Below are 254,368 nucleotides of genomic sequence, written 5' to 3'. Positions count from 1 at the left end.
AGGAATAAAGGATGAATCGTCGATTTTGCTGCTCCTCGGATGCTCCCTGAACTGCTGTGCTCTTCCAGCACCACTAATCCAAAATCCATATTTAATCCTGTTTACCCACCATGAAATGACAGAGGTGATCGGGAGAGGAATTAAGGGAGTTTGAACAAGTTTCCAGAACTACAAATCCCAGAATACAATATATGGGGGTGATGCCTCCTTGTACGGACAGCCCGACCTCATCCTCATCTCCAAGTTGTCACTTATGTTTGTTCACCTCCCCAGTGGTCAGTGACAAATGGTTTACAAATGCAGTAAAAATTCAATTTGCTATCAACATAAAATGCTGTTCGTAAGCGATAACATTTGAACTAAGCACTGGAGAAATTCGAGAATGGCTGTAACTAATTCGATGTAGATTTTACATTTTTACTGAACATAAATAAATTGCACAATAGCCATATAGATTACAAAACGAATCAAACGCGCCTTGTATTAAGTGCAGGCACATGTTTGGGCAGACTCTGCATGGGCAGACGGTTGGTTTGGGCGCGCAGTTTGACCGTTGAGCTCGCGCTGCAGGAACGCTTCAAGGTGAAGATGGAGAGAGTCAGCAACGAGCACAAGCTGCAGGAGCTCGAGCTGCAGATCGACCAGGTCAGTGAGGGTGGGTTAGCGGAATACTGGCGGCGGCGGCTGCACCCCGCTCAATGTGCTGGAGTTTAAAAAAAAATCCTCTCGGGGATCTCCAACCGTTCCCGGGCTTCTTTCCCAACGCCATCGGGCTTCTCCCGAGTTCCCCCCCCCCGGTTGAGGGGCCCTATCTTCCCCCCCAAGGTTAAGGGACTCCTTCCCGCCCCAAAGCTGAGGGAACCTATTTCTCTCTCTTCCCCACCCGGCTGAGGGATTCTATCCCCCCCGCCCCCAAATTAAGTGTGGGACCCTCGTCCACTTGACCCCACGGCAAACTGTTCCCGCACCCCTTTTCACAAAGGAAATCCAATACTTATTAAAATACTAAATATTAAAATTCTGTAAAACTCTACAGAAAATCTGAAATAAAAACGGAAGTTTCTGGAGGAACTCATGAAGTCTTGGCAACATGTGTAAAGAATGCGACAGGGTTATGCTTCACCTCCGATTTGACTTTTTCAGAGTGAATGCTATTGAATAAAGTAACTACCGCAGCAGATGTACTGTAGGTGGCTGGCATTCATGTTGGCATTGCCCCCATCATTTGTGGAGTCTTGGTCAAACCTCACTGCCACTTGCAAATTTCCCTCCAAGCTACACACCTTCCTAAAGTAGAATTAAATTGTTGTTTCTTAACTGTCGCTGAATGAGTGGCTTTTCTCAGCAGCACTAGGAATGTGTTTACACCACATGGACAACTGGTTCAAGCAGGTGGCTTCAGAACCTACTTGAGAGCAATTGGAGATGGCAACAGATGCGGCAGTGATGTACAATATTGCTATTTTAAAATGGTATATTAGACCTTATTGTCTTCAATTGATCCTGCACTTTAGGCCAACAAAATGTTTCAATTTGTTTGAAAAGTTTGTGCCTTTATAATCTAGGTGAAATGTTTACGCTCGAGATCGTACCATATTTTGGATCTTCCCAGATTTCAGATCAAGGAGTTTGAGCAGTGCCGTATATATTGGAGTACTTATATTTGCATTCTCTGCACTAACTTGTTTTCATATGAGGTTCTTTACATCAAATGCAAGGGGGTATATTCGAATTATTCTAGGTGCTTGGTATTTGGAATTGATTGGGATAATTTTTCTAGATGACTATCATTGGAGTTATAAATTAGCCTACAGTTAACCTCAAAACTTCTCAAAACTTGTTAACATCTTGCAGTACCAGTGTTTATGATATTAATCTATGGTTTTGTCCTTTACAATAGTTTTGTCTTGCACTGATTGTTGTCTTTCAGTTTACTGTTGTGACAGTTAGTGGCATGCACAATTTATAGACGAAAACCTTTTAAGGCAATATGCCTATTCTGTTGAAGATGTGAAAATGCCTGGTTTTCAAATACATCTGACAGTCCAAAAATCAAATTTATAACACTATACCTATATGAACATTACAAAGTTCTCTTACAGAATAAATAAAACAATAATATTTTGTGAAAGTTGATAAAGAAGTGGTCTGAGTTTATCCAGCACCATAAGAAACATTTTATTTGGTTCCTGCTTTTTTATTCTGCTTCTTGGTTTTCATTTTTGCTGATCTGTTTCATTTCAGACTGCCATATATTTGATAAAAGTCTGGGAAGTCACATCAGCTCTTTCAGCTCAAGTGGATGACTTAACTACAAAATGCTCAGAAAATGCTCAGTTCTTGAAAGCATGGAGGGATCTATTGCAAGAGGGGTATGAATCCTTGAAACCAAACAACTAACTTTATACACGGAAGAGATGTTAATACTGCCTTTTATGGAAGAACTGAAAGACAAAATGTTTAATGAGGAAAGCATGAAGAATCAGTTTTTGAAACCAAGCAAACAATCACAAGAAGAAGAAACCAAACAGAGAATGCTCTTTAAATATATTTATTTAAGATCATGTGCTGAGTGGAGAGTGTTGAATACCTACTCTTGGTCGCAGTGATGTTATAATATACCTTTTTTATATGTAAGAGTTTTATACTTCTGAAATTGGGAGGCAATATTCAGTATATTTCCTCCCCAGGTAAAGCAGTGATTCATGGCTTTATGAGAAATCTTATCATATGATAAGATTTGTTTGTGATTCAAGTAAAAAATGTAGAGGAAACATACGTAGATCAAAATCTGGTGTTTGAAACAGGAATAATTATTCAAGCCTATCATAACTATTACTGTGCCAATACTGTGAAAGTTGAGCTTGTATAGTTGTGCATTTCTAAAGGAAGAATATTCATTTTCATAAATTTCACAGTAAAGCTTTTTTTTTCTTTCAGTTAATCTGACTCAGTGTTTACTTGCAATTTGCCATAAATGGTGTTTCATACAAAAAGGCAGTTTATTGAGAAACTGGAACATTGACTGTTGGCTTGAAGTGGTCGATGCTGCTGATCATTTTTAATATTCAGGTATGCTAATCTATTACAGTATACTTGAAAAGTGTGAATTTGGGATATGCTTTGTACAATATTATGCACAAGCTTTTTGCTTCCCTGAGGAAAAATGGTGGTAAGGCAGCTGTTAAAATGACAAATTTGCTATCACCAGTGCTTGTGCCATGACTTTGCACAAACTATATATTTGTACAGGCCTTGCTGAAGAATTAAAGTTTAATAGAACAAAATTTTAATAAAATAATAACATTTAAATTTTTTAAAAAATCTTTGATTTCACGCTGTAACAATCTAAGCATGTTGGGGAATTAAGACAAAAAACAGAAATCACTGGAGAAACTCAGCAAGTCTGGCAGCATATGTGGAAGAAAGAAATAATTAATGTTTTGAGTCCAGTGACCACTGGTGGCAGCACTATTCTGATTTTTTTTCCCCTATTATTTTGAAAGTGGAAGTTCATACTAAGATCCCAGCCAAGTAACTTTTCTTCTTCATTTAGAAATTTGGATAGTGAATTTTAGTGGACCATTCAAACTGAAGCATTGGCCCAAATCACCATTGTACTCATTTAGCATCTATATGGTACCTCTAGTAGGTGTTCACAATTATCACGCACATTTGCTGACATAGTTTGTTTTCGTTTTATTTCATTACCATTTCCAGTTCATGGTGGTCATATAAATTTGTATACACTAAGCACCACCATGCAGCACCTTGAAATGTATGACTCAGGAAAAATCTTGGAAAAATTCATATTTTTCTAATATAATGATCCACTATATGTTATGCTAGAAATGCTTTCTAAAACCCAGTTCTTATGACAATCATAGCTGGGGCTTTTTAGTATGAAAACCATTAATTATTTCAACAGACTAAATATCAATGTTTTGCTTAAAGGTTGCCTAAAAACTCATCTTTTGAGCATACTGAACAGTTTACTAGTATGCATGTATAAAAAAAAAATTAAAATTATTTATGGTTAAATTGCAGTACATAGTTTGTTATACCATTAAATTGTTCCTTTGTAATATTGAATGGTATTTTTGTCGTTTTCTTTCTCTATTTCATTTACTTAATGTGTAGTGAATGTGTCTTGGAACAGATTTTATTGATGTTGCAAATTCTATATTAAGGTTTTGGAAATGGTGTTCTATTGTCTTAAGAACGTTACAGCAATTCTACTCCTTCAGTTCCATACTTCAGTCACCAATTGTAAATTCATTGTTCATGTTTAGTGAGTGTTTTGTGTTTTCAATATGCCTGTTCAACATTTCACAAAATTTTTTTTAAAGTAGTTGAAGTATTTGTATTGTCGGCATTACTTCTATGTAATAAATGAATAAAATTAACATTTTCAACTTTATCTGGTTCAGTATTGAGATGTGAAAAATTTTTGCTCCTATATTTTCAGATTTTTTAGGATGAGCTGTTATGGATGCAGATTTTGATGTATGCTTTCCATTGGCTAAATTTAAATTTGAACTCTACAATTTTAACAACTAAGCTATTATCAAGAACTAGCTTGGTATTTTTAACATCGTAATTTTTTATATTTGATTTCCTTTGAAGAACTGTAGAGGTTCCTGTGGAATTTATGTTGAGGCAATCCAAGAAGACATGTTTACAGTAAGATACTCATTAAAAGCTAAGGCAGATATCCCAGGAAAATATTCACAGTTTGCACTGGATCCCTGGCACCAAATGTTGTACTTGTCACAGCATCTGAGAATTGCTAACTCAGCACACACTGATAATTAAAATTGGGAGACTCCATCCATCTACCTTGCTAAACAATAAATAACAAATGAGTGTTGGTTCACTCAAAATTAGGCTAAATTGATCATTCAGGTACATATTGTGAGAATCTAGATATGTGTCTACTAAGATTTCTTGATAATTACAGAGGTTTGTCATTTATATAAATTATTTGGATGAAATTACAGAAGGCATGGTTAGTAAATTTTCAGACAACCTGAAAATTTTTGGCATTGTAGAGAGTAAAGGTTTTCTAAGTTTACAAAGGGATCTTGGATCACGTGGGTCAATGGGCTGAAAAATGGCAGATGAAGTTCAACCTGGATAAATGCGAGGTTTTGCATTTTAGCACAACAAACAAAGGTAGAGCTTATACAGTTAATGGTCAGGCCTTGGGCAAAGTTGTAGAACAGAGACCTGGGGGTGCAGGTATATAATTCTTTGAAGTTTGCGTCACATATGGAGAGCTTGCCTTCATTGCTCAGTCCTTTGAGTATAGGAGGTGGGAGGTCATGTTGAGATTGTACAGGACATTGGTGAGAGCTCTTCTGGAGTACTGTGTTCACTTCTGGTCGCCCAGTTATAGGAAGGTTATTATCAAGCTAGAGAGGGTTCACCAGGAGATTTACCAGCATGTTGAATGGGTATGGAAGTTATAAAGAAAGGCTGGACAGTCTGGGACTTTTTTCACTGGAGTGTCAGAGGTTGAGAGGCAATCTGATAGAAGTTTATAAAGAGATATAGACAGAGTTAATGATAGCTGTCTTTTCCCTAGGATGGGGGATTTCAAGACCAGAGGGTGTATTTTTAAGATGAGAGGAGAGAGATTTTAAAAAGACATCCGGGAAAGTATTTTACACAGAGGATCATTTGCGAGTGGAATGAACTTCTTGAGAAAGTGGTTGATGTGGGTACAACTACAACATTTAAAAGGCATTTGGGTAGATGCATAAATAGGAAAGGTTTGAGAGATATGGGCCAGGAGCAGGTAGGTGGGACTAGGTTAGTTTGAGATTATTTTTGGCATGGACTGGTTGGACTGAAGGGTCTGTTTCCATGCTGTATGATTCTATATAATTTTACAGTACAAAATGAGGTCAATCAGCCATAGTATTTACTGACTCCTGAAAAAGCTAACTATCTAGTCCCATTTTCCAGCCTATCTCCATAGCCCTCTAAACACATCACTTTCAAATATATATTTATCTCATTGAAACCTCATATGGAGTTTGCCTTCATCACTCTCTGGGCAGTGCATTCCAGTTCCTAACAACTCTGTGTAAAGAATTTTCTCCTCAACTCACTCTGAGCTCTTTTGCTGAGAGTTGTGAAATTTTGACCCTTAGTTATTGACATAACAACTAATGAAAACAGAATATCTTTTACTCTGTCAAAATGAAATGTGATGAGGATGTTAGGAGATTACAGGGTGACCTGGACAGGTTAGGTGAGTGGTCAGATGCATGGCAAATGCAATTTAATGTGGATAAATGTATGGTTATCCACTTTGGTGGCAAGAACAGGAAGGCAGATTACTACCTAAATGGAATCAATTTAGGTAAAAGGGCAGTACAAAGAGATCTGGATGTTCTTGTACACCAGTCAATGAAGGTAAGCATGCAGGTACAGCAGGTAGTGAAGAAGGCTAATAGTATGCTGGCCTTCATAACAAGAGGGATTGAGTATAGAAGCAAAGAGGTGCTTCTGCAGATGTACAGTGCCCTGGTGAGACCACACATGGAGTACTGTGTGCAGTTCTGGTCTCCAAATTTGAGAAAAGACATTCTGGCTATTGAGGGAGTGCAGCGTAGGTTCACGAGGTCAATTCCTGGAATGGCGGGATTACCTTACACTGAAAGACTGAAGCGACTGGGCTTGTGTACCCTTGAGTTTAGAAGACTGAGAGGGGATCTGATTGAGACATATAAGGTTATTAAAGGTTTGGACACTGGAGGCAGAGTGAAGAACATGTTTCCGCTGATGGGTGAGTGCCGAACCAGAGGACACAGATTAAAAATACGGGGTAGGCCATTTAGGACAGAGATGAGGAGAAACTTCTTCACCCAGAGAGTGGTGGCCGTGTGGAATGCTCTGCCCCAGAGGGCAGTGGAGGCCCAGTCTCTGGACTCATTTTAGAAAGAGTTGGATAGAGCTCTCAAAGATTGTGGAATCAAGGGTTATGGAGATAAGGCAGGAACAGGATACTGATTAAGGATGATCAGCTATGATCATATTGAATGGTAGTGCAGGATCGAAGGGCAGAATGGCCTACTCCTGCACCTATTGTCTATTGTTCATAATTTTGAACATCTCAGTAAGGTCACCTCTTAATCTTCTCTGCTCCAAGGAGAATTTCTCTAGTCTTTCCTTGTATCTAAGAACCCTCAATCCTGGTATCATGCTAGTAAATCTGCTTTGCACTCTTCAGGGCTTTAACATTTGTCCTTACATAAGGCACTCATAATTTAACACAATATTCTAAATGTGGCCTGACCAATGATTTGTAGAGGTATGGCATCACTTCTTTGCTTTTATGGTCTATGTCTCTATTTACAATTCCAAGAATTCTACAACCCTTCTGAAAAATTGTTTCAATTTGTGTGGCCACTTTCAGATCATTATATATTTGAAGCATGAGGTCCCTCTACTCCTGTAGTCCGCTCAGAATTGTACCATTTAGCTTGTATTGTTTTCGACCAGACCAAGCCCTCTCAAAATATTCAGAACATAGTCTAGAATCTAACTTTTTCCTATTTTAAAGGTAAATGTAAGGAATTGCATTCCAGATGCAATTTGATTGGTCAAACTACCAGATTTAAAGCAAAACACATTTTATTCATCCACTATAATTAAAATACAACAAAAGAGAGAAGGGATTGGAATAACTTAACTCTAATGGAAAACTTAACAGAATAATAGATACAGTAACTGTTACTCAATTAAATGTTTCAATATGATAATATGTCATAGACACCTTTGGCAAATGCAAATTCAGAAAACAGATTGTCTCAAATGCAACTCTAGGAGAAATTGAGGACTGCAGATGCTGGAATCAGAGTCAAGCGTGTGGTGCTGGAAAAGCACAGCAGGTTAGGCAGCATCCGAGGAGCACGAGAATTGACATTTTGGGCATAAGCCTTTCATCAGGAAGCCCTTCTCATAACTGAAACCTCTCAGATTTTGAACAGTTCTTGAAAATCTCTTCTGCACTCACTCTAATGCAATCATATCATTCCTATAGTATGATCCCCCAAACTGTGCACAATACTCCAGCTGAGAAGTGTCTTATATATGAACAACATCACCTCCTTGTTCTTGTATGTTAAGCTCTTGTTAGTAATGCATAAGACTGTGCTTTATTAACAGCTTTCTCCACTTGACCAGATTTGAACACATATACACTCAAGCCCTTCTACTCCTGCACAACCTTCAAAATCATCCCCTTAATTTATATTGTCTTTTCATGTTCTTCCTGCCAAAATGCATCATCTTACACTTCTGTGCATTGAACTTCATCTAACACTTACCTGCCTACCTCATCAACTTGTCTGTGTCTTTTTGGATTTCTAACTGTCCTCAAGAATCATAGAATCCCTACAATGTGGACGCAGGTCATTCGGCCCTTCAGGTCCACACCAACACTCTGAAGAGTATCCCTCCCAGGGCCACCCTCATACCCTATCCTTGTAACCCTGCATTTCTTATGGCTAATCCACTTAGCTTGCACATCCTAGGACACTATGGACAATTTAATACGGCCAATCCACCCAACCTGCACATCTTTGGACTGTGGGAGGAAACTGGAGCACCTGGCAGAAACCTGTAGACACAGTGAGAATTTGCAAACTCCACACAGACAGTTGTCTAAGGGTGAAATCGAATCCACGTCCCTGGTCCTGTGAGGTGGCAGTGCTGACCAATGAACCACTATGCTGCTCCTTCTGTCAGTTTGCAATGTCTCCAAGGTTTTTAATCGTCTGCGAGATTTGAAATTCTCCCCTGCACAGCAAAATCTAGATCATTAAGACTAATATACCTGCCCTGTACACCTTGGTGTCATACAGCACAAATAGAATTGGTCAATGTTTCTAGGTTTGATGGTTGTAGTAAACTGGTTTTATATAGCTAGTTTTGGGAGTAAATTTCATACATGAGAGAAGGAAAGTTCAGGTTTGATTGCCCCAGTAATTAAAGCTTTGCTTGGACAGTTGGCAATTTTATGCCTGTTTCAATGAGGTTGAGGGCAGTGCCACCAACATTGAGTTCATATTATTATGGAGTAGACCAAACCCCTCCCCCCTCCCCATCTATCTTGAGAAGATAGCCCAGACCATAACATTTTTTTTATTATCGAGGCAAGTGCCAAACATTACGTTCCAGAATTAATTCGATTGGTCAAACTACCAGATTTGAAGCAGAATACACTTTATTCATACACTATTGTTAAAGTACAACACAAAAAAAAATTGAAATAACTCAACTCTGTTGGAAAAAACTTAACAGAATGTTAGATTATTTAAGTACAAAACAGGAACTATCCCGATGTAGTAATATCTCATAAACACATCATTGACATGTCAAATTCAGTAAAACAGATTGTCTCACATGCAATTCTAGCAACAGGACAAGAACTCCTAGCTTTTAGTTGTAACCAAGAGAGGAAAAAAACAGCTTCCACATCCAGCTTCAAGACCCAGCAGCTGCTACTGAAAAATTATAACTAAAAATCCTGGTTCTGTGGATACCATTTAGATTGCTTTTGTTGTTCCTACTTTAAAAAAAAACCCCAAGGCCTCACAGAATGTTTACGTTTCATTAGATAGCTCAGCGCCTCGAACTTAAAACCTCTCTTCAAAAAAGTCCAGTACAAAATACATCTCTTAAAGCCATAATATTGTCACAATACGCAGTGTGAGCTCATTGAAGTAACATTATGTCCTTTTAGCATTTGACTACAGTTGTAGCTTTAATCTTCCACTTTTTTCCTTTATGGGTCAAAGATTAAATTAAGCTCATGGCTGTATTTGTTGGTGATCAGTCTTCTTCATCAAAACAATCTTGATTGTTCATGTGAGGAAGGCAAGCAGTATATATGAAGGTCAAACACAGTCTTATTTCTTTATTATTGTCATCAAACCATGATTTTTACTTTTAACAAGGCTAAGTCCTTCCAGGGAGATTCTGTATTTAAAATAATTAAGATGTTTGATCATAGGTTTCAAAAATTGGGGATATGTTATTTGGTTGCATCACTTGAGTACATGATTTAATAAAGCTTACTATTCAGCTCAACATGAGTTAATGTGGCAGTTGTCAAATATTTTGGATATTGAGTTGTGTGATAAAAGGTGATTGGTGATATTGGCATTCTTGCTATATAACCATTCTTGTTATATGGGCAGGCCAGCGACTAACACTGCACATTACACATAATCATAACATTTTGGATGTAGTGCAAGTACACAATATATCAGGTGACAGTGGCCAGAGCTAGAATGTGCCTTGTTGAATCATTGTGTTGAAGTTGAGAAATTGGTGTTGCAAATGCATGAGGAGAAGGAAAGTGGCTTGAGGTTTTGCTGCTATCCCAAATCGTCCAATTATGTTTTGTCATGATTGATCCAACTGCTGAAATCCGAGAACTTACTAGTGTGTCTTCTCTTGGCGTTGATTGTTTTTCAAATCTTTGTTGTCAGTGAGGTGTTCAGTTATGTTTAGTGTACAAGCATGAATGATGGCATAGGATATAGATTGAGAGGTATGTGAATAACCATCAGCCTATCATTGCCATTTGGTATGGTTTGTAGCTTAATTAATACTTCCAGATAGGTAACAAAATCTTTGCTAGAAAAGCCACAATTTTCCTCCAGGTCATTGATATAGCAAAAGATAGACACAGAATATACCATCTTGAATTGAGGGTTAGTAAGGAACTGGGTACATAGTTATGTTGTTATTATAATTGGCAAATCTCTGCCAAGAGCACAAGTGAATCTGTTGATACCATAGATATCATCTAGAGAGAGCAAACATCCCAGAAGATAAGGTATGAGCACCATTATCATCTTTTGAGGATGTGGGATGGGTAGATGAATAGGACGGGTTTAGAGTGATATGGGCCAAGTGCTGGCAAATGGGACTAGATTAGGTTAAGATATCTAGTTGGCATGGATGAGTTGGACTGAAAGGTCTGTTTCCGTGCTGTACATCTCTATGACTCTATGTGATTAGGTGGTCAGTTAGCTGCAGCACACTATCAGATAGGACAGAGCAACAAATCTTTAGATATCCTTTTCTTTCCGTCTGCACATGGGCAAACATGTGGATAATAAAAAGGATTGCTCTATATTGTGGAAGATATGAACAGCAATTGCTCCAGGATGAATGAGCAGAGAACCATTATACCTGGACTGTCTATATGTAGCTTTGTCAATTAGGTACTCAGAAACAACATTTTCCACTTACACTTTTCATCACTTGGCCAACATCAAGTCATATGAATTCCAGCCTTTGAGATTCTTTCTGAAATCTAGTGTCGACTTTTATTCCCACTTTCCTGGGTCAGTCTGGTTTACTCTAGATATGAAAGACCAAAGTACACTGCAAAAAAATGCTGCAAACATTTTATCAGTACAATGTTTACAATAACAGGTGAACACTTTTGCAAAGAACAGAAAATTACAGCACAGGAACAAGCCCATCGGCCCTCCAAGCCTGCGCCAATCTAGATCCTCTATCTAAACCTGTCGTCTATTTTCTAAGGATCTGTACCCCTCTGCACCCTGCCCATTCATATATCTATCTAAATATACCTTAAGAGACGCTATCGTGCCTGCCTCTACCACCTCCACTGGCAATGCTTTCCAGGCACCCACCATCCTCTATGTAAAGAACTTTCCACGCATATCTCCCTTAAACTTTTCCCTTCTCGCCTTGAACACATGATGTCGAGTAATTGAGTCACCCACTCTGGGAAAAAGCTTCTTGCTATCCACCCTGTCTATATCTCTCATGATTTTGTAGACTTTAATCAGATCCCCCTTAACCTTCATCTTTCTAATGAAAATAATCCTAATCTATTCAACCTCTCTTCATAGCTAGCACCCTCCAAACCAGGCAACATCCAGGTCAACTTCCTCTGTGCCCTCTCCAAAGTATCCACATCCTTTTGGTAATGTGGCAACCAGAACTGTATGCAGTATTCCAAATGTGGCCGAACCAAAGCCTTATACAACTGTAAAATGACCTGCCAACTCTTGTATTCAATAGCCTGTCCAATGAAGGAAAGCATGCCATACACCTTTTTGCTGAAAATGTGTTGCTGGAAAAGCGCAGCAGGTCAGGCAGCATCCAAGGAGCAGGAGAGTCGACATTTCGGGCATGAGCCCTTCTTCAGGATACCTTTTTGACCACTTTACTGACCTGCATTGCCACCTTCAGAGTACAATGGACCTGAACGCCCAGATCTCTCTGTACATCAACTTTCCACAAGGTTTTTCCATTTACGTAGCCTTGTCTGAAGATCAGAATAGACCGGTCTGTTTCAACTTCTAGTCATCCATTCATCAACCCTTTCAAGCTGGCTAACTTTTTATCATGAAGCAAGCTGTTTGATATTGTTTCCATACAAAGAAGCTAAGAATCCAAAGTCTTGACACTATCAAGTCTCCAGCAAATTATCGTTTTGACTAAACTCATCATGAGAGACAGGATTTATGATTACTTGGAAAACCATAGTTTGATTAGAGATAGTCAGTAATACTTTGTGAGGGGCAGGTCATGCCTCACAAACCTTATTGAATTCTTTGAGGATGTAGCAAAACATGCTGATGAAGGTAGAGCAGTGGATGTGGTGTACATGGATTTTTGCAAGGTGTTTGATAAGGTTCCCCATGATAGGCTCATTCAAAAAAGTAAGGAGGCATGGGATACAGGGAAACCTGTCTGAATACAGAACTGGCTGGCTCAGAGAAGACAGAGGATGTTGACAGATGGAGCCAGATGGAGATTTCAGCCTGGAGCTTGGTAACCAGTGGTGTTCTGCAGGGATCGATTCTGCGACCTCTGCTCTTTGTGATTTTTATAAATGACTTGGATGAGGCAGTGGAAGAGTGGGTTAGTAAGTTTGCCAATGACACAAAGGTTGGTGGAGTTGTGGATAGTGATGAAGGCTGTTGTTGGTTGCAATGGGACGTTGACAGGATGTAGAACTGGGTTGATAAGTGGCAGATGGAGTTCAACTGGAAAAGTGTTAAGTTGTTCATTTTTGAAGGTTGAATTTGGATGCATAATTCAGGGTTAAAGGCAGGGTTCTTGGCAGTGTGGGGTCCACGTCCATAGATCCCTCAAAGTTACCACCCAGCTTGGTAGGGTTGTTAAGAAGGCGTATGATGTTTTGGCTTTCATTAGTAGGGGGATTGAGTTTAAGTGTAGCAAGGTTATGCTGCAGCTCCTAGAGCCCTGGTTAGTCCACAATTGGAATATTGTGTTCAGTTTTGGTTGCCTCATTATAGAAAAGAAGTGGAAGCTTTGGAGAGGGTGCAGAGGAGATTTAGCAGGATGCTGCCTGGACTGGGGTTAAGGCTTTTCTCATTGGAGCAAAGAAGGATGAGAGGTGACTTAATAGAGGAGTACAAGATGTTGAGAGGCATAGAGTAGATAGTCAGAAACAAACTTGTAAGGAGATCTCAGCTATCTGTAAGAATAAGAGGGTGGTTATGGTAGGGGATTTTAACTTTCTGAACATAGACTGGGACTGCCATAGAGTTAAGGGTTTAGATGGAGAGGAACTTGTTAAATGTGTACAAGAAAATTTTCTGATTCAGTATGTGGAAGTACTTACTAGAGAAGGTGCAAAACTTGACCTAATCTTGGGAAATAAGGCAGGGCAGGTGACTGAGGTGTCAGTGGGGGAGCACTTTGACCATAATTCTACTAGATTTAAAATAGTGATGGAAAAGGATAGACCAGATCTATAAGTTGAAGTTCTAAATTGGAAAAAGGTCGATTTTGATGGTATTAGGCAAGAACTTGAAAGCTGATTGGAGGCAGATGTTCGCAGGTAAAGGGACAGCTGGAAAATGGGAAGCCTTCAGAAATGAGATAACGAGGAACCAGAGATGTATATTCCTGTCAGGGTGAAAAGAAAGGCTGGTAGGTATAGGGAATGCTGTATGACGAAAGAAATGGAGGGTTTGGTTAAGAAAAAGAAGGAAGCATATGTCAGGTATAGACAGGATAGATCAAGTGAATCCTAAGAAGAGTATAAAGGCAGTAGGAGTGTACTTAAGAGGGAAATCAGGAGGGTAAAAAGGGGACGAGATAGTTTTGGCAAATAGAATTAAGGAGAATCCAAAGGGTTTTTACAAATACATTAAGGACAAAAGGATAACTAAGGAGAGAACAGGCCCCCTCAAACATCAGCAAGGTGGCCTTTGTTTGGAGTTGCAGAAAATGGGGGACATACTAAACAAATATTTTGCATCAGTATTTACTGTGGAAAAGGATATGGAAGATATAGATTGTAGGGAAATAGATGGTGACACCTTACAAAATATCCATATTACAGAGGAGGAAGTTCTGGATGTCTTGAAACACATAAAGGTGTAAATCCCCAGGGCCTGATCAGGTGCACCCTAAAACTCTGTGGGAAGCTAGAGAAGTGATTGCTGGGCACCTTGCTGAGATATTTGTATCATCGATAATCACAGGTGAGGTGCCGGAAGACTGGTGGTTCGTGCACATGGTGCCATTGTTTAAGAAGGGTGGTAAGGACAAGCCAGGGAACTATAGACCAGTGAGGGTGGAGGAGAGAGAGTGTTGTCCTGAGCTGGGGTAGGTCTAATTGCAGGGAGTGTAGGTAGCGGCGCATGGCTGCAAGCATGGAGCGAAGGATCCGGAGGGACGTCTGTTGCTGGAGGCTTCGGATTTGTTGTAGGTACTGGTTGTCCTGGTTGGGTCCAAGTTTGTTGGTCTGAACGTAGGTCCAAATTTTGTTGTTCTGAACATAGTCCAAATTTTGTTGGTCTGAACGTAAGCAACACATTTTCAACTATAGACCGGTGAGCCTGACGTTGGTGGTGGGCAAGTTGTTGGAGGGAATCCTGAGGGACAGAATGTGCATGTATTTGGAAAGGCAAGGACTGATTAGGGATAGTCAACATGGCTTTGGCAAGGGAAATCATGTCTCAAAAACTTGGTTGAGTTTTTTTGAAGAAGTAACAAAGAGGATTGATGAGGGCAGAGCCGTAGATGTGATCTATATGGACTTCAGTAAGATGTTCGACAAGGTTCCCCATGGGAGACTGATTAGCAAGGTTACATCTCGTGGAATACAAAGAGAACTAGCCATTTAGATATAGAACTGGCTCAAAGGTAGAAGACAGAGGATGATAGTGGAGGGTTGTTTTTCAGACTGGAGGCATGTGACCAGTGGAGTGCCACAAGGATCGGTGCTGGGTCCTCTACTTTTGTCATTTACATAAATGATTTGGATGCGTGCATAAGAGGGACAGTTAGTAAGTTTGCAGATGACACCAAAATTGGAGGTGTAGTGAACAGCAAAGAGTGTAACCTCAGATTACGATGGGATCTTGATCGGATGGGCCAATGGGCTGAGAAGTGGCCGATGGAGTTTAAATCAGATAAATGACAGATGCTGCATTTTGGGAAAGCAGGAATTATACACTTAATGGTAAGGTCCTAGGGAGTGTTGCTGAACAAAGAGACTTTGGAATGCAGGTTCATAGCTCCTTGAAAGTGGAGTTGCAGGTAGATAGGATAGTGAAGAAGGCATTTGGTATGCTTTCTTTTATTGGTCAGAGTACTGAGTACAGGAGTTGGGAGGTCATGTTGCAGCTGTACAGGACATTGGTTAGGCCACTGTTGGAATATTGTGTGCAATTCCGGTTGCCTTTCTATTGGAAAGATGTTGTGAAACCTGAAAGGGTTCAGAAAAGATTTACAAGGATGTTGCCAGGGTTGGAGGATTTGAGCTACAGGGAGAGGCTGAACAGGCTGGGGCTGTTTTCCCTGGAGCGTCGGAGGCTGAGGGGTGACCTTATAGAGGTTTACAAAGTTATGAGAGGCATGGATAGGGTAAATAGACAAAGTAAAAACAAGGACTGCAGATGCTGGAAACCAGAGTCTAGATTAGAGTGGAGCTGGAAAAGCACAGCAGGTCAGGCAGCATCCGAGAAGCAGGAATATCGACGTTTTGGGCAAAAGTCCTTCATCAGGAATAGAGGGGCTCTATTCCTGATGAAGGGCTTTTACCTGAAACATTGATTTTCCTGCTCCCTGGATGCTGCCTGTCCTGCTGTGCTTTTCCAGCACCACTCTAATCTCAATAGACAAAGTCATTTCCCTGGGGTGGGGGAGTCCAGAACTAGAGGACATAGGTTTCGGGTGAGAGGATAAAGTTATAAAAGAGACCTAAGGGGCAACTTTTTCACATAGCGGGTGGTACGTGTATGGAATGAGCTGCCAGAGGAAGTGGTGGAGGCTGGTACAATTGCAACATTTAAGAGGACATTTGGATGGGTATATGAATAGGAAGGGTTTGGAGGGATATGGGCTGGGTGCTGGCAGTTGAGACTAGATTGGGTTGGGCTATCTGGTCAGCATGGGTGGATTGGACCAAAGGGTCTGTTTCCATGCTGTACATCTCTATGACTTTTTCACATGGCAGAAATATCCTTCACGAGGGGGCATAATTTTAAGGTAATTGGAGAAAGGTTTAAGAGAGATGTCAGAGGTAGGTTCTTTACTGAAGAGAGTGGTGAGTGTGTGGAATGCACTGCCAGCAGTGGTAGTAGAGACAGAAACATTAGGGACATTCAAGCAACTCTTGGATAGGCACACAGAAGAGAGTAAGATAAAAGGCTGGCACGACATCGAGGGGCAAAGGTCCTGTACTGTGCTGTACTGTTCTATGTTTTCCATGTCAGTTTGATAAATTAACTCATTAAGATGCTTATCTCTTGCCCTTACTGAACTTTAACATAAAATTTAGCTTCTGCTCACTGATTACCACCTCTACCACCTCAATCAACTATATGATACTTACACAGCATAATTCCATAACAAGTACAAATTTAGCTGATAAACCGTCACACCATTAATGCATCTGATTCAGTGTCTGTTTTAAAGAAAACTTTTCCACAGTTACAGTGACAATTCAGTCTATTACTGCTGAATTACTACCCTGCAATCTAAACACACATGCACATCGCTACATATTCCTTCAGCATAACATTCACAGTTTAAAAACCTTTCAAATCATTAGGTTATCAGCAGGTTTCAAATGTTTTCTGTTCATTTCAATTTAATTTAATTTTGGGTAACCCAGCAAACTTCAGGTTAATATTTACAAGCACATGGAGCCTTGCTCACTAGTCAGTCTAATTCTCTAATGAGTACAACAGATGATGGAGATCAGAGTCAAGCTTAGTATGGTGCTGGAAAAGCACAGCCGGTCAGGCAGCATCTAAGGAGCAGGAAAATCTATGTTTCAGGCAAAAGCCCTTCATCAGGAATGAGGCTGGGAGCCTTGGGGGAATGAGGAAACATTCACCTCAGGACCCTCCAACCCCATGGCATCATTGTGGACTTCACCAGTTTCCTCATTTCCCCTCCCCCCACCGATCCCAGGTACAACCTTTCAGCTCAGCACCATCCTCATGACCTGTCCCATCTGTCAAACTTTCTTCCCACCTATCCGCTCCACCCTCCTCTCCGACCTGCCACATTCACCCTCACCTCCAACCACCTATTGCATGCTCAGCTACCTTCCCCCCAGCTCCACCCCCATCCCATTTATCTCTCCACACTTGAGGCTCCCAGCCTCATTCCTGATGAAGGTCTTTCGCCTGAAACATCGGTTTTCCTGCTCTTCGAATGCTGCCTGACTTGGTGTGCTTTTCCAGCAACACACTAATCTTGACTCTAATTCTCCAATAAGTCGAGGAGTGTCTCAATAAGAGCATAGTTGGCATGAATGTAGCAATTTATGAGGATCCAGGATTAAAACACACAGACTAAAACCACATATGGTCAAAGTAACTGCAGTCTGGTGCCAGAGGTGTAACATTATGTCATAAAAATGACAGGCCCTGCATTATTGCTTTAAATTAAATATAAAGTTTAGTCATTATGTAGAATCCACTTAAAATTGCGAACAAGGGTTTATGAGGTCAATATTTCTACCCCATTTAACTTTCAAATTGTGATGCAACATTTAATGCATTCAAATTCATGAAACAATAGAAATCATTCACATCATTTCTGTTCGCCATTTACAACAGTATTTACAGAGCACAGTATTTGATTAAGCTGAGGAATACCAGTATGATTTTAAGGTAATATTTATATTTAAATCAAGGAGGTTAATTATTCCTAGTGAATACTGCCACAGCTTGTCTTTTGGAAGCTGCTACATCATTGTGTACGTTATCACAACATTGTCCACATGCCGCAGTAATAAGAATGATGACTGACTTTGCGAAACATGAGCTTTATGCATAGAAATATGAATTATATAAGCTGAGTAATATCTACAAATAGACCATATAAATTAATAATTTAAACTAATTAATGAACACCACAATCAAGCTTCTGTGGTGTTATTGTGGCCTCTTCTGCCATGATCTGCAGTAAGACGTATTTAATATATACTTCATACAATAGTAAATAATCTGTACATCTGCATTAACACAATGCACAAAGCCACTAAAACAATACAGTTAAACATAGTTCAAGTCATTTGTTACTTATTCTGAGGTAATAATTCAGTAAACAAGATGCAGGGCAACACATCAAATGAGCTGTTTATTTTTTACATCTGGTGAGGAAGGTACACCAAATACATGATAAAGATGTGTGTCAAAATGCCAAAAGGCAAAATGCAATCAAAGTTTAAGCTTGCTTGTAAATAAATAAATAAGATTGAAACTTTATTTTTGCTTAACAGCTTGGCAATGTCTTGAGCCCAGGTCTTCAGCTAAATGCAAACACTTTGTGATGTGACAGCATTCACCTGAATTTTTGATACAAAACTTTCTGACAGCAGCTTCAATGTAATGGTGATTTGCGAGATTTCTGAAGGATTTTGTGAAGTTCACTTTTTCTTACTGTTGGTATGCTCTCCTGAAATGACCACATTTCCAGGAAGATGAATGATGGTGCACAGTATTTCTGATTTTGTTTGTTTACAATTACTCTATTTTTATAGTTGTACCAATACCGTAGTATCATTTCCTTGAAAGTTCGAGTTGTTAGAGTGTAGAGGATTGGGTTCACTGCACTATTAATGGGCAATATGAATATGACCACCCAGGAACTTATGGTACCTATTGGAAAATAAAAGAACAATCAATTTTTAAAAGAACCATGAAATTACATTTAATTCATTTCAATTATCCCTGGCCCATTGAATACAATCTTTGTGGGCCTGATAGTATATATCCTTACCTTCATCTTCATGTGCATGTGAATTTAATGTCCTATCACAATTAACTATTTAAGGCAAATGGTGACATCATTGGAATGAGCCTGAACTAGTTACCCAGAACTCTAGGTTCTAATGTTCTGGGAACAAAGGTCCAAGTCATACCCATGGCAGATGGTCAAATTTGAATTTAGCAAGAAGAAATGGCATTAAAAGTGAGCCTATTAGGGGCCTGTTGATTGTGATAAACCTCCATTTAGTTCACTAGTGTCTTTGGGGAAGAAAACCTGCTGTCTTAACCTGGTGTGGTATATATGTGAGTTCAGACCATTGTGGTTGACTTTTAACTGTGCTTTGAAATGACCTAACAAACCATTCAGTCCTAGAAAAGGTGATAAATCAGGGAGACCTATGTCCCATGAATCAATATAAAGTAAATTAACTTTATTCCTCCTTTATAGTACAATTCTAAAGAAGGTTTGTTCACAAATCTTTGAAGGTGGTTAAGGTTAACAAAATAGTTTTGAAAATGTATTCCTGAAATACACAGATACAAAATAGACAAAGACTAAGCCATCTGGTCCCTAAAACCTGCGTAATGTTTTAATAAGGTCTTGCTTATAGCTGGATTAGGTCAGTATTTATTGCACATCTTTAGCTGACCTTAAAGAGGCTGGGCTGTACACAAGAATCATCACGCAGTGAAACAATGGAAAGGAAGCTGTATGTGATTTAGATTAGATTATATACTTATAGTGTGGAAACAGGCCCTTCGGCCCAACAACTCCACACCGACCCGCCGAAGCGCAACCCACCCATTCCCCTACATTTACCCCTTACCTAACACTATGGGCAATTTAGCATGACCAATTCACCTGACCTGCAGGTCTTTGGACTGTGGGAGGAAACCGGAGCACCCGGAGGAAACCGGAGCACCCAGAGGAAACCCAAGCAGACACGGGGAGAACGTGCAAACTCCACACAGTCAGTCGCCTGAGGCGGGAATTGAACCCCAGTCTCTGGCGCTGTGAGGTAGCAGCGCTAACTACTGTGCCACCATGCCGCCCACACTGTGGCACAGTGGTTAGTACTGCTGCCTCACAGCACCTTTGCATAAACAAAGCAGCTGATTGGTGAGTTGAATTGGTGCATATTTTCAGTCTTTAAAAATGTTACAGCTTGGCTGAGGGCATGGCTACTGTATCTAGTGAACCGTTGTGGTTTGGAGTGATAACAATAGCTCAAGACTGGTTTCTGTAATGCTGAGGACCTCAGGGTGGAGGCCGATGTAAATCATCCACTTGCCATTTCTGACTGAAGACGGTTGTAAATGCTTCAGCTTTTTATGAGCTTCACGTCATAACTGAGGTTGGGAATATTCAAAGAACCACCTCCTCCAACAGTTGTTTACAGCCAGCTTGTTGGTAAGATCAAAATATTTTCTGTATTTTGCTGTGTCATCATATGGTCCACTGTGAACTGAATTATATGTAGAGCGCTGTCTATGTGGTCTGGAAATCAAAAGGTGGTACAGAAGGATCATCCACCTGACATGTCGAGCTGAAGATGATTGTGAATGCTTCAACTTTGTTTTCATGTCTTCACTGTTTTACTGTGCCATTGTTTAGTTTTGGAGGATATTATGGATATCCATTACCTGTTCACAAGAGGATATGCCACTTTCTACAGAATCTTGATCTGATGCCTTGCCTGTAGGATGACTTGTCTCAGTCGCTAGCATGTTTCTTTTATTGATTAGCATGAATTCTCATGGTCTCTCATGCCACTCGTTGATAAATCAGTGATACTGTTTAAGAACAAGTAGAAGAAGCACTAAGTGTGCCAAGGTCAAGTATAAACTTGGCAGGGGATTTCAATATTATCCATCTCAGCTTCCTTCCAAAGTCCCCCAGCATTACAGATACCAGTCTTCATCTAACTGAACTTACTCCATGTGATACAAGAAAGATTAAAGGTACTCGATACAGCAGAGGTTACAGACTCTGACAACATTCTGGCAATAATATTGAGGCCTTGTGCTGCAGAAATTGCAGCACCCCTAGCCAAGCTGTTCTAATACAGCTACAATACTGGCATCTACCTGGCAACGTGTACATTTCCCAGATATATCCTGTTAGCCAGGAGGCTGCAGAAAGAGACAGTTGGTACCAGTCACCAACATGCTTTGGAAATGCTCAAGTATAAAACTGTTGATGACAGGGAAAATCAGCTTATGAACCGAGAAGGACCAGGTCCTGCCTGAGCCAATCAGAACCAGTTGTAATAAACTAAATTTCTGCAAAAAAGTAAGAAAGATGAGGTAATGCAAAAGCCTTACTTGGATGAGTAGAAATGAAGTAATGCTACCTAAGTCTCTGGTTCAGGTCTGATTTAAGTGGATGAGTCTGAGCCAGCGGGAAGATGACAACATGACTCGAGAGAGAGATACGTATAAAAGGATAAAAGACAATTCTTGGGGCATGCAGCCAGCAAAAACTCCAGAGAATGACCATCATAGAAGCAGATTCCACGTCAAGGACGTGACAATGACATCAAGAGAGAGTGACAGAGCAAGAGCCAAAGAGAGAGAGAGAGTAGCATCAGGCCAACATCAGCCCTTGTTAGCAGCAGCAAGCAGTTATCGTGATCAGGTATTAGCTTTTATATTCTGTGACTACTCAGGGAGTGTCAGAGAACTCTCGTGGGTGTATAAATAGATCCTAGTTCAGTGTGTGGGAAAGTACATAAGCTCTAGTTTGTAATGAAACATATAAGAAATATGTGTATTATTTAAGTAACTTGTGAAGTCACGGGAATTGACTTTCTCCTCTCTGTCATGCCAGCATTGGCAGCTGGCAATTGCCAGGCTCAAACAGGCACCAACAGATTTTGGCATCTCTGGGTGGGTCTCAGCATATATCCTTCCACTGAGTCATGGGGTCTACAGTCAGATTGAACTGCAGTTTTAGGTTTAAGGACGATCTTCTCGCTGAGTCAGTGGGACGGTTGGTTCGAACCAGACCAGCAACATACAGAGACAACAGGAGCTTGGGGTTCAAGGGACCATCTCTCTGCAGAGTCAGGAGGAGAGCCGAATCATACCAGACGGGAGCCTGGGTTAATCCATAACTATTAGAATATGGCTAATCAATAGGGAATGGACTGCCCTGATCGGACTGCAGTCCTCCAGAAATACATGATACATGATAGGGAAGTGGCCGTAACACATGTAGCATGCAGGTCAGGGTAAGGACGAGGCTGGAGAAGCCCTTTGGAAGGTTGCCCAAGCGCTGATACCAGACAAGAATTTAAAGACAGTCCAGAAAGCTGGAACAATCAGGTGCCTGCTGGAGGAATTCATAAAATGCAGACAGCAGGCTAAGTTAGAGATGGAAGAGAATAAGAGATCTTGTGTGGAGGTAGCCTGTCTTAGTGAGAAAATAACTGAAAATGTATTGCTGGAAAAACGCAGCCCAGGTCAGGCAGCATCCAAGGAGCAGGAGAGTCGACGTTTCGGGCATGAGCCCTTCTTCAGGAATGAGGAAAGTGTGTCCAGCAGGCTAAGATAAAAGGTAGGGAGGAGGGACTTGGGGGAGGGGCGTTGGAAATGCGATAGGTGGAAGGAGGTCAAGGTGAGGGTGATAGGCCGGAATGGGGTGGGAGCAGAGAGACAATAGACAATAGGTGCAGGAATAGGCCATTCAGCCCTTTGAGCCTGCACCGCCATTCAATATGATCATGGCTGATCATTCCTAATCAGTATCCTCTTCCTGCCTTATCTCCATATCCCTTGATTCCACTATCTTTGAGAGCTCTATCCAACTCTTTCTAAAATGAATCCAGAGACTGGGCCTCCACTGCCTTCTGAGGCAGAGCATTCCACACAGCCACCACTCTCTGGGTGAAGACGTGTCTCCTTATCTCTGTCCTAAATGGTCTACCCCGTATTTTCAAGCTGTGTCCTCTGGTTCGGCACTCACCCATCTGCTGAAACATGTTTCCTGCTGCCAGAGTGTCCAATCCTTTCATAATCTTATATGTCTCAATCAGATCCCCTCTCAGTCTTCTAAACCCAAGGGTATACAAGCCCAGTCGCTTCAGTCTTTCAGTGTAAGGTAATCCCGCCATTCCAGGAATTGACCTCGTGAACCTACGCTGCGCTCCCTCAATAGCCAGAATGTCTTTCCTCAAATTTGGAGACCAGAACTGCACACAGTACTCCAGGTGTGGTCTCACCAGGGCCCTATACAGCTGCAGAAGCACCTCTTTGCTTCTATATTCAATTCCTCTTGTTATGAAGGCAAGCATGCTATTAGCTTTCTTCACTACCTGCTGTACCTGCATGCTTGCCTTCATTGACTGGTGTACGAGAACACCCAGATCTCTCTGTACTGCCCCTTTACCTAAGTTAATTCCATTGACGTAGTAATCTGCCTTCCTGTTCTTGCCACCAAAGTGGATAACCACACATTTATCCACATTAAACTGCATCTGCCATGCATCTGCCCACTCACCTAACTTGTCCAGGTCATCCTGTAATCTCCTAACATCCTCATCACATTTCACCCTGCCACCCAGCTTTGTATCATCAGCAAATTTGCTAATGTTATTGCTGATACCATCTTCTATATCATTAACATATATTGTAAAATGCTGCGGTCCCAACACGGATCCCTGCAGTACCCCACTGGTCACTGCCTGCCATTCCGAAATGGAGCCGTTTATCACTACCCTTTGTTTCCTATCAGCCAACCAATTTTCAATCCAATCTAGTACTTTGCCCGCAATACCAGGCGCCCTAATTTTGCTCACTAACCTCCTATGTGGGACTTTACCAAAAGCTTTCTGAAAGTCCTGGTACACTATATCTACTGGATCTCCCTCGTCCATCTTCAGAGTTACATCCTCAAAAAATTCCAGAAGATTAGTCAAGTATGATTTCCCCTTCATAAATCCATGCTGACTCTGTCCTATCCTGTTACTACTATCCAGATGTGCCGTAATTTCATCCTTTATAATAGACTCCAGCATCTTACCCACCACTGAGGTCAGACTAACTGGTGTATAATTTCCTGCTTTCTCTCTCCCACCTTTCTTAAAAAGTGGTATAACATTAGCCACCCTCCAATCCTCAGGAACCAACCCTGAATCTATCGAACTCTAGAAAATAATCACCAATGCATCCACGATTTCCCGAGCCACCTCTTTCAGTACCCTGGGATGTAGACCATCAGGCCCCGGAGACTTATCAACCTTCAGACCTAACAGTCTCTCCAACACCAAATCCTGGCAAATATAGATTCCCTTAAGTTCAGGTCCTTCAGCCACTGTTACCTCAGGGAGATTGCTTGTGTCTTCCCCCGTGAACACAGATCTGGAGTACCCATTTAATTCTTCTGCCATTTCTTTGTTCCCTGTAATATATTCCCCTGTTTCTGTCTTCAAGGGCCCAATTTTAGTCCTAACCATTTTTTTGCCTTGCACATACTTGAAAAAGCTTTTACTATCCTCCTTTATATTATTGGCCAGTTTACCTTCGTACCTCATTTTTTCCTCTGCGTATTTCCTTCTTAGTAATCCTCTATTGCTTTTTAAAAGCTTCCCAGTCCTCATTTTTCCCACTTATCTTTGCTATGTTATACTCTTTCTCTTTAAACTTTATATGTTTCTTAATTTCCCTCGTCAGCCATGGCCACCCATGCCTCCTCCTGGGATCTTTCTTCCTTTTAGGAATGAACTGATCCTGCAACTTCTGCATTATACACAGAAATATCCGCCATTGTTCCTCCACGGTCATCCCTGCTAAGGTATTGCACCATTGAACTTTGGCCAGCTCCTCCCTCATAGCTCCATAGTTCCCTTTATTCAACAGAAGTACTGTCACTTCCGACTGTACCCTCTCCCTCTCAAACTGCAGATTGAAGATTAATGTGTTATGGTCACTACTTCCCAATGGCTCCTTCACTTCAAGGTCTCTGACCAATTCTGGTTCGTTAAACAATACCAGATCCAGAATTGCCTTCTCCCTGGTCATGGCTCCAGCACCAGCAGCTCTAAGAATCCATCTCTGAGGCACTCCACAAAGTCTCTTTCTTGAGGTCCAATACCATCAGGTCAGGAAGAAGATTGCAGGTTAGGAAGGCGGTGCTGAGTTCGAGGGATTTGACTGAGACAAGGTGGGGGGAGGAGAAATGAGGAAACCGGAGAAATTTGAGTTCACCCTTGTGGTTGGAGGGTTCCTAGGCGGAAGATGAGGCGCTCTTCCTCCAGCCATCGTGTTGCTATGGTCTGGCGATGGAGGAGTCCAAGGACCTGCATGTCCTTGGTGGAGTGGGAGGGAGAGTTGATGTGTTGAGCCACGGGATGGTTGGGTTGGTTGGTGCGGGTGTCCCAGAGGTGTTCTCTGAAACGTTCCGCAAGTAGGCGGCTTGTCTCCCCAACATAGAGGAGGCCACAATGGGTGCAGCGGATGCAGTAAATGATGTGTGTGGAGGTGCGGGTGAATTTGTGGCAGATATGGAAGGATCCCTTGGGACCTTGGAGGGAAGTAAGGGGGGAGGTGTGGGCACAAATTTTGCATTTAACCTACTGAGAAGTTAACTGACCTGCAAGGACACAGAAGTGCAGATTTGGTACATATGAACCAGTATCAGAGGCAGTGCAAGGTAGAAGGTTCTATGGAACGAGAGAGGCTCACGGCTGGTGTGTTGCCTCCCAGGTGCCAGGGTCAGTTGATGTTTTCAGGATCCTTGAAGGGGAGGAGGAGCAGCCCCAAGTCATAGTCCACATAGTGACATAGGTAGGAAAAGGGATGGGGATTCAGGGAGCTAGGTGGAAGGTAGAACAAACAGAGTTGTTATCGCTGGTTTGTTGCCCGTGCCACATGCTAGCAAGGTGAGGAATAGGGAGAAAGAGGAGTTGAACATGTGACTACAGGGATGGTGCAGGAGGGAGGGTTTCGGATACCTGGATAATTGGGGCTCATTCTGGGGTAGATGGGATCTCTACAAACAGGATAGTCTACATCTAAACCAGAGGGGTACCAATATCCTAGGGAGAAAATTGCTAATGCTATTCAGGAGGATTTAAACGAATTCAGCAGGGGGGTGGGAACCTAAATAGTAGTTCCAGTGTCCAGGTGGTTGAGAGAAGTGATGTCAGGAATATGGTTTCAAGGTTGCAAGAGTTCACCGGCAAACAGGAAGTCTTGTTTGAAATGTGTCTACTTCAATGCCAGGAGCATCTGGAATAAGGTAGGTGAACATGCAGCATGGGTTGGTACATGGGATTTTGTTGCTGTGGTCATTTTGTAACATGGATAGAGCAGGGAGAGGAATGGTTGTTGCAGGTTCCGGGATTTAGATGGTTCAGTAAGAACAGAGAAGATGGGAAAAGAGGGGGAGGTGAGACCTTGTTTGTCAAGGACAGTATTACGGCAGCAGAAAGGATGTTTGAGGACTCATCCACTAAGGTAGTGTGGACTGAATTTAGAAACAGGAAAGGAGAGGTCACCCTATTGGGAGTTTCCTATAGTCTTCCACGTAGTTCCAGAGATGTAGATGAAAGGATAGCTAAGATAATTCTGGATAGGAGCGAGAGTAACAGGGTAGTTTTTATGGGAGATTTTAACTTTCCAAATACTATAGTTTGAGTACTTTAGATAAGATTCCCCTACAGTGTGGAAACAGGCCTATCGGCCGCACCGACCCTCCGAAGAGTAACCCACCCAGACCCATTTCCCTCTGACGAATGCACCTGACACTATGAGCAATTTAGCATGGCCAATCCATCTGACTGGCACATCTTTGGATTGTGAGAGGAAACAGAGCACCCGGAGGAAACCCATGCAGACACGGGGAGTATGTGCAAACTCCACACAGACAGTTACCCGAGACTGGAATCGGACTCGGGTCCCTGGCGCAGTGAGACTGCAGTGCTAACCGTTGAGCCACCATGGGTTAGTTTTTGTCCAATAGGTACAGGAGGGTTTCCTGAAACAGTATGCAGACAAGCTAACAAGGGGCACGGCCACACTGTATTTGGTACTGGATAATGAACCCGGCTAGGTGTTAGATTGGAGGTGGGTGAGCACTTTGGTGATAGCGACCACAATTCAATTATGTTTACTTTAGCAATGGAAAGAGATAGGTGTATAACGCACGGCAAGAGTTATTGCTGGGGGAAAGGCAAAATTTAGGATGCATAGGATAGGGAAGGAAACTGCAGGGGATGGGCACAATTGAAATTTGAAGCTTATTCAAGGAACAGCTACTGCGTATCTTTGATAAGTATGTACCTGTCAGGCAGGTAGGGAGTGGTTGAGAGAGGGAGCCATTGTTTGCTAAAGAAGTTGAATCTCTTGTCAAGAGGAAGAAGAAGGCTTATGTTAGGTTGAGACGTGAAGGCTCAGTTAGGGTGCTACAGAGTTACAGGTTAGCCAGGAAAGACCAAAAGAGAGAGCTAAGAGGAACCAGGAGGGACATGAGAAATTGTTGGCTGTTAGGATCAAGGAAAACCCTAAAGCTTTCTATAGGTATGTCAAAAATAAAAGAATGATTAGGGCCAATCAAGGATAGTAGTGGAAAGTTGTGCGCAGAGTCCGAGGAGATTGGGGAAGCGCGCAATGATTATTTTTGAGCAGTATTCACACTGGAAAACGACAATGTTATCGAGGAGAATATTGAGATACAGGCTACTAGACTGGATGGGATTAATGTTCGCAACAAGGAGGTGTTAGCAATTCTAGAAAGTGTGAAAATAGATAAGTCCCCAGGGCCAGATAGGATTTATCCTAGGATTCTCTGGGAAGGCAGGAAAGAGATTGCAGAGCCTTTGGCTTTGATCTTTATGTTGTCATTGACTACTGGAATAATGCCAGAAGACAGGGGGATAGCAAATGTTGTTACCTTGTTCGGTAAGGGGAGTAGAGACAACCCTGGTAATTATAGACCAGTTAGCCTTACTTCGGTTGTGGGTAAAGTGTTAGAAAAGGTTATAAGGAATGAGTTTAGGTAGGAAGAAAAGAGAATTGAAATTGGAATTAGGAGGGGCAGGATATGCATCAGGAGTAGCAACTGTGAACACCTGGACATAGCAGAGTTAGAAATTCAGATACAACAGGATCTGGAAATGCTAAAGTATAAAACGGCTGATGACCGGGAAATGCAACCTTTGAACTGAGAATGACCTGAGTCCAGGTAATACATGAGCTGATCAGAACCAGTTGGTACCAACTAAATTCTGCAAAAAAGTAAGAAAGATGAGGTAATACAAAAGCTTTATTTGGATGAGGAGCAATGTGGTAATGCTACCTAAGTCTCTGCTTCAGGGCGAATAAGGTAAAGGCATGTGATAAGTGGACAAGCCTGAGCCAATAGGACAAAGACAGCACAACTCAAGAGAGATAAGAAGAAAAGGATAAAAGAAGACCCTCGGAGCGTGAAGCCAGCAAAAACTCCAAAGACCAACCATCACAGAAGCAGACTCCATGTCAAGGATGTGGTGACAACACCGAGACAGAGAGAGAGAGAGAGAGAAAACAGCATCAGGCCAGCATCAGCCCTTGTTAGCAGCAGCAAGCAATTATCCTGATCGGGTATTAGCTTTTATATTCTGTGACTACTCAGGGAGTGTCAGAAGACTCTAGTGAGTGTATAAGTAGGTTCTAGTTCAGTTTATGGAAAAATATATAAGCATGAATTTGTGATAAATCATTTAAGAAACATGATTGGCATTGTTTAATGCATTAATAAAGTAACTTGTGAAGTTACAAGAATTGACTCTTGTCCTCTCTGTACATGTCAGCAGCTGCAGCTTGTGATTGCCGGACTCAAACTGGCATCAACAATCCTGTGCACAAAAACAGCATAAATCCAACTCGACCAAATACTGCTTCATCAGTCTTCCTTCAATTATCAGTAGAATGACAGAAGATGTCATTCACTATGTCACCAGGATAGCACTTAAACAGTGATAACCTAATTAGTGATAATTAGGTTGGTTTTTGCCAGGGCCACTCAGCTCCTAGACTTATTACAGTCTTGGTCCAAATACAGACAAAAGAGCTGAACTCCAGAGCTGAGGTGCAAGTGATCACTCTTGACATCAAGGAAGCATTTAACCACCCAGGGTATTAAGCAGCCCAAGCAAAACTGAAGCCATTGGGAACTGGGGATAGTTCTCTATTGGTTTATGTAATTTCTCATACAAAGGAAGATTGCTGCAGTTTTGTTGGCAGGAAGGCAGGAAGGTATCAATCATCTGAAGAGATCACTACAGCAATTTCTCCAGGCAAAGTCTAAAGCCTAATTATCTTCAGCTGCTTCATCAATGGTCTACCCTCCAGAAATGAGGGATGTTCACACTTGTTTACACACTCATCAGTTTGGTTCATGACTCCTTAGACACCGCCTCAGTTTGTGTCCATATGCAGAAAGACAATGCACAATATTCAGTTTGGGCTAATAAGTGGCACATTTACACTACACAATTTGCAGGCAATAACTACCTCCTGCATAATCTAACAGTCTTTTTTTTGATAAACTTTTAAGGCATTATCACTGTTGAACTCTCTAGCAACATCATTAAGTTTACCATTGACCAGAAATTGAATGGGACCAGCTATTTAGATATTGTGGCTACAACAGGTAGGCCAGAACCTGTGAATGCTGTGGTGAGTATCCCATCTCTTGACTGTCAATGCCTGTTAAGACACAGTTTAGGAATGTGGTAGATACTGTCCACATCCTAACTGGATTAGTACAGCACAATCAATACTCAATAACTTAACATCATAAATGCAGAATAAAGGATAAAGCAGCTTGTTTGATTGACACTCAATCTTGAACATTCATTCCTTCCATCACTGACAGCAGAGTGTACCATATATAAGATGGTACACATGAGTACTTCTGATTTGGAACACTGCATGCTGGGTGATGGGTATAGATCCAACAGAAGCCTTCAGCAGTGAATTGGATAAATACCTGCAAAGTGATGGGCTGAATGGTCTTGTTGTATGCTGAAGAATTTTATAATTCAATGATATGTTGTTCTTTCTTCTCATGTGCTCTACGGAAATTGCCCTGTTGTGTCCAGGGATGTGGCAGGCTAGGTTAATTTAATCATGGTAACTTGCATTGGGTTTGGGTGTAATGCTCTTTAGAGATTCAGTGCAGACTCGATGAGCCGAATAACTTCTTTTGCACTGTAGGGATTCTATGAAGCTATGAAATTTTTTCCCCCTGTTTTTGAGTGGTCAGATCGATGCAGAATTCAAATTGAATTATGATGATTTAAAGTTTCAAAGCAAAAGTGCAAACAAAGGCAGAAAATAAAGTGTGTCCTTGCTGTTTGTGTGAGTATTAGTGCTTTCTTCTACATTGGGAAATTTTTGTCTGATCTTTACATGATTACATTAAAACATTTTTAATGTTCACGTATTTATCTTTCAGGTCACATATAAAAAAAAATGTTTTATAATGAATTTGAAACTTGGATGCTTGAAAAATAAACCTATTCTGTTATCTTGAATTATTTACTTAGAACAAGAACATTTGCCTGAAAGGACAGAAGAATCAATTTCTACTGACATATGGGACCCAATACACTATACTCATGCAGGTAATTTCTCCCGAGGCTAATTATGTTTTGGGATAATCTCTTGGGGGGTGGGGGGGGGGGGTGGACTTTTGTTTAGTGTGGAGGTTTGTTTGCAGGAAGGATATCCTGCTGCTTCTGAGCTTCCACGAGGAAATGTTTGCAGATTGTCATTGCTAATCACTCATGCTCCTGCCATCTGATTACTTGAGTCAAGAGAATGACAAGCAGCAGTTCAAAAATAACAGTATGTTTCTTGACTTTTAGAAGATGGGAAGCGAGAGATTGTAAGAAATTGGCAAAAGGCAGCTGATCTCACACTGTTTTTAACTATGGGTACACTAGAGGTCTAATAACTTCATGTTGCACATTCAGATCTATTCCAGAACAGTGGGCGAAAATAAAGTCAGTTATTGTGACCAGACCATTGGCGTGCAGCATTGTTATCACCAAGACTGGTTTGATTAAAACAATGCTGAAATTTGTGATTTTCTAGAATAAAAATGATCACCTTTCCTTGCCTGAGTGATTCAATAATAATACAGAAAACTATGATGTATGATAGTTTTTTGAAACAACAAGAGGCACCTATAAGTCAAGAACAATGGACAAAATTGTGTTTTGGTAGTGTCGCTTTTCTGAGAGATGACAATCCATCAATGCTGAAATATTTCAGAATTTCTTAATGGTGAAAACACAGCAGTAGCTGATGTTCTTCAGGCTATTCACCAGCACCTTTTGGTAGAACCTATTGGTGAAGAATAGCGCCTGTCTTTAAGGTCTGTCATTACACATCCAAATAGGATTTTTAAAAAAAATGTATCACCTAGATGGAAAACTGTTCAACCTTAGTCACTTTTGTGCTAAAAATAAATTGAGCTCCATAGACATACATGTCCTACAATCTGCAGATGACTGCAATGTTGTAGCCCATTTTTCATTCAATGTGCAAGCCATTCTTGATTACTTGGATTCTGTACAAAAGAAACTTAGCTTCTCGTTGAATGTGATCAAATCAACACACATACATCAACCCATACCTGGTTACCCCAATATTCCAATTCCTACTTATATTTCAGGAGAGATTCTGGACTACAGAAAATTCTCTTTTCACACCATAGTTCAGTTCTCATGCGATCTCACTTTATAAGAAAAGCATGCAATACCACGTTATAGCCAATACAGGTAAGAAAAGTTTGTGTTCTACAAATATCGGTTTAAATTCAGCAGTCATGTTACAGCCAATTTGTGTTGTGGAAATATGTCCCATAGGAGACCCACCTGTATGTTGAACACTTCCCATACACTGGCAGCCACCTCTTTCAACAGGCCACCATTGATAAGAAGACCCCATAGAATCAGCAGTGCCAAATCAGCCTTGTATAAACTATGACAGTAACTATTTGACAACAAAGCCCTTTGTAAATCATAAAAAGTCCTAGCTCTCCTTGAACGATGGCAGCATTGACATTAATCACTGGGAGGGGCTGGTTACCAATCACTCAAAATAGTGATAATTTTCTCAAGAAGTGCATCTTGATGCCTTAATGATGAGGGTCACCATGAAACAAAAAGAAAGGAAAGGAAATAAATTATGCAGTCTGGATACCACTACCGCCTGCATGTAGTGTCCTCAAAGACCTTTGTGTCAAGAATTGTTCTGCTCAGTCACATGAAACCCATGCTTGGAACATGCAGTGCTGAATAGATATCATGTCACCTGAATGTTAATAGATGTAGAATTGGCACTACATTTATAGGATTAAAGTCAAATCAATTCAATAAACTAACAAACATGCCAATTATATAAGTGGCTATTCATTAAATATAGCTGCCAAATAAAGTCAGCCAAATAATACCATTTTTAAAGTTAAGTTGTAATATAGTATGAATCCTTACTGTTACTTTCCCAATCAAGTTGACCATGAAATTATTGGATTATTCTAAAAAAAATCTGATTCAATAATATCCTCTAGGGAAGGAAATCCATCTGAGCCACTCAGCTCCTGACTTGATAACAGCCTTGGTCCAAGCACTGGACAACAAAACTGAAATTGAGCGAAAAGGTGAGAATACTTGTCCTTAACACCAAAGCAGCATTTGATTGAATTTGAAATAAAGGAGTTCTATCGAAATAGAAGTCAATGGGAATCAGAGGGGGATTCTTAGCTATTGGGAAAAAAAAATTAGCGAAAAGGAAGATGGTTCGTTGTTCATAGAGTCATAGAAACCCACAGCACAGAAATAGGCCCTTTGGCCCAAACTGGTCCATGCTGACCAAAATGGCCATCAATGCTAATCCCGTTTCCCTGCACTTGGCCCATAGCCTTCTAAACTTTCTCTCTCCATGTATTTGTCCAAATGCATTTTAAATGTTGTTAATGTACCCTCCTCAACAGCTTCTGCTGGCAGCTCATTCCACATGTGTCCCACCTTCTGTGTCAGGTTCCCTTTTATTCTTTCCCTTCTAACCTTAAACTGAAGCCCTCTAGTCCACGATTCCCTAACCCTGGGAAAAAGACTGAGTGCATTCACCCTATTCATGCCTCTCATGATCTTACACACTTCTATAAGATACCCCCTCACACTCCTATGCTCTAAAGAAGAGTCCTAGTCTGTTCAACCTCCTCCTATAACTCAGCCCTTGAGTCCTGACAATATCTTTGTAAATTTCTTCTGCACTCCTTCCAGTTTAATAACACCCTTCCGATAGCAAGGTGACCAAAACTGAACAAAATACTCTGAGTGTGGCCTCACCAATGTCCTGTACAACTGTAACATAACTTCCCAACTTCTATACCCAATGCCCTGACTGATGAAGGCCAATGTGCCAAAAACCTTCTTCACTGCCCTGTCTACCTGTGACTCCACTTTCAGTGAATTGTGCACCTGAACTCCAAGGTCCCTCTGTTCCACTATACCCCTTAAGCCCCTATCATTCACCATGAAACACCTGCCTTGATTTGACTTTCCAAAATGCAAGACCACTCACTCATCTATATTAAAAATTACATTTGCCATTTCTCAGCCCACTTCCCCAGCTGATCAAGGGGCTACTGCAATTTGATACCTTTCCTCACTGTCCACGACACCTCCACTTTAGTGTCATCTGTAAACTTAGTAATCAGGCCTTGTACATTCTCATCCAAGTTATTGATACAGATAACAAACAGAAATGGGCCGAGCACTGACCCCTGAGGCACTCCACTAGTCACAGGCCTCCGTCCAATGTGTATTCTTCCACCATTGCCCTCTGCTTCCAACCATCAAGCCAATTGTGTATCCAATTTGCCAGCTCACCATGGATCCCATGCAATCTAACCTTCCAGAGCAGTCTACCAGGTGGAACCTTTTCAAAGGCCTTACTGAAATCCATATAGACAATGTCTACCGCCTTGCCCTTGTCAACCTTTCTGGTCATTTCATCAAAAAACTAACAAATTTGTAAGGCATGATCTCCCACACACAAAGCCATGCTGACTATTCCTAAACAAACCCTGTCTTTCCAAATGCATATATATCTTATCTCTCAGAATCTTCTCAAGTAACTTACCTATAGTTCCCAGGATTTTCTTTGCAGCCCTTCTCAAATAAGGGCACAACTTTTGCTCCCCTCCAATCTTCTGGGACCTCACCTGTGGCTAATGATGATGCAAAACTGTCAGCTAGGGCCCCTGCAATTTATTCTCTAGAGAATATGTGGGCGGCATAGTGACACAGTGGCTAGCACTATTGCCTCACAGCGCCAGAGACATGGGTTCGATTTCTGCCTCAGGCAACTGTCTGTGTGGAGTTTGCATGTTCTCCCCGTGTCTGCATGTGTTTCCTCCGGATGCTGGTGTCGTGAATGTGCAGGTTAGGTGAATTGGCCATGCTAAATTGCCCATAGTGTTAGGTGAAGGGATAAATGTAGGGGAATGGGTCTGGTGGGTTGCTCTTCGGAGGGTTGGTGTGGACTTGTTGGGTCGAAGGGCCTATTTCCACACTGTAAGCAATCTAAAAATCTCTTGCGGTGTTCTTGGATCTAAGTGGTCAGGACCAGGTGATTTATTTCCTTTCCTACATTCTAATACATCCAACATCTCCTATACTGTGATATCGACTGTCCCAAGATATGGCCACTAACCTCCTAAAGTCCCTACGTCTTCATGTCTTTCTCCATGATAAACACAGAGGAGAAATATTCATTGGGGACCTCATCCATCTCCTGCGGTTCTACATATACATGTCTACTCTGGTTCTTTAGGAGTCCTATTCTCTCTCTAGTTATTCTTTTTCCTTTAATATACTCTGGATTCATCTTAATATTCTTAACCAATGCTATCTCGTGCCCCCCATTTCACCCTCCTAATTTTCTTCTTCAGTAAACTTTTGTATCCCCTGTACACCTCCAGGGATTCCCTTGATCCCAGCTGCTTCTACCTGGCCCATACCACCTCCTTTTTTCTGGTGAAAGCCTCAATATCTCTTGTCATCCAGGGTTCCCTATTCCTGTCAAACTTGCCTTTCACCCTCACACGAACTCTCGTGATCTCACTTTTAAAGGCCTCCCACTTGGTTGGTTGCTGGACCACAGATCACCTGACCAGAGAGTCTGAGACAGCAAGTCTGCAATAGCTGAAACATCCACCTCATCCTGTATGTTCAAGTCTTAAACCTGGTACATGTACTTCAACAGCACTCAACCTGCACCAACCCCCTCATCCCAATTTACAAGGGAGGTAGGCTCTGCAGCTCATGCAGGCTTGTTGTTGGACAAGATTAGCAACAAGCCACATGATCCTCTTCATAACCTCATTTCACTTTGAATTTAAGAGATAGTTTAAAATCTCAGTCATTCTTGCAGGAGTTAGACAAGAAATTGAAAGTTTTAGAACTATGTTTTGTTTCATACAATTTAAGAATGACGCTGCTAGAAATTCAATGCAACAGAAATATGAACAAAAAATTGAATAATAAAGTATTTTGTCAAAGCAGAAATATTTAGGAGAAGATGAGATATTTTGATATTTACTGGGCTGGAAGAAAGACCTTCTGTTATTATGGAACTCTATAGCTTCTGAAAAATTAAGGTTATGTTGCAAGCTAATGGCACATTCTGTTCAAACAACATTAGTACCAAACTGTGGGCTCAGTGGTTAGCACTGTGGCCTTATAGTGCCAGGGACCTGGGTTCAACTCCAGCCTCGAGCGACTTGTCTGTGAGGACTTTGTATATTTTCCCTGTGTCTGCGTGGGTTTCCTCCCACAGTCCAAAGATGTGCAGATGAGGTGAATTGGCCATATTAAATTGCCCATAGTGTTCAGGGATGTGTAGGTTAAGTGCATTGGTCAGGGGAAATGTAGAGTAATAGAGTAGAGGGATAGGTCTGTGTGGGATACTCTTCAGAGGGTCAGTGTGGACTTGTTGGGCCTGTTTCCACAATGCATGGATTTAATGTATTGGTAAATTATCTTCCTTCTTTTACTGGCTGACACAAGATCCAAGGTGCAACATTTTGGAGACATTAATAAGACCTGCAGGCAACTGAAATACAAGCTTGGTCTTTAAGTAGGGAATATTAGGTAACTCACCTGGTATTTTTACCTTATGTACAGACAGAATTTTTAATATAAAAATAGGGATCCAACAAAGGGCATCTGTGAAGACGATGAAGAAGAAGCGTTTGGCAATGGTTACTTCCTTTTTAATGTGTTTGCTGATTTCTGTTGCCATTGTACTGGTTTGATGAATATTGTGGAACATACTTCCATAGGAAAATACTATCACTATGAAAGCGACAAGGTTTACACCTGTGAAAACAAACATCACATAAATGTGCATATAATTTAACAATAGGTTAATTGCTGACATTTAAGTTGTTTTATAACCATTTCAACCTTCAAATTTTTTGACTATACGTTTTGATATTCACCAGAACAAGCCTGGAAGGAGTTAAATGTACAAACGTGGACATTGTTCTGCTCTAGCAGTCGGAATCATAGCTACAGTACTTTCTCACACTTTAATGAGCATATTCATAATAAAGAACTGATATCTCATAGAATTGGTGCAATTTCCTATCTTTATAAGTGATTGGGAAGATGGAGGACAAGGCAAATAATTGGATAGATTGGCATCAGGAAATCTGACACCCGTGAGCTTCCCACCATCTCCGCAATTAATTTCTGGGTGAAAGTTCCATAGTCAAAATTCCCAACCTGTCACCAATTAAGTCCCTTAAGTGCTCAATTAACAACAATCTAAAGGTTTCAACCTGCCCCCTGTCCTATTATCTTTATTCCCTATGGGTGAGAAAAATAAGTTTGTCCACTTTTAAATCCACCAAAACCTCCATACTTTCTTACTTCTAGTGTCAAACTGCTCAAGAATTTCACATCAATCTTCCCCAATTATGTACTTGCTCCCTCTTCTTCCCAAGGAAGTATCTCTGGAGTTTGGAGTGCATCTAAGAAAAATTAAGAAACAGGGAAATTCACAGCTGATGTTGGATAAATCCATATAGGAGAGCTCAAAGTTGGGGAGCGGCTAAATGGATAGTTTTTAAGTGTAACCTTTGTAAATCTACAATAGTAAGTGGAGCGAATTCTTTTTTTGATTATATGTTTTATTGAGACCTGTCTTTTGATTAAATGTTAAAAATATAAAAGATAGTTACTAAGTTAGCCATGGGCAATATTTTGTACAGCAGCGCTATTTTCTGGGTCTGTTTGCTAAGGTGCAAAGATGTTTTTTTTGTAGAGTGGTATGCTCTTCCTATCAGATCTGGGAAATTAGTCAGAGTTTCCATGTTACTGATGATTATGCCTACAGGAAGTGTGTTTTGTTGCAAATCCTAATGGATTACATGGATTGGCTGGAGCAGCAGTTACAGGCAATGAGGAATTTAGAAAAGGTAAGGGGTGTGATGGATGGCTGTTATAGGAAAGAAGAAAAAACACCGATACAGTCAGGTAGATAGGTTACCTCCAGGCAAAGTAGGAGGTGGAGGCAGGCTGAGGAGGAGTATCTTGTGGCTATCCCCATCTCTTAACAAGTATGCTGTTTTGGTAAATGTAGCAGGTGATGGCATTTCATGGACAGCCAGGTTTCTGGTACCAAGACTGGCTCAAATGTAATGAGGGGAATGTCAGGTTACAAGCAATCGTCTGTGAAAGATGATTCTCTCGTCAGAGGCACAGACAGATTTCTCTGTGGCTGACAGTGGTAAATCAGAATGCCTTCCTGGTGCCAGGATCAAGGATATTTTGGAAAGGGTGCACAATATCCTCAAAGGAGAGAGGGGTATACATTCAAACTAGGAGGAGAAAGTGAGGTCTGCAGATGCTGGAGATCAGAGCTGAAAATGTGTTGCTGAAAAAGCGCAGCAGGTCAGGCAGCATCCAAGGAACAGGAGATTCGACGTTTCGGGCATAAGCCCTTCTTCAGGAATGAGGAAAGTGTGTCCAGCAGGCTAAGATAAAAGGTAGGGAGGAGGGACTGGGGGAGGGGGCGATGGAGATGTGATAGGTGGAAGGAGGTCAAGGTGAGGGTGATAGGCCGGAGTGGGGTGGGGGCGGAGAGGTCAGGAAGAAGATTGCAGGTTAGGAAGGCGGTGCTGAGTTCAAGGGATTTGACTGAGACAAGGTGGGGGGAGGGGAAATGAGGAAACTGGAGAAATCTGAGTTCATCCCTTGTGGTTGGAGGGTTCCTAGGCGGAAGATGAGGCGCTCTTCCTCCAACCGTTGTGTTGTTATGTTCTGGTGATGGAGGAGTCCAAGGATCTGCATGTCCTTGGTGGAGTGGGAGGGGGAGTTAAAATGTTGAGCCATGGGGTGGTTGGGTTGGTTGGTCCGGGTGTCCCAGAGGTGTTCTCTGAAACGTTCCACAAGTAGGGGGCCTGCCTCCCCAACATAGAGGGCTGTACCAACCAGTACCCTTCACTGACACCCTCCTTCGGCTGACTGAACTGGTCCTCACCCTGAACAACTTCTCTTTCCAATCCTCCCACTTCCTCCAAACCAAAGGAGTTGCTATGGGCACCCGCATGGGCCTCAGCTATGCCTGCCTCTTCATAGGATATGTGGAACAGTCCATCTTCCGCAGCTACACTGGCACCACCCGCCACCTTTTCCTCCACTACATCGACGACTGTATCGGCGCTGCCTTGTGCTCCCACGAGGAGGTTGAACATTTACCAACGCATTCCACCCCGACCTCAAATTCACCTGAACCGTCTCAGACTCCTCCCTCCCCTTCCTAGACCTTTCCATTTCTATCTCGGGCGACTGAATCAACACGGACATCTACTATAAACCGACTGACTCCCACAGCTACCTAGACTACACCTCCTCCTACCCTGCCCCCCTGTAAAAATGCCATCCCATATTCCCAATTCCTTTGTCTCCGCCGCATCTGCTCCCAGGAGGACCAGTTCCAATACCGTCCAGCCCAGATGGCCTCCTTCTTCAAGAACCGCAGATTCCCCCCAGACGTGATCGATAATGCCCGCCACCGCATCTCCTCCACTTCCCGCTCCTCCACCCTTGAGCCCCGCCCCTCCAACCGCCACCAGGACTGAACCCCACTGGTTCTCACATACCACCCCACCAACCTCCATATACAGCGTATCATCCGCTATCATTTCCGCCACCTCCAAACGGACCCCACCACCAGGGATATATTTCCCTCCCCTCCCCTATCAGTGTTCCGAAATGACCACCACAAATGTGTTGCTGGAAAAGCGCATCAGGTCAGGCAGCATCCAAGGAGCAGGAGAATCGATGTTTCGGGCATGAGCCCTTCTTCAGGAATGAGGAAAGTGTGCCCAGTAGGCTTAGGTAAAAGGTAGGCAGGAGGGACTTAGGGGAGGGGCATTGGAAATGCGATAGGTGGAAGGAGGTTAAGGTGAGGGTGATAGGCCAGAGTAGGGGTGGGGGCGGAGAGGTCAGGAAGAAGATTGCAGGTTAGGAAGGTGGTGCTGAGTTCAAGGGTTGGGACTGAGACAAGGTGGGGGGAGGGGAAATAAGGAAACTGGAGAAATCTGAGTTCATCCTTTGTGGTTGGAGGGTTCCTAGGCAGAAGATGAGGCGCTCTTCCTCCAGCCATCGTGTTGCTATGGTCTGGCTATGGAGGAGTCCAAGGACCTGCATGTCCTTGGTGGAGTGGGAGGGGGAGTTGACATGTTGAGCCACGGGGTGGTTGGGTTGGTTGGTCCGGGTGTCCAAGAGGTGTTCTCTGAAATGTTCTGCAACTATGCGGCCTGTCTCCCCAATATAGAGAGGCCACATCAGGTGCAGCGGATGCAGTAAATGATGTGTGTGGAGGTGCAGATGAATTTGTGGCGGATATGGAAGGATCCCTTGGGGCCTTGGAAGGAAGTAAGGGGGGAAGTATGGACGCAAGTTTTGCATTTCTTGCGATTGCAGGGGAAGGTGCAGGGAGTGGAGGTTGGGTTGGTGGGGGCTGAGGACCTGACGAGGAGTCACGGAGGGAGTGGTCTTTTCGGAACGCTGATAGGGGAGGGGAGGGAAATATATCCCTGGTGGTGGGGTTCGTTTGGAGGTGGGATCTCTTCTGGGTGGGATCTCATTGGAATCTCTTCTGGGTGGAAGCGACCTGTATAAAAGGATGGTTTGCATCTGAATTGGAAGAGGTCTAAAAAAGTACTGGTAGGGGATTGAAAAATACAGTAACACCTGCTCAGCAACAAACTATTCAGTGACACCTAGTTTGAATTTCGCCAGGGTCACTCAGCTCCTGATCTCACTCCAGCCTTGGTTCAAACTTGGACAAAAGAGCTGAATTCCAGAGATGAGGGGAGACTGACAGCCCTTGACATCATGGCTACATTTGACCAAGAATGGCATCAAGGAGCCCTAGCAAAACTAGAATCAATGGGTATCGGGGCAAACACTCTGCTGGTTCGAGTCACACCTGGCAAAAAGGAAGATGGTTGTGGTTGTGGAGGGACAGTCATCTCAGCTTCAGGACATCTCTGCAGGAGTCCCTCAGGGTAGTGTCCTAGGTCCAACAATCTTCAGCTACTTCATCAATGACCTTTCCTCTGTCATAAGGTCAAAAATGGGGACATTTGCTAATGATTGCAAAGTGTTTGGCACCATTTACAACTCCTCAGATACTGAAGCAGTCCATGCTCAAATGCAACAAGATCTAGACAATATTCAGGCTTGGGCTGACAAGTGGCAAGTAACATTTGCACCACACAAATGCCAGACAATGACCATCACCAATAAGGGACACTCTAACCACTGCTCCTTGACAGTCAACAGTATTACCATCAATGGATCCCCCACTGTCAACATCCTTGGATTACCATTGACCAGAAACTCAATTGGATTCACCACATAAACAGAGTGGCTACAAAGGCAGGTCAGAAACTAGTGATACAGTGGCGAGTAACTCACATCTTGACACCCCAAAATCTGTCCAGGCACAAGTCAGGAGTGTGATAGAATACTCCCCATTTGCCTGGATGACTACAGCTCCAACAACACTCAGGAAGCTTTACACCATCCAGAACAAAGCAACCCGCTTGATTGGCATCACATCTACCAACATTCCATCCCTGCACCACCGGCGCACAGCAGCAGCAGTGTGAACTATCTACAATACCGTGGAAATTCACCAAAGGTCCTTAGCACCTTCCAAACCCATGACCACTTACATCTAGAAGGACAAGCGCAGCAGGTATGTAGGAACACCACCACCTGCTAGTTTCCCTCCACACCACTCACCATCCTGACTTGGAAATATACCGCCGATCCTTTATATTCATTGGGACAAAATCCTGGAATTCCCTCCCTACTGGCATTGTGGGTGAACTTATCACAAGTAGACTGCAGCAATTCAAGAAGGCAGTTCACTACCACCTTCTCAAGGGCAAATAAAGATGGGCTATCAATGCTGGCCAGCCAGTGACGCCCAACTCCCACAAATGAATAAGGCAGATTTGCTGGAGTTGCTTGGGAGAATGAGGGGTGGGGGGTGAGACCCAGGGAGAAAGTGAGGAAAGAGATCAGTCTGAGACTGATTCGATTGGGAAAAGGAGCAAGTCAAACAGTCAGGACAGGTAGGTACATCAGAGAGCGGGGTAGGACTGATTAAACTGCATTTATTTCAAAGCAAGAGGCCCCAGGGTAAGTAGATGAACTCGGGGTATGGTTGGAAACGCGAGATTGGGGTATCGTAGCAATTGCAGAGGCATGGCTCTGGGTATGGACAGGACTAGTAGCTTAATGGTCCAGGATATAGATGCTATAGGAAGGATAGAAAGGGTGGTAAGAGAGGAGGGGGAGTGGTGTTTTTGATAAGGGATAATATTACGGCTGTACTTAGGAAGGATATTCCTGGGAATACGTCCAGGGAACTTATTTGGGTGGAATTGAAAAATAGGAAAGGGATGACCACTTATTAGGATTATACTATAGATTCCCAATAGTCAGCACAAAATTGAAAAACAAAATTGTAAGGAGATCGCAGTTATCTGTAAGAATAATAAGATGGTTTCTGTAGAGAATTTTAACTTTCCAAACATAGACTGAGACTGCCATAGGGTTAAACGTTTGGATGATTTATTAAGTGTGTACAAGAAAATGCACCTATTAGAGAAGGTGCAAAATATGACATACTCTTGGAAAATAAGGCAGGGCAGCTGATTGAGGTGTCAGTGGAGAAGCACTTTGGGGCTAGTGAACATAATTCTATTAGTTTTAAAATACTGATGGAAAGGTTTAGACAGGATCTAAAATTTAAAGTTCTAAATTGGAAGAAGGCCGTTTTTGACGGTATTAGACAAGGACTTTCAAACGTAGCGAGTTTTGAGAAGATTTGTAGCTCAGGTTGAGGTTTTGGATGTAGGTTTGCTCGCTGAGCTGGAAGGTTCTTTTCCAGAAGTTTCGTTACCTTATTAGCTAACATCTTCAGTGGGCCTCAGGCGAAGCAATGCTGAAAATTCCTGCTTTCTATTTATATGTTTGGGTTTCTTTGGGTTGGTGATGTCATTTCCTGTGGTGGTGTTATTTCCTGTGGTGAAGTCACCTCCTGTTCCTTTTCTCAGTGGAGTGGTAGATGGCGTCTACATCGATGTGTTTGTTGATAGAGTTCCAGTTGGAATGCTATGCTTCTAGGAATTCTCGGGTGTGACTTTGTTTGGCTTGACTTAGGATGGATGTGTTATCCCAGTCGAAGTGGTGTCCTTCCTCATCTGTATGTGAGGATACTAGTGACAGAGGGTCATGTCTTTTTGTGGCTAGTTGGTGTTCATGTATCCTGGTGGTTAGGTTTCTAGCTGTTTGTCCAATATAGTGTTTGTTACAGTCCTTGCACGGTATTTTGTAAATGACATTAGTTTACTTGTCTGCATAGGATCTTTCAAGTTCATTAACTGCTGTTTTAGTGTGTTAGTGGGTTTGTGGGCTACCGTGATGCCAAGGGGTCTGAGTAGTCTGGCAGTCATTTCTGAGATGTCTTTGATGTAGGGGAGAGTGGCTCAGGTTTCTGGACGTGTTTTGTCTGCTTGATGGGGTTTGTTGCTGAGAATTTGGCATACTGTGTTCATTGGGTACCCATTCTTTTTGAATACATGGTCTAGGTGATTTTCCTCTGCTCTGCGTATTCCTCTGTGCTGTAGTGTGTGTCGACTAATTGAAATAATGTTCTGATGCAGCATTGTTTGTGGATGTTGGGATGATTGCTTCTGTAGTTCAATATTTGGTCTGAATGTGTTGTTTTCTGTAGACGCTGGTTTGAATCTCTCCATTGACTGTTCGCTCTACTGTGACATCTAGGAATGGCAGTTTGTTGTTGTTTTCCTCCTCTTTAGTGAATTTTATGCCAGTAAGGGTATTATTGCTGGCCTTGAAGGTTTCCTCTATATTGTTTCGTTTAGCGACGACAAAGGTGTCATCCATGCAGCGGACCCAGAGTTTGGGTTGGATGGTTGGCAGAGCTGTTTGCTCAAGTCTCTGCATTACTGCCTCTATACAGACAACAAGCAAAACTAATGTCATTTACAAAATACCATGCAAGGACTGTAACAAACAGGCAGAAAACTAGCCACCAGGATACATGAACACCAACTAGCCACAAGACATGACCCTCTCTCACTAGTATCCGCACATAGGGATGAGGAAGGACACCACTTCCACCGGGACAACACATCCATCCTAGGACAAGCCAAACAAAGACACGCACCAGAATTCCTAGAAGCATGGCATTCCAACCGGAATTCTATCAACAAACACATCGATTTAGACCCCATCTCACACCTCCTGAGAAAAGTAACAGGAGGTGACTTCGCCACAGGAAATAACATCACCACAGGAAATGACATCACTGACCCAATGAAACCCAAACATATAAATAGAAAGCAGGAATTTTCAGCATTGCTTCGCCTGAGGCCCACTGAAGATGTTACCTAGTAAGGTACAGAAATTTCTGGAAATGAATCTTCCAGCTCAGCAAGCAAACCTACATCCAAAAGTTTCAAAAGTAGATTTGGGATGGTATTTGCAGGTAAAGGGACCGCTAGATTGATAGTAGACTGATGAAGTGATGCATTGGATTTGTCTGCTTTTGAGTACAGAACATTTCTGGGCAATTCTCTGCATTGTCAGATAGATGTCAGTGTTATGCCTGCACTGAAACAGATTGGCTAGAGGCATGACAAATCCTGGAACACATACCTCCAATCTGTGTTAACTACATGCACGCTAATTGCAAAACCAAGTAGCTCTGGTGTGCTTTGCATCAGAAGAATGTGCATGAGCTCTAGAAGCCATTTTGGAACCCTCACTCACAGGGACCTCCAAAAGCTCTGCAATGCTGTTTCTAAACACAGATTCAGTACTTGGGTACCATCCAAGAGATTTACAATTTAAACATAGCATATCTGGAGGAGTTTAAGCACTAGCCAGGGAAATATTGTTCATTTCATCTCAAATAAGGTCTTAGAAAACTCATGGGGGATTCCTGATGAAGGGCATTTGCCCGAAACATCGATTTTCCTGCACCTCGGACCCTGCCTGACTTGTTCAGCATGACTCTAATCTTAGAAAACTCATGCCTGCTGACAGCAGCATGAAGTTCTCTGATGATTTTACAGATGTTCCAGAATTTTACATTGGATTAGTAATTGATCCCAGATGGTATTGATCACTTTTTCCAAAAAGTCTGGAGGAAGATTGATAATGTACATTTATATACTGCCTTTCAGATATGCTTTAGAGCCAGTTATTTGCTTTTGAGATGTAGTCATTGCTGATGTTCAGGCAATCACTGCAATCCATTTGTACACGCAATTCTAAAGTATCATTTATATAAATGATCAGTTATTTTTTCTGCTTTAGTGATAGCTAGTGGCCAAGATAAATTGAGAATTTCCCTGTTCCCCTTCAAACAGTGTGATGGGATCTTTTAAAAGGCCAAAGTGATCAGCCAACTCCCATAAATTGACATTAAAATATAAATTTTGCTATGCTTATTAAAACATTAAAACTCCTATTTCTCATATTGGTAGAATCTGTCAGGTTATTTACATCAGAAACATATTTGAAAGTCTCAACTGCACACAAAGAAGTAAATTAGGTTTGTTATTCAGTAACTTCTACCTGAAGATAATATTGCATTAAACACTGTGCTATTTCCATCTGTCAAGGATCCGGTGCGTTAGGATAGTGGTCTGCCATTTTCAGGAATAAACTGAATGTTCTGATTATCAAATGGCCTTTGTGCTTTCAGAAAACAGGTACTTGTTTGTTATCTGTCATATATATGTACCCTGTATATGCCAATGTATAACTTCAACGGAGGAATCATACGGAACTTCACACGAATCGTTTGCAAAATGTGTCATTTCAACATACCAAAGCATGACAATTATATTTTAGTTTCACACCTGTAGAGAAATGGACTCCAGGTGGCTTAAATTGTGTAACATACTGCAAAAATAATGACACACCACATGGGTTGCTAAAGGATTTAACCCTCTGATTTCCCCATATGGTTTGATCTCACTTCTCAACTGAGCTGTTGGTAAAGCAGAGTTCAGTATCATGGGAGTGAAACTGAAGGATGAAGCAATCCATTGTGTTCTTGTACATCTAACAGCTGGGTTGAGGAGTAGCAATGGAATGGGAACAGGGTACCTTGATATTCCCTTAGCCAGGTGTTTGGATCAGGAGGAAGACATGGGCTGAAGATGAAAAGAATAGAAACAAATAAAATTGGGAGGGGCAAACATTAAGCATAAGACTATATAAACAAAACACCTTTGCTGTTATCAAAATAAATTTTGAATTTAGGGAATTTACAACATTTTGACGCAGTTTCAATATTGCATTTTCGACTTTTTTTCATTGCTATCTTGAAAGTACTGATTGATGCTAGGGTACAGTTATATGGTTGCTTGGAGCTCTTGATATCTCACTAAAGCAGCCATTTAACTGGAGTGAACTTGGACATTGAATGCTTTCATGATACTTGACGAAGCAGTAATAATTACGCTTAATCATCTTCTCATACCCTGTATCACTGGGTTCAGAGTAAGCAATAGGATTGGAAGTCTTAACTGTTTCTTTTTCTTCACAGCCAAGTATCACAAAGTTCAAATATGTCATTCCTAATGACCTCCTTTTCTCTTCTCCCCTGCAGAGATTTGGTAATTCAACAAATAGCTAATACTTTCTGTTAGATATGCCTGCTGGGCTACGAATGGATCGATAGCACAGTTAAATACACACAAGAAAACATGCTACTGAATTTGAATTGAATATTACATAGTTAGGCACAATAAATAATCTTCAGGCTTACCAAGAAAAATGATAGTTGAATATATCTGTGCTCCATTAGTGTCCAAATGTTCTGAATGCAGTGGGAAGCATACTCCATTTCTGCCATAATAATTCTTAAAGAAGTCATTATTCATCAGGGGAGTGAATGCAATGACAAATCCCACAAACCAAATGAAAACCAAAATAAAAACTGTCCTACATTTTCCTGGCTTCAGATTGCTGAATGGATAAACAATGCAGAGGTACTTTTCCAAAGTCAGGAAAGACAAAAGTAATACAGACACCTCTGTTGAAAGCATTGCTAAAGATCCAGTTATCCGACACTGCATGCTGTCCATCCACATTTGAGCATGCCTATTGTATTCGCCACGGTATCTAAGGTCATATGATCCAATTAGGAAAAGATATATTCCCATCAGGCAGTCTGCACCTAGGAAGAACAAAGCAAACATTTATTAGTTGGGTCTACAAAGAAAATCTACACACCAATATGTGTTTCAGTACAGTGACAATCATAACCCAGTAGTCTTTGAGTCTCTAGGCTCATAATCCTACTCCAGAATTCAGCACAAAAGTCTAGTTTGATTTTACAATGTGGTACTGAGGGAGTGTTGCACTATCATAATTAAGAGGTTAAACTATGCATTCTGCAAATATGATTCCTTATAGATTTGAACAGCTGATTTTAAATATCATATCATGTAAATATGATGCTGAACTCTGTTTGTTCCTACCAGGGCATCAGAGCAAGAGTCATGACTGTGGTGTGCCTGTACAACTTCTACGTGGTAGCATAACAATGACAATGGTAGAGATGTGTGGAGGTTACTTGACTACCTTTTTGACTGTACTTACCAGGATATCAGAAAAAGAAGAGGATTGATGCAATTAAAAATATATATGATACCAAATGAAAATCAAAGTTTGATCCATTGAGTGTATACTTACAGCAAAGAGACATGATAGACAAGCTATGAAGCTTGTTCTCCGATCTGATGTAAAATCTCATGCAAATGACGAAGATGTTTCCAGAGCAAGTAATAGCAGAAACCACCCAAACAAAAACTCGAAGGACAGCATTAGCAAGCAGGTTCTCAAAGGATGATATTCCATCAGTGTTCGGCTTGCAGCTACGAACATGTGGGGTATAAGCACAGAACTGGAATTTCTTAAAATATCTGAAAGGAAAGTCAAATTATTAGCATGCATCTATTAAAGTCATGGGCTGCAACAGCATTTGCATTAAGAGTTCCTTCTAGTATATATATATTTGCATAACACTTACACATGGGATAGATTCTTAAGAGGCTGGAATATCCTGTTATGTAGAGCCTGAAAATCCATTCCATCCATACTGCTGTAACAACAGAAAATATCAATATCCTTACAAAACATATCCATTCAATTAGTATGGGTAGGATTTGAAGTTTCTTCTCATCAGTATTGGGATATGAAAATGCTCAATATTCGGAAAATTTACCTCTAAATTGACTCCAAACTAGCGCTAAGCTAAAAACTTGAAAGTGTCTCTGCATGAAATAGATATTAAATACAAAGTAGCCTTTGAGACTGAATATGTGGCCACTGTGGGACACAGTGCCTCATGAGTTTTTGATGGAGCACTGCGGCGCTACAATTATACAGAAGTTCTGTCAGTTACCATCACTATTCTGATTGCAAACAGGTAGCTACACAATTTCCATGAAGTTTGTGGAGAAAAGGCTGTCACAGTGGCTCAGTAGTTAGCACTGCCACATCACAGCACCATGGAACCGGGTTCAATTCCAGCCTTTGACGGCTGTCTTGTACAGAGTTTGCACATTCTCCCTATCTCTGTGTGAGTTTTCTCCCACAGTTCAACGGTGTGCAGGATAGATGGGGCATTGCTAAATTGCCAATAGTGTCCAGGGATGTGTAGGATAGGTGGATTAGCCATGGGAAATGCAGGGATAGGGTAGGGAGGTGGGTCTAGGTGGGATACTCTTTGGAGGGTTGGTTTGGATTCGATGGACCGAATGGCCTGCTTCTACACTGTAGAGATTCCATAGTCCCTACACACAAATTTCACTAAAAAAAATCAAAGATTATAATACTTAGTTGAATATCAAAACATTCATATCGGGAAAACTTACAGTGATTTTAGATTCTCCAGGCAATCAAATTGGTCTTTATGGATTTGCTTCATGATATTGAAAGAAATGTTCCTGCAATGACAAGGGGTAACCAGTTATATTCTTTTACACAACTCATATTTTTTTGCGCACAGAAATGTTTCGATGTCAACAGTTTCTCCTGAGATTTTATTAGCCCAATCAAAAGATAATACTGTTAACCAGAGATGGGAATGTGTTAGTAGTGTCTATGAAACCTTTGCTTAGCTACACACTATACAATTGATACACAACATACATGCACATTCTTGGTAAAAATCTTTATCTGGCACCTGAGTACATTTGCAGGATTAGGAAGGAGAGATCACATCCACAGTGAGCATATATTTCTGGGATCTTTAGGAAAGAACAGGAATTTGGTGCAGAGGAGAAAAGCTGCTTTTTGCTTGGTTTTTTAATTTACAATTTGTAAGGTTTTCAATAAACTGGATATACTGAAGCCGAGTAGGCAAAAGTGAGGACTGCAAATGCTGGAAAAGCACAGCAGGTCAGGCAGCATCCGAGGAGTAGAAAAATGCCCTGAAGGGCTTTTGCTCTATACTGAAGCCGAGCCAAGGATCAGAGGCACAACATAAAACAATGAGTGACATCACAGAAAACCGTAAGTTCATTGGTTGGTAATAGCAGCTAATATGACTATCTATTAAGTTACTTTCAGATTAGAGTTCATAGTTTCTTGAACGTGGAGTCACAGATAGATAGGGTTGTGAAGAAGGCATTTGGTATGCTTGCCTTTATTGGTCAATGCATTGAGTATAGGAGTAGATCATGTTGCAGCTGTACAGGACATTGGTTAGGCCACTGTTGGAATAGTATATACAATTCTGGTCTCCCTGCAATAGAAAGGATGTTGTGAAACTTGAAAGGTTTACAAGATTTACAAGGATGTTGCCAGGATTTGTGCAGTTGGGAGAGGTTGACTGGGCTGGGGCTATTTTACCTGGAATGTTGGAGGCTGAGGGGTGACCTTATAGAGGTTTATAAAATCATGAGGGGCATGGATAGGATAAATAGACAATCTCTTTTCTCTGGGGTAGGGGACATTGGTTTAAAATGAGAGGAGAAAGATTTAAAAGGGACCTAAGGGGAAATTTGTTTAAGCAGAGGGCAGTTGTGTATGGAAGGTCCCTGAAGACTGGAAAATGCTATAGATCAACAAATAGTAGAAGTATGTAAAAAGGATACAGCAATAATTAGGGGTGATTTTAATTTCCATATTAATTAGGTTAATCAGATTGAAAAAGGTAGCTATGACAACAAATTCATTGAATGCATCAGGGATAGTTTTCTTGAGCAATATGTTATGAACCAACGAGGGAACAGGCTATCTTGGATCTGGTAGTGGGTAATGAGGTAGGATTAAAGGGTTTCAGAGTAAAAGATTCTCCAGGACATTGTGATCATAACATGATAGAATTTAACTCATTCCTCAGGGACATCAGTGAAGCAAAAGGGACCTCAGGGTGGGATTTGAAAGTATTGATCCAAGAGCATCAAGCTTGGTTTTCAGAATGATCACCACAATTCACAGGCTCCTAGTTTGTTTAACACTTTTGTTTGTTTAAAATCATGTGCCCACTCTCTGTTTGATTCTGTAAATTTGGGGATTTCTGATGTTCAAGTTGTCAGTCAAAATGAAATCTGTGTTCATTCATCAACTACACTAACCAGATGTACTCTCCCTCCTTATCATCGAAAATTTAAACAAAATCAATTTGTTTTTAGTCATGAGATGAAGGCAAGGGCAGCATTTATTCCTCATTCCTAATTGCTCAAAAGCAGTTAAGCGCCAAGCAGCTTGCTGTGGGTCTGGAGTCACATGTAGATCAGGCCAGGTAAGGATGGCAGTTGCCTCCCCTGAAGGACATTAGTGAACAAAATGTGTTTTCCCCAACAATGGATTCATGATCATTGACAGACTCTTAATTCTAGATTTTCTCTTAATTCTGCATTTTGGGAAAGCAAATCTTAGCAGGACATATACACTTAATGGTAAGGACATAGGGAGTGTTGCTGAACAAAGAGACCTTGGAGTGCAGGTTCATAGCTCCTTGAAAGTGGAGTCGCAGGTAGATAGGATAGTGAAGAAGGTGTTTGGTATGCTTTCTTTTATTGGTCAGAGTATTGAGTACAGGAGTTGGGAGGTCATGTTGCGTTTGTACAGGACATTGTTAGGCCACTGTTGGAATATTGCTTGTAATTCTGGTCTCCTTCCTATTGGAAAGATATTGTGAAACTTGAAAGGGTTCAGAAAATATTTATAAGGATGTTGCCAGGGTTGGAGGATTTGAGCTACAGGGAGAGGTTGAATAGGTTCGGGCTGTTTTCCCTGGAGCATCGGAGACTGAGGGGTGACCTTATAGAGATTTACGAAATTATAAGGGGCATGGGTAGCATAAATAGAGGAAGTCTTTTCCGTGGGGTGGGGGAGTCCAGAACTAGAGGGCATAGATTTAAGGTGAGAAGGGAAAAATATAAAAAGGACCTATGGGGCAACTTTTTCATGCAGAGGGTGGTAAGTGTATGGAATGAGCTGCCAGAGGAAGTGGTGGAGGCTAGTTCAATTGCAACATTTAAAAGGCATCTAGATGGGTATATAAATAGGAAGGGGTTGGAGGGATATGGGCCTAGTGCTGGCAGGTGGGGCTAGATTGGGTTGGGATATCTGGTCGGCATGGATGAGTTGGACTGAAGGGTCTGTTTCCATGCTGTACATCTCTATGACTACTATTTATTTCAACAGTGAGAAATATGGGTCAGAAACAACTGTGTTTAACTTAAATAAAGAGGATTAGATGAAATAAAGGGAAAGATAGCTAAAGTGAACTGGGCAAATAGATTAGCATGAATGACAATAAGCAAGCAGCGGGAGACACTTAAGGAGGTAATTAATAACTTTCAGCAAAAATTCATGGCAGCAAAGAGGAATGATTCCGAGAGAGGAATAAAGCAACAATGGTTAACCAAGGATGTTAAGGGTGAAAGAAAAGCATATAAGGAGGCAAAAGTCAGTGATAGGCTATCAAGATTGGGAAAGTTTACACAGAAATAATGATACATTACATAAACAGGCAAAGAAGTTGGCAAACAGAATATAATTTGGAACAATGTGAAATTGATAATTTTGGAAATAACAGTGGAGAACGAAATAACAGTATATTATTTAAATGGATAAAATCTGCAGCAAGCTGCCTTCATAAAGGGTGTACATCTGCATGAAACACAGAAAGCTAGCACACAGATGCAGCCAGAAATCAGGAAGGCTAAAGAAATGTTAGCACTTATTTCCAGGGGTTGGAATATAAAAGTAGGGATGTCTTACTGCAACAGTCCCAGGACCACATCTGGAGTCTTATGAGCAGTTTTGGTCACCTTATTTAAGGAAAGATACCATTTCATTGGAGTAATTTCAGGGAAAGTTCCCGAGGATGATCCCTGATATGGAGCAAAGGTCTTACGAGCAAAGGTTAAACAGGTTGTGACTCTACTCACTAAAATGTAGAAGAATGAGAGGTGACCTCATTAAAACATATAGGATTCTTAAGGGGCTTGACAGAGTAAATGCTGAGAGGATGATTCTCCTCACTGGAGAGGGCATAATCTTAGAATTAAGTAGTGCCAATTTAAAACTGATATAAGGAGGAGAAAATGCTGAACAATCTCAGCAGGTCTGGCAGCATCTGTAAGAAGAGCAAACAGCTGATGTTTCGAGTCTAACTGACCCTTTGACTTAGACTCGAAACATCAGCTCTTTGCTCTCCTTACAGATGCTGCCAGACTTGCTGAGATTTTCCAGCATTTTCTCTTTTGGTTTCAGATTTGCTTTTATTCTGATATAAGGAGGAATTTGTTCTCTCAGAGGATTGAAAACGTTTGGACCTCTTTACCATTGAGATTTGTACTGGGAGAGTGCTTGTCTATATTTAATGCTGAGATAGATAGATTCTTGATGAGTAGGGGAGGTAAATGGACTTGGGGAGTGTCAGATCAACCACAATCCTACTGAATGGTGAAACAGGCTCAAGGAGCTTATTGGCCTATTTCCATTCCTATTTCTTAGGTTTATGGACTTGGCCCACAATTTTTGATCCATTCATTTTTAAAAAAACTGATCGTTATATGCACGACATGCACATGAATATATTTACTAGCTTGAACAAACCACCTCGACATTTACTGGACGTTTCTGCACATTTATGGACTTGGCCCACAATTTTTGATCCATTCATTTAATAAAAAACTGATCGTTATATGCACGACATGCGTATGAATATATTTACTAGCTTGAACAAACCACCTCGACATTTACTGAGTTGTGACTTGAATCAAACCCCTTTTAACAGATTTTGTTGTCCCATAAAAATAGATCATTATCAAAGGTTGTGTCTATGTCAAACCACACTTTTCAATATTTTCTACAAAATATTCATCAATTGCTGTTCAAACATTTCAATAATCTCTCTCACACAAACTAATGGGGTATTTTAACACTTTCATCACAACTTATGCCTAAAATAATGAATCATGTAATTATTCAGTCATTGTTTGAGGGAGTGTGCTTTTGTTACATTAAGACATCTGTAAGCAACATTTTAAGAACCAAAAGTAGTTTGTGCATGCTTTACTTTGATACAGGAACAAAATATTGCAATGCTCGAAATGGAAAACTGACTGATGTTAATTTTTTATGTTCCTGAAATTCTATCTGAACACGACAAGCTCCACTGTGTGGAAGTGGAAATTCAACTGCAGAATGAAATAATGGGAGGAATTTTGTCATTTTCAGTTAGCAGGTTTGTAGGTGGGAGTGCTTTTAAAAATCTCAAGTGGATTTCTGCCACTGCTAAATGTCAGCAATTGGAAGTTGGGAAGGCATGGAATATCACCCCAATTCAGGCCCTTAAGTATAACTATTGATCCAATTACTAGCTATTTCATGTCCACTTCCCACCTGGCCTCCATTCTGATTCTGATAGGTAAAGTTCTGTCACAGGGTAATAGTCTGGTAGACTGCTTTGCTTGGGTCTCAGGTAGGGAAGGGGACTTGATACCTCTGATGTGGGATAGTGTAGAGAAGTGAGTCCATCCCTATGCTGGCAAAAAACAGCTTTTTTTATAAACTATTCAAACTATCCACATTAATGGGGATAGGAGAAAACATTCTTAGAACCTTACAGCTCAATCTTGGTTCTAAGTGGATCTCAATGGCAGCATTTATTGCCCATCTTTAATTGCCCTAGAGAACATGGTGTTGAGCAGCCTCCTTGATCTGCTGCAGACCTTGGAGTGTAGCGTTATCCATAGTGCTGTTCAGAAGGGAATTTAAGGTTTTTGACTGAGCAACAGTAAAGGAATAGCAATATAGTTCAAAATAAAGTTTGGAGGGGAGTTTTCAAGTGCATGCGTCCCATACATCTGTTTTCTTTGTCTTTCCAGATGATAGAAGACGTGGGGTTGGAAAGCGCTATCGATGGAGTGCTTGTGAGTTGTAGCAGTGCATCTTGCAGACAGTAGACACTGCTGCTACTGTATGTCAGTGGTGAAGCAAATGAATGTTGAAGGTTGTTGATGAGGCATCTCAGCTGACTGCTTTGTCCTGGACGGTATTGACCTTCTTCGATTGGAGTTGCAATCTTCCATGAAAGTAGAGAGTATTCCATCACACTTTTGAACCATGTCTTGTAGTTGGTGAACAGAATGATGGAGATGGGTGAATTTCTCACCACAGAATTCCTAACCTATGGTCTGCTCTTGTGGCCAAAAGTATTTATATGGCTGGTCAAGTTCAGTTTCTGATGTTGATTGTGGGGATGCAGTGGTAGTAACGCCATTGAGCGTGCAAGAGCAATGATCTAGTTAGGGATGTTCATGGCCTGGTGCTTGTGTGGTGCAAGTGTTACTCACCACTTATCAGCCCAAGTCTGGATGTTGTCCAAATCTTATTACATACAGGCATGAACTAGAATTTCCACATGGTTTAGTATCTAATGAGTGGAAATTAGTGCTAAATATGCTGCAACATGAGTGAACATCCCACTTCTGACCTTCTAACAGGGGAAAATTAATTCTTAGAAATCCTACAGTATGGAAGCAGGCCATTTGGCCCATTGAATCCACACTGACATTCTGAAGATCCCACCAAGATCCACCAATTCTCCACCCTGTAACCCTGCACTTCCCATGGCAAGACCAACTAGCCTGCACTGGACACTATGGGTGATTTCGCAAAGCCAATTCATCAAACCTGAACATCTTTGGACTGTGGAAGGAAACTAGAGCACCCAGAGGAAACCCATGCAGACACAGGGAGAATGTGCAAACCCCACACAGGTAGATGCCCAAGGCTGCAAACGATCCTGGGTCACTTCGCTGAGGAATTCCTGCATGATGTTCTGGAACTGAGATGACTGATCTCCAACAATTACAATTTCCTTTGTATGAGTAATACTCAGTTAGCAGAGAGTTTGCTCTTGATTTCAGTTTTACTAGGGATCCAAATTGGTTGATTATTGCCATGATGTCAAGGACAGTTGCTCTCACCTCAGCTATGGAGTTCAGCTCTTTGTCCATATTTGAGCCAAGGTTGTAATAAAGTCAAGAGCTGAGTGGCCCCTGGAAAAACCTGAACTGACCATTAGTGAGCAGGTTATCCCTTTGCAAATGCTGCTTGATATATCAACCACCCTTCCATGACTGCTGGTGATGGAGAGTAGACTACTACGACTATAATTGACAGGTTAAACTTGTCCTTTAGCCATTTCTAATTGACCAGACCTGGATTAGAGTTAGGGTTAGACCTGATCAATTGAGGTAGAAGTTTGAGGTAGAAGAACCTGCGTGAAAGAAACTTTCAAGTCATTACTTTTTTCCATGAGACTGCTAACTTGTTAAGCTATGATAATTATTATTAGAGAGCCAAAAATGACATTACAGAGGAGCTTCGTCTATTGGGAAGATCTATGTTCTAGTCTGCCCATATCTCTGACATACCGACTCCACAATCTAAACTCACATCCTACCTATTCTCTTTTTTTATATTTCTTGATATAAAGAGGTGATTAAAGGCACAGGATTCTATAAAGGCTATGAATTCTGGCAAAATTCTAGCAGTATTATTGAAGACTTGTGCTTCAGAACTAGTAATGACTCTAGTCTGACTGTTCCAGTACAGCTACAACACTGATATCTACCCGATAATGTGGAAAATTAGTCAGTTTTGTCCTGAAAAAGGAGAAGCTTAATCTGTCAATTATATTCCTATTGGTCTACTCTCCACCACCAGCAGTCATGGAAGTGTGGCTGCAAAACTGGCTCAGCCGTTCTTTGTAATTTGTAAATGTCAGTTTGAAAGTATTTATAACAATGAATCGGCCTTTCAATACACAATTTGATTCAGTTACCATGCAAACACCACTGGTTAGAAATTGGTGCTTATTTCACAGTAAGCTAGATTTCCCCAAGAATGGCGTTGAGTGCAGTAAAACTACAACCAGTACTACTGAAATCAATGCCATTACCACCTGGAAAGTTCTTAAGTACCTGTATATGTAAAATGTGATTTAGGAGCATGGGACATTCAGCTAATCTAGCTTGTTTTATAATTCTCAAACGTGGCTGATCTCTTCAATGCCATTTTCCTTCAGTATCTCCATAACCCTTAAGGTAATTAGTTATTATTTAGGTATAGAATATGTATATGTATAAAAGAAATTAAATAGATTTTGAACCATATAAAATTAAAAGAGTTGTTTTCCCTAACTGTTCATTAAAACTCAGCTAGTACTTGTATTGGATAGGCACACCATGTGCTATAAGCTGAGTTATTCTGTTTTGGAAACAGTATGACGTTGATATATGAACTGAGTCTGTAACCCTATGTTATCCTTTACAGTTGACAGATTTCTACTGTATGCTAGCAGTCTTTATACTACAACCATTCAATTTTTATATGGGCACACTCAAAGCTAAAAGTATCAACTTGTACAAGGTCAAAAATTTTTATATGAATAAGAAATGACAAATTCTAAGTTTTAGCATGCAAAATGTGAACACTAAGCAAGCAAATATAATCAATGATGAAATTACAATCGTATAAGTTCCTTAAGTTGCTGGAAAAGGTTATGCGGCAATTCTTGAATCTTGTTTAAAGACAAGTCCCTGTAGAAACACACAAAAAGTTGTATTAGCTCAAGTAAGACATAACAAGATGTGTCTGTAAGAATCCTAGAGAATTTATTGATAACATTAGTTGTGACTTCAGTTTTGTTTTCAGTAAAAACAAATGCAATATTAACATTTCATTAATCTAAGCAAGACTCACATTGCATCAAACTTCATAACCTTTCTATAAATAATATTCAAAAACAAGGGCTAAAAATTAACTGGCCCCATTCATGGGCAGTGGGCAGGCATCTGTAATGTACCCATCTTGGTTGTGCTGGGGTGGGCAGCATATAGATTTCGTGATGCCACCTCTTTACCACAATCATAGGATTGAGTGTCTGTCGTGCTGGTGGCTGCCTCAAACCACATTGAGCTGGGAACATGTGTGCTGTTGGTCTTCTTGAAAGCAGTGTGTCCCTTTTAAATGAAAGTTACAATTAATACATAGCTGTTATTTAAAATAGAGAAAATAGAATATAAGATGATAGAGAGGATTTTAAAGTCTGAGATGCATTACTGGAGACATTAGTGCTGGGAGTGAGGCATCAAGATTTCAATGAAGTCTTCAAGAACCAACTGAGAACAGATGTGTAGCAGGAAGCCAAAGAAGGAAGCAAGTGGTCAGTTCCAGGTTCTGGCCTTGGACACCAGTTCAAACATTTACATGGATGGTTAAGGTCATTGAATGCTTCTTCATGCATCGCCAACATTACACACTGTGCAATAAACCTCACTTATATCACCCACCCTGAACCACCTACAGCCACTCCCTATGTCCCAATGTCTTTGTGGTCTGCTTTTCTTCCAAGACACCCTACAGCCTGTCTTGCTCCTCTCAATTGCCTTGCAGACTTCCCATCACTTCAAGCCCTTATGCAGTCTCACTGTCTCTGTCCAACTCTTGCGGTCCCCTATTTTCCCTCAGCCGCTTTTAGCCTCACCATTTCATCTGCTTCACCCATCTCCATCAGCTTGTAATCCCCATTTCCCTATCACTATTGCACACTCCATCTCTCATATCACTATCAGGGTCCCATCTACTGCATCATCTTTGCAGTCCACCTGTCTCCCCAGACCAGATTGCAGTCTCATATTTCCCCGCCATACCACTCCTAAAATTTGACCTCATGGATCTGGAACAGGCTTCTCCTCTTTCCCAGGTTTGGCAAAAAGGCAGCTGCTTCCCAATCCCTGGTCCCATATTCCAGCAGATATGTCTTGCTGACTCCTGCAAGGACACCACTTATTAACCTAACATTTTGCTATTCTGCCAAGAACAGGCTGCTTCTCTCTTGTGTTTTCAACCAATAGCACCATTGGAGTGACCCAGCTTATAATTGGAGATCAAGTGCTCATTGTTTCCTTCCATTGAACTTACAGGGGTGTGCCTTTTCTCTGATTAGTTTCAGCCAAAAGTGAACATTCCTGCACAATTTGACACATTGTGTTTGGGTAATGTTGACAATCACTGACATTTTGGTGTCTCTCTTGCAGTAAAGCTGGTAAATAATAGAATGGAGCAGAGCAGACTTGGCTGGGACAACATCTGCAGTGCCTGCACCCAGTGGAGGAGATAGATCTCAGCATCTTTGGGCTGGCTATAATACAGCGTATGGAATCCAGCATTGCTGAGAACATTAAGGATGATGGCATACTCCTGCCTTGTTCCCTTTTTAACTGCATGCACGTCCTCATTATAATCTAACATTACGAACAAGCTGCTGAAAATGTTTCCCAGGCTCAAACCAACCTTCCCCTTCTGATATCCTGCTTTGAGACACTCGAGAATTGCTACCTGCTCTGTCACAGCTGAGGAAGGAAGAGAGAGCAACAGCTCAACACTGGACTTCCCAATCACAGCCACTAACTCAAATATTAACAGTGGGTTAATGTTAATTAAGGTTCAGACTATCAAATAGTGAATCTGCAGGAAAAAGTGGGCTAAAGTCATGCCAGGACTGGACAAAGGCTAAACAAAAATAGAAATCACTGGAGTATCTTGGAAGGTCTGGCAACATCTTTGGAGAAAAATCAGAGTCAATGTTTTGGGTCAGTGACCCTTCTTCAGTTCTAGAAGAAAGGTCACTGGACATGAAACATTAACTCTGCTTTCTTGTCGTAGATTCTGCCAGATCTGCTAAATTTCTCCAGTAATTTCTGTTTCTGGTTCAGATTTCCAATCTGCAGGTCTTTGTTGCTAAAGAAAAACTTATTTGCCAGATCATTGGAGGACGGAATTGCTGATGATTTGTGTTGCAGAGAACTCAAATGAGGACCTCAGTAGGACAGCATATGAGTGGTCAAGATACTGGCTGTATTGAATGGTCTGTTGATGTCTTCTGTCACTGCTGAGAGCATGGAAGACTCTATCGCTAGGCTGGCAAAGAACACTGCATTGAACTTCCACTCTTCAAAGCTTCTGTTACACTTTCCTGTCATGCTGCAGATCCAGATTCACTGCAAATGAAGCCCTATATCTGTGACAATTTATGCACACGGATCACCTGCATTTCCTGTAAGCTTTTAGCAATGCTCTTTACTGAGTCTTCTGAAGGAGTCATACTGGACTCAAAATGTTCTGTCTTCACAGTTGCTGCCAGACCTGCTGAGTTTCTCCAACAAATCTCTGTTTTTATTTTAGGTTAACTAAATATGTGTACTGCAGAGGCGTATGGAGTTAGCTGTTACTAGGGGACACAGCTTTAAATTAAGGGAGGGTTGGTATAGGACAGATGTTAGGGGTAGATTCTTTACTCAGCGGGTTGTGAGTTCATGGAATGCCCTGCCAGTATCAGTGGTGGACTCTCCCTCTTTATGGTCATTCAAGCGGGCATTGGATAAGCATATGGAGGTTATTGGGCTAGTGTAGGTTAGGTAGGCTTCGGTCGGCGCAACATCGAGGGCCGAAGGGCCTGTACTGTGCTGTATTTTTCTATGTTCTATGTTAAACCTCCTGGCAGCTGTAAGTTAGAAAATGGACCTTTTAAAACAGATTTTCTCATTCTTTAAATATTTAAAGTCTTAACATTTTTCTGTTGTCCTTAGTGTCTGAATTTAATCAGCTTTGGGTTTCAATTAACTGAAAAATATAAACAATTAAGCTTAACTTACAAGTCCTTAATTAAGATTATCTAGCAAAGTTGATACCAGATTATATTTATTTATCAGACTTATAATCAACAATGAATGTTCGGGTAATGAAAAATTATTCACAGCAGAACAGATTGTTCCTCAAACGACAGGGTAAGTAGATTAGAATTTCTGTAAGTTTAAAATACTTTAACATAATGATATAAAGGTTGGCTGTGCTCATGAACCCCATAAGGAACTAAGATTGTTAAGAGGGGCAGCACGGTGGCTCAGTGGTTAGCGCTACTACCTCACAGCACCAAGGTCCCAGGTTTGATTCCGGCCTTGGGTGTCTGCTTGTGTGGAGTTTGCACATTCTCCCCATGTCTGCATGGGTTTCTTCCGGATGCTCCGATTTCCTCCCACAATCCAAAGGTGTGCGGGCCAGGTGAACTGGCTATTCTAAAATGCCCATTGTGTTAGGTGCATTAGTCGGAGGGAAATGGGCCTAGGTAGGTTAATCTTCGGAGGGTTGTTGTGGACTGGTTGGGCCGAAGAATCTGTTTCCACGCTGTAGGGAATCTAATCTAAAAATATTATTCCTGTGTCTGAGGCTGGAATTTCGCTGATAGCCACAGAGTTCTCCATATCAAGATCTGAATTGATCAACTTGCAGGAAATGGGAGCATAATATTATCGGGATGTCCAATAAGTGTGGACAAAAGTGAGTACTGCAGATACTGGAGGTTAGAGTCAAGAGTGTGGTGCTGGAAAAGTGCAGCTGGTCAGACAGCATCCGAGGAGCAGGAAGATCAATGTTTTGGGCAAAAGCCCTTTATCAGGAATGAGCAATATCCAATATGGGTGGCAGCCAGTCAGTTAGTGAGTGATAATGGAAGTGAGAATGGTCTTGCCAACTCAGGTAAGGCAAGGTTTCACAGCTGGCAGTCTAGGAGAGAGCAGCAAGGGAACTCTGGGAAGTGCAGAAGTTGTGATAAAGTAAAAGACAGAATGTGGGTGATTTCCAACTCCTCTGGTGTCTCTCTGGAGGTGTTCATCCAGGTGACATTGTCTCAATGAAATCCTGCTTCGTCGGGTCTGGAAGAAGAAACTGGCTTAGGTGTTAAGTTTGCAACCTTAAAAATGGAACAAAAGAGGAATATGAAATAGGAGAAGTGGGTGACCCCCCCTAGCCAGTGTTGCCCACTGTAGAAGCTTTGACTTTCAGATGCATAACTATCAGATGAAAGCAGCCAACATAATCAAAGACCTCTCGCACCCAGTTATACTCTCTTCTATCTTATAGAACATCGGGTAGAAGACAAAAGTTCGAAAATGCATTTCAGCAGATTCAAGAAGTTTCTTCCCTGCCCACCAATTTGCTGTCTGCAGGCCCAGGTTGGACAAGCGCCCTGCCTGGTTCTAGTCTGACTTCAGTGCTATCAGGAAAAACAAATGCTGCTGGAGGCCTCCAGTGTCTTGGGGAAGGATCCCCAGGCCATGATGTACAAGGGCTCTAAGATAATGCTGTTTCAGGAAGTTTTCTCTGGTTGTGGTCTGCAAGAGGAGGGCATTTGACAAGGCGAAAAAGCGTCTGAGAGACTTAAATATTCAATACTCGATACAATATTTGGCAACACTGCGCTTCTGTCATGGAGGCTCTGTTTATAACTTTGGATCACTGCAGAAAGTAAAAGAATTCCTGGATGCTCTCAAATAGACTGTGGGACTTGAACTGCATGGATAACAACTTTATTTTGCGTCCCCCCTCACCTTGTTTATTCTTCTTTCTTTTTCCATCTCACTTTTGCCCATCTTTCCTTGGGGGTGGTGGCGCTTGTTCTTTATTCTTTCTTTGATCTCCTATCTATAGCTCGCGTGGCTTATTTGATTTTTCAGGCTGGTTTTTGAGTGGGGTTTTCTTTCAGTTTTTTTCTTCTTTAGTTGCTGGGATTGTAATCTCGTAATTTTATATATTTTTATCTTATGTTGTTTTATTAAGTGTATCTAGGTGATAGTGTGAGGAGTGGGTGGGTCACCCACTTTTAACTTCTGTTTTATAAGATACTAGAATTTATTTACTCCATTTTCTAATGCTAGGGCCCTAGTTGGGAGAGGTTATGGCGGGGTTATTGATAGGTAGTAATGCCCCCTGGGATCAAGGGGGTAAGTCTCCTTTCAAAAATGTTTTGTGTTATTTTTACTTAGGAGTAGTTTTAATTGTGTCGATTTAACTGTTTTAAGAGTTCTTTTATATGTGAATTTTTTTTGGTCTTTATTCAATGTCTTTTGGGTGGGGTTCTTCCTCCTGGGGGATCTCGGGCTAGTCATTCATTCAGGTGGTGCCCCTGGAATGCCAAGGGGAGCCATTTGCCAGTCAAAAGGAAAAAGATATTACCAAGTCTTAAAAAAGAAAGGGTTGATGTAGCTCTTTTACAGGAGACACATCTACTTGATAAAGAACACTCGAAGCTGCAACAGGGTGGGTTTGGCCAGGTGTTGTTTTCATCTTTCAGCTCAAAACTTAGGGGAGTAACCATTCTTATTCGGAAGAATTTTCCTTTCCAAATGTTAAGCCAGTTAAAAGATGAACCTGGACGGTATATATTGATCAAAGCCCTAATATACAGAGAGGAATATGGGATTTTGAATCTTTATTGTCCCCCGGCACACCCTTTTAAATTTGTAACGGAAGCGTTCTCTAAGTTGATAGCCTTCAGGGTGCGCCATACAATTATAGGGGGAAATTTTAATTATATTATTGATTCAGAGACAGACAGGTTACCTAGGAGTACTGCGGGCATATCTCTGAGATCTAGGCAACTGGCGGATCTGAACAAGGAGCTGGGTCTGGTAGATGTGTGGAGGTGTTTCCATCCCCAGGGTAGAGACTTTACTTTCTACTCTAACCGACACAAGTGCCATACCAGAATTGATATGTTCTTTGTCCCCTCAACCCTTTTGAATTTGATACAGTCTTGTAATATAACTATTTCCGATCATGCCGCAGTATATATGGAAGTTAAGACTAGTGATGATGGGATAGGTCCCCGACATTGGCGTATGGATCCTTTCTTATTGAAGGATAGCAAGTTAATAAAGTTCTTCTCCCAGGAATTTTAAACCTTCTGGGATATCAACTCAGGTACAGCCAGTAACCTTTTGATAGTGTGGGAGGCCACTAAGGCATACATGCAGGGCTTGGTCATATTCTGCAACCCGGAAAAGACAAAAGGGAGAGCAACAGCGTCTGCTTGAGGCTCGCCTGAAGGCAGCTGAAATTGCGTATGTTGATAGGTCCTCCATTACTAAGCTACAGAGGATCACAGCCCTTAGGGCAGTCTTGAATACTGCACTTACTCAAACAGCAAAGAGGGCAACACTATTCACAAAGCAGAGGTTATTTGAATATGGTGACAAATCTGTTCGATGGGGAGCTCATCGAACTTCTCCACCTTGCTATTGCAATTCCAGTTCTGGTGGTTGTAGCTCTCCCCCCTTGTGATAACCCTCCTCATTGCTGATCTTAGAGCTGGAGTGACTGAGCCTAATAGTGTTCAAGCCCTTGCTGAACTTCCACTATTTTAATTTTATTCTTTTATCAATTTTGATTCAGAGCTGTAAACTAGAAACTGTGAGCTAAAGATGACTTGTGAACTGGAGATAACAACTTACGTCAAAAGACAAGCAGATCAAACAAGCTTTTCCTTACTCGTGTGGCCAGGCCAGGAGGTTAATTGCAGGTTGGTTCTGATTAAAAGGTTCTGCAGACACTTCAGCACCAGGGAAGAGCATTATGTTTAAATAGGTAACAGAAGTGGGTTATTAATGAGGTCAGTACTTGGGAATTGGTTTCAACCTTATGTTCAAGCAGATGGCAGAAGACTCTAGAATCATAGGGATGTACTGCACAGGAAAAGACCTTTTGGTCCAACTTGTCCATACTGACCAGATATCCTAAATTAATCTAATCACATTCGCCAGCATTTGGTCCATATCCCTCCAAACCCTTCCAATTCATATGCCTATCCAGATGCTTTTTAAGTGTTGTAATTGTACCAGCCTCCACCACTTCTTCTGGCAGCTCATTCCATACACCCACCACTCTCTGCATGAAAAGGTTGCCCCTCAGGTCCCTTTTAAATCTTTCCACTCTCACCTTAAACTTATCCCCTCTAATTTTGGACTTGCCTACCCTGGAAAAAAGACTATTCACTCTATCCATGCCTCTCCATAATCCTCTATAAGGTCGCCCTTTATCCTCCGATGCTCCAGAGGAAATAGCCTCAGCCTATTCAGCCTTTCCCTATAGGGGCTCAAACCCTCCAAACCCTGGCAAAATCCTTGAAGTTTTTCTGAACTCTTTCAAGTTTCACAACATCCTTCCTATAGCAAAGGAGATGAGAATTACACACTGTATTCCAAAAGTGGCCTAACCAATGTCCTGTACAGCCACAACATGACCTCCCAACTCTTATACTCAATGCACTGACCAATGAAGGCAAGTGTACTAAATGACTTCTTTTCTACCTTGTCTACCTGTGACCCCAGTTTCAAGGAACAATAAACCTGTATTCTAAGGTCCCTTTGTTCAGCAACCCTCCTCAGGACCTTACCATTAAGCATATAAGTCTTGCCCATATCTGTCCTAACAAAATGTAGCACCTCACACTTATCAAGATTAAACTCCATCTGCCACTTCTCAGCCCATCAGATCAAGATCCCATTGTACTCTGAGACAACATTCTTCGCTGTCCACGAAACTACCAATTTTGGCGTCACTGCAAATTTACTAACCATACCTTCTATATTCACATCCAAGTCATTTAAATAGATGACAAAATGCAGTGGACACAGCACTGATCCCTATGGCGCACCCCTCTTCACAGCCCTCCAGTCTGAAAAGCATTCCTCCATCACTGCCCTCGGTTTCCTACCTTCTAGCCAATTTTGTATCCAAATGGCTGGGTTTTGCCTGTATTCCACGTGATCCAATCTTGTTAACCAACCTGTGTTGAAAGCTAAGTGGGACCTTATGGAGGAGACAGTCAAGTTTGTAATGGAGTGGTCAGTGTTTAAATTGGGTTTTGGACAGTGTTTTCTGTGAAAAGGAAGCTGGCTGTTGATGTTACAACATGAAGCTTTGAAAACTCCCTGTCTAACCCCCAATGAGCAGTTCTTGGAAGATCAGAACATAGAAGCTAAGTTATAAGTATTAAGTCTTGTCTGTAAAGGTGATCCTGACTAACATCTTCAGAAAATCAACCAAGAAACTATTATCTACACCTGTGGAACAACACATCAAGACAGCCACTCTTCTTTTTCTTTTCTTTTATTTTATTTATCCTTTAACTATGTTTATTTGAGTCTATCTTCTGTGTAAATTGAGCTGAAAACAAAGATTTTTGGGTTTAAAGTGTAGACCAATTAGAGTATCTTGTTTCATTTTACACTGCTAGTTATTCTATTTTTAATAAATTGTTAAACATTTTTGTTTAAGCCACAAATGGTGTAGTGAATTGACAATAATACAGTATTAGAAAGTTGACAACCACTTCTCAGAGGCTCCCACTCTATCTTTCTCTGTACTCAAGAGCCAAGTTAGACAGTACATTCAATCAGAATGCCTCTGCCATGCCTTCTGATCATTGCTGCCGTTATTTACTCATCATCTGTCTCTCTGTAAGGCTATACGACACTTCAAGCCTGCAGACCACAGCCAAGACAGACCTGTTCCTCTCTTCTGCTTCCATATTTCTAGCAAGTTTAGAAGTTCCCTGGTTCCCCTGCATTTTTCACAAAATTGAAAAAAAAAGCAATGAGTTGCGATTGATTACCTATTAAACTTGTTGAATTGCTGTTCTGTCCATTAAAAGGAGCCTCCTCTTGCCAGCCTACCTGCCTCTGGAAATATCCAGAAATATGTTAGACTTCTCTCGTGACACCATTTACTGACATTTTCCTCCCTGTCTCAGGGCTCTTGCAGCCCATCTTCAATGCATTGACAAAATTCCAGAGTGAATTTCTCACCCCAGTGTGGAATTTTAACTTTAGCCAACAGGCAGACATTAAACAGAATGGGAATTTATAATCCAGGTCACTATACATGTGATTCCATTGTGTACATCAACATTTAATACAATAATTAGCAACTTAGCGGCAAGTCAATTTGGAGGGTTTACTCAGTAAAACCTAGTGGGAAGTAAGCAGAGGCTTCTATGGGAAATTGTGGATGCCAACAGAAAATAGGCACTGAAATTCTGTGTTTGCTCCTGTTCCATGTACACACAACCCTGCCACACCCCCTTAATCCAACAGTGTAATTGTTTACAGACTGGATAACACAAGGCCACTTCATCTTTGCCTAGCAGAATGTGGACTGCTGTCTCTAGATGCCGCTTATTTTAAACATCCAGCTTACTATAGTATTGAAACCCAGCTGCTAAAATGGAGCAGAACGCTTGTAGCATCTCTTGGGAATCAGGCATATGCAGTCCAAAGCCTAATTACCCAGAAATCATAATTCCTCCTTTAATATTTCACATGGTGCAACTGTATATCCTTAGTCATAGCTCCTCAACTCTTTGTAACTGCATCCTACAAGAAGCTAACTTGGATTGGATTAAAATTCTGTTAATACCATAGATTTACTCGAGATCCCTTTAAATATTTTGGAGAAATATTTGAAGAACAGCAAAAGAGATAGTTTTCTTCAGCCCTTAAAATGTAACAAATGATTGAACCTATTAATTTAGCTGAGAACTGGGAAAGCACATCCAAATTTTGCCATGGTTCTTAGATTTTCAGACAATCCAGCCATTGCTCACATTTTGTTGCATTTTCTAAATTTATTACACGTTTTTAATCCCAGGAACACTTACATTTCTCCCAGCCTTTGTAATGCCGCAAAAGCACTTTCATGTATGGAGCTGATTTTATTCCTGCGGAGAACCCTGAAAATAATGCAAGTGTTAGATTGGTGAAAGCACTGCTGTAAAAGATAAATAGAAAAACAGAAAAATATTGATCTATCAGCAATTACAAGATCCAAAATTGATCATTGGCTGGGCTGTCTTCCCAGTTTAGAAGAATAGTTATTTATCCAGTCGGGTACTCTGCCTTGTGCTGAGCATTTCTAGCATTTTCTACTTTTGACTTTATGTTTCACGTTTGTTTAGATTTTAAATACGTAAATGTTGGTTTACACAAAAAAATCAATCAATTGCAACAATCAACTTGGATCTTCAATGAAAGTAAATAAAATAGAGATTGTACAAGGTGGGCTTAGAAGTGGAGGTAGAAATGTTTAATTCTCAGCTAAGTTGAAATAAAGCTCACACTATGGCAATGTAACAAGATGAATTCAAATTCAGATAAAAAATTAAATGCCAGTAAACAGGTTTAGCAGCAAGTTATTGATAAAAAATTAAAACATAATGTAGTTTCTATTTTATTAAGAGCTGTGTAAAATTGTAAGACAAAAAGCCACAGCAGCAATATAAGAAATGATTATATCAACAGTCTTTGTTAAAGTAAAGGCACTGCCATTGAACTAATACACCAGGGACTCAAGTAATGTTCTGGGTACCAGGGTTTGAACCCAATCATCATAGATGATGGAATGGAATTTTAAAATGCTGGAATTAAAAGTTTTACCATGTCGATGAAACTTTAGTCAATTGTTGCAAAAGCAAATCACAGGAAGGACTTAGTCTTATTTGTGCTTCCAGATCATAGCAATTACTTTGAAAAACTGCAAAAAAACCCTCAAGGAAATGAAACCAGATGCATATCTGGCACTGATCTGGGTACCAGAAATGACAATGGCAAATTCAAACACCCTGCTGACCCTGCAAAATCTTCTTAACATATTGCTAAAATTGGGAGAGGGGCTGTCTTACAGACTAGTCAAGCATCAGCCTGTCATACACACAACACTATCACTGACCTTGACTATGTCCAATTCCACTACAGACCTGTGGAGGTCATGTCTCAGTGATATAAAGTCAAGAAGGAGTTGCCCAGAGTTGTCCTCAATATTGACTCCAGACCCAGGAAGTCTTATGGCATCAGGATAAACATGCACAAGGAAACTTTCTGATCAGCACATACCACTCCAATGATTGGATGAGTCAGTACACCTCTTCTCAAAACTTGCTAACACCTCCATGTTGAACTCCACTTGGATGATCTCAGGATGAAAATGGATGAAATGTATTCCAGGTATGGGATTTCAATCTCTATCACTAAGAGTGGCTTAGCAACACCACCACTAACCAATCTAGTCAAGTACTAAAGGAAAGATTGAGGTCTGTAGCAGGTGGTGAGATAACTAACAAGCCGGCAAAACATATTTGCTCTCATCTTCACCAATCTGTCTGCCGCAGGTGCATCTAGTCCATGAAAGTATTGGTAGCACTGGTCACCACACAGTCCTTGTGGAGATAAAGTCATGTCTTCACATTGAAGATACCCTCCATTGTGATAATGCATAGGGTGATGAATGGGACAGATTTCAAACATATCTAACAACTCAAGACTGGGCATCCAGGAGGTGCTATGGGCCAGCAGCAGCAGAATTGTAGTCCAGCACAATCTGCAACCTCATAGCCTGGCATATCCTCAATCTACCATGAACATCAAGCATAAAATGAGGTATCAAACTGGTGAAGCTACAACCCAGGTCTACCTAATTTGCCAAGTAGCATAAACAGCAATAGACAGAGTCAAGCAATTCCATAACTCAAGGATCAGATCTAAGATCTACCAAACTGCCACATCCAGTTCTGAATGACTATTACATAATTCTATGGAGGATGAAACTCCTCAAATACCTCAATCTTCAACGAAGGCACACTCGTGCATTAATTGAGACCAAAGTGTTTGCATCCATTTTCAGCCAGAACTGCCAAGTGTATGATCAATTATTGCCTCCTCCACAGATGCCAGTCTTCAATTCCACTGGATACTGCGAAGTCTATATGCCCTGACAATTTTCCATCAATAGGACTGAAGCCTTTTTCTCCAGAACAAGCCATGCTCCTAACAAAACTGTTGCAGTATAACTACACATTGTTGGGTAATGTTGTAGCCAATGTGGAAAATTGCCTAGTATGTCCTGTACACAAAAAGCAGGACAAATCCCACCTGGCCCATTAGGCTGCTCTCGATCATCAGTAAAGTGATGGAATCAACAATGCTGTCAAGCAGCACTTGCTCAGCAATAACCTGCTCAGTGATGCTCAGTTTAGGTTCCAGGAGCTACACAGCTCCTGATCTCACTTTTGCTTTGGTTCAAACACGGACAAAAAGTGCTGAATTCCAGAGATGAGGTGAAACTGCCTGCACTTGACATCAAGGCCACATTCAACTGAGTGTAGCATCAAGGAACCCTAGAAAAAAACAGAGTCAATGGGAATCAGAATAAACTCTCCAATGATTGGAATCATACCTAGGTCAAAGGAAAACGGTTGTGTTTGTTTGATGTCAGCCATCAACACTGGGAAATCTCTGGAAGAGTTGTTCAGGGTGGTGTTACAGGCCCAAACACCTTCAGTTGCTTCCTCAATGACCTTCCTCAATCATAAGGTCAGGGGATGTTTAGTAGTGATTGTGAAACGTTTAGCATCATTTGCAACTCTTCAGATACTGAGGCTGACCATGTATAAAATCATTGAATCCCTACAGAGTGGAAACAGGCCCTTCGACCCAACAAGGAGAAGAAAGTGAGGACTGCAGATGCTGGAGATCAGAGTCAAGAGTGTAATGCTGGAAAAGCACAGCAGGTCAGGTAACATCCGAGAAGCGGGAAAATCGACATTTTGGGCATGTGGCCCAATTCGAAGAGTAAATCACTGAGACCCATCCCCTTCCATTTAAGCCCTGACTAATGCATTCAACCAACACATCCCTTAACACTGTGGACAATTTAGCACGGTCAATTCACCTGACCTGCACATCTTTGGATTGCGGGAGGAAACTGGAGCACCTGGAGGAAACCCACACAGACACGGGGAGAAAGTGCAAACTCCACACAGACAGGCACCCAAGGCTTGAATCGATGTTGGAATATAACTGCAGTAAGATGCAGACAACATCCAGGCTTTGGCTGACAAGTGGCTGGTAGCATTTGTGCTACAATTCGGCAAAGAACATCTCCAACAAGAAAGAATCTAACTATTGCCCCTTGACAGTCAATGAGAATGCCATTACCATTGTGAAACTGACCATTGACCAGAAACTGAACTGAATTAATTACATAAATACAGCAAGTCAGAGGCTAGGAATTGTACAGCGAATAATTCACCTCCTGACTCCTCAAAACCTGTCAACCATCAACAGGGTACAAGTCGGGATCATGCTGGAATACTCCCCACTTTCCTGGATAACTGTTGGTCCATTAGCACTCAAGAAGGTTGACATCAAACATCTGAATTTTTTCCTCAAAACTTAACTCAGCTCACCTTATATTAATGGGAAGATAGAATAGCTGGTGAGGTTCTGATAGCTCTAGCAAAGAATTGGGATTTGAAAATTTGATCGTTTTAGGATTCTTGAAAATTAGTAGTTTGATATCTTGCAATGATTTCAATATTAAAGAATTGAATTCAGAAACTAAAGCTAAATTCATTAAGGTGAAAGTTTAATGAACAACAATGAAACATTTTACATGACAGATGTGATCTGATCATTTTACTTACAGTACTGTTAACTGGCTGCAATGCATAAAAGTTCCATTCTTCACAGACTCAATTTGATTGCCTTCCAAATCCCTAGGGTAGAGATTATACAATATGTCATTGCGAATTGACAGAATTCAGAAAACTTTATTACACAATCCTTAAGTTCCTCACTTCTCCAAAGTATTTAGAAATAAATCTTTTGAACCAAACTTGCAGCATCTAATCAATAATCTCGGTTTAATATGTGAAACAGAAATAGAAAAACAGGGCTGAGTCGTACTTTTTTTGTAAAGTAGCCAAGAACGTACTCGCACCGTTTTCTTACTCTCCATTTTTTTTATTCCCATTTTACTTCGCCAAGTAGTCATCATTCCTGAACATGACTAATTAAACTTTGTCAATTACTTTTCCTATATATTGTTACATGACTTAATTCACAAGTTCCCTCTGAAATATTGACCATTTGTGTAACACTGGAAAATTGATCTTTGTATGTTATAATCACATATTTAAAGGAGTGTAGATCAATGTAGATTACATAAAATAAGGAGTTTCTTCTTTGTTAGGTATTTATATGTTGAGATTGGGTGGTGGAAGTATGAGGGGAATTGGCGCATGTTAATTGAGGAAGGGAGAGTGGGTTATCGCAGACCTATGAGGACGTGTTGAGGGCAAACCAAGGAAACTAGATTATACATGGAAGGCAATATCTACAAATGGGAGGTGAAACATAATTATCGGAAGACTTAGGGTTATAGAGGGAAGGCCAATTGTAAGGTCCTGCAAGTAGAGGGTAATAGAGAGCAGATGACGGAAGAATCATTGAGACCAATAGAGTGAAGTCCAAGCTGACTGAAGGAAAGTGCACAGTTATAGCATAAAGCTCCAGGAATATAGATGTGACAATACAGAGAAGTCTCCAGACCACAGGTTGAGGATGGAAATATTCATGGTGAGGCTCTGGATAGGACACCCCAATGCTGAGAAGTTCTCAGATCAGACTGAAGGGCCTGATGGGAAACAGGTCCTCCTGCTGTTCCAGTGTAAAATGAAGAAGAACATATAGTGAGACTTTGCTAAACTGTGGAGCCACTGATTACCTGCTCCGAAGTATCACTCCAGGTGATAGAAGCAGTTGCAGTTATTGGGTAGGCAAAGTTGAGCAGACAATGGGAGTAGTTGATATTATCCCAGAATTGAGGGGGCAGTCTGATTTAGAAACAATCAGACATTTCTAGCTGTACTTGTAGTGTCAAGATTGCTCACACAGCTGTCATGCGACTATCATGAGCAGTTCCTTCAGGGGTGCTGTGGTTTCCATTCTGCTGTCATTCATCTTCAGGCAATGGGGCCATTGCTGTTCATATCAGCAGACAGCCTCAGCAATGGCACATCAGTAATAAATGATTGGTAAAGAAATAGTACTAACTCTCTGTTGAAACTATTAACTGAGGCACAGGAGAAATAGCTAAAGTCACCATCATCCTACTGGACCATAGTGTTGCTCTCTCATTTGAGAGAGACAGGCAAGTGATGGTGGTTCCTGAAGTCACAACACCTCAGACAAACAGAGATGTTGAGCAGGGGAATCCTTCAGGGTAACCTCAGCTGATGTGGGAATTGAATGCACGCTGTTGTTGTCACTCTGAATTACAAATCAGCTGTCTGACCAATTGAGCTAACTGACTGGTCTTCCAGTTGACCTTTACTGCTCCAGTCGCAGTTATGTGTTCTTTGCTTCAAGCAGTGTCCCCATAGTACCCTACCAACCAGGAATGAATGGTGTGTCGCCTGTCCAGAAGTAATCCTTTCTCACACCTGGCTGCTTGAATGCTAGCTATCAACTAAATACACAGTTTTATATCCGGCCTCTCATTTTTCCCTCTTGCTGATCATGTTGCCCCTGTTGTGAGGTCATCTGATTAAACTCTCTCTTAGCTTTGGTTGGCTTACTGCAGCTTGGGGGGAGAGGGACCAATCAGCTGACAATCCTGGTCCGTGCTGATTCCTGCTGTCCATAAGGTTGATTCCACAGTTTAGAGAAGGGCTTTCACACTGAATCACAAAACCTTACACAGAATCCCATCTTTTCTGATTAATTTTAAGAATTAACATCAGAATATAGTTCTAGAATGGAAATTTAGGAAGAATAGATAAGGTTGTAACAAGCTATTGACATCCTGAAGATGCCATTCTGATTGACAAGCAGAGAAATGAGCTCAAGCATGGGTCTGAAGGGTTTTGGTTTGTTCAGATCTGCTGAACATTGGACAATGATAAAGTGAATAATTACTCATGTACAATTCAAGTCTACCAGAAAAACTTCCTCACCTGTTCCAATTGCTTCCTGCTGGGAATTTTGATCTAACCTTAATTGCTACTTTCTTGCCCCATTGAGAAGCTGACATTTTGCCTCCTGCACAAGTAAACCTGCTTTCCTCGCCTCCCACTTCATGCAGCAGTATAAGATTCTGGGCATCCCCTAACTGCAGTTACAAAATCGTAATACAATGTTTCTGTGCAGAATATATTCAAAATGTTGTCACCAAAACTAAAGTGAGGACTATTAAGGAAGACGGTCACTTTTTCTATAATGCATTTTAATTTCATTTTTGATTTTTTTTCCTGATGTTTTTAAATGATGGATTGGCACAGTCACTAAATGGATTGAAGCTTCCCTGGAGTTCTGATTTAGAAGTGAGATACTTACAGCCAGCTCAAATTGGGCATTTCTTGACAGATAGGCTCATCAGGCAGCTGATGGAAGGAATTGTTCAGCAGCACACTAGAAAAATAAAACCATAAACAATCAATTTACACCAAAGAAAAAGGTGCAGCATTAATTAAATTACTTGAATCAGTACAGGTGATGCCAGAACTTACAGGAGAACGAGTGCCTTCAGTCCTAGGAAGGTTTGGGGAGAAATCTTTTGAATTCTATTGTTTTCAAGAATTCTGAAAGAGTGAATTGGAGAAAGATTATTTCTACACAAAGGACTAGATATCTGCAAAAATACATATGTACATATGAAATTTATGAGATTAAGTACAGGACCAGCAGTCTGAAATAATATGATTGGAATAAGCTATATAGAAACCAACACCTATCACATAGAATATTAGTTTAGACATAACTATTGCTGCAAATGTGTTGCTGGTCAAAGCACAGCAGGTTAGGCAGCATCTCAGGAATAGAGAATTCGACGTTTCGAGCATAAGCCCTTCATCAGGAATAGGGTTTCGAGCATAAGCCCTACATCAGGAATAAGAGAGAGAGAGCCAAGCCGGCTGAGATAAAAGGTAGGGAGGAGGGACTAGGGGGAGGGGCGATGGAGGTGGGATAGGTGGAAGGAGGTCAAGGTGAGGGTGATAGGCCGGAAGGGCTTATGCTCGAAACGTCGAATTCTCTATTCCTGAGATGCTGCCTAACCTGCTGTGCTTTGACCAGCAACACATTTGCAGCTGTGATCTCCAGCATCTGCAGACCTCATTTTTTACTCTTAGACATAACTATACTGAGATGAAGTTGAAAGTCACACAACACCAGTTATAGTCCAACAGATTTATTTGAAAGTACAAGCTTTCAGAGCAATGCTCCTTTGTCAGGTAGCCAGCTAGTTGCAGCACCCCAAAAGCTTGTACTTTCAAATAAACTTGTTAGACTATAACCTGGTGTTGTGTGATTTTCAACTTTGTCCACCCCTGTCCAACACCAGCACCTCCACATCAGATACTGACTTGCCTTATCTACCGTCTATCCTTTGCCTTTATGAAAGGAGAAAAACAATAGCACTTGAAAATAAATGTACTGAGTATACTAGAACTCCATTTTGATATAGATGAGTCAGCTCAGTTTGTCATTTACCATTTTTACTAACATTTCCTTCTGGGTCCTTAGTCAGATGCATTTCCAAAAATTGGAAAAGATCAATGCATGATATTTTATAACCACAGCCTGGGCAGTTTCTTACAGAATGAATTATGTGCTTTAGAAACAATATCCCTCATAGTTTGCAATGTATTCTCCGTTTGTCATAGTGTGGTATGTTATCATTAAACCTGTAGCCTGCAGTCTTCTTAGCTGTCTTATAAGTGCCTCCTAATGTAACATCTTGGCAGTGAGATGGAATCAAAGTAAAAAAGTATTTACTGCATAGGATAATAAGGACTGTGATGATCAGCTAGCTCCTGATAAGTCACTTGTTTGGACTTTAGAGACTTTGATCAGATTGCCTGCTTCTGACGCTGCATGGTTACACTCAGTCAAATGGATTGCTGCGGGGTCTTTTATTCAACTAATGACTAGATTGGCTTATGTTGAGTTGGTTCTGACATGGCTAACTTACCTTCTATATCACTATAAATTCTATTTCCCTCCTTTGTTACCTTTTCTTTTCATGTTTTTGTTTTTTCTCATTTTTGCTTTCAGTTAGAACACTTGCTGTAGGCACTTATTTTGTTTCTTTTTTTGCCATTACTATTCCTTCCTGGCAAACAAATGTCTGTTAGTCAAACTCTCTTGCTTTCCACCTTATTACAGGCCTTTCCTCAATCTTTGTCTCACCTATCCTCGCTCAAAATTTCAGGATGTCTCCAAGCTCCCCCAGTTCTGTTGAAAAGTCATTGACCCGCAACATTGGGCTAAATCTTCCAATGTGGAGAGGTGAATTCCTCAATTTAAGTCTCTGCTTCTCTCTGGGACCCAGAGGGACACATACATGATTGCTCAGCAAGTTTAAATTTCCGATTGCTTTCTTCACCCTGCTCAACTTGCTGGTCAATTCCACATGACAGTGAGATCAGATGACCAAAAATATGAAGACTTCAGTTGCTTGCCTTATTCATAACCATTTTTTTTGCATGAGTTTATTTAAAGCTTTTCACAGTAGATAGAAAGCCTGTTTAACAACAAAATGCAAAAATAAACAGCTAGAGTTCCAAAGAACAACTGCAACCATAACAATACTCCCCACTTCCCATTCCCAACATTGTTCAACCTTGTTCTGGTTCACCCTTCCCCTTTCACTCACCCACCAATGCTCAAACCCTCTAAAAACGCTTACCCTGTCACTGACACTGACAATGTTCATTACTCCCTCCCTCCACCTCAGTGATCTTCACCGTCTCCTCCCAGCTCACCCTCTAGACAGTGTTCACCCTTTCCTACATCCACTTCCCACTGACCTTCCAGAATCCATGCCTCCTGTCTGATCAATGATAGAAGAATCAGCACTGTTGAATAGTGCAGTGGGTGAGGTAGCATTATCAGAAAGGTGAGCACTCTTGGGAGCAAAGGGGAGATCAGCATAATCAAAGGCTGAAGGAGGGGGTTGAGACTTTTCAGAGATAGGGATTTGAGAGGTATTGGAAGAGAGGAAGGGTAAGCACTATTTCAAAACAATTAGGTAGACTTTAAAAGGAAATTACAACTTGTTGGTTCTCTTCGATAGCCACGCAAAGTTAATAAAAGTTCATCACACGAAACACCAACAATGAAGTAATGGTAGAGTTATGGTATATTTTTACTTGCCATGGATTACCAAAGGAACTTTTCTCTGATAATGGCTGTCAATTCTACTTTGATCTGTTATAAAATTCATGGAACAAAATGGTGTTATTTCCTAGCAGCAAATGGAAATCGAAAAGAAATGGTGGTGTAGTTAGATTAGATTAGACTTACAGTGTGGAAACAGGCCCTTCGGCCCAACAAGTCCACACCGACCCGCCGAAGCGCAACCCACCCATACCCCTACATTTACCCCTTACCTAACACTACGGGCAATTTAGCGTGGCCAATTCACCTGACCCGCACATCTTTGTGACTGTGGGAGGAAACCGGAGCACCCGGAGGAAACCCACGCAGACACGGGGAGAACGTGCAAACTCCACACAGTCAGTCGCCTGAGTCGGGAATTGAACCCGGGTCTACAGGCGCTGTGAGGCAGCAGTGCTAACCACTGTGCCACCGTGCCGCCCTTAAAGAAGCTTCCAAGAAAAATATGCTGTATGGGTGTTCAAATTTCAAAATGAAACAATGGCTGGCTAATTTTCTTTTGCAGCAAAGAATACTGTGCATTTTACTATAAGCTGTATGGTTCCTCAGCATCTGATGAAGAGAAGATTAAAGATATACCTGAATCTGGTAAATGTAAAGTCCCCACAGTCCCGACAGAGATGACTGGTGGCATGTATAACCTGACAGTTGGCACACCTCAGGCAAAGGGCTGAGGTTGAGAAGGTGGAGCATTTATGGTAACCTCAGCTTGTGCACAAATGAACCTGGGCTGTTGGCATCACTCTACATCTTCAGCCAACTGAACTAACTGATCCCTCAGTATTCCTTTTTGATTTAGTCCCGAGCTGTTCACACTCCCTCAGCAGAAGCTTTGTCCTAATTCCAGCTATATCTTTGGTACCAATGAAGATCTCAGGTACCAATGCATCCTCCCCCTCCCACTGCAGGTTCGTCTACAGCCTAAAGCAAATGCTCTGAACTGTGGTACCTGGCAGGTGACACAGCCATCTGAACTTTCGCTTTCAGCTGCAGAGAACTAGATCAATTCATTTGACTATGTGTCCCCGACTACCACTACATTCCTTAAATAGAGAGTATGCAGAATGGTGCAGTACAGAAGGGTCTAGATGTCTCTACATTACAAAATGATAGCACGCAGGTACAGCAATTATGAGCACAAATGGAATGTTACCCTTCATTGCAATGGGGAAGAGCACAAAAGTCAGAAATTTTCGCTCCAATTGTACACTGCACTGGCAATTTGAATATTATGTACAATGTTGGCCTCCTCACTTCAAGAGGGAAGTGAGTGCTTTGCGACCAGTTCAGAGAGACTCACTAAGCTGATTCATAGAATGAAGGAATTGTCTTAGGAAGGTAAGTTGGGTGGGTTGGTTCAATACTTGTTGAAGCTTAGAAGAATGAGATATGATCAGGATTCAGAGACTGATCAAGCCACAGTTCCATCAGTTTATATCCTTAGTGATTGTAGTTGCACTAATTTCCCTCAATCAGTTGCACTTCTTCCTGCAATCTCCTGATTTACAGGCATTACCGGGATTATTTTGTATCCTTTACAGTGAAGACAGAAGTAAAATATTTATTCATTGTATCTACTACTTCTTTAGTATCTACTAGTATCACCCATCTCACTCTCTAAGAGGGTACTCACTTTATTTCCTTCTGCACTGTTTAGATACCTATAGAAATACTTGCTGCCTTTTTAAAATATTTCCAGCCAGCTTCCTGCCATGCTTTGACTTATTTTCCTAATTAACATTATAATCATTCTCTGCCATTCTTTACATTCTGAACAGTCATCTGACCTGCCATTCGTCCTTGCATAAGTATATGCTTTTCCCTTCTGCTCATGCACTCCTTAACTGCCTAAGTTAACCACAGATGGCAAGTTTTTTTTAATAAACTTTCTTTGTAGTAGGAATCTACTTATTCTGAATATTTTGAAATATCCCTTTAAATGTTAAACACTGATTCTTGACAGATCTATCCCTTTGCATGATACAGATAGTTCTCCTGTAACACCATAGTTATGTTCTCGTGCGACACCATGCAATAGAAATAATGCGGCCTATGGAAAAAAACAGGGTTGGGGTGAACTACCAAAAATACCAGTAAAAATCAAGACAAAAATAAGAGTTAGCCTGACACAAACAATAGCACAGTCAAAGTCAATTTTGATCTGTTGTAATTGGCCTGTTTAATGGTACTATAAAGTGCAATTCATCAGAATCTTCAATTAATTACTCTCAACTGGCATCTACATCTGCTGGCTGTACTACATTCCAGCCAGTCTTCTATCCCTTCCAATGGTAATATTGCACAAGTCAGATCCAAGAATGGAACCTGCCTTGATAGATCTAGGGCTGAATCTCAACTTTTTTCTCTAAGTGCCAGTTTTGTCAAGTTTTTCAGAGGGTTTCACATTGTGATGCTTGGGGACATCTATCGCCCTATTTTACAAAACCCACCTGATATATTACTTACCCCCACTTAGGTGCTCCTCTCACCAATTCTAGCAACTTCATACCATGTGTCACTTCCGAAACAACTCACCACTTCCTGAATATCCCAAAATTAACCAACAACCATTAAGGGCAGCATGGTGGCTCAGTGGTTAACACTGCTACCTCATAGCGTCAGGGACCTGGGATCAATTCCCACCACAAGCAACTGTCTGTGTGGAGTTTGTACATTCTTACCGTGTCTGTGTGGGTTTCCTCCAGGTGCTCTGGTTTCCTCCCACAATCCAAAGATGTGCAGGTTAGGTGAATTGGCCATGCTAAATTGCCCATAGTGTTAAGTGCATAAGTCGGGGTAAGTATAGGGTAGGGGGACGGGTTACTCTTCAGAGTGCCAGTGTGGACTTGGTGGGCCAAAAGACCTGTTTCCATACTGTAGGGAATCTAATCTAATCCATGGTGCAGTACCATCCTTAAAAAGGCATTGACAAGAGCTGTCAGATCTGAGCTGCCCTGCATAGTTCCTGACATTAGTCCTGGACATGGCAGGCAATGAAAAATTGGTGCCTCTCTTTGAGGGCAGGGACATAGAGATGTTGTAAATGGGGATGGGATAATGCAGAGGCAGGACGTCCTTTTCTCTCAAGCCAGAGGATGCCACTGGAGCCACGCCAACCTGGACCAGGGTTACCATCCAGGCAAGTGCAGTCTCAATCACCTCAAGGAATGCACAAGTTTTATGAAAAAGACCTTCTCCACTCTGCCAGTGACAGTACCACCATCTTCTTGTTGATATCTCACAGTCACTCTATTTCTGCTACAGTACCCACCATTTCCTGCTACATCTTCCCCACACATTGCCATCCTCACTAACATCTGACCCTGACTAATCCTGAATCTCTTCTGCATAGCCTACTCAGCCCCTCAGGACATCTCCACACATGCACCAAAAGAAACAGTGTGCTATCTACCTTTCTCTCCCTCACCCTCTATGTGCAAAGTTTCCTGACTCTGACCACCCTGAACAGCTGACTGACCTTGTCCAAGTCCCTGTGCTGATTCTTTTTGCACTTTGTAACCATACTGATTAGTCACTGAAATAGATTCACACAAATCTGCAAATATTCTTTAACATCTTTTGTGGGCGGCACGGTGGCACGGGTGGGCGGCACGGTGGCACAGTGGTTAGCACTGCTGCCTCACAGTGCCTGTAGACCCGGGTTCAATTCCCGACTCAGGCGACTGACTGTGTGGAGTTTGCACGTTCTCCCCGTGTCTGCGTGGGTTTCCTCCGGGTGCTCCGGTTTCCTCCCACAGTCACAAAGATGTGCGGGTCAGGTGAATTGGCCAAGCTAAATTGCCCGTAGTGTTAGGTAAGGGGTAAATGTAGGGGTATGGGTGGGTTGCGCTTCGGCGGGTCGGTGTGGACTTGTTGGGCCGAAGGGCCTGTTTCCACACTGTAAGTCTAATCTAATCTAATCAAACGTACTTTTTAAACAAAAAGAGAGAAAAAAAGCTTTCAATATGAACAACAAAGCAAGTTTCAAACTCCTCACTGTCCTTTCAATATTAGTCAATTCCAGTGAAATTTCACTCCTTATTTAGAACATAGAACATTATAGCGCAGTACTGGCCCTTTGGCCCTCGATGTTGCGCCGACCCTTGAAACCAATCTAAAGCCCACCTAACCTACACTAGTCCATTATCATTCATATGTTTATCCAATGACCATTTAAATGCTCTAATGCCCGGCACTGTGTGTCACAGTGCAATGAGGACTGGAGCTGAAAATGTGTTACTGGAAAAGCGGAGCAGGTCAGGCAGCATCCAAGGAGCAGGAGAATCGACGTTTCGGGCATGAGCCCTTCTTCAGGAATGAGGAAAGTGTGTCCAGCAGGCTAAGATAAAAGGTAGGGAGGAGGGACTTGGGGAAGGGGGGGTTGGAAATGCGATAGGTAGAAGGAGGTCAAGGTGAGGGTGATAGGTCGGAGTGGGGGTGAGGGTGGGGGCAGAGAGTCAGGAAGAAGATTGCAGGTTAGGAAGGCAGTGCTGAGTTCAAGGGTTGGGACTGAGACAAGGTGGGTGGAGGGGAAATGAGGAAACTGGAGAAATCTGAGTTCATCCCCTGTGGTTGGAGGGTTCCTAGGCGGAAGATGGGGCGCTCTTCCTCCAGCAGTCATGTTGCTAAGGTCTGGCAATGGAGGAGTCCAAGGACCTGCATGTCCTTGGTGGAGTGGGAGGGGGAGTTGAAGTGTTGAGCCACGGGGTGGTTGGGTTGGTTGGTCCGGGGGTCCCAGAGGTATTCTCTGAAACATTCCGCAAGTAGGCGGCCTGTCTCCCCAATATAGAGGAGTCCACATCGGGTGCAGCGGATGCAGTAAATGATGTGTGTGGAGGTGCAGGTGAATTTGTGGTGGATATGGAAGGATCCCTTGGGGCCTTGGAGGGAAGTAAGGGGGGAGGTGTGGGCTCAAGTTTTGCATTTCTTGCGGTTGCAGGGGAAGGTGCCGGGAGTGGAGGTTGGGTTGCTGGGGGGTGTGGATCTGATGAGGGAGTCACGGAGGGAGTGGTCTTTTCGGAACGCTGATGGGGAGGGGAGGGAAATATATCTTTGGTGGTGGGGTCCGTTTGGAGTTGGCGGAAATGATGACGGATGATACGATGTATATGGAGGTTGGTGGGGTGGTAGGTGAGGACCAGAGGGGTGTTGTCCTGGTGGCGATTGGAGGGGCGGGGCTCAAAGGCGGAGGAGCGGGAAGTGAAGGAGATGCGGTGGAGGGCGTCGATCACCATAGACATCCAGTCCCTGTACACCTCCATCCCCCATCACGAAGGACTCAAAGTCCTCCGCTTCTTCCTTTCCCGCCGTACCAACCAGTACCCTTCCACTGATACCCTCCTTCGACTGACTGAACTGGTCCTCACCCTGAACAACTTCTCTTTCCAATCCTCCCACTTCCTCCAAACCAAAGGAGTAGCCATGGGCATCTGCATGGGCCCCAGCTAAGCCTGCCTCTTCATAGGATATGTGGAACAGTCCATTTTCCGCAACTACACTGGCACCACCCCACACCTTTTCCTCCGCTACGTCGATGACTGTATCGGCGCTGCCTCGTGCTCCCACGAGGAGGTTGAACAGTTCATCCACTTTACCAACACCTTCCACCCCGATCTCAAATTTACCTGGACTGTTTCAGACTCCTCCCTCCCCTTCCTAGACCTTTCCATTTCTATCTTGGGTGACCAAATCAACATGGACATTTACTATAAACTGACCAACTCCCACAGCTACCTAGACTACACCTTCTCCCAACCTGCCCCCTGTAAAAATGCCATCCTATATTCCCAATTCCTTCTTTTCCGCCTCATCTGCTCCCAGAAAGATCAGTTTCAATACCATACAACCCAGATGGCCTCCTTCTTCAATGACCACAATTTCCCCCAAGACGTGATCAACGATGCCCTCCACCGCATCTCCTCCACTTCCCGCTCCTCCGCCCATGAGCCCCGCCCCTCCAATCGCCACCAGGACAGAACCCACCGGTCCTCACCTACCACCCCACCAACCTCCATATACATCATATCATCTGTCGTCATTTCCGCCACCTCCAAACGGACCCCACCACCAAAAATATATTTCCCTTCCGTCCCCTATCAGCGTTCCGAAAAGACCACTCCCTCCGTGACTTCCTCGTCAGATCCACACCAACCCAACCTCCACTCCCGGCACCTTCCCCTGCAACCGCAAGAAATGCAAAACTTGCGCCCACACCTTCCCCCTTACTTCCCTCCAAGGCTCCAAGGGATCCTTCCATATCCACCACAAATTCATCTGCACTTCCACACACATCATTTATTGCATCCGCTGCACCCGATGTGGCCTCCTCTATATTGGGGAGACAGGCCGCTTACTTGCGGAACGTTTCAGAGAACATCTCTGGGACACCCGGACCAACTAACCCAACCAACCCGTGGCTCAACACTTCAACTCCCCCTCCCACTCCACCAAAGACATGCAGGTCCTTGGACTCCTCCATTGCCAGACCATAGCAACACAACGGCTGGAGGAAGAGCGCCTCATCTTCCGCCTCGGAACCCTCCAACCACAAGGGATGAATTCACGATTTCTCCAGTTTCCTCATTTCCCCTCCACCCACCTTGTCTCAGTCAAATCCCTCGAACTCAGCACCGCCTTCCTAACCTGCAATCTTCTTCCTGACCTCTCCACCCCTTCCCCACTCCGACCTATCACCCTCACCTTGATCTTCTTCCACCTATCGCATTTCCAACGCCCCTCCCCCAAGTCCCTCCTCCATACCTTTTATCTTAGCCTGCTGGACACACTTTCCTCATTCCTGAAGAAGGGCTCATGCCCGAAACGTCGATTCTCCTGCTCCTTGGATGCTGCCTGACCTGCTGTGTTGTTTGTCATTTTCATAAATGACCCAGATGAGGGCCCAGAAGGGTGGGTTAGTAAATTTGCGGATGACACTAAAGTCAGTGGAATTGTGGACAATGCAGAAGGATGTTGCAGGTTGCAGAGGGGGAGTTTGCTTTATTAAAAAAAAAGTCGGCAATTCACAATATCCCAGTCCACTTCTGCTAGCTTAGCTTTCATACCTGCACATAGGTGACCTTTATCAAGTTTAAAATTAGTCTTAGACCCACTTTTTCAACCTGGCAATGAAATGCTATAATACTCTGGTCACTGTTACCCAGCAGGGTTTTTGCTCTGAGATCATTAATTAATATTGTCACTATGACTCTATAGGCACACAAGGTGGTGGGTTACATGCTGAAAAATGGGATCAGGATAGTTAGGTACTTGTTTTTGACCACCATAGGTAAGATGTGTTGGAGGGTCTTTGTCTGTGCTGTAGATTTCAATGACTCAATCTACAAAATTATTTAATACAAAACCTAGCATAGTCTGCTCTTTGACTGGTTCCAGAAAGTTCCTCGTAGCAGCACAATCTCAAAAGCATTTTATGAAATCCTTGTCAAAACTACTCATATCCATCTATTTCCTGTTTGTATATAGATAAAATCACACGTAATTATTGCTCTCCCTTTATCACATTCATTCAATTTCCAGAAGCAAAACAGAGGGAAAAATGGTCACACATGCCATATCAGATCTTCTGTAAAGCACTTGAGTTTTTCTGGGGATTCACTTAGGAGACGATGTTTTATTGTTCCAAACAGATATATGAAATAGGAGGGATGCAATGCCTCTCCAAATTCATATTCCTTCAGATTGTCAAGTGGATGCTCATCAGGAAGTTCCCCTAGTAACTGTACCTTATTTCATATTCGAACCAATCTTAAATGGGATGTGGAGTAAACTGCTGCAGTCAGATAGAAGGTGGCACTTTCTTTTTCAGTACCATCTTTTGGCTTCTGGCTATTAAATCCAGTGATTGTATTTGAACAATAGCCATTGATAGGACTTGGTGGATTCATGACATGTGCACGATTAAGTGAAAAATGCACTTCAATTAACGAGAAAATTGGATGAAAACCATTTCTTCAAAGTTTTCATCAATACTGCAGAGACAAGTAAAAGCACATACAACCATTCGACTTGATGGAGATCTTCAAACACGCCTGGTGGCAGGTATGTTATGCGATTGTTGTTCAAAAACCTGTAAAGAAAAATATATAAATCTAATGTGACGTTATTTACATCATTCAGTATCAGTATTTTTATAACCCTTTGTTGTTCTCATCTACAGGTGATGTAAATATCATGTTGCACTTACATCACTGGTCTATATTCATGTACCAATACTACTGCAGCTAGGTGTGAATTTCTGACAAAACGTATCCCTAATACTACCATCCACCCCATGATAATTCTCCACATCACTAAGATCTACAAATTATTACAATATACAGTAAGTTTACAAAGATCAGGGTCCAAATATTTAGTCAATTCAGCTTGCATTTCTTGGATAAGCAACTTAATTTCAAATTGCAAGGCTAAGTTTGCTAACAAAATACAGGAATCCAAAAGGGAATTAAAAGAACTGGTTTGTATTCTTTGTTATGATTAACGATACCATCTGCAGAGAAAGTGACATGGGCTTTTTCCATGTCAAATATGTTGATTACCCATTTATTGAAAATGGAGCATTCAGAATTTCATGCATCAACTGCAGAGTACAGAATACATCCTAATTTCAATTGGAAAGTGATTGTGACAAGTGCTTCACTTAAAATAAATCATTCTCTCCAGTCCAATAGCACAATCCAACATCATAACACAGTAAACTGTTCGAGAGATTTCTTTAGGTGGGTCTAAAATGGGATGTACATAACAATTCTATTGTTAAGTTAGCTTAGAGGCATTTGTACATGCTATGTATATAGCAACAGCTTCTCTCTCTAATTAGCAAAAGCTCTTGGGGTCTAAGAATTGTGGGCTATGATGAAGTGTATGGTAGAACTGGACAAGATGACACATCATCTATTGCATCCGCTGCACCCGATGTGGCCTCCTCTATATTGGTGAGACAGGCCGCTTACTTGCGGAACGCTTCAGAGAACACCTCTGGGCCGCCCGAACCAACCAACCCAATCACCCCGTGGCTCAACACTTTAACTCCCCCTCCCACTCCACCGAGGACATGCAGGTCCTTGGACTCCTCCACCGGCAGAACACAACTACACGACGGCTGGAGGAGGAGCGCCTCATCTTCCGCCTGGGAACCCTCCAACCACAAGGTATGAATTCAGATTTCTCCAGCTTCCTCATTTCCCCTCCCCCCACCTTGTCTCAGTCGGTTCCCTCAACTCAGCACCGCCCTCCTAACCTGCAATCCTCTTCCTGACCTCTCCGGCCTATCACCCTCACCTTGACCTCCTTCCACCTATCCCACCTCCATCGCCCCTCCCCCTAGTCCCTCCTCCCTACCTTTTATCTCAGCCGGCTTGGCTCTCTCTCTCTTATTCCTGATGAAGGGCTTATGCTCGAAACGTCGAATTCTCTATTCCTGAGATGCTGCCTAACCTGCTGTGCTTTGACCAGCAACACATTTGCAGCAAGATGACAGGTGATGCCCATCTCGAGATAGAGATAATCTTGTTGCATATTTTATGCTTTTAACAAGCAGTGTAGCAAGATTCATGTTGGGCAGTGGCAAAATGCCAATTGATGGGAATCAATGCTATTCAAGTTCATGTTAAAGCAATAATTTTCCTTAGTAGCGTTCAGGCTCCTATTTCACCATGCAAGCTAGCCGTCAGGAAAACTGGACAAGGAAACTAGAGTTCATTGTATTGGTGAATTCGCTCACCACTTGCTTTGAATGACCTCCATACAGAACTCTGGGCAACAACAGCTCAGGGTATAATCCATGGGCACCAGCCAAATGCATCCTTCATCTATTGACACTGGCATCCTTCATCTGCCAATGCATTAAGACCATCATGACATCTCTCTGATACACTGGCAGCACAGACGTACATTCAGGGTGCATCAGAAACCCCCACTGAAAGGCTGCTGCGGGAATACTTTTCAGGGACAGGTACCCAGTTGTTGGAATGGATCAGGCTGCACTTCAAGGCTGCTCACTTGCTCTCTTAAGGCTCATTCATTTAGCAGCTACTTGCATGATTGCATCACCCATGCCTTGCCTTGTCGTGCTGTTACATGCCTGTTAGCACACTGTCATTTCAACCAGTGCCAAAGGCTTTAACTACTGCACTTTAGCATGTTATAATGAAGCTGCTCCTTTAACAAGGTTATGTTGTCCTTGGTGTTTTTTCAGAAAAGTTGTAAAAAACACAGATTCCAAAAAACCTAAATTGAAGAGTTTTAGTCCTGATGAAGGTTTATGCCTGAAATGTCGATTCTCCTGGACCTCGGATGCTGCCTGACCTGCTATGCTTTTCCAGCGCTAAACTCTCAACTCTGATCTTCAGCATCTGCAGTCCTCACTTACTCTGGATTTTAGGGCTAGTTTGATTATAGCTAAAAGATACTACCTCAGGCAACAGGCTTTCAAGTTTTTGAAAGAAAAACTTGTTCAACGAAAGGGGAGTGACCAGTTCTCTCAGCCCAGCTTTTCTCTGATTTGGTTTGGTTTTAGCATAGTAGCGTTTTGAAGTTGCTGAATCCAAAGAAGCAGGTCCAGGCTGGTACTCTCTCTCTGGCTTCTCTCCTGTAAGATCCCATGTTTGACTTTTCCTTTTGTGCCCAGAAGTGTTTATGGGGACTGTTGCAAGTATTGGAACAGCATCATTAAATTGGAATAATCTGTTGGGTTTTCGGATATGTTGAGTTATTCTGTATTCTGTTCTCTTTTGTTTGAGGTTCAATCGGTAATCTTGTAAATAAATTCTGTTTTGTTTAATACTAAGTGGGTGGACCAGCTGCATCTCTCCTGGAATGTCCACTACACCCTGCTTAGCCAAGTTAGGATCTGGGCTACCTTCTTGAAATATTTTGAGGGGTCTGGCCTGGTCCATAACAACACACACAGACAGATTCCTTGCTATGTCTGTCAGTGTGAAACTGTCCTGAGTTGTGGCACTTTGGTGAATGGCACTTTGAGATGTCACAAACACCTACAGCATGTGCTAGTTTTCTGTGTAACGTATTTCATGTTCATTCAACTAAATGGCCATGTCATAATCTGGTTGGGAACGTACCTCAGTACAGCCAAGGGGGATGCATCATTGATCAAGGGTCCCAGCAGCATCAAAATAATCACAGACCGCACACAGTCCAGGGGTTTCGACACAGTCAGTCATCCGCCTAGAATGCTGATGGTCATGGGATCTGTCCCAGTACAGTATGGGCTGGGAGTTTCAATGGTCAGTCCTGTAGGGCTGGTCCTAGCGCTCAACAGAATTCCACATTGTTAGTCTAGGAGTTGCTAACATGACAGTCAGGGGTCTGGTCAGTCATGTCTAAGGGCTGTTCAAAGACAGAGGTCTGTGTGATTACAGTCCTACAGTCCAGTGCTGTTTTACCTCACACATTGTTATTGCTGTGTCATGCCCACTGCAGAACTGACATCTGATTTGGAAGCCACCAGCATGTATGGGATTGGGAAGCATGCACAGCTGGTAAGAAAATTAGTGGGAATGCCATCTGTCTGCCAAACCTTCAGGAAGTTTCATGGGAATTGTGGAGGGAAAGCAGAAGCATTTGTCAGAGTGGAAGTAGAATCAGGAAAGTTCAGAGTAGAATTGGAGGGCAAGGTATAATGCTGGAATTCAGTGGTCAGGGAGGATAATTATAAATCAGCAGGTAATGGTCCAGTGCTAGACTACTAATCCAGAGATCCAGGTAATGCATTGAGGTCCTGGGTTCAAATCCTACCAATCATTGAGAGTGGTGGGTTGATTGGCTCATTGATTCTACAAGGCATATTTTCAGAAATGCACAGCCTGGGAGGGTAGTTGAGGCAGGAAACCATGCAACCTTTAAAATGTACTTGGTTGAGCACTCAAAATGCCATAAAATTCAAGGCTATGAGCTAAGTGCTGGGTGATAGCACTTGTATAGATTTAGCACAGTTTTTAATCAGTGCAGAATTGATGGACTGAAGAGCCTCTTCTGTTCTTCATAATTCTATAATTCTAAGTTCAATACAGTCGACATCCACATGTGGCAAAGGTGGAAGTGGGCTGTGAGGGTAATGTGAGATAATTTTGTGCTGTAATGATGGATTTTGTGTGTTGTAATATAAGGAATTAGGAGTTATATGCAGTTATGAGGCTCCAGAAAGAACTAAAGAACAAATTGTGGCTTGCTGCAAGCTAACAGTGAACTTTCATTCCATAGCTGTGCATCCTGTAAAAACTCAATACAAGTCAGAACAGCCCTGCAAATATGATAAAGAATCACTACTATGAGTCACCTCTTAAAAGGGACACCGTCCCAACATAACATACCCTAACTACAATATATAGCATATATTAATGGTTAATCTGCTAAACATGAAGATGTCATTAAAGCCTTCAATTGATACTTCAGGGTTCAAACATTTGTGACAAAAATTAGGCATGGACACCAAGGGTTTTGCAGTTGATGGTGTACAGATATTAAGGTTAATGGCAACAAACCTAATTTTAAATTGGATACAAAAGCCAGGCATATCTATTCTTTCAGATGTTAAAGCTTGATTTTCCTATGTCATCCACTCAAATTCAGGGTGCAGGAAGAATTTTAATCCGAGCATAAGGACACATGCATGTTTTGGTACAATGGGAGACAAATTGTTAGAATTAATAACATACAAAGTATTAATCATCACTGTTCTCTATTAAGTAAAATAAGATATTTTTGTGATAGTTCCATAAAGCAGCATGCTCTCGAGCTGAATGTATCAGGATCATTTAATAATCTTGGACTAAGAATATTAAGAAAAACATCATATGTAAGGAAAAAGAACATGACTGCATGAAAATCAGTGGCAGCTTAGAACATTAATAACGCAGAAACATAGAAAATAGAAACAGTAGACCATTCAGCCCTTCAAACCTGCTCCTCCATTCAATCAGATTATGGCTGATCATCCACGTTAGTACTCTCTTCTTACTTTAGGTAATAATCTGCCTTCCTGTTTCTGCTGCCAAGGTGGATAACCTTGTATTTATGCACATTACACCCATTATACTTTACACATGCTTTTGCCCACACATTTAACTTGTCTAATTCACACCGAACGATCTCCGCATCCTCCTCACAGCTTTGTGTCACCTACAAATTTGGACATGTACATTTCATTACATCATCTAAATCATTAATATAAATTGTGAACAGCTGTGTTCCAAGCAGTACCCCACTAGGCTACCACGCGGAAAAAGAGCATACTTTATTCCTATGCCCAGTCTTTCAACTAGTTCTCAGTCCAAATCAGTACACCACCACCAATGCCATTCCCAAATATCTGGCAAATGAATTATAACAAGCGAAAATGTGAAGTTGTTAACTTTTCCAGGAAGAATGAAAAATCTGAATATTACTAAATGGAGAATGGGTGCAGAATTCCGAAGTGCAGAGGAACCTAGGTGATCTGGTACACAGTCACATAGCACGGAAACAGACCCTTCAGTCCATGCCGACCATGAACCCAAATTAACCTAGTCCTGCCTGCCTGCCTCTTGCCCTTTCAAATGTTTCCTATTCATGTATCTATCCAAAATGCCTTCAAAACATTGTAATTATACCTGAATTCACCACTTCCTCAGGAAGTTCATGTCACATGCGAATCACCCTCTTTGAAACAAATTTGTCTCATGTTTTTAAATCTCTCTCCTCTCACCTTAAAAATGCACCCCCTAGTCTTGAAAGATCCCACCCTAGGGAAGAGACAGCTGCTATTAAGTGTGTCTTTACTTCTCATTATTTCATAAACTTCTATCAGATTACCTCTCAATCTCCTACGCTCCAGTGGAAGAACTTCCAACCTATCTAGCCTATCTTTAGAACTCAAACGTTCTATACCCAGTAACATCCTGGTAAATCTCCTCTGAACCCCACCATCTTGAGAATATCCTTCCTATAACTGGGCTACCAGAACCAGACACAGTATTCCAGAAGAGGCCTCATCAATGTCCAGTACAATCTTAACATGACTTTCCAATTCCTATACTCAAAGGGACTGAGCAATGAAGGCAAGCGTGGCAAAAACATTTTTTACCCACCCTGTTTATATGTGACACAAATTTCAAAGAATTATTACCCGCACCACGAGGTTCCTCCGTTCTACAAGACCACCCAAGCTCACCATTAATTATACAAGCCTACACTTGTTTGCTGGACCAAAATGTAATACCTCGCATTTATCCAGACTGAGCTCCAACTGCCTTTTTTCAGTTCATTGACCCCATTTAATCAAGATCTCTTTCTAATCTTAGAAAACCTTCTTCACTTCCACTATGCCACTGATTTTGGTGTTGTCCAAAAATTTATTAACCATGTCATATTCTCATCCAAATCATTCATATAAATGACAAACAAGAGACCCAGAATCGATCCCCGTGGAATACCACTGACAGGTGTCCAACCTAAAAAACAACCCTTCACCAATACTCTATCTTCTGCCATTAAGCCAATTATGGATACAATTAGCAAGCTCAGCCTGAATCCCATGTGATCTAACTTTACTAATTAGTCTACCATGTGGAACCTTGTTGCAGGCATCAAGCTAGAACTGGATTCATTTGAGAAAAAGATCCGATTACACACGGAAGGTGAGCACAGGGTTGTGGGTGGCTGGCTGGGATTGCTGAAGGACATACTGTATAGAAAAGGTGAAGTCATTTTCATGTAGAATTTCTTTCATATTAAGTAGTTAACTTACTAACAGAAATTGAAAAAAAGCTTGTTTAGATTACAGCTCAAAAGTGGCCAATGAGCCCGACCAGTCTCTGGTGTTTATTCTTCAGGTAAACCGTATCCAAGTCTCATGCACATGCCCTTTGCCCATCTATCTCACTTGCTCCAATCACTAACTCAAATGAATCCAACAGCTTTGACCCTTCAGAACGGAGATGAGGAATTTCTTCAGTTAGACAGTGGTGAACCTGAGGAACTTGTTGCCACAGGAGGCTAAGTCATTGAGTCTCTTTAGGTCAAAAATGGATAAGTTCTTTAATGGTAAGGGGATCAAGGGTTATGAGGAGGAGAAGGCAGGAGAGTGGGGTTGAGAAACATATCAGCCATAATCAAATGGCAGAGCAGACTTGATGGGCCAGATAGCCTAATTTCCTCTTAAAAATGACTGAACTATACACAGACCTTAACCTATTGTAAGTACATGGATCCTGCCTATCAGTAGAGATGTTGCAGGTCATCAACATTTTCAATGCACCAGTCATTCTGTATTTCTCTTAAAAGCTACTAGAACATGTGTTTACACAGTTTGAGAGGCATTATCTTGGTTGTTGACAGTGGGACTTCTAGAGGGCTTTTTCCTGTGATGATGGGGGATGCTTTCAACTTTCTCATCAAATTAGTCTTGATGCCTGAATTTGCAGCATTCCTGGACATTGCTGAAGTCTTGAAGATTTGACTATGGAACTGTCTGAATTAATTTTACAAATCATTTGTGGAGAAACATCAAAATATGGGTTGTTATCATGTGTTGTATGGCATGTTGTTTAAGCTTTTAAGGAGCTTAACATCCAGCTTTGACCATGCTTGACAAGATAATTATCAATTATTTGGCTGTCTCTTTGCCACCTCTTATCCTTGTCTGAGTAGCATGAAGTCAAGGCTATGAGCAGATTAAGGATTATAACCACCTGCACAGCTGTAACAATCACTTTGTTCACTTCTCAATGACAAAGAATTTGGTTACATGTCTATGGGTGACACTTTACAATTAAACAAAGGAAGTTGATTATATTGGTGTAAAGGTATATCCTACTGTCCTCATTGTCTTGGCTGCAGAAATGAAGAGGATCCAAGACATCAAGGTAACTTGACTGTTGCAGTAAAAGTGAGTACAAGATGTTTTTCTGCATTTGCCACTTACTAGTAACAATATTCAGTACTTATCCACTATTGCTGTGCATTTAGTAAGTATGGTGGGCTGAGTCTGATCATGTGATATAGTGATGACATCGCCAGCCATTCTGAGTGGGAAACACCTTAGTCTAACTTTGCTGCCTATAGAGTGAACCGCTCCTTAATAAAACTCCTGCTGTTTAATGCTTCAGCCTCTTCATCTTTTTTGGAACTTAATGATTTATCATTTTTTTTTCCAATAAATTCCAGCCAAATTATATTATAGATCTACAGAAAAATAATGTTTACGGTCCTGATAAATACAGTGCTCTATCTCATGCATTAAAGATGATTAATAGCAAGTAGTCAATTCTTATCAACTTAGTAGAACACTCCTTATCACCAGTTGAAGCATCAATGTAAGTACTGTGGAATGAAGGAAAAATAGACTGTGTTTCTGGTGATATTTTTCCACTGAGTACAATAACATGTATTTTAACAAATAAAACAGGAAATAATTGTGATCAGTGCATTGATTGTAACCAGGTCAGTCAAATGGATGTCCAAAAATGTGAGCTCTCTGACTGAAGCAATTACTCTGATCCAATCAGGGAGCCCTAGCTGACATACAGTTGAGTGCTGAAAATGTGTTGCTGGAAAAGCGCAGCAGGTCAGGCAGCATCCAAGGAACAGGAAATTCGACATTTTGGGCATAAACCCTTCATCAGGAATGGGCTGATGAAGGGCTTATGCCCAAAATGTCGAATTTCCTGTTCCTTGGATGCTGCCTGACCTGCTGCGCTTTTCCAGCAACACATTTTCAGCTCTGATCTCCAGCATCTGCAGACCTCACTGTCTCCATAAACAGTTGAATGTCAGGGATACCAACTCTTGTGGCTGACTCAGTAAAAGATACAGGTACACAATCCTTTATCCGAAATGCTCGGGTCCAACTGGTTTTCGGAATTCAGAACTTTTCGAATTTCAGAATAAAGGACAGTTTAATGGTGAAATTTTTAAAAATCTTACCGGAGGAGGAGACACGCTGAGTAAAATGGACCTTGAGAGAGAATTGAGGCCTGCTGTATGGACTTGGGTTAACTGTTTGCATGCCAAACAACCTTGTTAATGAAAAAAAACTTCACAAAAACATCTTCAGATTTGGAGCTTTTCAGATTTCAGAATTTCGGATAAAGATTGTCTACCTGTAGTGCTATAGTCAAAGATATGCATTTGTAAATAAAGGGTGACTGATGATGGGCTATTGGCACCTAAAGAGTTATCTCAATCAGCATTATTGCACAAATGTACATCAGTGTGCACTCTCATACTATATGCCCCTTCTGTTACTTTAAGTGAGTGCTGTATATTTTATAAAAGCAAAATAGTTGATGCTGTAATAAATTCAGGAAGTACTGGAGATACTCAGTAGGTCTGGGGAAATAGAACTAGTTTAGACTTTGAGTCAAACATGACTCTTCTTCAATGACTGACTTATGAGCATGTCTCAATTTATTCATCCACATATTTTGTGCCTCCCTTTTAAAATGTTATTATAATGGGAACATCAGAAATGTTATGGGTCTGCTAATGGCTTTCTTCCACTAACTGAGTGAAGTAATAACTGAGCACCTTCTCAGGATTAAATGGATTAACATGAAAGTAAATGACAGGTGCATTTTTATTAAGGACCAGGGAGATGTGCTCTTTCCATTCCAATTCCCTGGGTCCCCACACAAAATTTTTCCAACAATAGTAACAACCAATCAACAATAATCATTTGCCTCATCAATAAGGTATTTTCCGTGCCTGGGATTTGTGGTGCAGATTGCAGAGAAGTGGCACTTGTAGTTTATTTCATACTTTAAAGACTAGTACAAAATTTATATACAGTAAAGATGTCTTGAATTTGTGAATGCAGCACATATAAGAATTTGTATATAATTATATTTTTCAGCTCCTTAATTTACTGTTTAAAGTATTAAGAATTCCAAAGTATGAACCAACTATTGCAACACATTGTGTATAACGTTCCATGCAGTAAAATGGAGTCCCTCAAGATGATAATTGTGATGGTTTAATCTCGACAAACTATTAACTGTAGTGATGCCTCATAGGTTAAGTTAAACCAGTAGCCAAAAGGCTAACTTCTATCTAATAATCAGAAATACAGCATTACTCAAAATGGGGTCAGAGGCATTCATTTCAATAGTCTGTTCAAGTTTCTTTGCAGTAAGATTGAAAAATTATGAAAATATAACTGAAAATATTTGTCATTTCCTGAGGAAAGCAACTGGTCTGAGAAAATACATGGTTTAATTAACCCAATAATTATGCTATTACAGCTTCTGCTGGATTGAACAGCTCTGATTGGACAAGTGTGGTAAACAGTGGATTTCTGCCACAATTACATTAGGTGATCAGAGAATCCCCATGAAATTTCAGTTTCTTAATCTAGCTGAAGGAATTTGATGCCAATGATACTCACAGTTTAGTTAGATTGTTCAGTCCTTTAAATGCTCGACCAGAAATTGTTGCAATTTCATTGTTTCTAAGGTTTCTAAAAGAAAATGCAATGTCATTAATTTGAAACATTAAATCAACAAATGGAGCTGCAACCAAAGTAATGAGAATTAGATGACACGGGATTTGAAATAGCTCTAGGTCTAAAACAATAAGAGCTCGATCAAATAAAGTATGTTTGTAGATTCATTCAGCAATATGTTCACTTTTCAAAGTAGTATGCATATTCTTTCTTCCTTTTACATTATCCCATGGCTTTCCATAGAGACATTGCTCTCTGATCTCGATTAAGGTTGCCATACAGTCAGTCGCTAGAGGTTCCTTTCCTCTGGGCCTATTGAAGAATATGGTAGCATTGACTTTATTCTTCCCTCTTCATAGGTTGGCTGAGGTGATGAACTCATTTTTGGAGAATTCAAGGGTTATCCTTCTCTTACATAAAGCAGCAGTTGGTTGGTGATCCTTCTACACCAATATGCTCAAAACGTTTGAATTGCTTTCAATAATCTATCTGGATTCTTTGATGTTTTGCCAAGTTTTCTAATCTATATCAGCAGAATATTCAGAGATTAAAATAATTTAGTAAAAATTTCATGTTAAAATATTAATAGCATCTGAATTATTCAAATTTATAGCTGATTTCAATTAAATGCCAACATAGGATCCCATGTACCCAATTACTTCTCATTCAATCCCATTTGCTAATCTAATCAATCCTATTTGCTAAGCAAAAATTTGCACTTAACCAGCCCTTTGAGGTTTGCTAATAGGTCGGACATATTCCTGGAGTATATCAAGTCATACGATATTTGATGCAATCTACAAATATAATTGTATTTATTTAATGACTTGATATCAAATTATAAATAACTTGTGAAAATTCTAAGCCACACAGTTTAGTAGTGGTCATTCACCAAAGCTAGATTATACAAGATGATAACTGCCAAATAGATTACTGCTTGAACCCTGATTAAAAACAAAGCACTAAACTCTTTTATTTAGAATCATTGCAACATTGAGGGGACATCAGTTCTGAAGAGACGTTAGTTGACCCCGTACTCTTCCAAGTACCAAAAATGTCACCAAATAGACTATCAACCTCTCTGGCCAATGACTTTAGAAATATTCATAACAATGAAATAAATACAAACTTTGGATTTTCTAATTTTATTCAGTTTTAATACATAAAACTGAAGCAAAAGCAAAATACTGCAGATCTGAAATAAAAAGTATAAAAAAGCTAGCAAGATTCAGCACATGAGGAACCATCTGCCGAGTTATCTCTCAGCTAAAATGCAATATTCCTTTAAGGGACATACTCATGGTGTCAGTACCACATCGTCATGTGACCAGATGGCATAAATGTCTACCTCCACCTGAGAGTCTTCTCTCGGCTGAGGGAAATGCAGCACAGCTTACATTCAAAATGTTTAGTTTCAGCTCAGACATACAAGTGCCTATGATTGTTATATATGCAGAGAGCAGGGGTCGTAATGAAAGTCTACGGAACACTTTCCTTCTTTGATACCCCTGTCTTGTTTTGTTACTGGAGCTATCATGAGTACTACCATAAGTAATATCTTGCTAAAAAGCCTATCATTGTAGATTTAGAAAATCGTGAGGGTAGAACAGATCTGAGTTAACAGTGGTGGCTGTTTATAACGAAATGAGTCCTGGCTCGCATGGATCACATTAGCATGTGTGGAGACAAACATTGTTAATGTTTCAGCTTGATGACCTACAATATTATAGACTCTAGAACTTTAATAACTGTTCGTGGATTGAATAAATCAACAAATATAAACTTACACATGGAAAGCAGCAGTAATTACTGTCTAGAATGAGCCATTAAGAGACAAAGACAAGCTGTTGCATAGAGACTGAAAGCAATTAGCCATGTGTGGCAAAGTAAGGAGTTGAGTTTACATTGACAAAATTGCTGTGACATCTGCTTGATAACTAGATACCTCATGTCACAAGGGTAAATGATTACCCTGCTAAAGAATTGAAAGAATAAAAGACAGGTTGTATCTTCAGACAGTTCAGGCCAAATATAATAAGGAACAAAGAAGTTACTTCTGATAAGGAAGCAAGCTGCAGTCTCAAGGACCGGAGAGTAATCAATATTTTGGATGAAAAGACCCTAAAGAATCATTAATATCACATCATTCGTAGAATGAATAAGCGTATAAGAATCGAACACAAGAACTCCCCCTTTAGTAGAACTTCGGTGAACCACTCTGCATAAGATTAAACCCTGTATGCATCCAGACATAGACACTGTTGGTTGGAATTGTAGCTAAATTTCCCCTGTAAACAGGTAATAGCTAAGTTGAGTTGCGAGGTTTACTTGAGGGGTCTAATTTTGGTTCCTGCATGCTATAAAGTTTAAATTATTGTTTCACTGCTTGATTGTGAGATTTCTTAATAAATAGCAGAATTAAAGGTAACTTGTGGTGGTTTATCCACAACAGACATTTCATCAGAACTGAGATAAAAATATAATAGGTTTTAAAGCAAGTGGAAAGGCTGGGGCTGGGGAGAAGCAGGACAAATAAATGGGAAGATCTGTGATAGGGTAGAGACTGGGGAGACCAAATAGCAAAATATTTCATGATGCAGTAGCCAGAGTGTGGAAATAGCTATAGTAAAGAAAAAAAGTTTGTATCCAATACTTCATTTAAAAAAAACTACAGTGAAAGGAGAAAGAAACATAATGAAGAACAACCAACAAAACAAAAAGGGAGAAGAAAAAGCAAAGGGAAAAAAATGGAATCATAAAACTAAAACTATCAAACTTGACTCTAGAGGCTGTAGAATGAGAAGGTCCTGTTCTGATTTGAGATTCAGTGGAACACTGTAGCAGGCCATGGACAGAAAATTAGAATGGCAGCAAAGTGGAGAATTAAGATGACAAGCAACTGGAAGCTTAGGGTAATGCTTGAGGACAGAATAGAGCTATTTCATGAAACAATCATCATCAAGAAGAGACTACATTATGAACAAAGGATATACGTTACTAAATTGAGAGAAATACAAAGAAATTTGTGGCTCACCTGTGAGGATTGTGTGAGCCCTTGGGCAGTGAGAAAGCAAAGGTGAAAGAACAAGTGAAGTACCTTCTCATCTGATTGGAGAGATGCTGTGGGAAGAGAGCGGCTGTTATGACTGACTGAGATGTGGACAAAGGTGTTGTGGAGAAAATATTCCCAAGGAATGCTAAAAACAGAGGAGATATGTTTTGTGGTTGCATCATGCTGGAGGTGGTGGATGTGACAGAGGATGATCCACTGAATACAGAGACCGGTGGGGTGGAAAGCAGGAATCCTTTCATGGATCTGGGAGGGAAACGGGTGAGATCATAGGTGCATGAAATGGTCAGGCCCAATGAACCATGCTGGATGGGAATCCTCGGTTTAGGATAAAGATGCCAAAAGCGCTGGTGTTGAAGATTGCAACAGAGATGGAGAAATTGAAAGCATGAATGGAATCTTTACAGGAAGCATTGGAAGTGTAGTGTAGTCAAGGTGGCTATGAGAGTCAGTGGTTTTGAAGTGAACAACTTTTAACTCCACTCTGCTCCTACAAATAAAATGAATAGCTATCAGTACCCAGATGTTTCCCACCTATGCCTGTCTTTTTGTGGAATATGTGGAATCTTTATTATACCAGTTCTATTCACGCCCCCTCTCTCACACTTTTTCTGGTACCTTGACAACTGTCCATATCCTCTTCTGCTCCTGCCATGAACTGTAAAAGTTAATTGATTTTGGTTCTAATTTTCACTCTTTGCCTGATCTACCTCTTCCTTTAGCTGACTTCTCTGCCTTTGTTTCTGGAGATAGTTTATCTATAATAATTGATTCCCCTTAGAGCCCTGTGTGACCTACTTAAACTCCTTCTGAAAATGTTAAGAGTGCCTCCATTTTGAGATGCTCTCATTCTCATCTTTTGTACTGAATAGTTCCCCACTGGACTGCTGTCAGTCCAGTGTAACGGGGCCACATATAGCTTGGGAACCTACCAGTCCTCAATTGGACAGTAGCCTCTAAACTGACTGTCTCTTTTGAAGCTGTGGAGTTTCGGGATCTGAAAATTAACCTGATTCTGATCCTAAATTGTAAACAATTTCATTAAGATTTTGTCCAATGCTATAGAGGTGGAAGGAGGAATTTTGGGATCAAGCATTTATTGGCTAGAAAACTCCGGTTGGGTTAGAACAGAATGCCAACAGTCTAGCTCAGCATGAGACATTAGCTGGGGGAGGAGATGGAACCAGTTGGTATGAAGTTTGGTATGCTGTAGAAAAGGTGGGAAGATGGTAGTTTCAGTTTTCCAAAATGAAACTGGACAAAATTTTAGTTCAGGGAAGTCTGAATTTCAAAATAGAAGCATTTGAGTATGGTAGAGGAGAATTGGAATTTAAAAGTATATATGTGGGGCCAGCCGCAAGCCTACTCCAAGGGTCAATGGGTAGATCAAGTTAAAAAGAGCATTAAGCTGTCTGTGGGAGAACTTGAGCAAAATTGACTCTAAACTGTGTGGAAGTCATTTTTGTCACAAAGCAATTTTTGCAGGAAAATGTAGCCTGCTAGCCATACTGTTGTTTGAGTCCTGGCTGAGGAATATTGTTTTGATAGCCTGATCTTGCAGGTGCAGGCTGTCTCTGCTTCTCAGGCCATGAGATAGTTCTGCTTCATAGAATGATGCATTGTTTCACTCTGTCCCTTATTGATTGTTCTAGTCTAGCTGAACCTGCAGTATATGATAATGTTCAGTTTTGTAGACGTTAAGAAATATAGACCTCGACCATGTATGTGAACCTTACGACTGCCCCTGGTTGTGTAATTAATGGGCAGTGGGTTTGTGTTTTACTATATAACTTGTAACATTCTGTATTTCATTGGAATTGCATCAGACCTCTTCTCCGAACGTGGATGTAATTCCCCATGGCCATGAATAAAAGCTAGTTAATTGCTCAAGGTCTCCTCTCCTGACTACTTTGTTTGAAACAATTCGGCATAAGAGATCGTGTTGTGGCTGTTCAGGACATTGGTTAGGCCGCTTTTGGAATATTGCATGCAATTCTGGTCTCCTTTCCATGGAAAGGATGTTATGAAACCTGAAAGTGTTAGCATTGTTAGTGTCCCTATATCTGAAAGATTGTAGCAATTGAAGTTGGCTGCTCGTTCCCATCTTCTTCAGGGCACTTGGAGTCATACCTGGCACAAAATAAAATGCTTGTGGTGGTTGGAGGTCAGTTCATCTCGGCTCCAGGACACCTCTGCAGGAGTTCCTCAGTGCAATGTCCATAGTTCAATGATCTTCCTTGGAGATGTTCATTGACCACAGTTTAGTTTAATTTTCAGCACCATTCATGGCTTCTCTGAAACTGAGCTGGTTCATGCCCAAATGCAGCAAGACCTGGGCAATGCCCATATTTGAGCTGTGCTGAAAATGTGTTGCTGGAAAAGTGCAGGAGGTCAGGCACATCCAAGGAGCAGGAGAATCGACATTTCAGGCATGAGCTCTTCTTCAGGAAGGGCTCCTTGGATGCTGCCTGACCTGCTGCGCTTTTCCAGCAACACATTTTCAGCTCTGATCTCCAGCATCTGCATTCCTCACTTTCTCCATATTTGAGCTGTCACATGGCAAGAAACATTTTGTGCCAAACAAGTGCCAGGCAATGACCATCTTCAATAAGAGAGAATCTAACCATTGTATTTTGATACTCAATGACATTACCATCACTGAATCCCCCACTATGAACAGCCTGGGGGTAACCATTGACCAGAAACTGGATTAGACTTGCCAAATAAATGCAGTTGCTACAAGAGGAGATCAGAGGCTAGGAATCCTACAGTGAATAATTCACCTGATTCCTCAAAGCCTATCCATCAATCATAACACAAGTCAGGAGTGTGATGCAAACCTTGCCTGGATGGATGCAGCTCCAACAATACTCAAGAAGCTTAGCACTATCCAGGACAGAACAGCCGACTCTATTGGCACCACATGTATTAACATCCACTCCTAAAACTCAGTATCAGCATTGTGTATCATCTACGAGATACAATGCAAGAATTCACCAAGGTTCCTTAGATACCACCTTCCAAACTCTCAAACACTTCCATCTAGAAGGACAAGGAAGGTAGCTGCCTGGGAAGATACCTACCTGCAAGTTTCCCTCCAAGGCACTCACCACCCTGACTTGGAACTAAATTGCCATTCCTTGACTATTGTTGGGTAAAACCATGGAATTCCCTCCCTAATGGCATTGTGGATCTACAAATGGATTGCAGCAGTTCAAAAAGGTAGCTCAACACCAGCTTCTCAGGGCAACTTGGGTTGGACAATAAATGCTGGCCCAGCCTCATCCCTTGAATGAATTTTTAGAAAAGGATCTCTTGCTGCACTGTGTTGTTCAATATGTTAATATTAACAGATCTGTTAAGTTTAGAAACTAGCATTCCAGCAGAGCACCATGTCTCTTGTTGCTGCTGTGGCGTATACTTGCAGTTCTGCACCCTCTACGACTCCAACCTGATTCAGCTTGTGTATGGCTCTGTATTATACAAAATAGTTTTAGGTGGGTTGGAGCAGAACTCATTGGGAACCTGAATCAAACAATGTTCTCCAGTTACTATAATCTTCCCTCCTTTAATTTTGTAGTACTATCATCCTAAGATACTACGTTATGCTGGGAATGGTTCAATTATTTAACATGCAACATTATACTATAGATGTTAACCTGTCAAATTTCAGTTGTGAAATTTCAGAAACTTTTTTGTTGGTAACATAGTTTGGTGTAATTTACGGGTGAAATTGTGAGTAATTATTCATCTGAACTGTTCCGTATGGTAGGGGCCCATTCTCTTATCATTTTAAAGTGTTCAAAAAGTCCACTTTCAACACAGGCCCCTAGGCAACAACACAGACCGAACTGATTTTGTCTGTCTCCAATGTTTCCACAATCAGTTCCACACTGGGCTGTGCACTTAAAACAAAGGTTTTGGGTGAAATGCTTACTGACATTTTAGGCTTAGTCTACTATCAATCTTTTGACAACTTTCACCAATGTTTACAAACACTGTGTTCACAAACACTGGAAAGATTTTATTTAAAATTAAACTTGTTGCCATTTGAGGACCTCATTCCACCACTGTTGCAATTTTGGAAAGTGGAAGGGGTGGGTCAGTCCAGCAGTTTAAATTGTGCATGCTAAAAGGTTAGAGTTGCTGGCCGATCAAGTTCAGGACTTTCTGATCCCTAGGAAAAAAAAGTCCACCTCTCTTTACTAAAGCTATTCCAGCAATTTATCACTAGCATCCAGACTCAGTAAAATTCTAGCTTGGCAGGCAGGAAAGTGGATAAACTGCATTGCAATGTACTTGTGGCTGCTGTAATTTCAACAGAAATTGAAAAAATTGAGGACATGGCAAATTATGGATGGATTTAATGGGAGTTAAATATCTTGTTTTAAATTAATTATTGGGTTTCATTCAATTTTCCAATGGTCAATTTGAGAAGGAATAGAACCATGCATAACCATAAAATGTCCCAATAACAACCCTGCTGCCTGGTGAAAGTGAAGTTGTAATACTTGCCATCATTACATAGTAAAATTGGCAGCAGCTTCTGCATGTGCAGGTATTGTTAAATGCAGAAATCTACAGGTTACTTTCATAATTATCTTGTTCCTTCACAGATTGCTCTGTTGTAGTCTCTGCCACTGGAACCTCCACAGAAATCGCGACAGGACTTTAACTTTGGATAATTATCTATTAGTCTCACATTAAAGGCAGATGAAGGAAGTCGGGCATATGTAATCAAGAATAAGTTTCTAATAGTGTACTAAATGCTAATTATAGTTGAACAGTGCCCTGCTTGGAAAAAAATCAAGTTTACAAATTTGAGGCCATTCTCCCTTCAAAAGAAAATTATTGGTGGCAATTAAAAACATTTTTTAGTTAAAGTTTTTATTTATGTCACTTCCTCAATTCCATGTATGTGTCCCAACCTTTTATTTTCCTTCCTGAAATTGAAATATAATTTATGACTGAGCTTTTTTACTTTCTGCTTTGAGACTGTCTCATTGAGATTCTTCAATATGATTGTTTGAAGAGCCTCCCTGTACTAGTCCTGCTCATTTTCTCTGCAGATGCTTTGCAGTGAAATGTACTGAATTAAATAACTATATACTTTTAATCCATTCACTGGATGTGAGCATTGCTGACTAGGCCTACAATTATTGCCCCTACCTACCTGCCCAGAGAGCAGTTATGAGTCAAACACATTGCTGTGTCTGAAGTGACATCCAGGCCAGAAGAGGTAACGACAGCGGTTTCCTTCCTAAAGGACATTGGAAAAAACTCGCCTGTTCATTAATGATTGACAACAGTTTCATGGTCATTATTAGACTGGGTTCCAGACTTTATTGAATTCATATCCTACTCTTTGCCAAACACCAGTCCATGGGATATCATCTGGGTCTCTGGATTATTAGTCACTGTCAATACTACAGGACCCTCCCTCCCCTTCATGTGAGGCAAACGGTACAATCTGTTCCTTCAGTGCTCCTAGCAAAATCTGAACTAATGATTCCCAAAAGTAATCACAGCCAAAGCATATATAATAGTTTTTTTTAGTCTTGTGCATACTTACATCTCTCGAAGGTCTTGATAGTTGGTAAAGCAATCAGCATGAAGTTTTCTTAGCCTATTGACTGGCAGTCTCCTGAATCAGAGAAAGAAATGAAGTGAAGGCACATTGGGTAGAATTTTGGTTAGTCCCAGGAGTGGGAAGGCTGGTGGGTGATGAAACTTAATTGTGTGGAAGGACAAAAATAAGCTTCTGGATGGGATGGAGTGAAATTACAAAGCTCTCAGAAGTTTTAAAATTGATAAAGTTTCTCAAGAGCAAGTGCCAGGAAGCCATTTTTTGGATATATCTATATCAACACATAGGGTTGTTGGAAATATCCCATCCCCTAAATTCCTTTAACTGCTGTGAAAATTCAATTGTGCCAGTGCCAACCAGAGTAAAGTTGCCTCCAGCATAGAATGGACAGAACCTATGAGGAGTCAGAGGCTAGGTCCCTTCCATTCACTGGCAAGCTTCTCAGCACCAAACGTGGGAAAGAACACTCTGCCATTGAAGCAACACTGAGCAGGACTATTCTGAAAGGACATGAAAGGAAGTCAGCTACTGGAGGAGCTAGGAGGAAGATCATGGAAAAAATAGCCATTTGCTGGTGGAAGTGGGGTTGAAGAGAAGGCTGCAAAAGTGTAGTGGAAGAAGTTGAGGTGGAGAAAAATAGGCTTCAGGAGGTACACAGAGGAAGGAAACAAACAGGATGAGGAGAGAGTGGCTGCGAGAATGGAAAGAGGTGGTGGCTGTAAGGTTGAGGGCATGGCTGCAAAGGTGACAGGGCAGGCCACCGGGGGAAGAGGATGAGAATACAAGTGAGGGAGGGAAAGGGAAGCTGCTTGAAAGGTTTAAAACTTTAAAATCAGGAAATACTGAATTAGCCAGGAAATTTTAAATCACCGATGCCTGCACTCATTCAATCGGGATGGGACTATTCGCCACCACTGATTAGCCACTACCCTTTCACCGCCTAGGACGATTCGCCACTGCAAGTGTTTGTAACTCAGTTTTATGTATAAACCAATAAAATGATATTTATTTCACCTTTTTCTTAATCAATATGTACTATGTTGTTGTATAAATAAAGGACACTGAAGTATGAAAGAACAGGCGGGAGGGAAAAACAATCACTACATATACATGTTTTCCGGTGGCGAGTAGTCTCCAGAGGTCAAATGACCCTAATGGAGAAGCACTGGTGGAGAACTGGCAGTGGCTAATCAGCGTCAGCGAATGTGCTGCGACGAATCGTCACCAACCCCATTCAATATGGAGAAAAACATTGTCAATTGTTCAACTCAAATCTGACACTCATATCTGAGATGCAGTAAAAAGGATAATAACTAATAAGTTAAATCTTCCAGCTTACACAATGAAAATGCTTTAACTCTGACCTCAGTACTCTGTGGAAGATGATGGCTTAGAAGGGTTCTTAAAAAAATCTTATTTTAAAAAAATAGACATTTGTTGCCAACTTATCACTGTTGTCTGATCTGAATTGCTGTTATGGACAGATTGTGACTTTTAAAACAAATCTCCTTACCATTTTCTCCATTTCTCAAGAAGAAGATTGCAATTTAAGTTTTCCCTTTGTTTTAACAGTGAGGGCGTATTTCTGCCATTCCCTCTGATATGGAGGATTCTGGCTTTGTAGGAACCCCAACAACAATGTGGTAAATTAAATCAGAAGTAAGGTTTATTCCACACTCTTCATATAATCCCTACAGCATGGAACCAGGCCACTCAGCCCATCAAGTCCACATAGACCTCTGAAGAGTATCCCACTCAGACCTACTCCCTTACACTATCCTATTGCCAATCCACCTAACCTGCATATCTTTGGACTATTGGAGGAAACTGGAGCAAATCCACACAGACACAGGGAGAATGTGCAAACTCCACATGGACAGTCACCAAGGGTGGAATTGAACCCAGGACCCTGGTGTGGTTAGGCAGTAATTGAGCCATCATACCACCCTCCGATGCAGGAGAATGCTTCACAACACAGACAGACTTATGCACCATAAACAAAAGGATAAAGAAATTTTTCAATTAGTAAGAATTTCAGGTAGAAAACATATATGAATTAGTTTTCAGTTTTCAAAACCAGTTAACATCATTCTTGTTTTTAAGATGGATCCAAAGTTCAAGTTTACAATCTGAAATCCCTTCGTGAGGATAGCCGAAGATCTAGCCAGCAGTTGGACAGTTGTTGGCAGTTTCTTTCCTTTAAAAATCTCTTCAAAAGTCTTCTGAAGAGGTGTAGATATGAAACGTGACTTTTGCCTCACCATTTGGATGAAAGAAATTTTTACTCACAGAAGACACCCATGTTGGCTGCTTTTTACAGGCTTGAAGATGATCCTTTGTCCTGGATTTAAGAGTATTAATATTGCCAGTAGATGCTGTATGAAACTGCACTGGCCCCTAATCCAATGGTTATTTCAAAATTACATAATTAAAAAGGATTCAGTAATGTGGGAGTCATGTAACCAAGCCATCTACAGGGGAGAAGCAGCTACCATTGAGACAAAGGCTCACACTGTAGATAGCCAACTGTCTACAGCCCATTTCAGAGGTTAAATGTCATCAAGCCTTAGAGTTATTAAAGCACAAAAAGAGACCCTTTGGCCCACTGTATCCATGCTGGTCATCAAACATCCATCAGTAAGAATCCAATTTTCCAGCACTTGACCTGAATGCTTGTACTCTGGCATTTCAAGTGCTCATCTAAATAGTTCTTAAAAATCTGGAGTCGTCCAACCTCTACCATCCTTTTTATCAGTCAGCTCCAGATACCCTCAAACTTCTGGGTTAAACAATTTTTGCTCAAATCCCCTGTACATTGCTATGACTCTAAACCTGCTGCTCCTTACCCCAAACTGTACTCCCTGGCTACTGACCCTCTACCAAGGAGAATAGCTTCTTCCTTTCTACCCTGTCCATGTCCCTCAGAGCTGTGTACACTCCAACCAGATCCCTTTCAGTCTTCACTGCTTTAAGGAAAACAGTCTATCTGGTCTTTCTTCAAGGTTGAATTGCTCCAGCCTTGGCAAAGTCGTAGTGAATCTCTTCTAACGTTAGGCCATAGCTGGCAAATCGTGAACACATCATTTTGTAAGATCAACATTACTTTCAATTCTATCATAAAGGACTTTTTTCTTATAACATTATAAATAGTATTCTAGACCCACCAAGAGATACGTAGCGTATTGATTATCTGGCTGATGTTGACTTCTGAGAAGGTTCTGGAACTTAATGCTAAATTCAGTCAAATGGCTGTCACAGCTACCTTTACTGGGCTGTTTAATGTGTTTTAAAATAGTCCCCAAATATATGGATAGAGAGACATAATCAAAAATGTTTTCACTCAATCTGTGACACAACTGAAATACTGTTATATGTAGGAAATTAAGATATTTCTTGTGTGCAGCTTTAATTTTAATGGTTGTTCATAATGATTGAGGATATTGATGAATTTATCTAATTCTACTTCTGTGAATTCAAACAACCAGATGTCTATACAAGTACAGAAGGTAATTTTGTCACATGATGGTATCATCCAATTATTGACTTAATGAGAATGAAAAAGGGGTCCTTGAAAATCAAAAAGTAGCCACCAAAATATAGTCATTGCAAATGGTGTCAATTTTACTTTGAGGCCTTTTTTTTATTTTCAGGGTTTATGTTTCATTTTTCAGAGGCTCCTTTTGTTCACTAGCTCATTTTATAGATGATTTAAGCATGTAGTAACAATGTCTTCTGTACTTATGTTGATGTATAGTGTATTTCTAGTTGCGCAAAACCAACATAAGAATGAATCAATATCTTCAATAATTAAAAATGATCCATCAAATTTAAAGCCACAAAAGATCAGAAAAGAGTTAATTTCATTGGCAGTGATATTTAAATTAACATATGACAAAATGCTTAAGTCAGCAACAAACATTTATTTCATAAGCACTGACACACACTTTCATGGCAAAAAATAGTCACTAGCCAAAGTCCAAAGACTGGTGAAGTCATAGCTTCCACTATTTATGCACAAAACTGGAATATTCTAACTAGGCAGTTGCTACCATTTTACTGCATCATAGATCTTAACCTCAAATTCAGATTTAAAAATTAACACAATGTTCATTATAATAGCACCCACTACATGTGACCCACATGTAATATCTTCAGAACCTAAATCTAGGGATTTTACATCCATTTGTATTTTACATCTGTTGCCTCAATGATTTTACTTTTCCAGAAGCTCCCAATTAGTTGATTATTTCTTTATGTACAGAAATTAAAGTTGTCTATCTTCTCCCCCATCCTTTGCAAATCCCCTACCACATTGCCTTTTCAAGCCTCTTTCCCTCGCTTCTTTTCAGGCTGCTCATCAAAGGCCATGACAGGAACAGCTCCAGCAGCCCTGACCTGGCAGCAACCTGGCACACAGGTTGATCATGCTGTTAAGAAGGCCTACTGTGTGTTAGGTTTTATTGGTACAGGGATGTTGCAACTATACAAAATGTTACTGCAGCCACACTTGGAATATTGTGTACAGTTCTGGTCGTCCATTAGAGAAAAGATGCGGATGCATTCGAAAAGGTGCAGAGAAGATTTATCAGAATGTTGCCTGGTCTGGAGGGAAGGTCTTATGAGGAAAGGCTTGACAGACTTGGGTCTGTTCTCACTGGAAAGAAAAAGGCTAAGTGTGGATTTGATAGAGACATACAAGATGATCAGAGTATTAGATAGGGTAGACAGTGAAAGTCTTTTTTCCTAGGATGATGAAGTCAGCTTGTACAAGGGGGCATAGCTACCAGTTGATGAAGGACTGGTTGTCAAAGGTGAAGATGTTGTGATTGAATGGTCATTGCTTGTAGCAAATTGCCTGGCTTTTAGGACAATACCATACAACCTTGTTACAGTAGACACTGCAAGACATGTCAGAGTGTTGACATGGACACCACTACATTACATGTGGGGACATCTCCCACCACGTACGTGGCAGATACACATGTGACTCAGACAATGTTGTCTATCTCATGCTGCAGGCAAGGATGCCCTGAAACATGGTACATTGGTAAAACCAAACAGAGGCTACGGCAACAGATGAATGGACACCGCACAACAATCAACAGACAGGAGTATTCCCTCCCAGCAGTCGGAGAACACTTCAAGGGTCCAGCACATTCGACCTCGGACCTTCAGGAGTCCATCCTCCAAGGCGGACTTTAGGACAGGTAACAACGAAAAGTGGCCCAGCAGAGGCTGATAACAAGTTCGGCACCCATGGGGATGGCCTCAACCGGGACCTTGGGTTCATGTCACACTACAGGTGACCCCACTACACTACTCTCACAACACACACCCTCTCATAGACTTAAACCCCTTTTATACTCAGACTTACACACATACACACAGCCTCTCACAGACACAGTGATCCCCATGAGCCCACCCAACGAACCCGAACAGTCATCACCGGGATCTGTAGAGGATCGACCAAAGAAGGAGTCAACTTGGACCCCAGCGGAGGACCGCTGCCCTGAGCTTGACAGGTGTGATCAAACTGTTAGGAAATATATAAATGCCAGATTCATCAGCCGTACCCATGAGTGACAGCAGAACATCAAATCACAACACAATGCCATCCATGCTCTCAAAACCAATCACAACATGTCATCAATCCAGCAGATAAAGGAGGAGCCATCGTCAAGCGGAATAGAACAGATTACTGCAAGGAAGTGTACCGACAACTGAACAACCAGGAACACTACTGATGACTACCAGCCGATCCGACCAAACAGCACACCCATGAACTAAACACATTGATCAGGACATTGGACCCAGTTCTTCAGAATTCCCTACGCGTACTCATCCCACGTACTTCTCATGTAGGTGACTTCTACTATCTTCCGAAGATGCACAAAGCCAATACAACAGGACATCCCATCATATCAGGCAATGGTACCCTATGTGAGAACCTCTCTGGCTATGTCGAAGGCATATTAAAACCCTTTGTAAAGGGGATCTCCAGCTTCGGTCATGACTCTAAAGATTTCTTACAGAAACTCAGCAACCATGGACCAATCAAACTGGGAACATTCCTCTGACACAATGGAGGTTTCAGCGCTCTACACCACCATACGGGCGGCACGGTGGCACAGCAGTTAGCACTGCTGCCTCACAGCACCTGAGACCCGGGTTCAATTCCCGACTCAGGCGACAGACTGTGTGGAGTTTGCACATTCTCCCCGTGTCTGCGTGGGTTTCCTCCGAGTGCTCCGGTTTCCTCCCACAGTCCAAAGATGTGCGGGTCAGGTGAATTGGCCATGCTAAATTGCCCGTAGTGTTAGGTAATGGGGTAAATGTAGGGGTATAGGTGGGTTGCGCTTCGGCGGGTCGGTGTGGACTTGTTGGGCCGAAGGGCCTGTTTCCACACGGTAAGTAATCTAATTTAATCATCCCCCACAACAGTGGCATCGCGGCAACAGCCTCAGTTCCCAACACCAACAACTGCCAATCTCCAAACACCATCCTACAACTCATCCGCTTTATCATTGATCATGTCTTCACCTTTGATAACCAGTTCTTCATCAAGACACATGGAACAGCCATGGGGACCAAATGTGCACCCCAATATGCCAATATTTTCATGCACAGGTTCAAACAAGACTTCTTCTCTACGCAGGACTTCCAATGAACACTATATACCAGGTACATTGATGACATTTTCTTCCTCTGGGCCCACGGAGAGGAGTCACTGAAAAAACTACACAGTGATATCAACATGTTTCATCCCACCATCAAACTCACCATGGACTACTCTCTACTATCTGTCTCATTCTTGGACACATGCAGCTCCATCAAGGATGGGCACCTCAGCACCTCACTCTACCACAAACCCATGGATAACCACACTTCTCCAGCTTCCACCCAAAACATATTAAAACAGCCATCCCCTATGGACAAGCCCTATGCTCTCACAGGATCTGTTCAGATGAGGAGGAACATGAAGGGCAGTTGGAAGTACTCAGGGATGCCCGCAGAAGAACAGGGTATGACGCTCAACTCATCGAACGCCAGTTCCAATGTGCCACAGTGAGGAACTGTAATGACCTCCTCAGGAGACAGACAGGAGCTGCAACCATCAAGATACCCTTCGTTGTCTAGTATTTCCCAGGAGCCGAAAAACTATGCCATGTTCTTCGTGGCTTGCAACACATCATCAATGAGGATGAGCACTTTGCCAAGACCTTCCCCAAACCTCCCCTTCTCACCTTTTAAACAGCCATCAAACTCAAACAGATCACTGTTCGTAGCAAACTGCACAGCTTTCAGGACAATACCATGCAACCTTATCACAGTAGACACTGCAAGACCTGTTAGTGTATTGACATGGATACCACCATTACGGGTGGGGACACCTCCCACCATGTATGTGGGAGGTACTCATGCGACTCAGCCAATGTTGTCTATCTCATATGCAGCAGGCAAGGATGCCCTGAAGCATGGTACATTGGCGAGACCAAACACAGGCTACTGCAATGGATGAATGGACACCACTGAACAATCAACATACAGGAGTGTTCCCTCTCAATCGGAGAACACTTTAGCGGTCCAGAACATTCAACCTCTGGTCTTCAGGTGTCCGTCCTCCAAGGCAGACTTCGGGACAGGCAACAATGAAAAATGGCCGAGCAGAGGATGGTCGCCAAGTTCGGTATCCACAGGGATAGCCTCAACTGGGACCTTTGGGTTCATGGCACACTACAAATGACTCCATTGCATTACACACAGACACAGACACAGATGGAGACATACATACTACACACAAGTTTGTGGGGTGAATTTGTACTTGCAGAATTACATTTTACTTTGCTCAAAAACTGCATGAATCCATGTAAGATTTTGTAAATCATTTGTTTCGATGAGAATCAGTCTGACCATTGTGGCACAGACAGCCTTACAGGGTGCTAACACCTTCATCACCTTATCTGGGCCGACATGACACCAATTGTTAAAGTTCACTTGGGAATGTAACTTTTTAAAAAAAAGTTTTGCGATTTACATATGAAAGAACTGAAACCAACATGGTCCTTCTAAAAGATGAGACTTAACAAACAATCCAGGACTTTTTCAACATATAATTTCAGTTACATCACACTGTAAACTTTTGCTATAAATTCTGAGTCTTACAATCTTACTCTCCACCTGATGAAAGAGGAGCACTCCAAACACTCATGCTTCCAAATAAACCTGTTGGACTATAACCTGGTGTTGTGTGATTTTTAACTTTATACACCTCCAATTTAAGGTAACTTTCCTCCCACAATTTGTGCTGATAGGTTGAGCCTACCAGCAGCTAGGTGCCAGAGAGTAACAGCCAGCGATTGAATTTGTAAGGGACAGCTCTTCCAGTCACTTTTATCCACTGGCTGACATTTCTGTTTTATTGTGATGGTGACTGAAATTTTCCAGGTGTTTTGTGGGCTTTCAGAATAGCATTCGCTCCCTACTCCGTGCCTGGACGTGCAGATTTCTAAAGCCACTTTCCAGAGTCTACACAGTGCCACTGAACCTGGCGGAGTACAACAGGTTATTCATTCTCTTTTTGCATTGCACCCAGATTCTGGAGTGGGCCCCATGAGTGCTAAACCTTGTTCTAACTTCTATCTTCGTCAGATAAGAGCAACTCCTGCAGCTTTCCTTGGGAAACATGCCCTCCTGCCTTTCCCAGATAGGCCTGGGGAGAACCTGAAGCCAGGTGCCTCCAAACCATGGGGTCCCCTCTCTGTGCTTGTGCTTGCTCAACAAGGGGTAAATAGGTGGCAGCACCTGCAATTCCAAAAATCTCCTCAGAGAATGAGAATGATGTTTCTAGTTTGAAGTTAATGAATGTCTGTCTGGATACCCTTTAAATATAGCAGCCAGGCCTTTGATTCTGCCTACTCTTGCTATGCTCCCTGCCTGTACATAGCTAATTGATTAGCTGTATTGTAGTCATTTGTGGTCAACTGTCCCACCCAGAGCAGAAGTCTCACTTACTTCCATTGACCCACTGTCAAATACCTCACTGCTACCTAGGGTTTCACCTGCTATTTCTCCCTTGGATGATCTGAATGTTTCTGTACTTACAGTGCTAGTACATTGGATGAAACCAAGGGAATGGAATATAGTTCAGCACGTTCACACTCGAGTTCCAAGCCTTTGCATTGACATTTCTCTGAAATATTCCCAAGCACTGCAAAAAGAAATGTTACAGTATTTTATTTGTTTTGTGATTTATTGAATTTTTTTTAGAAGCACACGCAATGTTCTTACATCGATTAACTGTTGTGAAAGAGAGCGTTTCCATATACTTCGTAAATAGAATTTTAAACAGTCTATTCCTTCCCACAGGTTTCTTATTTACTCTCAGAAAGGTGCTGAAGCTAGCTGGAGTGCAATTTTATTGTGTTAATTGGTTCCTAATGTTTGCTCCAAATGTCCTTTCTTCACATCTTAGCCTACAAGATGAATTTCAGCTGGCTAACTGATTGTAGGAGAGGACACATCGTCCTTACCAGATGCCTGCACATTTGCACTTTACAGTCTGACAAAGACACTAACTATAGTTATAGTTTAAACATATAACTGCAGGAGACTCATTGTAAATTGTGAATTCTCTGATAATAGTACTATGCCTAATTGCTGGGAAAATGCATTACTGAAATACACTTTTCATTAAGGTGCAGCCATACTTTGTTGGAAATACCATAGGGTAAAAAATTAGGTCTGCAGATGCTGGAGATCACAGCTGAAAATGTGTTGCTGGTTAAAGCACAGCAGGTTAGGCAGCATCCAAGGAATAGGAAATTCGACGTTTCGGGCATAAGCCCTTCATCAGATGAAGGGCTTATGCCCGAAACGTCGAATTTCCTATTCCTTGGATGCTGCCTAACCTGCTGTGCTTTAACCAGCAACACATTTTCAGCTGGAAATACCATACACTGATTACCTGACCTGAAATATCTACATATAAGACAATTGTGGATGCTGGCATTGTGTCCAATATTCTGAAATCCTGGTATGTAATCAGTGGATATTGAAATGAAAAAGATTTATTTCATTTTTTTTGTCCACTCAATATCCAGGCTCATCTAAATTTTATCTTTAGGGTGAGGGAATTCCACTGGTGGTTTTGGATGAATGATCCAGAAATGAAAGAAAATGGTCTTTTGCTCACTTGTCTGATTTCACCATTACTAAGAATTAACCTTCTGGATTGTGTGTAATTAAATATGCAGGTAGGCAGCCGATAGGATTTCTGGTCACCAATGGGAGAAAGATCATGAGTGCAGTTGAGGGTAATACTGGACAGGAGCAGTTCTAGAAAATAATAAGTCACAATTAATGGAAGCCAGGGCTAACTTTCATTGATAGATGTATTGTATGTTCAGTACAGTCATCTCATTACTGACATTTCTACAGGTTATCAATATTGTGCTAGAACATCAGAAGACCAACTTGGCTTCTCAAGCACTGTTTTTGCAATAATTCAACCGTAATTATTCATCAAAGAGTAGGAATTGGTGGAAGATGATCTCAGAGGGGAGCGTCGAATTTCTAAGCCAAGTTGCAATTAAAAAAGAAGAGGTATTATACATCTTAAAAAGAACTGCAGTAGCTGAGTCCCTGGTTCTAATGGGATCTATCCTGGAATATTGAGGGAAGTGAGAGAACAAATTGCTGGAGCATTGACAGACACTTTTGTATCCTTTTTGGCCACAAGGTGAGGTCCCAGATTACTGAGAATAGCCAATATTGTTCCTTTGTTTAAGGGTAATAGGGACAATCCAGGAAATTATAGGCCTGTGAGCCTCACATCAGTGGTAGGGACATTATTAGAAAAAATCTCAAGGACAAGATCTGTAAGCATTTAGAAGCAAATGTTATTAGCAATAGGCAGCATAGTTTTATGTAGGGAAGGTTGTGCCTCACTAACTTTGGGTTTTTTGAGGAGGTGACCAAAATGATTCATGAGGGAAAAGCCATTGATGTTGTCCACATAAACTTCGTAAAGCCTTTGACATGGTCCCTCATGGCAGACTTGTACAGAAGGTGAAGTTACATAGTATCAAGGGTGATCTGGCAAGATGGATACAGAACTGGCTTAGTCATAGACATCAGAGGATAACAGTGGAAGGATGCGTTTTGGAATGGAAAGTTGTGACTGGCAGTGTTCCACAGGTATCAGTGTTGGGACCTCTGTTGTTTGTAGTCTACATAAATGATTTGGAAGAAAATGTACTGGTCTAATTAATAAGTTTGCAGATGATACAAGATTGACGGAGTTGTAGCTAGTGAGGAGGATTGTCAGCAGGATATAGGATCTGTTGGAGGCATAGGCAGAAAAAGATCAGATGGAGTTCAATCTGGACAATTGTGAGGTGATGAATTTTGGAAGGTACGGATAGAAATTATATATTGAATGGCAGAACCCTTAGAAGTATTGATCTGCAGAGGGATCTGGGTATGCAGGTCCACAGATCACTGAAGGTGGCATTGTAAGTAGAAAAGGTAGTAAAAAAAGTCTATACAGTATTGGCCTTTATGGGAAGGGGCATTGAGTATAAGGATAGGCAGGTTATGCTGTAGCTTTACAGAACTTTAGTTATGTCACACTTGAAATATTGCATATAATTCTGGTCACCACACTACAAGAAGGGTGTTGATGCTTTGGACAAGGTACAGAAAAGGTTTACCAGGATGTTGTCTGGTATGGGGGATTTTAAGTTATGCAGAAAGGTTGGATAGACAAAGTTGGAATGCAAAAGGTTAAGCAGAAACTTGATAGAAGATTTGATGATTGCGAATGGCATGAATTGAGTGGAAAATATGAGGCTTTTTCCCAGGGTTGAGGAGTCAATTACTAGGGGACACAGGTTCAAGGTGTGGGATGGCAGTTTAAAAGAGATGTGCGAGGCAAGTTTGTCATACAAAGGTTGATGAGTGTCTGCAATACACTGCCAGAGGAGGTGGTGGAAGCAGACACAATAGGAGGATTCAAGAAGCACCTGGAGGGAAACATGAATAGGAACAGAGTAGAGGGTTACGGATTCTGTAAGTGAAGACAGTTTTCATACAGAACAGCAAAATGTGTTGTGGCAGGCTGGGAGGGCCAAATGGCCTGTTCCTATACGGTATAGTTCTTTCTTTGTTTGTAATGTGGCGATCAAAGTTAAGATCATTGACAAGAAAAGGGGAGGAAAGATTATAATCCCATGGTCAATAACTTGTTGGTATTACAACTATATGGTGTACCAATGATAATCCATGGTGATGCCACAAATACCAACAATGGATTTTCGAGGCCATTGAAGAAGAATTTTCTTTACTGAGAAAATATATTAAATCTTCAGACTTTCATTCTCGTGTTAACAAGAGTTGGGGCCACCGCCCAGAGGATGGTCAGCAGGCAGCCACAGCAGCTGCTGGGCACAGAGGTTTCTTGTTAAAAATGCTTTTGTGCACTGGGATTTTATTCTAGTTGTAATTAAAACAATGAAGCAAAACGTAGCCCTTGCCCATCACATCTGCTCAGACCGCATAAACTCATAGTTCCATCCATGCCATCTCATGAACCCTCCCATGACCCTTTTAACCTCCATTCGAACTATGCCTCTCTACTCACCCAATGACCCTTTATAACCAAAGTCAAACCACTGCCAACTCACGCAAATCATGTCCCCCATATTCACTACCCTTTGCATTACCCTTTCATGCCTATATTTACTGTGGGCATGAGCCATGGTGAGATGAAATAAAGTTCTAAGTATGTACTGCATACATCACTTGTCTTAAAAAAAACTTTAATCTATAAAAGTTCATTCAATACATTTAAATTCTTTCCAAATATTTAATTCATTAAAAATATTTCCTTCAGGTATTTAAACTCCTATGAAAACAAACATCAAAGACTTTATCACAGTTGGACCTGTGAATCAAACTGTGATGTTACAGACCCCTGCTGTGAGAATGACAGGCTGTGAAATCTGTTATACAGCACTAATCTTTTCAAGCTAACCCTTAGCTTTATATTAACAGATAGCTAGTGAAATTGAAAGCAGTCAGTATGTTTCAGAATTTTAAAGGGCTTGGGGATTTAAATGACTCGACAGATTGACAGTTCCACTGAAGTTATCCACTTTTCTACACATTTATAAAACCTTGAAGAAAACCTGATCTCTCCAAAGGACAGCTGACTTCTCCAAAAGGGAACCCTACCTTTCTGACTAACTCCAACACCTTTCCTTGAGTAGAAACTAACATTTGACCAACTCATGAAGAAGGTTTTGTAAAGCTTTTAGAAACTTACAGCAGTTGGTAAATGGTGTTTCATATTTTGAACTTCTTCCATAATATAACTCAAAAAGCTTAGACCATCCATTGCTGTCATCTACAATTGAGAAAGCATTTTTTAAACACAGCACAAAATTAATTCAGATACAGAGATATATGTTCACAAATTATGTGAAGCAATACATGAAGCAATGAGAGCTGACCCTGAAAACTAATGGATAAAGAAATCCTTCAGCATGCTTTAGAGAGAAGTTTAACACTTGAACATTTTTAAAATCATGTTATTGAATGAAAACGTGAAAATTAAGTGCAGAATTTTGGTTCTGGGCAGATTCCATTCTGATAAATTATACACCCAACCAAATATCTGAGGCTTACCCAAAATTGAACCTTGGGTCTCACTAACTTCTGATATTGCACCCTCACATTGTGAACTGTATGAACACTCACTTCATTAGCAGTGGCTTTACTTAAAGTCCTAGAAGAAGGGTCAGAGTGGACAAAACAAATGAAATGGAAATGGCAATGGTGAGGCTGGGCAGAGAAAACCTGTTCTTTCTGGTCAAACAAGGAGGTTGTTGTAAAGAAGTGTGCATTGAAAAAGGAATAAATTCTGTAAAGTGTCTGTTGTAACTACTGAAGAAGCCTGAACAGATAGGACTGACATCTGCCTTGATCAAAGCTGCCTGACTTCTTTAAAGGGATTGAAAAAGTGGAGCTAAGCTTCATGTATTTGAAAGACCTACAGTATTAAAGGAGATGCAGGAACAGGGAGAGCGAGGTGGATATTATAAGGACAAAAGATTTAACAAAAACTTAATTGGTTTCTTGGTTTTACAAAGTATAAGGAAGGTATGCTGAAACTTTATAAATCTTCAAATGGGTAGAGGTTGCTAGAGGAGATTTTCTTAAATGGTGCCAATACTTCACTTCATGAAATGATTAGAGATTCTTTTCATCACCCATTTACAGGATGATGAGCATTACTAACAAGGTCAGTCTTTATTGCCCTTGAGCAGATAACTGAGCACTGCCTGCTTGACTACAATCACTTGGCTTGCAAGGTCATTTTAGTGAAGTTAAGACTTAAACATGGTGCTGTGGGTATGGTGTTATATACAGGAAATACCAGGTTTGTGGCCAATTTCCTTCATTCAATTATGCCCTTTTGCTTCTGGAATAGCCCCACTTGAGCAACACCAGCAGATGCCAGACGTTTCTGATGGGACATCATTTTGATGTCACAAATTCCCTCCTTAACTGATTTATAGGAGCACTACTCAAAGGACCAAGCACCAAACTTGCAGATCAACCTTGTAGCATTGTAAGTATGTGGAAGCTGATGAACAGTAGGCAGGAAACTGGAGTTAAGGCCATAATCAGGTCAGTCATAATCTTTACTGAATGACAGAGCAGTCATAACCTTACTGAATAACAAAGCAGACCCTAGTGGGGTCATATGGTCTATTACTGCTTCAGTTTCCTGTATTCTTGTGTGTACTTTTGAATGTATTGTGGCGAGCTTGTGGACTTCCATAGTCTTGCCGCGTTCTCAAATGCATACCAGGAAAATGACCTTGTTCATAAAGGCTACAGAATGTTATGGGCGCAGGAAGCAGTGGCAGAACATCTTTATCTACAGCATGACAAAGTCTGTGCCATCCCCTTTGCCAAGTTAAAATCACACTTCTTTAGGCTGTTTGATAGTGACAGTGAAATGCACATGCAACTAAAGCTAGACATTCGGAGCAATACATCCTCTGACAGAAGAATGTAGTTAATTATTTACATACCACAATCTTGTTCGTCGGCTTTATTTCCACAGTCATCCACACTATTGCAGTGGAGAATTTGTGGCAAACATTTTGAAATGTTTCCACAAGGAAAATATCCTAGAGGACATCCAGTATGTTCCTTATGCAGCTCCAAGTAATTTAAAGCAACTGCAAACATAGGAAGAAAACAGTCCATTTAATAAAATAATTTCATCACTAGTATCATTCTTACCTCAAGTGTATGTGTCAGTAATGGCATAATGACATGATAGAAAACAAAATGAGAAGGTTGATACATTGTGTCAAATGAAGGTGGATATGTTTTCTTGGGGGGTTGAAGGCAGAAGGCAGCAACCACATAAAAATGGTATATATCAAATAATGTTGTTCCAGAAAATCCCTGCAGGAATTCATCACTCATGAGTTTGGAGAATTAGGCTACAGGTACAACTTCAGGTCTCATTGGGACATACATACACTGATCTACATGTTACTAAAACAAGGCAAAGGCCTTTTTTTTGCCTTTTCTCCTATTTAACAGCATTAATGCAAGGGGTGGGCAGAAGATGAGAGAGGAAATTAGGCAGGGATCCATTCACATGTCAGCCTTTGTCCAGTGTTAGTTTTCTAGAGGCTGTTCAAAAAAGGACTGAGGACGTTTTTGGCTTTGTGGGACCAGGAATGAGAACAGATATTTAGGATGCAATTATGCATCTGTATCCATACTGGGACTAAATTGTATTTCAGTGTTCTATTCCTAAATAACTTAATAATTTCCACTTTAATAATGCTGTAAAAGATACATTAAATTGAAGCTTTTTTTGTCTTGAACTCATAAGGATAATGCTCAAGAAATATTAAAATAAAAGGATATCAATATTTTTACTGAATGATAGGACAATATTGATTGGTTGGCAAGAGGATTATCATTATATTCATATGAATATTCATTAGAAAAAGGAACAGAACACCACAATGCAGATAGACATTTTTTTTAAATCTGTAGAATGGTTATGTAACTGACAAATATGTTTCGGTATAGAATGCCATGAGGTACACATTTTTATAGGAAGAAGGCAGTCACATACTCCTCAGGAAATACAAGATCATTTTAACACACAATAAGAGAAGAGTTGGGGCCAAGTGAATTGTAAAAATGTTGTACATCGCAAACTCAATCCCATCTCGTCTCCAACTCACCCAGTTCTCTCAGGAGGATGTAAACATCATACAAAGGCAAGGGGTGGAGATAACGTAAAGGGCTAATACCTGAATATGAAAATAGTAACGATGTAAGAAATCATATGATGTGGAGAGATTCTGAGTAGAGATGTAATAGTGCAAGCCTCATGCTAAGTCTAAATATGTAAAATGGTTCATAGAATGTTGAAAAGGCCTTGGATTCCAGCAACTTATTTTATAGAGTCACAGTCAAATAGTACAGAAATAGACTCCGGTCCAAACAGTTCATGCCAGCCATAAGTCCAAACTAAATTAGTCCTACATGCCTGCATTTGCCCCATATCCCTCCAAACATTTCTCATTCATGCACTTATCGAAGTGTCTTTTAAACATTGTAATTGTACCCATATCCATCAGTTCCTCTGGAAGTTCATTCCGCACACAAACCCTTCCCTGTGTAAAATAATTGCCCCGCATGTCTTTTTTAAATCTATCTCCTCTTACCTTAAAAATATGGCCGTAGTCTTGAAAGCCCCTACTCGAGGGAGAAAACACTTGCTGTTTGCCTTATTTATACCCTTCACAATTTTATAAATCTCTATAAGGTCACCCCTCAACATCCTTCACCCCAGTGAAAAAGGTCCCAGGTATCCAGCCTCTCCTTTATAACTCCATTCCCAGTAACCTCCTGGTAAATCTCTTCTGAATCCTCTCCAGCTTAATAATATCTATCCTATAATAGGGCAACCAGAACTGGACACAGTACTCCAGAACAGGCCTCAGCAATTTCAAATACAACCTCAACATAGCACCCAACTCCTATACTCAAAGGGTTGAGCAATGAAGGCAAATATGCTAAACACCTTCTTAATCACCCTATCTATATGTGATGCAAACTTGAAAGAATTATGTACCTGCACCCCTAGGTCTCTCTGTACTACAACTCTGCCCAAGGTCCTACTTTTAATTGGATAAGTTCTGCCTTTGTTCATTTTACCATAATGCAATTCCTCGCATTTATCCAAATTAAATAATATAGTACACTCAACTACCTCCAAAATTTCCATGACAATAACAAATTTCCATTTATTAACAGACCTCAATAAGGGACACAGTCATCGAGCTCCCAAAAGGAATGGTTGCTATTAAGTATTATGGGGAATAAACAGTTTATTCTGAAAGGAGATGAGAAGTGGATATAGGTTTGCTCACTGAGCTGGAAGGTTCATCTTCAGGGAGCCTCAGGCAATGCAATGCTCAAAATTCCGGCTTTCTATTTATTTGTATGGGTCTCTTATGGTTGGTGATGTCATTTCCTGTGGAGAAGTCACTTCCTGTTGCTTTTCTCAGGGGGTGTTTGTTGATAGAGTTCTGGTTGGAATGCCATGCTTCTAGGAATTCTCGTGCGTGTCTTTGTTTGGCTTGTCCTAGTCGAAGTGGTGTCCTTCCGTATCTGTATGGTAAGGATACTAGTGAGACAGGGTCATGTCTTTTTGTGGCTAGTTGGTGTTCATGTATCCTGGTGGCTAGTTTCTGCCTGTTTGTCCAATATAGTGTTTGTTACAGTCCTTGCACCTTCCAGCTCAGCGAGCAAACCTACATCCAAAATCTCAACATGAGCTACAAATCTTCTCAAAACTTGTTGAGATGAAAAGTTTTAGGAGAAATGACGAATGCCTTAACCATGCTGTTTAAGGAACATGACAAGAAGTAATATAGTCTCCTAGCCCACCATAGTGACTTCTTCTCTCCTAATGGCTCTGCCTTGCTCTAACCCTGCAGTAGTGATACAACCTTTCAGATTTTGACAATGCCAACTAGGATTGAGCAATCAACTTCACACGGACCCACTGACCTGCTCTCAATAACACAGCAGGTTCCCAATGGCCACTCAGGCTGTGCCCTCCTCCGGAAAGTTCCCAATCCAACAGGAAGTCAAACCTGTCCACCAGCTTGACTTCCAGATGGTGAAATTGTTAAAAGAGAAAGAAGCACTCTGAGTTAAAACTAATGGAATGTGGGGAAAACCTGGACTTCCAATGTCATGTTGGACTCAAAACTATTTCCCTTTACACAGATGCTGCTCATGCACATGGGATTTCCCCTACATGTTTTGCTTTTATTTCAGATGTCAACAATGGCATGTCTATCAGCATCCATTATGAAAGGGAATGTGCACACTACTTGGGCATGGAAGCCTTATGGAGCAACAGAGAATTAGACTGCTAAATCAGCAGATACGTTCTAAATGTTTTTTTTTGTTTTATATCTTGTAGACCATTTCTGTCTGTGGAAGAAGCCTGCAAGATTTTGTGGGCTCCATTCACTTTGTTTGACTGTACGGGACTCTGGCATTCTGTCAGCTTCTAGCTGCGAATAATAGGGCAAGGGAATGAGAACATGACAGATGTCACCATTCTGTTTGTCCCACCTTCTTATGTGGGGATCATTTACTAACTGCTGGCCCCAATGGGTTGTCTGGCCAGACCACTGTTATTCTGTTTTGCCATTTTTTTCCCACACCATGCTTTTCTCACTGGAGATGAACTCTAGTTTCACTACAGATAACAAGAAAATAATTTTATAGGCAACAAGAGACTGGATTAATTTTTAACTGTCAAAACAATATGATGGGGGGGAATCTAAGATGGTGGCAATCTGAGAAGATCGCACGGCAGAGCTTTGCATCGTAGCAGGAACGGGATGGTCCTTTAACCCACCCAACCCCGATCATCAGAATTTCTTAGGACTCTGGAAAGATCATGGAGTTCCAAAATACGTCTAAAAATGAACTTACTTTTATTTTCAGTCATCCAGAGATGCCGAAAAAGGGAGGAGGAGCATCCAAGGCCGGGTCTGCAGTTCAGCCTGCAGCAGCCTCTGATCGATTACTCCCCGGACCTGGTGATCCAGCTCTTGAAGACTCATGAGATGCTGGGAAAACAGATTGAAGAAAAGCTGGCTCCAGTCTCTCTCATGCTGCAGAAGCATGAGCAGCAGCTGGGAAACCTGGAGAAGAGGACGGATGAGGTGGAGCACAGGGTCAGTGGCGGAAGCTGATGCCAGTTCATCCAAGGATGAGATCCGAGCCCTGAAGAACCTGGCCCATAATTTGTGTGACCAAGGATGATCTTGAAAACAGGGGCAGGAGAAAAAACATTCAGATCATCGGTCTGCATGAGGGTAAGGAAGGTGAGAAGCCTGTGGAATTTGTTGAGGATTGGCTGTTGAAATTCCTTGATTTGGAGGCTGGCATGAGAGGACCGAAGATAGAGAGGGCTCACCAGGTCACAGCGCGGATATAGAGTCTGGGTCAACGTTCTTGTCCTCTCCTGGTGCGGTTCCATCATTACCAGGATAAGGAGAGAGTCATGGAGGCTTCCAGAGTCCAGGGGAAGGATGGCTCATGCCCGAAACGTCGATTCTCCCGCTCTTTGGATGCTGCCTGACCTGCTGTGCTTTTCCAGCAACATATTTTCAGCTCTGATCTCCAGCATCTGCAGTCCTCAGTTTCTCCTTTTTCCAGGGGAAGGATCCAAAGGCCCTAATTTACGAGGGCTCTAGGATCATGATTTTTCAGGACTTTTCAGCGGCTGTGATCCAGAAACGAAAATCTTACGACGGTGTCAAGAGAAGACTGAGGGAGTTCGGATTCAGTACTCAGAGATATCCGGCAGTGCTTCGGATCACCTTAGATGGATCCATGCATCTCTTTGACACACTGGAGAAGGCGAGAGACCTTATGGACAAACTAACCTAATTTGAACAATTGTAGTATGTCTAAATAGTGTTGTTTGGATATGTGTTCTTTTATTCTGTAAAAGAAATGGAGGAAATCCGGTTGGAGCTTTATTTTTCTTTTTTTTCCTGTATTGATAATAATTTGGTTTAAACTATATCTGGCAGTGGTGAAGATGTATATTTTCAATTTCTAAGTTAGGATATACCAAAGGATGGGTGGGTATTTATTTGCCCTTTTTAAAATTTTTTTTATTCATATTGATATTCTGTGGGGTGTTTATTCTTTTCTGCTTGTGTTTGTGGTGTAGCTCTATCTGGGAGAAGTGAAGGTGGTTGGGATGGTTAGATGCCTACATATGGGCAGTTTGGGATGGGTAGTTACCCACTCCGGCCAGGGGGTGAGTTTCCCTACTCAGCGCTGTTGGTGCTTTGTATGTTGGTTTGTTTTCTGGTTTTTGGTTTTTTATTTTTAATAATTTTGTAGATTTGTTAAATGTAGTGGTTTTAGTTTATGTAGTTTTTATATTTGGTGGATCACGTGACACTAAGGCTCAACAGTTTGTGGTTCGGGTACCTCCTCTCTGGAATTTAAATGTATTTGCAGAAGATTCTGGCCAATTATTTAATTAAATGGTGTACCTGGAATATCAAGGAAAGTTACTCGCCAATAAAGAGAAAGAAAGTAATCTTGAGTCTTAGAAAGGAGAAGGTGGATATTGCTTTGTTATAGCAGACAAATCTGGATGACAAGGAGCATCTGAAATTACAGCAGAATGGCTTTGACCGCGTTTATTTTTCATCATTTAATACCAGAAATAGGGTAGTGGCTATATTGGTTAGGAAAAATCTCGCATTTAATTTGTTGGAATGTGTTAAAGATACATCTGGGAGGTTTGTAATTCTTAAAGCCTTGATAAATGGGGAAGAATACAGTGTTTTAAATGTTTATTGTCCCCCAGCTCATCCCCTTAAATTTTTGGTAGATGCTTTTTCTAAATTGATAAGTCTCGAGTCCCTGCACATCATTATAGGGGGAGATTTTCATTGTCTCATGGATCCCACAGTAGACAGGTTGCCCAACGGTCCCTCTACCCTCTGTATAAACTAAACAGTCTGTGTGGGGAATTAGGTTGGTGGACATCTGGAGGAGTCTCTACCCTACACTAGGGATTTCACGTTTTTCTCCAGTCTGCACAGATGTCGCACGAGGATTGATTTTTTTTTTCTGACCTCTGCGGTAACCCTGGATCTGGTGGCACCTTGAACGATTGGTAATATTACCATTTCTGATCATGCTCCAGTGTTAAGACTAAGAACGTTACAATGGGTTCAAGGTACTGGCAAATGGATCCCTTTATCCTCATGGATAGAAAGTTTGTGGAGAATTTCGGGCGTTCGTAGACATCAACATAGGCTTGGTTGACAGGCAAATACTTAGCATACCTTGCCAGAAAGAGGAGTGCCCCACAAACCATTACTGCAATTAGGGAAGGGTCTGGGTACCTAACATGTGATTCTAAAAAGATTAATGTGGCGTTCCAAAGATTTTACTTTAAGTTATTCTAATCTGAGGATTGTGAGGAGGGGCAGGCCAAAATAAAATCCTTTTTTAGAGATCTGAAGCTCCCGGGTAAGACTCCCGAACAACAGTTCTTTCTCAATGCCCCATTATCCGAGCAAGAAGTGCAGGAAGCTGTGAGGCAGCTTCAGAGTAGAAAGGCACCCAGTCCTGATGGACTTCCCAGTGAATTCTATAAGGAATTTATAAGTATACTGTCAGGCCCAATGCTGAAAATGTTTAATGATTCATACAGTCATGACTGTCTCCCACCATCTCTGAGAGAGGCCAATATTTCACTTTTCCTTAAAAAAGGGAATGACCCAGAAGACTGTGCTTCATACAGGCCCATCTCGCTCTTAAATGTGGACTTTAAAATCCTCTCTAAGACTCCAACATTAGGGCTGGAGACTGTGTTACTTCTATTATTAAAGAGGATCAGATGGGCTTTATAAAGGGTCGTAGATCCTCCAATAATGTTAGGAGGCTGCTTAACATAATTCAACCATGCCGATAGCAGTCAATAGAGGGATTGGTGATTTCTTTAGGTGCAGAGAAGGCATTTGACTGAGTCGAGTGGCTATACCTTTTCTATACTCTAGAGTGATTTGGTTTGGGCAAAGTCTTCACTAGTGGGTAAAGATTCTCTACAGTGTACCTCTCGCAGCGGTCATTACCAACGGGGTACGATCGAGCAATTTTAATATTTTTAGGGGCAGCCGGCAGGGCTGTCCCCTTTCCCTATTGCCTTTTACGTTGGTGATTGAACCATTGGTGAGGCCATTCGTGGGGATCCCAATATATTAGCTCCAGAAGTGGGGTCAAAATTACATAACATCTCGTTGTATGCAGATGATGTCCTAAGTTTTTTTTGACAAATCCAGCAGTTTCAGTACCTCACCTGATACAATGCATTCATGCATTTGTTGCTTTTTCAGGGTATAAGATTAATTTTGCTAAATCAGAGGCTATGCCTATGGGTGGTCTTACGAAGGAGCTGGCCTTTTGAGGGCGACTATGGATTCCCATTTAGGTGGTCAAAGCGGGGGTTTTGTGTATTTGGGCATATTTATTACTCCAGTTCTGGATTGGCTATTTAAAGCCAATTTTATTCAACTATTTGGAAAAATTAAACAAGATCTTCACAGCTGGGAGACACTTCCAGTCTTATGGTTGAGTCGGATAGTGTTTATTAAGATGAATATTCTCCCTTGTTTGCTATACCCTATATTGATGCACCCCTGATTTTCAAGAAACAAACACTCAGGAGACTGGCTGGTTCAGCTCCTTTTATTTGGCATCGTAAGCGGCCCCTCATTAAATTAGCCAAACTGCAGTTGCCTCACAGACTGGGGAGAGCGGACCTTCCAGACATTAAAAATTTCCAACTAAGCTCGCTTTTTACCTAAGTGAGTGATTGGGTTTGTGGGGATCCTCTTTCAGTATGGCTAGATGTCGAAGCCTCCCAGACAAGGTACCCCCCTTGTTTGCTGTTTTTGGACAAGATGAGGACAGTTAGAGAATATTGCCATAATCCAATAGTCATCAATAGTCTTGAAGCATGGAGGGCAATTCAGCAGAGGGAAGGCAATATTGGCAAAGCATCTTTGTTTACACCTTTAGTGGATATGCCCAGGTTTTCAACTGGGTATGATAGACTCAGGATTTAAACGTTGAGCAGCTGGGGTGTGTGTCTTGCATGGGTGATTTATTTGAGGGAGTTGTAATGATGTCCTCCAATCAGTTAGTATGGAAGTATGAGTTATCTAATTGAGACCTCTTTCGGTTTTTTCAAGTTAGGGATTTTATTTTTAAAAAAAACACACTTTTGACTGATCCCTGCAAATCTGACATGGAAAGGGGGGTGCTAAGGGCTAAGAGTCGGTCAGTACTTGATATCATCAATTGAGGTCTGATCGACTCTGCAAGATGTGGGAAAGAGAGCTGGGTGTTGAGTTTCCTCAGAGGCATGGGAGGATATTTGGGAGAATGCAAAGAAGATATCAATTTGCAATAGGACCCATGCTTTACAGTTGAAGATTCTCCACAGGGTCCACTTGGCTCCACACCATTTGTCAAAATTTAAACCAGGGATATCTTCAACATGTCCCAAGTGCAAGGTCTGCAGGGGCACTTTGTTTGCTTTCTTTTCCACTTTTAGAACTTGTTTGAATATAGATATCTTAGACTGTTTCCTTTGTCTAGTGATACGAGGTAGACGAAGCACTTGGTCATTTTGGTTTCTACGGCTAGGTTTTCCTAGTACAGGTCCTCCAACCAGCGTGAAGGGCAAGGCTCCACTTGCAGACACATCAGATTTGGTCAGCCACAAGACTCTCCCATTCTTACCATCTGCCATTGGCACATTAGAAGGATTTAAAGATTGATGATTAGCTTGATTGGGAGCATTGTCAAGCCATGGAGACATAATCAAATTTGGAACTGCTGGCTCAAATGGGAGGGATGCTACCCACCAAGCTGCAATACTCCCTGAGCATAAGGAAAGAGAAATCACGCAATGCTTTCAAATAAGGGGCATGGTCAACTATGATATTTCTACTTGGATGAATTAAATTAGGTCACATCTAAGTTCTGAAATTCTCTGAATTGAGGTTGACGCATATTATTTCTGAGCAATTATTCGTTTCTAACTGTTAGCAACAGTTTAAACAATTCATTTGCACCTCAAACAGAAATTTATAAGAAGCAAATGTTTTTAGGTTATGTAGACTTATCACTTAAAACCTGTTATATCGGCCAATATACTTTGAAACTGACTGATGCACTGTAATAAAGTCATGAACACTCATGTAGAACCATTGAGGAGGCAATAAATTCTTACGTACCTTTGTCCACTGATATTGGAACTTTGTGTTCTTTATACTTACTTCAAATGAATAGATTGATTTACCAATTATAATGGCCTCATTGTTATTAAAATTAATGGAATAAGATTAGTGTCCATGAAGTCTACGCCAACATTTTATATATTTTGTCGTAGTGTTTACAATATTTTCTTGGCAGTAAGTGAATATGGAAAACTGAGAGTATGATGACTAGTGATATTTCTCACAGGAACCTTCATTCACTGTATCAACAACTTTTTATTGGCTATTATAGAATCATAGAACCCCTACAGTTTGGAAGCAGGCCCTTTGCCCCAATAGGTCAACACCGACCCTCCAAACAGTAACCCACGCAGACTCATCAACACGGACATCTACTATAAACCGACTGACTCCCACAGCTACCTGGACTACACCTCCTCCCACCCTGCCCCCTGTAAAAACGCCATCCCATATTCCCAATTCCTTCGTCTTTGCCGCATCTGCTCCTAGGAGGACCAGTTCCTCCTTCTTCAAGGACCGTAGATTCCCCAGAGACGTGATCGACAATGCCCTCCACTGCATCTCCTCCACTTCCCACTCCTACGCCTTTGAGCCCCACCCCTCCAATCGCCACCAGGACACAACCCCACTGGTTTTCACCTACCACCCCACCAACCTCCAGATACATTGTACCACCTGTCGTCATTTTTGCCACCTCCAACGGACCCCACCACCAGGGATATATTTCCCTCCCCTCCTCTATCAGCGTTCCGAAAAGACCACTGCCTCTGTGGCTCCTTCGTCAGGTCCACACCCCCCACCAACCCAACCTCCACTCCCGGCACCTTCCCCTGCAACCGCAAGAAATGCAAAACTTGCGCCCACACCCCCTCCCTTACTTCTCTCCAAGGCCCCAAGGGATCCTTCCATATCCGCCACAAATTCACCTGCACCTCCACACACATCATTTACTGCATCCACTGTGGCCTCCTCTATATTGGGGAGACAGGCCGCCTACTTGCGGAACGTTTCAGAGAACACCTCTGGGACACCCGGACCATCCAACCCAACCATCCCGTGGCTCAAAACTTCAACTCCCCCTCCCACTCCACCAAGGACATGCAGGTCCTTGGACTCTTCCATCGCCAGACCATAACAACACGACGGTTGGAGGAAGAGCACCTCATCTTCCGCCTGGGAACCCTCCAACCACAAGGGATGAACTCCGATTTCTCCAGTTTCCTCATTTCCCCTCCCCCCACCTTGTCTTAGTCGAATCCCTCAAACTCAGCACTGCCTTCCTAACCTGCAATCTTCTTCCTGACCTCTTCGCGCCCACCCCATTCCGGCCTATTACCCTCACCTTGACCTCCTTCCACCTATCACATCTCCATCGCCCCTCCCCCAAGTCCCTCCTCCCTACCTTTTATCTTAGCCTGCTGGACACACTTTCCTCATTCCTGATGAAGGGCTTTATGCCTGAAACGTCGAATTTCCTGTTCCTTGGATGCTGCCTGACCTGCTGTGCTTTCCAGCAACACATTTTCAGCTCAGACTCATTCCCCTATCCTATTGTCCTATATTTGCCACTGATTAATGCACATAACCTACAAATCCCCAAAAACTAAGGGCAATTTAGCATGGCCAATTCACCTAACCTGCACATCTTGGGATTGTGGGAGGAAATTGGAGTACCTGGAGGAAACCTACACAGGCACAGGGACAATCTCCACACTGCACACAGTCACCCGAAGTTGAAATCAAACTTGGGTTCCTGGTGCTGTGAGGCAGCAGTGCTAACCACTGAGCCACTGAACGCGACATTCCAAGGTCTCTTTGTTCAACAACACTCTCTAGGACCTTACCAATAAGTGTATGAATTCTACTATGATTTGCTTTTCCACAAGTCAGCTTATCATATCTATCTAAATTGATCAACTGAATATTAAAATAGGGTTCTACAGACAACCCCAGTAAACCAGCAATCCGCCCGCCCCTTCCACCTTCCACATTTTGGCCACACAAAGGCAGCCTGCCCCCATGCCCCTTCTGGCTCTAGATTCACCCCGACGCACCTCCCTGCTGCCTGTAGGACAGCCCATCCCAGGATGATAGCAACCAGGACAGCCTACCTACATTCCTGCTTCTCAGTCCGCCCCAATGCACCATCCGGTTCTCGGTCTGCCCTTTCCGTCTTCCGGCCACCTGTAGGACAGCTTGTCCCTAAAACTTCCCAGGACTATAGCGCTATGGATGGCCTTACCCACCTTCTAGCTCTCGTGGTGGCCTACTTGCCTTCCAGCTCTCAGTCCAACCTTACCTGTCCCTATGTGCCATCCAGCCAGGTCTAGGACAGCCTGTTCCAATGCTTCCCCTGGTTGATGGCGCTCAGGACAGCCCGCACACCTCTCAGCCACTCCTACGTACCTTCTGGCTCTTGGTCTGCCCTGACATACCTTCCGGCTTCCTCTAGGAAAGCCCGTTCCAGTCCTTCCAAAGGACGACAGCGCTCAGGACAGTCAGCCCACCCTCTAGGGCTCAAGGGGTGACAGCTTTCAGAACAACCTACTCACTGTCTGGCTCACTGTAAGGCCTGCCAGACCCAGGGACACAAAATACACTGTGCAGGTGATTAAACCAACCATCAAATAGGTTGAGTCCATTACCAAAACAAAGTCCACAGCCAAAGGCAGAGTCCACTCCAGAATGCGATGAATGCACACCTCTCAGCACACAGACAAGGTGTTCAGTCTCTACAGCGGCCTGGTCCACCCACAGAGACACAATCAATTTGTAAATGTACAGTTGAGGTATAGGGACTCAATCCTAACACAAAAATGGTGAGAACACAGCAAAAAGAAAGTGCAAAGGCCAAGTCCGGCTACAAAATCATCACTGTACTTGCTCTAAAAACAAAAAGAATAACACACAGACTGCAACCAGCCAGTGAAATGAAAAAAATGAGAACTGAAATATAACAGTAGACAGTGGCAGTGTGACCAGGCAGCACAATTCTCAAAAATAACAGTAACACATTGGTTGTGACCAGCCAGTTCAGGAATCAGTCATCTGATCTGAGGAGATTCTAATATCCTTAGTTTTTTTCAAATTCAATGTTGTACAACTTGTTAACCATTAATGTGCTATGTCTATTGCCAATCAAAAAATCTACTAAAAATTAGGGTCCCAGAAACAAATGTGCTATTCTTTTGAAAGAAACAAAACTGTAAGCTCAACCACAAGGGATGAACTCAGATTTCTCCAGTTTCCTCATTTCCCCTCCCCCCACCTTGTCTCAGTCAATTCCCTCGAACTCAGCACCGCCTTCCTAACCTGCAATTTTCTTCCTAACCTCTCCGCCCCCACCCCACTCCGGCCTATCACCCTCACCTTGACCTCCTTCCACCTATCACATCTCCATCGCCCCTCCCCCAAGTCCCTCCTCCCTACCTTTTATCTTAGCCTGCCTGGCACACTCTCCTCATTCCTGATGAAGGGCTTGTGCCCGAAATGTCGAATTTCCTGTTCCTTGGATGCTGCCTGACCTGCTGTGCTTTAACCAGCAACACATTTCCACCTTCAACATATTGTCTAGCTATCGCCATTGTTAACAGCTAACCTGAGAATGCAACTTTAAAAAAAGGGTTTTGTGATTTACACATGAAAGAAGTGAAACTGTCACTGTATTCTAACAGATGAAAGGCTTAACAGACAATCAATTTTTCAATGTATAATTTCAGTTAAATCACACCGCAAATTTCTGCTATAAATTCTGTGTTACGATCGAGCCCTCCACAACCACTTGATGAAGGAGCGTCGCTCCGAAAGCTAGTGTGCCTCCAATTAAACCTGTTGGACTATAACCTGGTGTTGTGTGATTTTTAACTTTGTACACCCCAGTCTAACACCGGCATCTCCAAATCTGTGAAAAGAAGTTGACATTAACGTTTCTTCGGGTCTGGTGACTCTTCTTCAGAAGCGATGGTAGCTTGGAAAATGTCAGTTTATATGTGGAAGATAGTGGTGGGAGGGAGTAAAGAGTAAATGGTAGGTTCGTATAAAGCCCGGGAGAAGAACAGGTGGACAGACAAAGGATCTGGCTGGGAGGGTGAATAACTGTTAATGGAGACTATTAGTGGATATCAATGGGTAGTGTAAAAAGTTAAAAATCACAACACCGTGTTATAGTCCAACAGGTTTATTTGAAACCGCAAGTTTTTGGAGACCCCACTCCTTCCTGCTGCGCTTTTCCAGCAACACATTTTCAGCTCTGATCTCCAGCATCTGCAGACCTCACTTTCTCCTCTGTAAAGCTGCTGTAATCAAACAGCAAAGTAAGTTAGTCAACCAACTTGAAGCCAGCCTATACCAATGTCTGTGACACAGTTGTATTCTATTGATCTATCTAATACTTGTTCTCATTACAGATCCAGGCTCATTTCCAAACTTAACATAATAACTACACAACATATGGTGGCGGGTGAAAGTGAGGACTGCAGATGCTGGAAAAGCACAGCAGGTCAGGCAGCACCCAAGGAGCAGGAGAATCAATGGTTCAGGCAAAAGCCCTTTATCAGGAATGAGGCTGTGAGCTGAGGGAGTGGTGAGATAAATGGGAAGGGGGAGGGGGTGGAGATGGGGGCAGGGAAGGTAGCTGGAGTACAATAGGTAGATGGAGGTGGGGGTAATGGTGATAGATCAGAGAGGAGGGTGGAGCAGATAGAATCTTAGAATCCCTACAGTGTGGAAACAGGTCCTTCAGTCCAACAAATCCACACAGACCCTCCAAAGAATAACCCACCCAAACCCAATCCCCATTACTCTAAACTTACCCATGACTAATGAACCTAGCCTACACAATCCCTGAACACGATGGACATTTATAGCATAGCCAATTCACGTAACCTGCACATCTTGGACTGTGGGAGGAAACCCATGCCAGAGTCAGGGAGAATGTGCAAACTCAACATAGACAGTTGCCTGAGGCTGGAATCCAACCTGAGTCCCTGGTGCTGTGAGGCAGCAGTGCTAAGCACTGCTCAAGATGGACAGCTAGGACAGGTCATGACGGCGGTTCTGAGTTGGAAGTTTGGAACTGGGTTAAGGTAGAGGGGAGAGGGGAAATGAGGAAACTGGTGAAATTCACATTGATGCCATGGGATTGGAGAGTCCCGAGGCAGAAGATGAGCATGGTGGCAGGTAATGTGCAGCAATGGAAGAATATTTTAAAGTTACTAATATTTTAACTGTACGCTGTCCTTGACTGATGAACTGTGGGTAATGTGAGGAAGAGGTAACTCCCTATTTCCTGTATATGTTTTGAAATGGCTTGGCCTACGTACTGAGGACTGTTGTCTGATATGATCTGCTATGGGGCACCAAAGACGCTGCACACATTCTCAGTGGCTAATGGTCCAAAAAGAATGACTTCAGGTAACTCTGGATTGTAGCAGTGACAGCACTAAGTTCAGGACAGAGGTCTGTAAACAAGCAACAATAATTTCAAAATGGTTTTAGCAGCACAGCAGTCCCCTCAGGGTATGATCATTCAGCTTCCCAATTAAAGTGCTTCTGTGGACTAGACTCACTTGTTTAAAAAGTAAATAGAGACATACCCTTTATTGATCCAAACACAAAGGTAGAAATCTGGCAACATTTTACTTATGGCATAGTCTAACCCAATGGCAGTCGCAGTTCCCAACTGTGGTGCGACCAAGACTGCTCTCACTGATTTTCAAGGTCCTCCTTCATCAAGTCATTCCCCAAATCCACTATTTTGATTCTCAGGAAGAGGTATAAAATGTGAAGATGCCACAAGACTCCATTTTGTTTTTTATTTTTAGGATAAATAGCTGTCATCTTAAATTCCATTGAAGTCAATGAGATTGCAATCCACAGTTAGCAACATCCACTGCGTTACTACACTGTATCCAGTTGCAACTGTTTCTTTTCTAACATTGACTGAAATGCACTTTGCTGCAATGACAGCTAGCAACAATTATTCAGAAACTTCTGCAGTAAGGATACAGTCAGCCTACAACTTGCAGATCATCACTAAGTGTAAAATTCTGACAAAAATATTAAAGAACTACTGGTGCTAGAAATCAGAAGCAAAAACAAATTGCAGGAAAAATTCAGCAGGTCTCGCACTATCTGTGGAGAGAAAGCAGAGTTAGTGATTTGGGTTCAGTGTCTTCAGTTCTGAATAGGTTCTGAAGCCAAAACCTAACAAAAAAGATGTCACTAAGGTTTCAAAATTGAAGCATAAACATGTGGGCGAAGTTTAGGAAAAGTGGGTAACATAGCAGCTTCCAGCTCCGAACTGAACTGTACAAGTGATAAATCTGACACAGCACACTGACAGCATTTGAAGACAGAAATGTTGGCTATGATGAAGATGATGTAACCCAGGAAAAAAAAGGACAGCATGGATTATAAGCCAAAATTGAAACAGGTACAAGTGCTGATATTATCCTGTTACAAATCCTAGCTAGAGACAAAATAACTGCAGATGCTGGAATCCAAAATAGACAGGCAGGAGGCTGGAAGAACACAGCAAGCCAGGCAGCATCAGGAGGTGGAGAACTTGACATCCCCCTTCTTCAGGACTGCGGATGGGTAGAGGGGGAGCTCCAGATAAAGGGGGTGGCAAGGGCAAGGTGCTGAAGTGGGAATTGGTGAAGACAGGCAGAGGGTACAACCTGGTTGGCCAATGGAAGGAATGAATCCAGTTGATGGCAGAGAGGAGTGGAAGGGATGGGAGAGGGGCTGGGAAGGGAGTCAGGGAATGGGAAGGGAGGTTATTTGAAATTGGAGAACTCAATTTTCAGTCCTCCGGGTTGTTGGCTGCCCAGGTGGAGGATGAAGTGTTGTTCCTCCAATTGGCAGTGTGGTTTGTTGGAAAGGGAGTGGTTAAGGGAATTAAAATGAGTGGTGAGGTCCGGTTGATTCCTGCGGGCCAAGCTCAGATGGTCAGCGAACCATTCCCGAATATATCCTAGATATACAGGCAAATAGCATAACTAGCTCATTAAATAAAATGGATGTGAAATTCCATGTCTTGGCATTGTTAGTCTCAAATATTAACGTGGTTCTTCAAGGAACATCAAGTACATGAGGAACTCTCAACATTGTCGCAACAAGTGGTCCAGCCATTTTGCCAGTCTGCATGGATCTTAGCATCATAACAATTCATGAGGCAGCAAAGCACTTTTTGTGACACCAAAGATCACAGACAAAATAATTGATTTAATCCATTTTGGACATAACCAAGGAGAACAAATTCAAACTGCTATATCTGACACGAAACAGCGACAAAAAGGTGAGATGCACATTACTGGGTGATCTAATCATATTAAGCAGGTTCTTAAATAAGCATATACACTTAGATCATGTAAAGATGAGTTAGATCTACCCAGAAGTTTAATTTCCAAGTATAAACAAATGTTGATATCCAAAATCATGCCTTAGTACATGTTCAACCATCTACATGTTGATCAGACAAGCATAGGAAAAACTAAAAAAAAACGTGAATTGTGTATCATCCTGCCATCACCAACGAAGCAAATTGATTACTATGAATTTGTGAGGTACGTCAACCTCATCAGTTTTAATAATATTAAGTATTGGATGCTTTGTCGCCATACTAGGTAACATCATCAGGAATTCTTGTGTACGTCTCTGTTTGGCTTGTCCAAACTTTGGCCAAACAGAGACACGCACAAGAATTTTTAGAAGCATAGCTTTCCAACCAGAACTCTATCAACAAACATATTGACTTGGATCCCATTTAGCACCCCCTGAGAAAAAGAACAGGAAGTGATGTCACCACAGGAAATGATGTCACCACAGGAAATGATGCCACAAACCCAAGAAAACCTTAACACATAAATAGAAAGCTGGCCATGCCACCAGCACTTCATCTGGAGACTCACTGATGATGTTACCTAGTATGGTGATGAAATATCTAAAAATGAACCATGCAGCTCAGCGAGCAAATATACATCCAGAGCCTCAACCTGAGCTACAAATCTTCTCAAAACTCGCTAATGGTATAAAATAGTATTTATGCTACATGAAGTTCCCTCTGAACCAGGGTTCACAATTGCTGCAAAATTGTTCATGGTCAACACTATATTTTAGTCACAAATTAGTTTAACAAATTTCCTTTCACTGGGAAAATGAAGAATGCTACTCAGTTACTGATATGCTGTTATCTGCAGCAGGTTTGGTGTCTGGCAGCAGATCATTTATTTAAAACGCATTTATCTATGGTATGTTGGCATTGCTTGCTGGCTGGCCAACATTTATTACCCTTGAGTTGTCCTTGAGAAGTTGTGGTGAGCTGCCTTCTTGAACCGCTGCAGTCCACCACAATGCCATGAGCCTTGCCACCATCCACAAGGCACAAGGCAAGACTGTGCCTTATATGCTTCCCACTTACCTGGATAAGTGTAGCCCCAATAACACTCAAGATGCTTGACACCATCAAGGACAAAGCAGCCTGCTTGATTGACACTACATCCACAAGAATCCACTTGCTCCACCACCAATGCTCAGTAGCAGCAGTGTGTACTATCTACACGATACAATGAAGAATTTCACCAAAGATCCTTAGACAGCACCTTCCAAACCCATGACCACTTCCATCTAGAAGGACAGGGGAAGCAGGTACATGAGAACATCACCACATTCTAGTTTCCCTCTAAGCCACTCACCATCCTGACTTGGGAAATATATTGCTGTTGCTTCACTGTTGCTGAGTCAAAATCCTGGAATTTCCTGCTAAGAAGGTACTAATTGATAGTGCTGCTGATGACATCTTCCATCACTTTGCTGATGATTGAGAGTGGAGTGATAGGACAGTAATTGGTCTGGTTGGATTTGTAGACAACAATCCTGAGTGCATAAATGAGCCATTTCAAAATAAATGCAGGAAGTAGGAGGTTCAGCATGTTACCTCCTCTTCACATTACCCACAGTTCAACAATCAGGCAGAACATACTTAATGAAGGGCTTATGCTCGAAACACCGATTCTCCTGCTTCTTGGATGCTGCCTGACCTGCTGTGCTTTTCCAGCGTGACACTTTTGACTCTGATCTCCAACATCTGCAGTTCTCACTTCCTCCTAGGCAGAATAGACTATTCATGCAGTTAAAGTGATGATAACCAGGTGTAAGGCAACTTGTCAAGATTTCAGGATTGCAATGTTGAACTTGCAAGGTACACCTCAAGGCACAGATCTCTCTTCACCTGCAACTCTCGTGTTCAGAAGACAAGTCCATCCTGCTTTTCCATCTCATATCCTTCCCACCCAACTAGATTCACATGATTGCTTTTTGGAAAGAAGAGAGAATGGTGCAGAAAAATGATTGGAGAATGTGTAAAATTACTTTGGATAAATTCAGGACAAAATGTATGGGACAGTAAGACCAACACTTGGATTTGTTAAGATTGCAGAGAAAACATACTCAATCCATATCATGTGAAATTGGTATGATCACAGACATGTCCAAAAGCAGTGCAGAATATACATTCAAATTGCATAATTCACAGGCAATCCAAGATAGTTCAGACAGTAAAAGTATTATGCTATCCCTATAAAACTACATGACTACAGTGAATAGTTACACCAATTTACAGGAGCAGACAACATATGATAGCACAAAAGTGTACAATCATATCCTCAACTGTACAAGAACTTGATCCAGTCACATTTTATGTCTGCTGGAGAATTACCTCGATGGGTAAAGATAAAAGTGTGTAAATGCGTCTTTCTTTTTGGTCTGGATCCTTGTATGTGTTTCTCATGGAAGAAGTCCTACTCCTTAAAGGAAAAGGGAGAGTTTGTGATATGGCATGTGTCTATAATCAAGCAAGCACATAATTTTGAGAGTTAAGTGATTACATTAATATTAATGCCGTGTTCTATTTCTATATAAACTTCATGTTGAAAAGCTGCTGCGGTGTAATCCATCAGGAAATTCAGTTAACTGAACTAACTGAAGCACAGATTGTGCCAAATGTCTGTAACAGAATTCTAATGGATTTTGTTGCTCTATGATAAATCCTCTGATACTTCTCAGTAGTAACTACTGTGAGTGTTCAAGTTATCAGAAGTAGTCTAATCACTCCAGAGAACACATCAACTTCCTCAAATTAAAATCAATCCTGTTCTATTGGTGAAACTGATTACACCTCCTTAAACTATTCATCATGCGTCTGTTGAAATAAAACACACAGGCTTGAATCTTCAGAGATCCAGAGATGCAAAATCTAGACCTCAGTTGTTAGTCTTTAAGACCCTGCAGAATTCCTTAGCTGAAAATGTGTTGCTGGTCAAAGCACAGCAGGCCAGGCAGCATCTCAGGAATAGGGAATTCGACGTTTCGAGCATAAGCCCTTCATCAGGATTCCTGATGAAGGGCTTATGCTCGAAACGTCGAATTCCCTATTCCTGAGATGCTGCCTGGCCTGCTGTGCTTTGACCAGCAACACATTTTCAGCTGTGATCTCCAGCATCTGCAGACCTCATTTTTTACTCGAATTCCTTAGCTGACAAACTCCTGATCCAAACTATCTACACCATTTCCACACTTGACCCAAGTTTTCCTGCTCCCAAATATCTGTTCCAATTCCACTGCCTACTTATTCACTCATTATCCACACACACCAGCCACTCACCCATTCAGTTAGCCAATCACTCACCTGCTCAATAACTCACTGAAAGACTTTATTTATTTACTGACATAGCAGATAGCACAGCTCATGCCAACAAAAAGGTGGCCTGTCTTCATCTCTCTTTGTTTGTACCCAGTCTTCCCTGTGAATGGTTCCACTGATCCTAGGGATCAGATGTCCTGACTGGAATAATGTAGTATTGTCAGGGCAAAGAACTCTTGAGAGGCAGTGGCAATGTATACAGCATTTTCCTGGTCTGGAGGATCTGGGCCATATAAATGTTACAGGAGGTCATTTAGCTAGTTGTGTCTATGCTGGCCTCTGAAGGTACAGTACATCCCATACAACTCCCTTGCCTTTACCCCATAGCTCAGCAGGTATTTCCTTTACAGATAACGATCTGATTCTCTTTTGAAAGCCTAAGCTGAGGTCAGCTTCATTGCCCTCTAAGTCATTGCATTCCAGATCCTAATCACTCTCAGCATAAATAACTTTCTCATTTTTCCATTATTTCTTTTGCCAATTGCCTTAAAAACATTGTGCCCTTCAGTTCTTGATTCATCCACTAACAGGATCAATTCTCCCTATCTACTCTGTCCAAATACATCATGATTTTGTGTACATCTACCACATCTCTCCTAAACCTTCTCTACAGAGAACAGTCCCAAATTTTCCCATCTTTCTATATATTTTAGTTTCTTCTCCCTGGGAGTATATCCTTCCTTAATTGTGGTGCACCAGAATTAGACTCAATGTTCCAGTTCAGACTGAACTAGTGTTTTATACAGTTTAACTTCAGAAAGTGATGAAAAAATTCAGCAGAACTCTAGCAGCATCTGTGCTGAGATACAGAGATTAGGTTTTGAGGCAAATGTGATTCTTCCTTCTCGGTTGAGAGTGAGAGCGGGAGAAAAAGTCACCAAATTCTTACTGCATCATAAAGCTGCTTTCTCATGTTGGAGACAAAAAAAAACTGCAAATGCTTGAAGCCACAAACTTCTTCAAAGTTGGGGACAGGACTCCTGGTGGTCTTGGTTTGAACCATTAACTTGGTTTTTCTCTCTCCACAGATTCTACCAGACCAGATAGGTGTTTCTGGCATCTTCTGTTTTTGTTTTGGACTTTCGACATTTTAACATATAGCAGAGTTGGGTGTGATGAATGAAATTTGGATGATATGATTATGATGTCCACCATAAGCCCATATTGCACTCTGGTAATTTTGGACTAGCTGTACTTGTCATATGATCATGCTGACCAGTCAGATAAGAGCTAGGTCACAAAAGAATGCAAATTCATGGAGAGGTCAGAAAGCCTGTAATAGAACATGCAGTTGCAAATATGGCTAAACTTCTGGAGGAAGTAAAAAGTGTTTTTGCTTGGAAAGAAAGTCAATACAACTAGTGGAAAACTACATGCGAAGTGAAAAATGCACATTTCAAAGAAGTCATAAATTCCACCATTTGGTTTTTCAACCATTCTGCAATACAAGAATAACATATTGGGACAAACCAGAATTCTCTCCAGCAGGAAAAATGATGAGAATAGTTAGCTAACCTGACAATGAAGATGCCCCACTAAAGAGGCAGTTCAGCAGAGAACATTCCAATTCCTGATCCAATCCTTTAGGAAATCCCTGGCAAAGAGACTGAACCACAAGGAGTTCACCTGCAGCGACGGATTATCAGGAGTTCTTGCACCATAGTGGAATCCATATTTATCAAATGATTTTGCTATGCTGAGTTCAAAATGGCCATGTTCAAGGCACTGAGAATGAGAAGGGAGACATGGGCTAAACATCCCAATGACAAAACTCTTATTTTTCTTGCTTGAAGGAAGCCAGCATTGAAATTCTAGCAGAGACAACCATGGAAACACACACACAGATGGAGACTGTACACTCTGTAATGGAACCGAAAAATGAGGCAGTCATGTTGAAGAGCCTCAGGAGGCAGTTGACTCTGAAAATTCTGATGAATGCCAGCCCACTCATCTGCCTTTTTCCCTACCCAAAGCCATGAAGAGATACTCTGGGATTTTGCATTGCAGCATAAATACAGTGAAAGCATGTTTGACTGCATTAACAATACTGTGGGATAAGTTGCACTTGTACAATAAGCAGCTGTGAGATAATGTGTTATAGGCTAATTATATATTCATTAATACCGAGTTGCCTTCATTCATTCATAACCCTTTACTAACCCGTCATTTACTATAACACGGTTTCAGTCATTCATAAAACTGCAGTTCTGGTGGTATCCAAATTTAAAACAACCTTTTCAAACCCATTACTGCATTTTCACACCTTATCAGCATACAGAACGATATGTTTTGGGTGGCACAGTGGTTAACACTGCTGCCTCACAGTGCAAGAGACCCCCGTTCAATTCTCTGTGTAGAGTTTGCACATTCTCCCTGTGTCTGCGTGGGTTTTCTCCAGTTTCCTCCAATAGTCCAAAAATTTGCAAGTCAGGTGAATTGGCTGTGCTAAATTGCCCATAGTGTTAGGGTCTGGGTGGGTTGCGTCTTCGGAGGGTCGGTGTGGACTTGTTGGGCCAAAGGGCCTCCTTCCACACAGTAAGTAATCTAATCTAAATACCATCCCCATCAAGTCTCCACAAAACATTATAATATCAATCAGCCCTTACCAACCATCTCCTAGACCTGAATAGAATGTGTAAGTATCTTTTAACTGGGCCATTATCCCTTTAAGAAACTAACTGACAAACAGTGTTTGCATGAAATTGTATAAATGAATGAAACTCACACTGGCAATTAGTAAATAAATCTCACCACTCAGTTATCAGTTTTATATCATTTATTCTTTTATTACAATTTCTAACTTATGTACATGTAGGCCTCGTATTTTACTAACATTTACAATCTTAAAAGACAAAAGGGCTAACATCTCCAATTATGTAAGCAGACCGGACAGACATCCAATCAGAAGTAGCAGCCAGCATGTCTTAGAGTAAAAAATGAGGTCTGCAGATGCTGGAGATCACAGCTGCAAATGTGTTGCTGGTCAAAGCACAGCAGGTCAGGCAGCATCTCAGGAATAGAGAATTCGACGTTTCGAGCATAAGCCCTCGTCGAATTCTCTATTCCTGAGATGCTGCCTGACCTGCTGTGCTTTGACCAGCAACACATTTGCAGCCAGCATGTCTTAACCCATCTCCTGTCTCCCAGGGCAGAGCCCTTGAAAAATTTGGGTACTATAGATTAAAAAGGTAACACTATCGTAGTGAGATTTGAATATATGTAAGAACTGTGTATAAAGGGGCTCTTGTAAGAACAGTATTTCAGGATTCTATTGCTGTCTTGAACTTGTGCTGTGATTGCTGAATAAAGCCGCTATTTTCATCAATTCCGGTTTTTATTTAAACACAAATCAAAACAGCGAAGGACTTTTGAGTTTTTCTGGAGCTAGCTGTCAATATTTTCCTTGCTTTTTACAGGTTCATTGTAAGGGGTGAACAAATTGAGTAATGAAAAGTTTTTTCACATGGTTACTGCTTTACTGTACCTTCATTTGGGATTATTATTAATAAATGGTGCACTTGTGGGCAAATTGAGACATGTGTTTTCTTGGCTATTTTGAAGCTGTTTAACATAAATTTGTAGATGGATTCCCTAGGATTCAGATTACCAAAATTCTCAAATACCTTGCTTTTGTTATGCAGGATGCTCAATTACTTATGCACATATTCATCCAAGTTCCTACACCTCTGTACCACTTAAGAATTGTTGTGTAATGTTTCTCTACATTCACTAGGATGAATCATTTTACACGTCTTTGCATTACAATTGTTTTGTGAATAGTCTGCCCATTCTAACCAACCTAGTCAGGGATGAATCAGGCAGAATCAGGAGGTGGAAGAGTCGACGTTTTGATCATTCTAACCAACCTGTCTACATCTTATGATGCACAATACAGTTTTGTATCATCTACAAATTGTACAATTGTGCCTATACACCAAGGATAAGGCCATTCATATATATCAGAAAATGCAGGGGCCCAATACGGACTCGTGGACAATTCCCTAGAATATTTCCTTAGATCTAATGAACAAATGTTCACAACTATCCTTTGTTCCTTGTCATTCAATCAATTTCAAGGCCACCTATCTACTGTCCCTTTTATTCTACGAGCTTTGACTTTGGTAATAAGATTGTTGTAGAGCACCGTATCAAATGCTTTCAGAATTTCTGTGCACCACAACATCAGCATTGCCCTCATCAACCCTGTCTGTTACCTCATCCCTCATCAAAACATTGAAGCAAGTTAGTCAACAATGATTTTCCCTGAAGTCCATGCAAGTTTTCTTTGAACTCACATTTGCTACTATTAAGTTTGTTCTGAATTATCATTTCCAAAAGCTTGCAACTGAGGTTAAATTGATTGGCCTATCTGAACTGAGTATAAAATTGATTGGCCTATCTGAACTGAGTATAAAATTGGTTCAAAAATAGAAATTGCTGGAAAAGCTCAACAGGTCAAGCAGCATCTGTGGAAGGAAATCAGAATTAATGTTTCAGGCCTGATGACCCTTCCTTAGAACTATAAAATTAGTTCCCCCTTATTAAACTTGAACACTCCCAAGTATGTGAAGTACCTTCTCTTTCACAATAATCTTGGTCGCATCTTCTTCCTTGGTAAAGATAGGTTCAAAGCATTCAATTCATACTTCAGCCATGCTCTCTTCTTCCATGTGTAAATCCCCTTTCTGATCCCTAGTTGGTCCACTCCTCCTCTTACTACCATTTTACTGTGTATACGCCTGTAAAAGGCATTTGAATTTCCTCGTATCACCTCTTCAAACTCATTTTGCTTCTCTTTTTCCACTTGGGCAGTGAGGGAGGGCATGGAAAAGTAAGGGAGTTAGATACATCAGTTTTCATTCATTCAGGAATTTAACACTAATGCAAATCACACCCATTTGAACAATGTATCCCAAGAAATGGTGAGCATTGTACAAGTCTTTTCTGTCTTCAAGGATAAAAAAAATCTAGTTTGATAATCCTTAAAGAAACATTTCATTTGAAATAGCCTAAAGATTGAAGCCAAGGGATTTTGTCGAGCCTCTTGAGGTAGTTGCAGTGTTCTGTTGTAGAGATCACTTGATAGTTGACTTTTTGATTTAAATATACTAACAATCCTTCTCTGCCATGTAATTTTGGATTGCATTTTCCCTTCCATTGAGAAGACTGGGAAAGCTTTAAATGAAGTGGATGAGATATTGTGAGTTGTGATGCACTCAGTTCTTTGAATGACTGCCTACTTATGATATTCATATTGCACATGAGCCTTGACCAGGAAGAAACTTTTAAGCTCTAGCCTTTGAAGTGTTATACATGTGTAGAAGGTTTTTTTTCTAGATTAGATTACTCACAGTGTGGAAACAGGCCCTTTGGGCCAACAAGTCCACACCGACCTGCTACCCCTACATTTACCCCTTTACCTAACACTATGGGCAATTTAGCATGGCCAATTCACCGGAGCACCCGAAGGAAACCCACGCAGACACGGGGAGAATGTGCAAACTCCACACAGTCAGTCACCTGAGTCAGGAATTGAACCCAGGTCTCTAGCGCTGTGAGGCAGTAGTGCTAATCACTGTGCCGCCCACTAACCTAATCTAAAAAAAGGTGTTAGAAGTAGCTTGCCTCCTACCCAAATTATGTGATAGCTGCAACAAAAATAATGTTGAACTTCAAGACATGGATTAAGGATAGAGTTTGAAGTAGTAAACAGGGTAAAGTGATTCTTACAGCTTCAAACCGATTACCAAAATATCTGCAACAAAAATTGAATTCTCTTCTCAGTCTCATGGGAGCCAGATATCTTTTTGTAAAGGTCAAAGACTTGGCAAGGTCAAAACAATTCTTGCCAATATATGCAGATTATGTCCATGAGCGAGAAAGTAAATTGACAAGACCATGTTATTAATGAAGGATACTGTTCCCTATGCTGCTAATTTCACTCAGCTTTGTCAAGCCACTGGTATGCATTAGAGCATAAACCTCCGATTACAAATCATGTCTAATGATAATAAAAAAGGTCACATGTTTAGAAGTGGTTAGATTGGAGGGTATTTGAAAGTGGCTTCACCAAAATGTCTCTTCCCAATTTATTTATCACTCACTTGGGTTGCCAGATCAAGTTAGACTTTTCTGACTATCAAATCTAAGAAAACTGTGGTTGGTTTGGGGAAAAGTTAGTGCTGAAGGTACGTACCTCACATCTACCAGTAGAACAGCATCATTACAACTACTTAAGAAAATAAATGCTTTAAATTTCCTGGCATCAGGGAGCAGCAGGTGATCTTATCTATGCTTTTAATTTAATTGTCCTGGATCAAGAATGCCATACCTGTTCTATTGAAGAAGGCTTTGGAATTTACATACTTCCCAATGGATTCAGACAAACAAACAATTATGAACTAATTGATGGAATTGTATCAAGCAAAGCCTCAAGATAACAATCCTAACAATGTTATGAATATCCAGAATACTGCCATGACCCATTCAGCATGCAATAATGTATTCAACCAGCTCTCACAATTCAGAGCTCTGTGTCTGATTGGTGACTGGAATAAGCTGGTGGATAATTCTAGTATATTTCTCATAGACAAAAGGAGAAGACTGGAAAAATAGATTTTCAAGATGTTCTACAGAATTTAACTTAAGTTTGCCACTGAAAATGAAGACTGGGCTTGCACTGTTGCCACATTAAATCCATAAATGCTTTAATCCTGAATACCAGCGCGGCACTCAAACTACCTGGACATTACATTCTGAAAGTCCCAAAAATTGTCTCATTTTTGCACTTACAGTGGGAAATGCACATGTGCCCAACTCTTAAACAGACATATAGGTCCAGAACTGTCCAGTGACCAAAGAGATGTAAAAGCAATCTACGAGGTATGGCACTCAACTAGCACAGAGGCCGTGAATTTAAATCTCATTATGATAATTTATTAAATTTAAATAAAAATATCTGGTAATTTATGTGCTAGCATTGGCAGGATGAAAGCTGCTGGATTGTCAGAAAAACATAACCGCTTCACGAATATTCTTCTGGTCTGGCCAATTTGTGACTCAATTTGCACGTGCTTAACTCCTTAGTGTTTTCAAGACAGTAGTATTATCAATAACTCAATAGCAAATACAAAAAAAAATGGGCTTGAACTACCTTGTACTCGATTATGCACAGTAGGGTGGCATGGCAGCCCAGTGGTTAGCACTGCTGCCTCACAGCACCAGGGTCCCAGGTTCAATTCCAGCCGTGGGTGACTGTCTATGTGGAGTTTGCACATTCTCCCCGTGTCTGAGTGGGTTTCCTCCCACAGTCCAAAGATGTGCAGGTGAGGTGAATCGGCCATGCTGAATTGCCCATAGTTTTAGATGTATTAGTCAGAGGGAAATGGGTCTGGGTGGGTTGCTCTTTGGAGGGTCAGTGTGGACTTGTTGGACCGAAGAGCCTGTTTCCACACTGTAAAGAATCTAATCTAGTCTCACTTAATAGATCAGACCTGCCATCTCAGGATTCAGTCTGGTAAACTCCCTTGTCCTTTTGGGTCCTCCGTTCCACCCATAAAGTCTTCACTGACTGCTTTCCTTTCATTACATCCTCCCTCACCATTGAATTGAATTCTGTTTCTAATCAGTAATGCTGCTCCATCCCCTCTGCCTTTTTCTCTATCCCTCCTGTAAGCTCTACAACCTGGCATGCTTAGTTCCCATTCTGCAGCTATGTCTCCGTAATGGCTACTATATCATAGTTTCCAACTTGAACCTGTGCCTGTAGATTGTTTAATTTGAGGCACATACTCTGTGCATTTATATAAATAATTCTAAATTTGGCCGTACATTCTATTCTGTCCTTCAGCATCTTTTTTTATTTCTCCCTCCTACTCAATATACTTTTTATAGTCCTGTCTTGTTCATTAAACTGGCCCTGCTGTTCATCTATTAACCTCTACCTTCTCAACACATGCTGCCCTGCTGCTCCAGTTCCCACCCCTCTGCTAAACTAGTTTAAAACCTCCTGAGGGGCAACTGTAAACCTCCCCACAAAGATATTGGTGCCCCTTTAATTTAGGTTCAACTTGTCCTTTTGGTACAGATCCCTCTTGCTCTGGAAGAGATCCCAATGATCCACGTATCTGAAACCTCCCTCCCACACGAGCTCTTTCGCCACATATTAGCTGTACTGTATTCCTATTTCTGGCCTCAGTAGCATATGGCACAGGAAGTATATATACTTTATATATATTTGCTGAGTGCAATGTAGTTTCTTCTACACTGGGGAGACCAAACCCCAGCTAGGTGGCTGCTTTGCAGAACATCTTCACTAAGTTTGCATTCATGAGCCTGGCCCTGGTCACTTGCCATTTATCAAATGCTACCTTGCTCTCAAGCTGACATTTCTGTTCTAGGTATACTGCAACATTCCAGTGAAACCTAATATAAGCTGGAGAAACATCACTTAATTCTCCTATCATGCACTTTTAAGCCTCAACATTGAGCTCAAGAACTTCAAATCATGAATTCTGTCCTCCATTTTGATATACCTTTTATCCAACCCCTCTATTTGTATCATGGTTTCATATGTTTGCTTTGAATTATAGCTGACCTATATTCTGTTACTAACACCTACATTGGATTGATGCGTGGTCTTCCCGCTACAACCATTACGATTTGATCTATGATGTGGAGAAGCCGGTGTGGACAAAGTTAAACATCACACAACACCAGGTTATACCCCAACAGGTTTGTTTGGAAGCACTAGCTTTCAAATCGCTGCTCCTTGATCAGGTAGCTGTGAAACAGTATTGTAAGACACAGAATTTATAGCAAAAGATTAATCACTTGATATAAATTCTGTGTCTTATGATCCTGTTTCATAGCTGCCTGATGAAGGATCAGCTCTCTGAAAGCTCGTGCTTCCAAATAAACCTGTTGGACTATAACCTGCTGTTATATGGTATTTGATCCATAACACTTTGGATCTTTGATCTCCCTCGCTTTCAAACATTTCCATGACCTTCCTCTCTATTCTGCTTGCTCTTGCCTCCCTTTTTCTCACCAACATAACACTCGTCACATTTCCACCTGTCTTCAGTTCTGATAAAGGGTCATATTATTGTTCTCCATATAGCACTGGTTACTGCAGAGGCATCAAACACCTCAACACAGGCACAAGCACAAGCACATCCTCAAATTGTTATCACAGTTTTCTTAACAAACTTGTTCAAACATCCGAGCTTGGAAAACAACTGCCTTAGACTAAATCGACTCACATTTTGAAAAACTTTAGTAGGCCTATAAATAATATATATGTTAATTCGGATGTTGTTCTTTGCACTTTTCCTGTAGCTGTCCAGATGACTTTAATAATGCAGCTATCTTACTCTAAAACTGCATTGTGATTCGGTCAGGACATCGTCTACGAGAGGCTGTAAAGGACACATTTAACTGGATCCTTGTAAAGACCTTTCCTTTGATATAGAGATGTTTATCTCTTAGTAGTTGCCACACATATTTTTGAATCTATCCTATCATAAAATCATACAATTGAGAAGAGGCCTCTGGTCTATTGGGTCAGCACCCACAAAAAAGACTCTCAATACACTAGTCCGACTTTCCAGCACTTGGCCCATAGCCTCAAAAGTTATGATGTTTCGTGTGGTCATCCAAGAACTTTTTAAAGGTTGTGAGGTTTCCCAGCTACACTACCATCCTAAGGAGTGAATTCCAGGTTCTCATTCCCCTCTGGGTGAAACCATTTCTTTGTCAAATCCCCTCAGACCTCCTTTCTTTCATCTTTAAATTGTGCGCCTTGTTATTGACCCTTCAACTAAGGGGAATAGTTGTTTTCTATTTGACCTGTCTAAGCCCCTCATTACCTTATACACCTCTATTATATTCCCTCTCAGTCTCCTATGTTCAAAAGAAAACAGCCCAAGCCCAAGGTTTCTCCAGCCTTTCTTCATAACCTGGTGAATCTCCTTTGCGACCTTTTTAGTGCAATGACATCCTTCCTATATTATGGTGACCACAACTGAATGCAGTACTCCATCTGTGACAGAACCAAAGTTCTGTACAGCTCCAATATAACCTCTCTACCCCTATAATCTATTTCGTCACTGAAGAAGTACTCCAACATCTGTCTGTTCATCTGAGCTCCCTTTTATCCTGTCATTCATTGAATTTCCCTTGTCTTGTTACTTCTTCCAAAGTGCATCACCTCACATTTCAGAGTTAAATTCCATTTGCCACCGATGTGCCCATCTGATCAATCCATCTGTATCCTTCTGTAACCTAACACCTCCATCCCTCACTGTCAACCAGCCAGTCAATTTTTGTGTCATCCACAAACTTGCTTACCATCGCACTCACATTTTCTTGTATAATATTTATATTCAGATGCTGGCCTTGTTGGCATCCTTGAAGTCTGTGGATGCCTCTCTGTTCTTCTCTTGAAGACTGCTATAATTTTGTTTATTATCTCTGTAGTTTTAAACTTCAAAATCTCTGCTGGGATGTCTGTGTCTTATTTATTTGATCTAATTATCTTTATCACTTCGTCAGTGGAAGGAGGAAAGGACATTTCCTTTCTCAGGCTACTGCTCAATTTGATATATAGAATCTGCTGAAATTTGGGCGCTTTTGTTGAGGAGTGATCACACTACCTTTTTATTACAGCAGCCTTGTCAGTGATTAGTTTACCTCGCTTAATTGTTGGAATAGGACCAAACGTTGAGGTGGGTGAATTATATACAGCCTTCAATGCATTGTAAAAACTAATATTGTCAGCACAGATGTTGCAGTTCATCAACATTTGCATCACATCAGTCATTCTGCATTTCTCCTTAAATACATTTGAGCATGTGTTTAGAAGTTTCAGAGGCTTGACACTTGGTTGTTGACTATGGAGCTGCTCAAGGACTTGTATATACAAGCTATTTGGTTCAACAAGATGGGCTTTCAACATTCTCATTAAACCAGTCTTGGTCCATGTGTATGCAGCATCACAAAGCTGTTTTATCCATCTTCTACATCACTTGGAGAGAAAGATCAAACTGCAGTGTGGTGTCAAGTTACATCACGAGGTTTAAACTCTTAGTAGGGTTTTTAAAAGAGTGTGATGTCTCGTTTTGGATATGTCTCGAGAGTTGATTGCTGATATTCTGACTGTGTCTTTAGAATCAACTGCCTGTCAACCAGATAGAGGTTTGTCCAAATGTCAGCTCCTTGAATGGCATGAGATCCCTTGTCTCAGCCTTTTGCATCTGTGCACTAAACATATAGTCCACAGCCATCCACTACAAAGCCACTGACTCCCATAACTACCTTCCCTATAGTTCTTAATACTCTATGCCCTGTAAGGATTCCATCCCATTCTCCCAAAACCTTTGTCTGCATTGTTCCCATTCAGATGATGCCACCTTCAAAAACAGTGCAGCTGACATCGCTCCCTTCTTCCAAAACTATGGTTTCCTGCTAACTTTGGTTGACAGGGCCTCAACCGACCTATCACCTGTGCTTCCTCCCTTACCCCTTCTCATCACTCATAACAGTGTGATTGGGTTCCCTTGTCCTCACTTTTCATCCCACCCATCCTTCACCTTCAAAGGATCATCCACTGCCATTTCAGACAACACCAACAGAATACCACCACCAAGCACATCTTCCCTTCACTTCCCCTGTCTGCATTCTGTAGGGATTGTTACCTCTGGGACACCTGAGTCAATTCCACCACCACCAACACCATCCTCTACTTCCCATGGCACCTTGCATGTCACCATAGAAGGTATAACACCTGCCCCATCACCTCCTCCCTGCTCACCATCCAAGGGCCTAAACAGTCTTTCCAGGTGAAGCAGCATTTCTCCTGTACATCCTCCAATCTGGTCTATTACATTCCCTGCACACAATGTGGCCTACTCCACATTGGAGAAACTAAACGCAGACTGGGTGGCTGCTTTGCAGAACACTTCTGGTCCACACGCAATCATGACCCCGATCTTCCCGTAGCCTGTCATTTTAACACAGCATCCTACTTGCATGCTCATTTGGCTGTACTCGGCATACTGCAATGCTCCAATGAATCACAGCGCAAACCCAGAGGAACAAAATTTCATCCTCGATGAGGCACTTTACAATGTTCTTGACTTAATATTGAGTTCAACACCTTCAGATTGTGAACTCGCTCCCGTTTCTTTTAGCTTTACTTGTTCCATCCTCTGTCTCCATGTCCTCTCTCTCCTTCTCCCAACTCCAGTGGGACCATCTGTTCTTTCCAGTTTGGCAGTTGGACACATCTTTGTTCTGCCATTCTCAATTTGCAATCATTTAATCTGCTCTATCAACACTCTTTCTCCCCCACCACTCCACCCACAAACCCCCACTATTGCATAAATGCTGCCCCTCCATGTTTCACGTCAGCTTTGATGAAGAGTCATTTAGACTCAAAATATTAGCTTGCTGTCTCTCCATGGATACTGCCAGACCCAGCCTGTGAATTCCAGCATTTTTTGTTTTCAGTACAGATTCCAGCATTGGCAGTAATTTATTCCTACATTGGAGAAGGAGATGCCAATACATGGTGTTTCCATATAATTGGATGGTACAATGATTGTAAACAATACGCATATGAATCTAATGCAGTGATTATATAATAAATGTAAAATTCTGTACATATGAGGTAGGACTGATAAATTAAACTGCACTTATTTCAATGCAAGAAGCCTAATAAGGAAAGCAGATGAACTCAGGGGATGGTTAGAAACATGGAACTGAGGTATCACAGCAATTACAAAGACTTGGCACTGGGATGGACGGGACTGGCTGCTTAATGTTTCAGATACAAATGGTATAGGAAGGATGGAAAGGGAGGCAAGAGAGGAGGGGTAGTGGGGCTTTTGATAGGGGATAGCATTACAGCTGTACTTATTGAGGATATTCCCGGGAATACGTCCAGAGAAGTGATTTGGGTGGAACTGAGAATAAGAAAGGGATGATCACCTCATTGGGATTGTAATATAGAACTTCCAATAGTCAGAGGGAAATTGAGAAACAGATTTGTAAGGAGACCTCAGTTATCTGTAAGAATAATAGGGTGGTTATGGTAGATGATTTTAATTTTCCAAACGTTGACTGGAACTGGAGTTTAGATGGAGAGAAATTTGTCTGGTGTGTGCAGGAAATATTTCTGATTCAGGGACCTGGGTTCGATTCCTGCCTCGGGTAACTGTCTGTGTGGAGTTTGTACATTCTCCCTGTGTCTGCGTGGTTTTCCTCCGAGTGCTCCGGTTTCCTCCCAGAGTTCAGGTGCAGTTCAGATGAATTGGCCATGCTAAATTACCCCATAATGTTAGGTGCATTAGTCAGGAGTAAATAAAAGGGAATAGGTCTGGGGGGTTACTCTTGTGAACTTGTTGGCCCAAATAGCCTGTTTTCACACTGAAAGGAATCTAATCTACTAGAGAAGGTGCAAAAATTGACCTACTCTTTGGAAATAAGGCAGGGAAGGTGACTGAGATGTCAGTGGAGGAGCACTTTAGGGCCAGTTACCATAATTATATTAGTTTTAAAATAGTGATGGAAAAGGATAGACTGGATCTAAAAGTTAAAGTTCTAAATTGGAGGAAGGCCAATTTTGATGATATTAGGAAAGAACTTTCAAAAGTTGACTGGGGGCAGATGTTAGCAAGTAAAGGAACAGTTGAAAAATGGGAAGCCTTCAGAAATGAGATAACGAGAGTCCAGAGACAGTATATTCCTGTTAGGGTGAAAGGAAAGGCTGGTAGGTATAGGGAATGCTGGATGACTGGAGAAATTAAGGCTTTGGTCAAGAAACGGAAGGAAGCACATATTAGGGATAGACAGCAGAGATCAAGTGAATCCTTAGTAGTGTATAAATGCAGTAGGAGTATGTTTAAGAGGGAAATCAGGAGGGCAAAAAGGGGGCATGAGATAGCTTTGGCAAGTAGGGTTAAGGAGAATCCAAAGGGATTTTATAAATGCATTAAGGACAAAAGGATAACTAGGGAGAGAATAGGGTCCCTCAAAGATTTGCAAGGGGAAATCACAGCAGATGGAGGAGATACGAAATTAACATTTTGCGTCAGTATTTACTGTGGAGAAGGATGTGGAGGATATACAATGTGGGGAAATAGATGGTGACATCTTGAAAAATGTCCATATTACAGAGGAGGAGGTGCTAGATGTCTTAAAATGCATAAAGCCTCAGGACCTGATCAGGGAAAAATTTCTGGCTGTAACAGGCTGCTCCTTTTTTGAGGTATTTTGGGTGTTGGAGGTGATTTCCTTGAATTCCAGGAGCAGTAATTCCTGTTTTAGATGCTGTTGCATTGTTTTAGAACCTTGGAGAAAAGAAAATCAAAACAACAGCATTTCTGAAAGGGAGAGGAACAGACAAAGGATGCACATAGTGAGATCAGTGCAGGAGAGAAATAGAGAGAAAGAGAGAGGAACCCACACTGCTAACTGACACAGCAGTGAACCTGCTGTTTGAATTCATGTATCGCTGGACATCAGAGTGCATCTGGGAAAATTAACAAACAGCGAAATTCATAACTGATCTTGGAGGAACCTGTTTCAGAGAGGTCACAACACAGAAACAGATAAGTGAATAGTTTTAAGTGTGGCCTTACTGTAAGTCTGCAGTAGGGAGTTCTCTCTTAATTATATGTTTTATTGAGATATGTCTCTTGATTAAACTGAAAAATATAAGCCATAACTGTTAAGTTAGTCTGGAGTAGTGGAATAAGACAGTACTATTTTCTGGGTCTAAGGCTGAACAAAGCAAAAATGGCCTTTGATAGAGTGATATGCTCTTGGTAAAAACAATGACTGCAGATGCTGGAAACCAGATTTTGGATTAGTGGTGCTGGAAAAGCACAGCAGTTCAGGCAGCATCCGAGGAGCAGTAAAATCGACGTTTTGGGCAAAAGCCCTTCATCAGGAATAGGGCAGGCACTGAGGAAGCAAATGTGGCTGTGGTAGCGAGTCTGTTTCAGGACATGGTTGAAGAGCTTCAGGAGAGAGGAAATGACTTGGGAGTTGCAGTGGGAGAGGGACTCCGTGACATTCCTGTAGAGAGAGGAGGAAAACTTCTTCAAGGCAGGCATCCTTGCAAGAGGATTCGCAGTAGGGTTAAAATCAACAAGGTAAAAACAATGACTGTAAATGCTGGAAACGAGATTCTGGATTAGGGTGGTGCTGGAAAAGCAAATAGTTCAGGCAGCATCAGAGGAGCAGGAAAATCGATGTTTCAGGCAAAAGCCCTTCATCAGGAATATGCTCTGATGAAGGGCTTTTGCCCGAAACTCTGATATGCTCTTCTGGTTGGATGTGTGAGTTTAGGGAGAGTTTACATCTTACTGAGGATTATGACAGCGAAGAGTGTTACATCAGATTACAATGAGATCTTGATCAGATGGGCCAATGGGCTGAGGAGTGGCAGGTGAAGCTTAACTTAGATAAATGTGAGGTGCTGCATTTTGAAAAAGCAAATCAGGGCAGGACTTATACACTCCATGGTAAGGTCCTGGGGAGTGTGGCTGAAGAAAGAGACCTTGGAGTGCAGGTTCAGAGCTCCTTGAAAGTGGAATTGTTGGTAGATAGGATAGTGAAAAAGGCGTTTGGTATGCTTTCCGTTATTGGACAGAGCATCGAGTACAGGAGTTGGGAGGTCAGTTGAGGCTGTACAGGACATTGGTTAGGCCACTGTTGGAATATTGTGTGCAATTCTGATCTCCCTCCGATCGGAAGGATGTTGTGAAACTTGACAGGGTTCAGAAAAGATTTATAAGGATGTTGCCAGGGTTGGAGGATTTGAGGCTAAACAGGCTGGGGCTGTTTTTCCTGGAACATCGGAGGCTGAGGGGTGACCTTATAGAGGTTTATAAAATCATGAGGGGCATGGATACGGTAAATAGACAAGCTCTTTTCCCTGGGGTGAGGGAGTACAGAACTGGAAGGCAGAAGTTTAGGGTGAGGGGGGAAAATTTAAAAGAAACCTGAGGGACAAATTTTCCATGCAGAGGCTGGTGCGTGTTTGGAATGAGCTGCCAGAGGAAGTAGTGGAACTGAAAATGTGTTGCTGGAAAAGCGCAGCAGGTCAGGCAGCATCCAAGGAGCAGGAGAATCGACGTTTCGGGCATGAGCCCTTCTTCAGGAAGTAGTGGTACAATTACAACATTTAAAAAGTATCCGAATAGGTATGTGAATAGAAAGGGTTGAGAGGCTTATGGTCCAAGTACTGGCAAATGATACTAGATTAGTTTAGGATGTCTGATCAGCATGGTTGAGTTGGACTGAATAGTTCATTTTCATTCTGTACATCTCTATAACTTGATGACTCTATTTACTCAAATTTAACAGTTACGGTAGAAAAGTGTTATCGAACTGTACCATGTCATTTATTGCACTGCAAGGTTCTCAAATTGGCTTTAATGCAGTCTTGATGAACAGACTGTAATAACTACTCAAGCCCTCCTAAACGTATTCTCTTTCTAGTGATTTAAATATTATTCTGCAAATAGTACAATATGGTATAATAATAAAAAGAATATATTCCAAAAATGTATAACTTTATTTACTATGTCAGCTGATAATATAAATTTCAAAACCATTTCTGCCTCAGTTGTATGATACATAAAGAACAGCCACAATTGCTCTACTTGGGCAAAAATCAGAATTAGTAAACTTATCATGGAAAATGGCAAGAATTTGTGACAATTGTATCTGTGGAATAACACTGTCTGGAGCATGTTCCATGAATGTAACATACCTCAGGGTTGAGATGACATGGATAAACTACTTGGGTTTGGATAGTTACATTTCTCCTCTGCAGTGGAGTGTAGTTAAAAATTCAGGACAAAATTGGCTGAAGCACCTTTTTAAATATATCTGATCAGATAGCCTCAGTCTCGAACCTATGAACTGCCAAGCAATTTTGGAAGCCCATCAGCAGAATCTTTTACCTGTGTCCCAGTGCCCAGATTGGTAAAGTAGAACAGCTAAATAGCAGGATTCAGCCTCACACATGACTCACACCAAATAGGACAAAACATTGGCCTCAGCCAAATTAATCACTAGAAGGCTGCAACCCTTAATTCCCAACACAACTCAGTACTGCAAACAAGAGCAAGTACATTATTTCAATTCTTGAATTCTTATCACCTAATGCAGACAAAGCCATGTCAAGATTCGTAAATATATCAATGTGCTTCTTTTACAAGTTCGATGCTATCAAAATGTACCACGCCTTCATAACAAGTATGTTTCTACAAACTTCTTCAAAGTACAATAAAAAGTGTGCACCAAACAACTGAAGATTTGTCTTCTGCTGTAAGTTATTCTTAACCACATAATATGTTTCAATGATATAGCACAATACAACTCAAAGTGGTAACCAACATGTATCATATACTAGTCATATCATATCCAAGCAATTGACTGTGAGCCATTGCATAATATATTTGCAGCCACAATATGAACTAATTCCTGTTCACCATGAGGTGGGAAAAGATTATTCTGTCCCTTGAGGCTCTTCCATCTGACAGACCATAATTTCATCATGATATTGAGTTTGCTGGGTGCTACTGCTCATGACAAGATACCCCTTTGAACATCACAGTTTATACATTAAAATATAAAATAAAACCATGTTTGCAAGCAATTTCAAGGCTGTGGCATCACATTTGATGATAGTTCAAATTTTGAATTATTTAAAATTGAAGTGATTCTCTTTGAATGTAGCTTTTTAATATAAGTTTATGCTATTCAAGGGATTCCAATGACATTGCCATCATTCAGTTAGCAGACTACTACCTACTTTTAAATTCCAAATTTAATGGGGGTTATGAATGGCACCATGTGACAGAAATATCAGACAGTTTATAAAGCATAAATTGAGATACTGAAAAGAAATATTTTGCATTAATTGTTTTAATAATCATTATTGATGTCACATATACTATTTAATCATCTCTTGTTCTTCATCCGGACACGCTAAAGCACCTTCTCTTCCTTTCCTGGGTGTGTAGTCATAACTATGAATATTTTTTTTCTCACTGTCCCCATTTCTTAGTCTGTTGCCATTTAAGTACTACCAATTCCCAGAAAGAGTTCAATGCCAAAATCTTAATTGGTTTGTACTCTCTGAACTTGCTGCATTACAGACAGTCTCAGGATTACTCTGTTGTTGCTTTAGGAATCATGGATATAAAAACACAATGCAATGGGAATTTATTGCAAATCTAATTCTACTCATACAAGTTTAGCTTCTTGTGACTTGGAATTTTTTTTTAAAAGTAGGACATGTCCTTCCAGGTCAAAAAGCCTTGGGTTCAAATCCCACCATGGAGACGTGAGCTGGGGTGGCACATTTCCATATATGTCATTAAAGCAAGAATCTATCAGCCCTGCTACACTGCAAAAGGTTCTATGGCTGGAAAGTAGGGGTGTTATCTAGTAATTATCCAACTGACAGTCTCCTTCAGATAGATTATCTGGTCATTGCTGCTTTGCTGTTATGAGTGATTCCTTTTGTGCAAGTTCATAAAACCATAGAATAGCTCCAGTGTGGAGGCAGGCCTATTGAGTCCACACTGGCCCTTCGAAGACCCACCCCATACCATCCCATACCCTGTGACCCTTCACTTCCCATCTCTATTGCGCCAAGCCTGGACATCCCTGAACACATTGGTTGTTATGTTTCCAGCTTATGACAGTAACTACAATCCAAAAATGCTTTAGTGCCTGTAAAGGACTTTGGGACTTTGAGTTTGTGAAACACCCCATGTGAATATAAATTATTTCATTTTTATGGATATTATGTGGACGCTGTCCTTACACTGTCACACAAACATCGGACATTAATTTAAAATACATGATTGTGGTACATGCTCTCCCTTTGCTGCTTTGCACTTTCCAATAGGAGGGTTGCACACAATATTTCTGAACCCCGACTCTCAGCTAAGTAAAATTATAAACAGCAGAGCATCATTTCCATTTGCAACAGACAGCCTGAAAACAAGGGCACATTAAAACAAACCAATCAGTTCGTTTTAAAAGGAACATAATAGCTAATTAAGGTGTAACATATTCAGGGAAAGCAAAATAACATGGCGAGGACAGGTCGCAATGTAGAGGGAAAAGAAAGCGTTATTCCATAGGCAATGTTTTTTCGTCAATACATAGTATGACTTTAATGATGTGGCTGAGTGCAGCTCCTGAAATGCCAGCAGATGACAGTATCCCACAGAATCCACACTGTCCCCAAACAGCATCACTCATCGTAATTTGGAGGGGCTGGGGTGTACAAAGTTAAAAATCACACAACACCAGGTTATAGCTGCAAATGTGTTGCTGGTCAAAGCACAGCAGGCCAGGCAGCATCTCAGGAATAGAGAATTCGACGTTTCGAGCATAAGCCCTTCATCAGGAATATAGTCCAACACGTTTAATTGGAAGCACACTATCTTCCAACTAAACCTGTTGGTCTATAACCTGGTGTTGTGTGATTTTTCACTCATCGTAGTAAGCATTAAGAATCAGAGATTTATCCTTTGGTCTCTGGTTCTCAGTTCCTTTCCCCATCGCCTTCTGGTTCTCCTTTGTTCCCTCACAACATCTTTTACTAGCTTACACTGGCCAAAAATCACTTTTCAACTGATTAATCTTTAAAATCATTTTTATTCCTATTGAACGCTCAATAAACGTTAGAAAGTGTGTGCAGTATATTCGTGAGAACCATCTTCAACATTAAGCTATATTTTGCTAAACAGTTACCGTCACTCAGCTGCTAACCTCCCTCGGTCTAAAATCTACACATTCTCGTACACATCATTCCGGCCGTATTTACACGTCCAAACAGTAACGCTGTTGATTCCCTATCAGAAATACATCACTTCAGACACAATAATCATTCCATCGAGGTCCGACTTACCACTAGTCCCGACGATTAAAGTAAAGTAGAGTATTTCAAACTTCATGTCCAATCAGTTCCAGTGTGCAGAAACCTGTTCGCCACGCGTTCAAACTGCTCTGAGTGAGAGCCTGTCCCCAAATGAGTTCGTCGCTGTTCGAAGAAACCAGCGAAAGATCAGACCTTTACGAGATGCAGTTCGGAGTCAGATGAGTTGCTTTCCTTCGCTAAGCTGTAGTTAGAGCTGGAGGGTTGGGGGATGAGTCTGAAAAATATTGATGTTAAAGGAGGAATTGCTCTGGAGGTGGTCGGGCAGAGTTGTCTTTCCCACTTTCAGAAACAGCCTGATGAAGCAGCCTCAACCTCACACTGACAAACTCACACACACTCATCCCCTATCCCCTTCAAAGTCACCCTCAAAATCATACTCACATCCTCAACCCACACACCATCATCTACCTGAGCTCCACACTCACCCTCATACCTTCACTCATCCTTTAACACCTCATTTAAATCCCAAACTTACCTTCAATTCCTCACTCACTCTCAACCCCACAGTCACACTAAACCCCTCACTCTCCTTTAACCCCTCCCTCAACCCTCCACACTCACTCACTCATCCTCAATCTCCATCAGTATCATATTCACCCTCAACTCTACACTCACCCTTACTGTGGGTGGACTCTTGTGGCTGAGATGTGTCTCATCTTGAAACCTCCTGTGCTTCGTTCTGATCAGGAGCTCCATCTGTGAAGGTTAATGTTTTTAATAGGAGCATTGGTTAGAGCTGACAAAAGACAGCGCATTGTCATTAAAATACATTCAACGAATGTTGGGGAATAAAATCCAGAAATGCCTGACCAAGAAAGTAGGAAATACAATGATGGAAGTGCCCAGCACATCGGCTGAAACTTTCGCAGTAAGTGCTGACTGGATGATTCATCTTGGCCCCCAGCATTACAGATATCAGTCTTCAGCCCAATTCAATTCAGTCCATGTGATGTCAAGAAATGGTTGGAAGCACTGGACACTTCAAAGGCCCTGACAACATTCTGGCAAGAGTACTGAAGACTTGTGCTCCGGAACTTACTGCTCCCCTAGCCAGGCTGTTCCAGTACAGTTACAACACAGGCATCTACCTGACAATGTGGAAAATTGCCCAGGTATCTCCTGTACATAAAAAGCAGGACAATTACCACCCCATCAGTAAAGTGATGGAAGGTGTCATCAACAGTGCTATCCAGCAGCACCTACTCAGCAATAACCTGCTCAGTGACTCTCAGTTTGGGTTCTGCCAGGGCCACTCAGCTCCTAACCTCATTACAGCCTTAGTTCAAATATGGACAAAAGAGCTGAATTTCAGACGTGACGTGAGAGTGACAGCCTTTGACATCAAGGCTGCATTCGCCTGAATGTGGCATCATGGATCCCTAGCAAAATTGGTATCAATGGCTATCAGTGGGCAGACTCTCCAGTGGTTAGAGTCATACCTAATGATGGTTGTGTTTGTTGGAGGTCAGTCAGCTCCAGGATATCACTGCAGGAGTTCCTCAGGATAGTGTCCTAGACCCAACCATCCTCAGCTGCTTCATCAATGACCTTCCCTTCATCATAAGATCAGAAGTGAGGATGTTCACTGATGATTGCACAATGTTCTGCACTATTTGTGTCTCCTCAAGACACTGAGGCAGTCTGTGTTTAAATGCAACATGATCAAAACAATATCTAGGCTTGGGCTGACCAGTCACAAGGAACATTCATACTACTCAAATGCCAGGCCATCACCATCACCAACAAGAGACAACCTAACCACCACCCTTTGAAATTTAATGGTGTTACTGTCACTGAATTACCCACTAATAACATCCTAAGAGTTATCATTGATCAGAAACTCAGCTGGACTCACCACATAAATGCAGTGGCTACTAGAACAGGTCGGAGGCTAGGAATACTGCGGCGAGGAGCTCACTTCCTGATTCCCCCATGCACTGTCCACCATCTGCAAGCCATAACTCAGGAGTATGATGGACCACTCCCCACTCGCCTGGATGAGTGCAAACCCAATAACACTCAAGAAGCTTGACACCATTTAGGACAAAGCACCTTGCTGGATTGGCACTACATCCACAGCATCTACTCCCTCCACCACCAACACTCAGTAACAGCAATGTGTACTATCAACAGGATGCACTGCAGAAATTCACCAAGGACCCTCAGACAGCACATTCCAAACCCAAGACCACTTCCATCCAGAAGGACAAGGGCAGCAATTATGTGGTAACATCACCACCTTCAAGTTCCCCTCCAAGCCACTCACTATCCTGATTTGGAAATATATTGCTTCTCCTTTACTGTCACTGGGTTAAAATCCTGGAATTCCCTCCCAAATGGCATTGTGGGTCAGCTCACCTCAGGTGGACTTCAGCAGTTCAAGAAAGCAGCTCACCACCACCTTCTCAAGAGCAATTATAATCCCAGCCACCCACAATCATGTACTCACCTTCCTGCCTGTAATCTGATTTTGTCCCAGGCGATCTGCTTCATCTGGTTCTCCTCCAGTTCCAGCCTAGTACCTTCAACAAAGTTCTTCATGGTAGACGAATGAGAAGAGTGAGGTCACATGGGATTCAGGACGAGCTTGTTAATTGTATGTATAACGGCAGGAGATGGAGAGTACTGGTGGGGGATTGCTTTTTGGACTGGAGGCCTCTCACTAGCGATGTTCCACAGTGATCAGTTCTTGGTCTTCCTTTGTTTGTCAGTTACATAAATGATTTGGATGAGAAGGCAGAGTTATTAAGTTTGCAGATGACATCAAAATCTGTGGCATATTAGACAGCGAAGAAGGTTTTCTAAGATTACAAAGGGATTTTGACAAAAAGTGTCAATGGACTGCAAAATGGCAGATAGAATTCAATTTGGTTAAGGGCGAGGTACTGCATTTTGGTATAACAAACAGGGATATACAATTAATGGTAAGGCCTTAGGTAGTGTTGTAGAACAGACCAAAGGGTGCAGGTACATAATTCTTTGAAGTTTACATCATGTATAGACAGGGTGATTAAAAAGGTGTTTGGCACACTTGCCTTCATTGCTCAGTCCTTTGAGTATAGCAGTTGGGAAGTCATATTGAAGTTGTACAGGATATTGTATTCCAGGTGAGGCCTCACCATTGTCCAGTTCTGGTTGCACAGTTATAGGAAGTGTATTATCAAGCTGGAGAGGATTCAGATGAGATTTACCGGAATATTGCTGGGTATTGAAGGCTTGAGTTAAAAGAAAGGCTGGATACGCCGGGACTTTTCTCACTGCATCATAAGAGGTTGAGAGGTGACCTTATCGAAGTTTATAAAACAATGAACAGCATAGATAGAGTTAGTGGTGGTTTTCTTTTCCCTAGCTTGGGGCATTTCAAGACTAGAGGGCACATTTTTAAGGTGAGAAGAGAGAGATTTAAAAAAGTCATGAGGGGCAATTCTTTTACACAGATGGTGAGTCATGTGTAGAATGAGGTTCCTGAGGAAGTGATGGATGTGGGTACAATTACAATGTTTAAAAGACATTTGGATAAGTGCATGAATATAAAAGCTTTAAAGGGATATGGGCCAGGAGCAGGCAGGTGGAACTGGTTTGGAGTGATGCTCAGCCTGGACTGGTTGGACTGAAGGGCTTGTTCCTGTGCTGTATAACCTTGAATCTATGAAATAAAACTTGGGATGGGCAATAAATGCTGACCAGCCAGTGATACCCACATCCCACAAAATGAATAAATAAAGAAATCACTGTCTTACAAGGGGAAGGTGCACTTCAAGATTTGAACCATTGGAAAGAGCTGTATCATTTCTCTAATGGACAGCAGATTTAAAAGCACAGAATGTAAGATTGAGTAAGTAAATAGAGTGAAAGACGTGAAAAAGTTCTTTGATAATCCATTTGTCATAATGGAGATCGGATTGGGAATTAAAAAATGTTTTCTACTTATTTATTTATCAAAATATAGAGAAAGAGGAGCTATTTCACTGAATCTGTTCCAACAAGATGATAGTCTTATACAGGCTTTTAACACCATTACATAGATTGTAAATTGATGGGGAACACAGCCCCTATGATTCACCTACCATCCATTATAAGGTCAGAAGTGGGGATGTTCATTGATGCTGGTGCCTTGTTCATTGCCATTTGTGATTCCTCACACTGAATCCATAGCTTTTTACATCCAGCTAGATAACATTCAGGATGGGGTTGGCAATTGGGAAGTAATGTTTGCCCAATGAAAGTGCTTGGCAATGACCATCTACAAAAAGTGGGAATTAACAGCCCCTCTTGACATTCAACGGTATTACCCACCACAATTTCCTCCTTCATTGACATCCAGGAGGTTACCATTAACAAGAAACAATCTAGACCAGCCATATAAATAGTGCAGATACAATAGCGGGTTAAAGCCTGGGAATTCTGTTTTTTTTCTATTGTATTCCCTACAGAATGGAAATAGGCTCTTTGGCCCAACTAGTCCAGACCAACCCTCCAAAGAGTAACCCACCCACACCCATTCCTCTACCCTGTATTTACCCCTGACTAATGCACCTAACACTATGGGCAATTTAGCATGGCTAATTCACCCAACCTGCACATCTTTGGACTGTGGGAGGAAACCAGAGTACCCAGAGGAAACCCATGCAGATACGGAGAGAATGTGCAAACTCCCCACAAACAGTTCCCTATGCGCCCTCGGGTCACGTACTTCTCGTGTGGCCGACTTCTACTGCCTTTCAAAGGTACAAAAGCCAACACACCAGGACATCCCATCGTATCCAGCAATGGGACCCTGTGTGAGAATCTCTCCGGCTATGTGGAAGGCATCTTGAAACCTATTGTATAGGGGATCCCCAGCTTCTGTCGCAACACTACGGATTTCTTATAGAAACCCAGCACCCATGGATCAGTCGAACCGTAACATTCCTCATCACAATGGATGTTTCAGCACTCTGCAGCAACAGCCTCAGTACTCAACACCAACTGTCAATCTCCAAACACCATCCTACAACTCATCTGCTTTATCCTCAATCACAATGTCTTCACCTTTGACAACCAATTCTTCATCCAGACACATGGAACAAAATTTGGGGACCAAATTTGCACCCCAATATGCCAACATTTTTATGCACAGGTTCGAACAAAACTTCTTCTCTATGCAGGACCTCCAACTAACATTATACACCAGGTACATTGATGACATTTTCTTCCTCTGAGCCCATGGTGAGGAGACACTGATAAAACTACACAGTGACATCAAAAAGTTTCATCCTATCATCAAACTCACCATGGACTACGCTTGACTATCTGTCTTATTATTGGACACATGCAACTCATCAAGGATCACACTCTACCGCAAACCCACAGACAACCTCACAATGCTACACTCCTCCAGCTTCCACCCAAAACATATTAAAACAGCCATCCCCTATGGACAAGCCGTATGTGTACACTGGATCTGCTCAGATGCCGAGGAATGGGACGGGCATCTGGAAGTACTCAGAGATGCCCTCACAAGATCGGGGTACGATGCTCAACCCATCGACCGCCAGTTCTGACGTGCCACAACAAGGAACCGTAATGAGCTCCTCAGGAGGCAGACACGTGCTGCAGCCGACAGGGTACCCTTTGTTGTTCAGTACTTCCCAGGGGCTGAAAGATTATGCCATGTTCTTTGTGACCTGCAACACATTATCAATGAGGATGAGCACCTCGCCAAGACCTTCCCAACTCCTCCACTTGCCTTTAAACAACCGCCAAACCTCAAACAAATCATTGTTCGTAGTAAGCTGCCCGGCTCTCAGGACAACTCCATACAACCCTGTCACAGTAGGGGCTGCAAGACATGTCAGAGTGTAGACATAGCTACTACCATCACATGTGGGGACAACTCCCACCTTGTACGTGGCTCAGCCACCATTGTCTATCTTATACGTTGCAGGCAAAGATGCCCTGAGGCATGGTATATTGGGGAAACCGAGCAAAGGCTACGGCAACAGGTAAATGGGCACCGCACAACAATCCACAGACAGGAGTGTTCCCTCCCAGTTGTGGAACACTTCAGTGGTCCAGGACATTCAACCTCAGACCTTCGGGTGACCATCCTCCAAGGTGGACTTCCAGACAGGCAGCAGGAGAAAGTGGCCGAGCAGAGGCCGAGAGCTAAGTTCGGTACCCATAGGGAGGGTCTCAACCAGGACCTTGGGTTCATGTCACATTACAGGTGACCACCATTGCACTATACACACACACAAATACTCCTACACACATGCACACTCTCACATACACACACACGCTCCTATACACACTCATACACACGGACACACATATACACAGACACGCACACAGACTCACACACACCTTTACTGACACACACACTCCCACACCCACACAGGCGTCCTCTTAGAGACTTAAACCACTCTACACTCATGCACACACATATACGCTCTCTCACAGACACTCACGGCCCCCCACCCCAGTCATGCGTACACAGACACAAAGACCTACATGCACACATATATTTTGTGGGGTGAATTTGTACTTGCAGAGTTGCATTGTACTTTGCTCAAAAACTGCATGAATTCATTTAAAATTCTGAGCTCAAAAACTACATGAATTCATGTAAAATTCTGTTTTCTCACTTTTTAGATTAGAATCAATCGAAACATCATGGCATAGACAGAGAACACAGGGGGCTAAAACCTTCAAAATATTGTCTAGCTAACACTCATTGTTACAGCTAACCTGAGAATGCAACTTTTAAAACAAGGTTTTGTGAATTACACATGAAAGAAGTGAAACTATCATGGGTATTCAAACAGATGAAAGACTCAACAGACAATCAAGGTATTTTTCAATGTATAATTTTAGTTACATCACACTGTAAACTTTTGCTATAAATTCTGTGTCTTAGAATTGTGTCCTCCACTATCACCTGATGAAGGAGTGGTGCTCCGAAAGCTAATGTGCTTCCAATTAAACCTGTTGGACTATAACCTGGTGTTTTGTGATTTTTAACTTTTTACCTGAGACAGGAATATGAACCTGGGTCCCTGGCGCTGTGAGGCAGCGGTGCTGACCACTGAGCCACCATGCCACCTCTAATTTTGTTTCTCTCCCAAAGATGTTGTCCAACCTGCTGATGGCGTCATTTAAGATGTATCTGGACAGATACATGAATGGGCAGGGAGCGGAGGGATACAGATCTTTAGAAAATAGGCGACATGTTTGAGATAGAGGATCTGGATCAGCGCAGGCTTGGAGGGCCAAAGGGCCTGTTCCTGTGCTGTAATTTTCTTTGTTCTTTGTTCTGTTATAGCATGGAAGCAACATGGATAATTTCCTCGAAATTTTAATTTAAACTATTGTAAAATGAGGCAGAACAATGGCCTTAATCTGATTCCTGCACAAGTTCATGAGTAATTAATTCCCATGCAAGCCTCAACAATTACCTTCAGTCTACTGAACCACAAGTTCCTTACCCAAGTGAGTATCTGAGCACCAAGTCACAACCTTACCTAAAACATTTTTATGTCACTTAAGCAAAGATTCATGAACGATCATGTACACCGCATCGACCTAGTGTTCATTATCCAAGAACTGATGAGTTTCTTTGAGGAATTCAACCCCTATTGGTGAAACAGGAATTTTTTTTGTACAGGACACATAATGAGATTTCTGAATGTTCTTACCTCTTTCCAGATGAGATTACAATGCACCTCTTGGGGAGACAATGCACCTCTTGGGGAGATATCTTTACTGGATTAGTAAACCAGAGCCCCATGTAATGATCTGGAGACCTGGATAATTTAAATTTAATAAAATCTGTAATTAAAAGTCTAATTATGACCCTTAACCCATTGTTATAAAAAGCCCACCTAATTCACTAATGTAATGGAAGGAAATCTATTGCCTCATGCTCTGGCTAACATATGACAACAGACCCATTGCAATGCATGTGACTCCTAGCTGGCCCCTAAAATGTCCTAGCAATCTATTCTGTTGTATCAACTGCTAACAAGTCTCAAAGAAGTAATGAAAATAGGGGGAGCACTGGCGCTGACCAAAGCATCAGAAATGCCAAGTCCTCCTTCCCAAGATCCAGAAACAAGTGCAAAAATTGAGAGAGCTGTCACACAGACTAGACACACTACAGTCTGACACAGTTACGCATTCATGGAATTGTAACTTAAAAACAATGTCACAGACAATGCAAACATCATCCCACTAGCAGGACTAATTCAGAAAAGGAGGTGGCACAGTGATACACAGTCAAACATAAGTTGTTCTGGGAGGCCTCAATATTGACTCTGGACTCCATGAAGTCTCCTGGCATGAAGTCAAATATAGGCAAGGAAACCTCTGACTGATTAATAGGTACCAGCCTCTCCTGTCATGAATCAGTATGCCTCCATTTTGAAGGTGTAGCTTCAATGAAGCATTGAGGTTGGCGAAGGTGCAGGTTGTACTTTGGTGAGCTTGGCAGTAGCACTACTGATTGAGTTGGTCAAATTCTAAAGAACGTAGCTGCTAGACTGGGTCTGCAATAGATGGTGAGGGATTCAACAAGAGATAAAACCATACTTGACCTTCATCGTATCAATCTGCCTGCCGCAGAATTATCTGTCCATGACAGTATCAGGAGTAGCGACCATTGCACATGGAGATGGGAATGTGACTATCCTCCATTGTACTGTGTGACACCATCTCCATTCTAAATGAGATAGCTCAGATCTAACAAGTCAAGACTGGACACATACAAGGCACTGTGGGCCATCAGCAGCGGCAAAGTCATATTCTAGTACAATCTATAAACCTTATGCCCTGCCACATCTCACACTCTACCGTTGCCATCAAATGAGCAGATCAACCTTGATTCAATGAAGGATGCAGGGGAACATGCCAAGAACAGCACCAAGAATAGCTGAAAACAAGATGTTAAACTTAGTGAAGCTCCAAAGCATGAGCAGCACCAGGAACAGCACGAGAGATATCTAAAAATGAGGTGTTAACCTGGTGAAGCTACAAAACATGACTATTTGTAGACCAAACCTCTCAGCTGCAAAGTGATAGCATGAGCAATTCCACAACCAATGGATCAGATGTAAAGTTTTCAGTCCTGTTACATCCAGTCAAAAAGAATTATACAACTCACAGAAAGAGCAGCTCCACAAATATCCCCATCCTCAATGATAGTGCAAAAGATAAGGTTGAAACAATTGCAACACTCTTCAGTCAAAAATGCTGAGTGGATAATTCATCTTGATCTTGTCCAAAGGTCCCAGGGTCACAGGTGTTTGTTTTCAATCAATTTGACTCATGTCATGTGATATCCAATATTGACTGGATACTGCAAAGATTATAGGCCCTAACAATATTCCAGGAACAGTTGTTGTGTTCCAGAACCTGCTGCTCCATAATCCAAGACATTCCAGTTAAGATAGAACACTGGCATCTACCCCATAATGTGGAAAACTGTGCAAGTATGTCCTATACATAAAAGAAAATAGAACAACCTGTTACTGCCTCACAAGTCTACCCTTGACCATTGGTAAAGTGATGGAAGGTATTATCAAAGTACTATTCAGCAGCACTTGCTCTGCTCATTGACACTCAGTTTGGGGTCCACCAAGACCACTCGGCTCCTGATCTCATTACAGCTTCAGTTCAAACAAGAGCAAAAGAGTTGAATTCGAGAGGTGAGGTAAAAGTGACTGCCCTTGACATCAAAGTTGTATTTGACTCGTGTGGCATCAAGGAATCTTAATAAACTAGATAGATGCAATGGAAATCATGGTGAAACCTCTCCACTGGTTGGAGTGACACCTGGCACAAAGGAAGATGATTGTAGTTTTTGAAGGTCAGTTATTTGAATTCCAGACCATCTTGGCAGGAGTTCCTCAGGGTAGTTCCCAGCCCGATCATCTTCAGTGACTTCAACAATGAACTTTCATCCATCATAATTTCAGAAATGGGAATGTTTGCTGATGATTGGTCATCAAGATGGTGGCAGGGTAGCTGGGCTGGTCCCAGGCCATGTCCACTTCCATTGGTTTTCTTTCCCTTTTTCTTCTTCTTTTCTCTCTCTGGCTCTTTTCCTTTTCTGTTTTTCTTTTTTCTTTGTTTTCCTTTTGAGTCTCTTGGGTCTAGAGAGTGACAGGTGAGCGAGGAAACCTCTGGCATTGGTGACAGCATGGCAACCCAGGGATTAGTTGGACCCAGTTCCACCCAGCCTCAGGTCTCCTGGCAAATAAGGGGCACGTACTGGCTGATTCCCCTGAACTAGATTTGCAGGCTAGGCCAAGGCTCTGGTTCTGTGGCTAGGCCCAGAAACCTGAAGGTGGAGAGGTGGTGGTCTCCGCTCAGCGTGGCGTTGTCCCCGTGTGGAGGTCTTGTCTCATGTGGAGGTCTTTTTTGGCTTCTAGGTATTCTAGCATCCTGCCTAAGTCTTGTCCAGGAGTTGGGGTCTTGGCCCACCGTGGCAGCCTTCTTCAGTTGTGTTCCAGCGGCCTGGTCTGGTGGTCTTGTCCCAGAATGGCAGTCTCATTCAGGCTGCATCTTCCTGGTATTCTGTCATTCCTTTATCTGCTTTTCACAAGGCCGGGGGCCGTTAAGTGAACCATGAGTAACTTTGTCTTAATTGTATTTTTGATTTATTATTATGTTTGACTTCTGTCATGGATCTAGGTGTCGCAGTGGGGTGACTTATAAAATTTTTCACTGTAGTTTAATGTTAAAGTATGTGACAATAAATTTATTTTCTATTCTATTCAGTTCTATTCCATGATTACATCATGTTCAGCACCATTTGCAACTCCTCACATACTGAAGCAATCCATGTCTTAATGCATCAGGACTTAGACAATATCCAGGCTTGGGCTGACAAATAGCATGTAACATTTATGCCACACAAATGCCCAGCAATGATACCTCCATTAAAACAGAGTCTAACTATTGCCTCTCAATATACAGTGGGAACTCCCATTGAAACTGCCACTGTCAACATCCTGGAGTTACCATTGTCCTGAAACTGAACTGCACCCACTGTGGTGTGACGATGGAGCTCCTTTCACAAGGTTGTGTTGTCCTTGGTTTTTTTCAAAAGTGTTTTGCGAGACCCAAGTTCCAAAATATCTGGCTTGATCTATTGCAGGAAAGTTTTTAAGATTAAAAAATAACATTTGTACAATGAAAGGGGAGCGGCCAGTTCTCCCAGCTGAGCTTTTCTCTGGTTTTGTTTTGTTTTGAGCAACTTGGCTGTTCAGGAGCAAGCGGTCAGTTTTGATGCTACTGGTTAAAAAAATAGCTACATAGAAGAAGGTATTCCATGCTGAAGCTCTCTGTGACCTCTTTCTCTCTCTGACATCTGTCCTGTCAGACTTTGTGTTTGATTTTACCTTTTTTGCCAAGGGGTGCTTGTGGGGATTGTTACAAGAATTTGTAACAGCATCACTTAGTTGGGATAATCTGTTGGATTTTTGGATAGGTTAATTCTGTGTATTCTGTTCTGTTTTGTTTGTGTTTCATTTAGTAATCTTTCAAATAAATTCTGTTTTGTTTCCAACCAAATGGTTGGGCCAGCTGCATCACTCTTGGACTATCCACTTTATACCTGCTTAAAGCAACTAGCAAAGGGTCCACTTATTTTCTTGAAATATTTGGATGGGGTCTGGTCACAAAATAAATACTGTGGGTACGAAGCAGGTCAGAAACTGGGAATAAACAGAACAATCAATTCACCTTACAGTGCTTCAAAGTCTACCCACCATCTACAAGGCAGAGGTCAGGGGCGTGATGGAATACTCACCATTTACCTTGATGAATGCAGCTCCAACAACACTCATTGACACTATTCAGCACAGAGGACAGGTTGCTTGACTGGTACCGCATCCACAATCATATACTCCACCACAGACTCTCAGTAACAGCTGTGTGTACTGTCTATAGAGCCATAGAGACGTACAGCATGGAAACAAACCCTTCGGCCTAACCTGTCCATGTCGACCAGATATCCCAACCCAATCTAGTCCCACCTGCCAGCAGCCAGCCCATACTCCTCCAGACCCTTCCTATTCATATACACATAGTCTAGATTATTCATATACCCATCCAAATGCTTCTTAAATGTTGCAATTGTACCGGCCTCCACCACATCCTCTGGCAGCTCATTCCATACACATACCACTCTCTGTGTGAAAATTTTGCCTCTTAGGTCTCTTTTATATCTTTCCCCTCTCACCATAAACCTATGCCCTCTAGTTCTGGACTCCCCGACCCCAGGGAAAAGACTTTGTCTATTTATCCTATCCATGCTCCTCATAATTTTGTAAACCTCTATAAGGTCACCCCTCAGCCTCTGACGCTCCAGGGAAAACAGCCCCAGCCTGTTCAGCCTCTCCCTATAGCTCAAATCCTCCAACCCTGGCAACATCCTTGTAAATCTTTTCTGAACCCTTTCAAGTTTCATAATATCTTTCTGATAGGAAGGAGACCAGAATTGCACACAATATTCCAACAGTGGCCTAATCAATGTCCTGTACATCCGCAACATAACCTCCCAACTCCTGTACTCAATACTCTGACCAATAAACGAAAGCATATCAAAACGCTTTCTTCACTACCTATCTACCTGTGACTCCACTTTCAAGGAGCTATAAACCTGCACTCCAAGGTCTCTTTGTTCAACAACACTCCTTAGGACCCTACCATTAAGTGTATATGTTCTGCTAAGATTTGCTTTCCCAAAATGCAGCACCTTGCATTTATCTGAATTAAACTCCATCTGCCACTTCTCAGCCCATTGGCCCGTCTGATCAAAATCCTGTTGTAATCTGAGGTAACCTTCTTCGCTGTCCACTATACCTCCAATTTTGGTGTCATCTGCAAACTTACTAACTGTACCTCTTAAACTTGTATTCAAGTCATTTATGTAAATGACAAAAATTAGAGCACCCAGCACTGATCCTTGTGGCACTTCACTGGTGACAGCCCTCCAGTCTGAAAAACAAGCCTCCACCACCACCCTCTGTCTTCTACCTTTGAGCTAGTTCTGTATCCAAATGGCTAGATCTCCCTTTATTCCGTGAGATCTAACTTTGCTTACCAGTCTCCCATGGGGAACCTTGTTGAATAACTTACTGAAGTCCATATAGATCACATCTACCGCTCTGCCTTCATCAATCCTATTTGTTACTTCTTCAAAGTGCATTGCAGAAATTTAACAAAGATCCTTAGACATAACCTTCCAATCATTCAACCACTACACCTAGAAGAGCAAGGGCAGCAGATATGTGGGAATGCAGCCATCTCATGTTTCTCCCTGTGCCCTACTGACTTGTAAATACATTGTCGTTTCTTCAGTGTTGTTTGATCAAAATCATGGAATTCCCTGTTTAAGACATTGTGGATCTACCTCAAGCACAAAGACTTCAGCAGTCCAAGAGGGCAGCTCACCACCACCTTCTCAAGGGCAACTATGGATGGGGAATAAATGCTGGCTGAGACAGCGATGCCCACATCCCATGAATTCAGTAAAACAAAGATTCTGATAGAAAGTTGCATACTGAATTAAACCAACTGTGTTCATACCTTCCTATATCTGACTTATTGTTAATTTTAAGTTAGTCCAATTAGTTTCTGTGGGAGGTCTTGTGTCACATTGGCTGAGTCAGATGTTCTCGGTTCACGTTCCACCATATGATATGAGAAAGGTAAGTGTGTTCATCTGGCTGCAGACCCTTCCAACATATCCCATGGGCTGGCAGTGCGAGTGGGCAAGATTCCTATTCAGTCATTTGTTGCAGCCTCTGACTATCCATTGCTCCAAACCATAACGTGGATGTAAAGGAAATGTAGACAGAGCAACATGGACTCCCTGAATGAGCTGTAACACACCACCATCAAGCAACTGCTTGAGTAATATATGCCCAGTGATGCCCAAATCCTATGAGTGAATTAAAATTTTTTCTTAAACTGATACTAGGGATCACCAAGTACACATAGGTTGGCAAGCTTCATAAAAATTAAATAAAAGCAAGTCTCAGCTAAAATTAACATTTTGTCCAAGGGCAATGTAACCAATCAGCAACACTTCCTGCATGGCCCATCAGGGGTGCGATCATTTTGACCAATTCCATCATATTTTAACTTTGTATCTGTATGAAAGTCTGAGTGACTGCACAAAGGCTGCTTACTTGACCTCAGATTTTTATATTTTTCTCAGAAATAGCAGGCAATGAACATGTTCCTTTTGTAACTCAAGATAACGTTAATATAGCAGTGTTGTTACAGTCAAGAATTATTTACATAGTTTTTAATTACAATATGATTTAACTTGTGCTAAAATGAACCTAAAATGTTTGCTGAGAAGATTGAAAAGACGAGAGTCCGTTTACTTCTTTCTCACCTGGTCATAATAATCGCTCTGGATGAAAATGTCATTCCAAATGAATAAAAAGTGAGGTCTGCAGATGCTGGAGATCAGAGCTGAAAATGTGTTGCTGGTTAAAGCGCAGCAGGTCAGGTAGCATCCAAGGAACAGGAAATTCGACGTTTCGAGCATCCAAATGAATAGTATTACACATTAATGAGAAAACATAATATGTATGCATATGCTGTTTCTTATCTTCTTTTCGTAGAGCCATCTGGATGTGTTAAGGCCTCAATGAAATTAGTATACAGAAGAAACAATATAATTGCATTACTTATTTATCACCTTTTAGACTCAGGAGAAAGGCCACATAGCATAGACAAAGATTGATGCAAGTGGAGATGCATCATTGGGAAGTACCATGGATTGGGTAATCAAAGTGTTTCTTAAACAGAGGATAATTACACTGGAAAACCTTACATTAAGAGAACAGAAGACAAACATAGTTCTTAGGAGCATGTTCACAAAAGAGGAAAAGTTTGTCAAGTCAGTCTTATTACAGGATGATTGACAAAAAGAAAAATAAACTTGCATTTATATAAGGGTTATGGCCTCAGGATATCTGAAAGTACCTTGCAGCTGATGATTTACTCTTGAAGTTCCCAATGAGTAGTCACCTTCTGTGTGATTTTGATATTACCTAGCACAGGTGAGAAGTAATCAATGAGAAGATAAATAGTCCACTTTGGTAATTGATTTATTTTGATGTCTGTATGAGACTTTTGGGGAATCTCTAGTTTTAGATGTACAATTAGAGCAGAATCTTCTACATGACTGGAGAGACCTGTGGCATCCTGATATTGGTGTGGGGCCTCTGTACAATGGAGACAGCAATAGCACAAATGGCCGGGCAGAAAAGAGTAGATCAAGATTTGCTACTGTTAGTCATTGATCAGTTCAGTGAGCTGGGATGGCCATTTAGCTGGCTAGGGGTTAGGAGGCCAGGGATTGACAATAGTGTTAAGCATTCATGAAATGTAAATATGGAGGAACATTATTCCTGCTCTAGATTCTGCATTAACTACAAATACCTTTTGGGAAGCTTGCTTATTATAATGCATGCAGATAAAAGGGTCATTTTATTGATGGCTGTTTATTGCCAATGGCACCACCAGGTAGCACAGCACCAACATATGTGCAGAAATGTTGTTCTGCAGTCAAACATTTGAGCATGGCTCACTGAAGTCAGTGGACATAATGATATGGAATACAATAGAGACTTGTCAGTTCGGGATTTTGTTGCACTTGCAACACTATACTGCCCAAGCACTAGTGAAACAGATGCCCCGAAATGAACTAACAAATGGTTGACCAAATAATGTCCTCAGAAAGAGCGCTTGCTGCCTGACCTGTTAGTTCACTCATTGCCCATTGCCTGAGTGAAGAGACGAGCCTTGCAGTGAGGGATGCAGTGAGCAGTATTTGGGAGGGTTGTGTCCAGCTGTAAGGGGGAGGGGATGCAGTCAGTGATTAGTAGTGAAGAGAGGCAGTAGCCAATAGGACAACAGGACTGGCAGCCAGAAGGCTCTGATGTAGCAATATTAAGTCATCATCACCATCTGTACATAAACAGGCAACCTCCTTGGAGATGACAATGCACACTTTGTGCTTGGCCTGCCTTAGGGCTAATCAAGCTTGAGGAGAAGACCTCAAATAGGTATGAACGTCCTTATTTAAGTCCTGTTCCAACTTAGTGTATATCTCAACAGAAATGTGTATACATTTCCCACTTGTAATACCGGGGCAAAGTAGACCAATGAGTAAACAAAAATAAGATGGAATTAAGCAGTCCATGTGTTTTAAAACTAATCAGTCAGTCTCCACAAAACAACAACAAGCCCCAATCTGAGAAGCATTTGATAAGATCCTGGAAGTTTCTCTTTTGGAGATTTAAGAACTAATTTAACTTAAAAGATTAAAAGAATTGGAAGGTAGCCCAAACCCTAAGTTTTCTAATTGTTTAAGCAGGTGTGAAGTGGATATTCTAGGAGTGATGCCTGAATAGCTCTTCTTTAAATGCCGCTCATTATGCCATTATCATCTTGCCTGCAAATCTCTGATTCAAATGTGTGGGAAAAGATTTGCTAAACCACAATAGGCCCACAAAAGCAATATTGGCCAATTGTACCAGAACACCCAGAATTCCCGAGCAGCTCACAAGCTGAATCAGACAGCACGCAGACAAAGGAATACATTTTAAGTTCCAAAGGACATGACAGGGCACCACAGATATCACAAAGTCCTAAGGGCAGTTTCAAACTCAGCAATACCAAAGCCACACAAAGAGCAGGACAGAGAGGCAGGCATCAGCAAGGACAGCTCCAGGAACAGAACAATGGAAGCACCTCACCACTTCAGAGGAGACATTAACACCTACCTGTGAAGAGGAATGAAACTATTGTTACTGTCAGGAGGTTGCATTGTGTGAAGGAACAGGACATTCACACAATAAACTGTTTTCTAATTAGCATCCTTGCAACTAAATTACTCCATTTCCAGAAACATTGTATCTTCCCATTCCTTAATCAGTGTCATTTTGCAGCATTACTATAAAACTTGTCTCATCTTCAGCTCTGGGAAGAGAGATTCTGATCTACCTGTGCAGACTGTCAGCTCTGTGTCAGCCTCGTCAATTTCTCTTCCAGCGATATCGCTGGCAATAAACTGTTTGTCAATTTCACTTCGAGCTGTGTTTTGTGATCTCTAACCTATTGGGCAAATTTCTCTGAAAAAATGTATCTATTTTAGATGCATTCTTACCTCACCTGAAATATGTTTTTTAAAGATCTCTCTGAGACAACTCCTTTCTGTGCTTTAAAGTCCACTATTCGCCACTCTTCTGTCATAACTCATCTTTGAAGACAGAGATCAGCCCTTAGGCTTTGCTTTGCACTTTTTTAAAACACTATCTTCTGTAAAAGAACACAAATTTTATTTTTTTTTAAACTGTGGACTAACTGAGAAAAGAACTGTTTGCAGTGAGGGTCTGAGGAAGCTCTTTTAAAAGCATGTTACTGAAACCCATGGTGTGAGCTTTGTTCAAGCAATGAGTGGGAGTGGGGATGGGGGACATGTTTGAAAATGGCTGGCTCTGTGGAGCCTTTGTACAAAATGAGATTCAAGCACCAACAGGCTGCTGATTGATTTATGGAACTGTAAAGACTTGGTGACGTCAAGCTTGACAACAACGATCCGAAGGATTTTTTTGGCTTTGCTGATTATGGTTCTGTACTGGTTGTACATATTGAGTATTTTGTAGTTGTGGATAATGTTATAACATGTGGCTTGTGGGACAGCAACTTTTCTGTGGATTCAGTCCCAAACTGCAATGACTGCCTTTGCCACTTTGCAGACTAGGTGCACTTTTCATGCTTTGCTATGTCAAGACTATGATGGGAAGAATATATTGATAATCAAGGCCCATCACTTCACAAGTTGCATCTCACTTCTATTCTTCTGATCCTGTTTTTCCAAATAAAAGGACTTTCACTCGGTTTCTTTAATAAACTCGAAAATAATTAATTCAATTCTAAAATCAAGTGACAAAATTGGTTAATAACTAGACTATTTTCTAGAATTAGAACAATATTCTCATTTAATCTCAAAACAAACACACACCCAACACATACTCTGCAGAAATGATATTCTGAAAGGCCAAAAGCAAAATACCTTCATTTGCCAATGGTCAGAAATTAATAGATAGAGTTTGACGAATGGGTTTCTTATTAATGAAATCAAATTGCTGACAGCCCAGGACGATGAAAGTTCTTTCATACAAGGGTTTGATATAAATGGAAACTTTGTTGTTTCCGAGTGCTTGGAAATTAATTTCAGGTCAGCTTCTCAGGGTTTATAAGATATTCAAAATACTGAGAAGTGGAAACATTCTCAGTTTCCCAATTACTTCAACATGGAAAGTGAGAGACAGATTTGTAGCTTTGAACATTTTTCTTCCTTCTAACTCCCTACTTGCCTTGAAACAGAAAGCAAGATCAGGAAGGATTGCTAGGCAACTATCAACACAGTACACTATAGTCTTTTCCAAAGTCAGCAATTGCCAGCACTTCAGAACTATAAACTTAATTTATTATTTTCTTGAAAAGATTGCTTGGCTGTTTTCCAAAATCGGTTGACTTTCTGTAAATAGCAGATGGGTCACAGCCCACATTAAACGGTTGACCTCATTCCTCCTTTCTTCTTTAGTAAATCTCCTAATTCAGAAAGTGTCCAAAAAAAATAGGTGGAACCGTGGCAAATGGAATTCCACCCAGAAAAGTGGGAATAGTGCACTTGAGAGAGTTAAGAAGTCAAGGGATTGTACAGTGAATGATATGAACCTGGAATGTGCTGGAGATCAGAGGGATCTTGCAGTGCATGCCCATAGATCCCTGAAGTTAACAGTGCAGGTAGATAAGGTCATTAAGAAGACATATGGGGTACTTGCCTTTGTTAGCCGAGGGACTGAATATAAGAGCAGGGAGGTTATGGTGGAACTGTGTCAAACACTAGTTAGGCCACAACTGGAATTTTACATGCAGTTTTGGTCACTGCATTACTGGAAAGATGTGGTTACACTAGAGAAGGTGCAAGAACATTTAGTATAATGCTACCTGAGCTCAAGTGTCTGAGCTATGAGAAAGGATTGGACTGGCTAGACTTATTTTCCTTGAAGTGAGGAGTGAGGATCTGATAGAATTGTATAAGATTATAAGGGGCATAGGTAAAGGAGATAGCAAGGCATTTCATACATTATTAGAGGCATTACTAACCATGAGGCATAGACTTATAGTAAGAGGTAAAATATGAAGAGGAGAATTTTGAACCTGAGGATGGTGGAAATTTGCTATCTCCAAGGATAGTTGAGTTCTAAGCTGTATTAGATAGTCACTTACATTGCCAATGTCTAGAGAGCTAAGGGCCAAGAATTGGCAAATAGGATTTGTGTAATGAAATCTTTGTGGACTGGTGCAGACTCAGTGGGCTTAATGGCCTCCTTCAGAGCTGTACAGAGTGTATTTGCAGTCAATAATGAAATGCTAATGTTCTGTTGACTTGAAAAGAAAGCTGCCCACAAAGATCCAATTAGCTCCGTGCTGTGGATGTCAGCTTTTTGTTATTTCTTTCACAGGAATTGAGCATTGCCAACTTGGCTAGTGTATAATCTCCATGCCTAGGTGCCCACAAGAAGGTGGTGGTGTGGGTTATGTTTTTGAGCTCCTGCAGTGGATTTTGTTTAGCTAGATCAGCAATGCTAAGGAAGGATTGCCAGGATTTTGACTCAGCAACAGTGTAGGAAGGGTGATATATTTCCAACTCATGAGTGGCTTGGATGGGAACTTGCAGGTGGTGGTGTTCCTATATTCCCATGTCCTTGCCCTTTTAGATGGAAATGGTCATGGGTTTGGAAAGTGCTGTCAAAAGATCTTTGGTGAATTTCTGCATTGCATGATGCAATGGTGGGCACTAAGGACTCAGATCTTTGGTGGTGGAGAGCATGAATATTTGTGGATATGGTACCAATCAAGTAGACTAAATTGCTCTGGATGGTGTCAAGCGCCTTGATTTTTTTGGAGCAGCACCCATCCAGGCAAGTGGAGAATATTCCATCACACTTCTGACTTGTGCCTTTGAGATGGTGGACATGATTTAGGGTATCAGAAGGTGAGTTACTTAGAGCAGGATTCTTGTAGTTGGCATATTTCTATGGCTAGTCCATACCTAGGAGATGGTCATTACCTGGCATTTGTGTAAAATGAATATTTCCTGCCACTTGTCAACTTGAACATTATCCATGTTTTGTTAATTTAGATGTGAAACGCTTTGGAAAAAAAATCAATGGACTATTATTCCAGAGATCAAGGTATTGCTTTAGTGACCTGAGTTTGAGTCCCACCATGGCAGATGGTGGAATTTAAATTGAAAGTCTGAAATTAGAACATAGAACATAGAACATTACCACACATAATAGGCCCTTCCGTCCTTGATGTCGTACTGACCAGTAGAACCAATCTGAAGCTATTCTATCCTACACGATTCCATTTTCATCCATACGTTTATCCAATGACCATTTAAATGCCCTTAAAGTTGGCAGGTCTACTACTGTTACAGGCAGGGCATCCCATGCCCCCATTACTCTCTGAGTGAAGAAACTACCTCTGACATCTGTCCTATGTCTCTCACCCTTCAATTTAAAGTGATGTCCTCTTGTGCTAGCCATCACCATCCGAGGAAAAAGACTCTCACTGTCCATCATATCTAACCCTCTGATTATCTTATATGTCATCTCTCAATCTTCTTCTCTCTAATGAAAACAGCCTCAAGTCCCTTAGCATTTCCTCATAAGGCCTTCCCTCCATAACAGGCAACATCCTAATAAATCTCCTCTGAACTCTTTCCAAAGCTTCCACGTTCTTCCCATAATTCAAAGAATCCCAACAGTGTGGAAACAGGCCCTCCGGCCCAACAAGACGACACCGACCCTCCAAAGAGCAACCCACCCAGACGCAGTCTCCATTCCCATTACTCTAGATTTTACTCCTGTCTAATGACCTAACCTGCACATCCCTGAACACTATCGGCAATTTAGCATGGCCAATTCACTTGATCTGCACATTTTTGGATTGTGGGAGGAAGCCAGAGCACCCAGAGGAAACCCACACATACGTGGGGAGAATGTGTAAACTCCACACAGACAATTGCCTAAATCTGGAATCGAACCTGGGTTCCTGGTGTTGTGAGGCAGCAGTGCTAGCCACTGAGACATTGTGCCGCCCTAATGCAGTGACCAGAACTGACCGCAATACTCCAAGTGCGACTGCAACAGAGTTTTATACAGCTGCATGACCTTGTGGCTCCGAAACTCAATCCCTCTACAAATAAAAGCTAACACACTGTATGCTTCCTTAGCAACTTTCAGCAAAAGTGAGTACTGCAGATGCTGGAGATTAGAGTCAGGAGTGTGGTGCTGGAAAAGCACAGCAGGTCAGGCAGCATCCGAGTAGCAGGAAAATTGATGTTTCAGGCAAAAGCCCTTCATCAGGAATGGCAGTCTGATGAAGGGCTTTTGCCCGAAACGTCGACTTCCTGGGCTTTGAATGCTGCCTGACCTGCTGTGCTTTTCCAGCACCACACTCTCGTCTCTTTTTAACAACCTTATCAACCTGGGTGACAACTTTCAGAGGTCTATGTACATGGACACTGAGGTATCTCAGCTCATCTACACTACCAAGGATCTTACCATTCGCCCAGTACACTGCATTCCTGCTACTCCTTCCAAAATGAATCACCTCACACTTTTCTGCATTAAACACCAATTGTCACCTCTCAGCCCAGCTCTGCAGCTTATCTATGTCCCTCTGTAACTGACAACATCCTTCAGCACTATCCACAACTCCACTGACCTTAGTGTCATCTGCAAAATTACTAACCCATCCTTCTATGCCCTCATCCAGGTCTTTTATAAAAATGACCAACAGCAGTGGCCCCTAAACAGATTCTTCCTACACCACTAGTAACTGAACTCCAGGATGAACATTTCCCATCAACCACCACGGTCAGCTTGCCGATTTCTGATCCAAACTGCTAAATCACCCTCAATCCCATGTTTCTGTATTACATGCAACATCCAAAAGTAGGGAACCTTATCAAACACCTTACTGAAATCCATTTACACTACATCTACCACTTTACCCTCAATCACCTGCTTGGTCACCATCTCAAATAATTCAATAAGGTTGATATAACCGTGTTGTCTATCCCTAATCAACTTATTCCTCTCTAGATGATTATAAATCCAATCTCTATAATCTTTTATAACACTTTACTCACAACTGAAGTAAGGCTCACTGGTCTATAATTACCAGGGTTATCTCTACTCCCCTTCTTGAAAATTTGCTATTCTCCAGTCTACTGGCATTATTCCTGTAGCCAATGATGACATAAAGATCAAAGCCAAAGGTTCTGCAATCTCCTCCCTGGCTTCCCAGGGAATCCTAGGATAAATTCCATCTGTCCCAGAGGATTTATCTATTTTCACACTTTCCAGAATTGCTAACACCTCCTCCTTGTGAACCTCAATCCCATCTAGTCTAGTAGTCTGTATCTCAGTATTCTCCTTGACAATGTTGTCTATTTATAATGAGATTACTAAGGGAGTGTTGCTGAACAAAGAAACCTTGGAGTGCAGGTTTATAGCTCCTTGAAAGTGGAGTTGCAGGTAGATAGGATAGTGAAGAAGGCATTTGGTATGCTTTCTTTTATTGGTCAGAGTATTGAGTACAGGAGTTGGGAGGTCATGTTGTAGCTGTACAGAACATTGGTGAGGCCACTGTTGGAATCTTGCATGCAATTCTAGTCTCCTTCCTATCGGAAAGATATTATGAAACTTGAAAGGGTTCAGAAAAGGTTTACAAGTATGTTGCCAGGGTTGGAGGATTTGAGCTAAAGGGAGACGCTGAACAGACTGGAGCGTCAAAGGCTGATGGGTGACATTATAGAAGTTTACAAAATTATGAGGGGCATGGATAATTTAAATAGACAAAGTCTTTTCCCTGGGGTCGGGGAGTCCAGAACTAGAGGGCATAGGTTTATGGTGGGAGGGGAAAGATATAAAAGAGACCTAAGGGGCAACCTTTTCACTCAGAGTGGCATGTGTATGGAATGAGCTGCCAGAGGATGTGGTGGAGGCTAGTACAATTGCAACATTTAAGAAGCATTTGGAATAGTATATGAATAGGAAGGGTTTGGAGGGATATGGGCCGGGTGCTGGCAGGTGGGACTAGATTGGATTGGGATATCTGGTCGACATGGATGGGTTGGACTGAAGGGTCTATTTCCATGTTGTGCTCTATTACTATACTGACGAAAAATATTCATATAGTGCTTCTTCTATCTCCTTGACTCCGTGCACAACTTTCCACTACTATCCTTGATTGGCCCTAATCTTACTCTAATCATTCTTTTATTCCTGACATACCTATAGAAAGCTTTAGGGTTTTCATTGATCTATCTGCCAACAATTTTTCATGTCCCCCTCCTGGCTTTTCTTAGCTCTCTCTTTGGACCTTTCCTGGCTAACCTCAATAAACCTTCATGTGTCATCCTAATATAAACCTTCTTCTTCCCCCTGACAAGAGATTCAACTCCTTCAGTAAACCACAGCTCCCCTGTTTGACGACCTCCTCCCTGTCTGATGGGCACATACTTGTCAAGGACACGCAGTACCTGTTCCTTGAATAACCTCCACATTTCAATTGTGCCCATCCCCTTCAGTTTTTTTCCCCATCCTATGCCTCCTACATCTTGCCTTGTCGCATAATAATTGCCTTTCCCCTAACAATAACTCTTGCTGTGCAGCATATAAACTATCCCTTTCCATCGCTAAAGTAAACATAACTGAATTGTGATCACTATTTGGAGGCTCACCTACCTCCAAATCTAACACCTGGCTGGGTTCATTACCCAGTACCAAATCCAATGTGGCCTCGTGTCTTGTTGGCCTGTCTACATACTGTGTCAGGAAACCATCCTGCACACATTGAACAAAAACTGAACCATCTAAAGTACTCGATATTTAATGTTTCCAGTCAATATTTGGAAAGTTAAAGTCCCCATAACAACTACCCTGTTACTTTTGCTCCTAACCAGAATTGTCTTTGCTATCCTTTCTTCTGCATCTCTGGAACTATTTGGAGGCCTACAGAAAACTCCCAACAGGATGACCTCTCCTTTCCTGTTTCTAACCTCAGTCCATACTACCTCAGTAGAAGAGTCCTCAAATGTCCTTTCTGCCCCTGGAATACTGTCCTTGACTAACAATGCCACACCTCCCCTCTCTTTTACCAACTTCTCTGTTCTTACTGAAGCATCTAAATCCTTGAATCTGCAACAGCCCAGCTCTATCCATGTCTCCAAAATGGCCAGAACATCGAAGTCCCAGTTACTAATCCATGCTGCAGATTCACCCACCTTATTCCAGACGCTCCTGGCATTGAAGTAAACTCACTTCAAACCACCTTCCTGCTTGCCAGTGAACTCTTGTGACCTTGAAACCATATTCTGACCACATTGTTCTCATACCTCCTGGACCCTCGAACTACAACTTAGGTTCCCATCACCCTGCTGAATTAGTTTAAACCCTCCCAAATAGCATTAGCAAATCTGCCCCACCAGGATATTGGTACCCCTCTGGTTTGGGGGTCGATCATCCTGCTTGTTGAGGTCCCATCTTCCCCAGTATGATCCCCAATTATCCAGGTATACCAAAACCCTCCCTCTTGCACCATCCCTGTAGCCATGTGTTCAACTCCTCTCTCTCCCTATTCCTCGCCTTGTTAGCATGTGGCACGGGCACCAACTCTGTTTGTTCTAGCACTAAGCTTCCACCCTAGCTCCCTGAATTTCTGCCTTAAATCCCCATCTCTTTTCCTACTTATGTCACTACTACCTATGTGGACTATGACTTGGGGTTGCTCCCCCTCCCCCTCAGGGATCCGAAAATACAATCCGAGATATCATGAATCCTGTCATCTGGGAGGCAACACACCAATTGTGAGTCTCTCGCATTCCCACAGACCCTCCTATGTGTCCCCTAAATATGGAGTCTCCAATGAGTAGTGCTCTGCTCATTTACCCTCTTCCTTGCTGAGCAACAGGGACTGACTCTGTGCCAGAGATCTGTGCCCCATTGCTTACTCCTAGTAAGTTGTGCACTCCAACAGTATCCAAAATGGTGCACTTGTTTTTGAGGGGAATGGCCACAGGGGATCCCTGCACTGTCTGCCAGTTTCATTTCCATCTCCTGACGGCAACCCATCTGCCCTTTTCTTGTACTTGAGGTGTGACTACCTTCCTGTAACTCCTCTCAATAACCCCCTAGGCCTCCCGAATGATTTGAAGTTCATCTAGCTCCAGGTGTAGTTCCCTAACGTGGATTTCGAGGACCTGGAGTTGAGTGCACTTCCTGCAAATGTAGTCAGCAGGGACTCCAGTGGGGACAGCAGGGACTCCTTACCACCCACATTCTTCAGGAGGAACATTCAACTGCTCTAACCGCCATTCCCACTATTTTAAATTCCCAAAGATACTGTAGAAAAATAAAGAATAAAAAAAGCTAGTTATTTGGAGAAGTTGAGAGTCTAATGATGACCATGAGATTGTTGTTGATTGTCGGGAAAGACTTGCTTGGTTCACTAATGTCCTCTCGGGAAGGAAATTGCCATCCTTACCCAGTTTTTCCTATGTGTGACTCCAGACCCACAGCAATGTAGTTGATTCTCAGCTTCCCTGTGGGCAGTTAAGGATGGGCAACTAAATGCTGGCCTAGCCAGTGATGCCCACGTCCAGTGAATGAATAAGAAAAATGTTTCTAAAGAGCCTGAATGGTGATGAACATTGTGTAATCATCAGCAATAATCCCTACTTCTGGTGTTATGATGGAGCCAAACCATTCATTAAGGATCTAAAGATTGTTGGGCCTATGACACTACACTGAGGAACTCTTGCAGGGATATTTGGGAGCATAGATAACAAAGCTCCAACAACACCAGCATTTCTTTTATGCTATATATGACTCATACCACTGGAAAGTTTTCCTCCAATTCTCGCTGAATTCAATTTTACTAAGGCTTGGAGTCGCACTCAGTGAAGGGCAGTCATTCTGATGTCAACTTTGGAATTCTGCTCTTTTGTTCATGTTTGTATCAAGGCTGTAATGATGTCAGAGGCTGAATGGCCTTAGAGAAACCTGAATTGAGTGTTCCTGATTAGGTTATTGCTAAGCAAGAGTGCTTTCTGACACGTTCCATCACTTTACCGTTGATTGAGAGTAGACAAATGGGCTGCTAATTGGCCAAGTTGGATTTGTATTATTTTCTGTGTGCAGGACGCACCAATCTTTCACATTGTCAAAGCTGTCAACACTGCTGTAGCTGTACTGGAGCAACTTGGCAGTGAGCATGGCAAGGTCTGGGGCACGTGTCTTCTGCACTATTTCCAGAATGTGATGCTGGGGACTTCTGGAGGAGGCCAACATTAATTTCTTCATTCTGAGGAGCTATAGAGCAGACTTACCAAAGTGGGATTTGGAAGACTAAGTAGATTCACAAGCTGAAACTTCAGGGCGGTGAGATCCAAAGCATCAATGGCCACCATGGAGCTCTGACCAAGCTATAACAACTGTTCTCCCAATGTAACAGCCCCCACACCTCTGGCAAATTACTCTCAATTCTCATTGAGGGACCATAATAATTTTCCATGATTTTGAAATAGGGTCATATGTTTGGGAATAGGTTTGGAAAGCACTTCTATAGAGAGCAAAAGAGAAAATGCTGGATAATCTCAGCAGGTCTGGCAGCATCTGTAAGGAGAGAAAAGAGCTGACGTTTCGAGTCTAACTGACCATTTGTCAAAGCAGCTCTTTGGTTTCAGATTCCAGCATCCGCACTAATTTGCTTTTATACTTCTATAGAGAGTTTTGGTGTTCAATTTCATTTAGCAGAAATAGAAACCAATCACTTTGAAGAATTCGCATGAAATCACACAGAAGCTACAGTGGTGGGTAAATCACCACAAGTTACCTATAATTTGGCTACTTATTAAGAAATCTCACGATCAAGCACTGAAACAATGATTTAAACTTTAAAGCATGTGGCAAACAAAATAAGGCCTTTCAAGTAAACCTCATAACTCAACTTGGCTATTAATGGATTCTGGCCAGGATCCTACCAATGGAGTCTGTCTCTGGAAGTATCCAAGGTTCGATCTTTATGCAGCATTATTGTTCAAATTGGGCTAAAGGTGGGGTTCTAGTGTTATTCTATTCTTATACAGATGTTCATCCTTCAGATTTGTGATGTGATATATTGATGATTCTTTGAAAGTTCTTTCATCCAATATACAAGTCTGTGGCTTGCCTTCTTATCAGAAGTAGCTTCTTTGTTCCTTGTTCCATTTGGAACTTAACTGTCTGTTTGAAAACACAGCTTTCCTGTGATTAATTCCTTGCATTCTTCTGCAGGGCAATCCTTGACCTTTGTGGCAATAAAGCATCCAGTTTATCAAGCAGGCATCAAAGCAGTTTTATTCATGAAATCTCACCAAGACATGGCTAATTGCTTGCAGTCTCTGTAATAACTTGTCTTTGTTCCTTAACAGCTTAAATCAGGTAGTGTTATTGTTGCTTTTTTCTCTGTGTAACTGTTTATCTTTGTTAATTCATACAATCGATGATCAATTATTAAAGTTCCAAAGTTTATAATATGATTTTACAAACAGGTTTTACAGGAAAGGAAATTTACACTGGGGTAGAGATATCTTTAAACACTCTGTTTAGCGATGTTATGACACACTTCTGACGCAGATGGGACTTGAACTCACATCTTCTGGCTCAGAGGTGTGAAATATAAATTTGAGCTAAAGGTAGCAGCAAAGATGTTATGACAAACTTTTTAAAATCTTAAAATGCTACAGCAAATATAAACTCTTCCTGTTTTTTTTCTTTACAAAATATACTTAATTCATAAAATCTGGAAAATACATTACAAAACACCTCAGTTTGAATATTACAGTATTTGCAATAAAATTCAACTTGTCTGCATACTGAAGTACCACTGAGTATGATTGCAACAGTCTTAACATCTTTAATATACATTCCATGTCAGGTATACAACCTGAGGGCAATTAGAAAATGACTTACAATTCTTTAAGGTCATGAAGACCTTAAGATTAAAGATCATGAAGACCTTTGTGTCTCTTTTTGTCCTTTACTTTTAATGTGAGCATTGATTTCAAAAACATTGTGATATTTTATGTGAATTAGGAGCATGTTTATAATTATTTGTGAAAGATCTTATTTGAAATCAAGTAATTTTCGATATCTACCAGGATTGCTGCTTGAAACATGCTGAAACCATCATGCAATAAGTGAGGTGAGTGAGAGATATGCAAAGTCAGTTTTCAAATGAACACATTCCGATATTTTGAAAGCATTTCAACTTACATTCAATATCAATAATTGAGTGGAAAAGTCAAAATAATATTTAGACAATTCATTTACTGAACAATAATTAAGTATTCACTTTGATCAAAGTATATAAAATATTAGATAAATTACAATATTTAGTTACACATTTAGGAAATCAGCAACTTAATCAATAATAGGAAGTGGCATTTGTTTATTTTACTTAAGCAGAAATTGATTTTTTTCAGACTTATAGCATATGAGGTAAGGTTTTATGTGTTTGAATTTTTTGATTTATGCTTTTGGGAACAAAAAAATCAATGAATGTTACTGCGGCTCTTTCATATTTAAATCAGCAACATTCTCAAATATTTTCCAAGCAATTTAGAATAAGCAGAATTAGACATCTACGTTTCTTAGAGATCTGAGAAAATATATCATAGACATTGTGACTATTGGAATGAGCAACAGATAGAAAACCAATTCATTCGACTCTTGGATATTTTCTCTTGAGGTGGACGACGGCAGAACTGGAGGGCATAGGTTCAGGGTGAGAGTGGAAAGGGATCTAAGGGGCAACTTTGTCACGCAGAGGGTGGTGCATGTATGGAATGAACTACCAGAGGAAGTGGTGGAGACTGCTACAATTACAGCATTTAAAAGGCATCTGAACGGGTATATGAATAGGAAGGGTTTAGAAGGATATGGGCAAGTGTTGGTGAATCTAGATTAGGTTAGGATATCTGTCAGCATGGACAAATTGGACTGAAGGGTCTGATTTTGTGCTGAATATCTATAAGACTCTGTGAATCCAGTAAACATTCAGACCGACTCTGATAAACCTCTGTTGAAGATGGCATTGAAAACATGCAATATAAATAGTGTCTCTGTGCACCACGTTTCACACTGAGGTGCCCAGGTTCTTGTGATGCAGTGGTAGTGTCCCTACATTTGGATCAGAGTTCAAGCCTCACTACCCTGGCAGAATGCAATGATTAAAATAATTAGACATTGCCCTACATGTACCCCAAAACAGTATTTTGAAGATTAAGCTAGGTTAGTCCCAGACAGGCTGAGTCTGCTCAGGAACACAACCCTTTAAATCAGAAGTGTCAAAACACTCCTTGCAGGGAGATTCAAGATGGCAGCGACCCAGTAGGTCTGAGTCTGCTGAGCTCTGCTCAGGACCCAGGCAAAGTGGGGTACCTACCCACCCTCACTTTCTAAACTACTAAAAATAGCCTTTTCCCAGCAGCTTTGGTCATTCAGCATCAAACTTTAGGAGTTTGATACATTTTAAAATGACCAAAGGTAAAAGGTCATGGAGTTCGCAACAGACAGGGACCTCTCTCCCACTCCTGCAGCAACAGAGACGTCTGCGGCCGCCCCACGGGGACTTACCTGCAGAGGCAAGCCTGATCTCGGAGTTTGTTAAGCTCCGAGAGAAGATCGACATGTCGATTGAAGAGACCTGGTCCAGGTGGGATGCAATATCAGTCGAGCTGCAGAAACATGACTGATAGATCGAGAAATGCAGGCAGTGTATTGGAAGGGCAAAGCCATGTGCCGCAGCCTCTGAGACCGCTGCTGAAACCTCTGTAGGTCAGGTCCGGGCTCTGGAATGCCGAGTCTGGGCCTTAGAAGAACATATTTGAAGTTGTTGGAAAAATATTCAGTTGCTGGTCCTTCCCAAACAGGAGGAGGAAGGCCAGCTTGTGGATTTCTTGGAGCAATGGCTCACACAGCTGTTGAAGCTAGAGTCTGAACTGGGCTGGGTGTGGGTTGAGCAGGCCCACTGGGTTGCTGTGCGCAGGCCCGGGTTGGACGAGCGCCCCCGCCTGGTTCTAGTCCGACTTCAGCACTACAGGGAAAGCAATGCTGCTGGAGGCCTTCAGAGTTTTGGGGTAGGATCCCCAAGCCGTGGTATACAAGGGATCCAAAATAATGCTGTTCCAGGACTTCTGTCCAGTTGTGGTTTGCAAGAGGAAGGCGTTTGATGAGGTAAAGAAGCGTTTAAGGGATTTAAATATTCAATATTCCATGTGATACCCGGCAAAGCTGCACTTCAGTCATGGAGGATCTGTGTATAACTTTGGATCGCTGGAAAAAGTAAAAGAGTTTTTGGATGCTCTCAAATAGACTGATGGACTTGAACTAGATGGATAATGACTTTATTTTACCCCTTTTCTTTTTCCTCCTCCTCTTTCCTCTTTTCTCTTTTCCATCCTTCCTCGGAGGGGGTTATTTCTTCTGATTCTTAACTATAACTCGCTTGGTTTATCTAATTGTTGGCGGATGTTTCTGAGTTGTTTTTTTTGTTCCTTAATATTTGCTGAGATTGTAATTTTATATAGTTTATTTTATGTTGCTGTTTTGTTAAGAGTGCCTGGGTAATAATATGGACAAGGTTGGGTTGGTTGCCCTCTTTTAACTCTTGTAACATAAGATATTGGCATTTGTTTATTTTACTTTGTAATGTCTGGGCCGAGGGCATGGCTTGAGCTGGAGGTGTTATGGAAGGATTACTGAAAAGTAGGAGTGCCTCCTGTAGACAAGGGGAAAATCTCCTTTTAATTATGTCTTATGTTTTTTTTTAGGAGTAGTTCTTAGCTGTTTTGATTTAGTTATTTTAAAGGTTGTTTTTATATGTGAATTGTTTATGGTGTCTATTCAATGCCTTTTGAGTGAGGTTCTTCTTCCTGGGGGGTCTCAGACTTGCTTGAACGATCATGACTAGTCATTTGTTTAAATAATGCCAAGGGGAGCCACTCGCCAATTAAAAGGAAAAAGATATTATCAAGTCTTAAAAAAGAAAGGGTTGATGTAGCCTTTCTACAGGAGACATATCTAGTTGAGAAGGAGCATTCGAAGCTGCAGCAGGTTAGGTTTGGCCAGGTGTTCTTTTCATCTTTCAGCTCAAAAAGGAGTGGAGTGGCCATTCTTATCCCGAAGAATCTTCTCTTCCAAATGCTAAGCCCGATGAAAAATGACACTGGACGGTGTATATTACTTACAGCCTTAATTTATGGAGAGGAATACGGGATTTTGAATGTTTATTGCCCCCGGCACATCCTTTTAAATTTGTAACAGAGGTGTTCTCCAAATTGGTGGCTCTCAGGGTGTGTCACACAATTTTAGGGTGAGATTTTAATTGTATTATTGACCCCGAGGTGGATAGGATACCTAGGAGCTCCGTGGGTATATCTCTGTGATCCAGGCAGCTAGGTGATCTGAATAGGGAGTTGGGACTGATAGATGTGTAGGAGTGTCTTCACCCTGAGGGTAGAGATTTTACTTTTTACTCTAACCCAGACAAGTGTCATACCAGAATCAATATGTTTTTTGTCCCCTCGACCTTTCTGAATTTGATATTGTTTTGTAAAATAGCTAATATAACTATTTCTGACCATGCAGCAGTGTATATGAAGGTTAAGGCTAGTGATGATGAGATGGGTTCCCAACACTGGCGTATGGACACTTTCCTGTTGAAGGATAGTAAGTTCATAAAATATTTCTTGCAGGAATTTAAAACTTTCTGGGATATCAACTCAGGCACAGCCAGTGACCCATCAGTGATGTGGGAGACTGCTAAGTCATATGCGCTGGCTTGGTTATCTCATATTCTGCGACCCGGAAAAGACAGAAGGAAAAACAACAGCATCTGCTCGAGGCTCACCTGAAGACAGTTGAGTCAGTGTATGTTGATAGGCCGTCCATTACTAAACTACAGTGGATTACAGCCCTCAGGACAACTTTGAATACCGCACTTACTCAAACAGCAAAGAGGGAGATACTATTTGCAAAGCAGAGATTTTTTGAATACGGTGATAAGCTGGACAGGTACCGAACGTACCTTGCCAGAAAGAAAAAGGCTCCCCAATCCATCACGTCTGTTTGAGAGGGTGCTGGTACCCTGACTTGTGATCCTAAAAAGATTAATGCAGTCTTTAGAAAGCTCTATTTCAAATTGTACAAGTTGGAGGACTGTGAGGAAAGAACGAGGAAGATGGAATCTTTTTTAAAACATCTGGCCCTCTCGGGCCTAACCTTGGGGCAGGTGTCACTTTTGAACACCCCCATGACAACCCAGGAAGTCCAGGAGGCTGTGAGGCAGCTCTAGAGCAGTAAAGCGCTCAAACCAGACGGATTCCAGGCTGAGTTCTATGAAGAATTTATAGAGGAATTGGCCGGACCACTTATAGATATGTATAATTACTCACACAGTCAGAGTAGCCGCCCACAAATATCTCTCTCTTTCTTAAGAAAGGAAAAGCCCCAGACGACTGTACTTCGTACATTCCTATATCCTTATTGAATGTGGACTTTAAAAATCTCTCAAGAATGTTGGCATTAAGATCGGAGAGGATTTTACCATTCATTATAAAAGAAGATCAGACAGGGTTTACTAAGGGTTGCAGGTCAACTAATAACATGAGAAGAGTGTTAAATATGGTACAAGTCTGCCAGCAGAGAGCAATACCGGGATTAGTGGTCTCCCTAGATGCAGAGAAGGCATTTGATCGGGTAGAATGGCCATATCTCTTTTATACTTTGGAATTGTTTGGTATTGGAGAGGTCTTTACCAAATGGGTTGCAGTATTATGTAATGACCCCAAAGCAGCGGTGATTACCAAAGGTGGAAGATCGGATAGCTTTAGTGTTGGCTGAGGTTGTTGTCAAGGATGCCCTGTCTCACCACTACTATTTACACTAGTGATCGAACCATTGGAGGAAGCTATATGAACTGACCCGGCCCCGGAGGTAGGATTGGGTAAGCATAAAATCACTCTATGCGGACGATGTCCTTCTTTTCTTAAATGACCATTGACATCTGTGCCTCGCTTAATTCAAGTGGTTAATTTATTTGGAATGTTCTCCGGTTGCAAAATTAATTTTATGAAATCAGAGGCCATGCTGTTAGGAGGTCTTACCAGCATATCCAATGTTCTGAATGGATCCCAATTCCCCTTTCAGTGGTCATTGGGAGGTTTTCTTTATTTAGGTATTTTTATTACCCTGGTATTTGGTTGGCTGTATAAAGCTAATTATATGCATTTATTGGAGAAAATAAGGCAGGACCTCCAACATTGGGAAGATCTCCTGATATCCTGATTAGGAAGAATAGCTTTGATCAAGATGAATATTCTCCCTCGCCTATTATACCCCATGAGAATGTTTCCTTTGATATTACCAAGACAGGTGCTGTGTAAGCTTTATGGTTGGCTTGGTTCTTTTACTTGGAATCATAGACGGCTCCTTATTAAATTAAATAAGTTGCAGCTCCCACAAGTAAGGGGAGGACTGAATTTTGTGGATTTTAGGAAGTTCCAACTGAGTACTCTATTATCATATGTGGCTGACTGAGTCTCTTGTGACACACAATCAATCTGGTTGGATATCGAGGCTTCCTGAACAAAATGTCCCCTCATCAATCTATTATTTATGGATAAAATGAGAGTAATTACAGATCATTGTAAAAATCCAATTGTACTAAATATAATCAAAGCTTGGAGGATGATGAGGGTAATTTACAAAAAATCTCCTCTTTCACCCCAATAGTGGGAACGTTGGGATTTCAGCCAGGCCTGACTAATGTTGGATTTAAAATTTGGGAGTCCAGAGGTATCTCCTGTTTGGGTGATCTGTTTGATGGGGAGGTCATGTGGTCCTTTGAACAGTTGCGTCAGAAGTTCGGATTGCCCAGCAGGACCTTTTCAATATTTTCAAGAATGAGGCTTCATACAAAATAAGACCACATTGATGACTAATCCTTACAAATTAGATATGGAAAGGAGAGTGCTTCAGCCGATGGGTACTGTCTACCACTTCCTAGGTAATAAGGTATCGAAGGCATGGAACAGTTATATAAAACCTAGAATCAAGAATTAGGGATGGAAATCTCCTTAGAGGTGTGGGAGGATGTCTGGGAAAACGCCAGGAAGATCTCTATCTGTAACAGAACTCAGGCTATCCAATTGAAGATACTTCATAGGACTCACATGGCACCAGAGCAACTTGCAAAGTTCAAGGCAGGAGCATCCCCAGTGCGCCCTAAATGTAAAATAGAAGTTGGTACTCTCACTCATTGTTTGTGGATATGCCATAAAATTTGTAGATATTGGGACAGCGTAGCGAATGCCTTGGCAAAGATTTTGGGAACGGAGACTGGATTGGATTCACTGTCTCTTCTTCTGGGTTTTCCAAATTTCCCTTCTCTAGATGTATATGGGAATAAACTATTCGTTATCCTTTACTTTTGTGCGAGGAAAAATATTTTAGTAAGTTGAGTATCCGAAAGTCCCCCAGGACTTTCAAATTGGCACAGGATAGTTATGGAATATATCCCCGGACTTCCTTATGAATATGGTACACCAAAAAATGGAATTATGTTATAGAACATGGCAGCCCTATATGAACTACACTGATGCAGATGTAGGGGCCATACTGTTTAGGGCCTTTGCTTAGCTGTGAGGATGGTGCTGGTTGGTTCAGGGGCTCCCAGTAGGAAGAATCCCGTAGAAATAGGGTTTTGTTATGACTTCATATGACTTTATTTTGAAGGAGTATTTATTTATTTATATTGGGTTTTTTCTTTCTTTTGGTTATTGTTAGTAATGTATGATACTGTGATTTTTTTTATATATGGAGTCTTCTTTCCTATAGTTTATTTTGTGTTTTGGTAGTTTGTTCAGTAGATTAGTAATTAGTTTTCTTAATTTTTTATTGGTATTGTTATTAAATTGTAAAGTGGATACACTATTTTGTATTAATTTTGTAAAATAAAGCTCAAAAATCTTCTTTCAATAAAAAATTTACAAAAAAAAACCTCCTAGCAGCTTAAATATTCCTCTCTTTATACCGCACTATAATCACCCAATCCCATTCATCCTGACACCCCAATCTCCTCACCCTGCCCCCTAAATATCTTCTGCCTTCACCTGTGGTGGTGATGGGGAAACAGTTTGGGGAAGCAGATTTGAGGGAACTGTGGGTGGTAAAGAACTTTTCCGAGAGAAAAGTAGATGAAAGGAATTGTTTTAACTCATTGAAGGTCCTTACCTGACTCTGAGCTGAAGGCAGTCCTCCAGTAGCACACCTTCAACTGAAATCAAAAGCACAAGACTTGGTGGAACTCTGCTGGGAAGCAGGTAGAAATCATTACACATCTGCATCGTGACTGACCACAAGATCTGAACCTCGTTAACTTGGCCAATAGTTTTAACTGTGTCCTAATGATCATAGTGTTACAATGTAGAAGTTCACAATGGTGCAATGATTTCCGTCCGCTAAAATTACAACAGTACAGCTTATTTGAGAAAGGATTTTTTTTAGATTAGATTACTTACAGTGTAGAAACAGGCCCTTCGGCCCAACAAGTCCACACCGACCCTCCAAAGCGCAACGCACCCAGACCCATTCCCCGACATTTACCCCTTCGCCTAACACTATGGGCAATTTAGCATGGCCAATTTACCTAACCTGCACATCTTCGGACTGTAGGAGGAAGCCGGAGCACCCGGAGGAAACCCACGCAGACACAGGGAGAATATGTAAACTCCACACAGACAGTAGCCAGAGGCAGGAATTGAACCCTGCTCTCTGGCACTGTGAGGCAGCAGTGCTAACCCTATGCCACCGTGCCGCCCATTTGCGCTAACATTAGACACGATGCAGAGGAGTTCACTAGATTGATTCTGGAGTTGAGGAGGTTGGCTAATTAGGAGAGGCTGAGTAGACTGGGATTATATTCATTGGAATTTAGAAGAATGAGGGGGGATCTTATAGCAACATATAAAATTATGAAATGAAAAGACAAGATCGAAGTAGAGAAGATGTTTCCACTGGTAGATGAAACTCGGACAAGAGGGCATAGTCTCAAAATTAGGGGAAGCAGATTTAGGCCTGAATTGAGAAGAAACTTTTTCACCCAGAGGGTTGTGAATCTATGGACTTGCCTACCCAGTAAGGTAGTTGAGGCTTCCTCAGTAAATGCTTTCAAAGGTAAGGTAGATATGTTTTTGAACAGTAAAGGAATTAAGGATTACGGTGAGGGGGATGATAAGTGGAGCTGAGACCATGAGAAAATCAGCTATGATATTATTGAAAGGTAGACCAGGCTCGTAGGACCAGATGGCCTACTCCTGCTCCTGGTTCTTATGTTCTTATGGATGATGGGGGAATCACTGACAGTAATTTATAGATTCCTCCGATTAACAGTGTTTGTGTTTGTGTCAGGTGTGGAGACGGCTGAAGTTGCTATCAATGGAACAGGATAACAATAGTGAGCAATGACATTACAATTGTTTTACAAGTGTCGTTTGTCATATACATTTCTGGCACCATACAGTTTAAAGGAGATGGGGTTTAATTTAGAGTCCAAAACTAGAGGGCAGAGGTTTAGGGCGAGAGGGGAAAGATTTTAAAAAGTCTTAAGGGGCAACCTTTTTCACACAGGGTGGTACGTGTATGGAATGAGCTGCCAGAGGAAGTGGTGGAAACTGGTACAATTACAACATTGAAAATGCATCTGGATGTTTACATGAATAGAAAAGGGTTTAGAGAGATATGGGCCAAGTGCTGAGAAATGTGATTAGATTGATTAAAAATATCTGGTTGGTATGGACTAGTTGGACTGAGTATTCTGTTTCCATGCTATATATCTTTATGACCCTATGACTCCATGATACTATGGTGGCATCCAGATCATTAAACTAAATTAACAAATTTAAGGATCAATTTTCATGAGTTCATTACTTCATTAATTAAATAAAACTGACTAAAACTTATATCTCATTTGCTATTTGAATCTAGATCTTTGAAATATGTTTTGTTTCCGTAACTTCCAAAGGTTGACGATGCATCTTCCCATGTTGCAAAATTAATTGCAAATATGTAGGTTGAATAAATTCTTATTTCACTTCTGGTAATGTGAGTTTTGATGCAATTTGAAATGTTAAACAGGTTAAAAATTAAATTTTAAATTAGACAACTATGTTTTACAAAATGCTTTATTTTCATCAAATGCTAAACTACTAAGGTTTGCACTTCAAAACACAATGGCTACAAGAGCATGTCAGCGGTTAGGAATACTGCAGCTCGTAACTCACCTCCTGTCTCTTCAAAGTCTGTCCATCATCTCCAAGGAATACTCCCCATTTGCCTGGAAGGGTGCAGCTTCAACAACACTCAAGAAGCTTGACATCATTCAGGACAAAGCAGCACGCTTGATTGCCCTCACATTCACAAACATCCATTCCCTCTACCACCGACACTCAGTAGTAACAATGTGTATGATCTACAATATAAACTGCAGACATTTATCAAAAATCCTTCCCCTGCATCTTCCAAACTCATGACCGTTTCCATTTGGAAGTCAAGGGCAGCCAATACATGGGAACACCACCACTTCAAAGCTCCCCTCCAAACCACTCACCATTCCGACTTGGAAATATATCGCCATTCCTTCACTGTTGCTGGCTCAAAATCTAGGAATTCCCTCCCTAAAGCATTGTGGGTCAACTCACAGCTCATTAAGTGGCGGCAGCTCACCACCACCTTCTTAAGTGCAACTAGGGAGAGGCGACAAATGCTGGCACACACGCCCCACAAATGAATTAAAAAATGTTCTGGCTTTCCGCAGGGACATCAAGTTAATTTCTTTCAACTAACCATGCAATTTCATTTCAAAACTATAGATTGTCTTTGCTTCTGTCAACTTCATGTATTGTGCATTCAAAGTCGTGATTATTTGCTGCATACAAAATATTCTTCTTTCATCCCCTCTGAATTTATTGTTCCACATTCTTTGTGCTTTTAGCTAATGGTAACACTTTTTCCTTGTTTACCTTATTTGAACTTGTTATAATTATGCAGTCCTCTTTCAATTCCCCCCTCTATTTCCTTTGCTCCAAAGAGAACAATCCCTGCTTTCTCAAATCTAACCTTCCAACTGTGGTCCCTCCAACCATTCTTATAACTCATTCCTGCACTCTCTCAAGGACCCTCACATATTTCATAAAGTGCGGTGACTGGAGTTTCCAATGTAATATTCTAGTTGTAACCTAATCAAGGTTTATAAAGGCTTCTCATACCTTATGTGCTTTTGCACTCAGTACCTCAATTCATTAATCTCAAGGTATCATAAATTTTGCTAACCATTTTCTCAATATGTCATGACACCTTCAAAGGTTGATGCACATGCATACCAGTCTCTCCATCCTGATACTGTTTTTAGAACTTTGTCATTAGGTCAATATTACCCATCCATAATTTTTCTGTATAACCTCATATTGCCTATATTCCCCATTATTGGTCCTGGAGGCAGGCTGTATTGAAATGTGGGCTGGGAAAACCAGAAAGGGTTGAGGCACTACAGCACTATGGTCAAATATTTAAGACAAAAGAATAAAATATAAAACATTCCAACAGCCCTCACCCCTCACAGTGCATTCAACCCCACACACTTCCTATTCCCCATGCATGTCAACTCATGCCACTTAATGCCTTGTACCCATCCTCATATCACAATTCCAACTTACTGCCTAGTTCCACCCATTACTCTCTTCCCCTTCATTTACCATCATCTCCACTCTTCTGGTATATAATTGGGCAGAAAAAATAAATTATATTACTTTATCACATTCAGAAAACACATTTTGAAATGTTCTGAATATAGGTTTGCTCACGGAGCTGGAAGGTTCATTTTCAGATGTCCTTTCATCATATTAGGTAACGTCATCAGTGAGCCTCCGGATGAAGCACTGGTAGTATGGCCCACTTTTTATTTATGTGTTTAGGTTTCCTTGAGTTGGTGGCATCATTTCCTGTGGTGATATCATTTTCTGTTCTTTTTCTCAGGGTGTGGTAAATGGGATCCAAGTCAATGTGCTTGTTGATAGAGCTCCAGTTGGAATGCCATGCTTCTAGGAATTCTTGCATGTGTCTCTGTTTGGCTTGTCCTAGGATGGATGTGTTGTCCCAGTCGAAGTGATATCTTTCCTCGTCTGTATGTTAAGATACTAGTGAGAGTGGGTCTTGTCTTTTTGTGGCTAGTTGATGTTCATGTATTCTGGTGGCTAGTTTTCTGCCCTTTAGTCCAATGTAGTGTTTGTTACAGTTCTTGCACAGTATTTTGTAAATGATATTAGTTTTGCTAGTTGTCTGTATAGGGTCTTTCATGTTCATTAGCTGCTGTTTTAGTGTGTTGGTGAGTTTGTGGGCTACCATGATGCTAAGAAGTCTGAGTAGTCTGGCAGTCATTTCTGAGATGTCTTTGATGTAGGGAAAAGTGGCTAGGGTTTCTGGATGTGTTTTGTCTGCTTGTTTGGGTTTGTTGCTGAGAAATCGGCGGACTGGGTATCCGTTTTTTGAATACACTGTATAGGTGATTTTCCTCTGCTTTGAAATGTCTTGATAGTCCTGGTTAGTTTGACACTTCTTGTTAGGTTGTGATAGCTTTTGATAGGTCTTCACTCTTCTCAAGAGGTTTATCAGTTCCAAGAGTTTTTTGCACAATCACTTGTACAATTAACATTCCCAAAGACCATGCAGTTAAGGCCAATTGAGACATCAGCAAAGGCAACCTGAACTCCATCCTTCTCACCCCAAAAGGGTACCATTGTAATCCAAACGAAATATATTAAGAACAGATTCTGGCAGAGCTCTGAGCTGGTCTGTCTCTGTGTGCTCCAGTTTCCTCCCACAGTCCAAACATGTGCAAGTTAGGTGAATTGACCACATTAAGTTACCCATAGTGTTCAGGGATGTGTAGGTTAGGTGCATTAGTCAGGGTTAAATATGGGGTAGAGGGGGTGAGTTGCTCTTTGGAGGTGCTGTTTGGTGTGGAGTTTTTGGGCTGAAGGACCTGTTTCCACATTGTAGGGATTCTATGCAATAAATTGTTAGTTGCCTCCAGAAGCTGCACATACTTGAGATTTAAACTATTTCAATTCCTGCCTCTGTGGAAATGGGAATTAATATGTTCAGCAACTTGTGATTTCAGACTACTTCCGCCATTTTCATCATATCAGAGAGATTCTCCAACACGTCAAAGATTTGTGCCTTAACACACACAATTATCATCTTGTGTCAATGATGTTTCTCATTATTTTAGAAATCTGGTTGTCTTTGGATCCAACCTCAAATAATTAAAGTAGAAAGTGAAATAGTTGTTCAGGATTAGACCACAAGTAAAGGCTTATTAGTCTTTATACTTAACGCAATAGTATTTAATAATGCACCTAATATTATGTTGATATGCAATGTTGACACTGAGGTACATCCCTGTATTAGTTATGGTTTGCAAATTTTACTTCTCATTTTTCTGAAGGCGGTTATACAGATGTAAAGATTAGATTAGATTAGATTCCCCAAAGTGTGGAAACAGGCCCTTCAGCCCAACAAGTCTACACCGACCCTCCGAAGAGTAACCCACCCAGATCCGTTTCCCTCTGACTAATGCACCTAACACTATGGGCAATTTAGCCTGGCCAATTCACCTGAGCTGCACGTCCTTTGGATTGTGGGAGGAAACCAGAGCACCTGGAGGAAACCCACACAGTCACGGGGAGAATGTACAAACTCCACAAGACAGTTACCCGAGGCTGGAATCGAACCCGGATTCCTGGTGCTGTGAGGCTGCAGTGCTAACCACTGAGCCACCGTGCCGTAAAATTCTGTGTTTGTGAATCCTCCACTTGTGATGATGAGTTATTCAAGTCGGTTTACAATCCACAGGTTTTGATACCATGGGTTTCACAGAAAAAGGAGAGAGAGAGGGAGGGCAAAGGGTATTGTTACTGAAAGTCAGATCTCTGAATCACTGCATTCAAATCGCCAGTGTTATTGCATCTTTAAACTGGGTCCTTATGACCCCTCAACATATTAGGGGTAGTGATTAATAATCCCAGTTCTGGAGTCGTGCAATCCAATCCTACAATGACAGATGGTGAAATCTGGAATTAAGAAGAGTAGCATGATACCAAAAACATAAGCATTGTTGATTGTTTTTAAAAAAAACTAATACTGTGTAGAGAAGGAAATCTGGTGCCCTTGCCTGATCTACCCTGCATGTGACCTCAGACACACAGTAATGTGGTTACCTCTAAGCTCCATCTGTATGTCCTGTCACACTGGCAGGACAAATCCGCCTGAGGTGATGGTATAGTGAGACACAGTCAGAAGAAATTGCTCAGGAAGCCTTCAACATTGATCCTGGACCACTGAAAACTCATGGCATCAAGTCAAACATTGGCAAAGGAAACCTCCTGCTGATTAGTTAGACTCGGCTGGTTTTGCAGCAGGTGATGGGGGAAACCAACAAGAAAGAAAAACTTACTTGAGCTGATTCTGACCAATCTACTGGTCACACCATGGTATTGCTAATAGTGGTGAGCACCACATCGACATCATGAAAATAAAAACTTGTGTTCACATTGAGGATACCCTGGATCATGTTGTGTGGCACTACCACCTTGCTAAAAAGAAGAGACTTTGACAGATCTAGAACATAAACTGGTCAACTATCAACTAACCATTGCGGCAAAAGTGAGGACTGCAGATGCTGGAAACCAGAGTTTAGGTTAGAATGGTGCTGGAAAAGCACAGCAGGTCAGGCAGCATCCGAGGAGCAGGAAAATTGATGTTTCGGGCAAAAGCCCTTCATCAGGAATGGAGGCAGGGAGCCTCCAGGGTGGACAGATAAGTGAACTAGTCATCACCAGAAGCACAACTGTCCTCCAATACAATCTGTAACCCCATGGTGTGGCATAAACTCCATTCTACCATTATCATCAAGCAGGGAGGTCAGTGGAGGTTCATGGAGGGTAAGCCAGAAGTACCTCCAGCGATACTTAAAACTAAGGTGCTGACCTGGTGAAGTTACAAAAGAAGTTTGCTTATAGACCAAACAGTGGCAGCAGTATGCAATAGACAGGACTAACAATTTCAGAACCGACAGATTAGGTTGAATCTGTCGCATCCAGTTATGATTTGTGGTGAAACATTGACAACTAACAGGAGAAGTAAGCTCCATAATATCCCCACCTTTAACAATGCCGCGGTGGAAATCAGCATATAGAAACATAGGAACAGGAGGAGGACATTCAGCCCCTTTGAGCACGTTCCACCATTCAATGAGATCATGATGGATCTGTGACCTCACAGAATATAACTGCCTTCACTGAGGATAAAGAAAGAAAGGGATATTGATAGACTATCATCGGACTTGCAAAATAAATGTTATGATCAGAAGTATCTTGTGCAGTTTTAATGCAGATTTTAATTGTCTTACTTGTCGTTAAAATCTACGATATTCGATTGGATTGTTTAATAAAGATTTCAATTTTCTTATGTAGTATAGTTTGATTGTTGCCAGACCAATGAAGTTGTAGTTGGATGTTAATGCATTGCAGTTGGATGTTGATGCAGTTTTAACTGGTTGTTGCTGTTCCTTTAAAAAGAAACAGACAATAAATAAGAAGTGACTGTAGTATGTTTATTTGGTTTATTTTTATAACTTATTTGTCAGAGGTTGTTCACTGATCCAAAAGTTCTTACATTCTGTGAGTTGAACCCATGTCATCCCAATGGTTTATGCATTTATTTGGCAAGATCAATGCATTTCTGCACAGTTCTAAAGGGGTGCAGGAATAGAGAGCCCTGGGGGTATATCAGCACAAATAACTGAAGGAGGCATGTTGAGAGAGTGGGTAAAAATGCACATGCCATTTTGAGCTTTGTTGGATGAGGATGTAGAAAAGATTTATGAGAATGTTTCTCAGGGTGAAAGACTTCAGTTATGGAGATGGAGTGGAGAAGCTGAGTTTGTTCTCCTTGGGGAAGAAATGATGTTGAACAGATTTGATAGAGGTATTCAAAATTCTGGGTAGTCCAGGCTGGTAGATAGGGAAAGGATTGTTTCCATTGGTGGAAGAGTCAGAACAAGACATCATGGACATAAAGAAAACATCAGTGACTGAAGAATCTCTTTTTTATGTGGTGAATGGGTTGAAATTAGAATGTACTATGGGAAAAGGGCTGAGCTGTGTAGGACCAGATAAGTTGGTCTTGATGAGAGCCAGCAGGAATAAGTTAGAATTACAAGGTAGCACGGGGATTTTGAGCTACTACTTGTATAATAATTAACATTTATTGCAAAGAGTTTCTCAGTTTTGTGACATTTAAGTGAAACTAGATGGTTCTGGTGACAGGATGTACCTTCTGTTCTCTATCTGTGCTATTGATCAATATGAACAGTGTATTTTTTCGATTACTTGTGATGATAGAGCATTTTAAACAAATAGAACTCTGCTCTGTTGATGCTGTACAAAAACAAAAAGTGAGCAGACCCCCTGCAGTTCCACCATTTAATGCTACTTTAAATCTTTATTTTATAAGAATCTTTGTGGTATTACAAGAACAAATTTGGTTTCTGTGTAAAGCAAAAACCAAAAACTCAACTAGCCTAAACTCATTGTTAAATTTGCCTTTTAACATACTTCATTTTTACATTAATGTTACCTCTGAAGGAATTTTAATCAAAATATTCTTTTCCTAAAAAAGAAAGCTCTATTAGAACATAGAACATAGAACATAGAAGGATACAGCGCAGTACAGGCCCTTCGGCCCTCGATGTTGCGCCGACCGAATCCTACCTAACCTATACTAGCCCAATAACTTCCAAATGCCTATCCAATGCCCGCTTAAATGACCATAAAGAAGGAGAGTTCACCACTGATACGGGCAGGGCATTCCATGAACTCACAACCCGCTGTGTGAAGAATCTACCCCTAACATCTGTCCTATACCTACCACCCCTTAATTTAAAGCTATGTCCCCTAGTAACCCCTGACTCCATTAGCGGTAAAAGGTTCTTAGTATCTACCCTATCTAAACCCCTAATCATCTTATACACTTCTATCAGATCTCCCCTAAACCTTCTCTTCTCCAATGAGAACAGCCCCAAGTGCCTCAGCCTTTCCTCATAAGATTTTCCTACCATTCCAGGCAACATCCTGGTAAACCTCCTCTGCACTCGCTCTAAAGCTTCCACATCCTTCCTATAGTATGGCGACCAAAACTGCACACAATACTCCAGATGAGGCCGCACCAGAGTCTTATACAACTGCAACATGACCTCAGGACTCCGGAACTCAATTCCTCTGCCAATAAAGCCCAGTACACCATATGCCTTCCTCACAGCACTATTTATTAGCACTGAAAAAAATTCTCTCCCATATAACAGTTAGTCTTGGCATTGTGAGGAAATTTGTATTTGCACTGCAACACCATAACTGTCAGAGAGGGAGTACAGATTGTGCTTTGGAAGAGTACAGAATGTATCCGAAAAGAATTTAATATTAATAAAATCACTTCCAGGTTGAGCACATGAAAGCAAAGCTTCATGAACAATATAAAATCCTCTAACCCAAGCCTTGTTCCCACATTTTTCCTCTAAACTGCAAGCTAACAAAAATGGTTCACAATTGGACACAACATACAATCGTGTATGAGGTAGTAGATCCTTCTTCACAACAAATTAAAGATGTAATATGGAGGGTGTACATTTAGAATGATGTTTACAGAATTCAAGTAGAATAAAAGAAGAATGTTGAACAGAGCAAGTATTGTACTGGTTGAAAAAAATAAAAGATGTTACAGAAAAAAATGAAGGTTGGGTTGAGAGATTTGAGGAGACTTTTAACCTGACAATAACTGTGGGTGAGCTTATAAGCAGGTGGCAGACTACCAGAGCTGAAATATTTCAAGTGAGGAACTTCTGCCATTAATCTCAGTGCAGTACATGGGAACTCCCATGGGACAGTCTGGTCTGAAATACAGAGTAAACTGCTAATCACTTTCTTCGTTAACCCTGAATTCTCATTTTAATTTTTTGCGCACAAATTTTTGAAACTTGCTGGAGCTCAGCAGGGAAATCATGGCGGGAGAATTCTGGGATTGGAAGGGCTGAGCAATCAGCAAGCAAGAAATGCGTCCTTGGTGAGGTGAAAAGTCCAATGGACTTATTCGAAGAGTGCACTTACATTGCATTGGAGGTGAGTTCCATGACTTTATACACTGTCTCTACTACTTCAGCATTTGCTGTCTTTGATTTATACTCTCAGCATTTGAAGTTGACAACAGCCCTATTAGAAGTATCTTAGATCTTTTTGTCATTTATATAAATGATCTGGATGTTAATATGGGAGGTATGGTTAATATGTTTGCAGATGACATCAAAATTGATGGTGGAGTGGACAGTGAAGCAGGTTACCTCATAATACAATGAGACCTTGAGCCAATGGGCCAAATGGGCCAAGAAATGGCAGATGGACTTGAATTTAGAGAACTGTGAGGTGTTGCATTTTGTTAAGGCAACTCAGGGCAGGACTTATTTAGCTAAATGTAGGGTGCTGGGGAGTGTTGCTGAACAAAGAGACATTACAGTGCAGGTTCACAGCTCCTTGAAGATGGAGTCACAGGTAGACAGGGTAGAGAAGAAGGCCTTTTTTTACACTTGTCTTTATGGATCAGTGTATTGAGTATAGGAACTGGGAGGTCATGTTGTGGCTGTACAGGATGTTGGTGAAGCCACTTTTGGAATACTGCATTCAATCCTGGTCTGCCTGCCATAAGAAAGATGTTGTGACATTTGAAAGGGTTCAGAAATACTGACAAGGATGTTGCTATAGTTGGAAAGTTTGAGCTACAAGGTGAGGCTGAATAGACTGGGGCTATTTTCCCTGGAGCATCGGAGGCTGAGGAGTGACCTCATGGAGATTTATAAAATCATGATTGGGATGGATAGGATAAATAGACAAGGTCTTTTCCCCAGGATAGATGACAAATAAACAGCAATCGATGATACAGCTTGGGGATCAGGTAAAATTGACATCCAGCCGAATATATGTCTTAGCCAGTGACATTGATGATAAACAGTATTGCTGTTCATACGGAAAAGGCTAAGTTCCAGAATGAATACAGAAAGTCCTAATCCAGATACTGTGATCAGAGTGAATACTGAAACTCCAATTACTGATACTATAATCAGAGTGAATACTGAATCTCCAAATCCAGATACTGTGATCAGAATGAATACTGAATCTCGTACTCCAAATATTGTGATCAGAGTGAACACTAAAACTCCTAAACGTGATACTGTGATCAGAGTGAATAATAAAATTCCTAATCCTGATACTATGATCAGAGTGAATACTGAAACTCCAAATCCAGATACTGTGATTAGAGTAAATACTGAAACTATTAATCCAGATACTGTGGCCAGAGTGAATACTGAAAATCCTAATCTTGATAATGTGATCAGAGTGAATACTGAAATTCCTAATCCTGATAATGTGATCAGAGTGAATACTGAAACTCCTAATCAGGATGCTGTGACCCGAGTGAATACGGAAACTTCTAATTTTGATACTGTGGTCAGAGTGAATACTGAAACACCTAATCCTGGTACTGTGAGCAGAGTGAATACCGAAAGACCTAATCCTGATACTGTGACTAGAGGGAGTACTGAAACTCCTAATCCTAATACTGTGAACAGAGTGAATACTGAAACTCCTAATCCTGATATTGTGATCAGAGTGGATACTGAAACTCATAACACTGAAACTGTGATCAGAGTGAATACTGAAACTGCTAATCCTGATAATGTGACCAGAGTGAATACTGAAACTCCGAATCCTGATATTGTGACCAGAGTGAAAACTGAAACTTTTTACACTGATACTGTGACCAGGGTGAATACTGAAACTCTTAATCCTAATGCTGTGACCAGAGTGAATACTGAAACTCCGAATCCTGATACGGTGACCAGAGTGAATACTGAAACTCCTCATCCTGATACTGTGACCAGAGTGGATACTGAAACTCCTAACATTGACACTGGGATCAGCATGAATACTGAAAATCCTAATCTTGATAATGTGATAAGAGTGAATACTGAAACTCCTAATACTGATACTATGATCAGAGTGAATACTGAACCTCCAAATCCCGATACTGTGATCAGAGTGAATACTGAAACTCCTAAACCTGATACTGTGATCAGAGTGAATACTGAAACTCCAATTACTGATACTATAATCAGAGTGAATACTGAATCTCCAAATCCAGATACTGTGATCAGAGTGAATACTGAATCTCGTACTCCAAATATTGTGATCAGAGTGAACACTAAATCTCCTAAACGTGATACTGTGATCAGAGTGAATAGTAAAATTCCTAATCCTGATACTATGATCAGAGTGAATACTGAAACTCCAAATCCAGATACTGTGATTAGAGTAAATACTGAAACTATTAATCCAGATACTGTGGCCAGAGTGAATACTGAAAATCCTAATCTTGATAATGTGATCAGAGTGAATACTGAAACTCCAAATCCAGATAATGTGATCAGAGTGGAGACTGAAACTCCTAATGCTGATGCTGTGACCAAAGGGAGACTGAATTCCTAAACCTGATACTGTGACCAGAGTGAATACTGAAACTCCTAACCCAGATACTGTGACCAGAGTGTGGACTGAAACTCCTAATCCTGATACTGTGATCAGATTTGATGCTGAAACTCTTAACACTAACACTGTGATCAGCATGAATACTGAAAATCGTAATCTTGATAATGTGATCAGAGTGAATACTGAAACTCCTAATACTGATACTGGAACCAGAGTGAATACTGAAACTCGTAAACCTGATACTGTGATCAGAGTGAATACTGAAACTCCTAAACCTGACACTGCGATCAGAGTGAATACTGAAACTCCTAACTCTGATACTGTGATCAGAGTGAATACTGAAACACCTAATCCTGGTACTGTGAGCAGAGTGAATACCGAAAGACCTAATCCTGATACTGTGACTAGAGGGAGTACTGAAACTCCTAATCCTAATACTGTGAACAGAGTGAATACTGAAACTCCTAATCCTGATATTGTGATCAGAATGGATACTGAAACTCATAACACTGAAACTGTGATCAGAGTGAATACTGAAACTGCTAATCCTGATAATGTGACCAGAGTGAATACTGAAACTCCTAACTCTGATTCTGTGATCAGAGTGAACACTTAAACGCCAATTCCAGATAATGTAATCAGAGTGAATGCAGAAACTCCTAACCCTGATACTGTGACCAGAGTGAATACTGAAACTCCAAATCCAGATAATGTGATCAGAGTGAACACTGAAACTCCTAATACTGATACTATGTTCAGAGGGAATACTGAAACTCCTAATCCTCGTACTGTGACCAGAGTGAACACTGAAACTGCAAATCATGATAATGTGACCGTAGTGAATACTGAAACCCTTAATCCTGGTACTGTGGCCAGAGTGTAGACTGAAAACCCTAATTTTGAAAATGTGATCAGAGTGAATACTGAAACTCCTAATACTGATACTATGATCAGAGTGAATAATGAAACTCCAAAACCAGATACTGTGACCAGAGTGAATACTGAAACTCCTAATCAGGATGCTGTGACCCGAGTGAATGCGGAAACTTCTTATTTTGATACTGTGGTCAGAGTGAATACTGAAACACCTAATCTTGGTACTGTAATGAGAACTAATACTGAAACCCCTAACCCTGATACTGTGAACAGAGTGAATACTGAAACTCCTAATCCTTATACTGTGAACAGAGTGAATACTGAAACTCCTAATCCTGATAGTGTGATCAGATTTGATGCTGAAACTCCTAACACTGACACTGTGATCAGCATGAATACTGAAAATCCTAATCTTGATAATGTGATCAGAGTGAATATTGAAACTCCTAATACTGATACTATGATCAGAGTGAATAATGAAACTCCAAATCCAGATACTGGAACCAGAGTGAATACTGAAACTCGTAAATCTGATACTGTGATCAGAGTGAATACTGAAACTCCTAATCCTGATAACGTGATCAGAGCGAATACCAAAACTCCTAATCCTAATACTGTGTCCAGAATGAATACTGAAACTCCTAACACTGAAACTGTGATCAGAGTGAATACTGAAACTCCAAATCCTGATATTGTGACCAGAGTGAAAACTGAAACTTTTTACCCTGATACTGTGACCAGGGTGAATACTGAAACTCTTAATCCTGATGCTGTGACCAGAGTGAATACTGAAACTCCTCATCCTGATACTGCGATCAGAGTGGATACTGAAACACCTAATACCGAAATACCGAAAGTCCTAATCCTGATACTGTGACTAGAGGGAATACTGAAACTTCTAATCCTAATACAGTGACCAGAGTGAATACTGAAAATCCTAATCCTCATATTGTGATCAGAGTGGATACTGAAACTCCTAACACTGAAACGGTGATCCGAGTGAATACTGAAACTGCTAATCCTGATAATGTGACCAGAGTGAATACTGAAACTCCGAATCCTGATCTTGTGACCAGAGTGAATACTGAAATACCTAATCCTGGTACTGTAATGAGAACAAATATTGAAACCCCTAACCCTGATACTGTGACCAGAATGAATACCGAAAGACCAAATCCTGATACTGTGACCAAAGTGAATACTGAAACTCTTAATCTTGATGCTGTGACCAAAGTGAATACTGAAACTCCTCATCCTGATACTGTGATCAGAGTGGATACTCAAACTCCTAACACTGACACAGGGATCAGCATGAATACAGAAAATCCTAATCTTGATAATGTGTTCAGAGTGAATACTGAAACTCCTAAACCTGATACTGTGACCAGAGTGAATAATGCAACTCCTAATTCTGGTACTTTGACCAGAGTGAACACTGAAACTGCAAATCCTGATATTGTGAGCAGAGTGAATACTGAAACTCCTAAACCTGATACTGTGATCAGAGTGAATAATGAAACTCCTAATCCTGATACTGTGACCAGAGTGAATACTGAAACTCTTGATCCTGATGCTGTGACCAGAGTGAATACTGATACTCCTAATCCCGATACAGTGAGCAGATTGAATACTGAAACAGCTAACCCTGGTACTGTGACCAGAGTGAATACTGAAACGCCTAAACCTGGTACTGTGATGAAATGAATACTGAAACTCTTTATACTGATTCTGTGAGCAGAGTGAATACTGATGCTCCTAACCCTGACACTGTGACCAGAATGAATACTGAAACTCCTAATCCTGATACTGTGATCAGAGTGGATACTGAAAATCCTAATCCTGATACTGAGACCATGGAGAATACTGAAATTCTTAACACTGATAGTGTGACCAGAGTAAATACTGAAACACCTAATCCTGATACTGTGACCAGAGTGAATACTGAAACTCCTAATCAGGATGCCGTGACCCGAGTGAATACGGAAACTTCTAATTTTGATACTGTGATCAGAGTGAATACTGAAATACCTAATCCTGGTACTGTAATGAGAACAAATACTGAAACCCCTAACCCTGATACTGTGACCAGAATGAATACCGAAAGACCAAATCCTGATACTGTGACTAGAGGGAATACTGAAACTCCTAATCCTAATACTGTGATCAGAGTGAATGCTGAAACTCCTAACAGTGAAACTGTGATCAGAGTGAATACTGAAACTCCGAATCCTGATACTGTGACCAGAGTGAATACTGAAACTCCGAATCCTGATGCGGTGACCAGAGTGAATACTGAAACTCCTCATCCTGATACTGTGACCAGAGTGGATACTGAAACTCCTAACATTGACACTGGGATCAGCATGAATACAGAAAATCCTAATCTTGATAATGTGATCAGAGTGAACACTGAAACTCCTAATACTGATACTATGATCAGAGTGAATACTGAACCTCCAAATCCCGATACTGTGATCAGAGTGAATACTGAAACTCCTAAACCTGATACTGTGATCAGAGTGAATACTGAAACTGCTAATCCTGATAATGTGACGAGAGTGAATACTGAAACTCCTAATCCTGATGCCCTGACTAGAGTGAATACTGAAACTCTGAATCCTGATATTGTGACCAGAGTGAATACTGAATCTCCTACTCCAAATACTGTGATCAGAGTGAATACAGAAACTTCTAAACCTGACACTGTGATCAGAGTAAAAAATGAGGTCTGCAGATGCTGGAGATCACAGCTGAAAATGTGTTGCTGGTCAAAGCACAGCAGGCCAGGCAGCATCTCAGGAATAGGGAATTCGACGTTTCGAGCATAAGCCCTTCATCAGGAGTGAGAGAGAGTAGCCAAGCAGGCTAAGATTAAAGGTAGGGAGGAGGGACTTGGGGGAGGGGCGATGGAGGTGGGATAGGTGGAAGGAGGTCAAGGTGAGGGTGATAGGCCGGAGTGGGGTGGGGGCGGAGAGGTCAGGAAGGAGATTGCAGGTTAGGAGGGTGGTGCTGAGTTGAGGGAACCGACTGAGACAAGGTGGGGGGAAGGGAAATGAGGAAATTGGAGAAATCTGAATTCATACCTTGTGGTTGGAGGGTTCCCAGGCGGAAGATGAGGCGCTCCTCCTCCAGCCGTCGTGTTGTTATGTTCTGCCGGTGGAGGAGTCCAAGGACCTGCATGTCCTCGGTGGAGTGGGAGGGAGAGTTAAAGTGTTGAGCCATGGGGTGGTTGGGTTGGTTGGTCCGGGCGGCCCAGAGGTGTTCTCTGAAGCGTTCCGCAAGTAAGCGGCCTGTCTCCCCAATATAGAGGAGGCCACATCGGGTGCAGCGGATGCAATAGATGATGTGTGTGAAGGTACAGGTGAACTTGTGGCGGATATGGAAGGATCCCTTGGGGCCTTGGAGGGAAGTGAATGTGGAGGTGTGGGCGCAAGTTTTACATTTCCTGCGGTCGCAGGGGAAAGTGCCGGGGGTGGAGGTTGGGTTGGTGGGGGGTGTGGATCTGACGAGGGAGTCACGAAGGGAGTGGTCCTTGCGGAACGCTGATAGGGGAGGGGAGGGAAATATATCCTTGGTGGTGGGGTCCGTTTGGAGGTGGTGGAAATGACGGCGGATGATACATTGTATGCGGAGGTTGGTGGGGTGGTAGGTGAGAACCAGTGGGGTTCTGTCTTGGTGGCGGTTGGAGGAGCGGGGCTCAAGGGCGGAGGAGCGGGAAGTGGAGGAGATGCGGTGGAGGGCATCGTCGATCACGTCTGGGGGGAATCTGCGGTCCTTGAAGAAGGAGGCCATCTGGGCTGTGCGGTGTTGGAACTGGTCCTCCTGGGAGCAGATGCGGCGGAGACGAAGGAATTGGGAATATGGGATGGAGTTTTTGCAGGGGGCAGGGTGGGAGGAGGTGTAGTCCAGGTAGCTGTGGGAGTCAGTCAGTTTATAGTAGATGTCTGTGCTGAGTCGGTCGCCCGAGATAGAGATGGAAAAGTCTAGGAAGGGGAGGGAGGAGTCTGAGACAGTCCAGGTGAATTTAAGGTCGGGTTGGAAGGTGTTAGTAAAGTTGATGAACTGTTCAACCTCCTCGTGGGAGCACGAGGCAGCGCCGATACAGTCATCGATGTAGCGGAGGAAAAGGTGGGTGGTGGTGCCAGTGTAGTTGCGGAAGATGGACTGTTCCACATATCCTACGAAGAGATAGGCATAGCTGGGGCCCATGCGGGTGCTCATGGCAATTCCTTTAGTTTGGAGGAAATGGGAGGATTGAAAAGAGAAGTTATTCAAGGTGAGGACCAGTTCAGTCAGTCGAAGGAGGGTGTCAGTGAAGGGTACTGGTTGGTGCGGCGGGAAAGGATGAAGCGGAGGGCTTTGAGTCCTTCGTGATGGGGGATGGAGGTGTACAGGGACTGGATGTCCATAGTGAAAATAAGGCGTTGGGGACCGGGGAAGCGAAAATCCTGGAGGAGGTGGAGGGCGTGGGTGGTGTCCCGAACGTAGGTGGGGAGTTCTTGGACTAAAGGGGACAGGACCGTGTCGAGGTATTGGGAGATGAGTTCGGTGGGGCAGGAGCAGGCTGAGACAATGTGATCAGAGTGAATACTGAAATTCCTAATCCTGATACTGTGATCAGAGTGAATATTGAAATTCCTAATCCTGATACTGTGATCAGAGTGGGTACTGAAACTCCTAACACTGACACTGTGATCAGAGTGAATACTGAAACTCCAAATCCAGATACTGTGACCCGAGTGAATTTAAAACTCCTAACTCTGATACTGTGATCAAAGTGAACACTGAAACTCCAAATCCAGATAATGTGATCAGAGTGAATACTGATACTCCTACTCCAGATACTGTGAGCAGAGTGAATACTGAAACTCCTAAACCTGGCACTGTGACCAGAGTGAATATTGAAATTCCTAATCCAGATACTGTGATCAGAGTGGATAATGAAACTCCTAACACTGACACTGTGATCAGAGTGAATACTGAAACTCCTAATCCAGATAATGTGATCAGAGTGTAGACTGAAATTCCTAACCCTGATACTGTGACCAGAGAGGATGATGAAACTCTTAACACTGACACTGTGATAATCATGAATACTGAAAATCCTAATCTTGATAATGTGATCAGAGTGAATACTGAAACTCCTAAACCTGATACTATGATCAGAGTGAATACTGAAACTCCAAATCCAGATAATGTGATCAGAGTGTAGACTGAAACTCCTAATCCTGATACTGTGACCAAAGTGAATACTGAAACTCTGAATCCTGATATTGTGACCAGAGTGAATACTGAAAATCCTAATCTTGATAATGTGATCAGAGTGAATACTGAAACTCCTACTCCAAATACTGTGACCAAAGTGAGACTGAAATTCCTAATCCTGGTACTGTGACCAGAGTGAACAGTGAAACTCTGAATCCTGATACTGTGATCAGAGTGAATACTGAAAATCCTAATCTTGATAATGTGATCAGAGTGAATACTGAAACTCCTACTCCAAATACTGTGACCAGAGTGAATACTGAAACTCCTAAACCAGATACTGTGATTAGAGTGAATAATGAAACTCCTAATCCTGGTACTGTGACCAGAGTGAACACTGAAACTGCAAATCCTGATAATGTGACCATTGTGAATACTGAAACCCCTAATCCTAATAGTGTGACCAGAGTGAATACTGAAACTCCAAATCCAGATAATGTGATCAGAGTGAGACTGAAATTCCTAACCCTGATACTGTGATCAGAGTGGATGATGAAACTCCTAACACTGACACTGTGATCAGCATGAATACTGAAAATCCCAATCTTGATAATGTGATCAGACTGAATACTGAAACTCCTAATACTGATACTATGATCAGAGTGAATACTGAAAGTCCTAATCCTGGTACTGTGACCAGAGTGAACACTGAAACTGCAAATCCTGATAATGTGACCATTGTGAATACTGAAACCCCTAATCCTGATACTGTGACCAGAGTGAATACTGAAACTCCTAAACCTGACACTGTGATCTGAGTGAATATTGAAATTCCTAATCCAGATACTGTGATCAGAGTGGATACTGAAACTCCTAATACTGATAATATGATCAGAGTGAATACTGAAACTCCAAATCCAGATAATGTGAACAGAGTGTAGACTGAAACTCCTAATCCTGATACTGTGACCAGAGTGAGACTGAAATTCCTACTCCTGGTACTGTGACCAGAGTGAACACTGAAACTCTGAATCCTGATACTGTGATCAGAGTGAATACTGAAAATCCTAATCTTGATAATGTGATCAGAGTGAATACTGAAACTCCTACTCCAAATACTGTGACCAGAGTGAATACTGAAACTCCTAAACCAGATACTGTGATTAGAGTGAATAATGAAATTCCTAATCCTGGTACTGTGACCAGAGTGAACACTGAAACTGCAAATCCTGATAATGTGACCATTGTGAATACTGAAACCCCTAATCCTGATAGTGTGACCAGAGTGAATACTGAAACACCAAATCCAGATAATGTGATCAGAGTGTAGACTGAAACTCCTAATCCTGACACTGTGACCAGAGTGAGACTGAAATTCCTAATCCTGATACTGTGATCAGAGTGGATGATGAAACTCTTAATCCTGATACTGTGATCAGAGTGGATACTGAAACTCCTAACACTGACACTGTGATCAGCATGAATACTGAAAATCCCAATCTTGATAATGTGATCAGAGTGAATACTGAAACTCCTAATCCTGAGACTGTGACCAGAGTGAATACTGAATTCCTAAACCTGATACTGTGACCAGAGTGAATAATGAAATTCCTAATCCTGGTACTGTGACCAGAGTGAACACTGAAACTGCAAATCCTGATAATGTGACCGTTGTGAATAGTGAAACTCCTAAACCTGACACTGTGATCTGAGTGAATATTGAAATTCCTAATCTAGATATTGTGACCATAGTGAATACTGAAATTCAGATCCAAATGCAGATACTGGACCTAGAGTGAATACTGAAACTCCTAACTCTGAATCTGTGATCAGAGTGAACACTGAAACTCCAATTCCAGATAATGTGATCAGAGTGAATACAGAAACTCCTAATCCAGATAATGTGATCAGAGTGAAAGCTAAAACTCCTACTCCTGATACTGTGACCAGAGTGAATACTGAAACTCCTAAACCTGATACTGTGACCAGAGTGAACACTGCAACTCCTAATCCTGGTACTGTGATCAGAGTCAATACTTAAAATCCTAATCCAGATAATGTGATCAGAGTGAATACTGAAACTCCTACTCCAAATACTGTGACCAGAGTGAATACTGAAACTCCTAAACCAGATTCTGTGATTAGAGTGAATAATGAAACTCCTAATCCTGGTACTGTGACCAGAGTGAACACTGAAACTGCAAATCCTGATAATGTGACCATTGTGAATACTGAAACCCCTAATCCTGATACTGTGACCAGAGTGAATACTGAAACTCCAAATCCAGATAATGTGATCAGAGTGTAGACTGAAACTCCTAATCCTGATACTGTGACCAAAGTGAGACTGAAATTCCTAAACCTGATACTGTGACCAGAGTGAATAATGAAACTCCTAATCCTGGTTCTGTGACCAAAGTGAACACTGAAACTCTGAATCCTGATATTGTGACCAGAGTGAATGCTGAAACTCCTAACCCGGACACTGTGACCAGAGTGTAGAGTGAAACTCCTAATCCTGATAGTGTGATCAGATTTGATGCTGAAACTCCTAACACTGACACTGTGATCAGCATGAATACTGAAAATCCTAATCTTGATAATGTGATCAGAGTGAATATTGAAACTCCTAATACTGATACTATGATCAGAGTGAATAATGAAACTCCAAATCCAGATACTGGAACCAGAGTGAATACTGAAACTCGTAAATCTGATACTGTGATCAGAGTGAATACTGAAACTCCTAATCCTGATAACGTGATCAGAGCGAATACCGAAACTCCTAATCCTAATACTGTGAACAGAGTGAATACTGAAACTCCTAACACTGAAACTGTGATCAGAGTGAATACTGAAACTGCTAATCCTGATAATGTGACCAGAGTGAATACTGAAACTCCTAATCCTGATATTGTGACCAGAGTGAATAATGCAACTCCTAATTCTGGTACTTTGACCAGAGTGAACACTGAAACTGCAAATCCTGATATTGTGAGCAGAGTGAATACTGAAACTCCTAAACCTGATACTGTGATCAGAGTGAATAATGAAACTCCTAATCCTGATAATGTGGCCAGAGTGAACACTGAAACCCCTAATCCTGATACTGTGACCAGAGTGAATACTGAAACTCTTGATCCTGATGCTGTGACCAGAGTGAATACTGATAATCCTAATCCCGATACAGTGAGCAGATTGAATACTGAAACAGCTAACCCTGGTACTGTGACCAGAGTGAATACTGAAACGCCTAATCCTGATACTGTGATCAGAGTGGATACTGAGACTCCTAATCCTGGTACTGTGACAAGAGTGAATACTGAAACGTCTAATCCTGGTACTGTGATGAAAGCGAATACTGAAACCCCTAAGCATGACACTGTGACCAGAATGAATACTGAAACTCCTAATCCTGATACTGTGATCAGAGTGGATACTGAAAATCCTAATCCTGATACTGAGACCATGGAGAATACTGAAATTCTTAACACTGATACTGTGACCAGAGTGAACACTGCAACTCCTAATCCTGGTACTGTGATCAGAGTCAATACTTAAAATCCTAATCCAGATAATGTGATCAGAGTGAATACTGAAACTCCTACTCCAAATACTGTGACCAGAGTGAATACTGAAACTCCTAAACCAGATTCTGTGATTAGAGTGAATAATGAAACTCCTAATCCTGGTACTGTGACCAGAGTGAACACTGAAACTGCAAATCCTGATAATGTGACCATTGTGAATACTGAAACCCCTAATCCTGATACTGTGACCAGAGTGAATACTGAAACTCCAAATCCAGATAATGTGATCAGAGTGTAGACTGAAACTCCTAATCCTGATACTGTGACCAAAGTGAGACTGAAATTCCTAAACCTGATACTGTGACCAGAGTGAATAATGAAACTCCTAATCCTGGTTCTGTGACCAAAGTGAACACTGAAACTCTGAATCCTGATATTGTGACCAGAGTGAATGCTGAAACTCCTAACCCGGACACTGTGACCAGAGTGTAGAGTGAAACTCCTAATCCTGATAGTGTGATCAGATTTGATGCTGAAACTCCTAACACTGACACTGTGATCAGCATGAATACTGAAAATCCTAATCTTGATAATGTGATCAGAGTGAATATTGAAACTCCTAATACTGATACTGGAACCAGAGTGAATACTGAAACTCGTAAATCTGATACTGTGATCAGAGTGAATACTGAAACTCCTAATCCTGATAACGTGATCAGAGCGAATACCGAAACTCCTAATCCTAATACTGTGAACAGAGTGAATACTGAAACTCCTAACACTGAAACTGTGATCAGAGTGAATACTGAAACTGCTAATCCTGATAATGTGACCAGAGTGAATACTGAAACTCCTAATCCTGATATTGTGACCAGAGTGAATAATGCAACTCCTAATTCTGGTACTTTGACCAGAGTGAACACTGAAACTGCAAATCCTGATATTGTGAGCAGAGTGAATACTGAAACTCCTAAACCTGATACTGTGACCAGAGTGCATACGGAAACTCCTAATCCTGATAATGTGGCCAGAGTGAACACTGAAACCCCTAATCCTGATACTGTGACCAGAGTGAATACTGAAACTCTTGATCCTGATGCTGTGACCAGAGTGAATACTGATAATCCTAATCCCGATACAGTGAGCAGATTGAATACTGAAACAGCTAACCCTGGTACTGTGACCAGAGTGAATACTGAAACGCCTAATCCTGATACTGTGATCAGAGTGGATACTGAGACTCCTAATCCTGGTACTGTGACAAGAGTGAATACTGAAACGTCTAATCCTGGTACTGTGATGAAAGCGAATACTGAAACCCCTAAGCATGACACTGTGACCAGAATGAATACTGAAACTCCTAATCCTGATACTGTGATCAGAGTGGATACTGAAAATCCTAATCCTGATACTGAGACCATGGAGAATACTGAAATTCTTAACACTGATAGTGTGACCAGAGTAAATACTGAAACTACGAATTCTGAAACTGTGACCAGAGTGAATACTGAAACTCCTAATCTAGATGCTGTGACCCGAGTGAATACGGAAACTTCTAATTTTGATACTGTGATCAGAGTGAATACTGAAATACCTAATCCTGGTACTGTAATGAGAACAAATACTGAAACCCCTAACCCTGATACTGTGACCAGAATGAATACCGAAAGACCAAATCCTGATACTGTGACTAGAGGGAATAGTGAAACTCCTAATCCTAATACTGTGATCAGAGTGAATGCTGAAACTCCTAACAGTGAAACTGTGATCAGAGTGAATACTGAAACTGCTAATCCTGATAATGTGACCAGAGTGAATACTGAAACTCCTAATCCTGATGCCCTGACGAGAGTGAATACTGAAACTCCGAATCCTGATATTGTGACCAGAGTGAAAACTGAAACTTTTTACACTGATACTGTGACCAGGGTGAATACTGAAACTCTTAATCCTAATGCTGTGACCAGAGTGAATACTGAAACTCCGAATCCTGATATGGTGACCAGAGTGAATACTGAAACTCCTCATCCTGATACTGTGACCAGAGTGGATACTGAAAGTCCTAACATTGACACTGGGATCAGCATGAATACAGAAAATCCTAATCTTGATAATGTGATAAGAGTGAATACTGAAACTCCTCATCCTGATACTGTGATCAGAGTGGATACTGAAACTCCTAACATTGACACTGGGATCAGTGTGAATACAGAAAATCCTAATCTTGATAATGTGATCAGAGTGAATACTGAAACTCCAAATACTGATACTATGATCAGAGTGAATACTGAACCTCCAAATCCAGATACTCTGATCAGAGTGAATACTGAAACTCCTAATCCTGATACTGTGATCAGAGTGAATAATGAAACTCCTAATCCTGGTACTGTGGCCAGAGTGAATACTGAAACTGCAAATCCTGATAGAGTAACCATAGTCAATACTGAAACTCCTTATACTGATACTATGATCAGAGTGAATAGTGAAACTCCAAATCCAGACACTGTGATTTGAGTAAATACTGAAACTCTTAATCCAGATACTGTGGCCAGAGTGAATAATGAAACTCCTAATTCTGATACTGTGACCAGAGTGAATACTGAAACACTTAATCCTGGTACTGTGATCAGAGTGAATACTCAAACTCCTAATCCTGATACTATGACGGGAGTGAATTCTAAAACTCCTAACTCTGATACTGTGATCAAAGTGAACACTGAAACTCCAACACCAGATAATGTGATCAGAGTGAATACTGAAACTCCTACTCTACATACTGTGACCAGAGTGAATACTGAAACTCCTAAACCTGACACTGTGATCAGAGTGAATATTGAAATTCCTAATCTAGATACTGTGATCAGAGTGGATACTCAAACTCCTAACACTGACACTGTGATCAGAGTGAATACTGAAACTCCAAATCCAGATAATGTGATCAGAGTGTAGACTGAAACTCCTAATCCTGATACTGTGACCAGAGTGAGACTGAAATTCCTAACCCTGATACTGTGATCAGAGTGGATGATGAAACTCCTAACACTGACACTGTGATCAGCATGAATACTGAAAATCCTAATCTTGATAATGTGATCAGAGTGAATACTGAAACTCCTAATACTTATACTATGATCAGAGTGAACACTGAAACTCCAAATCCAGAAAATGTGATCAGAGTGTAGACTGAAACTCCTAATCCTGATACTATGACCAGAGTGTGACTGAAATTCCTAATCCTGATACTGTGACCAAAGTCAGACTGAATTCCTAAACCAAATACTGTGACCAGAGTGAATAATGAAACTCCTAATCCTGGTACTGTGACCGGCGGGAACACTGAAACTCTGAATCCTGATATTGTGACCATAGTGAATACTGAAACTCCTAACCCGGATACTGTGACCAGAGTGAATACTGACACTCCTAATCCTGATACTGTGATCAGAGTGAGCACTGAAATTCCAATTCCAGATAATGTGATCAGAGTGAATACAGAAACTCCTAATCCAGATAATGTGATCAAAGTGAATACTGAAACTCCTAATACTGTTACTATGATCAGAGTGAATAATGAAACTCCAAATGCAGATACTGGAACAGAGTGAATACTGAAACTCGTAAACCTGATACTGTGATCAGAGTGAATACAGAAACTCCTAATCCTGATAGTGTGACCAGAGTGAATACTGAAACTCCTAATCCTGATAATGTGGTCAGAGTGAATACTGAAACTCCAAACTCTGATACTGTGATCAGAGTGAGCACTGAAACTCCAATTCCAGATAATGTGATCAGAGTGATTACAGAAACTCCTAATCCAGAAAATGTATTCAGAGTGAATACTGAAACTCCAAAACCTGACACTGCGATCAGAGTGAATACTGAAACTCCTAACACTGACACTGTGATCAGCATGAATAGTGAAAATCCTAATCTTGATAATGTGATCAGAGTGAATACTGAAACTCCTAATACTGATACTATGATCAGAGTGAGTACTGAAACTCCAAACCCAGATAATGTGTTCAGAGTGAATACTGAAACTCCTACTCCAAATACTGTGACCAGAGTGAATACTGAAACTCCTAAACCTGATACTGTGATCAGAGTGAATAATGAAACTCATAATCCTGGTACTGTGACCAGAGTGAACACTGAAACTCTGAATCCTGATATTGTGACCAGAGTGAATACTGAAACTCCTAATCCAGATAATGTGGTCAGAGTGAATACTGAAACTCCTACTCCAAATACTGTGACCAGAGTGAATACTGAAACTCCAAAACCTGATGCTGTGATCAGAGTGACTAATGAAACTCCTAATCCTGATAATGTGGCCAGTGTGAATACTGAAACTCCTAATCCGGATACAGTGAGCAGATTTAATACTGACATTCCTAATCCTGGTACTGTGAAGAGAGCGAATACTGAAACACCTAAACCTGATACTGTGGTCAGAGTGAATACTGAAACTCCTAATTCTGATACTGTGACCAGAGTGAAGACTGAAATTCCTAATACTGATACTGTGATCAGAGTGGATACTGAAACTCCTAACACGGAAACTGTGATCAGAGTGAACATTGAAACTGCTAATACTGATACTATGATCAGAGAGATTACTAAACCTCCAAATCCAGACACTGTGATCAGAGTGAATACTGAAACGCCTAATCCAGATAATGTGATCAGAGTGAATACTGAGACTCCTACTCCAAATACTGTGACCAGAGTGAATACTGAAACTCCTAAACCTGATACTGTGATCAGAGTGAATAATGAAACTCCTAATCCTGGTACTGTGACCAGAGTGAACACTGAAACTGCAAATCCTGATAATGTGACCATTGTGAATAATGAAACCCCTAATCCTGATACTGTGATCAGAGTGGATACTGAAACTCCAAACACTGAAACTGTGATCAGAGTGAACATTGAAACTCCTAATACTGACACTATGATCAGAGAGAATGCTAAACCGCCAAATCCAGATAGTGTGATCAGAGCGAATACTGAAACTCCTAATCCAGATAATGTCAACAGAGTGAATAATGAAACTCCTAATCATGATACTGTGACCAGAGTGAATACTGAAACTGCAAATCCTTATACTGTGACCCGAGTGTAGACTGAAACTCCTAATCCTGGTACTGTGACCAGAGTGAGACTGAAACTCCTAATCCTGGTACTGTGACCAGAGTGAACACTGAAACTCTGAATCCTGATACTGTGATCAAAGTGAATACTGAAAATCCTAATCTTGATAATGTGATCAGAGTGAATACTGAAACTCCTAAACCAGATACTGTGATTAGAGTGAATAATGAAACTCCTAATCCTGGTACTGTGACCAGAGTGAACACTGAAACTGCAAATCCTGATAATGTGACCATTGTGAATACTGAAACCCCTAATCCTGATACAGTGACCAGAGTGAATACTGAAACTCCAAATCCAGATAATGTGATCAGAGTGTAGACTGAAACTCCTAATCCTGATACTGTGATCAGAGTGGATGATGAAACTCTTAACACTGACACTGTGATCAGCATGAATACTGAAAATCCTAATCTTGATAATGTGATCAGAGTGAATACTGAAACTCCTAATACTGATACTATGATCAGAGTGAACACTGAAACTCCAAATCCAGAAAATGTGATCAGAGTGTAGACTGAAACTCCTAATCCTGATACTGTGACCAGAGTGAATAATGAAACTCCTAATCCTGGTACTGTGGCCAGAGTGAATACTGACACTGCAAATCCTGATAGAGTAACCATAGTCAATACTGAAACTCCTTATACTGATACTATGATCAGAGTGAATACTGAAACTCCAAATCCAGATACTGTGATTTGAGTAATTACTGAAACTCTTAATCCAGATACTGTGGCCAGAGTGAATAATGAAACTCCTAATTCTGATACTGTGACCAGAGTGAATACTGAAACACTTAATCCTGGTACTGTGATCAGAGTGAATACTCAAACTCCTAATCCTGATACTGTGACCCGAGTGAATTCTAAAACTCCTAACTCTGATACTGTGATCAAAGTGAACACTGAAACTTCAACACCAGATAATGTGATCAGAGTGAATACTGAAACTCCTACTCCACATACTGTGACCAGAGTGAATACTGAAACTCCTAAACCTGATACTGTGATCAGAGTGAATAATGAAACTCATAATCCTGGTACTGTGACCAGAGTGAACACTGAAACTCCAAATCCAGATAATGTGATCAGAGTGTAGACTGAAACTCCTAATCCTGATACTGTGACCAGAGTGAGACTGAAATTCCTAACCCTGATACTGTGATCAGAGTGGATGATGAAACTCTTAACACTGACACTGTGATCAGCATGAATACTGAAAATCCTAATCTTGATAATGTGATCAGAGTGAATACTGAAACTCCTAATACTGATACTATGATCAGAGTGAACACTGAAACTCCAAATCCAGAAAATGTGATCAGAGTGTAGACAGAAACTACTAATCCTGATACTGTGACCAGAGTGTGACTGAAATTCCTAATCCTGATACTGTGACCGAAGTCAGACTGAATTCCTAAACCAAATACTGTGACCAGAGTGAATAATGAAACTCCTAATCCTGGTACTGTGACCGGCGGGAACACTGAAACTCTGAATCCTGATATTGTGACCATAGTGAATACTGAAACTCCTAACCCGGATACTGTGACCAGAGTGAATACTGACACTCCTAATCCTGATACTGTGATCAGAGTGAGCACTGAAATTCCAATTCCAGATAATGTGATCAGAGTGAATACAGAAACTCCTAATCCAGATAATGTGATCAAAGTGAATACTGAAACTCCTAATACTGTTACTATGATCAGAGTGAATAATGAAACTCCAAATCCAGATACTGGAACCAGAGTGAATACTGAAACTCCAAATCCAGATACTGTGACCAGAGTGAATACTGAAACTCCTAATCCTGATACTGTGACCAGAGTGAATACTGAAACTCCTAATCCTGATAATGTGGTCAGAGTGAATACTGAAACTCCAAACTCTGATACTGTGATCAGAGTGAGCACTGAAACTCCAATTCCAGATAATGTGATCAGAGTGATTACAGAAACTCCTAATCCAGAAAATGTGTTCAGAGTGAATACTGAAACTCCTAAACCTGACACTGCGATCAGAGTGAATACTGAAACTCCTAATACTGATACTATGATCAGAGTGAGTACTGAAACTCCAAACCCAGATAATGTGTTCAGAGTGAATACTGAAACTCCTACTCCAAATACTGTGACCAGAGTGAATACTGAAACTCCAAAACCTGATGCTGTGATCAGAGTGAATAATGAAACTCCTAATCCTGATAATGTGGCCAGTGTGAATACTGAAACTCCTAATCCGGATACAGTGAGCAGATTTAATACTGACACTCCTAATCCTGGTACTGTGAAGAGAGCGAATACTGAAACACCTAAACCTGATACTGTGGCCAGAGTGAATACTGAAACTCCTAATTCTGATACTGTGATCAGAGTGGATACTGAAACTCCTAACACTGAAACTGTGATCAGAGTGAACATTGAAACTGCTAATACTGATACTATGATCAGAGAGATTACTAAACCACCAAATCCAGACACCGTGATCAGAGTGAATACTGAAACGCCTAATCCAGATAATGTGATCAGAGTGAATACTGAGACTCCTACTCCAAATACTGTGACCAGAGTGAATACTGAAACTCCTAAACCTGATACTGTGATCAGAGTGAATAATGAAACTCCTAATCCTGGTACTGTGAACAGAGTGAGACTGAAATTCCTAATCCTGGTACTGTGACCAGAGTGAACAGTGAAACTCTGAATCCTGATACTGTGATCAGAGTGAATACTGAAAATCCTAATCTTGATAATGTGATCAGAGTGAATACTGAAACTCCTACTCCAAATACTGTGACCAGAGTGAATACTGAAACTCCTAAACCAGATACTGTGATTAGAGTGAATAATGAAACTCCTAATCCTGGTACTGTGACCAGAGTGAACACTGAAACTGCAAATCCTGATAATGTGACCATTGTGAATACTGAAACCCCTAATCCTGATAGTGACCAGAGTGAATACTGAAACTCCAAATCCAGATAATGTGATCAGAGTGGATGATGAAACTCTTAACACTGACACTGTGATCAGCATGAATACTGAAAATCCTAATCTTGATAATGTGATCAGAGTGAATACTGAAACTCCTAATACTTATACTATGATCAGAGTGAACACTGAAACTCCAAATCCAGAAAATGTGATCAGAGTGTAGACTGAAACTCCTAATCCTGATACTGTGACCAGAGTGTGACTGAAATTCCTAATCCTGATACTGTGACCGAAGTCAGACTGAATTCCTAAACCAAATACTGTGACCAGAGTGAATAATGAAACTCCTAATCCTGGTATTGTGACCGGAGGGAACACTGAAACTCTGAATCCTGATATTGTGACCATAGTGAATACTGAAACTCCTAACCCGGATACTGTGACCAGAGTGAATACTGACACTCCTAATCCTGATACTGTGATCAGAGTGAGCACTGAAATTCCAATTCCAGATAATGTGATCAGAGTGAATACAGAAACTCCTAATCCAGATAATGTGATCAAAGTGAATACTGAAACTCCTAATACTGTTACTATGATCAGAGTGAATAATGAAACTCCAAATCCAGATACTGGAACCAGAGTGAATACTGAAACTCCAAATCCAGATACTGGAACCAGAGTGAATACTGAAACTCGTAAACCAGATACTGTGATCAGAGTGAATACTGAAACTCCTAATCCTGATACTGTGACCAGAGTGAATACTGAAACTCCTAATCCTGATAATGTGGTCAGAGTGAATACTGAAACTCCAAACTCTGATACTGTGATCAGAGTGATTACAGAAACTCCTAATCCAGAAAATGTGTTCAGAGTGAATACTGAAACTCCTAAACCTGACACTGCGATCAGAGTGAATACTGAAACTCCTAATACTGATACTATGATCAGAGTGAGTACTGAAACTCCAAACCCAGATAATGTGTTCAGAGTGAATACTGAAACTCCTAAACCTGATACTGTGACCAGAGTGAATACTGAAACTCCTAAACCTGATACTGTGATCAGAGTGAATAATGAAACTCATAATCCTGGTACTGTGACCAGAGTGAACACTGAAACTCTGAATCCTGATATTGTGACCAGAGTGAATACTGAAACTCCTAATCCAGATAATGTGGTCAGAGTGAATACTGAAACTCCTACTCCAAATACTGTGACCAGAGTGAATACTGAAACTCCTAAACCTGATGCTGTGATCAGAGTGAATAATGAAACTCCTAATCCTGATAATGTGGCCAGTGTGAATACTGAAACTCCTAATCCGGATACAGTGAGCAGATTTAATACTGACACTCCTAATCCTGGTACTGTGAAGAGAGCGAATACTGAAACTCCTAATCCTGATACTGTGATCAGAGTGGATACTGAAACTCCAAACACTGAAACTGTGATCAGAGTGAACATTGAAACTCCTAATACTGACACTATGATCAGAGAGAATGCTAAACCTCCAAATCCAGATAGTGTGATCAGAGCGAATACTGAAGCTCCTAATCCAGATACTGTGATCAGAGTGGATACTGAAACTCCTAACACTGACACTGTGATCAGAGTGAATACAGAAACTCCTAATACTGATAATATGATCAGAGTGAATACTGAAACTCCAAATCCAGATAATGTGATCAGAGTGTAGACTGAAACTCTGAATCCTGGTACTGTGACCAGAGTGAGACTGAAATTCCTAATCCTTGTACTGTGACCAGAGTGAACACTGAAACTCTGAATCCTGATACTGTGATCAGAGTGAATACTGAAAATCCTAATCTTGATAATGTGATCAGAGTGAATACTGAAACTCCTACTCCAAATACTGTGACCAGAGTGAATACTGAAACTCCTAAACCAGATACTGTGATTAGAGTGAATAACGAAATTCCTAATCCTGGTACTGTGACCAGAGTGAACACTGAAACTGCAAATCCTGATAATGTGACCACTGTGAATACTGAAACCCCTAATCCTGATACAGTGACCCGAGTGAATACTGAAACTCCAAATCCAGATAATGTGATCAGAGTGTAGACTGAAACTCCTAATCCTGATACTGTCATCAGAGTGGATGATGAAACTCTTAACACTGACACTGATCAGCATGAATACTGAAAATCCTAATCTTGATAATGTGATCAGAGTGAATAATGAAACTCCGAATCCTGATACTGTGATCAGAGTGAATACTGAAACTCCTAATACTGACACTGTGATCAGCATGAATAGTGAAAATCCTAATCTTGATAATGTGATCAGAGTGTAGACTGAAACTCCTAATACTGATACGATGATCAGAGTGAATACTGAAACTCCAAACCCAGATAATGTGTTCAGAGTGAATACTGAAACTCCTACTTCAAATACTGTGACCAGAGTGAATACTGAAACTCATAAACCTGATACTGTGATCAGAGTAAATAATGAAACTCATAATCCTGATAATGTGACCAGAGTGAATACTGAAACTCCTAATCCAGATAATGTGGTCAGAGTGAATACTGAAACTCCTAATACTGATACTATGATCAGAATGAATACTGAAACTCCAAACCCAGATAATGTGTTCAGAGTGAATACTGAAACTCCTACTCCAAATACTGTGACCAGAGTGAATACTGAAACTCCTAAACCTGATACTGTGATCAGAGTGAATAATGAAACTCCTAATCCTGATAATGTGGCCAGTGTGAATACTGAAACTCCTCATCCGGATACAGTGAGCAGATTGAATACTGACACCCCTAATCCTGGTACTGTGAAGAGAGCGAATACTGAAACTCTTAAACCTGATACTGTGGTCAGAGTGAATACTGAAACTCCTAATTCTGATACTGTGACCAGAGTGAAGAACGAAATTCCTAATACTGATACTGTGATCAGAGTGGATACTGAAACTCCTAACACTGAAACTGTGATCAGAGTGAACATTGAAACTGCTAATACTGATACTATGATCAGAGAGATTACTAAACCTCCAAATCCAGACACCGTGATCAGAGTGAATACTGAAACGCCTAATCCAGATAATGTGATCAGAGTGAATACTGAGACTCCTGCTCCAAATACTGTGACCAGAGTGAATACTGAAACTCCTAAACCTGATACTGTGATCAGAGTGAATAATGAAACTCCTAATCCTGGTACTGTGACCAGAGTGAACACTGAAACTGCAAATCCTGATAATGTGACCATTGTGAATACTGAAACCCCTAATCCTGATACTGTGATCTGAGTGGATACTGAAACTCCAAACACTGAAACTGTGATCAGAGTGAACATTGAAACTCCTAATACTGACACTATGATCAGAGAGAATGCTAAACCTCCAAATCCAGATAGTGTGATCAGAGCGAATACTGAAACTCCTAATCCAGATAATGTCAACAGAGTGAATAATGAAACTCCTACTCCAAATACTGTGACCAGAGTGAATACTGAAACTCCTAATCCGGATGCAGTGAGCAGATTGAATACTGACACTCCTATTCCTGGTACTGTGAAGAGAGTGAATACTGAAACACCTAAACCTGATACTGTGGCCAGAGTGAATACTGAAACTCCGAATCCTGACATGATGAACCAGAGTGAATACTGAAATTCCTCATCCTAATACTGTGATCAGAGTGGATACTGAAACTCCTAACACTGACACTGGGATCAGCATGAATACAGAAAATGCCAATCTTGATAATGTGATCAGAGTGAATACTGAAACTCCTAAACCTGATACTGTGATCAGAGTGAATAATGAAACTCCTAACCCTGATGCTGTGACCAGAGTGAACACTGAAACTCCTAATCCAGATAATGTGATCAGAGTGAATACTGAAACTCCTACTCCAAATACTGTGACCAGAGAGAATACTGAAACTTCTAAACCTGATCCTGTGATCAGAGTGAATACTGAAAATCCGAATCCTGATACTGTGACCAGAGTGAATACTGAAACTCCTAACCCTGATCCTGTGATCAGAGTGAATACTGAAAATCCGAATCCTGATACTGTGACCATGGAGAATACTGAAATTCTTAACACTGAGAGTGTGACCAGAGTAAATACTGAAAATCCATTCCTGATCATGTGACCAGATTGAATACTGAAACTCCGAATCCTGAATCTTTGACCAGTGCGAATACTGAAACTCCTAATCTGGATGCTGTGACCCGAGTGAATACGGAAACTTCTTATTTTGATACTGTGATCAGAGTGAATACTGAAACACCTAATCCTGGTACTGTAATGGGAACAAATACTGAAACCCCTAACCCTGATACTGTGACCAGATTGAATACTGAAACTCCGAATCCTGAAACTGTGACCAGAGTGCACACTGAAACTCCTAATCCAGATAATGTGAACAGAGTGAATAATGAAACTCCTACTCCAAATACTGTGACCAGAGTGAACACTGAAACTCCTAAACCTGCTACTGTGATCAGAGTGGATGCTGAAACTCCTAACACTGATACTGTGATCAGCATGAATACTGAAAATCCTAATCTTGATAATGTGTTCAGAGTGAATACTGAAACTCCTAAACCTGATACTGTGATCAGAGTGAATAATGAAACTCCTAACCCTGATACTGTGACCAGAGAGTGAACACTGAAACTCCTAATCCAGATAATGTGATCAGAGTGAATACTGAAACTCATACTCCAAATACTGTGACCAGAGTGAATACTGAAACCCCTAATCCTGATGCTGTGATCAGAGTGAATACTGAAACTCCAAATCCTGATACTGTGACCAGAGTGAATACTGAAACTCTTAATCCTGATACTGTGACCAGAGTGAATACTGAAACTCCTAACTCTGATACTGTGATCAGAGGGAATACTGAAACTCCTAACCCTGATACTGTGAGCAGAGTGAATACTGATACTTCTAATCCTGATACTGTGATCAGAGTGGATAATGAAACTCCTAATCCTGGTACTGTGATGAAAGCGAATACTGAAACCCCTAACCCTGATCCTGTGATCAGAGTGAATACTGAAAATCCGAATCCTGATACTGTGACCATGGAGAATACTGAAAATCTTAACACTGATAGTGTGACCAGAGTAAATACTGAAAATCCATTCCTGATCATGTGACCAGATTGAATACTGAAACTCCGAATCCTGAAACTGTGACCAGAGTGAATACTGAAACTCCTAATCTAGATGCTGTGACCCGAGTGAATGCGGAAACTTCTAATTTTGATACTGTGATCAGAGTGAATACTGAAACATCTAATCCTGGTACTGTAATGAGAACAAAGACTGAAACCCCTAACCCTGATAATGTGGCCAGAGTGAATACTGAAACCCCTAATCCTGATGCTGTGACCAGATTGAACGCTGAAACTCCGAATCCTGAAACTGTGACCAGAGTGAATACTGAAACTCCTAATCCAGATAATGTGAACAGAGTGAATAATGAAACTCCTACTCCAAATACTGTGACCAGAGTGAATACTGAAACTCCTAAACCTGATACTGTGATCAGAGTGAATACTGAAACTCCTAAACCTGATACTGTGATCAGAGTGAATACTGAAACTCCTAATCATGGTACTGTGACCAGAGTGAATACTGAAACTGCAAATCCTGATACTGTGATCATAGTGAATACTGAAACTCCTAATCCTGATACTGTGACCAGAGAGTAGACTGAAACTCCTAATACTGATACTGTGATCAGAGTGGATGCTGAAACTCCTAACCCTGACACTGTGATCAGCATGAATACTGAAAATCCTAATCTTGATAATGTGATCAGACTGAATACTGAAACTCCTAAACCTGATACTGTGATTAGAGTGAATAATGAAACTCCTAATCCTGATAATGTGGCCAGTGTGAATACTGAAACTCCTAATCCGGATACAGTGAGCAGATTGAATACTGACACTCCTAATCCTGGTACTGTGAAGAGAGCGAATACTGAAACTCCTAATCCTGATACTGTGATCAGAGTGGATACTGAAAATCCTAATCCTGATACTGAGACCATGGAGAATACTGAAATTCTTAACACTGATAGTGTGACCAGAGTAAATACTGAAACTACGAATTCTGAAACTGTGACCAGAGTGAATACTGAAACTCCTAATCTAGATGCTGTGACCCGAGTGAATACGGAAACTTCTAATTTTGATACTGTGATCAGAGTGAATACTGAAATACCTAATCCTGGTACTGTAATGAGAACAAATACTGAAACCCCTAACCCTGATACTGTGACCAGAATGAATACCGAAAGACCAAATCCTGATACTGTGACTAGAGGGAATAGTGAAACTCCTAATCCTAATACTGTGATCAGAGTGAATGCTGAAACTCCTAACAGTGAAACTGTGATCAGAGTGAATACTGAAACTGCTAATCCTGATAATGTGACCAGAGTGAATACTGAAACTCCTAATCCTGATGCCCTGACGAGAGTGAATACTGAAACTCCGAATCCTGATATTGTGACCAGAGTGAAAACTGAAACTTTTTACACTGATACTGTGACCAGGGTGAATACTGAAACTCTTAATCCTAATGCTGTGACCAGAGTGAATACTGAAACTCCGAATCCTGATATGGTGACCAGAGTGAATACTGAAACTCCTCATCCTGATACTGTGACCAGAGTGGATACTGAAAGTCCTAACATTGACACTGGGATCAGCATGAATACAGAAAATCCTAATCTTGATAATGTGATAAGAGTGAATACTGAAACTCCTCATCCTGATACTGTGATCAGAGTGGATACTGAAACTCCTAACATTGACACTGGGATCAGTGTGAATACAGAAAATCCTAATCTTGATAATGTGATCAGAGTGAATACTGAAACTCCAAATACTGATACTATGATCAGAGTGAATACTGAACCTCCAAATCCAGATACTCTGATCAGAGTGAATACTGAAACTCCTAATCCTGATACTGTGATCAGAGTGAATAATGAAACTCCTAATCCTGGTACTGTGGCCAGAGTGAATACTGAAACTGCAAATCCTGATAGAGTAACCATAGTCAATACTGAAACTCCTTATACTGATACTATGATCAGAGTGAATAGTGAAACTCCAAATCCAGACACTGTGATTTGAGTAAATACTGAAACTCTTAATCCAGATACTGTGGCCAGAGTGAATAATGAAACTCCTAATTCTGATACTGTGACCAGAGTGAATACTGAAACACTTAATCCTGGTACTGTGATCAGAGTGAATACTCAAACTCCTAATCCTGATACTATGACGGGAGTGAATTCTAAAACTCCTAACTCTGATACTGTGATCAAAGTGAACACTGAAACTCCAACACCAGATAATGTGATCAGAGTGAATACTGAAACTCCTACTCTACATACTGTGACCAGAGTGAATACTGAAACTCCTAAACCTGACACTGTGATCAGAGTGAATATTGAAATTCCTAATCTAGATACTGTGATCAGAGTGGATACTCAAACTCCTAACACTGACACTGTGATCAGAGTGAATACTGAAACTCCAAATCCAGATAATGTGATCAGAGTGTAGACTGAAACTCCTAATCCTGATACTGTGACCAGAGTGAGACTGAAATTCCTAACCCTGATACTGTGATCAGAGTGGATGATGAAACTCCTAACACTGACACTGTGATCAGCATGAATACTGAAAATCCTAATCTTGATAATGTGATCAGAGTGAATACTGAAACTCCTAATACTTATACTATGATCAGAGTGAACACTGAAACTCCAAATCCAGAAAATGTGATCAGAGTGTAGACTGAAACTCCTAATCCTGATACTATGACCAGAGTGTGACTGAAATTCCTAATCCTGATACTGTGACCAAAGTCAGACTGAATTCCTAAACCAAATACTGTGACCAGAGTGAATAATGAAACTCCTAATCCTGGTACTGTGACCGGCGGGAACACTGAAACTCTGAATCCTGATATTGTGACCATAGTGAATACTGAAACTCCTAACCCGGATACTGTGACCAGAGTGAATACTGACACTCCTAATCCTGATACTGTGATCAGAGTGAGCACTGAAATTCCAATTCCAGATAATGTGATCAGAGTGAATACAGAAACTCCTAATCCAGATAATGTGATCAAAGTGAATACTGAAACTCCTAATACTGTTACTATGATCAGAGTGAATAATGAAACTCCAAATGCAGATACTGGAACAGAGTGAATACTGAAACTCGTAAACCTGATACTGTGATCAGAGTGAATACAGAAACTCCTAATCCTGATAGTGTGACCAGAGTGAATACTGAAACTCCTAATCCTGATAATGTGGTCAGAGTGAATACTGAAACTCCAAACTCTGATACTGTGATCAGAGTGAGCACTGAAACTCCAATTCCAGATAATGTGATCAGAGTGATTACAGAAACTCCTAATCCAGAAAATGTATTCAGAGTGAATACTGAAACTCCAAAACCTGACACTGCGATCAGAGTGAATACTGAAACTCTTAACACTGACACTGTGATCAGCATGAATAGTGAAAATCCTAATCTTGATAATGTGATCAGAGTGAATACTGAAACTCCTAATACTGATACTATGATCAGAGTGAGTACTGAAACTCCAAACCCAGATAATGTGTTCAGAGTGAATACTGAAACTCCTACTCCAAATACTGTGACCAGAGTGAATACTGAAACTCCTAAACCTGATACTGTGATCAGAGTGAATAATGAAACTCATAATCCTGGTACTGTGACCAGAGTGAACACTGAAACTCTGAATCCTGATATTGTGACCAGAGTGAATACTGAAACTCCTAATCCAGATAATGTGGTCAGAGTGAATACTGAAACTCCTACTCCAAATACTGTGACCAGAGTGAATACTGAAACTCCAAAACCTGATGCTGTGATCAGAGTGACTAATGAAACTCCTAATCCTGATAATGTGGCCAGTGTGAATACTGAAACTCCTAATCCGGATACAGTGAGCAGATTTAATACTGACATTCCTAATCCTGGTACTGTGAAGAGAGCGAATACTGAAACACCTAAACCTGATACTGTGGTCAGAGTGAATACTGAAACTCCTAATTCTGATACTGTGACCAGAGTGAAGACTGAAATTCCTAATACTGATACTGTGATCAGAGTGGATACTGAAACTCCTAACACGGAAACTGTGATCAGAGTGAACATTGAAACTGCTAATACTGATACTATGATCAGAGAGATTACTAAACCTCCAAATCCAGACACTGTGATCAGAGTGAATACTGAAACGCCTAATCCAGATAATGTGATCAGAGTGAATACTGAGACTCCTACTCCAAATACTGTGACCAGAGTGAATACTGAAACTCCTAAACCTGATACTGTGATCAGAGTGAATAATGAAACTCCTAATCCTGGTACTGTGACCAGAGTGAACACTGAAACTGCAAATCCTGATAATGTGACCATTGTGAATAATGAAACCCCTAATCCTGATACTGTGATCAGAGTGGATACTGAAACTCCAAACACTGAAACTGTGATCAGAGTGAACATTGAAACTCCTAATACTGACACTATGATCAGAGAGAATGCTAAACCGCCAAATCCAGATAGTGTGATCAGAGCGAATACTGAAACTCCTAATCCAGATAATGTGAACAGAGTGAATAATGAAACTCCTAATCATGATACTGTGACCAGAGTGAATACTGAAACTGCAAATCCTTATACTGTGACCCGAGTGTAGACTGAAACTCCTAATCCTGATAATGTGATCAGAGTGAATACTGAAACTCCTAATACTGATAATATGATCAGAGTGAATACTGAAACTCCAAATCCAGATAATGTGATCGGAGTGTAGACTGAAACTCTGAATCCTGGTACTGTGACCAGAGTGAGACTGAAATTCCTAATCCTGGTACTGTGACCAGAGTGAACACTGAAACTCTGAATCCTGATACTGTGATCAGAGTGAATACTGAAAATCCTAATCTTGATAATGTGATCAGAGTGAATACTGAAACTCCTAAACCAGATACTGTGATTAGAGTGAATAATGAAACTCCTAATCCTGGTACTGTGACCAGAGTGAACACTGAAACTGCAAATCCTGATAATGTGACCATTGTGAATACTGAAACCCCTAATCCTGATACAGTGACCAGAGTGAATACTGAAACTCCAAATCCAGATAATGTGATCAGAGTGTAGACTGAAACTCCTAATCCTGATACTGTGATCAGAGTGGATGATGAAACTCTTAACACTGACACTGTGATCAGCATGAATACTGAAAATCCTAATCTTGATAATGTGATCAGAGTGAATACTGAAACTCCTAATACTGATACTATGATCAGAGTGAACACTGAAACTCCAAATCCAGAAAATGTGATCAGAGTGTAGACTGAAACTCCTAATCCTGATACTGTGACCAGAGTGAATAATGAAACTCCTAATCCTGGTACTGTGGCCAGAGTGAATACTGACACTGCAAATCCTGATAGAGTAACCATAGTCAATACTGAAACTCCTTATACTGATACTATGATCAGAGTGAATACTGAAACTCCAAATCCAGATACTGTGATTTGAGTAATTACTGAAACTCTTAATCCAGATACTGTGGCCAGAGTGAATAATGAAACTCCTAATTCTGATACTGTGACCAGAGTGAATACTGAAACACTTAATCCTGGTACTGTGATCAGAGTGAATACTCAAACTCCTAATCCTGATACTGTGACCCGAGTGAATTCTAAAACTCCTAACTCTGATACTGTGATCAAAGTGAACACTGAAACTTCAACACCAGATAATGTGATCAGAGTGAATACTGAAACTCCTACTCCACATACTGTGACCAGAGTGAATACTGAAACTCCTAAACCTGATACTGTGATCAGAGTGAATAATGAAACTCATAATCCTGGTACTGTGACCAGAGTGAACACTGAAACTCCAAATCCAGATAATGTGATCAGAGTGTAGACTGAAACTCCTAATCCTGATACTGTGACCAGAGTGAGACTGAAATTCCTAACCCTGATACTGTGATCAGAGTGGATGATGAAACTCTTAACACTGACACTGTGATCAGCATGAATACTGAAAATCCTAATCTTGATAATGTGATCAGAGTGAATACTGAAACTCCTAATACTGATACTATGATCAGAGTGAACACTGAAACTCCAAATCCAGAAAATGTGATCAGAGTGTAGACAGAAACTACTAATCCTGATACTGTGACCAGAGTGTGACTGAAATTCCTAATCCTGATACTGTGACCGAAGTCAGACTGAATTCCTAAACCAAATACTGTGACCAGAGTGAATAATGAAACTCCTAATCCTGGTACTGTGACCGGCGGGAACACTGAAACTCTGAATCCTGATATTGTGACCATAGTGAATACTGAAACTCCTAACCCGGATACTGTGACCAGAGTGAATACTGACACTCCTAATCCTGATACTGTGATCAGAGTGAGCACTGAAATTCCAATTCCAGATAATGTGATCAGAGTGAATACAGAAACTCCTAATCCAGATAATGTGATCAAAGTGAATACTGAAACTCCTAATACTGTTACTATGATCAGAGTGAATAATGAAACTCCAAATCCAGATACTGGAACCAGAGTGAATACTGAAACTCCAAATCCAGATACTGTGACCAGAGTGAATACTGAAACTCCTAATCCTGATACTGTGACCAGAGTGAATACTGAAACTCCTAATCCTGATAATGTGGTCAGAGTGAATACTGAAACTCCAAACTCTGATACTGTGATCAGAGTGAGCACTGAAACTCCAATTCCAGATAATGTGATCAGAGTGATTACAGAAACTCCTAATCCAGAAAATGTGTTCAGAGTGAATACTGAAACTCCTAAACCTGACACTGCGATCAGAGTGAATACTGAAACTCCTAATACTGATACTATGATCAGAGTGAGTACTGAAACTCCAAACCCAGATAATGTGTTCAGAGTGAATACTGAAACTCCTACTCCAAATACTGTGACCAGAGTGAATACTGAAACTCCAAAACCTGATGCTGTGATCAGAGTGAATAATGAAACTCCTAATCCTGATAATGTGGCCAGTGTGAATACTGAAACTCCTAATCCGGATACAGTGAGCAGATTTAATACTGACACTCCTAATCCTGGTACTGTGAAGAGAGCGAATACTGAAACACCTAAACCTGATACTGTGGCCAGAGTGAATACTGAAACTCCTAATTCTGATACTGTGATCAGAGTGGATACTGAAACTCCTAACACTGAAACTGTGATCAGAGTGAACATTGAAACTGCTAATACTGATACTATGATCAGAGAGATTACTAAACCACCAAATCCAGACACCGTGATCAGAGTGAATACTGAAACGCCTAATCCAGATAATGTGATCAGAGTGAATACTGAGACTCCTACTCCAAATACTGTGACCAGAGTGAATACTGAAACTCCTAAACCTGATACTGTGATCAGAGTGAATAATGAAACTCCTAATCCTGGTACTGTGAACAGAGTGAGACTGAAATTCCTAATCCTGGTACTGTGACCAGAGTGAACAGTGAAACTCTGAATCCTGATACTGTGATCAGAGTGAATACTGAAAATCCTAATCTTGATAATGTGATCAGAGTGAATACTGAAACTCCTACTCCAAATACTGTGACCAGAGTGAATACTGAAACTCCTAAACCAGATACTGTGATTAGAGTGAATAATGAAACTCCTAATCCTGGTACTGTGACCAGAGTGAACACTGAAACTGCAAATCCTGATAATGTGACCATTGTGAATACTGAAACCCCTAATCCTGATAGTGACCAGAGTGAATACTGAAACTCCAAATCCAGATAATGTGATCAGAGTGGATGATGAAACTCTTAACACTGACACTGTGATCAGCATGAATACTGAAAATCCTAATCTTGATAATGTGATCAGAGTGAATACTGAAACTCCTAATACTTATACTATGATCAGAGTGAACACTGAAACTCCAAATCCAGAAAATGTGATCAGAGTGTAGACTGAAACTCCTAATCCTGATACTGTGACCAGAGTGTGACTGAAATTCCTAATCCTGATACTGTGACCGAAGTCAGACTGAATTCCTAAACCAAATACTGTGACCAGAGTGAATAATGAAACTCCTAATCCTGGTATTGTGACCGGAGGGAACACTGAAACTCTGAATCCTGATATTGTGACCATAGTGAATACTGAAACTCCTAACCCGGATACTGTGACCAGAGTGAATACTGACACTCCTAATCCTGATACTGTGATCAGAGTGAGCACTGAAATTCCAATTCCAGATAATGTGATCAGAGTGAATACAGAAACTCCTAATCCAGATAATGTGATCAAAGTGAATACTGAAACTCCTAATACTGTTACTATGATCAGAGTGAATAATGAAACTCCAAATCCAGATACTGGAACCAGAGTGAATACTGAAACTCCAAATCCAGATACTGTGATCAGAGTGAATACTGAAACTCCTAATCCTGATACTGTGACCAGAGTGAATACTGAAACTCCTAATCCTGATAATGTGGTCAGAGTGAATACTGAAACTCCAAACTCTGATACTGTGATCAGAGTGATTACAGAAACTCCTAATCCAGAAAATGTGTTCAGAGTGAATACTGAAACTCCTAAACCTGACACTGCGATCAGAGTGAATACTGAAACTCCTAATACTGATACTATGATCAGAGTGAGTACTGAAACTCCAAACCCAGATAATGTGTTCAGAGTGAATACTGAAACTCCTACTCCAAATACTGTGACCAGAGTGAATACTGAAACTCCTAAACCTGATACTGTGATCAGAGTGAATAATGAAACTCATAATCCTGGTACTGTGACCAGAGTGAACACTGAAACTCTGAATCCTGATATTGTGACCAGAGTGAATACTGAAACTCCTAATCCAGATAATGTGGTCAGAGTGAATACTGAAACTCCTACTCCAAATACTGTGACCAGAGTGAATACTGAAACTCCTAAACCTGATGCTGTGATCAGAGTGAATAATGAAACTCCTAATCCTGATAATGTGGCCAGTGTGAATACTGAAACTCCTAATCCGGATACAGTGAGCAGATTTAATACTGACACTCCTAATCCTGGTACTGTGAAGAGAGCGAATACTGAAACTCCTAATCCTGATACTGTGATCAGAGTGGATACTGAAACTCCAAACACTGAAACTGTGATCAGAGTGAACATTGAAACTCCTAATACTGACACTATGATCAGAGAGAATGCTAAACCTCCAAATCCAGATAGTGTGATCAGAGCGAATACTGAAGCTCCTAATCCAGATACTGTGATCAGAGTGGATACTGAAACTCCTAACACTGACACTGTGATCAGAGTGAATACAGAAACTCCTAATACTGATAATATGATCAGAGTGAATACTGAAACTCCAAATCCAGATAATGTGATCAGAGTGTAGACTGAAACTCTGAATCCTGGTACTGTGACCAGAGTGAGACTGAAATTCCTAATCCTTGTACTGTGACCAGAGTGAACACTGAAACTCTGAATCCTGATACTGTGATCAGAGTGAATACTGAAAATCCTAATCTTGATAATGTGATCAGAGTAAAAAATGAGGTCTGCAGATGCTGGAGATCACAGCTGCAAATGTGTTGCTGGTCAAAGCACAGCAGGTTAGGCAGCATCTCAGGAATAGAGAATTCGACGTTTCGAGCATAAGCCCTTGATGAAGGGCTTATGCTCGAAACGTCGAATTCTCTATTCCTGAGATGCTGCCTAACCTGCTGTGCTTTGACCAGCAACACATTTGCAAATGTGATCAGAGTGAATACTGAAACTCCTACTCCAAATACTGTGACCAGAGTGAATACTGAAACTCCTAAACCAGATACTGTGATTAGAGTGAATAACGAAATTCCTAATCCTGGTACTGTGACCAGAGTGAACACTGAAACTGCAAATCCTGATAATGTGACCACTGTGAATACTGAAACCCCTAATCCTGATACAGTGACCCGAGTGAATACTGAAACTCCAAATCCAGATAATGTGATCAGAGTGTAGACTGAAACTCCTAATCCTGATACTGTCATCAGAGTGGATGATGAAACTCTTAACACTGACACTGATCAGCATGAATACTGAAAATCCTAATCTTGATAATGTGATCAGAGTGAATAATGAAACTCCGAATCCTGATACTGTGATCAGAGTGAATACTGAAACTCCTAATACTGACACTGTGATCAGCATGAATAGTGAAAATCCTAATCTTGATAATGTGATCAGAGTGTAGACTGAAACTCCTAATACTGATACGATGATCAGAGTGAATACTGAAACTCCAAACCCAGATAATGTGTTCAGAGTGAATACTGAAACTCCTACTTCAAATACTGTGACCAGAGTGAATACTGAAACTCATAAACCTGATACTGTGATCAGAGTAAATAATGAAACTCATAATCCTGATAATGTGACCAGAGTGAATACTGAAACTCCTAATCCAGATAATGTGGTCAGAGTGAATACTGAAACTCCTAATACTGATACTATGATCAGAATGAATACTGAAACTCCAAACCCAGATAATGTGTTCAGAGTGAATACTGAAACTCCTACTCCAAATACTGTGACCAGAGTGAATACTGAAACTCCTAAACCTGATACTGTGATCAGAGTGAATAATGAAACTCCTAATCCTGATAATGTGGCCAGTGTGAATACTGAAACTCCTCATCCGGATACAGTGAGCAGATTGAATACTGACACCCCTAATCCTGGTACTGTGAAGAGAGCGAATACTGAAACTCTTAAACCTGATACTGTGGTCAGAGTGAATACTGAAACTCCTAATTCTGATACTGTGACCAGAGTGAAGACTGAAATTCCTAATACTGATACTGTGATCAGAGTGGATACTGAAACTCCTAACACGGAAACTGTGATCAGAGTGAACATTGAAACTGCTAATACTGATACTATGATCAGAGAGATTACTAAACCTCCAAATCCAGACACCGTGATCAGAGTGAATACTGAAACGCCTAATCCAGATAATGTGATCAGAGTGAATACTGAGACTCCTGCTCCAAATACTGTGACCAGAGTGAATACTGAAACTCCTAAACCTGATACTGTGATCAGAGTGAATAATGAAACTCCTAATCCTGGTACTGTGACCAGAGTGAACACTGAAACTGCAAATCCTGATAATGTGACCATTGTGAATACTGAAACCCCTAATCCTGATACTGTGATCTGAGTGGATACTGAAACTCCAAACACTGAAACTGTGATCAGAGTGAACATTGAAACTCCTAATACTGACACTATGATCAGAGAGAATGCTAAACCTCCAAATCCAGATAGTGTGATCAGAGCGAATACTGAAACTCCTAATCCAGATAATGTCAACAGAGTGAATAATGAAACTCCTACTCCAAATACTGTGACCAGAGTGAATACTGAAACTCCTAATCCGGATGCAGTGAGCAGATTGAATACTGACACTCCTATTCCTGGTACTGTGAAGAGAGTGAATACTGAAACACCTAAACCTGATACTGTGGCCAGAGTGAATACTGAAACTCCGAATCCTGACATGATGAACCAGAGTGAATACTGAAATTCCTCATCCTAATACTGTGATCAGAGTGGATACTGAAACTCCTAACACTGACACTGGGATCAGCATGAATACAGAAAATGCCAATCTTGATAATGTGATCAGAGTGAATACTGAAACTCCTAAACCTGATACTGTGATCAGAGTGAATAATGAAACTCCTAACCCTGATGCTGTGACCAGAGTGAACACTGAAACTCCTAATCCAGATAATGTGATCAGAGTGAATACTGAAACTCCTACTCCAAATACTGTGACCAGAGAGAATACTGAAACTTCTAAACCTGATCCTGTGATCAGAGTGAATACTGAAAATCCGAATCCTGATACTGTGACCAGAGTGAATACTGAAACTCCTAACCCTGATCCTGTGATCAGAGTGAATACTGAAAATCCGAATCCTGATACTGTGACCATGGAGAATACTGAAATTCTTAACACTGAGAGTGTGACCAGAGTAAATACTGAAAATCCATTCCTGATCATGTGACCAGATTGAATACTGAAACTCCGAATCCTGAATCTTTGACCAGTGCGAATACTGAAACTCCTAATCTGGATGCTGTGACCCGAGTGAATACGGAAACTTCTTATTTTGATACTGTGATCAGAGTGAATACTGAAACACCTAATCCTGGTACTGTAATGGGAACAAATACTGAAACCCCTAACCCTGATACTGTGACCAGATTGAATACTGAAACTCCGAATCCTGAAACTGTGACCAGAGTGCACACTGAAACTCCTAATCCAGATAATGTGAACAGAGTGAATAATGAAACTCCTACTCCAAATACTGTGACCAGAGTGAACACTGAAACTCCTAAACCTGCTACTGTGATCAGAGTGGATGCTGAAACTCCTAACACTGATACTGTGATCAGCATGAATACTGAAAATCCTAATCTTGATAATGTGTTCAGAGTGAATACTGAAACTCCTAAACCTGATACTGTGATCAGAGTGAATAATGAAACTCCTAACCCTGATACTGTGACCAGAGAGTGAACACTGAAACTCCTAATCCAGATAATGTGATCAGAGTGAATACTGAAACTCATACTCCAAATACTGTGACCAGAGTGAATACTGAAACCCCTAATCCTGATGCTGTGATCAGAGTGAATACTGAAACTCCAAATCCTGATACTGTGACCAGAGTGAATACTGAAACTCTTAATCCTGATACTGTGACCAGAGTGAATACTGAAACTCCTAACTCTGATACTGTGATCAGAGGGAATACTGAAACTCCTAACCCTGATACTGTGAGCAGAGTGAATACTGATACTTCTAATCCTGATACTGTGATCAGAGTGGATAATGAAACTCCTAATCCTGGTACTGTGATGAAAGCGAATACTGAAACCCCTAACCCTGATCCTGTGATCAGAGTGAATACTGAAAATCCGAATCCTGATACTGTGACCATGGAGAATACTGAAAATCTTAACACTGATAGTGTGACCAGAGTAAATACTGAAAATCCATTCCTGATCATGTGACCAGATTGAATACTGAAACTCCGAATCCTGAAACTGTGACCAGAGTGAATACTGAAACTCCTAATCTAGATGCTGTGACCCGAGTGAATGCGGAAACTTCTAATTTTGATACTGTGATCAGAGTGAATACTGAAACATCTAATCCTGGTACTGTAATGAGAACAAAGACTGAAACCCCTAACCCTGATAATGTGGCCAGAGTGAATACTGAAACCCCTAATCCTGATGCTGTGACCAGATTGAACGCTGAAACTCCGAATCCTGAAACTGTGACCAGAGTGAATACTGAAACTCCTAATCCAGATAATGTGAACAGAGTGAATAATGAAACTCCTACTCCAAATACTGTGACCAGAGTGAATACTGAAACTCCTAAACCTGATACTGTGATCAGAGTGAATACTGAAACTCCTAAACCTGATACTGTGATCAGAGTGAATACTGAAACTCCTAATCATGGTACTGTGACCAGAGTGAATACTGAAACTGCAAATCCTGATACTGTGATCATAGTGAATACTGAAACTCCTAATCCTGATACTGTGACCAGAGAGTAGACTGAAACTCCTAATACTGATACTGTGATCAGAGTGGATGCTGAAACTCCTAACCCTGACACTGTGATCAGCATGAATACTGAAAATCCTAATCTTGATAATGTGATCAGACTGAATACTGAAACTCCTAAACCTGATACTGTGATTAGAGTGAATAATGAAACTCCTAATCCTGATAATGTGGCCAGTGTGAATACTGAAACTCCTAATCCGGATACAGTGAGCAGATTGAATACTGACACTCCTAATCCTGGTACTGTGAAGAGAGCGAATACTGAAACACCTAAACCTGATACTGTGGCCAGAGTGAATACTGAAACCCCTTATTCTGATACTTTGACCAGAGTGAAGACTGAAATTCCTAATCCTGATACTGTGATCAGAGTGGATACTGAAACTCCTAACACTGAAACTGTGATCAGAGTGAACATTGAAACTGCTAATACTGATACTATGATCAGAGAGATTACTAAACCTTCAAATCCAGATACCGTGATCAGAGTGAATACAGAAACGCCTAATCCAGAGAATGTGAACAGAGTGAATAATGAAACTCCTACTCCAAATACTGTGACCAGAGTGAATACTGAAACTCCTAACTCTGATACTGTGATCAGAGTGAATACTGAAACTCTTAATCCGGATACATTGAGCAGATTGAATACTGAAACACCTAACCCTGGTACTGTGTCCAGAGTGAATACTGAAACTCCTAACCCTGATACTGTGAGCAGAGTGAATACTGATACTTCTAATTCTGATACTGTGATCAGAGTGGATAATGAAACTCCTAATCCTGGTCCTGTGACCAGAGTGAATACTGAAACTCCTAACTCTGATACTGTGATCAGAGTGAATACTGAAACTCTTAATCCGGATACATTGAGCAGATTGAATACTGAAACACCTAACCCTGGTACTGTGTCCAGAGTGAATACTGAAACTCCTAACCCTGATACTGTGAGCAGAGTGAATACTGATACTTCTAATTCTGATACTGTGACCAGAGTGAATACTGAAACTCGTAATCCTGATACTGTGATCAGAGTGAATACTGAAAATCCGAATCCTGATACTGTGACCATGGATAATACTGAAATTCTTAACACTGATAGTGTGACCAGAGTAAATACTGAAAATCCATTCCTGATCATGTGACCAGATTGAATACTGAAACTCCTAATCTGGATGCTGTGACCCGAGTGAATACGGAAACTTCTTATTTTGATACTGTGATCAGAGAGAATACTGGAACACCTAATCCTGGTACTGTAATGGGAACAAATACTGAAACCCCTAACCCTGATACTGTGACCAGAATGAATACTGAAAGACCTAATCCTGATACTGTGACTAGAGGGAATACTGAAACTCCTCTTCCTCATACTGTGATCAGAGTGAATACTGACAATCCTAATCCTGATACTGTGACCAGATTGAATACTGAAACTCCGAATCCTGAAACTGTGACCAGAGTGAATACTGAAACTCCGAATCCAGATAATGTGATCAGAGTGTAGACTGAAACTCCTAAACCTGACACTGTGATGAGAGCGAATAATGAAATTCCTAATCCTGATAGTGTGATCAGAGTGGATACTGAAACTCCTAACACTGACACTGTGATCAGCGTGAATACTGAAAATCCTAATCTTGATAATGTGATCAGAGTGAATACTGAAACTCCAACTCCGGATAATGTGATCAGAGTGAATACTGAAACTCCTATTCCAAATACTGTGACCAGAGTGAATACTGAAACTCCTAAACCTGACACTGTGATCAGAGTGAATAATGAAACTCTTAATCCTGATACTGTGATCAGAGTGGATACTGAAACTCCTAACACTGACACTGTGATCAGCGTGAATACTGAAAATCCTAATCTTGATAATGTGATCAGAGTGTAGACTAAATCTCCTAATCCTGATACTGTGACCAGAGTGAATACTGAAACTCCTAAACCTGACACTGTGATCAGAGCGAATAATGAAATTCCTAATCCTGATACTGTGATCAGAGTGGATGCTGAAACTCCTAACACTGACACTGTGATCAGCATGAATACTGAAAATCCTAATCTTGATAATGTGATCAGAGTGAATACTGAAACTCCTAATACTGATACTATGATCAGAGTGAATACTGAAAGTCCAAATCCAGATAATGTGATCAGAGTGTAGACTAAAACTCCTAATCCTGATACTGTGACCAGAGTGAGACTGGAATTCCTAATCCTGATACTGTGATCAGAGTGGATGCTGAAACTCCTAACACTGACACTGTGATCGGCATGAATACTGAAAATCCTAATCTTGATAATGTGATCAGAGTGAATACTGAATCTCCTAATACTGATACTATGATCAGAGTGAATACTGAAAGTCCAAATCCAGATAATGTGATCAGAGTATAGACTGAAACTCCTAATCCTGATACTGTGACTAGAGTGAATACTGAAACTCCTAATCTGGATGCTGTGACCCGAGTGAATCCGGAAACTTCTTATTTTGATACTGTGATCAGAGAGAATACTGGAACACCTAATCCTGGTACTGAAATGGGAATAAATACTGAAACCTCTAACCCTGATACTGTGACCAGAATGAATACCGAAAGACCTAATCCTGATACTGTGACTAGAGGGAATACTGAAACTCCTCTTCCTAATACTGTGACCAGAGTGAATACTGAAAATCCTAATCCTGATACTGTGACCAGATTGAATACTGAAACTCCGAATCCTGAAACTGTGACCAGAGTGAATACAGAAACTCCTAATCTAGATAATGTGACCAGAGTGAATACTGAAACTCCTAAACCTGACACTGTGATGAGAGCGAATAATGAAATTCCTAATCCTGATACTGTGATCAGAGTGGATACTGAAACTCCTAACACTGACACTTTGATCAGCGTGAATACTGAAAATCCTAATCTTGATAATGTTATCAGAGTGAATACTGAAACTCCTAATACTGATACAATGATCAGAGTGAATACTGAAAGTCCAAATCCAGATAAGGTGATCAGAGTGTAGACTAAATCTCCTAATCCTGATACTGTGACCAGAGTGAATACTGAAACTCCTAATCCTGATACTCTGATCAGAGTGGATGCTGAAACTCCTAACACTGACACTGTGATCAGCATGAATACTGAAAATCCTAATCTTGATAATGTGATCAGAGTGAATACTGAAACTCCTAATACCGATACTCTGATCAGAGTGAATACTGAAAGTCCAAATCCAGATAATGTGATCAGAGTGTAGACTAAAACTCCTAATCCTGATACTGTGACTAGAGTGAATACTGAAACTCCTAAACCTGATACTGTGATCAGAGTGAATAATGAAACTCCTAATCCTGATAATGTGGCCAGAGTGAATACAGAAACTCCGAATCCTGATACTGTGACCAGAGTGAATACTGAAACTCCTAATCCTGATACTGTGATCAGAGTGGATAATGAAACTCCTAATCCTGGTCCTGTGACAAGAGTGAATACTGAAACTGCTAATCCTGGTACTGTGATGAAAGTGAATACTGAAACCCCTAACCCTGATCATGTGACCAGAGTGAATACTGAAACTTGTAATCCTGATACTGTGATCAGAGTGGATACTGAAACTCCTAACACTGAAACTGTGATCAGAGTGATTACTGAAACTGCTAATCCAGATAATGTGACCATAGTGAATAATGAAACTACTAATCCTGATGCCCTGACTAGAGTGAATACTGAAACTCCGAATCCAGATAATGTGATCAGAGTGAATACTGAAACTCATACTCCAAATACTGTGACCAGAGTGAATACTGAAACCCCTAATCCTGATGCTGTGATCAGAGTGAATACTGAAACTCCAAATCCTGATACTGTGACCAGAGTGAATACTGAAACTCTTAATCCTGATACTGTGACCAGAGTGAATACTGAAACTCCTAACTCTGATACTGTGATCAGAGGGAATACTGAAACTCCTAACCCTGATACTGTGAGCAGAGTGAATACTGATACTTCTAATCCTGATACTGTGATCAGAGTGGATAATGAAACTCCTAATCCTGGTACTGTGATGAAAGCGAATACTGAAACCCCTAACCCTGATCCTGTGATCAGAGTGAATACTGAAAATCCGAATCCTGATACTGTGACCATGGAGAATACTGAAAATCTTAACACTGATAGTGTGACCAGAGTAAATACTGAAAATCCATTCCTGATCATGTGACCAGATTGAATACTGAAACTCCGAATCCTGAAACTGTGACCAGAGTGAATACTGAAACTCCTAATCTAGATGCTGTGACCCGAGTGAATGCGGAAACTTCTAATTTTGATACTGTGATCAGAGTGAATACTGAAACATCTAATCCTGGTACTGTAATGAGAACAAAGACTGAAACCCCTAACCCTGATAATGTGGCCAGAGTGAATACTGAAACCCCTAATCCTGATGCTGTGACCAGATTGAACGCTGAAACTCCGAATCCTGAAACTGTGACCAGAGTGAATACTGAAACTCCTAATCCAGATAATGTGAACAGAGTGAATAATGAAACTCCTACTCCAAATACTGTGACCAGAGTGAATACTGAAACTCCTAAACCTGATACTGTGATCAGAGTGAATACTGAAACTCCTAAACCTGATACTGTGATCAGAGTGAATACTGAAACTCCTAATCATGGTACTGTGACCAGAGTGAATACTGAAACTGCAAATCCTGATACTGTGATCATAGTGAATACTGAAACTCCTAATCCTGATACTGTGACCAGAGAGTAGACTGAAACTCCTAATACTGATACTGTGATCAGAGTGGATGCTGAAACTCCTAACCCTGACACTGTGATCAGCATGAATACTGAAAATCCTAATCTTGATAATGTGATCAGACTGAATACTGAAACTCCTAAACCTGATACTGTGATTAGAGTGAATAATGAAACTCCTAATCCTGATAATGTGGCCAGTGTGAATACTGAAACTCCTAATCCGGATACAGTGAGCAGATTGAATACTGACACTCCTAATACTGGTACTGTGAAGAGAGCGAATACTGAAACACCTAAACCTGATACTGTGGCCAGAGTGAATACTGAAACCCCTTATTCTGATACTGTGACCAGAGTGAAGACTGAAATTCCTAATCCTGATACTGTGATCAGAGTGGATACTGAAACTCCTAACACTGAAACTGTGATCAGAGTGAACATTGAAACTGCTAATACTGATACTATGATCAGAGAGATTACTAAACCTTCAAATCCAGATACCGTGATCAGAGTGAATACAGAAACGCCTAATCCAGAGAATGTGAACAGAGTGAATAATGAAACTCCTACTCCAAATACTGTGACCAGAGTGAATACTGAAACTCCTAACTCTGATACTGTGATCAGAGTGAATACTGAAACTCTTAATCCGGATACATTGAGCAGATTGAATACTGAAACACCTAACCCTGGTACTGTGTCCAGAGTGAATACTGAAACTCCTAACCCTGATACTGTGAGCAGAGTGAATACTGATACTTCTAATTCTGATACTGTGATCAGAGTGGATAATGAAACTCCTAATCCTGGTCCTGTGACAAGAGTGAATACTGAAACCGCTAATCCTGGTACTGTGATGAAAGCGAATACTGAAACCCCTAACCCTGATACTGTGACCAGAGTGAATACTGAAACTCGTAATCCTGATACTGTGATCAGAGTGAATACTGAAAATCCGAATCCTGATACTGTGACCATGGATAATACTGAAATTCTTAACACTGATAGTGTGACCAGAGTAAATACTGAAAATCCATTCCTGATCATGTGACCAGATTGAATACTGAAACTCCTAATCTGGATGCTGTGACCCGAGTGAATACGGAAACTTCTTATTTTGATACTGTGATCAGAGAGAATACTGGAACACCTAATCCTGGTACTGTAATGGGAACAAATACTGAAACCCCTAACCCTGATACTGTGACCAGAATGAATACTGAAAGACCTAATCCTGATACTGTGACTAGAGGGAATACTGAAACTCCTCTTCCTCATACTGTGATCAGAGTGAATACTGACAATCCTAATCCTGATACTGTGACCAGATTGAATACTGAAACTCCGAATCCTGAAACTGTGACCAGAGTGAATACTGAAACTCCGAATCCAGATAATGTGATCAGAGTGTAGACTGAAACTCCTAAACCTGACACTGTGATGAGAGCGAATAATGAAATTCCTAATCCTGATAGTGTGATCAGAGTGGATACTGAAACTCCTAACACTGACACTGTGATCAGCGTGAATACTGAAAATCCTAATCTTGATAATGTGATCAGAGTGAATACTGAAACTCCAACTCCGGATAATGTGATCAGAGTGAATACTGAAACTCCTATTCCAAATACTGTGACCAGAGTGAATACTGAAACTCCTAAACCTGACACTGTGATCAGAGTGAATAATGAAACTCTTAATCCTGATACTGTGATCAGAGTGGATACTGAAACTCCTAACACTGACACTGTGATCAGCGTGAATACTGAAAATCCTAATCTTGATAATGTGATCAGAGTGTAGACTAAATCTCCTAATCCTGATACTGTGACCAGAGTGAATACTGAAACTCCTAATCCTGATACTCTGGTCAGAGTGGATGCTGAAACTCCTAACACTGACACTGTGATCAGCATGAATACTGAAAATCCTAATCTTGATAATGTGATCAGAGTGAATACTGAAACTCCTAATACTGATACTATGATCAGAGTGAATACTGAAAGTCCAAATCCAGATAATGTGATCAGAGTGTAGACTAAAACTCCTAATCCTGATACTGTGACCAGAGTGAGACTGGAATTCCTAATCCTGATACTGTGATCAGAGTGGATGCTGAAACTCCTAACACTGACACTGTGATCGGCATGAATACTGAAAATCCTAATCTTGATAATGTGATCAGAGTGAATACTGAATCTCCTAATACTGATACTATGATCAGAGTGAATACTGAAAGTCCAAATCCAGATAATGTGATCAGAGTATAGACTGAAACTCCTAATCCTGATACTGTGACTAGAGTGAATACTGAAACTCCTAATCTGGATGCTGTGACCCGAGTGAATCCGGAAACTTCTTATTTTGATACTGTGATCAGAGAGAATACTGGAACACCTAATCCTGGTACTGAAATGGGAATAAATACTGAAACCTCTAACCCTGATACTGTGACCAGAATGAATACCGAAAGACCTAATCCTGATACTGTGACTAGAGGGAATACTGAAACTCCTCTTCCTAATACTGTGACCAGAGTGAATACTGAAAATCCTAATCCTGATACTGTGACCAGATTGAATACTGAAACTCCGAATCCTGAAACTGTGACCAGAGTGAATACAGAAACTCCTAATCCAGATAATGTGACCAGAGTGAATACTGAAACTCCTAAACCTGACACTGTGATGAGAGTGAATACTGAAATTCCAAATCCTGATACTGTGACCAGAGTGAATACTGAAACTCCAAATTCAGGTGCTGTGACCAGAGTGAATACTGAAACTCCGAATCCTGATACGGTGACCAGAGTGAATAATAAAACTCCTCCTCCTGATAATGTGCTCAGAGTGAATACTGAAACTCCTCATACTGATACTATGATCAGAGTGAATACTGAAACTCCTAATCCAGATACTGTGATCAGAGTGAATACTGAAACTCCTAACCTTGGTATTGTGGCCAGAGTGAATACTGAAACTGCAAATCCTGATAATGTAACTATAGTCAATACTGAAACTCCTAATACTGATACTATGATCAGAGTGAATATTGAAACTCCAAATCCAGATACTGTGATTAGAGTAAATACTGAAACTCTTAATCCAGATACTGTGGCCAGAGTGAGTACTGAAACTCCTAATCTGGATGCTGTGACCCGAATGAATACGGAAACTTCTAATTTTGATACTGAGATCAGAGTGAATACAGAAACACCTTATCCTGATACTGTGACCAGAGTGAATACTGAAACTCTTATTCTGGTCCTGTAACCAGAGTGAATACTGAAACACTTAATCCTGGTACTGTGACCAGAGTGAATTCTAAAACTGCTAACTCTGATACTGTGATCAGTGTGAATACTGAAACTCCTATTCCAGATACTGTGACCAGAGTGAATACTGAAACTCCTAAACCTGACACTGTGATCAGAGCGAATAATGAAATTCCTAATCCTGACACTGTGATCAGAGTGGATACTGAAACTCCTAACACTGACACTGTGATCAGCATGAATATTGAAAATCCTAATCTTGATAATGTGATCAGAGTGAATACTGAAACACCTTATCCTGATACTGTGACCAGAGTGAATACTGAAAATCTTATTCTGGTCCTGTAACCAGAGTGAATACTGAAACACTTAATCCAGGTACTGTGACCAGAGTGAATACTGAAACACTTAATCCTGGTACTGTGATCAGAGTGAATACTCAAACTCCTAATCCTGATACTTGGACCGGAGTGAATTCTAAAACTGCTAACTCTGATACTGTGATCAGAGTGAACACTGAAACTCCAACTCCGGATAATGTGATCAGAGTGAATACTGAAACTCCTATTCCAGATACTGTGACCAGAGTGAATACTTAAACTCCTAAACCTGACATGGTGATCAGAGTGAATAATGAAATTCCTAATCCTGATACTGTGATCAGAGTGGATACTGAAACTCCTAACACTGACACTGTGATCAGCGTGAATACTGAAAGTCCAAATCCAGATAATGTGATCAGAGTGAATACTGAAACTCCTAATCCTGATACTCTGATCAGAATGGATGCTGAAACTCCTAACACTGACACTGTGATCAGCATGAATACTGAAAATCCTAATCTTGATAATGTGATCAGAGTGAATACTGAAACTCCTAATACCGATACTCTGATCAGAGTGAATACTGAAAGTCCAAATCCAGATAACGTGATCAGAGTATAGACTGAAACTCCTAATCCTGATACTGTGACTAGACTGAGACTGAAATTCCTAAACCTGATACTGTGATCAGAGTGAATAATGAAACTCGTAATCCTGGTACTGTGACCAGAGTGAACACTGAAACTCTGAATCCTGATATTGTGATCAGAGTGAACACTGAAACTCCTAACCCTGATACTGTGACCAGAGTGAATACTGAAACTCCTAATCAAGATAATGTGATCAGAGTGAATAATGAAACTCCTAATCCTGATAATGTGGCCAGTGTGAATACTGAAACCCCTAATCCTGATGCTGTGATCAGAGTGTATACTGAAACTCCGAATCATGATACTGTGACCAGAGTGATTACTGAAACTCTTAATCCTGAAACTGTGATCAGAGTGGATATTGAAACTCCTAACACTGACACTGTGATCAGCGTGAATACTGAAAATCCTAATCTTGCTAATGTTATCAGAGTGAATACTGCAACTCCAAATACTGATACTATGATCAGAGTGAATACTGAAAGTCCAAATCCAGATAATGTGATCAGAGTGTAGACTAAATCTCCTAATCCTGATACTGTGACCAGAGTGAATACTGAAACTCCTAATCCTGATACTGTGATCAGAGTGGATGCTGAAACTCCTAACACTGACACTGTGATCAGCATGAATACTGAAAATCCTAATCTTGATAATGTGATCAGAGTGAATACTGAAACTCCTAATACTGATACTATGATCAGAGTGAATACTGAAAGTCCAAATCCAGATAATGTGATCAGAGTATAGACTGAAACTCCTAATCCTGATACTGTGACTAGAGTGAATACTGAAACTCCTAAACCTGATACTGTGATCAGAGTGAATAATGAAATTCCTAATCCTGATAATGTGGCCAGAGTGAATACAGAAACTCCGAATCCTGATACTGTGACCAGAGTGAATACTGAAACTCCTAATCCTGATACTGTGATCAGAGTGGATAATGAAACTCCTAATCCTGGTCCTGTGACAAGAGTGAATACTGAAACTGCTAATCCTGGTACTGTGATGAAAGTGAATACTGAAACCCCTAACCCTGATCATGTGACCAGAGTGAATACTGAAACTTGTAATCCTGATACTGTGATCAGAGTGAATACTGAAAATCCGCATCCTGATACTGTGAGCATGGAGAATACTGAAATTCTTAACACTGATACTGTGACCAGAGTAAATACAGAAAATCCTAATCTTGAATCTGTGACCAGAGTGAATACTGAAACTCCTAATCTGGATGCTGTGACCCGAGTGAATTCGGAAACTTCTTATTTTGATACTGTGATCAGAGTGAATAATGAAACACCTAATCCTGGTACTGTAATGAGAACAAATACTGAAACCCCTAACCCTGATACTGTGACCAGAGTGAATACTGAATGCCCTAATCCTGATACTGTGATTAGAAGGAATACTAAAACTCCTAATCCTAATACTGTGACCAGAGTGAATACTGAAAATCCTAAGCCTGATATTGTGATCAGAGTGGATACTGAAACTCCTAACACTGAAACTGTGATCAGAGTGATTACTGAAACTGTTAATCCAGATAATGTGACCATAGTGAATACTGAAACTACTAATCCTGATGCCCTGACTAGAGTGAATACAGAAACTCTGAATCCTGATATTGTGACCAGAGTGAAAACTGAAACTGCTCACCCTGATACTGTGACCAGAGTGAATACTGAAATTCCAAATCCTGATACTGTGACCAGAGTGAATACTGAAACTCCAAATTCAGATGCTGTGACCAGAGTGAATACTGAAACTCCGAATCCTGATACGGTGACCAGAGTGAATAATAAAACTCCTCCTCCTGATAATGTGCTCAGAGTGAATACTGAAACTCCTCATACTGATGCTATGAACAGAGTGAATACTGAAACTCCAAATCCAGATACTGTGATCAGAGTGAATACTGAAACTCCTAATCTTGGTATTGTGGCCAGAGTGAATACTGAAACTGCAAATCCTGATAATGTAACTATAGTCAATACTGAAACTCCTAATACTGATACTATGATCAGAGTGAATATTGAAACTCCAAATCCAGATACTGTGATTAGAGTAAATACTGAAACTCTTAATCCAGATACTGTGGCCAGGGTGAGTACTGAAACTCCTAATCTGGATGCTGTGACCCGAATGAATACGGAAACTTCTAATTTTGACACTGTGATCAGAGTGAATACAGAAACACCTTATCCTGATACTGTGACCAAAGTGAATACTGAAACTCTTATTCTGGTCCTGTAACCTGAGTGAATACTGAAACACTTAATCCAGGTACTGTGACCAGAGTGAATACTGAAACACTTAATCCTGGTACTGTGATCAGAGTGAATACTCAAACTCCTAATCCTGATACTTGGACCGGAGTGAATTCTAAAACTGCTAACTCTGATACTGTGATCAGAGTGAACACTGAAACTCCAACTCCGGATAATGTGATCAGAGTGAATACTGAAACTCCTATTCCAAATACTGTGACCAGAGTGAATACTGAAACTCCTAAACCTGACACTGTGATCAGAGTGAATAATGAAACT

At 41.2% G+C, this 254,368-nt stretch overlaps 1 protein-coding gene across 1 annotated transcript; it reads right to left on the bottom strand.

Moving 5' to 3' along the window:
* Window positions 1-18,811: 18,811 nt before the first annotated feature.
* On the bottom strand, window positions 18,812-188,314 carry rxfp1 (relaxin family peptide receptor 1). The gene is given in 19 exon segments (XM_060851437.1): window positions 18,812-18,930; window positions 18,933-19,160; window positions 36,431-36,649; window positions 46,668-47,078; window positions 47,597-47,826; window positions 47,934-48,005; window positions 48,781-48,852; window positions 56,905-56,976; window positions 66,933-67,004; window positions 70,752-70,823; window positions 73,444-73,518; window positions 73,617-73,688; window positions 84,302-84,373; window positions 94,685-94,756; window positions 103,384-103,455; window positions 112,501-112,606; window positions 118,500-118,649; window positions 119,682-119,750; window positions 188,260-188,314. Coding segments are annotated over 19 exon segments (2,310 nt in total).
* Between the last annotated feature and the right edge of the window lie 66,054 nt (window positions 188,315-254,368).

Source organism: Hemiscyllium ocellatum, chromosome 36 (genome assembly GCF_020745735.1).
Source record: "Hemiscyllium ocellatum isolate sHemOce1 chromosome 36, sHemOce1.pat.X.cur, whole genome shotgun sequence".
Classification (NCBI taxonomy): Eukaryota; Metazoa; Chordata; class Chondrichthyes; order Orectolobiformes; family Hemiscylliidae; genus Hemiscyllium; species Hemiscyllium ocellatum.
Note: the sequence above shows the minus strand (reverse complement) of the source record. Positions and strands in the feature narration are given on the sequence as shown.